The sequence below is a fragment of the Lynx rufus genome, unplaced genomic scaffold, assembly GCF_022079265.1.
Source record: "Lynx rufus isolate CCGP_SWC_20201006 ecotype Redwood Valley unplaced genomic scaffold, mLynRuf1.p SCAF_13, whole genome shotgun sequence".
Taxonomy (NCBI): domain Eukaryota; kingdom Metazoa; phylum Chordata; class Mammalia; order Carnivora; family Felidae; genus Lynx; species Lynx rufus.
Genome location: NW_025814827.1, coordinates 30423833 through 30692110, shown reverse-complemented (window position 1 = coordinate 30692110; position 268278 = coordinate 30423833). Strand labels below are relative to the sequence as shown.

Sequence of the window (268278 nt, the reverse complement as noted above, 5' to 3'; positions counted from 1 at the left end):
ATGGTATTTGTCTTTCTCTGACTGACCTATTTCACTTAGCATTATACTCTCCAGCTTCATCCATGTCATTGGAAATGGCAGGATTCATTCTTTTTTATGGCTGAATAATATTCCATTGTAAATATACACCACATCTTATTTATCCATTCATCCTTGATGGACACTTCAGATGCTTCCATAATTTGGCTATTGTAAATAATGCTGTGATAAAAATAGAGGTGCATGTATTCCTTCATATTAGTGTTTTTGTATTCTTTGGGTAAATACCCAGTAGTGCAATTACTGGATGATATGGTAGTTCTATTTTTAATTTTTTGAGGAACCTCCATATTCCACAGTGACTATTACCAGTCTGCACTCCCAACAGTGCACGAGTTTTTCAAAAGTCTCAGCATCCTTGCCAACACCTGTTGTTTCTTATGTTGTTTATTTTAGTCATTCTGATAGATGTGAGGTGATATCTCATTGTGGTTTTGATTTTCATTTCCCTGATGATAAGTGATGTCGAACATCTCTTCATGTGTCTGATGGCCATGTGTATGTCTTCTCTGGAGAAATGTCTGTTCCTCTCTTCTGCCCATTTTTAAATTGGATTATTTGTTTTTCGGGGTATTACCTGCATTCTTTCTTGTCTACCTGTTGCATTTATACTTGAACAAATACTTGTATAGAAATATTACTTTGGGCTCACATTTTTTTCATTTTCTTTCTCTCAGAATTTTACAGTCATTGCTCCTTTGTCTTTTTTCCTGATATTTGCTATAGAAAAGTCTCAGATGAATCAAAATTTTCCCTATACATGATTTTCTTTTTCTTCAAGATATCTGAAAGATTTATACATTTAACCCTGAAGTTTAAGAACTTAGAATATATCTCTATGTTAATTTTTCTAAATCAATTTTCCCTGGTATAAGATGGGTAGTTTTCTGAACAATAATTCTTATTACCTTTGAATTTGTTGGGTTCTCTTCCTCTGGGATGCCAGTTAGCCCAATTTTGGATCATATTTGACTACATCTTTCTTTTTTTTTTAATTCTTAAATTTCTGTGGCTTTTCCCTCTTCATTCATTGTGATTGTCCCAAGTCTTTTCCTCTCTGCCATTAACCTGATTTTCAGCCAAGTCTATTTTGTTCCTTGCTGTTCAAATTTATTTATATTACTTTGATTCTCAATTATTCTGCTGGGTTTTTTTACTTTATTTTTAAGTAATCTCTACATTGTGGGGCTTGAACCCCAAACCCCAAGATCAAGAATTATATGCTCTGCCCACTGAGCCAGCCAGGTACCCCTCAATTATTCTGTTGTTTTAATATTTCATCTTGGATTTCTTATTTTTTTTTTAATATTATTTCTTATTGAGTCTATAGAAGAAAAGCTTCATAAAGAATATGCTTCAGAGCACCTGGGTGGCTCTGGGTGGCTCAGCTGAGTGTCTGACTCTTGATTTCAGCTCAGGTCATGATCCCAGGGTCGTGGGATCAAGCCTCATGTTTGGTGTAGAGATTGCTAAAATAAAGAAATAAGCTTCAAAGAATATGCTTCTCTTCTCTGAGTTGTGACAGTCTCTTCTTGACCAAACTTTAGTCAGATTCCTCTGAATCCCCTTCCGAACTAGCCTTGAGTTTTGGACTTTTTTCCGTCTTTCGGAATTTTGCCCACCTTTGCATCAGGTTAGCCAGAATCCCCCAAACTCAGTATCTAAACATCTTCAATGTGTTACCAAATTCTTCATCTCCTACTATTCCCAGATGATGTTTGATGACTTTGGCCCATCTTCAGCAAGAATCTTGTTAGGCCACTTTAGCCAGAATCTCCCCTTATCCTTGATGTTTCATCTTAGTAATTTTTCATTCACTGACATCCATCTCATCCCTACTCTGCTCTTTGATTATAAATTCCCACTTTTCCTTGCTGTCTTCAGAATTGAACCTAGGTGTTTTTTTTTTTTGGTTTTTGTTTTTGTTTGTTTGTTTGTTTTTTTAGTTTATTTCCTTTGAAAGAGAGAGGAAACGTAAGCAAGGGAGGGGCAGAGAGAGGAGGGAACAGAGGATCTGAAGCAGGCTCTGTGCAGAACAGCAGAGAGCCCGATGTGGGGCTCGAACTCACAAACCCTGAGGTCACAACCTGAGCCAAAATTGGATGCTTAACTGATTGAACCACCCAGGCGCTCCAGAATTGAGCCTAGTTTTGTACTGAGGTCTCCTTTCCCCTGAATAGTTTTTATGAATAAAATCTGTTTTTAATCACTTTAACTACTGTCTAGCTCTGGTTTTTCCTTAACAGTTGTTTTCATCTGAACTAGATCCTTTTACCATGCTTGAAGGGTGGTCATGTCATATAGTTCATCCAGTTCATGCTTAGCATGGACAGACCATTCAGATTTTCACTTTGCTCTGGTATATGCCAGTTTTTCTTCCTCCTGCTTAGGACTTTGGACTTGTTTTCCAACTAATTTTCTCTAACATGAGGATGCAGGATAAGGGGAAGAAAAGAGGGAACTTAGGGCCAAGTGATGCCTGTATTAGCTCTACTCTCTTGTGAGATTCAGTTAAATGGCCTTTCTCAGCCCAGTCTAACCAGCCAGGGGTGTATTACTTTCCTTGTATCAGTTCTTTTCCTCAGCTTTGTTACCTGGAAAATGGAAAGCTTATTGTCTCTACTGAGGTCCCATGGTAGTATATAGAGGATTCTTTCTAAAACAAATTTCTTGGGGGCCCCTGGGTGGCTCAGTTTGTCAAGTGTCTGTTGATTTGGGCTCAGGTCATGATCTCACGGGTTGGTGAGATCAAGCCCCAGGTTGGGTTCCTTGCCCAACAACAGCACAGAGCCTGCTTGGTATTCTCTCTCTCCCCCTCTCTCTGCCCCTTCACCCCACTCAAAGCATTTAAAGAAAAATAAAACAATTTTCTTGGATTCCTCCATTTCTCCACCCTCCTCAGAGTTATTTATCTACATCCTCAGAATTCTTCACCAATTAATGAATGTGGTGTATCCCCACCACACCCTTTCTTCCTCTCATTCTTCTTTGAGGAATAGGGGCAGGGTGAGGAGACATACCTTACTACACCAGAATATTCTTTTTCATTTGTTGGCCACATTTTTTTTCACATTTCATTTCTACATGAGATTTTATCTTTTATCTTGTAGCTGCTGGTGAATTTTGGGCTTTGTCAATGAATTTTTATTCTTGTCCATTTCATTACATATTGGTGGAGAGAAAACCTGTGACCCTGCCTAATTCTTCTATCCTTACTCAGAAGTTTGTCACCTAACATTAGCTAGGTTTGAAGTAGTTGCTAACCAAAGATATTTTCATAGAGAGGTTCAAATAAAAGAGAAAGGAAGAATAAACGTTCCACAGTGCACATGCTAATTATTCAGTAAATGTCTACAGAATTAATTTAAAAGTTTCCCTGGACATCGTTCAGTTAATTAAAACTGCAAATCATTATTACATCTTATCATTTCATTTTTTTCCATTATAGTAATAAGGGAGCACTCACTATATGCCAGGGACTCAGCTGGGTACTTTACATGTATTATCTAATTGAATCCTCACAACACCATGGTGAGGTCATGCTATTGTTATCATCCCCATTTTATAGATGAGGAACTTCCAGTATAGTGAAACTAAACAGTTTGTCATAAGAATTCAACTGTTAGGAAGCAGAACCTGGACTCATATCTAGGTCTCTGGTGCCAAAGACTATGCATTTAATAGCTACGTTATACAGCCTTCTTTTTTAGAAAGTTAGTGAAAAGAGTGGAGTCAGAAAAACTGAATACAAGCTCTAGATCCAACATTATATACTATATAATCTTGGCTAGTCATTTGAACTCCCTTTCTCATATGTAAAATGGAGATAATAATGTCTTCCCTGGCTGTTCTGAAAGTCATAAGACTTTTATTTGTTTAATGTTTGTTTGTTTGTTTGTTTGTTTGTTTTGAGAGAGAGAGAGAGAGAGAGAGAGAGAGGCACAAGGAGAGGGAGAGAGAGAATCCCAAGCAAGCTCTGTGATGTCAGCCCAGAACCCAATGTGGGGCTCGATCTCATGAACTGTGAGACTATGACCTGAGCCAAAATCAGGAGTCTGATGCTTAACTGACTGGGCCACCCAGGAGCCCCACTTTATTTTTTCGAATATGTTTTTTTCAAATATGTTTTTTAAGGTTTTATTTTTAATTAGTCTCTACACCCAGTTTGTGGCTCAAACTCACTATCCCAAGATCAAGAGTCACACACTCTACTGGCTGAGCCAGCCAGGAACCCTAAGACTTTAAAGTGGCAGGTTGAACACAAGCATTTACCTCTGTTATTGCTCTAAATCCACCAAAATGACAGTAAAGTGATTAGGAAAAGAAACATAAACTTACGAGACCAAGGTGAATGGAGGGGAGCCACAGCAATAACATTTTGGAAACCAGAAAGCATATGGGTGAGTAATAATTGACTAAGCAGACCCAAGAAAGTTGAATCCAAACCCAGCAAAGGGGAGAGGTGAGAGGCAATTTGATTTGCATGTAGAATCCACAAAATATTTAGAAATTGATGAACCAGGTGCTTTTATAAGGGGAGACAGAACTGAAAATAGGAGGATTGTTTGAAAGTCCATTTAAGTAGCAGTTCCCTTCCTCAGCTCCATGCAGCCAAAAGACTTCTTTTCTCCACTCTGTCAGAAGAGAGAAGGTAATTCCCTGGAGAGAGTAAAACAGAGTTTCTCAACTGGGGATAGGGTCACCAGAAATTTAAGAAATTTAAGTAATACTACTAACATAAAATATAGAGGCCAAAACAAAAGGGAAACAGTCAACTTTGAGTATGGAAAGACTAAGCAGGAGAAAGAAGATTTTCAAAGAACAAATTATTAGTAAAGATTCTAATAGAAATGGGAGACAATATGGCATCTCTTAAGTAAGTACAGGATGCGATTTGGGGGAAAAACACATTCAGAGAATAATAACAAAACAGAGTACCTTTATAAGTATAAAATAAAATAGGAGAAATGAAAATTAAAACTTAATAGGAATAGGGAAAGAAGGTAGAGGGCAGGAAATTATCAAAGGCATAATTCAAGAAAAATTTCTTTACTGAAGGACATGAATTTCCCAATTTAGAGGGCCTGCCAAGTGCCCAGCACAATGGATAGAAACAAAGCCACACCATGACACACCACTGTGAAATTTCAGAACACTAGGAACAAAAATAAGCTTCCAGAAAGAAAAAAAGCTACAAACAAGCATTAGGATTACACTGGACTTTTCAATAGCACACTGGAATCAAGAAGATACTAGAGCAATATTCTCATATTCTGAGGAAAATTATTTCCAATCTAGAATTCTATTTTCGGGGTGCCTGAGTGGCTCGGTCAGTTAAGCGTCTGACTTTGGCTTAGGTCATGATCTCACTGCTTGTGAGTTCGATGCCTGCATCAGGCTCTGTGCTGACTGCTCAGAGCCCCGAGCCTCCTTCAGATTCTGTCTCCATCTCTCTGCCACTCCCCTGCTCTGTCTCTCTCTCTTCCTCTCTCCCTCTCTCTCTCTCAAATATATAAAACATTAAAAAAAATTAGAATTCTATTTTCAAATAAACTATCAGTTGGGTAAAAAGACATTTTAGACATGCAAGATTGCAATAAATTTAACTCTTATGCATCCTTCCTCAGGAAGCTATCAGAGGATGGTCTCTCAAAGAATGTGGGAGAAAACCAAGAAATAGAAACACAAGGTAGACTGTGTTATGTGTTCAAAATATTCCCTGTTCCTCTCTATCAGGACTAGAATTTTACCTCCCAATCCCACTGACATCAATTTTGGCCACAGTTTTGCTTTGTACAATAAAACATAAGGGAAAATGGTAAATATCATTGCTTTTTTCTTTCCTAAAACATTGGTATGGCCCAGATGAAGACCGCCTCTGGGTCCTGTGAAGAAGCCAACAGGGAGCACAGGTGCCCCCAATGCCGAGAAGATATCTAATGAAAGTGAGAAATAAATCTTTTTTGTTTTAAGCCACTAAAATTTTGGAGTCATTGGAGTACTTGGCTGGCTCAGTCAGTAGAGCATGCAACTCTTCACCTCAGGGTTGTAGGTTCAAGCTCCACATTGGGTGTTGAGATTACTTAAAATCTTTAGGGGTGCGTGGGTGGCTGAATTAGTTGAGTGTCAACTTCAGCTCAGGTCATGATCTCACAGTTTGTGGGTTCCAGCCCTGCATCATGCTCTGTGCTGACAGCTCAGAGCCTGGAGCCTACTTCGGATTCTGTGTCTCCCTCTCTCTCTGTCCCTTCCCTGCTCCCACTCTGTCTCTCTCTCTCTCTCTCAAAAATAAATAAACATTAAAAGAAAAAGAAAATATTTAAAAAGAAAAGAAATTTTGGAGTCATCATTGAAAAAGAAAAGAAGGGGCACCTGGGTGGCTCAGTTGATTAAGCATCAGACTTTGGCTCAGGTCATGAGCCCATGGTTCCTGGTTTTGAGCTCCACATCGGGCTCTGTGCTGACAGCTCAGAGCTTGGAGCCTGCTTCGGATTTTGTGTCTCTTCTCGCTCTCTGCCCCTCCCCCATTCACACTCTGTCTCTCTCTTTCTCAAAAATAAACATTAAAAAATTTTTTTAAAGAAAAGAAAAAAGTTCAAAAACGAATATATATGATCCTGGAAATGGGATCTAACACAAGAAAGAGATTGTACATCTAAAACCTTTTTTAAAAAGAAGAAAAAAGAGATGTAAATTCTCAGAAAAATGGTAACGTTTAATCTCAGAATCATAGCTGTGAAGCAACTCTAGAGAAGGATCAAAGCCAAAATGGAGAAAATCAGAAGGCTCTCAGGTGTTTCAAAGAAAGTAAAAGCAATAGACTACCTAATGTGTCTGATTATATTGAGAAGAAATAGACTTTTGGGGGAAGTTTGGTTGAGTTAGTGATAATTATATTAAAAGCAAGTGAAAAATAAAAACAAAGCATTTAACAGCTCTAGGAAAAACAAAAGGAAAAGTAATAGTAGTATATACTCATTTACATAGCTACAGTAATATAAATAGTGATTTGATTTGTTCAACATTATGATATAACTATATAAGAAGAGTGGGTCGGAAAGTGTGTACATAGGTGATTGGTGTAGGCTGGGGGTTGAGGTAGTTGAAAGATATATCTTTCATAGATAACACCTAGTTTTTTTTTATCAAGATGTAGAAATGTAAGCATATTATTTAGAGATATTGAGACCAATACAAAAAAAACAGCTAAAATAGCTGAAAATTGTTAACTCTAGGCAAGATAGATAAGAAAACAGGGGACTAGAAAATTGCTGTTTTCTGTAATAGACCTAATAGAACTATTTGACTCCTAAACCATGTGCATATTTAACTTTGATAAAAATGAAAACTAGGGACACCTGGCAGGCTCAGTCAGTAGAACGGGCGACTGTTGATCTCAGGGTCATGAATTCGAGCCCCACATTGGGCGTAGAGTTTACTTAAAAGAAAAGAAAACTAAACCTAAACATTGCAGCACAGGGGTGGCTTAAGGCTTAACAACTCCAAAGATAAAAAAAGAAAATTAATACAATAAACCAATGCAACACACATTTATGTACCAAAAGAGGGAAGGAAGGGATAAATGGAAAGGGAGGGAGGAAAGAAGGAAGGAAGGAAGGGATGGTAAGAAAGAAAAAGAGAGTGGGAGGAAAGGAGAAAGGAAGGAAGAAAGAAAGAAAGAAAAAGGGAGTTTGAAAGAACTTTGTAAACTGTAAAGCCCTGTGAATATTTATAGTGAATGTAAACAAGTTAGAAGACTGAGTGGCATGGAAGCAGGAGAACATACCCGGTAAGTGCATGATGCTATGTTCAGGCAGCCCATGACTTAAATTCTAACCCTGCTGCATACTAACCGGGTGACCTTAGGAATATTACTAAGCCTCAGATTCTTCATTTGTTTAAAAAAAAAAAAAAGGATAATGATAGTCCCTTTCTCCTAGCCTTGCTGTGAGAATGAAATGACATCAACCCTTCCACAAACAAAACATCGGAAAAGTTTTATCTAATACGAGCCTCTTTTGGGGCACCTGGGTGACTCAGTCAGTTAAGGATCCAACTCTTTTTTTTATTATTATATGAAATTTATTGTCAAATTAGTTTCCATACAACACCCAGTGCTCATCCCAAAAGATGCCCTTTTCAATGCCCATCACCTACCCTCCCCTCCCTCCCACCCCCCATCAACCCTCAGTTTGTTCTCAGTTTTTAGGAGTCTCTTATGCTTTGGCTCTCTCTCCCACTCTAACCTCTTTTTTTTCTTTTTTTTCCTTCCCCTCCCCCATGGGTTTCTGTTAAGTTTCTCAGGAAGGGATCCAACTCTTAATTGCAGTTCAGATCCTGATCTCTCACAGTTCTTGGGACCAAGCCCTGCAACGGGCTGCACACTGTGACAGAACAGGGCCGCCTTTAGATTCTCTTTAGAGAATCTTTAGATTCTCTCTCTATCTCTGCCCTCCCTCTCTCTCAGTATCTTGCTCTCAAAATAAATAAGTATATATATATATATATATATATATATATATATGTATATTTAATACCAACCTTTTTTGTTCTCTCATCTTCTGTGGATTGATAGACATGAAATGGATGACTTAAAAGGCAATCAATAAAAGGGAAAATTGAAAGCAAAAATCTGAGATGATACCCAAACTGGAGAACCAGCCTCTGAATCATTGAAAACTGCATTATGGTTGCTTCAGCAGCAGTAATTGGCAAGCCAATTGCCTTAGAGCTACAGCTGTTCCTTGTCTTTCTGTTTCTTTCTTGTTCCTTTCTCTCCTTCATTCTTAATCATTGTCATTATCATCATCTTTTTTTAAGTTTATTTATTTATTTTGAGAGACAGAGAGAGAGAGCAGGGAAGGAGCAGAGAGAGAATCCCAAGCAAGACCTGTGTTGCCAGCATGGAGTCTACACAGGGCTTGATCCCACAAACCGTGAGATCATGACCTGAGCCGAAATCAAGAGTATGCTTAACTGACTGACCCACCCAGATGCCCATATCATCAACTTTTAATGCATGCTGACATCTCATTCATTCTGCAAATGATAGTTGAATGCTAAATGCACTTCTTTTAGACTCTGCTTCCCATGTGCTCAGCTTATCTACCTACACAATTTAGGCAACAAGTTAAAATTATAGATATGGAAAGGAATTTTTTTTCTGCAACAAGGAGTTGGTTATGATCCATAATAGGTAAGGAGGTTTTATTATTCCAAAAGCAACCACAAGGATATTTGACCAGCATCCAACTCGCACAGGAGATTGTTTTCCTCTGCAAGTAGTATAATTCTTTCTGAATCCGAAAGCCATTCTACTTCCCTAATCTGGTAATCACAAAATGTGATTTTTCAAATTAGATTTTTATGTCGTGCTAAATAAACTTAGTTCTTCGTTGCATACTAGGAAGCAGGTTTTTTAAGGACATGGTGGGTGAGGGAAACTTCCAATCTCCTAGAGTTTATTGCCAGGAGAAATCTAGGAGTTCTGTGTGAAATACAGTCCTTTTTTCCCCCTACCCATCATCCAGAGATGCAGCTAGGGCTAACATAAGGCATTTTTAAGGATCACCAATCCTTCATTAAGAGAATGCCCAGAAGTTAAAGTACAGAAGACAAAAGAAACTGCCTAAAAAACTGCCTTATCCATAGATATCCTGGTGTTTTGTTCTCCCTCTCCCTCCCAGCCTTTTTTATCCTTCTTATCCATACAGGTGTGCCTTTGGGAGCTGAAGATCCCTATAACCATCCCAGCATCCAGTCTAATTTGCCATTGATGCTGTGGTTCCAGTCTCATGCTGTAGTTTTGACACAGAGTTCTGTGTCTTCTGGTAGCTGCATCCTTTCTGATTCCTTTAGTTGGCTCCCTTGTCTTAATACCCTGCAAAATCACAGTCCCTTTGAGAAAGGATCTGATATGCTGTTACTAGTCCTACATTCCAGATGCTGATATATGCAAACAGCAGGCTGTCTGCTTAGATCTCTGAATATTCCCTCTCCTGAATTACCCAGCACTGTGCTATCCACTGTAGAAAAACTGACCCCAAGTTATTCTTCCTTCTTGTCAACTGCTTCCCCCAGGCTACCCTCCCTTTCCTATTTCCATGTCCTTCTTATATGTACCAATAAGGCAGGATTCCTCCCAGGGCCTGCAGCTGGGTCCACCCTGTACCTCTCCTGACCCAGTGTACCTTGTCCACTTGTAGTTAACAAGAACATGTTGGCCCTGTCCTAAGAACAGTCATCCAACCAACCTGCTGGGAAAAATGTGATTCTCAGAAGGAAGTAAGAAGTCTGAACTTTGAGATCAAGGCAGTTTGTACATATATGACTCTACATAGCCCTCCATACCCACACTGGTTTCCCTGTTAAAGATAGACAATTGTCTATTTCCCTAATTTTGAGTTATTAACGGAGTTTGAAAGAGTATGGCATCGGTTGGAATAATTAGTTATGTTGGCTGAACTTTCAAGAGAGTATAAGATTTTGCATTTTGGTATAATAATGGCTAATGCCAATTATTATATGCTAGGCACTATATTAAGTGCTTCCTATAAATTAACTCATTTTATCCTCACAACTACCCAATGAAGTAGGTACTGTTATTTTTTTTTAATTTTTATTTACTTATTTTTAATTCCAGTATAACTAACATACAGTGTTATCTTAGTTTCAGTTGTATACTATAGTGATTCACAGTTCTATACATTAGTCAGTGCTCATCCCGATAAGTGTTTTCTTAATCCCCCTCACCTATTTCACCCCCGCCCCCGGCCACCAGTTTGTTCTCTATAAAGGGTCTGTTTTCTCTTTGTCTCTTTTTTTTTCTTTTTTTTCTTTTGTTTCTTAAATTCACATATGAGTGAAATCATGTGGTATTTGTCTTTCTATGGCTGACTTATTTCACTTAGCATTATACTCTAGATCCATCCATGTTGTTGTAAATGGCAAGATTTCATTCTTTTTTATGGCAGAGTAATATTCCTGTGTGTGTGTGTGTGTGTGTGTGTGTGTGTGTGTGTCTATACCACATCTTCTTTATCCATTCATCTATGGATGGACACTGGGGTTGCTTCCATATCAGTAAATAATGCTGAAATAAACATAGGGGTGGATATATATGTCTTTCCGAATTAGAGTTTCTCTTTTCTTTGAGTAAATACCCCATAGTGGAATTACTGGATTATACTGTTATTATCCCTACTTCACAAAGGAGAAAATTAAAGCACAGTGAGGTCGAAAAACTTACCCAGTTTACACAGCTAGTAAAACTAGATGTTAAATTCAAGCAGTCCTAGAAGACTACTATGTGATATTGCCTTTGGGAAACTAAAACAGATAAGGGATGGGGTCTTTAGCTCCTCCTTCAAAATGGACATTATAGTTCTTAAAATAAGAAAAGTTCAGACTGATTGGTCTCAGTAAATCAAGAACTCCTAATACATTTGGCTCTATCTCCATAATACATTTGCTAATATAAACAGTAAAGCAGCCAATTACTAGGAAAGTGTGTTTTGTATTTATTAAACAATACTATAAAATTCTGATGAAAACCCCTATTGTAATTCAGACTTGAGGGGTTTTTTTGTTGGTGTTCAGAAACTGGTCCAGCTGTTCCTCCAGCTGCCTGGTTATTCGGCAGGGACAAAATCAGTGAATCAGTTCAAATTCTAAATTTTGAAAAGGACAATGCGTTTCCTTTTGTCTTCATGAGATACCTACATTTAAATTACAATGCCAAAGCAACCAGGCGTTGTGTGAGCAAATTTACATAATTGGTGTCAAGGGTCTAAAGCAGACGCAGAGGGGGCTAGAAATTGATGGAACTGATAGGGCTCATTATTCTATCCATCTTCGTGTTTTTTAAGCCCTTTAAAATGGAGACATTAAATTGCTGTGCATATCTCCTTTAAGTCTAGCTATATTATTAGGGAGTAATTAGGTTAAAGAAAGAAAATGCAACCGTAAGATTTTGCATGTTTAGATCTATGCCTTTTTGTTTAGAACTTGTATGGTAAAACATGTTCCCGTCGCTGCAAAGATTTCATTCCATTCAGCATTTCTTTGTGACCCATTTGCTCACGAAGGCTGCTGCATCTGTTGTACTAAACAGCCAGTTCAACCACCGGAAGGGTAATCTGGATAATTCAAACTAAATTTTAAGGAGCCGCACATCTGCAGTAAATGTGGCCTATGTCCTTCATAGATTTTAGCTATTCTTTGTGGAGAAGAACATGTCTTAATCAGGGATAATTGCTTGCAAGGAACAGAAACCCACATAAACTTGCTGAAGCACAAAGGGGGTGATGCTTATTAAAAAGATACAGGAGTATCTTATGGAACCAAAGTCACAAGATCGCTAGATTGTGACATGGGACTTAAGATGCCAAGGCATTTGACTTGGAACTTGAAAGTCAGGACCTAAAGGTATTTTCTTCACCTCCTCTAGGCTCAGTAATATCTTTTTTTTTTTTAATTCTGAAGGTCAGCTTTCTCTGCTTCAGCATCGCCTTCATAAAAAATGACAATCCAGCCCCAGCACTTAATCACCTACCAGGTCCAGTGCCCAAAACAAACAAACTGGAGACTCTGTATCCCAATTCCAAATATCCAGAAGAATGTAATTAGCCCAACTTAAATCATGTGTCTACCTTTTATCCAATCAACTTTGAATAGAGGACACTCATATGGACACTGACTTGCTCTGTCCTGTTTAGTAAGTGAGGCCAGTAGGCATTTGAACAAGGATTCATTACAACACATTGTTGTCATTCTTTGGAATTAAATGGTGGTGAACTGGAAACGAGTTAGCGTTTAAACCTTCTTGGATCCACTTTTTATCCATCTCTGCATCTCAAATCCACCCTTGTCTCTACTGATAACCCTAGACACTTGATTTTACCATTTCTGCATCTGCCAAAATCACCAACAAAGAGTTGACAAGCTGATTGCGAGCATTTGTCAGGTTGTACAACTGATGCTAACTCTCTTTCTCGTGGAGAATTTCCTGGAAATTTTATTTTCATGCTTCAGGAAATTTCACAAGTGATGCCTGCAAATATCTCCAGACTTGCCCTCGAGTGGCAAGGTGCTCAGTTCTCAAAAATAGTATCAGGAAAGCCAATGTGCACCTTTTCGTTAGAACTCCCAAATAAATGCTATCCACTGTGAAGATGTATAAAAGGAAAATATAAAGTGAAACCCTTGTTAATTAACACATTATAATTTTGACTTCCAGGCTGGAAATGAGTACCTTCATTAAAATACAGCCATATCATTGTCAATTCCAACTGACATTTCAGGAAAGAAGTGATGATCCATCTAATGGCCAAATTCAGCCATGATAATCCCATGCTACTGTCATTTAGCCCAGATCAAGGCTCCTTTCCATGTTACTAAGAAGGAGAAAGTGCTTTATCTTCTTAATTTTTAAAAATTTAGTTTAACTGTTAATTTTCACAATCTATGTGAAAGCCTCCCTGTGCCATCTAGAGTTTTCCCTTGATATAGAAGAAAAGAAAATTCCATATTAAATAACTTTTTTTAACCCACTCAGTAAGAACTTCAAATTTTAGGAGCTGAAGATAGAGACGATTTCCAAATTGCATCTGTGCAGAAAATGCTGACTTTGGGTAATAGTCTAGGAATAACTATAACCATTTTTCCCCCTTCTTATGTTTTCCAAATGAGTCATAAAGGACCCTCTGCGTTCAAATAGTATGTCATGAAATGGAAAAGATAAAACACAGAAATTGGACATTGCTGTCTATTCTTGATGAATCCAGCTTAGTGTTATCTGGTGTGAGGCCAGAATAGCCGCTCTAAAATAGGAGTGAGTTGTAAGCCATGACAGCCATTTCCAGTGTGCTGTGCTATTTCTCTGTTATGTGTGTGGCACATCTCCCTGGGTGGAAGAAATGTTGCTTTGTCTTTGAGAATGTCTGATCCAGTGGTTCTTAATCTTGTTTGCAAATTAGAATTACCCAGGAACTTTTTTTAAAAATACCAATGTATGGAGTCTACCAAGTAAACGTGAATCTTGGAGAACCAGGGTAGGGTATCAGTGTTTTTAGAGAGCTCTCGAGGGGATCTAGATGTGTCACCAGAGTTGAGAATGCCTGGATTAGACTTTATGAAGATAATCTGACCACTCCTTTTTGCCCTATGGACCAGTGTTCCTCAACTTTAATTCATTATCACCTCCTAATGAGCCCTTTGAGATTTTTTCCCCTAGTTGCCCCTTCATTAAAGTTTAATACCACACATATATTGTATACCTGTTGTGTACTGTATGTATATCTGTACTTTATACATTAAAAAGTAAGGCTCTTTTGCCCCCCAGAATGAATATTTGTCCTTTTGGGGTGATATTATTCCTATTGAGAATGGATGTGGTAGACTGAACCAATCTATTGATCTAGATGGGCTGGGTTGTGCTGCAGTGACAAACAACCCAAAATTTCAGTGGTTTAAAACAGCATAAGTTCACATCTTGCTTACCCAACATGTACATTCGAAATTAGCAAAAGAGTCCTGCTTGCCAGATTTCCAGAGTGCCTTCTATCTGGAGTTTTACTGGTTACTATGGCAGAGGAAAAAGGAAACATAAAGAAGGATGCCCTGGCTCTTAAAACTGATGCCAGGGGAACTTCCAAAACTTCCATTCAGATTTCAATGGCCAGAGCAAATCACATGGTGACACCTGAGTTCAATAGGACAGGTAAGTGTGATCCTCCCACAAGAAGGGAAACTAGATATTGATGAATAATCCACCAAGTAGGCAGTCTTCTCAGACATTAAGAGAGAGAGCAAGAAAAGGAAGGAAAGAAAGAAAAGAGAGGAAAGGGAGGAAAAGAAGGAAAAGAAGGAAGGGAGGAAGGAAGGAAGGAAACAAAAGGCACATATGCTCCTATTGATCACTAAGAGTATCTTTCCTGGCTACTGTGCTCCTGGATCCAGGGCAAGAGAGGACATGACATACTACTGGCAATGCTACTCAATTCTTGATTTTTATGCCTATCTTTTACTTGAATTAAGGTGAAATTAAGAGAATTCAGCAGGCATTCTTTACTACTTTTTTTCATGGTTCTACTAACCCTGTACCAATAAGCATGGCATCCCACTTACATCATTAACAAGAATCCTTTTAGTGGACTCTCCAAATAGTCTCTTGGAGCACGTTAGGTTTTCCTTGTTGGCTTTTGATAGGTTTCATGTTTCCAGTTTGATGTTTGGGAGTATTTGCTAACTACATTATATACCCTGTACAAAACTTATTTTAACTTCAAACACAGAAAATGCAGGTCAACATCCTGTATCTTTTGTTTATCAATAAAATTTCTACCAGACTGTGAAAGATTTCCAAACCTGGTGAAGGAAGTGGTCAGGATTTCCCATTACAAACCATGATAATTGGACATATTGCCACGTGCTCTAATCTCGAATGAAGTCTGGATACGGTGTACAAAAAAAAAAAAAAGTAACTTCATAGTTGAAGCCAGACATCATTTAGCCAGGCTGTATCATTTAGAAATAACAAGGGGGCCATAAAAGAAATAATGCTTGTGGAAAGCAAGAATTTCAAGTTGAATTGACATTATGACTCAAAATATTTAATATGATCCTTCTCTTGTTTCTTGTTGCAGTTAGACACATCGGCTCTCATTGGTTAACAAAAGTCACACCAGCTCCTTGGTTACTTCAAAGTCAGAGCTTACCAAAAGACTTTTTGAACTATAAGATTGTCTATAACTTGGAAGATTTTAGAAAGCCTCTGATTAGGAAAAGTAAAAAATGGGTTATTGGTCCTTGCTCTATGTTCTATGTTGCATAATAAACCTTTTAATGCTGAAGGAATCCCAAACAGATCACTATACATCCATAGTTATTAGAGCTTTATCTTGCAGATTCTTATAATGTGCTTCCCACATACCTCTTTCTCTTTGATTTACCTTGATTCATCTTGAGGATAGAGGTTCTCTCTTAGTGATATGGGCTTCCCATAACCCTCTCCTGTCATAGTCCCTTCTTTACCTTTGCCCCTATCCCTGCTGCAACAGTCTCAGACTTTAAGGAGATTAAAAGGTGTTTTTCTTCCTAAAATGTGATCATTTTATGACTGTCTTCAGTTCTGTTCCTTCCTGGGCAACAGAGAAGCGTATTCCTAAATATCGTAGAGCAAGATCATTCTCTCAAGATCTCAAAGATATCACCAATGACAAACTTTTTACTCTAGTAGATATGTAATGACCCAAAAAGTTTAAAAATGATTTTCAAATATGTCTCTAGAATTTAACAATGAAAACTGGAGCCTCTGTGCTCCTTATCACCTGTACCTGGCTGGAATTCTATAAGATTTGGGAAATCCAAACATGATCTCCCAAGCCTTTTACAGAAAGGTACTATCAAAAGATCCAAGCCTTTTTTTTAGTGGCCCAAAGACCCTTGGAGCCATGAAGGATACCATGAAAGCCTTTCATTGGGTCCTATAACTTTAGTTTGTAATAAAGGGAAAATTTTGCTCATGGCAGAGTCAGATGCACATTTTCACAAAACTGGACCCCCAACCCTTACAGTACTTCCACAGAAGTAGGCAATTGATAGGTTTTCCAGGCAGCACCTTGCTCCGCGCTTCCATTGGCTGTCTCGTGGCTAATCAATTCCCACTATTTCTCCACATACAAACAGTTCAGTCTGGTGCAGTTCTTTGCTCACTTCTGGTTTTCTTCATGAATTAGGAATCTGGTGTTGACCTGTCATTTCAGTATCAGGGACTGACTTTGTCTCTGGGAGGACTTGAGTCTTTATAACCCTTCCTGGACAATGAAGGAAGTGTTGGCTGTGAGGAGATTGTTGAACAGTAAGCAATACTGCCGCCTTGTGGAAGACAATGATTTTACTTTTTTGTGGCAGAAATAATTTTTAGAAAGTAACCTTTGAAAGTGCAAATTGGAATGAGGTTGGAGATTTGCTTTTCCTTTTGTATCTTTGTGCATTGTTTAAATTTTTATCATTTGCATAAATTAATCTTATTTTAAAATAAATTTAGTTCACTAAGACATAAATTAAACTTTAAAAAGTAAAAAATGTTTAGGAGCGCCTGGGTGGCTCAGTTGGTTGAGAGTCCGACTGCGGCTCAGGGCATGATCTCGCGGTCTGTGAGTTCGAGCCCCGCGTCGGGCTATGTGCTGACAGCTCAGAGCCTGGAGCCTGCTTTGGATTCTGTGTCTCCCTCTTTCTCTACCCCTCCCCCTGCTCATGCTCTGTCTGTCTGTCTGTCTCTGTCAGAAATAAACATTAAAAAAATATATAGAGCATTTTTAATATCCTATTGTTTAAGTCATTTAAAATTTGTCCCGCTCCACTTCTGTGTAAACTTAATCATTTGAACCTGTTTCCTCGTTAGTAAAATGTGGGAGTTGGATCTGATGACACTTAAATAATCATTATTTTTCTATTACCTTAAATTTTTCCCAGACTTCTTTTTACCAGATACAGCAATTAATGTGTAACTTATATAACAGAGAAATGGAAATTTTTAATATCGAAAACTAAACCAAGATAGTCATTCTAACCTGGTGGTGAAGCATCTGGGATGCTTTAAAAATTCTAATACCTGGGCTCCACCCCAGGCCAATCATATTAGAATCTCTGAGGGTGGAGTCTTTGCAGTAGGCATCTTTTAAAACCTTCTCAAATGATTCCAATAGGCAGCTAAGATTGAGAACTACTGCAAGTTAAATTGTTGCCTGAGCTGAAAGACATCTCCTTTACAGAGTTTAAAATTCTACTACAACATAACTTGGATCAGTGGCTGTTTTCTTTTTAAATGTAAATATACTCATAAAGATTAAGTCAACCAAATCCTTTGATCCAAATTAGTTCAGTAAGGGTACTTTCTTCCTAACATCTAGCTAAAGTCAGGCTCATGAAGAGTTTAAATAGGGTTAGGGGGAAAAATAAAAAATAAATAAGGTTAGGGAAAGAGATAACTCATTTTGGAATATATCATGAAAGACTTTGGGAGAGGTTAGGTCTGAATAGGCGATAGAAAGGGAAGCAATGAGCAATCAGAAATCATCAGGAAGACATCATGAATGTGAGTTATGGAAGAGAATGAAGCAGGGATTAGCAGAGGAATGGAAAGGAGCAGAGGACTGAACCAAAGACTAATTGCAACTACTAAAATTTTTCTCTAGATCATGGGCACCTGGGTGGCTCAGCTGGTTTAAACTTCTGACTTCTGCTCAGGTCATGATCTCAGAGCTTGTGAGTTTGAGCCCCACATAGGGCTCTGTGCTGACAGTTCAGAGCCTGGAGCCTGCTTGGGATTCTGTGTCTCCCTCTCTCTCTGCCCCAACCCCACTTGCGCTCTGTCTCTCTCTCTCAAAAATAAATAAACATTAAAAAAAAGTGTTTTTAAATTTTCTCTAGATCAAAAAGCGCAAACTTCCAGTTGTAAGATGAATAAGTTTTGGGGATCCAGTGTAGAGCACAGTAATTGTAACCAATAATACTGTATTATATACCTGAATGTTCTAAGAGAGTAGATCCTAAATATTCTTAACACAAAACAGAAGTGGTAATTATGTGACATAATGGCACTGTTGGCTAAGGCTATGGGATAATAATCACTTCTCAATATGTAAATGTATCATTTTGTTGAGGGGTTTAAGATTTTTTTTTAAGTAATCTCTACACCCAGTGTGGGACTCGAACTCACAACCTTGAGATCAAGTCATGTGCATCACTGAGTAAGCCAGCCAGGCATCTTGATATGTAAGTGTGTCGAATGAACATGTTGCACACCTTAAACTTACACGATATTATCTGTCAATCATATCACGATAAAGTGGAAAAAATTTGTCTAAAAATGTCCCTTAATCCAACCCATAATGTAATCATTATGAATAATATCAAATCTTTCAGGTTGAGTAGGAAAGACTAGATATGCAGAACATCTTAGCATGATTTTTAAATATCATTTCATTAATTAAATACTTTATGTACTTATTTGTTTTTTATATATTATTTTATTTAACCCTTAACCACTTCATGAAGTTATATCTGTATCCATTTTACAGATAAGAACACTGGGTTCAAAGGAAATGGGATCAAATTTTTGTGTTTTTTGTGGTTTTTTTTTTTTTTTTGCTTTATCATAATGAAAAGACACTTAGTTAAAAGTGGATTATATTTTGGGGTGCCTGGGTGGCTCAGTCTGTTAAGCATCCAATTCTTGATTTCCGCTCAAGTCATGATCTTACAGTTCATGGGATCGAGCCCTGCATCGGTGCACAGAGCCTATTTGGGATTCTCTCACTCTCTGCCCTTCCTCTGCTCATTCTCTCTCTCAACGTTTTTTATTTATTTTTGGGACAGAGAGAGACAGAGCATGAACGGGGGAGGGGCAGAGAGAGAGGGAGACACAGAATCGGAAACAGGCTCCAGGCTCCGAGCCATCAGCCCAGAGCCTGACGCGGGGCTCGAACTCACGGACCGCGAGATCGTGACCTGGCTGAAGTCGGACGCTTAACCGACTGCGCCACCCAGGCGCCCCTCATTCTCTCTCTCAAATAAACTTTTTTTTTAAAAAAGGTGATTATATTTTAATGTCTAGTATCTGAAAGGGTATAGATACACATATCTCCCAGATGTCCTGAACAAATTATGCCTTACATAACTGATTGCTACCCTCTGATATCTATTTCTCTGTTCTTTTCTTTTTAAAAAATATTTTGAATATTTTCTATATAATTATGTTCATTTCAAAGTGAAAATGTGACAAATAAATCATCCTTTACTCATCTTCTTCTTGAATCACACATATGCATACCCATAGACACTTCCCTTTTTGATGATAAATGGTTATCTTGAAATTTAAAAAAAAATTATGAAGCATAAACAATGGTCTGACGCAAGGATACTAAATATCATACCTGGACTGATTTTCTAACCTCACAAAAGATTAAAAGCATAAGCTGTTGTTTTTTATGCTGTAAGCTAAGGGAGAGATTTTATTTGCATATTTTGTAACATTAGCAACCAAAGCAGGAGCCAGCTAATGAGAAAGTATGAGCTTCCTTTTTTCGAAGTGGAAAGGAATGTCATTTCCACCAATACTTGACAAGTGACCTTTATTGGGAAGTGTCCTATAAAATGAGGCTGGCAGTAGTTTTAGCTACAGCATTTTCTCCCTGATACAGAATCTTCAGGAGTCTCCTGAGAAGGAATGGTTTGCTCTGGACTAACAGACCTGAGGAGGTCACCTAGAGAAAATGCCCAATTGTTAAAATGTTTTCCTGACACTCCCTTGTAGTGTCTTGTAGTTTACATGAGATTAATCAATTCACTTACTTCAGTTCAAGCAACATTTATTAACTATACTGGAAACACTTGTACTCAACCTCACAGGAGATGCCAAGATCTAAGGATCTAAGTCATTGTTTTCTCTTGCCTGGATTACTGCAAAAAAAAAAAAAAAAAAGATGTTCCCACATCTACTCTTGTGTTTCTTCTTTCTACGCCCAGCATAGGACCCAATGCAGGACTTAAACTCACAACCCTGAGATCAAGAGTCAGAGGCTTAGCCAACTGAGCCACCCAGGTGCCCCCACATAAATCACTCTGGATTTTAATATAAGGTAAAGAAAGTGTAGTAGTAACACGACATACTTTCACAACAATGAGAGTAATAGGAAAATAAGGAAGGAAGCCATTAACTTCCAATGATGAGATGTGAAATAGCACTACCTCAGCTGGGCTGTGAAGGATGGGAAGAACTCTAACAGGAAGAATGAGAGAAAAGGATTCCACAAGGAGTAGTGGAAGCAACGGTGTGGGAAAAGGAGACTACAGGTATTTCTGGGCAAAGGCAAGAAATGTGATTGAGGTAGAGAATGTCTGAAGGGTGTGCTGCAGGATAAAGGTGGAAAGGTAGGCTAGCATTATCCAACTGAATATCAGACTGAGAAGTTTGTATGTTATTCTACAGGCGGTAGGATCAGATCTGGCTTTAAAAAAGGAAATTTTGCATTGTATAGAATTAAATAAAAGGAGAGAAGAGGAAGAGAAATCCTTTAGGGACTGTTTAGAGGAGCAAATCAATATACAGGTAGCAGTCTCTCCACACTCTAAAATGTAATCCTTAAAGAAACTTCCATCCTGCTGCGCACAAGCATTTCCAGAGGAGTACGAACTATCCTATGCATACTGTGGTTGCTGATTCTAGAGAAGAAAAAATCCATCCACCTAAATTTATATCGAGAGGTGCAAGTTCCAAAGTTTGAATTTTTTTAAGTTTTTTTTCAGCTTTATTGAGGTATAATTGACAAATAAAATTGTAATATATTTAAAGGGTATATCATGATTATTTGATATACGTATACATTGTCCAAGAATTCCCCCATCAGGTTAATTAATCCATCACTCCCATATTTGTTTTTGCTTATTTACTTGTTTGTTTGTTTTTTAGTGAGAACATCTAAGGTCTCCCTTAGCAAATTTCAACTATATAAATACAATGTTATCAATTATAGTCACCACATTATACTTTAGATCCTCAGACTTTATTCATCTTATACTGAAAGTTTGTACCCTTTTCTCAATGTCTTCCTATTTCCCCCACCCTGTAGCCCCTGGCAACCACTTTATTACTCTCTGTTTTTATGAGCTTGGCTTTTTTAGATTCTACATCTGAGTGATACCATGCAATATTCGAAACAGATTTGTATCAGAGCTAAATAATGCTATCTCCAATAACAGTACTGTTATTAGAATAAACTATCTCAATTATGCAAAGAAAAGAAGCTTATCTGGCTTTTGAGAATAAAAATAATAGTAAAAAGTCAAATTATTATTATTATTATTATTTTTAGAGAGAGAGAGAGAGCACAAGTGAGGGAGAGGGCAGAGGGAGAGAGAGACTCCTAAGCAGGTTCTAGGCTCAGCGCAAAGCCTGACATGGGGCTGGATCCCATGACCCTGGGACCATGACCTGAGCCAAAATCAGGAGTCCGACACTTAACTGACAGAGCCACCCAGGTGCCCCATAGGTGGTCAAATTATTAAAAACTCTTCCCCTATTTCAGGAAAACAAAAATTCATACACAGTTGGTATAACCACAATCTACCTAAAAAATCAGTTTAGCAATTAGTTTCCTATAAGCAAAAGACAATTGACAGTGTTTCCATTTTCTATAGCACAATGCCTTAATCACAGTCCTGCATCATGCATAAATCCATAACACAAGGTTCTTGTGACTTTGAAATTTCCTATATCTGTTCTGAGGGGTGTGACATTTTTTTCTTACTTTCAGGTGCATCGTTTGATGTATGATAGGCATTTCTTTTACATATGTCTCAGTAACAAAATGTAACAGCTTCATATACTTGTGGATCCTGTATAAGGTATTTACAAGAAACTATGAAATTGTGGTAATTCCTCCAAGGATTAATATTTTCTCCATTTATATCAAATGATATTCTAATGTCTCTATGCTTTTCTGCAGACAGTATAGCTTTTATTCCAATTCTGAATGATAATATAGTCATGATTAACTTTAAACACAATTGAACAACACATGAATGTCAAATAATACATAGAATTAAAACATCAGTAATATGAATGGTATAACTGAAGTTATGCATACATATGCATAGGCATTGATGACGACGATAAGGTTGCTGTTTGGCTGAGAACAATATTACAACAACACTTGACCCTGATTTCAGAGACACATCCTGCTTAGGATTCTCTCTCTCTCCCTCTGCCCTTCTCCCTTGCTTGTGCTCTCTCTCTCTAAAGTTTCAGAGATATTAAAATGTGATGAAAAGGAACTGCATCACAGAGTCAATATGGTGAGTCCTGCATCTCCAACTAGATTATGGGTCTTTGAAGGTTGGAACTTGCATCCAAGTAGGATGTTTCCTGTAAATAACATCAACTAGATTCAAACTGACCTAAATAGGAAAGTTTATTGGCTCACAAAACTGGAAAGGTAGAGTGATGCAGGAGAAACTTGCAGGGTTGGTTAATCCTGAAGAAAAAAAAAACTGTGATCAAGAACTCAGATTTTTTCGGGGCGCCTGGGTGGCTCAGTCGGTTAAGTGTCCAACTTCGGCTCAGGTAATGATCTCGCGGTCCGCGAGTTCAAGCCCCGCGTCGGGCTCTGGGCTGATGGCTGGCCTGGAGCCTGCTTCCGATTCTGTGTCTCCCTCTCTCTCTGCCCCTCCCCCGTTCATGCTGTGTCTCTCTCTGTCTCAAAAATAAATAAACGTTAAAAAAAATTAAAAAAAAAAAAAGAACTCAAGATTTTTTCCACCTGTCTGCTCTGACTTCTAATGTAAGCCTCATTGTGAGGTTACCCTTCCCCCTGTCTCAGTGATCTTCAGATGGGTGTCAGTAGCTATTGAAGCTCCATTCTACCTCTTAACATCCAGCTAGTTTCATGAACTTCCTTCTCTAGAAGCTTCCAACAAACTTTTCCTATGATTTGTCAGATGATTCACAACATGCCTCTTTTTAAACCAATTACATGACAAAGTATTGTGATTATCCTGATTGGTTCAGAATAATCAAGTCTCCAGAACCATGAAATTGGATCTGTTTCTCCTGAGCCATATGAAAGGGTGAACTCTTGGTCAAAATCTGAGTTCTGTTAGTAAGAGGAAATGGGGTAACAATCTCTGTCAGCTCTAAAACCTTCTTGAATTCTTTTGCATCTCTACTAGTCTCTAGCACATGACAGACTGGTACTAATTTATTTAAGGCCAAGGACTGTCTCTTACCTGTCTTCTCTCTTTAATTTCTTGGACATAGTCAATGCTTAATAAATACTTGCTATTGTTTTAACTGTAGGCATTATTTTTTATAATAGCAATTGTGTTTTTTGACAAAATAAATCTTGAAATGACCTATAGTTTCCTTTTCTTTATTCAGAGGTCAGTCCTTGTACCAATAAAAAAAAAAAAGATTTCCTTGAAAACTGTAGCCCAGTAACATTCTTGAGGTAAATTCTTGATGTTTTCAAGAATTTCATGGACACAGCAGCTTACCCAAGAAAGTAAACTGAAGGTATGTAATAAATAAAAAATAAAAAAAAACAAGATGAATTAAACAAAGCTGTTTATCAAGAAATTTAGAAAAGATTCAGGGAAAGGAGGAGGTAACCCTATGTCTGTATCAAAAAAGTAGAGATTCTAGCTTTTTATTTTCTTTTTTATTATGTTTCTCTTCCAATATGAATCATTTCTTGTTCTAAACCACTCTACTTCCCTTTCATTTGATTCCCCAACTCTGAAAACTGAAGAGAGACAAGATCTGTTTGACTAGCTAACTTTTCTCCTAGGTAGTCAGAGCTTTATGCCTTGGAGAATTTTTCCCGTTTCTTTTCATTTTAAGTGTCTTAGAGGCACCAGAGTGCAAGCTCCACTTAGACAGGGACTTTGTCTTCTTCCTGTTTCCCCAATTCCTAGTACAGTGTCTGGCCCAAAGAATATTATTTTTAAAATAATGCAATAAATGAGTGAGAATAATGCCATTAGAAGAAACAATGAAAATATATAGTGAATTGTGGATTATGAACATTGTATTGTATTTTCCACCTAGAAAATTCTGTCAGAGCTTTAAATGAAAGGTGCTTGGAAAATGTGCAAATAAACATTTCATGGTAATGGTTTCCCTATAGAAAATTCATATCTTCAAGGTGCACATTTGGAAAAACCCCAAATCTTGATTTTAATTAAAAAATGTATAATTCAGTTTTACATATGGTTTATAAGAAGAGCTTAGAATTAAATTACCAAAGTGTCATGTACAGAGGAAGCATTTCAGTGACTGATTATTGAATGTAATTACACTTTTTTTTTAAATTTTTTTTTTCAACGTTTATTTATTTTTGGGACAGAGAGAGACAGAGCATGAACGGGGGAGGCGCAGAAAGAGAGGAAGACACAGAATCGGAAGCAGGCTCCAGGCTCCGAGCCATCAGCCCAGAGCCCGACGCGGGGCTCGAACTCACGGACCGCGAGATCGTGACCTGGCTGAAGTCGGACGCTTAACCGACTGCGCCACCCAGGCGCCCCATGTAATTACACTTTTTAATGAAATTATATTTTCTTGTATAAAAAATTACATTGTCCCATATAAATTACATTGTCTTATATATTTTGATTATACAAATCATGTAGTAGGGGTTCAAGAGACAAGTAGATGATTTGTGAAAAAACACTAGCATGCTGAGCTGTTCCTATTCAGAGGCTTTTGGTTACTTAATATCTTCAACTATATGCAGATAATGCCTCAGAATCCCTGGAAGGATTACTTTGTGAGTGGCACCTTGCACTCAAGTGATTAATAGCAAATAGAGGGAATGGGTGTTGGAAGAGGACACTTGTTCCTTTCCTTCATTTCCAAGTAATTATTCAATAAAATTGAATCCCATTTTTAGTCTATTAGACACTGTGGAGGTGTAATCTCATATACTCTCCTACATCCACAGGAGGAAAACCTCTACTTCTGTGCTGCTTATGATGTATGCTTGAAGGAAACATTTGAAATAAAGTGACCAATTATTTTCAGTTGGAGAAGACTTTCCCAATTTTAAAACTTCTATGTCCCAGGAAATCCTTCAGTTTCAGGAAAACCAGGACAGTTGATCATCCTACTTTGAAAATTCCTTTAAAAAATAATAGGTGCGTCTGGGTGGCTCAGTGGGTTAAGTGTCCAACTCTTGATTTCAGCTCAGGTCATGATCTCATCGTTGTGAGATCAAGCCCTGCATGGGGAACTGCGTGAGGACCCTGCTTAAGACTCAGTCTCTGTCTCTGTCTGTCTGTCTCTCTCTCTAGGGGAGCCTGGGTGTTTCAGTAGTTTAAGCATCTGAAACTTGATTTTGGCTCAGGTCATGATCTTGTAGTTTGTGAGATGGAGCCCCCAGTAGGGCTCCAGACTGACAGCGTGGACACTGCTTGGGATTTTCTCTTTCTCTCTCCCTCTGCCTCTCTCTCTCTCTCTCTCTCCCTCAAAATAAATAAATAAACTTAAAAAAATTTTTTTAAAAGATTCTATTTCTCTCTCAAAATGAAAGAAAGAAAAAAGGAAGGAAAAATAATAGAAAACTTACTTGAATCTACCTAGATTTCATAATACACTTCTTTTCTCCTTCCTAGGTTACCCCAGTTGCTCTCCTGAAATCCTAAAATGTTTCTCCCTGTAATTCTGCTGACTTGTTTCCTTTCAGCTTGTTATGGACTTCCAAGCCGAGGTTTTGGGTATATTGCTTAATATCTGTTGTATTTGCTAACCACTAAATAAGCAGATAACCTTCATGAATTTTACTTGAGCTTTCAGAGAAAGTGATGTAGGTTCATTGAAAGACCTTCTTTTATTAACCCTGAGCCTTTGTAATGCGTGATCCCAGAATGAAAATAAAAACTAACAGAATTGTGCTTTACAGATTTGAAAACCCAAGTGTACAACAGTCTTTGATGACATAAGGATACTTCCTTTTTGGGGTTCTCCCTTAGTTTTTTTTTCTTAAGTGATTTAATTTTGGGGTATCTGGCTGGCACAGTCAGTAGATCATGCAACTCTTGCTTTCAGGGTCATGAGTTCATGCCCCAAGTTGGGGCATAAAGCCTGATGTGGAGAAAAAAGGCAAAAGAAAAATTAAATTTCCCTACAACTTACAGACCATTGACAAGTCCTTGAGACAGGTAGAGTGACCTTCCTCCAGGAACTCAGCAGCCTCAATGTTAATACTTTGCTAAGGGCAAAGAACAACCTTAGCTTAAAGTTAGCCTGACCTCTAGGATCCTGTAAGTCATCTTTAACATATGAAAATCCCTTTGACAGCTTCCTTTATCTCTACCCCCTCCTCCAAAACGTATGTTAGCAATCATCCTCCAAGCATATGGCCCACTGATATACATCTGAAGAGTGTATATGACTGAGAGCTTACTTGACAGTAGTAAATGACATTTTTGTAAAAACAGATAGCCCCCCAAGGTCCTGGAAACTTTGCTTCTAAATTTCTTAGAGACTTACGCTATCTCTATCCCCCTCCCAACTTGAAAGTATATAATCAGCCACTCCTCAAAACTCCAGTGCAGCGTTTTCTGCCCATGAGTCCTGTCCCCATGCTTTAATAAAACCACCTTTACTTTGCACCAAAGTCATCTCAGGAATTCCTTCTTGACCATTTGCCCTGAAGCCCCAACATTTCACATCAGAGCTTATGTAAAAAAAAGGAAGAAGAAAGTGATTCAATTTAAAATTTCTTCTAGTCCAGTGTTTCCCAAGGTGGGGTGCACAGGAATATTAGGTGGTATGCAAGTATGAGAATCAGTGAGATGATTCATTTTCACAAACAACAAATAAAAGCTGTGCTGTCTAGTTAACAATAGGTTTACAACTTATTGGAAATATGTATGAACCCTACACACACACACACACACACACACACACACACACACACAGGAGTCCCACACCCTTAAACACTTCACTTACTGGTTCTTCTTCTCCTCTCCATTTTGCAGGCTTATTTTTCATGGGCTTTGCAATGAGCATGTGCCAAAGAACTGAAGTCTCTGTGTCACCTCAAGGAATGTACATTTGTTCCACTAAGACTACTTTTTGCCTTATGTGAGCATAGGCAACTTCTGGGTAAGGGTCTAACCTCTGTAGTACTCAGCCAATGAGGAATCAGGGGGGACTTGCAAGCTAGGAGATAATCACCTGCTATAACCACCTAGAATGTCCATCAGACACCCGCTCTTGCAAGAGTGTCGATTAAAACCTCTTCACTGGGCTCCGAGTCTCTGAGTCTGTCCTTTGATTGAATCAGTGGGCTTATTTCTCATAGCAAGGATGACATTAACTAACTTAAGCCAATGAGAAAATTGTTTTCTTTAAATTCTCTCTCTCTCTACATGAGAAAATGACTGCACTTTTGTAAAGGCAAAGGGGAAACAACAATGAAGCCATTTTTCCCACGCAATATTTGACAAATATTTTATTTTATTTTATTTTTTAAATTAAAAAAGAAACTTTTTTTGAGGGAGAGAGAGAGAGTGCGCAAGTGGGGGAGAGGGGCAGAGTGAGAGAAAGAGAGAATCCTAAGCAGGCTCCACTCTTAGTACATTGCTCGATATGGAGCTCATTCCCATGCCTGGGATCTTGACCGGGGCCAAAATGAAGAGTCAGAAGTTCAAATGACTGAGCCACCCAGGTGCCCCAGTAAGTATTTTAAAACTTTGACATTATTAGGGGTGAGCAATGACGTGCAGCTATGGGACATTTGTCCATGCATGATGGCAATGTAGCTTGCACTTAAAAATAGGCATAGGGAATAACTTGTGCACCTCAATGGCTCAGCAATTCCTCTCTTAAGTAATTCAGCATTCTGGCACATGTAAGCCAAGAATGTTCAAAACAGCATTGTTTATCATAGCAAAAATTGAGAAACAAAACTATGACTGATAGACTAGATTAACCATGATATATTTTACACCTGAATACTGTAAGACAGTAAAAAAATAAATGAACCACGGCTAAAACAAATTTAACATTGACAAATCTCAAGAACAAAATGGTAAGTGAAAGAAGCAGCTTACAGAAGGATATATTCTCTATAAATCAAAACCAGGGAAAACTAAACCTATCTCTTAAGGGAGCATGTATCAGTGGGAAAAATAAAAAGAAAGTTGAGAATAATTAACACAATCAACTTGGTTTTAATAACACTGATTTTGAGAAGAAGAAAGTCTCTTTTGTGGGGAGCCTGGGTGGGGGCTCTAGATAAATAAATAGATAAATAAACAAATTAAAAAAAGAAGAAGAAAGTCTCATATTAATACTAAAGTGTCTTAACAGCTCTCTAACAACTACTCATGTTCCTTACAAGAAAGAGTGAGTGAAACCTTTAAGCTCAGAGTCCAAAAGTATCTGGCTGTATAGCCAAATTATGGAAAGGCCCTAAATGTCCTCACTTAATGAATGGATAAAGAAGATTTCACATACAATGGAATGCTACTGGGCAATGAGAAAGAATGAAATTATGCCATTGCCAGCAATGTGCATGGATCTGGAGGGTATTATGCTAAGTGAAATAAGTCAGTCAGCGAAAGACAGATATCACACATTTTTACACATATGTGGATCTTGAGAAACTTAACAGAAGACCATGGGGGAAGGGAAGGGGAAAAAATAGTTACAAACAGAGAGGGAGGGAGGCAAACCATGAAAGACTCTTAAATACAGAGAACAAACTGAGGGTTGATGGGGGGGTGAGAGAGAGGGAAAATGGGTGATGGGCACTGAGAAGGGATGAGCACTGGGTGTTGTATGTAAGCCAATTTGACAATAAATTATATTTTTAAAAAAGTAGAAACACACACACACACACACACACACACACACACACATACACACACACACAAAACCCAAAAGTATCTGGCTGGAATTTGATAAAAAGGTTTGGTTTTTGTTGTATTTATTGTCATGATTACATTCTACTTATGACAACAGGAACTGTTTTTTTATTTTGGAAAGTGATATAAAGACATTTTTCTTTTAGGTAAATATATGTAAATAAAAGTAATCAATTTAAAGCAAAAATATTTAGCCAGACCCATAAAGGTGAGATTAAGATTACTGAAGCATAAGAAGACTTGTCCAGGTAACCTTTCCCATACTTATGGAGGGATGGAAGAGGATGGCATCTGACATCCCCACCCCCACAAACCTCAGTTATTTCCCTAAGACAGCACTGAATAAAACCCTGTAGCACACTATGTCAGATCATAGTATCTCAGATTTCTAACAAGATTTAAAAGGAAATCACTTTAGAGTGTCTGTCTTTTTCTCATGGCACAATCCCCTTCTTAGCATCCAACAACAACCACCAACCAGCCCTGCAGTTGGACCCAACAGATTCCTCTAAATTCTACAGTCTTGGCATGTCCAGAAGCTGGACTCATTATGAGGGACAGCAGCCATGAGGTCTCCATGGTATTAGTGTTGGAAGGATTGAAATGAACATCTTTGAATTTACTTGTTGAGCTGGCATTTAGAAATGGAAACTTCAAATGGTGTTTGATTTCTGTGATTTTTTATTCCTCTTTATGGAACATTTTAGCCATCACATTCAGGTTTAAAAAGCTAAATATGGGAGAGACATTTCATCAATGGCAAACTTTGTTTTTATTAAAATAAGTGATATGATAACATTTTACCTACTAGTCAATGTAAAACAGACAACATAATCTGGCATTGAATGAAATTATTTGGAAACATCATAGATCTGATCTTGGATCAAAATTTGAGAAATATCTCTTTCCCCAAACACTAAATTCATCAGATTTACTTCCACAGTATCAATCAATTCAATGTTTTTGAGCTTCTACTTTGTACTCATCTCAGACAGTGAAGAACACACGGAGAATTATAACTCTTTTAATGGATTTATGATACAGCTAGGGTGTGACTATACTAACTAACCTACGTAAAACAATTGTACAGTAATAAATTGGAGTGAATATTTACATGGTAGGCAGGATAATAAAGATTTTATATGGGAGTTAAGTAAGTTTATAAGAGAATTATATGAAGAAGAAAGAAATAATTGAAGATTACAACAGTCCAGGAAAGTGTTATGAAGGGATTCTGTTTTCTTTTTAAAAGATGGGTAAATTTTGAGGTGAAAAAAGATAAGGATGTTTCATGATTGATACCATGATTAAAGCCAGGTTTGATAAGACATCAAGAGTAGATATGAAGGAAAATGTTCAAGATTAGTGGTACCAGCTTGGCTGGAACATGGGGTTAATGAGGGATGTTGATGAGTGAAAATGCTGCGAGGAAAGTAAAGCGACACCAACCTGTGAAAAACGTTGAAAATTGTTTGCAGAGCATTAGCTGATTCCATAAGCTGTTGAGAAACCATCCTCATAGCGTTGCTGTGAGGATTAAATAAGGTAATATTTGTGATTAGAAATGCTGTTTTAGGAATATCTATCAGTCATAGACAAGATAGATTAAAATGAAAGAATATTAGGGAGCCAGATAGAAAGTGATTTCAATATTCTAGACTTGAGTCATTAAGGGTCTGTACTAGGGTAGTGTCATTGGGGAAAGAATAGAGGCAAATCTGAAACATTTTAAAATAAGAATCTAAGGGAACTCTGGGGGTGCTCAGTCGGTTGAGCATTCAACTCTTGATTTCGGTTCAGGTCACGATCTCACGATTTGTGAGATGGAGCCTCTTGTCCGGCTCTGTGCTGACAGAGCAGAGCCTGCTTGGGATTCTCTGCCTCCCTTCCTCTTTGCCCCTCCCCTGCGTGTACATGCATTCTCTCTCTCTCTCTCTCTCTCTCTCTCTCTCTCAAAATAAATAAATATTAAAAAAATGTTAAAATAAAAATCTAGTAATTTGTATATATATTAATTTATATTTTGAGTCATTAACATTTTTGAGCAAGTGTTATGTGAGAGACATTGAGCCAGGAGCATACAGAATTGATAGACCTCAGTGAGATCTTTTAAAAAATGTTTATTTATTCATTTTGAGAGAGAACGTGAGCAGGAGAGGGACACAGAGAGAGGGAGAGAGAGATGTGGGGCTCAATCTGAAGAATCATGAAACCATGACCTAAACTGAAATCAAGAGTCAGATGCTTAACCAATGGAGCCACCCACGTGCCCCCAGTGAGATCTTGTACATAAGAAATTCATGAGAAATGGCAAAGGTTTCTGTACTAGATTAGAAATAAAGGTGATGTCTTAACAGAGACAGAATAAAAGGAATTGAGAAGGGGAGCAGATTTTGTGGAGAAAGATAATCACTCTAATTTGGACACTTGAAATTTGAAGAGAACAGGATTGTGTATCACCATTTATTTGCCAAACACCAGGCTAGATGCTAAAGCTACAAGGAGGTGTAAGGCAAGATCCCTACCTTCAAAAGCTTACACTTAAACCAGGGATCTAAGAATTATTACAAAATGGTAAATGACAGTACACAGTGATATATGCTAACTTGTCATTTAGGTGGTATATATAGATAACAAATGCCACAGAAGTTCAGAAGAAGGAGGTAGCATTGTGGTTGGAGCAATCGGAGGAGGCTTTGTGGATAATGTAGTATTTGTGCAGAATATAGAAGATCAGGCAGTAACAACAATGGAATAACTACTATTTTAAGTGTTTACCTTGTACTTGTATCATCTCATTCATGTATATTACCTAATTTAATCCTCACAACAATTCTATGATATAGATGCAGATGAGGAGATGAAGGCTGGGAGAGATGAAGTATGTTACGCAAAGTCATATGATTGGTAAGAACTAGAACTGAAATACTAACTTGTTGTTTGACTCAACAGGCCATACTCTTATTCACTTCTTTACAAGAAGGAGAAAGCTGTAGGACTTGAAAGTATGGAATGATTTCAAGGGATATGCCAATGGGGATGTACTGAGAGCAGATTTTAAAATTTGATAATGCATAATAATAATGCATAATAATAATGAGTTATGATAGTGCATAATAATAATGAGTTAATACTCACATAGTAGCTACTATGTAACAGGCACTCTTCTGTGCATACTACTCTATTCTGTGCATAATAATCCTCTAATAATCCAATGAAGTAAGTTTTATTATTTCCACTTTACAGATAAGGAAACTAGGTGACACTTCTAGTAAGTGGCAGAGCCAGGATTTGAACTCAGACATTGTGACACCAGAATCCATACTTTTAACCTGTGTACTATTAGGTCTTTTGAATTAAGCACAAGTTAAGTCTTAGAATTTGGGTGGAATATATATATATATATGGAGTTTATAGGTATAAAAGAATAGGAGGTCACAAAAAATGAGCAAGGAATTGAGTATAAAGCCAGGCCAAGGACACAATTTTAGGGGCACACACAATTGGAGACAAAAAAAAAGGGAGACATGCTGACAAAGCAAAGGAGTGATGGACCATCAAAAAGTTATAAAGAAACACATCCATCAGACAGTGTGGTCAGCAGAATAAATGTTACTGAGAAGAAAATATGAACTAAATAAAATTGACTGAAAAAAAAAAGAATGCTGGTTTATCTTACAGAAAGCAGTCAGGGGTAAAAGTCAAAGTTCAAGGAGTCACTAAGAGAATGAGAGAGGAGGGAGTAGGGGCCAGGAGTATGGACTATAGATGTGGGAAGATTGACAATGAAAGGAGAGAAAGGAGATAAGCTCACAGTGTCAGCAAGGTCAGTTCTCTTACCTCATCTTGGGGACCTGGCCATAGAAAGATACTCCACTCTTTACAACCATTAAGTTAGAAAAGAAGGCCCAGAGAAGTCCCTCCCTTAATAATAAGTCAAATGGAAATGATGCATTAGTAAGTGGACAAACAAGACCTCACTCTGAGTTCTTCAGGGCAGGTCTATTCTGTACTATTCGATTTAGCCCTTCTTTCTATATTGAGTTGTAGCTTATTTTTAGATATTGCTACACATAGGCTGAGCTTTTCCAGTTGGTTACCTCCAAGGTTCAGCCCAAATGCTCTGCCTTTTTGCAGTCTGAGTGAGAGCCCCACCCTATGTAGCACCCACTGCATTCTACTATAACCATTAGTATTTTTTCTGGTTTCCTTACATAGACAATGAAATCTTGCAGGAATCAATTATAGGGTGTAGGAGACCAGTGGAGGGGTAATAAGGAGAGTCACAAACCAGTCTCATCTAGAAACTCAGCACAGACAGAGCAAACCATCCAATTCTTGAAAGTACCTGAGATCCTAAGTATAAGAGGTGAACTGTTACATTTATTTCACTGTTTTCTGCCTTAGTTTCCTTATCTGTGAAAAGAAATAAGAATGTTTGCTTTCACTTCACTCTGCGTATCACAATGACTAGTAGTTCCCTGTCTTGTAGAAGTTTGCAACAAAGGGTAGTGGGATTAACAATCACAACGTACAAACAATTTCATTTGTTTGTGTTTATTTGATCCATTTTCTTTAATCCATGTGAGATGAGCGAAAAGAATTGTTCATCCTGAATCTGTCCACAGGCTTGAGCATTCAAATATACTAAATGGGTGATTCACCATAAAACTTTAGCTCTGTCCATTTGTAAACCCAGAGATGAAGTATGGTTTTCAGGTGTGGTCTTTGCTGATTTGCAAGTTTAAAGGCAGTTGGGTGACTGGCTCCACTTAGTGCTGAAATGCCATAGTGCAGCCTGCTTACTGTTCCACAATCATAAGAATCAAGGAAGGAGTGGACTAACTACAGGCCACTTTTCTGTTTAAGACAGGTGTGTGGCAATCCTATTCAGAGAAGTTGTAGTTCAAATCCTTCAGGATTGGTGCTGAAAATAATAAAATCCGGGAGCAAGAAATATGAGGCCAGAAATGGAGTCAAGAGAAAGAGGAGAGTCTCTGGCTACTATGGTAAATTAGGTTCCTGGTCTGTATTTTATGCTTTCTAGATAATGTTGCAAATCCTTTTAAAATCAGTTGTCCGAATGTCATTGCTAAGACTTCATGGAGGAAGGGAAAGGGGCCTAGAGTTAGGCTACAATAAGAAACAGGATGTTCTCAGTAGCATCACTGTATTACCCCAAATTTTGAGTTTACAATATATCAAAAATTTTCATAGCAGATTATGGGATTTTTAAGTTTTGTTTTATTTTTAATGCTTATGTATTTATTTTTAGAGAGAGAGAGAGGAGGGTAGGGGCACAGAGAGAGGGAGAGAGAGAATCCCAAGCAGACTCCATGCTGTCAGCACAGAGCTGGACTTGTGGCTCGATCTCACCAACCGTGAGATCATGACTTGAACTGAAATCAAGAGTCGGAAGCTCAACCAACTAAGCCACTCAGGCGCCCGCAGCAGCTTTTCTTTATGTGTAATGGGTGCTCCATTCATCTCACTGACTGATGAACACGGTGGGTGACCACTCTGGGCAAACAATCAGACTCTACAACTTGAATTACTTCCACATGACAGTTTATGTTGGTTTAGGAAACATACTGCATGGCTTTGGAAGAAAAATAATTTGATCCTGACATATTTATATTTTAACAGGGACAAAGCCTTTATTTTATATCTGAAAGACACAGGGGTCATGCTTATTACCAGGCAAATCCTTGGGTTTTCTGAATGAATAGAGTTATAGAAATGAGATTGCATCTGAGTAAATACATTAATCTGGTTCCAGGCTCAGTTTTTTGGCTAGTACAATTTCAATTGTTCATTGTTCCCCCTTGAATGGACCTCTCTGTGTAATCATAAAAACATTTTCTTAACAACCATTACTAAATAATTAAAAGGATAGGAGACAGTGCCCTTGTGCTATGATATAGAGATAACTCTATAACCTTTATGGACAAGGTACTTTTTCATCTTATGACACTTAACTCACCTAATATTTATGACTCCACAAGGTAAATATCATTAGCATTATCACTATCTTGCAGGTGAGTTAACTGAGACTTAGAAAGGTTGGGTAATTTTCCAAGACCATAAATAAAGGAAGGAGTAGGAAAGCAAGCCCTGTCCACCTCCGTCTCACCGTTTTTCCCTTCTCACACCTTGACCTTTCAGTGTAATTTGGGATAATCATAATGTTTGGATGATAAGAAGAAGGAAAGAAAAAAAGTTAAAATGTCAACTGAGGAAGAATAAGCATTTAATTAAAATATCATCTCTTAGATGAGAGTGTCTGTCAGGTTTATATAAAAATTACATGTATAATGCTAGAAAATAAAAAAGTGCCTCCCACCCCCAAAATGGAAAAGAAGAGATAGGAACATGTCAAAAAGACACAGAAGCTAACCTGAAAGAGCTCCCAATGGCTAAAGCTGGAATAATTTGATCAACAAAATATATAATGATGATATGATATTACAAATCAAAAAATAAAATAAATACCCTGAGTCCACACTGGCATAAATAAATGGTTGAAAAAAAATGGACAATGGACAATTGTTCCTTATGGAAGAATTCCAATTAATTATGTAGAAAAAGTGAGGGAAAAGGAAATAGAAAATCACCATTAGAACCCACAGTAATAATTGCTAAGGGTAAGATTGATTGAATATTAAAATCATTGCATGAAGTAGTAAAATCTAAATAAAGTACAGAGTTTAGTTAACAGTAATGTGTTGATATTTGTTCAGCAGTTATGCAAATGCATATCTAAGATGTTAACAATAGGGGGAAATGGGGGAGGGGGGTATGGGAATGCTACATACTATCTTTGCAACCTTTCTATCAACCTAAAACTATTCTAAAATAAAAATAATTTTAGTAATGCAAAATTAATGGGTGATGGTTTAAGGAAAAACAAGATATTGACATAGCCCTGAAATATTTTCCACAAAATATTTGTTAATTACAAAGAGAAAAAAATAGTAATCTGGCAGATATTATGTTAACAGATGTTCAAGGTCAATATCTCTAGTAATTAGACATAACAATATCACATAATCCTGACAAGACGTGCTGAGGGTACATAGCTCCTGTGAGATTTTTCTCAAAAATCTATATAACCTCAATCTAAGAATGAAAAAACATCAGACAAACCCCAAATGGGGGGCATTCTACAAAACTCCTGATTGGTACTATCCAAAAATGTCAAGATCATGAAAGGTAAGGAAAGATTGAGGAACTGTTAGAGACTGAAGGAGACTAAGACATGGTAAGTAAAGGCAATGTTGGAGCCTACATCAGATCCTGGAACAGAGGAAGGCTATCAGTGGAAAATTGGTGATAGTCAAATAAAATCTGTGCTTAAGTCAATAGTATTGTGCCAATGTTAATTTCCCAGTTTTGATGAATACACCATGGTTACATGTTAATATTAGGGGAACTTAGGTGAAGGATACATAGGAGCTCAGTAGAGGAACATAGATTTGTACTATCTTTTCAACTCTTCTGCAAGTCTAAAATTATTTTAGGGGCACCTGGGTAGCTCAGTTGGCTGGGTGTCTGGCTTTGGCTCAGGTCATGATCTCACAGTTCATGAGTTCGAGCCCCACATTGGGCTGTGTGCTGACAGCTCAGAGCCTGGAGCCTGCTTCAGATTCTGTGTCTCCCTTTCTTAGCCCCTCCCCTGCCTGCACTCTGTCTCCCTTTCTCTCAGAAGTAAATAAACATTAAAATAAATAAATAAATAAATAAATAAATAAATAAATAAAATAATTTTAAAACTTAGAAAATTTAATTCAAATATAAAAATTAAATGATACACAAATTCGTTGTCTTCTGCTTCCTACGGCTGAACTGTGCCTTCTGGAGGGTCCTGTTAGGTTTTAATACTTTATGTAAAATGTGTCTCTTCTCCTTCATTTATTTATTTATTCACTTACTTATATCAGTGTGGACTTGTAGACATTTATTATATTATTTGGGTTATAATACAATACAATCATTATTTATTTTGTTGATCAATTTATTCCAGCATTAGCCATTGGTACAGTGTAACAAACGTGGTTCCCATGTATAAAATCTTCTCTTTAGAAAGACAAATACCATTAGGCCATAAGCTACTTGAGAGCAGGGATCATATCTTATTCATCTCTGTGTCCTGGATGCCTGGTGGTGCCTTAATAAATACCTACTGAACTGAACTGACCTATGCTATATAGACATGTAATATATATACGCATATTCACACACACACACACACACACACACACACACACATATATAAAGAAGTGAAGAGGAAGCAAAAGATTACACAATAAAGACATGAGTTTCTAAAACTGAAGAGCCAAATATAAAAATAAAACATTCCATGAATTAAATGAGTATGTTTTAGGGGCGCCTGGATGGCTCAGTCAGTTGAGCGGCAGACTTTGGCTCAGGTCACAATCTCACGGTCCGTGGGTTTGAGCCCCACATCGGGCTCTGTGCTGACAGCTCAGAGCCTGGAACCTGCTTCAGATTCTGTGTCTCCCTCTCTCTCTCTGCCCCTCCCCCACTCACATTCTGTCTCTCTCCCTCAAAAATAAATAAACATTAAGAAAATAAAAAAATAAATGAGCATGTTGTATAAGTTCAGATGCTATAAATCCTTTCCTCTCTGTTAAGCTTTTAGGTTATTTGGCAGAACACATTTGCCTTTGCCACCTGGTGACAGGATGGCAGTAATAGCAGTGGCTGACAGACTCTCCACTTTTCTCCTGTGAGACACCTCCCACAAAGTGTTCAAAGTTCCCTATGTAACCATAAAAGAACATCTCGTGATGGCTCCTGTGAGCTGACGGCAGCCATGGAGTCACTGAAAAGGGAAATCATGCAGCGGGAAATAATGGACTGCCTTTTGCACACCCACTTTGTCTTCAACTCAGCATGAGTAAGAGAATAAGGACTAAAAGAGAGAAATGAATACAGGAGTGAGCGTTTTGCCCCATTTTGCAGTGATAGATAGAAAAGGACAGATGGTGGATGGATCAGATGGGAGCTGTTTTTATCTTTTCTTTTTCTAGATTCTTTTCTTTATGTGTATCTGAATATGTGTGTATGTGAGTGTGTGAGAGATTCAGAGAATTGGGAGGGGACTGGAATTCATTTTTGAATGTGTGTAAGAGGCCATATGCAGTCCCAGTTATACACATTTAGAGGTGTAGATAGATTTGGAGACAAAATTGCCTGCCTGCCAATTTTTCTAAATAAATATGTTCACAGATTTCATAGCATTAATGAGCTGCAAAATAACCACATATTGAAGCTGGATGCAGCTGTCTATACTGAGTTTGAGACTATTTTAAGTGAATATTAAACTACTAATATAAATTAGAGAGGCCAAATTCTCAAAGATGCTTAAATAAGAAGACAGAATGAATAGGAGTATATGGTTTGGATTTCAAATGTGAGATTCATGAGTATTTATTATAACTTTATAGTTTCCATATATGCTTTTCGTGTGTGTAAGTTAAAATATATGCACTGAGTGTATGGTAAAAAAGATAATAATAAAAAAGTTTTTAATTAGTTTGTAGGCAACTACAAGTGTTTAAAGTTTAAAAGGTGAGGCACAAACTATAGTTATGATACACGTGTAATGATGCTCACAGCTGCCAGATGCAATGTATGTAGCATTGTTGTGACAGTTTTGACTTAGCCTTAGGTTAAACTAAAAAATACTTATCATGATGCCAACATACCTGTGCAGTGCTGAATTTTAACAGTAATTTTAGTAATAAAAATGTTTCTGTTATTATGGACTAAGAAAAATAGATGATTGATCAAGGTAGACAAAAACAAGCCTGAACCCTTCTTTTTTTTTTTAATTTTTTTTAACGTTTATTTATTTTTGAGACAGAGAGACAGAGCATGAATGGGGGAGTGTCACAGAGAGAGGGAGACACAGAATCTGAAACAGGCTCCAGGCTCTGAGCTGTCAGCACAGAGCCCGACACGGGGCTTGAACCCACGGACCATGAGATCACGACCTGAGCCGAAGTTGGATGCTTAACCGACCGAGCCACCCAGGCGCCCTAAGCCTGAACCCTTCTAATGGCCCAATTCATGGATGTAGGCGGGGGTACACTCCAACTCAAGTCTGACTCCACAGCCCATGTTTTTTCCATTATATCATGTCCTTTCAAAGTGGTATTGCCATTAAAGTTCTAACTTAAACATCATCCCAGGGGAACTTAGCTGAAAGTCAGCCTTAGGAGAGAAAATGAAAGTGCCACTCGACAGGCTAGTTCTAAAAGTTATATAGAAGTGCAGGAGTGCCTGGGTGGCTCAGTTGGTTGAGCATCCAACTTCAGCTCAGGTCATGATCTCATGTTTTGTGGGTTTGAGCCCTACATCGGGCTCACTGCTGTCAGTGCGTACCCCACTTCAGATCCTCTGTTCCCCTGTCTGTCTGTTCCCTGCTCACACTCTTTCAAAAATTAATAAACATTTTAAAAAATAATAAAAGTTATATAGAAGTGCAAAGTAACAAAAATAGCCAAGACCTTTTTGAAGAAGAAGTAAAAAGGAGAACTTATTCTCCCGAGTATAAACACACAGTAGAGGGGTGCCTGGGTGGCTCAGTTAGTTAAGCGACTGACTCTTAAATTCTTTTTTTAAGTTTATTTATTTTTGACAGAGACAGATCGCAAGCATGAGCTGGGGAGGGGCAGAGAGAGAAGGAGACACACAATCCAAAGCAGGCTCCAGGCTCCAAGCTGTCAGCATGGAGCCTGACGCGGGGCTCAAACTCTCGAACCGTGAGATCATGACCTGGGCCGAAGTTGGATGCTTAACTGACTGAGCCACCCAGGCGCCCCTAAGTGACCAAATCTTGATTTCGGCTCAGGTCATGATGCTACGGTTTGTGAGATTGAGCCTGGTGCCCTGCTCTGAGCTGACAGTGTGGAGCCTGCTTGGGATTCTCTCCCTTCCTCTCTCTCTGCCCTCCCTCACTCTCTCAAAATAAATAAATACACGTTTAAAAGATAAATAAATAAAAATAAATTCATGGTAGAAAGCTATAGGAATGAAGACAGTGTGGTGTTCGTGCAAAGAAGGACAAACAGAATGAAATAGCTCACAGTTGATGGACATTTGGTTCTTAACAAAAGTGGTGCTGCAGAGCAGTAGGGAAAGAGCAGTCTTTTCAACAAATAGGATATTTGAACAAGAATATTGGGGAGAAAAAAAGGGACATAACCCATAACCATACATAAAAATCAATTCAAGGTGGATTGTAGACCTAAATTTGAAAGGCAAAAAATTAAAGTTCCTGCAGAATAATAGAGATCTTCATGACTTGGTATAAGGGAAGCATTCCAAAACAAGATACATAAATTTAAAGTTGACAGATTTGACTGTTAAAATTAAGAACTTCCATTCATCGAAAGACATTATTAAGATAATAAAAAGACAAGCCACAAAAAAGGAAACAAAAATTTAATGTATAGAGTTGATGAATCACTGTTATACATGTGAAAGTAATGTAACATTGTGTGTCAATTATAAAATTTAAAAAAAGGAAAATAAATTTACAGCATATATAACTGACAAAGGGCTTGTATTCAAAATATATAAAGAACTGCCAGAAATAAGAAAAAGATAAACAATCCAATTGAAAATAGGCAAGAGATTGGGGCACCTGGGTGGCTCAGTCGGTTAAGTGTCTGACTTCAGCTCAGGTTGTGATCTCATGGTTCGTGGGTTCGAGCCTGGCGTCAGGCTCTATGCTGACAGCTCAGAGCCTACAGTCTGTTTCAGATTCTGTCTCCGGCTCTCTCTGCCCCTCCCCTGCTTGTGCTCTGTCTCTCTGGTGTCTAAAATAATAAACATTAAAAAAATTTCTTTTAAAGAAAGAAAATAAGCAAGAGATTTAAATAGGCATTTCTCAAAACAGGATATCAAATAGGCAATAAACATGAAAATTGCCCAACCGCATTAGGAATCCAGGAAATGCAAATTAAAACTACATTTGGATAGTATTGCATATCCACTAGAACAGCTAAAATTAAATACACTGACCATAACAATTGTTGGCAAAGATATGAAGCAGTGGAAACTCTCATATTCTGCTGGCAGAAGTGATACAACCAATGTGACTTTCTCAACCAAAGTTAAAGATGCACATACCCTTATGACTCAGCAATTCAACACTCAGGTACCCATAGAAATGTGTGCACATAATAAACCAAAGAGACATGTACATAAATGTTCATGGAAGTATTATTTGTAATCTCTCTAAACTGGAAACAACCCAAGTATGGCATTGACAGCAGAATAGATAAATATGTAATGTGATGCTCTCATTCAATAAAATGATATACAGCAATGAAACTGAACAGACCACATCTACATACAATGTTATGGATGAATCTCACAAACAAAATGTCTTGTTAAAGAAGCTAGATACAAAAGAATACATAATGTGTATTTCCATTTGTAGCAAGTTTGAAAAAATGGGCAAGACTAAACTATAATGTTTAAGAGTGCGTACTTAGAAAAGTCAGGAAAATGGTTAGCTTTGGGAGAACGGAGGAGATCGTGATTGTGAGAAGGTTCTGGTAATGTTATTTTGCTTGAGCTGAGTAGTGGTTTACATGGGTGTTTGCTTAGTGGTAATTCTCTGAGCTATACATTTTTGTGTTGTGTACTTTCCTGATTGAATTATATTTTACAACAAAAAGGTTTAAAGAAAAAGAGTCAGAATCTTTTTATCCCCGTAATTCTACCCAGGAAAAAAAGTATTGAATACTTTTGCACAAGACTTGGTGCTCCTTTCTGAAGTGAAGAGTAGAATGGGAACAAAAATGAATGTCATGATTCTTGACTTTGAGAAGCTTACAGTCTCATGGTGATGAGAGATACATAAAATATTACAAGGTAGAATTTAATTATCAACAAAGATACTGTTCTATGATTTGTACCAGTTGGGTTCCTACAAAACAATATCTAAAAATTGCATTGTAAAAGTGATCATCTCAGGGCACCTGGGTGGCTCAGTCAATTAAGTGTCTGAATTTGGCTCAGGTCATAATTTCATGGTTCTTGAGTTTAAGCCCCACATTGTGGGGCTCTGTGCTGCCAGCTCAGAGCCTGCCTTGGATCCTCTGTCTTCCTCTCTCTGCCCCATCCCCTGAATGTTCTATCTCTCTCTCTCAAAAATAAAATAAACATTAAAACGTAAAGTGACTGTTTTAATGGGGAGAATTGAGCCATCTCTTCGGTAATTTCAGCAATAAAAATATTTTTGTTGTTGTGGCCTAAAAAATAACAGATTGGTTGACCAAAACAGACAAAAACAAACCTGAATCTTTCTCCTGGCCCTTTAGCTTCACACTCTGGAACTTCTCTATTTCTGTTATCATCTTTGGCCTGAAGTTTTCTAAGCATTTATTTTCCAGAAAGATAATTTTAAAAATCTTATTAACATTTACTTTAATGATATGAAATCCAACAGCTCCAATGATATTACATGTCTTTTCAAAAAAAGTTATTACTCTCAACTTTTGCATAAGTCATAGCTTTTATTTTCCTAGCTCTACACAATGTTATCATTAACCCAGCACTTCTAACACACATTATTATCACATTTGTTACCCATTGTTATGACATATGACGCAGGAGTGAAATATGATGCAAAACAAATTTACGCCCAGTTCACAAACAAGAGGCCAAGTAAGCTGTCAGCCATTCATTCAGCCTTATGTTCCTACATAACAAGCAGCAGCAATTGTGTCTCATGGCTGGATTATAGAATCTGTAGCCAGTCTAGGCACTGTGACTCACATTCCCTATGCATTTAATTATATCCAGTTTGCAAGACGAAAACCTGCAGTAGGTAAAATGCCTATACACGTAAGTTGCTATGGAAACGTAGAAAAAGAAATGTTTAATTCCTTCTCGGAGGTGCCAGGGAAATTGAAGTTCAGGGAAGGTTTCACATTTGATCTGAATTTTGAGCAGGAGTAGAGAAGAGGGGGAGGCATCTCCAGGTTATGATGAGGTGGGAACAAAGGCAGAAAACATTGCCAGGGAAGTCCAGACAACAAATTAAACTGTCATGATTGAAACAGGTGTTTTTGAAAGCCAGTTTTCAAAACCTTTTAAAATAATGCAAATATATATCCATCTCATTGAGTAGAACTAGTATATCTAATTTCCTGAGAATAGATGCTGTTGCTCCCCAGTCACTTCTCAATGACGTATTTATTTAGATGATTTCACTCTTGTTAATCTGCATTCATTTTCTTCCCATTAGACATTTTCCCCTTTATACAAATTACTGTAATTCACAAAAGGTGCTGGCAGTCTCTGATAAAAATGTATTTCCATGAATGGGCTTTTGTGTGGTTTAGCAGCACAACCCTGAACTCTAAGCAGGATATCTGGATCCTGGTCCTGGCATGACCTTCAAAGGGCTCCATGAACCTGTGTAAGTCACTCAACCTGTTTTGACCTCAAGTTTTTTATCTGTATGACAAGATGATCTCCAAGATCCCTTCTATTGTAATGATCCTTTCGGATAGTGGACTGTGAGCGATCAAGCGGCCTAGTGTCCTAGTGTCCTAATTTCCTAGTGTCTGCCTAGGAGATTTGCCTCAGATGCCTGATGCAAGACAGAAATTAAAATATTTACTTTCTAAGAAAGAGGCTTTTGGGTAGAGTTCCCTAGATGGTTTTAAAGCATTAAGAAGAACCTCAATTTAGGTATGTGATAAACTATAATAGTAATGCTAATCTGTCATTAAAATTTAGTTAAATTAGATTCAGAAATCTGTAGGCTTGATTAATGCTATGCTGTTTTAGAAAATTATAGTAAAATATACATTACATGACTTATCTTTTTAACCATTTTTAAGTGAACAGTTCAGTAGCATTATGTATATTCACAATATTGTATAACCATCATGGCTGTTCTATTTTTTTTATTTCTTATTTATTTCTTTTGAGAGAGAGAGAATCCCAAGCAGGCTTCGTGCTGTCAGAGCAGAGCCTAATGTGGGGTTTCATGTGATGAACGGTGAGATCATGACCTGAGCCAAAATCAAGAGTCAGACACTTAACCAACTGAGCCACCCAGGTGCCCCGCCCACATCATGGCTGTTTACTAATGCTATGCTTCTGTATTTTGCTTTTGTTCCCCTAGTTTCCTTAGAAAATATTATTTTAAATACATTCTGTCCTTCTTTCAACTGAATTAAAAGAAAAAGGGCCTTTTCTCATTTTTTTCTCAATTTGGGGCCCCTTTTCCCCCTCAGGGGGCATTTGGCAATGTCTGGAGATATTTTTGGTTGTCACAACTGAGAGGTGGGAATATTCTGACATTTAATTGCTACAAGCTAAGAATACTGCTAAATATCCTACAATGTTCAGGACAGGCCGCCACAACAAAAAATTAACTGCTCCAAAATGTCATTAGGGTTGCTTTTAAGAATCCTTGTTTAGCCATAAAAAAGAAAAATGAAATCTTGCCATTTGCAACAATATGGATGGACTTTGAGGGCACTATGCTAAGTGAAATACGTCAAATGGAGAAAAGACAAATACCATATGATTCCACTTGTATATTAGTGGAATCTAAGCCCTGCACTACCCCCCCACAAACCCCAGACTCATAGATACAAAGAACAGATTGGTGGTTGTCAGAGGTGGGGGGTGGTGAGTGAAATGGATAAAGGTGGTCAAAAAGTACAAACTTCCAATTATAAAATAAATAAATCAAAGGGATGCACAGAGTGGTGACTTTAGTTAATAATATTACTGAAAGTTGCTAAGAGAGCAGACCTTAAAAGTTTTCATCACAAGAAAATAATTTTTTAACTACTTGGTAATGGATGTTAACTACACTCATTGTGGTGATCATTTTGCAATATATGCAAATATCAAATCATTATGTTGTACACCTGAAACTAATATAATGCTATATGTCAATTATATCTCATTTAAAAAAGAAAAAAGAATCCTTCCTCTCTCAGAATCAATATGGGGCTCAAAGTTTCTCAACTCAGCCTTGGGAGGCACGGTAGCAGCAAGAATGGGAAAGTTCTGAAACCTAGTGAAATACAGCAAGGCTTGGGCAGATAAAGAGTAGAAATAAAATTAGGATGGACTGTGAACATTCCCTTTCCTCCTAATGATCCCCTCAGTGCTCTGCTCTCTAATTCTGTGGTAGTGGTCATTTTATAACCCTTCTTGTAGTACAAGGTTTATTAATGGTACAAGTTATACTATTAAAAAGGCTGACCCAAAAGGCAGGAGACGTAAGCTGAGAAAGGCAGTTTTTAATTGCTTCTTCCTTTGGGATGAGTTTCTAAGAGGCAACCTCTCCTTGAAATTTGGCTGCTATTACACCTTTATTACTCCCATCTCACCCCCAACTCACTAGGGATATATCTGGTTCTGGTTGTGGCTTGTTTGAGGTCTTTTTCCAAGAGAAATAAAACTTGGTTAAGTCCAACTGAACTCCCTACTAGAAAAAGTAAGCAGTAATTCCTTTTATAACCTTATTCTCGCTTATTTGCATTTGAATATGTTTTTATGAGTGGGAAGTGAAAAAACAGAATTGCAGCCTGTGCTGAGAATTATAGATAAGCTTAGAAGAGTGTCACATTGGTGATCACCATTTTTCATGTGTCATAAAACAAAAACAGCTAAGAACTATTGGCTTATTAGAAAATTTTAGCGATAGCTTAAATGAAACATAATTAGAAAGGTAAATCTGCTACTGTAAAGAATGTGCATTGTAATCAACTTTCAATAGTTTAAAATGACCTATTTGTGGAATTCATATCACCGTTCTCCTCTATTAGTAAAGATAGGATTTAAAGCAACCCAACCTTTGGAGTTGGGAGCTTTACTTTGGCTACCATGTAAGCTGACAGTTCGGTTTGTCTACATTTCCATGTAAGATCTATCTGTTAGGTCAGTTTTTATCTTTTTAATTTTAACTTTTTTTATTTTTTTAAGCTTTTATTTAAATTCTAGTTAGTAAACATGCAGTGTAATGTTAGTCTCAGGTGTACAATTTAGCGATTCAACACTTACAGACAGCACTCCTTGCTCATCAAAACAAGTGCACTCCTTAATCTCCATCACCTATTTCACCCATCCCGCCACCCACTTTCCGTCTTTTAACCATCAGTTTGTTCTCCATAGTTAAGGGTCTGTTTCTTGGTTTGCCTCTCTCTGTGTTAGATCAGTCTTTAAATTCCGGGACTTTCACCTGTATGTTAATTAGCTAGGATTTAAATAAAAAACTTGAGGACAAAATACAAAAAATAAATTTCAGGACTTTGCTCATTTAAAGAGCAGGAATCATTTTGACCCCAGGTCTATGTTAGAAATTAGTTGAACTGTCCTTATGACACAAATATGGGGGAAATGGCCAGGTTGTTAGTTTCTGTATTTGATGGGTTTTTTTTCCTTATTTATTTTGAGAGAGACAGAGAGAGTGCAGGGGATGATCAGAGAGACAGGGACAAGAGAATCCTAACTAGGCTGTGTGCTGTCAGTGTGGAGCCTGATGTGGGGCTTGATCTCACTGCTCTGAGACCATGACCCGCTGAGATGAAGCGTTGGACATTTAACTAACTGAGCCACTCAGGCACCCCTGTATTTGATGTTTTATGAAGTCTCAAATGATTGCTGTTAGAAGAAGATCATAACCTTTGACCTAAAGAGAAATAATTTGTTTCTGGAATGAAGTTAAGAAACGAGGTAACTAGAGCAGCATTTCTCAAGGTATGTTCCACAGGACATTAATTCCAAGGAAGTTAGGAAATGCTATGGCAAAAAGGGGGTGGGGACTTAAAACCAAGGCCCAAATTAATTAATAGGTTTAATGACTTAAAATGTCAGCTCTTTAAGAGACAGGCATTAAAGCAGCTTTTCAACATAGTCTCCATATTTTTTACTCAAGATAGCATTAAGTCCTGGATATTACATGTACTGGTTTAACAATCATCTACTCTTGGTGATCTTGCTCCTGGAATTTTGTCCAAGTTTCAAGCAGAACTGAAGATTGACCCTGCCCTGTCCTTAAGACATGATCTGTTTCTCCACAAACTTCATATAAAAAAAAAAAAATAATAAATAAATAAATAAATAAAAAAAGACATGATCTGGCTACTGCTGCTTGCCTCCCAGGTAACTAGCCTTCTTTTATTTTAATCAAGATTGTCAGTGGAAGACATCCAATGACTACTTATTCCTTCTTATTTGGTGCACTAAAATGTAGGTTTCCTTTCTTCTCTACTAGAAATTTTATAAAGTAGTAAGCATGCAAACATTTTTGTAACATTGTGTTCTTCCTTTTCTTCTGATATAATTTATATGCATTATTTTGAGCTAAAAGAACAAACTAAGCATAAGCTAATACAACATTTTCCTAATGAAAGCTTGGTTCTCCAAGTGACAGTTTATGATGTCCACATGCTTCTAGATATGTGTCCACAGCCTCTGCCTGCTATCCAACACATGCAAAGGTTGTGCATGAATGCTCATACAAGCATTAGTCATAACAGTCAAAAAATGGAAACAAACTAAGTATCCATCAACTGATGACATAAATAAAATGTGGCATATCTATACATTGGAATATTTGGCAATAAAAGTAATGAAGTACTAATACATGCTATAAACATGGATGAATCTCAAACACAATATGCTGAATGAAAAGAAGACAATCTCAAAGGACCACATATTGTATGATTCAAGTTATATAAAATATCCAGAACAGGCAATCCATAGGGGGAAAAAAGAGAGGAAGAGAGAATGAGGAGAGACTGCTTATGGGATAATGAAAATGATATGGAATTACAAAGTGGTGATGGTTGCAAAACTCTGTCAATACACACAAAATCATTGAACTATACACTTTAAAATATGCACTTTATGGCATATAAATCATATTTCAATAAAGTTATCAAAAAAATCAGTAGGTTTCTTTATTATAGAACTTCTTACATAGCCTTTAATATCTTAAAGTAATTTGTGAATCTTTAAATAGAAAGCAGAGGATGAAGTGTTTTCCAAAATTATTTGCTTCTTGGACTACCTCCCCATCTATTTTATGACCATCCCATGGAAATGCTATTTCTATGTAGCCAATTAGGAGAACCCCTATCTAGGATAAATAAACAATCTTTAATTCCTAGCAAGAGGTAAATCCTTGTTAATCCCTGGGTAGCGTTTTGGGGGAATAGTTGAACGGATTTAGATGAGATGGGTCTGATCCTGCTACTTAAACCAAAGTTATAGATAAATAATACTATAGCTAAGACATGTATCCAAACAAGCAATATTTCAAGTTAGTGAATTCTTAGACTTAATCTGCCTTCGCCCCCAAATTATCTCCTAGTGGAAAAGGAAGAAAAGTACTGGAGAGAGGTCTCCTGCTCCAAGCATTCTCAGGAGAGATGGACATCTGTCTTGCTTGGATAGATCCTTCTTGAGGAATAAAAGGCAGGTCAGGGTGTGAGGAACACCAAGCATGATGAAACTTTCCAGGCCTTACCTACCACCTCACTCTTCAACCAAGGGAATGGTTTGTGTCTTGTGACAAAGCTAGCTGACTAAACAAGGAACCTTGTTTCCTTTTCTGAAGGAATTCATTTTCCAATGCATCAGTCAGCCATCCTAATATTTTCCAGAAGTGAAAAACTGTTTGGACAGATGTTTCCTCCAGAACAACCTCCCAGAGGTGGAGAAAAAAAAAAAAAGGATAAAAGGGGAGTATTGATGGATGGCACATCATAAACTGATTATCAAAATATATCTTAATATTATTTCTCACATATTTCTTACACATTGGCAGGAGGAAGTTAAAGGCATGACATGGTATTCAGTCGAGAAAGTTGATTTTGTTATGATAGAGGATAAAGCCACAGGAATAAGTTAGCTGCATGGCTTAAGACTCAAAACAACTACATCCCCACACAGCTGTTGCATAGATTTGAGAGAGTAGAAAGATCCGAAATTATCAGATGAAGATCTTCAAGGGCTGAGTGAAGTGATGTATAATTTTTCTCAACTGGAAAAACTTCTGCAATTATATAAACAGTTAGAAGTTCACTTGCAACCTGGGTGGCTCAGTTGGTTGGATGCCCGACCAGTGCGGGTCATGGTCTCGTGGTTCAGGTTCTGGCCCCACATCAGGCCCTGTGCTGATAGCTCAGAGCCTGGTGCATGTTTCAGATTCTGTGTCTCCCTCTTTCTCTGCCCCTCCCCCGCTCACGGTCTCTCTCTCTCTCTCTCTCTCTCTCTCTCTCTCTCTCTCTCTCCCTCTCTCTCTCTCTCTGAAAAGTAAATAAACATATAAAAATTTTTTTAAAAATTCACTTACAAAGAAACTTCTGATCAGTTCTCCAGAGTTTCGTATTTCAGTGAATGGGCCCATTGATGATCTGGTTGTCCAAATTAAAAACTGTTTCCCTACCTCTAACATTTCTTGCCTGAATTATTGCAACAGTCTCCTAACTGGTCTTCTTGCCATCTATAACTTGTAAGCACAATCACACATAGCTAGAGAAGTCTAAGTCATAAGTCTGACTGTGTCACTCTCAAAACTTTTTGATGGCTTTCTATTACTCTTAGTTAAAAATCCAGACCTTTTAGTAGGGGCTTCTCCGTCATCTAACTTTCACTTATCTCTTCATCCTCATCTCTTGCCACTTATTCTCTAGTTTCTATACCCAGGGGATACATGGTAGAGTGTACAAGATTATCTTCTGGGTGTGGGATGAAAATGTTTGAAATTTTATAGACTGAGAAGCAGGAACACAAACGGAAAGAGTGTCACAAATTAAGAGTCTGAAGTAAGCCAAGTCAAAACCATGTGCAAATGGAAGTTTAAAGGAAGCAAATGCTCTAGGAAGAAGGGTGTATTAGTGAGACATGAAGAAAGGGGATAGAGAGCAGCATCAGAAAGAATAGCTTGATCCTAGAGCTTGATTCCTGACAGGTGGATTTCTAGTTCCAGTTCCAATCTATACAATACACACTCCTTTTTCTTGAGACAATTTGAATGGGTCTTGTTTATATTTTTTAAGCGTTTGGGTGTGGGAGGAATGTCTTTGTTTCACGCAACCACAAGCTTCTACTTTAAATACTTAGTGTGCATCTACAGGGATTTGTTAAACAAATAAATGCATCTTTCTATGCATTTACCAAAACTGAATATGTAGTGCTAAAACTTAACACAGAAGGCTGCTTACAAGATATTGTTAACTGAAAAAGCAGGTCAGTAAATGGCATGTATAATATTCCATTTTTGTTTTATATTTTATGTTTGTATATATGTAGATAGAAAAAAGTCTGGAAAAATCTATACTAAAATGTTAGCAGTAGTTACACTTGGATGGGTAGAATTATGGGCAATTTTCACTTTCGATTTTTCCAAAAATGAAATCCTTTTTGACCATCTCATTATTTTGTTGTTGTTCTGAGCATGCATTTCTTTCATAAGCTTGAAAGCTTAAACTATTAAATTATTTCCATTTCTAAAAAGAATAAAAAGGGAAAAACAGACGTTTAGTATTTTTCTTTTATGTGGTGGAAAGACTAAGGATGAGTTGACTACATCCAGAAGGAATAAATATTTTTTATTCATTCATCAAACATAATATATACTACCTGCAGGTTTAGATGATGGGAAGATAAATAGGACATAATCCTCATCTTAAGGATTTCACAGTCTAACAGGATGATAAATATGTAAACTAATAGCTATAATATAGGTATAATAAGTATAACATCAGACATGTACATTAGGTATAATAGAGGCACAGAGAAGGAACAGTTCAGGAAAAGGCGTTTAAATAGGATCGTAAAGGACTTACACAATGATAAGGGAGTGCATTCAAGGGGAGAAGAATAGAATGTACTAAAGCACGGAGGCATGAAATAGCACAGTGTGTATACAGTGTGACCTAGTCACCAACTGAAATAAGTTACTTGGCCACAGAAATTAATAAATTTTCTTTAAATTCCCAATATATTTTTTTTAAGTTGAGAGAGAGAGTGCACATGGGTGAGAGCAGGAGAGAGGCAGAGAGAGAGAGGGAGTGAGAATCTTAGCAGGCTCAGTGCAGATCCTGATGTCGGGCTTGATCTCACAACCCTGAACTGAAACCAAGAGTTGGACATTTAACCAACCAAGCCACCCAGGCGCCCCCCGATAATTTTTTTAAGTAAACTCTACTCCATACGTGGGGCTCGAACTCATCACTTCAAGATCAAGAGTCACATACTCTATTGACTGAGCCAGCCGGGCACCCCAAAAGTCCCATTAATTTTTATTATGGATTTTAAATAATCCCAGCAAGGTCCAATGCCAAAAGAAAGAACATTGTGTATACCAATATAAAATGTAATATATATATATATATATATATATATATATATATATATATATATAGAAAGAGAGAGAGAGAGACATATTTCAAAACATGTTAGTATTTCAAATTTACTACACTACCCTGCTTTAAACATGTGGTCTTTTGCAAGGGGAAATGTGGTCCTTTGTAAACCCTGGCTTCTGTTCTGTCTTGGCATGCAGTGTGCTACTTCTCCAAGATACTGACAAATCAAAACATAGCACCTGAACAGGAGCAATGAAGTGAGTTCAATCCATCATCATGTTTACTTGATATAGATCAGGGGATTGCACTGCTGAAAACAACACAAACAACATGCTGAAGTAACAGATTTAGTGAAAAACTATGTAGGTTAAAAAAAGGCTTTTAGCTTCTACTTAAAGCTCAGGCAGTGGATAAACGAGGATTTGCTTAAAGGGCAATATATTACACATGACTTGCTCTGCTCATAACTGTGTCTTCTGCCTGAACATCAGCATGGGAGGATTTATTGTGATGCCACACTAGCATCGGCAGCAAGTACATTGGACTAGGGAACCAAAATAAATGTATTAAATAAAGGTTTGGAAAATTACAGGATGATCATTTGAAACCAGTCCCACATAAAGTCCCACTACTCTAAATGGGGCCACATTTAATTGGGTCACTCTACAGAACAATGTCTAGAAGAGAAAGCCATGAAGATCTAAAAGATTAGATGAACTGAGAAAACAAAAAATAGGGCAGAAACCTTGGGTTTTCTGCCAAGTCTCAAAAAAAATACATTGCAGCAGACTGTGCAAAAACATAACCATCTTTTCATTGATTGCCAAGAATCTAAGTCTGGTTTTTAAAAATTACAAGGAATCACAACCAAAATGTTAAAGAACAAGAACAATTATGTTTTAAAAGGGTATATGAGAAGCAGCAGTTAATCAGTGAAAAATATTTTTAAATCCCTACTATGTGCCCATTCATTTACTTAATACCTATTTTCTTAATATCTACTAGCTACTGTGCTACATGCTAAAATGAGAGAAAATAAAAGCATCAAAATCTGTGCTGAGGTTTACAGCTAACTGGCCAGTGAAGGAATTGAGTAATGATATAAAGCAGCATTATACTCTATGACCATTGACAAAGTGATGCATTTTATAGACAATATGTTAGTAATTCAGAAGAGCAAAATATGAGCTGACCTGGAACTTAGAAGAAGGTCTCAGAAAGGGTGGATTTGTGCTGAATCTTGAGGAAAGCTTGCATCCTGATCCCAGGTCTGCCATTAACTGGTAGAATAAAACAATTGTGAACAAGTCACATTATTTCTCCGGATTTTCATCTTCATCTATAAAATCAAAGTTTTAGATTAGGCAATCTCTAAATTCCCCTTCTGTTCTAAAATCCCATAATTCAAGAATATAAGAAAAAAGCCTAAGGATGAAATGTTTAAGAGAGCATTCAAAAAGTGTTTCAGACAAATCCAAAGAAACTGGGAAGAAAGAAGTGAGCAGTCATTGGCCAAGGGGAGGAAAGCCTAATCGTATGAGATCAAAACAAAATCACAGCCTATGGGTGATACTGTCTGTTAATGTGACCCTACAGAATAACATGTATTAAAAGTCTAGTAAGAGGGGTGCCTGGGTGGCTCAGTAGGTTAAGTACCTGACTTCAGCTCAGGTCACGATCTTGTGGTTTGTGAGTTTGAGCCCCACATTGGGCTCTGTGCTGACAGCTCAGAGCCTGGAGCCTGTTTCAGATTCTGTGTCCCCCCCCCACTCTCGCCCCTCTCTCTGCCCCTCCCATGCTCACACTCTGTCTCTCTCTGTCTCTCAATAGTAAATAAATGGTGAAAAAAAAATTTTAAAGTCTAGTAAGAGGATGATGTGTCACAGCAAATAAACTGTTATGATAGTAATCTAGAAAATATCATGAAGCACACTTAAGATGGGGGTCACTTTTACTTGAGAGCAGCAGGGGGTGGGAGGTGTCAAAATGTTTTAAAGGAGATGGACTATTTCTGTTAGGCATTGGTAAAGGAGGAAGAGACAAGAAGTTTCAGGAGAACCCTCTGCCCCTGCAGTATGCTCTGCAACTCCTCCTACCTACAACACTATCTGGCACACAACAGACACTCAATGAGTATTTGATTAATTAATCAAGCAATTAATTAATGCATACTCCATGATATAAAGGCTTAAATAAAGTAGGTTTCTAATAACCCAATGCCATAATAATGAGTTTTTAAAATTTTTATTTAAAAGCATTACTCACTTGGGGTGCCTGAGTGGCTTAGTCGGTTAAGCATCGGACTTTGGCTCAGGTCATGATTTCATGGTTAGTGAGTTTGAGCCCCATATGGGGCTCTCTGCTGTCAACACAGAGCCCATTTCAGATCCTCTCTCTCCATCCCTCTCTGCCCCTCCCCTGCTTGTGCTCTCTTGTCTCTCTCAAAAATATATAAACATTTAAAAAATTTAAAAAAAGCATTTTCTTACTTTGTAATAACCTTTTGAATTAAGTAGTTTCTCAATTAACTATTATATTAACAATATAATTGTGATTGTATAAGTACTGAAAAATTTGTATCATTTTTATTAATGGTAAATAAAGTTATCAATAAAAGGTAGTGAAAGATTGAAGAAACTTGGAGAAGTATTCCAATATGAAATAACCAAAAAAGTGTCACATATATAATATAGCTCAGGAAACAGAATATCCTTAGAGCTAGGGTGTAAGAAATAGAAGGAAACAATAAGTCTGGAGAGACTGATAGAGGCTAGGTTACAGTCCTACCAAAAATATGGGTCTCTGGACCCAAATTACCAATCTTTTGACTATAAGAACTTCTTTTTTAATGTCAGAAACTGTGTGGATAATTATGCGATAGCAATTATACTTATAGTGTCCATTACGAAAATGTATAATGAAGGTTATGATGAAATTACTTTTATTTAAAAGTAATTTTAAATAAATTTCAATTGTGTTCATCACAATATCTTCTCAGACGTTTTAAAAAAGTAATGAGATTTTGTAGAAATTCTTCATTCAATGTATAGGATGGTGAAGATACAGGTTTGTTCATGCTCTCCCCACAAGCTGAAAACCATTACTACAGTAATAGTAATGGTGGCAGCATGTATTGAATACTTGCTAAGTGCCTGTTCTAAACATAGTACATATATTATTATTTTTTCTTTTTTAAGTTTTAATTTAAATTTCACTAACATGTAGTGTAGTATTAGTTTCAATAGTAGAATTTTGTGATTCATTACTTACATACAACACCCAGGGCTCATCACAGCAAGTGCCCTCCTAAATACTCATCACCTATTTAACATGTCCTTGCACCCACCTCCCCTCCAGCAACCCTAAGTTTGTTTTCTATAGTAAGAGTCTCTTTTATGGTTTGCCAGTCTCTTTTTTTGCCCCGTGTTCATCTGTTTTGTTTCTTAATTTCCACATATGAGTGAAATCATATGGTATTTGTCTTTCTCTGACTTATTTCATTTAGTGTAATGCACTCTAACTCCATCAACATCATTGTAAATGGTAAAATTTCATGTTTTCTGATGGCTGAGTAATATTCCTATATATATATATGTATATGGATAAAGAAGATGTTGTGTGTGTATATATACACATCTTCTTTATCCATTCATCAGTCAATGGACATTTGGGCTCTTTCCATAATTTGGCTATTGTCAATAGCACTGCTGTAAACAATGGGGTTCCTGTGTCCTTTTGCATCAGTATTTTTATATCCTTTTGGTAAATACATAGTAGTGCAACTGCTGGATCATAGGTTAGTTCTAATTTGTACTTTTTGAGGAACTCCACACTGTTTTCCAGAGTGGGTGCACCAGTTTGGATTCCACCAACAGTGCAAAAGTGTTCCCCTTTCTCCTCATCTTTGCCTACACTTAATTGTTTTCTGTGTTGTTCATTTTAGCCATTCTGACAGATGCGAGGTGAGGTCTCTGTGGTTTTGATTTGCATTTCCCTGATGATGGATGATGCTGAACCCCTTTTCCTGTGTCTGTTAGTCATTTAAATGTCTTCTTTGGAAAAATATCTGTTCATGTCTGCTGCCATTTCTTAACTGGATTATTTGTTTTTTGAGTGTTGTGTTTGATGAGTTCTTTATAGATTTTGGACACTAACCCTTTATCAAATATGTAATTTGCAAATATCTTCTCCCATTCCATAGGTCGCCTTTTAGTTTTGTTGATTGTTTCCTTCACTGTGCAGAAGGTTTTCATCTTGATGATGTCCCAATAGTTCATGTTTGCTTTTGTTTCCCTTGCCTCTGGCAGCATGTCTAGTAAGAAGTTACTATGGCTGATGTCAAAGAGGTTGCTGCCTGTGTTCTTCTCCAGGATTTTGACAGTTTCCTGTCTCACATTTGGGTCTTTCATCCATTTTGAATTTATTTTTGTGTATGGTGTAAGAAAGTGGTCCAGTTTCATTCTTTTGCATGTTGTTGTCCAGTTTTTCCAGCACCATTTGTTGAAGAGATTGTCTTTTTTCCATTGGATATTCTTTCCTGTTTTGTCAAAGATTAGCTAACTATACAGTTGTGTGTTCATTTCTAGGTTTTCTATTCTGTTCCATTGATCTATGTGTCTGTTTTTGTGCCAATACCATACAGCTTTGTAGTTCAGAATTGTGATGCCTCTTTCTTTGTATTTCTTTTTCGAGATTGCTTTGGCTATTTGGGGTCTTTTGTGGTTCCATACAAGTTTTAGGATTGTTTGCTCTAGCTCTGTGAAAAATGCTTGTGGTATTTTGGTAGGGATTGCGTTAAATGTGTAGATCGTTTTTGGCAGTATAGACATTTAAACAATATTTGCTTTCCAATCCATGAGCATGGGATGTTTTTCCACTTCTTTGTGTTATCTTCAATTCGTTTCCTAAGTATTCTATAGTTTTCAGAGTACAGATCTTTTACCTCTTTGGTTAAGTTTATTACTAGGTATCTTAAGGTTTTTGGTACAATTGTAAATGGGATCGATTCTTCATTTCTCTTTCTTCTGTTTCATTATTGGTGTATAGAAATGCCACAGATTTCTGTATGTTGATTTTGTATCCTGTGACTTCACCAAATGTGTGTATCAGTTCTAGCAATATTTTCGTGGAGTCATTCGGGTTTTATACATAGAGTATCATGTCATCTGCAAGTAGTGAAAGTTGACTTCTTCCTTGCTGATTTGGATGCCTTTTATTTTTTTTTTGTTGTCTGATTGCTGAGGCTAGGACTTCCAGTACTATTTTAAATAACAATGGTGAGATTGGACATCCCTGTCTTATTATTGACTGCAGTGGAAAAGCTCTCAATTTTTCCCCATTGAGGATTATATTAGCTATGGATCTTTCATATATGGCCTTTATAATATTGAGATATGTTCCCTCTATCCTTACTTGGTTATACTTTCTTTTATTAATGTGGTGTATCACATTGATTTGTGAATATTGAACCACCCCAGCAGCCCAGGAATAAGTCCCACTTTATCATGGTGAATGATTCTTTTAATATACTGTTATATTCGATTTGCTAGTATTTTGCTGAGAATTTTTGCATCCATGTTCATGAGGGATATTGGCCTGTAATTTTTTTTAGTGGGGTCTTGTCTGGTTTTAGAATCAAGGTAATGCTGGCCTCATAGAATGAGTTTGGAAAATTTCCTTTCCTTTCTATTTTTTGGAACAGTTTTAGAAGAATAGGTATTAACTCTTCTTTAAATGTTTGGTAGAATTTTCCTAGGAATTTATCTGGCCCTGGGCTTTTGTTTGTTGGGAGATTTTTGATTATTGATTTAATTTCTTTGTTGGTTATCAGTCTGTTTAAGTTTTCTATTTCTTCCTGTTTCAGTTTTGGTAGTTTATATGTTTCTAGGAATTTATCTATTTTTTCCAGATTGCCCAATTTGTTGGCATATAATTTTTCATAATATTCTCTTTTAATTGTTTGTATTTCTGTGGTGTTAGTTGTGATTTCTCCTCTCTCATTTGTGATTTTATTTATTTGGGTCCTTTCTCTTTTCTTTTTGATAAGTCTAGCTAGGGATTTATCAATTTTATTAATTCTTTCAAATAACTAGCTCCTGGTTTCATTGATCTGTTCTACAATATTTTTGTTGTTGTTGTTGTTGTTGTTATTGTTTTGTTTGTATGTTTGTTTCTGTATCATTTATTTATGCTCTAACCTTTATTATTTCCCTTTTTCTACTGGCTTTAGGCTTCATTGGTTGTTCTTTTACTAGCTCCTTTAGTTGTAAGTTTAGGTTGTGTATTTGATATTTTTCTTGCTTCTTGAGGTAGGCCTGTATTGCTATTTACTTCCCTCTTATGACCACTTTTGCTGCATCCCAAAGGTTTTGGTCATGTGTTTTCATTATCATTTATTTACATGTATTTTTTTTCATTTCTTCTTTAATTTACTGGTTGACCCATTCATTAATTAGTAGGATATTCTTTAACCTCCATGTATTTGTGGTCTTTCCAAATTTTTTTTTGTAGCTGACTTCAAGTTTCATCGCGTTGTGTTTGGAAAATATGCATGGTATGATCTCAATCTTTTTGTACTTATTGAGGCCTGATTTGTGATCCAGTATGTGATCTATTCTGGAGAATATCCTGTGTGCACTTGAAAAGAATGTGTATTCTGCTGCTTTTGGATGAAATGTTCTGAATATATCTGTTAAGTCCATCTGGTCCAGTGTGTCATTCAAAGCCATTGTTTCTTTGTTGATTGTCTGCTTATATGATCTGCCCATTGTTGTAAGTGGGGTATTAAAATTCTCTACTATTATTGTATTAGTATCAATTTATGACAATTTATGTTTGTCATTGTTTTATGTATTTGGGTGCTTCCAAGTTAATGTCATAAATATTTACAGTTGTGAGATCTTATTGGATAGACCCCTTTATTATGATAGTGCCCTTCTTCATCTCTTATTACAGTCTTTGGTTTAAAATCTAGTTTGTCTGGGGTCACCTGTGTGGCTCAGTTGGTTGAGTGCCCGACTCTTGAGTTTTGCTCAGGTCATGAACCCAGGGTCTTGGGGTTAAGCCCAGTGTCAGGCTCTGCACTGAGTGTGAAGCCTGCTTGGGATTCTCTCTCTCTCTCTCTCTCTCTGCCCCCTCCTCCACTCGCACTCTCTCTCTCTCTCTAAAACAGAACAAAACAAAACAAAAACCTAGTTTGTCTGATATAGATATGTCTACTCTGGCTTTCTTTTGACATCCATCATCATGATAAATGGTTCTCCATCCCCTCACTTTCAATCTTCAAATGTCTTTAGGTCTAAAGTGAATCTCTTGTAGGCAGCATATAGATGGATCTTTATTTTTGTATCCATTCTGATACCTTATGTCTTTTGATTGGAGCATTTAGTCCACTTACATTCAGAGTGATTATTGATAAATATGAATTTAGTTCCACTGTATTACCTGTTAAGTTGTTGTTTCTAGAAATTTTCCCTGTGTCTTTCTAGTCTTCATCATTTTTGGTGTTTCTCTCCCCTCAGAGTCCCCTTTAACATTTCTTGTAGGCTGGTTTAATGGTCATGAACTCCTTTAGTTTCTGTTTGTTTGGGAAATGCTTTATCTCTTCTTTCATTCTGAATGGCAGCTTTATTGGACAGAGTATTCTTGGCTGCGTATATCTCTCATTCAACACATTGACTATATAATGCCACTCCCTTCTGGCCTGCCAAGTTTCTGCTGCTAACCTTATGTTTTTCCCTTGGTTTTTGTTTGTTTGTTTATCTTTGAGAGAGAACGAGTGATTAGGGAAGGGGAAGAGAGAGGTGGGGGACAGAGAATCCAAAGTGGGCTCCATGCTGACAATAGTGAGCCTGGTGTGGGGGCTCAAACTCACAAACTGCAAGATAATGACCTGAGCAGAAGTTGGACACTCAACCGACTGAGCCACCTAGGCACCCCTGTTTTTCCTTGTAAGATAGGGATTTCTTTTGCTGCTTTTAGCATTTTACTTTACCTGTATATTTTGCAAATTTAATTGTGGGATTTCTTGGTGTTGGCCTGCTTTTATTGATTTTGATGAGAGTTCTCTGTGCCTCCTGGATTTGGGTGTCTGTTTCTGTCCCCAGATTAGGGAAGTTCTCAGCTATAATTTGCTCAAATAAACCTTTTGTCCCCCTTTCCCTCTCTTCTTCCTCTGGGACTTCTATGAGACGAATGTTATTATACTTTATGGAGTTGCTGAGTTCTCTAAGTCTACATTCATGATCCAATATTTTCTTTCCTTCTTTTCAGCTTCATTATTTTCCATAATTTTAATTTCTTAAAAAAATATTTTTAACGTTTATTTATTTTTGAGAGACATAGAGAGACAGAGCACAAGTAGGGGAGGGACAGAGAGGAAAACACAGAATTGGAAGCAGGCTCCAGGCTCTGAGCTGTCAGCACAGAACCTGACTCAGGACTTGAACCCACGAACCATGAGACCATGACCTGAGCTGAAGTCGAACACGCAACCGACTGAGCCACCCAGGCGCCCCTATAATTTTAATTTCTATATCACTTATTCATTCCTCTGCTTCTTCCATCCTTGTGGTCATTACATCCAGTTAGTTTTGCATCTTGATTATAGCATTTTTTAATTTCAGCCTGACTATTTTTTAGGTCTGTTATCTCCGTGGTAAGGGATTCCCTGGTCTCTTCTATGCTTTTCTCAAGCCCAGCTAGTATCCTTATGACTGCTGCTTTATTTATGATTGCTGAAATTATGGATCAAGCAAATTACTTACATCTATTTTGATTAGATTCCTGGCCATGACCTCTTCTTGTTCTTTCTTTTGGGGTGGTTTCCTCTGTGTTGGCGTTTGTCTACATCTCTGTCTTCTGATGTGTGTTAGGAAAGCCTGCTATGTTTCCTGCTCCTGAGAGTAAGGGCTTTATAAAGAAGCAGTCATATACTTTCCAGGGCCTGGCGCTTCAGAAGGTGTCTCTTGTGAATGCTGTGTGCACTCCACTGTTGTGTTTTGTCAGCTCTTTCCCTCAGGTCAGTTCTCAGCGGAGTTTCCCCTTGCTTGCAGTGGGAAGTGTTTTGACCTTGTTCAGAGTGTGGCAAGTTTTAACTAGGTGTGCTCTGGTCTGCTTGTTAAAAAAAGACCCGAAGCTATTTCCACTAGAGCTGAAGCTCTGCAGAACTCTATGGTCAGTAGACATGGTGCATGCAGGAGTTGGGCTGGGGGGGGGGGGTTGGGGGGATATGCTGGTCTCCTGCAGGAGGTGCCTGCTGTGCTGGTTCTCAGGAAAACTTGACAGAGAAGCAGCACCTACAGAGTGCAGGGGGGCGGGGCTTGGTGTAAGTGGTTTAAGCAGGCCCTGTTGGTGCAGTGCTGCTTACTGCAATTAGTTTATGCTGAGGGGTTGGGTAGAGAAATGGTACCTGCCAGCTCCTTTGTCCCTGGAGAGGCAATGCCACCTCTCTCAGATGTGCTCCATGAAAGGGAAACCATCTTTCCCAGTGCATCCAGGGGATCCTCAGAGGGTTACATTTGCCCCCAGGCTATCTGTCCTTCTCCACAGGAGCACTGAAGCACCCACAGGGCTCCACACCTGCCATGCCACAGACCTCTAAAACTCTAGTCCTTGAGCCCCATTGTTGTAAAAATTCACAAAAATTAGCCCCTTTTGTGTTCCCAGTCAATGGTTTTGGGCAAGTGTTTTCCGTGTGCCATCCCCTGTGCAATCCTCTCTCTCTCACACCTCTCTCCACGTCCAGGGCTCCTTCCCCTCCACAGCACCTGCGATTCACTTCTCTACCAAATCATGTCTCTGCATTTCTTACCTTCCATGATGTGGCCTCTTCTTTCTCTCTAGTTGTGCAGTTTGATCTGTCAATCCTCAGATCTATTTGAGTATTCAGAATGATTTGATATTTATCTAGCTGAGTTCAAGGGACTAACCAAGCCTAGGGTCCTCCCACTACTCCACCGTCTTCATTTCTCCTTGGCATGGTATCTATATTAACTCACTTAATTCACACAACATCCTTATAAGATAGGCACTATTATTTTCCCCATTTGTGACAGAATTTGTTTTTGCTTCCCTATACTTTTCCTTCTTTTCCTTTACTAAGAGACCCTAATTTTCAACTGAAGACATTGTTGCTATAAGACTATATTTCCTTGCCTCTTTGGTCTCTAGGGGTTGGGGGGTGACTATGTGACTAGGTTCAAATCAATGAGAAGGAAGTGGAAATGCACATTTGGAGAAGTCTTCTTAAAAGTTGAAGGTAGGTGGGATGGTGCCCTTCTTCTTTTATGCTTCCTGGATCAAGAAAGTCACATCTGGAAGTGAAGACGAGATCTGTACTGTAGAGATGACCACAGTGAGCTTGAAGGAGCCTGACATACCAGTCTTGGATTGCTTGTGTCTGAATATATTTTATGTAAGAAAGAAAAAAAAAATCCTATCTTGTTCAAGTTATTTCTCCCCCTTATATGGAGCCAAATTTAATCCTAACTCATATGCCATTTTGGAAATGGGAAACCTGGTGCACTGAAGTTGAGTATCTTGCCTGTGTTACAAAATTAATAAGAGGCAGAGACTTTTAACTCACACATTCTTACTCCAGAGCCCACATTACCCCTACAGTACATTGTCTCTTGCTATACAACCATAGGAAATGGGTTTGATGTAAGGAAGTAACTTAACAAAAGTGTGTTCTCTTGACTAGTATTCATTGTTGGTTGCCATGGGAACAGGGCATTCTGTTCACAAGGTGGTCCTCTTCAACTGAGGCAATTCTGAAAAGGGCTGATAGCTAAAGGCTCTCTGTTGGCAGCACTCCCAGCAGTTAGGGGAATAAGTCCTTCATGCCTGAAAGGGGATCCGGGTTGTGCATCATAGCATCCACCTCTCATGCATAACATCATACCCCCTCCTGTGCCTGTGGACAAATTACTAATTGATCATAGCATTCTTCCTCACTTAGCTCAGATACACTTTGTCAATTTTTTTATTTTTAGTACAGTAATTCAGGCATTGTTATTAACTGACTGGAGTTAGCACATAGCCTGTGGCCTTTTCCCCTTGCTATCCAAAACCTGGTTGATTTATGAATATAAAGGCCTGAACCCCTCCGACTCAGGACAACTCTGAAGGGCTGCAAAAGTTTAGAGCTCTATTGGCATTGGCTGAAGCTTTCACTGAGACTGCATAGCATTCCAACTCTCCCTCTGCCAATACCGTTTTCATCCTATTATGTTTTCTATTATGAATCTCCATCTCAGAGCCTGTTTCCTGGGGAAAACAACCTGAAACACAATGTCTTTATTCACTTATTAACTGTTCTTTTTTTTTTTTAATTTTTTTTCAACGTTTTTATTTATTTTTGGGACAGAGAGAGACAGAGCATGAACGGGGGAGGGGCAGAGAGCGAGGGAGACACAGAATCGGAAACAGGCTCCAGGCTCTGAGCCATCAGCCCAGAGCCTGATGCGGGGCTCGAACTCATGGACCGCGAGATCGTGACCTGGCTGAAGACGGACGCTTAACCGACTGCGCCACCCAGGCGCCCCTAACTGTTCTTAATTGGAAGGAAGATAATACATCTCAAGAAAAAGGAAACTCAGTTGTATTTGTTTGAGTCAACATTTTTTTTTCTGTTTCTTGTTTTCAGACTGACTACTGGCCATAGGAGAGCGTTTTATGCTGGGCCAATCATAATACCTTATCTCCCTGGCCACAGTGATGGGTATAAGTTGTGTGTAATGATCAGGCTTGGACAACCAGAATCCTTCCTTCATCATTTTTGTACTGAAAGCTAGAAGACAGACTTCCCTTGCTTTTCAGATCATGGAACTAGCAGGATGTGACCCTGGAGATGTTGGGGCCATATTTCTTGTCTGCAAAGAAAAGCACCATCTGAAGAAATAAAGAATAAAGCCAAGCAGGGGGGAGAAACAAAAAGACTGAATTACGGAAGCATTGAGTTCCCTATAGGTACCCCAGTTCCTGTTGCTCTTTCAATATTACCATGGACTATTCCAGTATGCTTCTAAAATATATATAACTCTTTGCTTTAACCAGTTTTGGTTGTTGTTTTTTTCCCATTTGCAATGGAAAGAACTTGCCTAACATATTTGTCTATTTTGTATTTCTATGAGCTGCCACCTTCTCTAATCTAGTCCTACCCAAAGTCATAAATATTGAGGAACAATGAGGTACCTGGCTGGCTCAGTTGGTAGAGCATGTGACTCTTGATCTTGGGGTTGTGAGGTTGAGCCCCACGTTGGGTGTAGAGATTGCTTAAAAGTAAAATCTTTAAAAGATATATTGAGGAATAAGCTATGAGATAATCCACTCCTCTGCTCAATTGCAGCATATAAAATTTTTTGAGTCAACATAAACTGAAGACATATGCCAAATAGTGTTCTGAGCTCAAAAAGGGTCTCGATTGCACAAGAGAAATAAATGACATGATTGTTGCCCTTAAAGAAAACTCAATTTAAACACAAAATTCCTGTTATTCAACCTTACTTGCCACTTTATAATAGATGCTTACCCTGAAAATAAATCTTAAAACATTATTTCTCTGTGATTATACTGCCTTTTCAGCTATATGAACATATTTATGTCTACACATTATAACCTAAAAGGTATTCCAAAAGATAGAAACTGGTGTTTGAAAAATAATTTTATTTTACAGCAGTTTTAGAAATATAGAAAAATAGTGAAAATATTAAAGAACTCTCACATACCTCACATCCAATCTCCCCCATTATTAACACCCTATATGAGCATGGTACATCTATAACAATCAATTAATGCATTATTATTAACTAAAGTTCATATTTTATTCAAATTTCCTTCATCTTCCCCTAATGTCCTTTTTCTGTTCTAGGATCCTATCCAGGATACCACATTACATTTAGTAGTTATGTCTCCTCATGCTTCTTTTGCCTGTGAAAGTTTCTCAGACTTTCCTTGTTTTTGATGACCTTGACACTTTGTAGGATTACTGGTCCAGTTGAGGCAATTGGAATTTGTGTGATATTTTTTCTAACGATTAGACTAGAATTAAGAGTTTTGGGGAGGAAAACCACAGAGTGGTGCTCCCATCACATCATATCAAGGATACATACTAATAACATGACTTATCAATGTTGTTGCTAACCTTGATCACCTGGCTTAAGGAATTGACTTTTACTTCCATTTGTTTAATGCCTAATCCAGAACCATCTATAGGAAAGTGCTTATACACTGTCATGATGATATGTGGATTTGGTTCCTTTAGTAGGGAGAATAGCTTGAAGAGGTAACCATCAAAATGGAATAAAAAATTTGTTTCCCTGGGGGCAGAGTCGAAATAGGGTTGGTTTTTAAGATCAGCCCTGCCACTTGCCAGACATATCACTTTAAGCACATTACTTCTGCATGTGTAAAATGGAATAATGGACTAAGAAACAAATAGTTCTTTTAAGCATCTATTTAAAAAATGTATGTGAATGTGTTTTGTACAATATTAAATTTTTATATGTCAGAATCCCATATAAAAATGAAAACATTTTTGCAAGAGTAATATCTTAAGCAGTTAATACTATTTTATAGTTAATTTTCAACTGCTGGCTACACAAAGCAAGGCCATTATGAAGTTGAGGAAAAGGATACATGGGAAGGGTCATTATAGTCAATGATCTTCTATTTTTGCTTTGCTCCCTTTTGCCAAAGTCTGCTTGTCATTTGAGAGTGAAGGGGATTTATGTGATCTCATGAAGCTGGAGCAAAGAATTCAAGTTTGATGTGAACTAAAGATTAATCATTTTGGCATTACTTGTTTTTATGTAACTATGAGAGAGAAATCATCACTCTTAAAGGTGCAATAATTCTTCCAGGCTACTAACTTCTAGGCAAGTTTCTTCATTTTTGAAACGGACAGGATGCATAGGATAATTATTCAAAGATGACAAGTCTTTTTGCCCTGATTTGAATTTTTTTTTTCAACGTTTATTTATTTTTGGGACAGAGAGAGACAGAGCATGAACGGGGGAGGGGCAGAGAGAGAGGGAGACACAGAATCGGAAACAGGCTCCAGGCTCCGAGCCATCAGCCCAGAGCCTGACGCGGGGCTCGAACTCACGGACCGCGAGATCGTGACCTGGCTGAAGTCGGACGTTTTAACCGACTGCGCCACCCAGGCGCCCCCTTTTTGCCCTGATTTGAATGAAAATACCAGTTTTTTTCATTCTTGAGATTCTATTCTTATGGAAGTTCTTGAAACTGAAGTTTGAAAAATAAAGCAACTCCATCTTCTCCTTAAACAGCCAATAACTTAAAAAATTTTTTTAATGCCACGACAAAGGAAATCTGCAGAAAAAACAAAAGAGGTGGGGCTTTTTCTTCCTCACGGTGATTAATGCTGAACGTATAGCAACGGTTAGCCTGGTATAATGCAAAGAGCAATAAAGTTAAGGGAACAGTGATCTGGCTCCAAGTCTAACAAGTCCCAAACAAGATAAGGGACTTTGAGAAAGTTTCTGGAACAGTTTTTTGTATTAGATTCTTCATCTGTATAACTGTGTTGTTGAGAAGATAACATGAGACTAGGCATGCAAAAATAATTTGTAAAAGAGCTATTTCTAATTCAGAGTGTGCTGTCAGTAATAGCATTAGTTATCATTCATTGAGGTAGCTTCTGGACTTTCTATTTGGAAGCCTGTCTCAAAGCAAAAGCAGCAGTAAGTTTAAGAACTCACACATTCTTAAGTTCTTCCCTTCCGTGCAAGGAGTAACCTTGGAAACCTGGCTGGCACCACCCCGTTCAGTTATAAAGCTTAGTTTTTCTTGATTTGTCTTTGTAATATTGGGAGCACCACTATTTTATGGTATTTGTTGTTTACTCTCCACATCGTCAGCACAGACGAGAAAATCTATCTACTGAAGCAAGTACAGAGCCCTTCTAGTCGCCCTTTCTGCCGCATCTCACCGACTGTTATCCCTACAAAGCGGTCGCAACCGCAGATGTCCTCAAAGACGAAAACTCGCACGAGAGTCAGGGTAGGGTAGGCACTCCCTGGACCTTGGGTCAAGGGAATCAGGGTAAAAGATTGAAGAGATTCGAATTCAGGTACAAGAGCTAACACAAAGCGCCAAAATTAACACAACACTCTTCCCAACAGAGATAACACTCGCGAGATAAGACTGCAAAGGGCGAGAGAAACTCACTTTCTCGCGAGAAGAGGGGGCGTCGGCGGAAACTAGGCAATGGCCCCCTAAGCGACCCGGACCCAGCCAATGGGCGGGGCCAGAGTTAAATCCGCCCCCTTCCGGCACCTTTCCCCGCCCCCCAGCCCTGAGGTGTTGGGTCCCGGGTGCAGGCGGCTGGGTTCTCCTGGTTCTACCCGGATTGTGCAGGGTCGTTTTCAAAGCTTTGGGAACACGCTTTGGCCTGATTTGAGGAGGGGGGGGCGGGGAGGGGCCTGCGGCTTGCGGCCCCGCCCCCTTCTCCGGCTCTCAGGCAGGCAGATTGGCCCGCCTCCTCCTTCGGCCGGCCCTGGGGCCGCGTCCCCCAGGCAACTCAGCTACTGAGGCCTGAGATTCTGGCCGCAGGTGTCCGCGGCGAGGCCCCAGGGCACAGCCTAGTTCGACCCCATGGTGGGTTTCGGGGCTAACCGGCGGGCCGGCCGCCTGCCCTCCTTCGTGTTGGTGGTGCTGCTGGTGGTGATCGCGGTCCTCGCCTTCAACTACTGGAGTATCTCCTCCCGCCACGTCCTGCTTCAGGAGGAGGTGGCGGAGCTGCAGGGCCAGGTCCAGCGCACCGAGGTGGCCCGTGGGCGCCTGGAGAAGCGCAATTCGGACCTCCTGCTCTTGGTGGACTCGCACAAGAAACAGATCGACCAGAAGGAGGCCGACTACGGCCGCCTCAGCAGCCGGCTGCAGGCCAGGGAGGGCCTGGGGAAAAGATGCGAGGATGACAAGGTAAGGACGAGCCCTCTCCTCTCAGTCCTCCTACTTTCCTTTAACCCGGCGTAGGGGCATTAGCCTACCGCGGCTGCTTTATGCCTTCCGGGATTGCAGCCTTGGAGGCTCCCCTTACCGCCAGTAACCCTTTTTCTATCAGACTTTTCCCGGTTTATCACTGCCACGTTCTCCAGTCGCTACCAGGCGAAACTGGCCACAAGTTCTGGTTCTCAAATGTGGCCTGTGTGTGGATACCGCCTGTTCTCCAAGCTCAGCTGCTGAGCTGGCAGTAGCAGTCATCTGGCCTATGTGGCTGCCTTAGGTTTACAGATACACAAATCTGGAGACTGCCAGGTTTGGTGTAGGTATTGTTGCCTTATCCTTATTCCGTGCACACTGATCAATATTAATTTCTTCGTTTAAAGAATGGGCCTCCTCAGACTCCTGTACCTATGTATATTTTAAGCAGTATGATTTTTATTAACCTCTGTAGGTGGATATATTAAGTAGTTGAAGAATCAGATGCTACAGCCTTTTTTTTTTTTTTTTTTTTTGTGATCAAAACGTTATGATAAATGGGCCCTGGAGCCGTATATGAGCCACACTTGTGACTTTGGCATAGTTAATGCAAAATTATGTACTCAATTTGAATTGTTGATGAAATTAGCCAAAAAGGAAGAATCTATAATAATGTTACAAGCAACAGAATCTCGTGTCAGTGTCCTTGCTATTCTTGAAAGAAATAAAAATGAAAATTTCCATGCTTAAGTAGCGCTTAGGGTTGGTGTTTTATGCAGATGGAATGCCATACAAAGTTTAAATTTAAAAAGTTTAAAGCTGTACTGTAACCAGACCTGCTACTAGTCTTTTTTCTCACCAGCATATTGGAGTTATATTATTATTTTTTATGTTAAATGTTTGGTTTTTTTGAGAGAGAGAGAGAGAGAGAGAGAGAGTGTGTGTGTGCCTGTGTCCCCGCGCGCCCACGAATGAGCAGGGGAGAGGCAGAAAGAGAGAGACAGACAGAGAATCCCAAGTAGGCTCCGCACTGTCAGCACAGAGCTGGTCGCGGGGCTCGAACTCAGGAACCATGAGATCATGACCTGAGCTGACATCAAGAGTCCAACGCTCAACTCACTGAGCCACCCAGGCGCCCCTGAAGTTACATTATAAATTTATGTATAATTTATACATTATAAATATATAAATTTATGACTTACGCCACTTCTGTTGGTATAGCAGAGTTGTGGAAATTTATGGGTGGGCTAAGTAGATGCCTTTTTTTTTTCTAGACCCTTCTTTGGTAATCTTCACATTGTTTTCTGGGTGTTCCTAAGCTTTTATTTTGTATATAAAAATCATTTATAGTAAGTCATTATAAATTAAAATCCCATGAGCTCCCAACTTCCCTATTGTCACTTGCCTACACCTTCTTATTACATGCAGATTGGGGCCCTTAGTTAATTGCAGCTCTGTAACCCTCTGCTTTCCCCCACAACAGACATCCTCTGACAGGAGCAACAGATCAGCAAATTTATACCCTTGCTATATACACTGAACTCTAAAGACTGAAAAATTCTCTTGAGTGGAGTAGGAAGAAATCTATGAAATTTTTGAGTATTAAAAGAAGGTCTTCAGATTTGGCTAGGCATTGCTATTCAAATTCTCTCCAAGCTGAGAGGAAAGATGTCTTTTCTAGTCATTTATACTCTGGATTCCATTTCTTCCATCTACTGATCTGTTATTATGTTTCTTTCAGTATGGTTTCACTTTTACCTTCAACCAGGTGCATGTGACCCCATTCTAAATTTTTTTTTTATTGCTCTATATGCTCCCTTCTCCCAACCAACCAATTTCTTTTTTTACTTTCACTGCTAAACTAGAGTTATTGGTGGTCTCTAAATGCTTCATCTACTTCTTTTATCATTTCCATCCTAACCTTTTATATTCTGCCTGTCATCCTTCTTTTCTCCCCCTTTCTGAAGCTATTATTCTCCTAAAGGTCACAAGTGACAGTTTTCCTAGTCCAATCGAAACACTTTTTATTCTCAATTTATTTAATATCTCAGTAGTTTAGTTTTGTTGATTGTCTCTTTAGAAACCATCTCCTTTCTTGCTTCTATAATATTGAATTATCCATATTTGCTTCCTACCTTCTTCACTGTATTCTTTATTGGATTTGTTTGTTTGTTTGTTTGTTTGCCTCCAGCCCCCTAATAATGGATTGTATTCTTGGGCCTTTGCCTTTGCCCCCCTTAGAGTAGTGTTTCTCAAAATGGTGTTAAACAGAATACTTTCCTAGGAATTGTTTATAAGTGGTCAGGATTAAAAAAGGAAAGAGCTTTTTTTAAGATAAATGTTAAATACTGTAAGTAGAGGGGGCGCCTGAAGGGCTCAGTTGGTTAAGTGTCCTCCTGTTGATTTCAGTTCAGGTCATGATCTCATGGTTCAAGTCAGAGCTGACAGTGAGGAGTCTGCTTGGGATTCTCTCTCCCTGTTTCTCTCCTCCTCCTCTGCACTCGCTCGCTCTCTCTCAAAATAAATAAATAAACCTAAAGCACTGTAAATACTATAAGTAGAATATACTCTTCTTAGAGTTCATAATGCCTGCTGGTGTATAAAGGCTCTGAGAAATCTGTTGGTTAATAAGGCTGTTTAATTTTGTTTCACCTAGTCTCTCAGTTTATTTGATCACAGATTACTATTTTCATGGCCTACTTGTTATCATGGTACAGAAGAATCCAGCAAAGCATTGAGAAATGTTGCCCTAGGTATCTTAACTACTTCTGTTTAGTTAATTTTATGCAACTGGCTCGCAAATCTAAATCTCTTACTTGTGTGTCAGTTTCATATTTTGAGCTAGCGATAGCATCTTTGTTGGAGTGTGTATGCATGTTTATTCTTTGAGCTGCTATCAGAAAGGGTCATGTTGGTCTAGATGAGCTGTAGATGAAATTTATCTGTTAGAGGTCTTTTGTTTATTGCCTCTACTCCCTTGATATCTGGGGAAGTATATGGTATCTTAAAAAAACATTTCAAGCTTTGAAGACTGCAGATACAGCTTAGAAATCTAATTCAGTTTCTAGCTGTGATGTTGGGCAAGTTATTTAACTACTTTGGATTCATTTCCTCATCTGTAAGATGGAGAGCTTAGTACTTACCTAGGTATTATACAGATCTGAGATCACATGTATGTAGAAGTATCAAACTTGACATGTTACAAATCAGATTGTAGAAAAAACAAAGCCTGAAACTTTCTTATTTTCTATAACAGATCTAAAATTCCCTCTGGGTGGTGATAGTGTTGGAGGAAGAAGTAAATTGGACAATGAAAAGTGTGTCTTCTATTTTAAAACAGATTTGTTCATTTAATGTATTCTCTTGAGTAAAGGCTCTGCCTTTCAGGGTTTTTACCTATAGACACTGGTGGTGGCCTGCTCAGTATCCATTCACACCCCCCTTCATTTTTGCAGACCAGCCCTATTTTGTTTGGTATATATACTTGCCTTTGTGATTCAGGAGTAAGTCCTGATTGATCTAAAGTGATTATGGTAATTTCATTATTCTTCCTACTGATTAATTTAGGAAGGAGCTTATGATGTGTGGCTGGTGAGTTGTGAGGGGAAGTTTCCTAATTCCTTAAAAGAATCGCACTTGCATCTCTATGGTATTCTTACCCCAAATCTAAAATCCTTAGTCTAATCACAAGAAAGCATCAGACAGACTCATACTGAGAGACAGTCTAGAAAATATCTGACAAGAATCCTTCAAGAGTCTCACTTGAAGAGGTGGTCTTTTCTGCTGCCAGATGTTGTGCCTTCTGCATGTGATACCTGAAATGGAGACAACCAGAGTGCCAGGAGAGTTAGCTAGAGAATGAATGAGGCACTGAACATTATGGAGTAGAATGTTGCAATAGAATATTGGTACTTGTTATGTGAGATACAAAATGTTTCCTTATTGTTTCAGTCAAGTTGAGATTTCCTTAATTGCATCCTAAGGTGTCCTGTTAACATTCTCATTGTCAGGGTAGTGTCTGAGGGGTGGGTTAAGTTTCATATGTTCCCAAGGCAATGTGGGTAGTGACCTCAGATCTGCATATTTTGGTGGTCTTCAGTGGTCTTTATCTTATCAATAGTGTCTTTATCAAAGTATCAACAGTGGTGTTTAGATGCCTGACACTAGGTACTTTTACTCTTTTTTGGAGATCATGATCCTATGGAGGCATCACCCCCTGTATACTCCCCTCTTCCCAATAGATGTTCCACACCAAAAGTTCTTTTGCCCTGCTGAGATGCCTTAGGTATGATGTGTGGATAGGGAGTGTTGGCAAGGTAGTCCCTTGCTCAGGCTTTCCTCCTCCTCCTCTTCTTCTTCTTCTTCTTCTTCTTTTTTAATTTTTTTAAACATTTATTTATTTTTGAGAGAGAGAGACAGAATGTGAGCAGGGGAGGAGCAGAGAGAGAGAGAGGGACACAGATCTGAAGCAGGCTCCAGGCTCTGAGCTGTCAGCACAGAGCCTGATGTGGGGCTCGAACTCACGAACCGTGAGATCATGACCTGAGCCGAAGTCGGATGCTCAACCGACTGAGCCACCCAGGCGCCCCTCTTCTTCTTTTTTTAATAAACATTTATTTTAGAACAATTTTAGATACATGGAATTATTGCAAGAGGGTTCCCATATACCCCACACCTAGTATTTCCTGTTATTAGCATCTTACATTGCTATGGTACATTTGTCATAATTAATGAACCCCTTTTGATACATTGTTATTAACTACAGTCTATACTTTATTCCAGTTTCCTCATTTTTTCCCTTATGTCTTTTTTCTGTTCCAGGATCCCATCCAGAGTACCACATTACGTTTAGTCATTATGTGTCTGTAGGTTCCTTTTGGTTCTGACAGTTTATTCTTGATGACTTTGACAGTTTTAAGAATTACTGGTCAGATATTTCTCAACTGGGACTTGTCTGATGCTTTTCTCAGGATTAGATTGGGATTGTGGTTTTTATGGTTTTGGGGAAGAAGACCACAGAGGTAAAGTGTAATTCTTAATTACATCATATTAATGGTATATCTCTCAAAATGACTTATCACTGTTGATGTTAACCTTGATCACCTGGCTTGATCTGTTTGTCAGGTTTCTCTGCCTGTTTGTCAGGTTTCTCTACTGTAAAGTACCATAAAATTAGTCTTTTTTTCTCCTTTTCCATACTGTACTCTTTGGAAGGAAGTTGCTATGTGCAGCCCGCACTTAGTGGGGAATTATACTCTACCTCCTTAAGGTCAGAGTATCTACATAAATCATTTGGAATTCTTCTGTGTGGACCTTTGTCTCTTTTCCTTCATTTATTAATTTATTCAATCATTTATTTATATTAGTATGGACTCATGGATATTTATTTTATACTTTAAGTTATAATCCAATGCCATTGTATTTATTCTTTTGCTGAAATTGTTATAATTTTTACCACTGGGAGTTCTTTGAGTTGCCTTCTGTATCCCTTTTGACATAATACCCATCACTGTGACATGCTCCCTACTTGCTTTCTGGCACTACAAGATGCTTCCAGGTCATCTTATATATTTCCTGCCCCAGTCCTAGAATCAGCAATTTCTCCAAGGAGTCTTTGTTCCTTTTATTGGAAAAGAGTGTTAGAGACTAAGATCTAGGTGCTAGGTGTGCTCACTGCTACTGTCAGGCTAGCTTTGGAAATCTAGGAATCCCTGCTCCAAAGGAATTAGAAAGGTGATGTTGGACTTCTTCCAATTTATTATACTATCCTGCCATTTTCAACCTGTTAGAATACAGAAATAACTTAAGGGAGCTTAAGTTGTCCAGTGAAGTAAGAAGCAAGCTCTACTTCTCTGGGATTCCCCCATATTTTATCTTATTTTTTGCCTTCTCCTAAAGGAGTCCCCCCTAGAGGGTTGTATTAGTTTGCTAGGACTCCCATATACAATGCTACAGACTGGATTGGTAAAAACAACAGAAATTTATGTTCTCACAGTTCTGGAGTCTGAAAGTCCAAGGTTGAAGTACAACAGATTGGTTTCGTCTGGGCCCTCTCTCCTTGGCTTACAGATGGCTGCCTCTTGCTGTTTTGTTATTACATGTTTGTTCCCCTTTGCACACGAGTCCCTGGCATCTCTTCCTCTGCTTAGAAGGACACCAGTCACAGTGGGTTTAGGGCCCCACCCTAATGACCTCATGTTAACTTAATCACCTCTTTAAAGACCTTATTTCCAAATAGGTTACATTCTGAGGTTCTGGGATTTGAGGCTTCAATATATGGATTTGGGCGGAATCTGTGACACGCACAATGCCTTTTTTTCCTCTTTGTGTCAGAAAGGGCCTTCCTTCTCCTTCCTGTGTGTAAGAGCATTTTTCTGATCTGAACTTGAATTCTTCCAATGTATAATTTACATTAAAGCTGTATGGTCCACATGAGCCAAGTCAAGTTCTTGATAATTAAAAGGAGTCATTATAATGTAGAAACAGACCTCCCCCAAATTGTTGCATTATTACAAATGCAAAATAAAAAGTCAGTTTTGAGGTTTGAAGCAGAATAATAAATAGTCTCTTTTCCCTTTAACAACCACAATCTTCCCTGAGGCAGTATATACCTTTGTTTAAATAGGGAAAAGGTAATGTGCCAGAAAGGAGGATGAGAAACATATTACTTTTTTTTCCTCCAAAAAATATCCTTAGCATGTGTGTGTGTGTGTGTGTGTGTGTGTGTGTATACAACGCTCAGACACATATGAAATGTGTATATGTAAAACCTTGGCACAGTGGATGTCTATTACTGTGGACTCGACTCTTGGCACTGCCATTTAGTATGTGTATAACCTTGGGCAAATGACTTAATTTCTCTCTGTCTCACTTTGCTCATCTGTAAAATGAGGACAATAATAGTTACCTCTCATTCTTAAAAGTTTAAATGAATAAATCATTAACATGCTCAGAATAATGCCTACTATATAGTAGAAAGAAAGAGAGACAGAAAGAAAAAGAAAGAAATGTTTAGTAAGTGTTATATTAGCCACTATTATTCCATATCTACTTCCTTATTCCACAGCTACATCCTGCCTTCTCTCCAGGATGAAGAGAGTTCCTGCCCAACATCCTGTCCCACCTCCAGCCTACCTGCCTCACCCTTTGGTCCTGGTTGTTTGACTTTTTCTCCTACCCCATTTCCTGGTCCATTTTTAGTTAGGCTTAGTTCACTCCTCCCATATTTTCCTTAACAGGCTCCCTGGAGGCCTGCCTGTTCCTCTGTGATTTAAGGATCAGCCTTCTACAGTTCTTCTAACATGCTGCACCTGGTAATTCCTGCCTTTGCCTCTGTTTCACCAGTCATAATCTGCCAAATTCTAGCTGTAATTTAATTGCTACTTCAAATTATTCATAAACCATACAAATTCATACTTCCTCTCCAAACTATATTCCTTTTATACTTTCTTGATCATGCAACCATTATTGAGAATGAAGTTAGGAAAAAAAAAAAAAAAAGACGGAGGTTAGAAATTTTGGTGTCGTCTTTTATTCCTAGCATCTCATATTCAGTGATTCAACATACATAGGAGTTCCTTGATCAAATTGAGCTAAAAAACATCACTCTGGTAGCAGAATAGAGAATTGATTGAAAAGGAAGCAGCAGTAGCTTCCTAACTAGTCTCCTTGCCTAGGTCTCTATTTCTTTCATTCTGTTCTCTCCCTTAAGCAAATCTGATCTTCCTCAAACCTTACTTTCAGAGGGCTTATATCACTGCATTAATTATGATGTCTAACCTTTAATGTCTTCCATGAAGTGGCTTTAACTACCTTGTCTCCCTACTATCTCCTGACTCAAAGTGTGATACAGACATGTTGTTTTGCTTACTTTTGTCTTCCCACCTGCCTTTCTGTGTCATGTTAATTCCTGTTTTTTGTACTTTTGTTCCTTTTCTTAGTCTCTTACCTCTTTTCTGTGTATGTATTCTATCATCTTTTGCCCAGCTTTTGATCTGTGTCCGAGACTTCTGACCCAGGGCATGCTTTTCCTTCCTTATACACTCTTTACACTTACTGACTGAGCCACACTATTTATTTTGTTTTTCATTTTCACTAGTAGTTTCTTGTATGTTAACGTTGTCTTCTCAACAAAATTTTAAGTTCCTTGAGGAAGGAGCAGATTAAAACTTTTTTCCTGTGGGCTCTTTATTTTTTTCAATGCTTATTTATTTTTGAGAGAGACAGAGTGCAAGTGGGGGAGGGGCAGATAGAGAGGGAGACACAGAATCCAAAGCAGGCTCCAGGCTGCAAGCTGTCAGCAAGAGCCTGGGTGCGGGGCTCAAACCCATGAACTATGAGATCATGACCTGAGTTGAAGTTAGACGCTTAACCAACTGAGCCACCCAGGTGCCCTCCTGTGGGTTCTTAATAGTCCATAGTGCTGATACATAGTGTTATGGGTTACTGGATTAGTGTGGACCCTAATCCAATGTCTTGTATCCTTATAAGAGGGCATTTGGACATGGTTACACAAAGACACACAGGAAAGACGGTCATGAATTGATGGAGGCCTTGACTGAAGTGATAAATCTATAATCCTTGAATGACAAGGATTGCTAGCAATCACTAGAAGCTAAGAAAAAGGAAAGAAAGGATCTTTCCCTAGAATCTTCAAAGAGAAAGTGTGGCCCTCTTAATTTTAGACTTCTAGCCTCCAGAATTATGAGGAAATAAATTTCATTTGTTTTAAGTTTTAAGTGCCACTGAGTTTGTGGTGCTTTGTTATGACAGCACTAGGAAGAAACTAATACAAGCGTCAATAAAAACTCCAGCAGACTTTTTGTTATTGAAACTGACAAGCTGATTCTAAAATGTATCTGAAGGGGCGCCTGGGTGGCTCAGTTGGTTGGGCATCCGACTTCAGCTCAGGCCATGATCTCGTGGTCTGTGGGTTCGAGCCCCACGTCGGGCTCTGTGCTGACAGCTCAGAGCCTGGAGCCTGTTTCAGATTCTGTGTCTCCTTCTTTCTCTGACCCTCCCCTGTTCATGCTCTCTGTCTCAAAAATAAATAAATGTTAAAAAAAAATTTTTTTTAAATAAAATGTATCTGAAAATGCAAACAACATAGAATAGCCAAAGCAGTTTACAAAAAAAAAAAAAAAAAAGAACAAAGTTGGAATGGGGAAACAAAAGAACAATAACTGCCACCTTACAACATATACAAAATTAACTTGAATCACAGACCTAAATGTAAAAGGTGAAACTATGAATCTTTTAGAAGTTAACACAAGAGAAAATATTTGTGACTTAGGATAGGAATGGATTTTTGAGGGCACAAAAAGCATGAACGTAAGGAAAAATACTGGTAAATCAGACCATCAAAATTAAAAACTCAAAAAGCACTATTTTTTAAAAGAAAAAAAGCAAGACACAGATTGGAAGACATATTCACAGTATACTTAACAGACAGAAAAATTATTTAAGAATGTATAAAAACTTCCTAAATCTCCATAAAAAGAAGATAACCCATGGGGAAAATGGGTGAAGAAGAGTGGGAGGTACACTTCTGGTTATGGAATGAATAAGTCAAAGGGATTAAAAAGTACAGTATAGGGAATATAGTCAATGGTAGTGTTATATAGCATTGTTTGGTGACAGATGGTAGCTATACCTGTCATGAACACAGCATAATTGTCCTGATCATTATGTTATATACTCAAAACTAATGTAACATTATGTGTCAATTATATTTCAATAATAAATAAATAAATAAATAAATAAATAAATAAATAAATAAGACAACCCAATTTTTAAAAATGAGCAAAAGATTTGAATGGATTTTTCATCAAAGAAGACTGGTGATGGCAAATAAGCATATGAAAAGGTGCTCAATGTCATTAGTCACCAAGAAAATGCAAATTAAAGCCACAGTGGGGCATTACTCTATACCCATTAAAATGGCCTACACTTTTTTAAAAGTTTATTTATTTATTTTGAGAGAGAGAGTGCGCACGTGAGGGGCATAGAGAGAGGGAGAGAGAGAATCCCAAACAAGCTCCTCACTATCAGTGCAGAGCCTGATGTGGGGCTCAAACTCATGAACTGTGAGATCATGACCTTAGCCGAAATCAAGAATCAGATGCTTAACCGACTAAGCCACCCAAGCACCCCTAAAATGACCTACATTAAAAAGACTTACAGTCTTTTCTCAAGGATGGTGCCAAAGGTGATGAAGGAAGCCCTGCCTCTTCCAAAGCTGAACCCAAAGCAAAGGCTTTGAAGGCCAAGATAGCAGTGCTGAAAGGCGTCCATAGTCACACGCAAAAAAGATCTGCACATCATCTACATTCAGTGGCCCAAGACCTTGCATCTCCAAAGACAGCTGAAATATCCTTGAAAGAGAGCCCCCAGGAGAAACAAGCTGACCACTATGCCATCATCAAGTTCCCCCTGACTACCAAGTCAGCCATGAAGAAAATAGAAAGCAACAACATACTTGTGTTCATTGTGGATGTCAAGGCCAACAAGCACCAGATCAGACAGGCTGTGAAGAAGCTCTGTGACATTGATGTGGCCAAGGTCAACACTCTGATAATCAGGCCCGATGGAGAAAAGAAGGCATATGTTCAACTGGCTCCTGACTATAAAGGTTTGGATGTTGCCAACAAAATTGGGATCATCTAAATTGAGTCCAGCTGGCTAAATCTAAATATAACCTTTTTCACCATAAAAAAAAAAAAAAAAGTAAAAAAGACTTACAATACTAAGTATTAGTGTGGATGTAGAACAACTACAATTCTCATCTGCTGGTGGGAGTATAAAAGTGTACAACCACTTTGGAAAACTGCTTAGCAGTTTCTTATAAAGTTAATTATATACTTACCATATGACCCAGCCCATTCCACTCCTAGATATTTACCCAAGAGAAATAAAAACATATGACCACACAACAAAAAAATTATGCACAAACATCCACAATAGCTATATTAACAAAAGCCTTAAACTAGAAAAACCCAAATGTCAATCAGCAGGTGAATGGATGAACAAAATGTGATAAATCTGGAGAGTAAAATATTACTCAGCAATAAAAAGGAATGAATTACTGATACACTCAACAATATAGATGAATCCCCAAACCATTATGCTGAAAGAAGCCCAACATAGAACAGTACATACTTATGATTCCATTTATATAAGTATTGTAGAAAAAGGAAACTAATCTATAGTGATAGAAAACAGAACAGTTGTCACCTGAGGTCAGAGGTGGAGGAATGGATGACAAAGGAATGAAAGGAAACTTTGAGGGGGTGGTAAAAATGTTTTCTATCTTGATTGTAGTAGTGGTTACACAGTTGTATAAAGCTGTCACCTGTCATCAAATTATATGCTTTATATAGATGCAATCTGTGGTATGTAAATTATAGGGCAGTGAAGTTGTTTAAAGATAATTAAAACATGTCGTGGAGATGACTGGGTGGCTCAGTTGTGAGCATCCAATTCTTCATTTCGGCTCAGGCTGTGATCCCAGGATCATGGGATTGAGTCTCACGTTGGGCTCTTTGCTGAGCTTGGAGCCTCCTTAAGATTCTCTCTTTTTCCCTCTGCTCCTCTCTGCTACCTGCATGCATTCTCTCTCTCTCTCTCTCTCTCTCTCTCTCTCTCTCTCTCTCTCTCTCCCCCTCCCTCTCTCTCTCCCTCTCTCTCTCCCTCCCTCTCTCTCTCCCTCTCTCTCTCCCTCTCCCTCTCTCCCTCTCTCCCTCTCTCTCCCTCTCTCTCAAAAAAAATTAATAAAATAAATAAATACATACATACATACATATGTAAATGAATGAATGAATAAGACATGTCATAAAAGGAGGGCAAGAAGCCAGTCAATGCCTTCCTATTGCTCTTACAAATCTTTTTACAGTCTGACTCTAGCCTTGCATTCCAGCATTCAAATATTATTAATTCTCCCTTTAGTTCCCTCCAGTGCACATACTGAACTTTTACATCCTGAAACCTCCAGGGCTTTTCCTATTCTGCTTTGAAACATTCAGTGTCCTCTATTCAAAACTGTCTTCTCATCTGTTCTAAGCTTCTTATTCCTCCAAACCTCTGTCTCTTTCTTTACCTCATTTCAGCCTCATCTTTTTTTAGGACTCAGCTAAAACTGTCTTTCTCAAGAATGTCTTCCCCCAAACCCTTAGTTTGGGTTAGGTCTTCCCCTCATAGTCCCTGCTCAACTGTAAGCTCTCTAATCATGTATACTGTGTCTGTCTCTCATTCACTGCTGTATCCACAGTACGTAGCATAGGTACTGCCCCCCAAAAGAAACTCAAACATTTGATGAATAAATGAAATTAGGGTTAAAGATGGAAGTACAGAGTATATAAACATTGAATAGGAGAGGGTTAGGATGAGAGAAAATGGGTGTTATTGAAGCTAAGGAGTAAAAGTTTCAAGAAGGAAGGACAGATCAGTACAAAATTGCTAAAGAGAGTCTAGTTTAAAAGTGAAAAATGTTAGTTGATGAGGCTTTAGTTAATCATCAAATGGGAAAAAGTTTTGCCTCAAGGTGAATTTAAATTAGATATATAGGATTGAAATTATAAGGTACAAGTACATCATTTTATATTAAATACAAAAATGCTTCCTGTGGATAAGTTTTGAAGTCATCCTTGGGGGGAAGCACCTAGTTTGCCAGAGAGAAAGAATCAGGCATGGAAGGCAACTGAGGCAAAATTGTTCAAAGGAGGAGCTACCTGACCAGGAAAAAATAGGGCAAGAAAGTTAGATAAAGTTAGTTAGGAGTCAGAAAGAGAACCTTGAAGCACTGTGGGAAACTGAAATATACTGCATAACTAGACTGTGCCTAGAGGGAATGCTGGATTTTCAGTCAAAGGAAATGTTAATTTTCTTCCAAGGAAGAGGCTAAAATGGGGAAACCTTAGGTCTTCAGCCACAAAAAATAGTTCTTGCTTAATGAAGTCACAGTTCACAAAGTTCTCCTTATCACTCAGAGGACAGATACTACATGCTACACTATAAGAATTGTTTCTTTTCCTCTATGAATTGGATAGAAGGAAGCTCTTGAATGTCCTTTTACCTTTTCTCTGCATAACTAAATCCTAGCCATCAATTTTCAAGAATCAATATAATTAACATGGGAGCAAATTGAAAGGAGAAATATGAAAATAAGAAAGGGAGACAAAAAAGAAAAGTAGGGACAGTTTTCTAAGATCTTAGTATATAGTAAGTGCTCAATACATTTTTGTCAATTTAATTAATATATTTGGGTTTTTGAAGAAAGCAATACAAGACCAAATTTCTTCAAGACTAACTGTACCACTGTACCCAGAAAAGAAAGGAACTAACATTATAAAATGGCAAACTCTGTACTGGTGGACAGACTTTTACATATTTTATTTCATTGATCCTCCTCATTTTATGAATGAAGAAACAGGCTTAAGAGAGATAAAAGAAGGGCAGAATTCTAAATTCAGGTCTGTTTGATTCTAACAACCCTTGTTCTTTCCAGTAAACTATATTGCCACACAGTATTTTATACATGTGTTTAAAAATATATAAAATTACATATATAAAATAAAATTATATAATATTATATAAGAGAAGTTATCTCTCTAACAAATTAAATAAATTTTGAGTATTTACTATGTGTATTAGTTGCCCAGAGCTGCTGTAACAAAGTACCACAAACTGGATGGCTTAAAACAACAGAGACTTGTTATCTTATGGTTTTGGAGAATGGGATTCCAAAATTAAGGTGTTGGCAGGGTTGTGCTCCCCCTGAAACTTCTAGGGGTAAGATTCTTCTAGCTTCTGATAACATCAAGAGTTCCTTGGGTTGTGGCAGCGTAACTCTGGTCTCTTGTCTCCATCTTCTATGGCTGTCTTTCCAATATGTCTGTGTGTCTTTGTTGTTTTACATGGTGTTTTCTTCCCTAATCTGTTTTCTCTTCTCATAAAGATACTGGTCATAATGGATTAAAGCCTATCCTAATCCAGTATAACTTCATTTTAACTTGATTACATCTGCAATGACTGTTTCTAAGTAAGGGTCATTCAAAGGTACTGGAGGGTTAGGACTTCAACCCTTTTGGGGACACAGTTCAACCCACAGTAAATCTATAAATCAATTTGGAGTGAATTGAATCTTAACTCAATATTGAATATTTCAATCCATGTATATGGTGTTTCTCTGTTTTTTAGCCTTCTTTAAATTCTTGCAACATTTTATATAAAATTCCCAGTATTTAGGACTCCTACATATTTTACTATACTTATTTCTAAGTATTTCATGTACTTGATGCTATCAAAAATGGAATTATATCTTTTATTCAGTTTTCTACTTGTTCTTTGCAAGTGTGTAGAAATGCTCTTAATTTTTGTATATTGATCATTTTGCTGCACTAGAACTCATTAATTGTAGTATTAATGGAATCTAAGGAATTCTAAGGAATCTACCAAAAAAAAAAAAAAAGGCTGCAATACTCATTAGTAGTAGCTTTTTTTGTAGATTCTGTAGAATTCTCTATATGCATGATCATGTCATCTACAAATAGAGACAGTTTCCCCCCCTTGCCAATTGGATGGTTTTTATTTTATTTTTCCTTGTCTTATTGCACCAGCTAGGACCTCTAGTACATTAAATAAAATTGGTGAGACTGGATAATCTTGGAGAAAATGCATTTGACAAAGTTTAATACCCATTTGTTGTAAAAACTCTAAGCAAAATTGGAATAGAAGGAAACTTCCTCAAATTCATAAGGGGTATCTATCAAAGCCCCACAGCTAACATATACTTAATGGCAAAAGACTAAATGCTTTCTCCTAAGACCAGAAGCATCAAGAGTTTTGAGTACTTGATCAGATTGAGCTTAAAAGATTACTCTGGCTACAGAATAGAGAATTTATTGGAGGGAAGATAATTATGTAATGGAAATAATTATAAGGTTTTTATTTAAAATTTTGTTTAGGGGCACCTGGGTGGCTCAGTTGGGGAAGCATCTGACTCTTGATCTCAGCTCAGGTCATGAACTCACGGTTGGGATTCTATCTCTCCTTCTTTCTGCCCCTCACCTGCATATGTGCTCTCTCTCTCTTTCTCTCTCTCTCTCAAAATAAATAAATAAACTTAAAAATAATTTTTTTTTAAGTAGTGCAGGTAAGACATAATGGAGTCTTTAACTAAACAAAGTGCAATTCTTAACCTGGTCAATACAAGCCTCAGGGAGCATTTTTGTTAGTGCTAATGATGGGGGAGCATTAATGGCATTTAGACATGGAACTAGGAATGGTAGATGTTCTGTAATGGGAGGGAGAGTCCCAACAATGAGGAACTGTCCTGCTTCAAATGTCAGTAGCACCTTGATGGAGAAACACTGGGTTATTAAAGCATAGAAGTAGAGTTAAGATTTTGTAATATATTTGATGTGCGACGGGCATTCAAAGATGGATCCCTTGATAATTGGTTTGTGCAACCCACCAGATGGTGGTGCTATGACTTGAGGTAGGAACCTTAGATTAGAAGTTAGTTTGAGGGGTGCCTGGGTGGCTCAGTCAGTTAAACGTCTGGCTCTTGGTTTTTGCTCAGGTCATGATCTCACAGTTCATGGGTTTGAGCCCTGTGTCGGGCTCTGCACTGACAGTGTGGAGCCTACTTGGGATTCTCTCTCTCTACCTCTCTCTCTGCCCCTTCCCAAATTGCACTGTCTCTGTCTCTCAAAAAAAATAAAATAAACTTAAAAAAAAAAAAGTTAGTTTGAGAGGGATGCCTGGGTGGCTCAGTCAGTTAAATGTCCAACTTCTGTTTTCGGCTCAGGTCATGATCTCACGGTTCCTGGGATTGACCCCTGTGTTGGGCTCTGCCCTGACAGCTTGGAGCCTACTGGAGATTTTCTCTCCCTCCCTCTCTCTCTCTCTCTCTCTCTCAAAATAAATAAAACATTAAAAAAAAAAAAAAGCTAGTTCCAGAAAAGTACAAACTTTGGTAAGTTGAGTTTGAGGAATCTGTGAAATATCAAGTAAGTAATTGGAAATATATTTCTGGATCTCAATAGAAAGGATAGGCTAGGGACAGATTTAAATCTGTTATGGTTGTTGATGTCATAGGAATGGTAGGTTGTAGAATAAAATGGTGCATATGTAAGACAGAGCTTTGCGTCAGATAAGGGGATAGTAGAGGAGGAGCAGGTTTGAATGATTGAGAAAGAGAAGCCAGACAGAAAGGAAGAAAAAGCCCCAGATACTGTGGTGTCATATGTAGGCCAAGGGAAAGAGTTCTGAGAGAAAGTTGTCAGTATTAATTGCCATAATTATTTATTTGTAATTGTCTCTCCATATCTAGATTGTGAGCCAGGCATGGCTATATGTTTTATTCATCTTTGTATTCACACGGTTCTTGGCATAACATTACTTAATAAATGTTTAAGATTCTTTTTTTTTTTTTTTTTTTTTTTTTTTGAGAAAAGAGAGACAGAGTGTGAGCAGGGGAGGGCAGAGAGACAGGGAGCTGAACTGTCAGCACAGAGCCTGGTGCGGGGCTTGAAACCACCAATGGTGAGATCATGACCTGAGCTGAAGTCAGACACTTCACCAACTGAGCCACCTGGGTACCCCTATACATGTTTAAGATTCTTGAGGGCAGGGTCCATCTCTCTTTATCTGCTATGTTTAGAGTACCTGGTTTACACCCAGTTAATAAATAATTACTGAATGGATGACCATATCTGCACATTTATACTGCATCTTTTATTTTGCACCTCTTTGTGTGTGTGTGTGTTTTCCAACTTTATATTGTGAATTTCTTCACTATAAAAATCTGTAAAGCATGTAAACATGTATATATTTGGTACTGTGCCCTATGTGTGTAATATTTAAATAAGTAAATATTTGATGATTGATTCAGCAGTTTGTACTGCCTCTTAGCTAAAGTGTGCATAAATATGTGCTGGGGCTACCATAGATGTTATCCACATATCTGATTACACTACTTTCTGGAAGGCGTGATCAAAATATTCTGACGTAAAACTACTCATTATGAACCCTATCTTTCTAACATGCATAGAATGTATCTTTGTAATGTATGCTAGTACTTTAGATTAATATCTTGTTCATGTAGAAACCCAAAAATATTTTTCTGGTTCAATTTAATATTCAAACGAATAGAAGAAAACCTTGGGATTAATTTAGTGGGAATATAGTGAAAAAAATTATTATATATTGCATATCTTCAGGGACTTGTTTCATAAACTGGAAGCTAACTTGAAATAAATTCACACAGGGTAAAATGAAATAAGTCATTTTACTGACATAGTGCTTTCTGATTTTTCAAAATTATGTTACATGCAGAAGTCATTTATTTGGGAAAGCATCTTCCATGTGCTAGGTTCTAGGCATAGAAAGATGATAAAATTCAATACTTGTCCTTAAGGAACTCAATCTAATGGGGGAGATGCACATAGAGAAATAATCCATAATGCATGATTAATGCTATGATCGAACTATTTACAAAGGGGTTTGAAAGTACAAAAGAATAATTGATTAACTGCTCAGGAAGTGAAGAAAGAAAGGATTCACTGAAGATAAATCCTAATGGATGAAGAGTAGTTCACTAAACTTAGAAAGGGGGAAAGACAAAAGGAACATAAATGAAGGCAGGAAAGATTGAAAGTCTATTGTACCTTCACAGGTCAGGCAGTTCAATAGGAGAATGGCATGTGAGGTACATGGTGGGTAGAAGGAAGGAAATTTGTGGCTGGAGATGAAGGTGTTTAGGGCCAGACCCTTTATTAACATTTTTTTTTATTGTGGTAAAATATATATAACAAAATTTACTATTTTAACCATTTTTAAGTTTACAATTTAATGACATTAAGTACTTTCACAATGATGTATAACCGTTACCACTATCTATTTCTAGAACTTTTATTTTAATGTTTTATTTGAAAGAGAGAGAGACAATCCGAAGCAGGCTCTGTAGTGACAGCAGAGAGCCTGATGCAGGGCTCAAACCCACAAACTGAGAGCGTGATCATGACCTGAGCCAAAGTCCGACACTTAACCAACTGAGCCACTCATGCGCCCCTATTTCTAGATCTTTTAAACCATCCCAAACCAAAACTCTGCACCCATCAGAGCAATAACTGTTCCCATATACCAGCCACTGGTAATCTCTATTCTACTTTTTGTCTCTCTAAATTTGTGTATTCCAGATACTTCATGTAACTGGAATTATACCATATTTGTCCTTTTCTGTCTGGTTTATTTCACTTAGCATAATGTTTTCAAGGTTTATCCATGTTGTAGCATGTATCAGAACTTCATTCCTCTTTATGGCGGAGTAATGTTACCATATATAATTCTGTTTATACATTATCTGTTGATGGACACTTAAGTTGTTTCTACCTTTTGGCTGTTGTGAATAATAATACTACTTTGAACATTGGTATAGAAGTATCTGTTTGAATCTCTGTTTTCAGTTCTTCTGGTATTTACCTAGGAGTGGAATTGGTGGGTCATATGGTAATTCTATGTTTAACTTTTTGAGAAACCACCAAACTGTTTTTCACAGTAGCTGCAACCAATGTACATGGTCACTAGCAATGCACAAAGGTTCCAGTTTATTTATCCTCATCAACACATGTTTTGTTTGTTTGTTTGTTTGTTTTGTTTTTGATAATAGCCATTGTACTGGATATGAAGTGGTACCCACTGTGCTTTTGATTTGCATTTCTCTAATGTCTAACAATGTTGAATATTTTTTCATGTGCTTCTTGGCCATTTTTATCTTTGGAGAAGGATTTGTTCAAGTCCTTTGCCCATTTTTAATTAGATTATTTGTTGTTGCTGAGTTGTAGGAGTTCTTTATATGTTCTAGATATTAAACCCTTATCAGATATATATTTGCAGATATTTTCTCCCTTCTGTGCATTATCTTTTCATTCTGTTGATACCATCCTCTGATGCACAACAGTTTTAAAATTTATTTTTTAAGTTTATTTATGTTTGAGAGAGAGAGAGAAAAAAAAGCATGAGTGGGGGAGGGGCAGAGAGAGAGGAAGAGAGAGAATCCCAAGCATGCCCTGTGCTGTCAGCACAGAGCCTGATGTGGAGCTTGATCTCATTAACTGGGAGATCATGACCTGAGCCGAAATCAAGAGTTGGATGCTCAACTGACTGATCCACCCAGGTACCCCAGGTTAAATTTTTTTTTAAGTTCACTTATTTATTTTAAGAGAGAAAGAAAGCACAAGTGCATGTGCACCCTTGTGTACACCTGAGCAGAGGAGGGGCAGGGAGAGAGGGAGAGAGAGGATCCCATGCAGGCTCCTCATTGTCCACACAGAACCTGACACAGGGCTTGAACTCACAAACCATGAGATCATGACCTGAGCTGAAATCAAGAGTCTGACACTGAACCAACTGAGACACCCAGGCACCCCACCAAAGTTTTTAATTTTGATGCAATTCAATTGTATCTATTTTTTCTTTTCTTGCCTATGCTTTTGTTGTCATATTTAAGAAACCACTCCCAGGGGTACCTGGGTGGCTCAGTTGTTTGAGTGTCTGACTTCAGCTCCAATCATATCACAGTTTGTGAGTTTGAGTGCCACATCGGGCTTGCTGCTGTCAGCATGGAACCCGCTTTGGATCTTCTGTCCCCCTCTCTGTCTTCACATCTCCATTGATGTTCTCTCTCTCTCTCTCTCTCTCAAAAATAAATGAAAAACACTTAAAAAAAAAAGCGCTCCCAAATCAGAAATCATGAAGATTTATCCCTATGTTTTCATCTTAAGAATTTTATAGTTTTAGCTCTTAAATTTAGGTTTTTGATCCATTTGAGTTAATTTTCTTTTGTGGTTAATTTTCTCCTTACCTTAGAAGGTAAGCATCTAACTTCATTCTTTTTATTTATTTATTTTTTTAACTTCATTCTTTTGCATGTGGTTATGTAGTTGTCCTGACACCATTTGTTGAAGAAATTATTATTCTCCCCATTGAATGGTCTTAGCATTCTTATTGAAAAGCCTGTTGAACATATATGGGGGGTTATTTCTGGGCTCTCTAGGGCCAGACTCTTAAGTCTAAAATGCCATACTAAGGAGTTTTGATTTCACCTTGCAGGTCATAGGGAACAATATAATTCAATTTGTTTTTTGAAAAGATAGTCATGAGTGTAGTAAAGGATGATTGTAGAGAAAAGAAAATGAAACCAAGATCAGTTAGGAAATACATTACTGCAGACATTTAGGCAAGAACTGTGGGTCTGTATTTACAATGGCAGCAAGAATAGAGAATAATAGAGTCGAAAGACTGGTAAGTTTGATATTTATAGCTAAACTCCAAGGTAGATAGGACTTGCAATTCCATTTTATAGATGAGAAAATTAAAATTTTTAAAAGTTATTTACCTCTGGTCTCTATACCTGAAGTTGGAACTAAAACCTGGTTTTATAATTCTGGTTCATAATTCTGGTTTTATAATTCAGTGGTTCATAGTTCAGTGGTTTTCTTACCATACCATGGTTACTTTCTCAGATGGAGAATTATAATAAATGGTGGGGAACAAGAGGTTAGTTTTGGGACTGGTCATGTTTAACATCTTTAATGAATGACTTAGAAAAAGTTCACAGTGTACAGATGGCATTCTTAAAGGGGAAGGGTCATGAACAGAAAAATCATCAACTGTGCATTGGGAAAAACGTTGAAGCTTTAGTGGAGGCATTTAGGAGAAAATAATCCAAAATGTACTTACTTATAGGATAAGTAGCTCTGAGCTATCAAAAAAAGAAATTGGCGGGGCACCTCCGTGGCTCAGTCGGTAAGTGTCTTGACTCTTGATTTTAGCTCAGGTCATGATTTCACTCACAGTTCCTGGGATCGAGCCCTTCATCAGGCTTTGTGCTGACAGCACAGAGCCTGCTTGGGATTCTCTCTCTCTCCCTCTCTTTTCCCCTCCCTCTCTCTGTCTCTCTTGTTCTCAAAATAAATAAATAAATAAATAAATAAATAAATAAACTTAAAAAAAAAAGGAATCAGGAATAAAATAATATGCTAGGAAATTCTGTGAAATTCCCAGTGTATTATTTTAGCCAAAAAGGCTAAATTTGAGGGACCACCATGCTAGGTACTGGGAACAGTAAAGATCTTCTACCAGCTAACATTTGTTAAGCAGTTACTATGTGCCAGGCACTGTTGCAATCACTTTATCTCAGGCCTGTGAAGCAGATAATATTCTCATTTTACAGATGAGGAAACTGAAGCACAGAGAAGTTTAATAAGCAGTATGTCCAAGATAATAATAAGTTATGGATTCAGAATTCAGACCCAGGCAGTTTAACCTTAGAGCCTGTTCTTTCAAGCACTACATTACTGGGTTCTGCATAATCACAGTCTTTCCTTATGTGAACCCTTTGTTCAGTATTAATTACATGATAGAGGCTTAACAAAGATACAAAGAACAACTGACATCAAGGGATGAAAGGGCAGTTACTAGAGAACCATCTAAAAAGACGTGAAAAAGCATATAACTAAAAATATGGATGTATACTTTCCATACCAAATTCAGCAAGGTGGTTTTATGTTTATACACATCCTACTTATTAAGACCCATTCTGAGAGCTTATGCTGGTGTCTTAATGCCATATGATATCTTTTACCTTAACTAAAAGAAAGGAAGAAACTGTTTTACAGGTTAATGGGGAAAATTTATTAACAAGTTTTACTTCTTTAAATGGTGCTTCCCCCCAAAACAAAAGACATTTACTCCTCAAATATTGTTATGGTGCCTGGAATGCCTTCAATTGGAGATTTGTTTGAGTTAACAGCATAGTGGCCATATTTCCCAAAATCAGGACACTATGTCTGAAAAAGAATTAAAAAAAAAAAAAACTGTGGTGAAAAGCCATGTAACAGAAAATTGACTATCTTAATCATTTCTAAGTGTGCTGTAATGTTAGCTATGTTGTGCATAATGTTGTGCAACAGATCTCTAGAACCTTTTCATCTTGCAAAACAGAAGCTCTATACCTATTGAACAAAGCTCTCCTTTTCCCTTCTCCTTAGCCCCTGGCTGAAAAAGAATTTTCTTGATTTGAGAAAAAATTTTAATATAAAAACTATTACAGTGGCATAAAATTAAATGTTTAATTGCACAGATAAGGAATCCCCTTCATTAACAGAAGAAAATTATATTAAATTGGAACCTTTAGAAAATCTAGGACACATACTCACTCAAGGCCCTGAGAACTAAAGTGAGCTTTCTAGTACAATCACTTCTGGGGAACTAGCATCAGAGAACTAAGGGCTGACTCTGCCATCACTTTTTTATTTAAAAGTAATGAGTGTGATCAGCCGAGGTAACTTTCACAGAACTTGTGCTGAAACCCAGTTTTGGCCTCCTGCTAGGTAGAAAGATTATTGTTGGAAGTCTAAGTCTTGTAGCTTATTCTGGACAGCTTAAACACATTCCCTTAAATCCACTCTAATCAGGCTTTTGCCCTCACCAGACCAAGTGTGGTTCAGTATTTGAGACTTGGCTAAAATCCAGTAGTCAATTCTTAGTTATCATTTTGCTTCACCTATGAGCAACATTTGATACAGTTGATTACTATGTCCTCTTCCTTGAAACATGTTCTTCATTTTGACTTTCAGGGAATATTGCTTTCTTTCCACCTCACTAGCCATTCCTTCTCATTTTCTTTTCTGGTTCCTCCTCAGATAGAATGCTCCAAGGCTTAGTCCTTGAACCTTTTCTTTATCAAACTCAGTTCCATAGAGAGCTCATCCTGCCACTTCTTTAAAAATCATCTATACACTGATGATTTCCAAATTTATATCTTTTACCCAGACTGTTCTCTTAAATTCCAGTCTTGATAGACAACTCTCTACTCATCATCTCCTCATGGGTGGCAAATATGGTTTTGGACTTAACCAGTCCAGAGCCAGCTCCCTGATCTTTCTGCTACCCCAAAACTTCTATTCACAGTCTTTCTCAGCCCAGTGAATGGCAACTCCTTCCTGTCAGCTTCTCAAGCCAGAAACTTTGGAGTCATTCTTGACTTCTTCTCACCCCCGTGTCCAATTTATCAGCAATTCTTGTTGGCGTAGCTTCAAAATATATACAGAATCCAGACACTTGTCTCTCTACCACCTTTACCGCTCTGGTCTAAATTATCATAATTTCTTGCCTAAATTATTGGTTATAGCTTAACTAGCCTCCTTTCTTCTGTCCTTGCTCCTACTTCAATCTGTTTTCAACACAGCATTATATTAAAATGTCAATTAGGTTATGTTCTTTGTTTGCCCAAAATGCCCTGCTGGCTTCCATCTCAATTGCAGAAAAAGTCCCAAGTCTTTCCAGTGGTCCACGGGCTCTAGACCATCTGCTTCCCTCACAGTTCTCTGTCATCTCCTACTACCCTTCTTGTTGCTCACTTCATTCACACCAAACTAGCCATTTTGATCAGTTCTTGAAGTATCAGTCATTCTCCTGCAATAGGGCTTTTACACTGGCTGTACCCTCTGCCTAGGACATTCTTTTCCCAGATAGCTGCATGGTAATTCTCACTCTTGAAAGTCTTCGTTCAAATTTACACCTTTTTGTTAAGGCCTTCCCTTCTTCTCCATCTCTAATGTATTTTTTCCACAGCACTTAGCACTTCCTATTCTATTGTATGACTTCTTTTATCATAATAAGTAAATATTGTATATTAAGTATTGTAATCCCCCAACAACAGAAGGGATTTTTGTTTATTTTTGTGATTTGCTGTCTCCCCAGTGCTTAGATCAGTGACTTGCATGAAATAGGTACTCAATAAATATATGTTGAATAAATTAATATAGGAAGGAATTAAATGCACACTCAAGACCTAAAATGGGATTTGGCAGCAGTGGTGGGTTGTCTTGGCAGGAGGTGGCTGGGACATGCTAAATTAGAGGGGACCTGGCAGTGGAAGATGTGATGAGGACCTAATAGCATAAAAAATTGGGAAAATTTGGAGGGATGAGGGATAGTGAATATAATGAAATTTTTATCTGTAGAAATTAACATCATGCTCTCATAGAGTCAATTTAAGTTTTGGTTTTTATTTTAAAGGAGGGAATGAAATTTGTTGTAGGAAAAAGGAAAGGAAAGGACATTCTGTTTGCTGATGATGCTTGGATATAGGAAGGAGTAGTTTAAATTATATATGGTTAAAACTAGCTTCACTCTGTCCAGGAGACCATTTCTGGTAATTGGTTAACATGGTACCCACCTTCTGAAAGACATTAAATGCTTGGTAGAAGAGTTTTGGATTCCACACTATGGGTAATAGTGTTCTATTAGTGGATTTTGACTAAAAGAAAGATTTGATAGAAAACAAGTTTTTGCAAAGCTGTTTCTCACTACCATTTGGAAATTGATAAAAGTGGGAAAAGACTAATGGTAAATTAAATTTCTTCATTTATTTGTTCAGTAATGTTGAGTGCCTAAAGTGTGCCAGGAAATATAGGGGTGACCAAACAAATAAGATCTCTGCTCTTATTTGTAGATCAAGGCAGTTTCCATGAACATAGAGAAAGAGTTAAGGGTCAGATATGAGAGAAGTTGCAAAAGAAGAATTGGCTGGACTTGGTGATAGTTTGTGTGGAGTGTGAATTCATGCAGTTCTAGGCACTAGTGGGGTAGTTAATAAGATGAGGAGAAAGAAGAGGCAGGAGAACCAGAAGATTGATGATGTCACTGAAGGTAGTGGAAGCTGAGAAGGGCTTCTAATTTGTGGAGAAACTATCTTAATTTTTTACACTTCAAGTTTTAAGGATTAGTGAGATGTATAAGTGGAAATGTTTTATGAACTGGGTATGGCAGATGGGGGGAGACTCTTGCTATCATACTTTTTTTTTTTAAGTAGACTTCACACCTGTGCACAGCCCAACACAGGTCTGGAGCGTACGACCATGAGATCAAACCTGAGCTGAGATAGAGTGTGATGCTTAACCAACTGAGCCACCCAGACTCTCATACTTTCTAAGTCTGCCTTGCTTTCCCTTCCAAGTCTGCCTTGCTTTCCCTACTGACCTCTCATTCTCTCCTTCCCTTTCATAGTCCTCCACCTGCACCCTCTTCTGTGGCTTAAAATTTATCACTCAACTTGTCCTTTGTGGGTTGACTGAAGGCACTGCTCTGTATCTTCCTCATTCTAGGGTCTAGGCAGACTAAGCAGCCCCCATCCGAAACATTGGTTGCTATGGTAGAATGACAGAGCGGCAAATTGTGCTCCTTATCATTACTTATGTCTGGAAGTGATTCATGTCATTTTGCTCATATTCATTGCCTTTCCCTCATCCCAACTTCAAAGAAATCAGGAGGGACAGTCCTACAGAGTGCCTAGGATGAGAATTAGAAATATTTGCCAACACTAATGATAATTAAAGACCTTGATTTTTAATTCATTCTAACATAAATTTGACATAGGATTCATATCCTTGAGATTCAAAGTTTGTGAACTGCAGGGGCACCTGGCTGGCTCAGTTGATAGAGCTTGTGACTCTTGATCTCGGGGTTGTGAGTTCAAGCTCCACATTGTGTGTATAGGTTGCATAATAAAAAACATTTTTTTTTAAGTTTGTGAACTTCAAACTTGCATATTCTTAGGAGAATGTACCAAAAAAGAGATTAGAACTGCTGAATGAACTGTACTTGTTTTTCACAAGTACACCTGGACCACTTATCCTTTCCTTCTTCCATTCCAGAAGCCTTGTTCACTCTTTACTTTCCTCCCTATCCATCTGAGATTTGATGGTCTGTTGTTTCAGCTTAGTTTCTTGCTATTATTCTTTCTTTTACATATCTATTTTAAACCTAGCTGGAGAAAATCAGATAGCCAGTCTGGTATTTGTAGAAATTTATGATCAGCTGCCCCAACTGGGCTTTCAATAGCACCTTACAAATTACAGTAGTCTAGACACCTATCCATTCCAGCATCTTTCAAACTTCTCCTCTCCTCAAGCCTCCCCCACTTCCTATCCCCATTTAAATTCCTCTTCCCCTAACTCCAGCCCAACATGTGATCTTGTATCCTTTTTGACAGAATTGGACAGGAACTGATAAAACTTTTATTACCAAATCTGCAGGCATACCTACGTTTCTACCAATATGTCTTCCTCCCTTGTTGGATTAAAAAAAGGTTCCTAATTTCTCCAGGACCAGCTCGGTACCTGTTTTCTGAATCTAATTTCCTCTATCTTTTCAAAGATCTTGTACTATTATTAATCCAGTCTCCTTATATTCAATCTCTGTCTCTATTTACTCTTCAGCATTTAGTAAATGCTTGAATCTTTCCTTCCTTTCCCAGTCAGGTTTGTTTCTTTTTTATTTTAGAGAGAGTGTGTTCACATGTAAGAGAGTATATATGAGCAGGGGAGGGGCAGAGAGAGAGGGAGAGAGAGAATCTCAAGCAGGCTCCACACTCAGTGCAGAACCTGACACACGGCTCGATCCCACGACCCTGGGATCATGACTAAGCCAAAATTAAGAGTCAGATGCTCAACCAGTGGAACCACTTAAGTGCCACTCCCAGTCAGATTTCTTGAAAACAGAATTGTCTTTGTTCATATCTGGATTTTCTCTTCCTCTTACTAATATTTCAACATCTTTTACCCAGTGCACTATGCTCTTGGCTTCCATGATGCCAGACTCTCCTGTTTTCCTTTTCTCAGTTCTTCTTAGTCTTCTTTGCTTAGTCTTAGTTTTCTTTGCTTCTTCTTTGATGCACCTCTGTTCATCATTAAGTATTATAGTTCATAGTTTTCTTTTTTGTCTTCAGATTTTATTTTTTTAAGTAATCTCTGTACCCAACATGGGGCTCAAACTCACAACCCCAAGATCAAGACTCCACCGACTGAGCCAGTCAGGCACCACTAGTTCATAGTTTCCTGTCTAAGATCCTCTTCTCTACTTATTCTGCTCTCTTTGTAAGTGCTCATATTCATTCAGAAAACTTCAGTTATGCTGATGACTCCAAATGTATATTCTTTACCCAGATCTCTCTCTTGTTTCTTGTGTGTTGCTATATTTCTAGGCCTTCAACAGTATCTTCCACTTACTAGGTGTTTCATAAATGTTTCTCTTGTGACTGGCTGACGAATGAATGAATAAACAAACATAGTTTGTTTCATGGTGGTGATTCTTTGTAACTCTTCTTAATAGACCAGGACCAAATACTTTATATCCCTAGGCCTAGCACATAGTGGATACTTAGTAAATGCTTTATAAATGACTGAATAAAAATGAATAGGTGAATAAAAGAACTTTGTGATGATTCATTATAGCCAACCAACACCAAACACCTTGATTATTCTTTTTAAAAATGTAACTGGGTATGGCTTAAACTAATACTTGCTTCGAGAGAGACTAATTCTTTAACAGATCAAGTAAAAGTTGCAAGTGTGTTTGAAATGTTGACTGAATAACATGTGTGTAATATAATATTAGTAAGAAAAGAAGTTTAATCACTTAGCTGATCTAGTATATGCACAATGGTCATGAACACAGACTCTTATGTGGGACTGCTTGGGAGAATATCTGGTATCTACTGTAGGTATATGAAATAGAGTACAGTTTCCTTGTCTGTAAAATGTAAAGCCCACCTCATAGGATGGTTATGAGGATTGAATGCAGTGATACTTATAAAACACTTAGCAGAGATCTGGCACAAAATAAAAATTAAAAAATTTAAACATTTAATACCCATCAATTATTATTAATATATCATTTTGGTCCAGCTGCTATAGGTCCCAGCCAAAGACATAGTATAGATGAGTAACTGCTAAACCTGGCTGCTTATCAGAATCACTTGAGCTTTAAAAAAAAAAAAAAAAAAAAAAAAAAAAAAAAAAGATTTCATGAGATGCCAGAGTGGCTTAATCAGTTAAGTGTCTGACTTCAGCTCAGGTCATGCTCTCACAGTTCATGAGTTTGAGCCCCACATCAAGTTCTGTGCTGACAGTTCAGAGCCTGGAGCCTGTTTCAGATTCTGTGTCTCCCTCTCTCTCTCTCTGCCTCTCCCCTGCTTACACTCTGTCCCTCTTTCTCTCAAAAATAAATAAAGTTAAAAAAAATAAACATTTAAAAAAAGATTTAAATGGGGACAGGGGGAAGTGGTGCCTGGCTGGCTCAGTTGGACATACATGTATCTCTTGATCTCCAGGTTGTGAGTTCGAGCCCCATGTTGGGTGTAGAGATTACTTAAATAAATAAATATTAAAAAAAGAAAAAAAGATTTCTGGGCTGATCCCCAGACTATTATAAATCACACTGGAGTGGGGTGGAGGAGGTAAGAATATGTATTTCTTACAGCTCCCTAGGTGATTCTGAGGATCATCCAGGTTTGGTAGTTATGTTACAGAAGATAGAATTGTCTCTAGAAATCATCTGAGTATGAGATATAAATGGGAAAAATGTTTCTGGTATGGAGAAAAAAGCCAGAAATGACATCTGTAAAAAGCTAATTATATATAACCTTTGGGATCAATGGTCAAAGTTGTGCTGATTGTCCAAGAACAAGTCATAATGAAAGTGAAGCATACACAGCTGAGCCATTTTCAAGGTCCCAGAATGAAAAGAAAAGCAGAGCCACTGAGCTGGTAACAGCTGCCAAAATTAATTCAAAGTAGCCATGTGGGATGGGAAAGCACTAAATGAACTTCAGAAAGAGGTGGTAAAAATATAAAGATTATGTTTTAGGTATTGGAGGGAGGAAGAAAGATTAGAGGAAAATAGATGAAATAGCTGAGGACGAGTGAGAAGTGCCATAGGAAAATATCAAGAGAAGATGATTCTTTCTAAAAAAAAGAGGTAAAGAACATATGTCTTGGAAGAGAGAAAAAGAAAGGTCTCAGAAATGACAGTAAAAACATTTTAAGAGATTAACATGGAAAAGGCCAAAGACAGCATAATTATCAGCCAATTATAATCAGCCAATTATAGATGGACTGCAAATCCTAGAGAGACCAGTATTACAGAAGGGGAAAGGTGAAGTAAAGCTAAGGCAATGAAGTTGATAACAAAGGGAAATAAATGAGGGAGTTTAGAAGAAGTCTTGAAGGATAATTAGAATTATACAAATATGAGGGGCACCTGGGTGGCTCAGTTAGTTGGGCATCCGACTCTCGATTTCAGCTCAGGTCATGATCCCAGGGTTGTGGGATTGAGCCCTGTCTCGGGTTCCATGCTGAGTGTCAAGCCTGCTTGAGATTCTCCCTCTGCCCCTCTTTCCTGCTCGCACACACTCTCTCTCTTAAAAAAAAGAAAAAGAATTATATAAATATGAATAAAGTACCATTTAAGGTAGAAGAATATGTAGTACACAGTATAAAACTTGAAAATCTAAGGAATGATTCAGCAAACATTTATTGAGATGGACACACAGGGATGAATGAGAAATGCAGTCAGTGCCTGTTCTCATGGAATTCTCATTTTTTTAATGTTTAGTTATTTATTTTGAGAGGAGAGAGAGCACGCACACACAAGTGGGGGAGGGACAGAGAGAGAGAGAGAGAGAGAGAGAGAGAGAGCGAACCCCAAGCAGGCTCCATGAGCTCCATGAGATCATAACCTGAGCCAAAATCAAGAGTTGGACACTTAATTGACTGAGCCGCTCAGGCACCCTGGAATTCTCATTTCTGATAAACCTTGGGGGTAGAAGAGAAACAGGGTGACATTCTTACTGGAAATAGAACTGCATGTGATAAAAGAATGTTTTGTTTTTGACAAGACTGAATATGAGGCTCTTCCCAGTAGAGTTGAGTTGGGCAAGGCATTTTGAGCATTTTGGGTTTTTGAAGGATACATTGGAATCTGGATTGGAATCTGTCTGACCATAGATGTAAATTAGGCAAGGGAATGTGTGTCTGTCTCTCTGTCTATCTACACACACTGATCTCTCATCCCCAAAGAAATTTGAAAGAGAAATCATTTGATATATTATAATATATTGTAAATAAGGATATTTTGGCAAAAGTCTGAAAGTGACCAAAAGGGACCCCTGAAGCCGGATGAGAATCATTTCATAAAATAAGGATTAAGTAATACTTCTTAGAGTTTATGTACTGTTAGCTGTCTGGAATATACTTAGAAAAAAAAGAAAGTATTCCTATTACATTGCCAGTTCAACTGAGTTTATGTGGCAGAGTGAAATATTTTTTTTTCCAATCATGCAACAGTGAGAACTCAAATTAGTTTCTCAACAACTGGGAAGTTTTGGCAGAGTCATTTAGAAGATAAGCAAATTCATGTTAGAGCACAAGGAAATTAAAACTATGAGGAAGAATGATCAAAAGGGAAGCCAAGCTTCCTTTTGAAGGTGTTGAGATGCTGGAAGTATTAAAACAAGTGAAGGCTCTCAGAGGAAGGGTTAAAACCAAAGGAGTTAAAGAACTAAAGAGACCTGTCTATATGAAGAAAGGATTAATGAAAAGCATAAAAGGAAAGGAAAACAAAGTTGAAGAAATTAGAGCAAATAAAAAAAATCAGAAACAAAATGAAAAAGTCTTCATAAACAGACTCAAGATGGTAGAAAACATAAGATTAAAGCCAAAATTAAGTCATTGCTTTATATTCTTACATTTTGCAAGAGTACAAAGGAGTGTCACGGTAGCTAAAAACACATTCAGATTTCCTTAAAAGGATAACATTGAATGTAAGAAGAATTCCTTATGAAACTGTTTCAGGAGGTAGATGAGAATTTGGGGGATGAGGTATACATATGGGGAGAAGAGGGGTCAGATGCCTATAATATTGCACTGTGAAAAAAAGATAAACAGTTTAGTAGCAGACATCTAGATTCTAAAAGTGAGGAGCATAGTAAAATTGCTGTAGGGGAAAGAGAACTTCTAGGTTTAATGATCTACCACCTGGGCTCTGTGAGGTCTTTGAGCAAATCCTTGGCACTTCTGTTCAAAGGCATATGGAAGGTGAGATAACTTGCACAATGTTAATAGGTACAAGTAATAATAATAACTTGCACTAGTGTTAATAGGACGTGAGAGAAATTGGGAACTGGTACTTGCTGATAATACTAAACACTAAATATAAGATTATTGTGAGAATTGTGCTGGAAAGATTGACAGGAATAATAGAGAACACGAGATGCCAAGGGAACAATATGCCATGAGGGGGGTCCGAAAAGCTAACTGAAAAATCCTTACATGGCAAAGGAATGGGGTGGGAAATAAATTCATTATGCTTGGCTTAAGAAAGGGCTTTTATTTAGACAAGCTATGATTTTCTCTTGAGTGCCACGTGAAATATATTGTTCCAGAGCAGCTTTTGAAATGTGAGGGCTTTACATATGAGCCATTGGGATCAGTGTCTCCATTCTCAGTAGGGAAGATTGAAGAGAAAATTAAAATGATAAAAATAAAGCAGTACTGCCCATATAATTCTATACTATTTTTGTGGTCTGTGGATTGAATTTCCCTTCCTTCATTAAAAAATTTTAAAAGTATATAAGGATACAAAGGAGACAGTGCAGGGAAGCTGAGGTCACTCATAGCCTAGCATTTAAGAATAGCATATCTGTAGCAATTTCAAAAGGAAGTTTAAAATAAAGAGTGCAGAGACGTTGGGATAGCCTAGCATTTAAGAATAGCATATCTGTAGCAATTTCAAAAGCAAGTTTAAAATAAAGAGTGCAGAGACGTTGGGATAACATCATAAAAATGGATAAAAAACAGAGTAATACAAACTTATTGAAAGCAAGAATAAAAGATGGTTATGTTCTTTGGAGGGGCAAAAAAAAAATTGGATCATGAAAATAAAGGAAGTGGGAAAAAAAAGTAAACATAGGCTAATTGCACATTATTGGAGAGCAGTTTTTAGTGATCATCTGATCACATAGCATTTGGTGTCCGTTCTTCCTGCTGCCTCTGCAGCTTTCCATCAGTGATTTCATTCCTGTGGCTTTAATTGCTATTCATATGCTAATGACTCTCAAATCGTTGGTGCCCAAGCTCCAGACCTATATATCCAGCTGACTACAAGGTCTCTTCTCAGGTGTGTCACAAGTGCCTCATATTCAACAGGTCCAAATCTGTAAAAATCATCCCCCCACTCTCCCTCCCACCCCAAGTCTATTTCTCCTGTTTCCCTCTTGTGGAGTACTGCCACCTTACTCATCTAGTTTCCTACTTTAGAAATCTAAACATCATCCTTGGTGTTTCTTCTTTTACCCTTGTATCTAGTCAATCAGCAAGATATTCATTCTTTCCCTTTAATAGTTCCCATGTATATTTATCTCCCTGTTCTCATTCTATTAGTTTAGACCAGAGGTTGGCAAACTTTTTCTATAAAGGACCGAATGGTAAATACGTTAGGCTTTGCAGGCCATATGGTCTTTGTCACAATCACTGTAGCTCCAAAGCAGCCGGACACAATATGTAAATGAACGGGTGTAGCTGTTTCCCATAAAACTTTATTTATAGACACTGAAATTCACATTGTGTATAATTCACAAAATATTCTTCTTCTTTTGCTTTCTTCCCACCCCTGCCCCAACCATTTTAAAATGTAAAAACCATCCTTAGTTTGTCATCCCTATGAAAACAGAAGCAGGCCAGATATGGCTCACAGGCCATAGTTTGCCCACCCCTGTCTTAGACCACCATTTTCTCACCTGAAATACAACAGTAGTCTTCTACTCTCCTACCTGGTCTCCCTCTAGCCTTGTCCCTCTGGTCCACTTCTCTTACTGAAGCCAGGTTGACTTTTCTAAATTGCAAATTGGATTGCTCTACTTGCTTGAAGTCCTTTAAAGGTTGACCATAGCCATTGGAATGTACCCACATTTTTTGGCAAGACCCTTCATAATGTGGACCTTGCTTACCTTTCTAGCCATGTTTCCTTGCCACATGTTTCTAGCAGCTTCAGCTGCTTACAACTGCTTGCAGTTTCTGTAGTGTGTAGTATTTTTCACTTCTAAGTTTTGACACATCCCTTGAATATCTTTCCTCCTTACCCTCTGCCTACTTCACCTGGCAAAACACTACTCTTCCTACTGGACACATTTTAGCTATCATCTCCAGAAGCCTTTCCTCACTCCCCTAAGGTGTTTTATCCCCTAAGGATTTAAGTGCTTCTACTAAGTTCTCTTGTCATATCTGCAGAACCTAATAATAGCATTTATTTTACTATATTATAATTAACTATTTATTTGATTGCTTCTCCAAAATAATAAACTCCTTGAGTGCCTAGAATTTGTCCATTATTTTATTCCCAGTTTCATGTATGGTGCCTTATAATACCCTCGGCACTTCCATTTCTATCTTTTTGCATTAAAAAATTGAGATATGGGAATGCAAGCTGGTGCAGCCACTCTGGAAAACAGTATGGAGGTTCCTCAAAAAATTAAAAATAGAACTACCCTACCACCCAGCAATTGCATTACTAGGTATCTATCTAAGAGATACAGGTGTGCTGTTTCGAAGAGGCACATGCACCTCAATGTTTATAGCAGCACTATCAACAATAGCCAAAATATGGACAGAGCCCAAATGTCCATCGATGGATGAACAGATAAAGAAGATGTGGTGTGTGTGTGTGTGTGTGTGTGTGTGTGTGTATATATATATATATATATATATATATATATATATATATGCTGGAGTATTACTCAGCAATCAAAAAGAATGAAATCTTGCCATTTGCAACTATGTGGATGGAACTGGAGGGTATTATGCTAAGCAGAATTAGTCAGAGAAAGACAAATATCATATGACTTCACTCATGAGGACTTTAAGATACAAAACAGATGAACATAAGGGAAGGGAAACAAAAATAATATAAAAACAGGGAGGGGGACAAAACATAAGAGACTCTTAAAATATGGAGAACAGAGGGTTACTAGAGGGGTTGTGGGAGGGGGGATGGGCTAAATGGGTAAGGGGCATTAAGGAATCTACTCCTGAAATCATTGTTGCACTATATGCTAACTAATTTGGATGTAAATTTTAAAAAATTTAAATTAAAAAAAATAATAAAATAAAATAAATTGAGATATAATTCATATATCATAAAACTTACCCTTTTAAAGTATACACTTCAGTTTAGTTTTTAGTATATTGACAATACTGTGCAGCTATCACCACTAATTCAAGAACATTTTTTTTAAAGATTTTTTTTTTAAGTGATCTCTACACCCAGTGTGGGGCTAGAACCCACAACACCAAGACCAGGAATCACTTGCTCTACCATTTGAGCCAGCCAGGTCCCCCGAGAACATTCTCATCACCACAAAAAGAAACCCCATGTCCTTTTGTGACTAGCTTCTTTTACTTAGCATATATGTTTTCAAGGCTTATCCATATTGTAGCAGGTAACAGTACTTCATTCCTTTTTATGACTGAATATCAACATTATATTTTAAGCTTCATTCTTCAAAGCTGCCAGGACTCTAGGGGAAGACCTAGAGGGCCCCTCCATGGTCCTTTTTCTCCAACCTTCTTTCACAATGCTTTTCCTCCTGTATCATGTGCTATAGCCAAACAATATTTTGATCATATTTTCATACATGTCTCATGTTTTCTTGCCTTTGTACCTTTTCTTATGTCATCCTCTCTATCTGGAATGCCCTTTTCTACCTATTTACAATTTTTCCTAGCCTTCAATGACTAATTCAGGTAAAAATTCCTTCCCTGAAGCTTTCCTTGATCAGATCAGCTAAGAACCATCTCTGAATTCCTACAGTAATTATACTGCTTTAGGTACTAAACTTGCCTACTGATTCCTTGAGACTGCCCTCATGTTTTCCAATTGTTTTATACTCTCCCATCTAGTACCTTGGTACAGTAATTTTTTAAAATGTAAATGAAAATGGCATGACCACTTTGGAAAAGGAGGAACCTCACTCTTGCACATTTATCCCAGAGAAATATCCTAGAAAACTAATATTCATGTAAAAATCGGTATACTGTTTTTTATAGCAGCTGTATTTGTAATAGCCAAAAAGTTGAAACCACCAACATGTTATACAGTAGTTGAATACTTAAACAAACTGTAGTACATTCATATCATGGAATACTACTCAGTAATAAAGAGGAATGAACTATTGATATATGCAGCAACTATATGTTATACTGAGTAAAAAATCGTAAAAGGCCACATATTATATGATTCCATTTATATAACATTCTTGAAATGACAAAATTGCAGAGTTGGGAAACAAATTAGTATTTACCAGGGTTTAGAAATAGTGTGAGGAAGGAGGATAGATTTGAATATAAAGGATAGTATGAGGGATATCTTTGCAATGATAGAATAGTTCTGAATCTTTGTTTTGGTGGTGGTTACATGAGTGTGTGTGTGTGTGTGTGTGTGTGTGTGTGTGTAAAAATGACATAGAATTATACATACACATTGTACCAGTGTCAGATTCCTGGTTTTGATGTTGTATTATAGTTAGATAGGATGTATGTATTGGGGGAATTGGGTGAAGTGTATATGGGACTTCTCTGTGCTATCTTTGCAATTTCTTACAAATCTATAATTATTTTTAACTAAGAAGCTTAAAACTTTCTCTTTAGAGATTGAAAAGGTATTTATCATAATCATTTTGGCATTCATGATCCTGCTTCTGATCACTATGAATCTGTGTATACTTTCAAAGTCAATTTACTTTTGAGGTTGACAAGAGAACCTGTTTGTAGTGATATTGTTGTTACATTTTACAATTGATACCTGTTTAAGCAAGATCTGGGACAGTGGTTCTTTGTGGATGACATCCTGGCTTTCAAAGACCTTGTCTTAATTTTTAAATTAAGTGCTAAATTAAATTAGTTTGAGTCATATTTTGTTACAGATTTAAGTTCCTATTGTTCTTGTCTACTGGATCTTGAAGGACAATGACCACAACAACAGGTCCTGTGTAGTATCTGTTATCGTATGAGAGCTTGATAAGCATCAGTTACTTTTGATTTTGCATTAACTGATTCAAACAATTAATTCTTATTTTAATATAGAGTTAGTAAGAGGTCTCTTCTGGTAAGATTTTGAAAAAAGATATCATTAAGCAATGTTCAACTCAAATTTTTAAATGTTTGAAAGTCATTAGACTATATATTAAGTAAAATGAATATTCTTTTGCAAATTTAAAGTATTACAAAATCAAAATTTCTCTCTAATTCTTTTTGGAAAGAGGTGGGTATGTATAACTTAAGGATTTTTCTTTTGTATTTATGATCAAACTTAAAGTGAATATGAGCAAAAAAGAGGAAATATGAGCAAAACTCCATATTCTGTAGTAAAATGAAAATTTTTTTTTTCAGATTAAACTACAGAGCAACATATCATATCAGATGGCAGATATACATCATTTAAAGGGTAAGAAAATTAATTACAGATTAAAGATAAACAAAGGTCACTAAATGTCTAATATCCTCAACAATTAAGAAATAGCTAGACAGCTAAATGAAATAAAAATTTTTGAACAAAGCTCCTTTGATGGCAAAATGTTTACTTTTTCTTAAGATATCATAAAAGAATTTTAATGTTGCTTTATACACATTAAAAGTTAAAATTTGTATTTTAATCTTGTGTATAGACAGATTCCATACAATGAAATGTTACTGAAAGAAGCCTCAAAGAAAATTGAGGTATAGCTTCAAAAGCTATCAAATTTCTAGGGAAAAGGTAAGGGGTAATCCCTCTGTATTGTGTCCAACTGCTAAATAATCCATTCAGGTCTAGGGATGCTTTAGACGGGTCCTCCAGGCTTCATGTTTACCCTGGGAACAGAAAGAAACTCAGAACAGAAAGAAAACCTGGAAAGAAACCAGGAAGAAACCTGTAGATAGATAGATAGATAGATAGATAGATAGATAGATAGATAGATAGATATACTGTGTGTGTGTATTTGTGTGTGTGTGTGTGTGTGTGTGTGTGTGTGTATTTTTTCACTTAGATGAAGTGATAGGAAATGACTAAAGGTTTTATAAAAAATAATAGTACGGTGAACAAGCTCTATGCTTTGCTTACATTACTTCATACCATCACCAGCCTGTGGAGTTTGGGACCTGAAGAGGACCCCTCTTCTCCCTCACACCCTTTGGTTACAACACTGTTTGTATGTATGTGTGTATATATATGGTGTTTATTTATGAGAGATGTGTGCACACATGAGCGAGGAAAGGGCAGAAAGAAAGAATTTCTGGCGGACTCCGCACTGTCAGCACAGAGCCAGAACTTGAACTCGTGAACTGTGAGATCATGAGCTGAGCTGAAATCAAGATTGTCAGATGCTCAACTTACTGAGCCACCCAGGCACCCCTGTGATAAATACAACTCTATATTTATTTTGTTGTTTTTACATGTTTCTTTATTTATTTTTAGAGAGAGAGTGCGTGCATGCACATGGGTACATCATGCACACACACACACACACACACACACACACACACAACCAGGGCGTGTAGAGCAGAGAGAGAGAGGGAAAGAGAGAATCCCAAGCAGGCTCCATGCAGTCATTGCAGAGCCCGGTGGACGCTCACTGTGAGATCATGACCTGAGCTGAAATCAAGAGTCAGATCCTTAACCAACTGAGCCATCCAGGTGCCCCAATACTGTATATTTTAAAACTTGGCAGGCAGTGACTCTAAGTTTTTGTGTGTGGGTAATACATGCTCTGTAATTTCATAAATATATCTTTATTCTATAACAATTTTAACTCTCTTTAGGTGGAATTTGATAATAGATTTTTATGATCCTCTTGAAGAAGCCAACCTGAGCTGGCTTTGTAATTTATTGAAATTTTTGCTTCTCACCTAGCAAATCACTAGGAATGTGTTATAACCTGAAAATAGAAATTATGATTATTTTTACTATGATTTAGAACAGCTTTGACATTCTCTTAAAAATTCACTTCCTGGGTGGCCACATTTGTTTTTGTTGCATTTGTGTCCGTGTTCTACTCTTTATGACTCACAGGAGTACATTAGGATGACACAGAAGATGCCACTCTGTCAGTGCTGTTTCCTGCTTGCTATTTTTACAAATGAGTCTGCTTGTCATCAAAGTATGTTTCTATTAAATAATAATAGATCAGTTGAATAAGAAGTCCAGTGCCTTCTCCTAGTCTACCTTATAAAAAATGACAGCCCATGTTACTGAGTAAAAGTCTTTATTGTACAGTGTGTGTTGAAGTAGATCCTAAGGTATTTTGAAAATTTTTTTATGATACTCTTCAGCAGAATAAAAGGCTTTGATTTGAATTCATAGCTCTACAAATTTTGGGTTTAGTGCAGTTACTCAAGCTTGCACTCTTAAGATTGAATTTCCTTTTAATGTGACTTTTGCTCCTTAGGAACTATTTTTGACTGAAGCAAACTTCTTGACAAGTCAACTATAAAATCCAGATTGGACTATTTTCGTTGAAAAATTAGAAAAAATTTTTTTTAATGTTTGTTTATTTTTGAGAGAGAGACAGAGTATAAGCAGGGGAGGGGCAGAGACAGAGGGAGTCACAGAAACTAAAGCAGGCTCCAGGCTCTGAGCTGTCAGCACAGAGCCTGATGTGAAGCTTGAACTCATGAGCAGTGTGATCATGACCTGAGCCAAAGTCGGACGCTTAACTGACTGAGCCACTTAGGCACCCTCATTGAAATTAATACTAGATATGATGGAATTAATACACACTAAGACCTAAACCTTATGGTAGTTAATATTCTTTTTGGAAATGAAAGGAATGAGAGTTAGTTTTTGATCCCCGAGTTAACAAATTAACGTTCTAGTATACACCAATTTATCTTGAATGGCTCACCTTATTTTTATGCCTATTGCTGAGAAAATTTGAAATCAAAATTTTCTAGAAGTAAATTTTTTTCTTTTTTTTGCTTTGAAAATTGGTCCTAGGCAACCCCTTTCTTTCTTTTTTTTTTTAATTTTTTTTTTCAACGTTTATTTATTTTTGGGACAGAGAGAGAGACAGAGCATGAACGGGGGAGGGGCAGAGAGAGAGGGAGACACAGAATCGGAAACAGGCTCCAGGCTCTGAGCCATCAGCCCAGAGCCTGACGCGGGGCTCGAACTCACGGACCGCGAGATCGTGACCTGGCTGAAGTCGGACGCTTAACCGACTGCGCCACCCAGGCGCCCCAAGGCAACCCCTTTCTTAACTACATCCCTAATCTTTTGAAGTTAAATTGAAGGAGTATGGCCAGGCCTTTCTGTAACATACCCTGATGTTACTGTCAGAAGTAGAACATCCTGCACAATCAACTGTGGACCTGATCGTATGTTAAGTCACTTTGAGAATCCTGCTGTGGTGACCTGGAGCAGCCCCAGTAGACACAGAGTATATTTGGGTCCCAAATAAAGAAAACACAAGGCAATCAGTTGAAAGTAAAATTGTGATGTAGGACAATTTTGTCTTTAGTTTTGCTCTCTGATCTGTTTATGTTTCCCGCTTTCAGGTCTTTGTATTGACTGGCTCAAATGACCAATTAGCTCCCTGCTTTATAATCTTTTCTCTGTTTAAACAGGAAAGGTTTCGATGTTTTACATGGACTCACTCATATTGACATTTTGTTTTGTCAATTGTATTTTAAGCCTTTTATCTCAATTTAGAAATAAAACTTTACTTCTTGATAAAGGAATTACAAATGTTGTCAGTGACAAGCTTTGTGGGGAGAAGAGAACCATCCCAAATCTTGAAATCATAGTGAGCCTCAGGTTCATTCTGAAGGTAAATTTAGCTACTTCATTTATTTTACTGTGTAGGAAAAAGCCTGCATGAGTCCTAAAGCCCACCAATTGAGAGCCATTCTCTAGTAGCTGTTAGGTGGTGCTCTTTTTCTTTTTTTTCTTTTCTTTTTTTTTTTTAATTGCAGTAACTTTAGTTTCAGAACCTTTCCTGCCTGAACACAGGTTCACTGAACTGGCTAACTCTATGTGTAAGCTACAAGGCCTTTTGTCACTGCCTCCTGCTGGGATCTCATTGTCTCTGTAGAATTGATATCCATGGCTGAGGCCATAGTTTCTGCTACCTCTAGTTGTCTAAATCTTAGGAGATGGGGCCAGGGACCAAGTAACAAACAGAATGTTTTATTCAGGGATACCTGGTATCATATTTGCTACTTTTATCTGAGGTGGAGTTAGTGGATGAAAAACTATGGAGATCAGCCATGTTTACGTATTGGAGAATTAATAGAGTAAAAAGGAATTTAAAATGTGGCTTGATTAAACTTAGAGAAAGGAATGGTGGTTACCAGGGGCTCGAGGGGTGGGGAAAGTGAGATGTTGGTTGAAGTATACAAACTCTCAGTTGTAAGATGAGTAACTCTTGGGGATATAATAAACAATGTGGTGACTGTAGTTAACAGCATTATATTTTGTACCTGAAGATTGCTAAGAGAGTATATCTTAAATGATGATTATATGAGATGATGGAGGTGCTCGAGATGATGGAGGTGCTCGCTATTGCTTCAGTAGTAATTTCACAGTGTACAAGCGAATTAAATCAACATGTCGTATAGCTTGCACTTATAAAATGTTATATCTAAAAAATTTTTTTAAATAAAATAAGTGGCTTGAATGTATAAACATAATTATCAACTACAAGCATTTTATGTGAATCATTAACTTTTCACATTTGATTATTATACAAAAACTATTATGCATATTGTTAAACTATTTATCTGCCTCAACAAATATTCACCCAACTTTAAAATTTTTATTTGTTGTCATTGTCACAGTTATGATTCTACAATAAAATTTAGAAAGTAGAGAAAAAAAATACGCTCAGAATCCTACCACTAAACATAATCACTGGTAGTTCTTTGATGGATTTTTATTCTAATCTAGTTTTTTTACATGGATATAATTACATTGTAAATATTTGTTTACATTTGCTTTTTAAAAACTTAAATCCCAAGTATTTTTAGAGTGCCTTTAAAGTAATAAGACTAATTTTAGAAGTCTTCCATGAAAAGTAGATTTTATAATATTTGTACATTATGGTTAGATACATTTTAGTCTTAATAGATGTTACCTATACCGAAAAGACCTCTGTTGCCATTTATACAAATTAAGACTTTCTTTTTTTTTTTTTTTAACTGGAAACTTTACTGTTACTTTTTTTTTTAAATTAAGACTTCCTTCTACTTTAGCTTACTTCTAAGGCTATTAGCTAATTTTTAAATCATCTATTTAAGAAACTGATATTTCTCTTCTCTGGCTGAATTACTTTTATTTGTAGGGTCACATGAAGAGGGACCAACTCCAGAAAATGTGGGGCCTGTGGTTATGTGTTAAATGTTCACAAAAGAGCATCTGGTCCCACTTTTAATCTACTGTCCAGCTTAGAATTTCATGTTATTCGTTACAACTAAAACTTTCAGCTCTTGTCCAGGAATTATGAGCTTTGAGAATGCAATAAGGGTATATGGGGACCTAGCATTAGTAGCAAAACTAGAAATGAGATCTCAAGTAATTGGCACCTTAAGTTGGGAGTCAAATGTGATTTAGAATGAAAAAGAAACCTTGAATTCTATATCCGTAGCCAATATATCTAAAAAACATGATTTTCCCCCACCTTTATAAACATTTTTATTTATTCTTGAGAGATAGAGCATGAGTGAGGGAAGAGCAGAGAGAGAGGGAGACACAGAATCCAAAGCAGGCTCCAGGTTCTGAGCCATCAGCACAGAGCCCGATGTGGGGCTCGAACCCATGAACCGTGAGATCGTGACCTAAGCTGAAGTCGAACGCTTAACTGACTGAGCCACCCATGAGCACCCCCCTCCCAACTTTATAAAGCAGATAGGTTTATACAGTTAGGTAGGATTGGGTGCCTGGGTGGCTCAGTCAGTTAAGTGTCCAACTCTGTTTCAGCTCAGGTCATGATCTCACGGTTTCTTGAGTTCGAGCCCCACATCGGGCTGTGCACTGATGGTACAGAGCCTGCTTAAGATTCTGTCTCTCTCTCTCCCTCTCTCTCTGCCCCTCCCCTACTCATGCTATCTCTGTCTCTCTCAAAATAAATAAACTTGAAAAAAAATATTTTTTTAAGTAGGATTTTGTTGTTGTTGTTACTGTTTCCACAAGTTAATATGTATCTACATAATATGACAAGATGTATAATTTTTTAATATTTCTGATTGATATAGAAACCACTGAGGCTATCTTATTTTTTAAACAAATTTTATTGTCTATGCATATGTTATAAAAGGCAATTAGATTTATATAATTTATATAATTTAATATATATTTATTTATATAAATATAATTTATATAATTTAATTTGTATATAATTTGTTTATATAATTTAATTTATATATTTTATATATAATTTATTTATATAATTTAATTTAATTTATATAATTTATACAATTCATATATTTTAATATATAATTTATATAATTTAATTTATATACTTTATGTAATTTAATATATTTATATAATTTTATTTCTATAATTTATATATTTATATATAATTTATATAAATTTATATAATATATATTTATAATATATTTATATATTTATAATTTATATTTAATTTATATAATTTAATTCCCTGAGAGTTTGAGTAAAGAAATTGAGAAGTGTATATAAGTTTTAAAAACCCCATAACTTCTCAATCAGAAGCATTAGAGTAAGTAAATTTTATTCCTTTGATTCTTACATCGTGTGGATAGAGCAACTTGCTGAGCTTCGTCAGGAGTTTCTTCGACAAGAAGACCAGCTTCAGGACTATAGGAAGAACACTACTTACCTTGTGAAGAGGTTAGAATATGAGAGGTGAGATGCCATATAGCAACAAATAGTTATGAATCTGGAATATGTGTCCCACATTTGGACAATTTATTTCTTCCTCTCTGGCTTCTGTTTTTCTTTTCTTCTTTAATTTTCTTAGGTCTTTTAAGTTCCTTTTCTCTTGTCTTCCTATGCCTCTTTGAAATACAAACTCTTATTTTGGTATGTTAAACACCATGGGAATACCTTTTAGAAGATGTATCTAGTCTGCCCATATAGTGGAGTACATTGTGAGTCAGAAAATCTTGCAAGGCCTGAGTTTCATTGCATTAAGTGTGCAAAGACTGAAAGAAGATTCTGTGGTTCTTTTTGAGGGGCATCAGAAGATGAAGCCAATGCTGAGAGAAGTCCCCAGAATAAGCTGAGGGACTGAGCACCAGCCGCTTCTTCTGTTTGGCATTTCAGTCCCCTTTTGTACATCTCTGCACTAGGTTGGTGGTAAGGTCAGGGAACCTCTTTGTAGCAATCACTCTTTAAAAATCTTTGTTACGTCTTTAATCCATTTTATAGTAAAGGGTATTTTTTAGGACTGCATACCAAAAATTAGAAAGATTCACCATATTTTAGAACACCGTTTATCCATTTCTGATTTGTTACTCTTATAGGTTATCAGTATATTAACCTGACAGTATTCAATAATTTTCAGTATATCAATAGGATTAAAGAGTTAGCATATTCAGAGGTAATATATTATTCCAGCATGTTAATGTACCAAAGTTTGTTTAATCTCTCCCAATTGCTGGACTGTTGTAGTTTTCCTTATCTTACTGTTATGAATATCAGCTATAAAAATCTTTACACAAAAAGGATTTTTCCCTCTTATGTTATTTCACTGGTGTATATTCTCAAATATAGAATTCCTGAGACAGAATTTTTTATTGTTTTGTTGCTTTTATCAGATATGTGAAAGATTGCTTTCTATAATGGTTGTACTAATTTATAATGTCAATGTTTCCCCATAGCCCCACCAACATTAGTTTCTACAATTTGGACTTAATTTTGCTAGTATAGGAATAAAATACTATCATATATACATATAGGAAGTTTAATTGCATTTTTAATTGTTAAAGTCAACATTTTTCTGTAAATTTTTTAACTACTTGTTTCTTTTTGCATGAATGATATATTTGTATTCTTTGACCACTTGTCCAGTGGAAATTCCCAATCTTTATCTATTTTGTTCTTTCACATTTTCTCTTGATGACTCCATTCTGTCTTATTTATTGGTTTCTTCCATTCTAGCTCTTCTTATGGTTCATAGACTCTTACTATTGTGTTGAAAATGAGAACTATTGGATGAATCGTCTGCTGCCACTCCTTATCACCTCTTATAATTTTAGGTTTTCTCAATTATTAGTGTATTTTGGTCTCATGGTTTTCTCTTCTGTTTTTTCTCTTCTGTGACTGAAGTTGGCTTTGATAATTATTTCTTTATAAATAAGATTTATAAAAATAGTTTTTATCTTTCTAATTTCTGTTAATTAGCCTTATCAGTATTTTTTATACTCTATTAAAGATTCAAATATTCTAGGAATTTTGACTGTGATCTATTTTTATGCCTGCTTTGTCCTTTTGTGCCCACTCTGCTGCTAACTGAATGCTTTATAAATGTATATTTTCAACTGCTAGACAACTTTGAGAAGTCAATCCAAGATAATATAGCCTAAAAGAATGACTTTGTAATTTAGTTTTCAGTGTGGCCAACAGATCAAGGAGTTAAGAGCACAGCATGAAGAAAATATTAAAAAGTTAGCAGACCAGTTTTTGCAGGAACAAAAGGTAAATTTTTTTTAACAAAAGGTAAATTTAAAAAATACTTAAAATACATTCTTGTTATAAATCTTGTAATTTAAATATGTGCTTTTAAAATAAAAATATGTACTTTTGTCATAAAACATTATATTTTTAAGTATTCTAGCCTGCCTAATTAAAAAAAATGACTTACAGTGTTTTTATTGTTGAGTGAATTAGACATTTGCAAAAAGACGTCAACTCTTAAAACCAATTTTGAGCTAAATGTTTTTCTTTTTTAAAATTTTTTTAATGTTTATTTTTGAGAGAGAGAGAGACAGAGCGAGAGCATGTGAGGGGCAGAGAGAGAGGGAGTCACAGAATCTGAAGCAGGCTCCAGGCTCTGAGCTGTCAGCGCAGAGCCCGACACAGGGCTGGAACCCACAAACGACGAGATCATGACCTGAGCCGAAGTCAGACACTCAACCGACTAAGCCACCCAGGAGCCCCAATTTTGAGTTAAATGTTTTTATCTGACTTTTAAAAATAATTTTTGCTATTAATATATTTCTCAGATGGTAAAGTGGATACAACTTTACTGACAAATCAATTCTTTTTTTTTTAATTTAAGTTTATTTATTTATTTGAGAGAGAGAGAGAAAGCACACATGAGCAGGGAAGGGGCAAAGAGAGAGAGAGGGAAAATCCCAAGTAGGCTCCATGCTATCAGTGCAAAGCCCACCGTGAGGCTCAATCCCATGATCCATGAGCTCATACCCTGAGCCAAAATCAAGAGTCAGACATTTAACCAACTGAGCCACCCAGGCGCCTCTGGACATTAGATTCGAAAGCACTTTGTAAACAGTGAAGCACAGTGCAAATGTTTATTGTTAATTTTGTCTGCCAGACACACTGGAATACCTGTACCTGATTGTCAAAACACTTTTTTCTTCTTTATTGTGACAAATTCTTACAGTTTGGCTCTTGTTTTTCCAAATTTCCTGTAGATTTTTTTTAATGTACTGTTTTTTATAACATTACTAATGGTTACATTGCATGCTGTTTTAGAGTTGACAAAACATTTCTATATACATTAAATAATTAAGTACAAGGACCTATGTGGCAACATTAGCATGTGTATTTAACTCCTTGCCTCTCCCATTTTTTCACTGAGGCCACTCAACCAGTATAAAAGACAAAACTGGTTCACTGATAGAATTGAGTCAGGCCTAACCAGGTCCAAAGATTGAAGTTTCCAAGGAGATGATAGGGTTAGACGCATGTTGAAAGGAATACTGACTGGGGCGCCTGGGTGGCTCAGTCGGTTAAGCGGCTGACTTCGACTCAGGTCATGATCTCACGGTCCGTGAGTTCGAGCCCCGAGTCGGGCTCTGTGCTGACAGCTCAGAGCCTGGAGCCTGTTTCAGATTCTGTGTCTCCCTCTCTCTGACCCTCCCCCGTTCATGCTCTGTCTCTCTCTGTCTCAAAAATAAATAAACATTAAAAAAAAAAAAGAAAGGAATACTGACCTGTGTATTGTTCTGCCATTACTTCCTTTGCTTGGGTGGCCAGCACACCTAGGAAGAAATTTGCCTGTTTTCTACCCTTGCTGTTTCTGCTACTGGAAAAGCTTGGCAATGTCATTAACCATCTTATCACACTTAAGGGGGCTTCCATGTGCCAACCTCCTGTAATCTACCATCCTGCTCGATTACAACACAGGCCTATAGAGAACTCACCCTGCCCACAGCCCCTAGGACAATGCCCAACTGTAGGCCAGTGCTCAGCAAGACTATCTTCTTGCAGAATCATTCCCTCAGCATAGCCAGAGAGAATTACCTCTGCCTAACATCTTAGACCATTTACTATAATTAGAAACTTTAAAAAGTGTTAGTCTTTGATTTTTTATTAGGTATAAAAAATGAACAGAAAATAATATATCCCACATCTTCAAGTGTTTGGAATTTGGACCCATAGTATATGTTTCAAAAAATGAACTGTTTCAGAACATTTAATTAGTAGTTGTGTTAATTGTTTAATCTTGAACTGAAAAATATTGACTGTTACCAAATCTTTATTTAACAGCAGGAGACAAACAAGTTTGATTCAAAAGATGCAAACGAGTTGGGAATAAACAATCATGCAGTACCTAAAAACATTCCAAAAGTACCTGAGAATGCTGCAGATAAGAATGAAGAACCCTCAAGCAATCATATTCCACATGGGAAAGGTATTACTATTATTTTGTTTTGTATTAATAGGATATTGACTTTTTGGATATTCTCATTTTGAAGTGAGCATTTTCAGTCATAAAGAATACTGTTTGATTTTAGTTCAGTTATGAGTAGGTGTCAGTGCTGTTTCACATTTGAATATTTTGACAGACAAAAAAAAGAGTAAATTGTTTTAGAGTTATAGCTATGTCCAAAGCAAGTTATAAAGATATGCAGTCAGTGTAGCCTGTTGCTTTAGAAACTGTTTATTACATTCCTTCAAATCGCTTTGAATTTATATAAGGAAAATTAAAGAATTATATCTTTCATTACTTGGGCAGAACAAATCAAACCAGGTGGTGATGCGGGAATGCCTGGAATAGAAGAGAATGACCTTGCAAAAGTTGAAGATCTTCCTACTGGTAAGTAAAAGTTATCAGACTATTTACCCTACTCTCTTTTTGAGTAAAAATCATAATCACTTGGGAAAAGTCCTAGGTCTCTGGAAGATTGATGTGTCTGTTAATTAACTACCTATTAATTGCCCGGACTTGTTTAGGATGCAATTGTTTTAAAAAATTTTGCTAAAATGTATAAAGTCCTTGTTTTTGCCTTGATAAGAGTGAACCATATTTGAACATTTTCTTGATTCAAAGTTACTGCTTAGACATTTAAACTATGTCAGAGCCATTTGTGTTTACTAAAAGTAAGTATACCTCATTTCTATGAGACCAAATGTTCCCAGAATGCTGTGTTGTTGGTGTGCTTTAATAAGGCGTGGTAATACCCTTATATAGGTTTTTAGGACTTTGCTTGTCCTTTCAGTTATTTACCCCACAGTTTAAATAGTTTATTCCTGGGGCACCTGGGTGGCTCAGTAGATACAGCATCTGACTTCAGCTCAGGTCATGATCTCGCGGTTAGTGAGTTTGAGCCCTGGGTCGGGCTGTGTGCTGACAGCTCAGAGCCTGGAGCCTGCTTCAGATTCTGTGTCTTCCCCTCTCTCTGCCCCTCCCCAACTTGCACTCTGTCTCTGTCTCTCAAAAATAAAAACTAGGGGTGCCTAGGTGGCTCAGTCAGTTAAGCATTCAACTTTGGCCCAGGTCACAATCTGGCAGTTTGTGAGTCTGAGCCCCACCTCAGGCTCTGTGCTGACAGCTCTGAGCCTGGAGCCTGCTTTGGATTCTGTGTCTCCTTCTCTCTCTGCCCCTCCCCCACTCTCACTCTGTCTCTCTGTCTCTCTCTCAAAAATAAATAAACTTTAAAAAATTAAAAAAAAAATAAATGAATAAATAAATAGTTTCCCTATTTTTTCTTTTTCTTCTTTTATGGTCACTTCTGTTCAGTGTTGTTTCTTTCTTCATTAATGTGTCTGCTCCTTATCCATTTCCACTTGAGGTCTGAATCACTCCTGGTATCCTAGTCCTGTTCAGTGTTTGGGTTGTTTTTTTTTTCCATGTCTCTTTGTTTTTCTTGCCATTTCTATGTTTCTTTGTTACCATAGGTACCTCTCCCTGCTGACTCCAATTTATTATGTTGAAAAATTGGAAATAACAGCATGTCTTTGATTTTTCCTGACTGTTTTTATTCCTTTTCAATCTTAGGGTTCCCTTGTGTGGTTATAGCTCACTGTATGTGGCTGAAATTGCTGTGTGTCTGAGGTCCAAATGAAAGACTATTAGTCCTTTCATTTGTATGGTTGTTTTCTAAGATTCTTTTCTGTCCATATTCTTTTGGGTTTCCAATTCACAGTATATGCCCCTAAAATAAAGACAAGGACAAGAGCAATACCAGGAATTTAAAAATACAGAGTCAGGGGCTCCTGGGTAGCTCAGTCGCTTAAGCATCCGACTTTGGCATGGGTTATGATCTCACGGCTTTTGAGTTCGAGCCCTGTGCTAAAAGTGTGGAACCTGCTTGAGATTCTTTCCTCCCTGTCTCTCTGCCCCTTCTCTGCTTGTGCATGTTCTCTCTCTCTCTCTCAAAATAAATAAATAAATATTTTTTAAAAATACAGAGTTAGAATGAGCATGATTTGTTTGTGAAGCAATGAAGTTATCCAGTGATTCTTAAAATGTGGTCCTCGGCAGCAGTATCCTAAGATTACCTTGTTAGAAATGCAGATTCTTAGGTCCCATTTTAGACATACTGAATGAGAAATTCATGGGATGGAGCCTAGCAATCTCTGTGTTTTAACAAGCTTTCCAGGTGAATCTGATCTATGCTAAGGTTTTAGAACCACTGGCTCAACATTAATTTGATGTCGAGAACAAGGACCATGTATTATTCTGAATTTTGTAGTACTTACTCTAGTCTTAGACTCACCAAGTTTTGGCTTGATTAATCTTCTTTACATTGCCCTTAGTTATTCTCTTTTAAATTTTTTTTAAGTGTTCTATTGTTTATTTTTGAAAGAGAGAGAGACTGAGTGTGAGCAGGGAAGGTGCATAGAGAGAGGGAAACACACAGTCCACAGCAGGCTCCAGGCTCTGAGCTGTCAGCACAGAGCCTGATGCAGGGATCAAACTCATAAGCGGTGAGACAGATCATGACCCGAGTGAGCCGCCCAGGCGTCCCACCCTTAGTTATTTTTTAAGCTTCTCCCAAAGTTTTGCCAAGGATAAACTGCAGGTTTATAGTATATAGACATACCCAATTCAGATATGTGAGCAGGCATGCATTTATTTTTCATGTTACATATATATACAAAAATATGTTTGTGTTGAAATTTATAAGTTTCAACCTCTTTTTGTCTAGTTTTCAAGCTAAAATGTTACCATTGCTACTCTAAGTGTGTAGTGTCTCAATTTATTTTCTCATTGGTCCACTGTCATAATTTATTACCTGGCCACCAAGGATTCCAGAATTAGAGTAACATGAAAGGGGAATGCAAGAGGTCTTAGAGATCTTATCTAGACCATTTTTAGGTATATTGTCCTTATCAAACAGAGGTTTTCAGATGTCTTTCACATATGAATTGCTTTAGTAGGGCAAAAATCCTATCTTGCTGCTTCTGCTTGATTAAAAAAAGCACACAGGGGCGCCTGGGTAGCTCAGTCAGTTAAGCGTCTGACTTTGGCCCAGGTCATGATCTCATGGTTTGTGAGTTGACGCCCCGCATCAGGCTCTGTGCTGACAGCTCAGAGCCTGGAGCCTGCTTTGGATTCTGTGTCTCCTCTTTCTCTGCCCCTCCCCTGCTTGCACTCTGTTTTTCTCTCTCTCTAAAAAATAAACATTAAAAAAAATTTTTTTTAAAGCACACAACCATTTCATTAGAATGAATAGAGATGAATAATACTTTTGATAAGATGCCAACAAATTCATGTCTGATTTTTACAGTATGAATTAGCCGTATTGATTCATATAATGGTCGTAGCACTAGAGTTTAGAATGGAAAGAACACAAAAAATGTATACATTTTGTGTAAATTATAATTGATACTAAAATTATCTGTATATGTAGACACTGTCTACAGTGTCATGGCATTTAGAGGCCTTCCTCTGGATTAATTTTTCTTTATCTTTGATTTTCTGTAGTTTGAAATAATATGCTGTGATGTAGTTTTTTGGGGGCATGTAGTTTGCTTGGTGTTCTCTGAGCTTCCTGGACCTATGATTTGGTGTCTGACATTGATTTGGGGGGATTCTCAGTCATTATTGTTTTAAATATTTCTTCTGATCTTTTCTCTCTTCTCCTTCTAGTATTCCCTTTATGCATATGTTTACACTTATATTTGTCTCAGATATTGTTATTTTTTTTCCATTATTCTCTTTCCTTTTCAGTTTTTGAGGATCTTCTTGATATACCCTGTAACTCAGAGATTCTTTCCTCAGCTGTGTCCAGTCTACAATGAGCCCATCAAAGGCATTCTTCATTTCTGTTATAGTGTTTTTTTATCTATAACATTTCTTTTTGGTTCTTTCTAAGATTTCCATCTCTCTACTTACATTGCCTATTTGTTCTTGCATGCTTTGTACTTTATCCATTAGAGTCTTTAGCACATTAATCATAGTTGTTGATATGCCTTGTAATTTTTGCTTGATAGTCAGACATGATGTACCAGGTAATAGTAACTGCTGTAAGTAAGCCTTTAGTAATGTGGTAGTCCGGTGTGGGCAAAGGGAAAGTGTTCTATAGTCCTGTGATTTCTAATCTTTTACAGTGAGTCTATGCCTCTGGACTGTGAACTTCACAAGTTTTTCTCAGTATTTTGCCTTCTCCTGAGGTGGGACAGGAAGGCTGGAGGGGGCTGAAGTTTGGTATTTTTCTTCAGGTAACTTCGGCTCTGATAAAGCCCCAGGAGGTTAGGCTCTATTTAACTAGTTTCTCCCAAGGGCAGGCCTTTTTAAGGAGAACCAAGCGCTCTGGTGTATTTCTAAATGGTTCCTTTTCCCCTCTTCCTGCCTGAGGGAATTTTCCCCCCAATATTTACTATAGGAATGTAGTTGAGCCCCTGAAGGTAAATCTCACAATATTGTAGGGAGCCTCCCTATGACTGGGTCCCCCCGAAATCTTTCTCTCTGAGTTGTTGACACTGAGCCTCCAGTGAGTTGTCCAAACTGAGCATCAGTTACAGTTCAGGTTTTCCTACCCTGGCACTTTCTGCTCCTGAATCTCTTTTGTATGTCATGACTCCCTATATTCACCTTTCTTTGTCTCCGTTCTTAGGGATAGTTGGTTTGCCCTGTGTCCTCTTCTCTCTTACCCAAAAAGAATTGTTGATTTTTCAGCCTATTTATTAGCTTTTCACTTGTTGTTAGGTTAGAGTGGCAACTTCTAAGCTCCTTACATGTATACAGAACCAGAAACCAGAAGTCCTTTGGATTAATTTTTGAACCTCTTTAAACTGTTGGTGCTTTGCTTTGAAGATCATTGTTCATAACAGTTATCCTTAATTATTTAGATAAGTATTTTGAGTATAAAGATTATTATGATATAGTAACTGGTGAAAAGAAACCTTGAGGTGTGTAATCAGTCAGATGCCTACACAAAGGAAAGCCCTATCATATCTTTGTACCTTGATCTCCTAGCGTGGTGCTTTACACATAACAGGGTCCCAGTAAATGTGTATGGTTGAATTACCAGAATATCCTTAATGGTGAGGCAATGGTATCTGGAATTAAACTGCCTGAATTCAAACCCTTGACTCCCATCTTTTAACAAGTGTGTGACAACCATTTATTTATTCTTATCCTTATCTATGAAATAGGATAACAGTTCCAACCTCATAGCATGAATGTGAGATTTAAATGTAAAGCACTTAGGACAGTGCCTGGCACATAGCCAGTGCTATCTAAATCTTAGTTACTATTGTTATTATGATGATTATTGCACATCATTAGAAACATATTTGTTACCTTCTTGTCATTCCTTTTACTGAGTGTTGTCTTTTCTCTGTGATGTAGTCAATGCCAAAATTCTTAATGCCTGTACAAATTCTGGTGTATATGTGGAGTCCCTTGTAGGCAGTAACCCCACAAAAAAAGTAGAGGAGAAACAAGTCCTTGTCATTTTAAAACAGATTTGTATGTGTTACTGACTTTTATTTATGATAGCCAGGGCTATACTAGAAACCATAGCAGAACAGCGCTGAACTATCTTAAAATGTGGCTCTGAAACAGTCAAGGGAGTATGTATATCATGTGCTTATGATTAGCACAGTGTTTCAACTTCTCAGCTCCCCAAACCATAGAGCCAAACCCCAGTGGGCTTTGTTTGTTTTTAATGTTGATTTGAGTTGGTTACCAAGATCTTACAGGAATCTTATCATTTAACCCATACTGTTCTTTACCTGGATATTTACCTTTATGGTATGTAGGTACCTGTGATGTTAGACAGTTACACATTTAGATCACTAGTTTTAAACTTTTTTAGATTAAAGAACATTCCAAGCATACAGGAAACTAGGATAATATAGTAGCCAAGTACCTACTGCCCCCCCCCAGAAGAAAACCACAAAAATAACATAACATTTTGCCACATTTGTTTCAGATATTTCTGTTATTGATGTTATTGTTAAAGAAATAAAACATTACTGATAAGTTGAAGCCTCCCTGTGTACCCACCAGATCCTATTCCTGCCTCTTCTTCCCCAGAGGTAACTACTATGCTGAGATTGGTGTGTATCAATTTCCATACATGTTTTTAGACTTTTACTGCATTTGTAAGCATCTATAAAACTATAAAGTATTATTTTGTTTGTTGCCTCAAACTTTAAATAAATGGTGTCTTATTGTGTATATTATTCTATACCTTGTTTTTTTCCCCTCAATATTATGCTTTTGTGACTTACCCATATTATTCCTGTGGCTTTCTAACAGTTATAATTATTTCATTGTATAAATATACCATAACTTATCCATTCACCTATAATAAACATTAAGGCCACTTTTAGTTTTTTGTTATTTCAAACAATACCACAGTGGACATTCTTGTTTATGTCTTCTTATGCACATGAAAGTCTCTAGATACTGATATTTGACTAGTACATTGAGCTAAAAAGGTGAGGCTGCTGCTGGCTAGAAAATGTGACTAGGGATCTAGCTGTCCCAGGCCCTAAGAGTTGAGGAGATCAATAGCTCAATACACTGGTAACCCATAAACAATTCTTAGCACAATGGTTGCAAAACTGTGTACAAGGGTATGAAATTAAAATAATTCTTGCATCGGGGCACTTGGGTGGCTCAGTTGGTTAAGCATCTGACTTCAGCTCAGGTCATGATCTCACAGTTTGTGGGTTCAAGCCCCACATCGGGCTCTGTGCTGACAGCTTAGAGCCTGGAGCCTGCTTTGGATTCTGTGTATTTTCCCTCTCTCTCTCTCTCTCTGCCCCTCCCCTACTCATGCGTGCTCTCTCTCTCTCTCTCTCTCTCTCTCTCTTCCTCCCTCCCTCCCTTCCTCAAAAATAAATAAACTTCAAAAAAAATTTTTAAAGAATTCTTGCATCATAGAATATCGTCAACTTCTTAATATCAGTTTATACTTCTACTAGTAATATATGACAGTGTCTGTTTGTCCACATCCTCACTAAGATTCAGTTTGCTATACTTTAATTTTTTTGCCAATCTGACAGTTATTAAATGCTATCTTATTTTAGCTTAAATGTGCTATGGTACTAGTGACATTAAGCATCTTTTCACATATTTATTAGCCATTCTGGTTTCCTTCTTCTATGAATTACCTGGTAATCATTTTTGCCCATTTTTCTATTGGATTTTTGCTATTTTCCTTACTGATCTTTGAGTGTTCTTTAGTAGTTTGTAATACAAGTATCTTCACCATGTCATGAATATCAACAGAGAAAAAAATCTTATTTATTACTTGGAAACTTTTTTCTAGTTTTAAGGTCCAGTTAATCTCATAGTAAAAATTGCCTCTAATGATTTACTTTGGGGAAAATTCTGGTAGATACAAAAATTTTTATGTACCTGAAAAATTAGAAGTTCTTTTCTAATTAATAACTTAAAAAGAAAAAGTTTTTCCTTTTGGTTTCTTAATATGCATTAGATAGAGCTACTCAAGATAATTAATTTTCTGGAATAGAGGTTTTTGACCTTGGCTATATATTGGAATCACTGGGGAGTTAAAAAAAAAAAATTTCATGTGTGTGTCTCACTCCAGAGATTTTGATGTGTTTGGTCTGAAATGCAGCTTGGCCACTGAATGTGTAAGTATTCCTTAGGTGATTGTATTATATAACTAAGGTTGAAAACCACTTCTCTTCTATATCTGCACTGTCTAATATAATAGCCACTAGTCACATGTATTTATTTTTACATCAAACTTAAATAATACTGAAAAGTCAGTTCCTCAGTCAAACTAGCGACACTTCAAGTGCTTAAGGATCGCCTGTGGCTAGCGGCTACTGTACTGGACAGTGCAAGTATAGAACATTTTCATCATTGCATCAGTGCTGCTCTAGATGGTAATATTGATTACCTCTGGGAAAGAAGACTGAGGACAGAGATAAAAAGGTGATTTACTTTTCAACATACAATCTTTTGAACTTTTGGATTTATATTTCAAAATTTCAAAAGTTTCTTAATTTGATAAATTACCTATTCAAGAACTAAATAATTTTTTAAAAATGAAAGACAGGTACAAAAATGAACTACTAGGACCTCATCAAAATAAAAAGCTTCTGCACAGCGAAGGAAACCATCAGCAAAACTAAAAGGCAACCGACAGAATGGGAGAAGATATTTGCAAATGACATATCAGATAAAGGGTTAGTATCCAAAATCTACAAAGAATTTATCAAACTCAACATCCAAAAAACAAATCATCCAGTGAAGAAATGGGCAAAAGACATGAATAGACACTTCTCCAAAGAAGACATCCAGATGGCCAACCGACACATGAAAAAATGCTCAACATCACTCATCATCAGGGAAATACAAATCAAAACCACAATGAGATACCACCTTACACCTGTCAGAATGGCTAACGTTAACAACTCAGGCAACAACAGATGTTGGCGAGGATGCAGAGAAAGAGGATCTCTTTTGCATTGTTGGTGGGAATGCAAGCTGGTGCAGCCACTCTGGAGAACAGTACGGATGTTCCTCAAAAAACTAAAAATAGAACTACCCTACGACCCAGCAATTGCACTACTAGGCATTTATCCATGGGATACAGGTGTGCTGTCTCGAAGGGACACATGCACCCCCATGTTGATAGCAGCACTATCAACAATAGCCAAAGTATGTAAAGAGCCCAAATGTCCATCGATGGATGAATGGATAAAGAAGATGTGGTATATGTATACAATGGAGTATTACTCGGCAATCAAAAAGAATGAAATCTTGCCATTTGCAACTATGTGGATGGAACTGGAGGGTATTATGATAAGTGAAATTAGTCAGAGAAAGACGAAAATCAAATGACTTCACTCATATTTGGACTTTAAGAGACAAAACAGATGAACATAAGGGAAGGGAAACAAAAATAATATAAAAACAAGGAGAGGGACAAAACAGAAGAGACTCATAAATATAGAGAACAAACTGAGGGTTGCTGGAGGGGTTGTGGGAGGGGGGATGGGCTAAATGGGTAAGGGGCATTAAGGAATCTACTCCTGAAATCATTGTTTCACTATATGCTAACTAATTTGGATGTAAATTTTAAAAAATAAAAAATAAAGTTAAAAATTAAAGAGAGGTAGTTATAGTGATGTTTGAGAGGAAAAAAAAGATTATGTTTTAAAGAGGAAATGTAGTTAGTGTTTTTGTTTTTGTTTTGGTTAAGATTCTTTCTCTAATGATTAGAGCTTTTAGAAGAAATATCTGAATTTAAATACATCAAAAGTTTTTACCAGGAGGGGCGCCTGGGTGGCTTAGTCACTTAAGCATCCAACTTCAGCTCAGGTCATGATCTTGCGGTTCATGAGTTCCAGCCCCGTGTCTGGCTCTGTGCTGACAGCTCAGAGTTTGGAGCCTGCTTCGGATTCTGTGTCTCCCTCTCTCTCTCTGCCCCTCCCCCACTCGTGCTTTCTCTCTCTCTCTCTCTCTCTCTCTCTCTCTCTCTCTCTCTCTCTCTCTCAAATAAATAAAGTTAAAAAGAAAACTTTTATCAAATTAAATCACTGCAGATATACTTAAATAAATTTTTCTCTTAGACATCCTGTAAGACAGGAATTGGCAAACTACAGCTTAGTTGGCCTGTTTTCACAAATAGTTTTATTGAAACATTACCTTGTTCATTTATTTATGTTTTGTCTATGGCTGCTTTTGTAGTAGAACAGCAAAGTTGAGTATGGCCTCCAAGCCTAAAATATTCACTATCTGACCCTTCAAGAAAAAGATTTCAAAGAAACAAATGATATAAAATTGGGCTTTTTTTTCTTAAATTAGCATATCAAATTTTATTCCTGGAAATTGCTACCAAAAATATATAAACTTCTAATGGTACTTTGGTTTGTAATTGAAAGACACTTCTTTCAGGGCACTGGGGTGGCTCAGTCAGTTAAGTATCCAAGTCTTGACTTTGGCTCAGATCATGATCTCATGGTTCATGGGTTCCAGCCCCGCATCAGGCTCTGCACTGACGGAGCCTGCTTGGGATTGTCTCTCTCTTCCTCTCTCTCTACCCCTCACCCCCCTCAAAATAAATAAATAAACTTAAAAAAAGAAAGACCTTTCTTTCATTGTCATATTTTATGAAGCCACAATTTATAGTAGCCACAATTAGGAATAAAGGAATCAAAATAGGGTCTTGAATTAGAAAATACCCAGGGAGAATAGGATAGTTAGCATCCATTGGGTTTGAGGGTTTAATTGCTGCCTGTTTCTCTCATTTTTTAAAAACTACGCTTCTAAAGTATTGTGTTTTAGTGGTTATTCCAGGGATTGCTATATGCATCCTTTATATGTCATGGTCTACTTAGAAATTATCTTGTAGTACTTCATGTGAAATGTTAGAACTTTACAAAGATATAATTCCATTTACCTTGCCTCATCCATTATGCTATTATTGTTATATATTTTACTTAGATATAAGTCCCAATATTTTCAGCATTATTTCTGCTTTAAAAGCCTTTTAAGGGGCATCTGGGTGGCTCAGTTGGTTGAGTGACTGATTCTTGATTTTGGCTCAGATCATGATCTCAGGAGCCAGCCCCATGTCAAGCTCCATGCTGTGCATGGAGCCCGCTTGTGATTCTCTTTCTCTCTCTCTCTCTACCCCTCTCCCCAACTCACGCTCTCTGTCTAAAAAAAAGAAAAGAAAGAAAGAAAAAAAAGCCTTTTAAGAAAATAGGAGAAGAGAATATTATGGTGTCTTATATTTACCACATGTTTAACTTTTCCAGTGATGTTCATTCCTTCCTGTGGATATTAATTTCTATCTTGATTATTATTTTCCTTTCAGCCAGGAGAACTTCCTTCAGCACTTCTTGAAATGCTGGTCTTCTAACAACACATTTATCCATCTTAGTTTATCTGAAAACTCTTTTATTTCATATTCATTTTTGAGGGATATTTAAAAAAAATTTTTTTTAATGCTTATTTATTTTTGAGAGGCAGAGTGCAATCAGGGGAGGGACAGAGAAAGAGAAGGAGACACAGAATCCAAAGTAGGCTCCAGGCCCTGAGCTGTCAGCACAGAGTCTGACACAGGGCTCGAACCCACAAACTGTGAGATCATGACCTGGGCCAAAGTCAGACGCTCAACCGATTGAGCCACCCAGGTGCCCCGAAAACATCATTTTTAATAATCTCTTTTGACATGTACCTATATTGCTCAGAAAGCTGAGATGGTTCCACTGGCCAATATTTGAATAATTATAAGCATGTTCTATCTGTTCATTTATGCAGAGCAAAGTAACATAAGAATGTTACATCATTGTGTTGTATTTAATGTTGATGCTTCAGGACGATTAATATTCCTATGGGCACTTACCAAATAGCGTTTCATCACTTCCCAAAATGTTACTATAAGTAAACATTCATTAGGACTCATCTAAGTGTGATCAAACTATGTAATCAGGAGGCTCAAAAAATTGGTTAGGGCCAGTAGCTTTACATTTAAATGTTTCTGTTTTTTCAACATGAACCCTGGATTCTTTCTTCATTCTAAGAATTAATACTTAACTTTGACTCTAAAATACTTCAGTGTACATAAAACACCTATTTGCTAGGCTTGTATCATAATGCAGTAGCTAATATTCTCACTTGGTCTCCAAATCGATCATGCAGGATAAATGGCATTATCCCTGTTTTTCAAATTTTTTTTTTCAACGTTTATTTTATTTTTGGGACAGAGAGAGACAGAGCATGAACGGGGGAGGGGCAGAGAGAGAGGGAGACACAGAATCAGAAACAGGCTCCAGGCTCTGAGCCATCAGCCCAGAGCCCGATGCGGGGCTCGAACTCGTGGACCGCGAGATCGTGACCTGGCTGAAGTCGGACGCTTAACCGACTGCGCCACCCATGCGCCCCTATCCCTGTTTTTCAGATGAAGACTGGGGCTTTGAGAAATTAGTCACTAATCCAAAATCATACGGTTGATAAATTACAGAGTCATGATTTGAACCCTGGTCTGTCTGACTCCAAAGCTCATGCTTTTTATTCTGTCTTTGACTCTTTTGGTGATACAACAGAACCACTTCTGGAGCTTTTAATAAATATAGATACCTATGTACCACCCCCCATGTTCAGTATGTCTAGGGTGGTATCTGTATTACTAAAGTGCTCCCAGAATAGAGGTCCATTGCTTATTTATGCCATATTACTTTTCCATAGTCATAGTCACTGGATTGTGAAGCTTTTCTGTAAGACAGAAACTGGAAGATTTGAACAATTTTAAGGACCTGAGCTGAAGTCAGACGCTCAACCGACTGAGCCACCCAGGCGCCCCGCATCTAATAGGCATTTAATAAATATTGTTGAATGATTGAATTTCCATATTGATAACTCTCCTTTTTAAAAAAGTGTAGGGGCGCCTGGGTAGCGCAGTCGGTTAAGCGTCCAACTTCAGCCAGGTCACGATCTCGCGGTCCGTGAGTTCGAGCCCCGCGTCAGGCTCTGGGCTGATGGCTCGGAGCCTGGAGCCTGTTTCCGATTCTGTGTCTCCCTCTCTCTCTGCCCCTCCCCCGTTCATGCTCTGTCTCTCTCTGTCCCAAAAATAAATAAACGTTGAAAAAAAAAATTAAAAAAAAAAAAGTGTAAAACCCAGGACCTTAGTCATAGGATAAAAGCTTTGTGCTCCAAGTTTCTTTGTATCCTGTGTTTTGTCTTTATCATAACTAGGCTTTGTCATTTTATCTTTGGTACTTTTCCTTAATAATGGCAATTATTGTTTGCAGTCTTTTTAGTGTCTAATTTTTCCCCCACACTTCTATTGTCTTTACGCTCACATTTGTTATTTTATTTCTCTTAATTTAAGAAGTGCCTGTAGCTATAACCCAGTGCTTAGTACTTCCTTGAGAATTTATCATGTAGGTATAAAAATGCTCAACACGAAATTGTTTATAATGACAAATTGAGAGCTATATAAGCATTATAAATAGGGTTAATTCGTTAAATTTGTTATATCCATAACGTGTGATATGTAGTTGTTAAAAAGAATAATGTGGAGCTGTATATATTAACATAAAAATATATCTATGATTTTTTAATGAAAAAAGCAGGTTACAAGAAAGCAAGAATAATATTTTATTTTTGTGGAATAAACATTAGATACTTATATGTGTATAGAAAAAAGTCTGTAGAACTTTTCTATAGATAATTGGAGAGTGAGGTTAGCATTCTACCTGTCTCCAGGCTCACTAGTAGTTTTCTAGGTCTTCATCTGTTTTGGTACCACTGAATATAAGTATGCATTCTGACCCCTGGGGAAGCCTTTAACTATCTTGCCCTGGTATAAGTAAATTACCTTTCTCCTTAGTTCAACAAAAACAAGGCTTGAGGTTTTTTTAAAGGAAATTTACAAGGAAACAAAAAAGGAAAGTGAACAAAAAGTCAATGTAAAAACATAGAAACCAAAATGTTTATAGAACACACATTTCTTTTTCCTAAATAGTAAAAGTCTGTTCACCAGCTAGCTTAGCTGATGCAGTTTATGGGTCTCCAAGATCCCTGTGGCAGTTCTTTACCCAGATCTTTCTAGCTACATTGGAAGTTTTTGTTTGTGTTTTTTCATTTTTTTAAATTACTTTTTTAGTTGAAGTATATGTAACATTAAAATGGAAGTTTTGATTCAGCATTACCATTTGGGAATGTTATAGAAGAAAATGGGATAACAAAGAAAAATATGTATAAAATATTAAAAATCAGATTATAAGGTTGTTTGTATGATAGGATCCTACTTTTGTTTAAGGTGTATTGTATAATGTACAGCAAAAAAAAAAAAAAACCCACAAAACATTAGAGAGGTGGTCTTGAAATGATAACAGTGGTTCTAGCTAATTTTAAATTCCTTCATGCTTTTTGATTTTTTAAATTTTCTCTGGGAACATGTGTTATTCATATCAAACTTATAAGGCTCCATATTACTACTCTGTTTATGCTATATCAGTTCTAAACTCCTCTGGCTATTTTACAGAGGCTCTTTTTAATCCTGCATTTTTTATTTTTTGTCACCTATATGAATCATAGCTTTGCCTCCAAATATTCACCTTGTTCTTGAGCATGAGGCAATATTATATAAAGCTAAGGACATTTATAATTACTTCTTATTTAGTAGTGAAGATGCCCTCTTTTGTCTTCTGGTTTGAGTAGTGCTGGACTGAGCTAGGCTCCAACAGTGATTAACAGATTTGTGGATTGTGACTGACTTCTCTTTCCAAATATATCTACCAGATGCTTAGTGTCCTCAGAGTCTGTTAGCAAATCAAAATTGTGTTAATTAAACCCAGCAAAGTATTGCTCTTTTAAGATGTTAGCTGATTGTTATTTAGCTGTCTTATGTGCAGAAGTGAGTGTTGGACGTTGAAGCTAGAAATAGGAACAAGGTAATAGGAATATCATGAGATATAGAAAATCTCAACTTTCTGTAAATTTGAATAGGTTGCTTTCTTAGAGTGAATTTTAAACTCCTTGGGGCTTTAAGTTTAGAAATCTATGTAATAATAAATGAAATACACTCATTGAAATAAACTTTCAGGATTGTGAAAATAATCCAAGTATACTAGTTAGAATTGATTAGGCTGTGATATATTAACAAAGAGCCCCCAGACTGCAGTGGCTTAAAACAAGAAAGATTTATTTATTGTTCATATTACAGTCTGATGCAGGTCAGATGATGATTTGTAGCTCTCCTCCAAGCAGTGTCTCTTTCCAGTATATGATATCATCTTCATATGTAGCATCCTTAGTTGTGGCAGAAAGGGAAGAGAGATCTTATGTGATTTGCACAGATTTTATCATCATACATGGAAGTGGTATGTTCAGTTTCACTTACATCCTCACAGTCAGAACCTAGTCTTTTGGCTCCTAAGTGTAAAGAAGGCTGATCTTCCTCTGTGCCCAGGAAAAATCTGATGAAATAGGAAAACACAGCATTGTCTCTGCCACTGTCTCCGTTTCCTTCTTTGCTCTCTGACTTTCTATCATGTTAAGCTGCCCAAGGAAGCAATGGAATTAGTGGTAGTGAGTGGAACATGATCTTTCCCTGTTGTCTTCATTTCGTAAAGGAGAATGAAGTCCTCACTAGAAGTGTGTACATCTTTATTAGTAAAGCTCTTTGTACAAAACGTAAATGTTCCCTCTTCAAAAATAAAATTCAGCTTGTTCCATCAATTATGTTTAGTTTTTATTTAAAATCTGACTATCTTAGAGTAACATATTCTCATTGCTTCACCTAATCTGTAAATGTCAATTTTTATTTATAAATAAATATATACTATCCATAGAAAAAGATCTTCCTGTATGTGAACAGATTCATTTATTTATTCATTCATCAAATCTTAGGTGAGCTTTTGTGATGTGCCATTTATTCTAGGTGTTGGGGATACAGTGGTGAACAAAATGTAGAGTTCTAACTATTTTATATTCTGGTCAGATTTACTGATCACCAAAACTGGTGATGTGTAATACAGTGTATCAATTAGTAGCCATAAATTAGTTAATATGCCAACTGTAAAGATTACAAAATTAAAATAAGCATCATAGGATTAGTGCAGTGTAAATAGGTTCATGGTGGTTGGTTTTTATTTTTTTTTATTTATTCATAGTGGTTGGTTTTTAAAAAACATAATATCGATAGGAATAATATGGATCTTTTTTTCTTTCAGCTTTAAAGAAACCCTCTATTTCTGTTGCTCAGTATGAAAGTCATCAAGCAATCTCCCATATTCCAACTGGACAACCTCTCTCCCCAAATATGGTTCCAGGTGTGAAGTCTTATTCTCTTTCTTTTTAATTTCTTTTTTTTAATGTTTATTTATTTTTGAGAGAAAGAGAAAGAGCAAGCACAAGCAGTGGAGGAGCAGAGAGGGGGACAGAGAATCTGAAGTGGGCTCTGTGCTGACAGCAGCAAGCCCAATGTGGGGCTCGAACTTACCAACCGTGTAATCATGACCTGAGCCAAAGTTCGACTTTCACCGGACTGAGCCACCCCGGTGCCCCTGACGTCTTAGCCTTAAAATTCCTTTTGAAAACCATTTTACTGGTCAAGTATTGTTATATAGGGAATAAAACATGTCATTTAACAGCATGGTGAAGTAGCATTCATTCTTCTAGTTAATGTTAAATATTTTGCAATGATTGATCAAAACTCAGGGAGAGATAATCATTTAAAAATGCAGTTTGGGGGCGCCTGGGTGGCTCAGTCGGTTAAACGTCCAACTTCAGCTCAGGTCACGATCTCGCGGTCCGTGAGTTCGAGCCCCGCGTCGGGCTCTGGGCTGATGGCTCAGAGCCTGGAGCCTGCTTCCATTCTGTGTCTCCCCCTCTCTCTGCCCCTCCCCCGTTCATGCTCTGTCTCTCTCTGTCTCAAAAATAAAAAAATTTTGAAAAAAATGCAGTTTGTTGGGGGCATGTAGGTGGTTCAGTCAGCTAAGCATCTGACTTGATTTCGGCTAAGGTCATGATCTCTCAGTTTGTGAGATTGAGCCCAGTGTCAAACTTCGCTGACAGTGTTGAGCCTGCTTGGAATTTGATAGGTCCTTCTCTCTCTGCCCCTCCCCCCCACCTCAATAAATAAATAAACTTAAAAAACTAAAAATAAAATTTCATTTTGTCTGAAGCATTTTCAAGAGCAAAAGAACTATTTGTTCTGCCACTCTGGACTTTATTCCCTTTCATCTCTGCCAGTCTATATGTATTTACTCTCTTCAAAATGTGTTCAAATTTATTTCACAGAGGCCTTCTATTAACTACTACATCCATCTATATTCCACTCCCTATTCCATACTTATGAATGTATGTTTGTTTTCTACTGAATACCTATTTGATTTTATAGAAATGTTCCCCTAAAATGAGAATTGATGTGATTAAAGTTAATTATAATAAGGATCTAAATGAAGGCTTTGACGAGGGAAAAAGGGGACTGGGGAAGAGAAAAGTTATATCCAGGAGTTGCCAATAAGAAAGAATCAAGAGTTGGGGCTTAGTCAGTTAAGTATCTAACTCTTGATTTCCGCTCAGGTCATGATCTCATGATTCCTGAGATTGAGCCCTGCTTTGGGCTCTGTGCTTACAGTGAGAACCCTGCTTGGGATTCTCTCTCTCTGCCCCTCCCCCTGCTTGCACGTGCACTCTCTCTCTCTCTCTCTCAAAATAAGTAAATAAACTTAAAAAAAAAAAGAATCAAGAGTTAACATGGGGCACCTGGCAGCTCAGTCAGACAAGCACGCAACTCTTAATCTCTGGGTCCTGAATTCAAGCCCCATACTGTGTATAGAGATTACTTAAAAATAAATAAACTAAAAAAAAAGTTAACAGTTGTGAGTCACTGTGTAGGTGAAAATGACTTAGAGGCTAGAGATTTCTGATAGCAATGTAGAGTTAGAAAAACTTAGGGAAGAAAAAGATACAAGTCTCAATGCCAGTTAAATCTTCAGGTTTCTACTATGTATCACTTTGGCTGATAGGTTTATTTATAATCAATACCAGAGATACTTACCTAAGAATGATTAGTAAACTTCACACAGCTAAAATCACATTGGCTGTAAGATTTGATTAAAGAAATTATAATAAAGCCAAAAAAGAAAAAAAGCTACGTGACTACTCAATATCAAACAACAGTGTGTCTTACATTTTCTAAGCAGGTCTTTTGAAATTCTTTTGCAAAATAGGACCTTAATTTGATGTTTTTATGCCATAGATTCTCATGGACACCACAATGGAAATCCTGGAACTTCAAAGCAGAACCCTTCCAATCCTCTTCAGCGTTTAATTCCAGGCCCGAACTTGGAAAGTATACCCAGAATTCAAGCAGATATACTAAAGCAGGCTACCAAGGATAGAGTCGGTGATTTCCATAAGTTGAAGCAAAGTAAGAATCAGTTGATGAATGTTATGCTGAAAAGATTTCTTTAAATATAATATGTTTATAAGGCTCAATTAAGGTCTTCATTATTATACTGTCTAATGAATGTATAGTAAACTTATATGCATACAAAGAGAAAGTGTGATGGTGGTAAAAATTAAAAGGAAAGCAAGTTTTAAATGGATAGAGATATTTTATTTTATTTTTTTAAGTTTATTTATTTTAAGAGAGAGAGAGTGCGAAAGCATGCTCAAGCAGGGGAGGGGCAGAGAGAGAGGGAGAGAGAGAATCCCAGGCAGGCTCACTCAGTGCTGTCAGTGCAGAGCCCAACACAGGGCTTGATCTCACAAACTGCAGAAATCAAGAGTTGGAGACTTAGGGTGCCTGGATGGCTCAGTTGGTTAAACATTCAACTTTGGTTCAGGTCATGATCTCAAGGCTCCTGAGTTCAGGCCCTGCATCAGGTTCTCTGCTGTTGGTGTGGAACCTGCTTCAGATCCTCTGTCCACCTTTCTTTGCCCCTCTCCCACTCTCTCTCTGTCTTGCGCACACGTGCACGCATGTGCTCTCTCTCTCTCTCAAAAATAAACATAAAAAAAAAAAAGTCAGAGGCTCAATCTACTGAGCCTGGATAGAGATATTTTAAAGAAGCCTTTAAAAATCTTCTCACGTTCTCCACTATTAAATAATAAACTTCAGGTGAGTTGACATTTTAAAAATGCTATTAGTTCTTATAACTAAAAAATTTTTGGAGAAGTGAGAAAAGATATATTTTGTTAGGCTAATGAATTAAAACTTTGACTAGGAGGAGAAGATAAATAGTTTTGAAAAATGGATTCTGGGAGATATAAAGACCTAGGGACTGCCATAATAGAAGGCTCAATGCTCCTTCCTTTTGCATTCCTTTCCATTGCAATTTGCTTCATTTAGGTATTAGGAGAAAAGTGAAAGAAATTGAACAAATTCATAGTAATGTGTACTAAAATATCACTTCTTAATTATCTCAGAGGTATCAATTTTGATAGGTGGACAATACATTTTAATTTGTATAACTCTCTAATTGGCAGATTCTTAGGAAATATAAGAAAAATTCTGGTAGTCGAGAGGGTTTGGACCAGACAGTGTCTCTTAGGTCAGTTCCCTTAAACTACACTTTTCACTGCTTCTGCTTTACAAAGCTTTTTCCCTTCAACTTCTTTTGTTGTTGTTGTTGTTGTTGTTTATTTTTATTTTTCCTTAACAATATATTTTGGAGTATATTCCATACCTGTATATAAAAATTTACTTCAACTAATGGCTGTATCATGTTCCATTATACATGTTTGTAGTATTTTATTGAACTCATCCCCTCTTAGTAGACATGTTAACTCCTTTCAATATTCTCTACTGTGCTGCAATGAAGGATTCATAAAAACAAAGGCAAACTGCAGCTTGTAGACATTCTGTCTGTTCAGACATGGAAGGGTCTGAACAGACAATGTCTACAAGCTGCAGTTTGCCTTTGTTTGCTTTCCATGATGGCTTCTATGGCAACAACTATTCAGAGCAGTGTTGCACGGTTATTTGTGCGCAGGTTGCTCATACAGTGAGGACTGCAACGTTACATTTTTTAAATCTCTTCAGAGTATTTTTAATTGGTCTTCTGACAGTTCATATTTCTTCATCTATATGAAGATATACTTTGCATCCATTTAACTGACTTTCCTTCCTTGATATTTTAAAGTGTATCCTTGTATGTTTACTGAAGTATCATATGAAAAACATTTTTATTAAATAAATGTGGCTAATGTTTTAAATACATTGAAAATTTTTTTTCTCAAAATCTTGTTGAAGAATTGGCCTGAAAACTTCTATCTTACCAGAAAGAGGTGTATAGTAAGGACAAAACAAAGTATCTTAATTCAATATCTTAATTAACTTAATACTTTCTTCTAAACTTAAGTTTACCCTATAAAACCTTTTATCATTGCCATACCTGTATTTTTTTTAATGATATTTGGATAAAGAATGTGATTGGAAATAATTGCCAGGAAATTATTATTCTCTACAACTTCTTTAAAAGAGCCTGTTGAGTCTTAAACTCTTACTCCAAATTCTTTTCAGTGTATATATAAAGTTGAAATCATTGGGAGCACTGTTTTGTGATTTACATTGGCATTATCTTTACATACATTTTAACCTATCAAATAGTTACACAGTTGTCATTTTAAATAGACATATACATATATACACATATATAGACACATACATATATTTGATTGTGTTTAGGCAATAATAATAGTTCAGTTAGTTCTATTCTTTTATTGGTTATTTAAAGTATTTCATATTTTCTCATGTTAGTTGTCATGACTATGAGTGACTTTTTTTCAAATTATTTCCTGCTTACACTTTTGTGTTCCTTTATTTTTTTTAAGTTTATTTATTTATTTTTGAGAGAGAGAGAAAGAGAGGGAGATTGTGAGGGGGAGAGGCAGAAAGAGGGAGACCCAGAATCCCAAGTATGCTCCCCCATGTCAGTGCAGAACTGGTTGTGGGGCTCAAACTCACTGACTGTGAGATCATTACCTGAGCCAAAATCAAGAGTCGGACACTTAAACAACTGACCCACTTGGGCACCCCAAGTGTATTCCTTTAAAAGTAGTTCCCAAACTGAAATTACTAGGTCAAAGTACTTGACCAGTTTTATAGTTCCTATTACATATTTTCAGACTGTTCTGTAGAACAGTTTCACAGTGTCATTGGAGATGTTTAAATTTATTTCTGTATGGCCTGGCCACATTGGCTTTTTAACTCTAAGGCATTTAGAATATAATGATTCCTTAAATATTTTTTAATAAGCATTTACTTTCTGGTGGCCTCTCCATTTTTATATGAGGAATTTTACTATAATTATTTGTTGGTATATAATCTGTGCATCCATGTGACCACTTAGCCTGATAGCTTTGGAGATTGATCCTGTATCTTTGTGTCAAATCTTTATAAATAAATCAGATGTTAACCTCTTATCAGTTATCTTTACTACAGTTTTACTTTTCCGTTGCCTTTCCTGATACGAGATTTTATTATATTTAATCATCATGCAAAATATTTTAATTAAAAATAATTTTTAAATTTTGTGGAAAAACGCACATACAATTCACCGAAGTGTACAATTCATTGGCATTTAGTACATTCATAATGTTAGGTGATCATTGCAAACTATCTAGTTCCAGAATGTTTTCATCAACCCCCCAAAAAAACCCTGTACCTATTAAGCAGTCACTCCCTGTTCTCTCCTACCCACAGTCCCTGGCAAAGACTAATCTGCTTTCTGAATCTTTCATATAAATGGAATCATACAACATGTGACGTTTTGTGTCTGGCTACTTTTACTTAGCATGATGTTTTCAAGGTTCATTCTATTGTAGCATATATCAATACTTTATTTTTTATGGCTAAATAATATTCAGTTGTATGAATACATTTTGCTTATCTATTCATCTGTTGGTGGACATTTGAATTGTTTCCACTTTTTGGCTATTATGAATAGTGTTGTATGAACATTCATTTACAAATTTTTGTTGAACACCTATTTTCGATTCTTTCAAGTATATACCTAGATGTGGAATCACGGGGTCATATGGTAATTCTGTGTTTAGCTTTATTAAGGAACTGCCAAACTATTCTCCACAGTGGCTCTACCATTTTACAGTCCTACCTGCAATGCACGACAATTCCAATTTCTCCACGTGCTTGCCAACACTTAGTACTTCTTGGGTATTTTTTATTTTTCACTGTTGCCATCCTAGTGCATGTGAAGTGGTATCTCATTGTGATTTTCTTTCTTTTTTTTTTAAAGATTTTATTTTTGGGAGCATCTGGATGGCTCAGTCAGTTAAGCATCTGACTTTTGACTTCAACTCAGGTGATGATCTCATAGTTAATGAGTTCGAGCCCTGCATCAGGCTCTGTGCTGACAGCACGGAGCCTGCTTGGGATTCTTTCTCTCCCTCTCTCTCTGACCCTTCCCACTCATTCTCTCTCTCCTTTTCTCTCTAAAAATAAATAAATAAACTTGGGGCAAAAAAAGATTTTTAAGTAATCTCTACATCCAAAGTGGGGCTCAAACTTACAACCTTGAGGTCAAGAGCCACCTGCTCTACTGAGTCAGCCAGCCGCCCCTCATTGTGATTTTCATTTGCGTTTTTCTAATGACTAATGGCATTGAACTTCTTTTCCTCTACTCATTGGCCATTTGTATATCCTCTTTGGAGAAATGTCTACTCAAGTACTTTGCCCATTTTTAAATTGGGTTGTTTGTCTTTGTTGTTGAGTTTTAAGCATTCTTTTATATATTTGGATACTAGACCCTCATCAGATATATGATTTGCAATTATTTTTGCCCATTCAGTGGGTTGTCTTTTCACTCTTTGATAGTGTCCTTTGATACACAAAGTTTTTAATTTTGATGAAGCCAAATTTATCTCTTCTTTTGGTGTTTATGCTTTTGGTGTCATATCTAAGAAACCTTTGCCAAATCAAAGGTTATGAAGATTTCCCCTTATGTTTTCCTCTAGAAGGTTTATAGTTTTGCCTCTCATGTGTAGGTTTTCATCTGTTTTTATATGATTTTTTAATAAGTTTATTTATTTATTTTGAGAAAGAGTGTGTGAATGCATGTAGGAGGGGCAGAGAAAGGAGACAGAGAAGCAGTCTCTGTACTGCCAGCACAGAGCCTGATGTGGGGCTCAATCTCATGAACCACGAGATCATGACCTGAGCTGAGATCAACCCTCACATACTTAACTGACTAAGCCACCCAGCCACCACATCTAATTTTTATATATGATATGAGGTAAGGATCCAACTTCATTCTTCTATATGCAGGTATTTAGTTGTCCCATACTATTTGCTGAAGAGACTCTTCTTTTTCTATTGAACATTCTTAGCATACTTGTTGAAAATCAATTGTATGAGTTTATTTTGGACTCTCAATTCTATTCCCCAGATGCCACTACCTCACTGTTTTCATTACTGTAACTTTGTGGTAAGTCTTGAAATCAGGAAGTATGAGTGCTCCAACTTTGTTCTTCTTTCTAAAATTATTTTGACTATTTGGGATCTCTTATAATTCTATGTGAATCTTAGGATCTGTTTGTCTATTACCACTAAAAAGGCAGTGGGGATTTTTTTTTTTTTCCAATAGGTAAGCTCTACATAGGCCCTATGTAGGACTTGAACTCTTGACCCTGAGATCAAGAGTCACATGTTCTCTGGACTGAGCCAGCTAGATGCCCCAAGGCACTTCAGGTTTAATTTTTAGTGTTTTTAAAGTTTTATTTATTTAAGCAATCTCTATACCTCATGTGGGTAGAACTCATGATCCCAAGATCAAGTTGCATGCTACTCCAACTGAGCCAGCCAGGCACCCCAAATGGATTCCACTGCATTGAATCTATAGATTACTTTGGGAAATATTGTCGTCTGAACAATATTAAGTCTTCTAGTCATGAAAACGGAATTATCTTTCCATTTATTTAGAGTGTCTTTATTTTCTTTCAGCAGTGTTTTATAGTTTTCAGTGCACAAGTCTTGTGCCTCCTTGGTTAAATTTATTCTTAAGCATTTTATTCTTTCTCATGTTATTGTAAATTTAATTGTTTTCTTAATTTCCTTTACAGATTGTTCATTGCTAGTACACAAAAATATGACCAATTTTTTTCTTGGCTCTTGAGGTTTTAATTTTTTATTGAAATTTCTAGAAATATGTAATATTTGGGTCTTACCTTAAAATTTAGAATGTTGGATTTTATTTTCATTATTCTAGAAATAATGGCTATGTATCTGTTTTTATATGCCTTATATAAAATATACCCTTGTCTTATACATTAGCATATATAAACGTATATAAACATATATGTATATATACATATATATGTCAGTATTTTGAATATGATTCAAAATTTCTGTGCCTGTTTTACATCAACTGCATTTTGTTTTCTTTATACATGTTGACCTCCTTTCCCCATTCCTCCCACCCCTATCTCCCCCTCTCACAATGACAGTCTGCCCACTCTGTCTATGAACTTGGGGTTTTTCTTTTTCAAAGACTCCACATATCTAACAGAAATCATAGGGTATTTGCCTTTCTCTGTCTGGCTTCTTTCACTTAGTACAGTGCCCTCAAGCTCCATCCATATTGTCGCAAATGGCAAGATTCCCTTGTTTTTTTAATGACTGAATAATATTCCATTGGATATATATACCACAACTTTTTTTTAATGTTTATTTATTTTTGAGAGAATGTGCAAGTGTGCATGATGGGGAGGGGCAGAGTGACAGGGAGACAGAGGATCTGAAGTGGACTCTGCGCTGACAGCAGAGAGCCCAATGGGGGGCTTGAAATCACTAACCATGCAATCATGACCTGAGTCAAAGTCAGATGCTTAACTGACTAAGCCACCCAGGTGCCCCATCTTCTTTATCTATTTATCTGTTCATAAACACTTAGATTGTTTCCATTTCTTGACTATTGTAAATAATGCTCTATTGAACATGGGGGTGTATATATTGTTTTGAGTTCATGTTTTCATTTTCTTTATAAATACCCAAAGAGGAATTGCTGGATCATTCTAGTTTTAATTTTTTGAGGAACCTCCATACTGTTTTCCATGGTGGCTGTACCAATTTACATTACTACCACTAGTACACAAATGCCCCCCTTTCTCCACATTTCTCCAATTATGGCTGATTTTTGTTTGTTGATTTGTATCCTGAAACTTAACTGAATTTGATGCATTAGAGATTTTTATTTGTATATATTCAGGTATATCCATTTTGACTCTTATGAGAACCTTCATTTCTTTTAATCGTCTGTTCTTTATCAGGGCATAAATGTACTACTCAATTTTCATTTATTTTTCCCCCTGATTATTTGACCTCTTTGGAATATATAATGATCCAAATTAATTTTTCTCTATCCTGATAACCATCTGTCCCAGAACTCTTATTGTTTGTTTTTCCTTTGTGGTATGGTATTTACTTCTGGTTTATCACATACACACATTAAGTTATTGCACTATTTTCAACCTGTCTCTAGAATTTCCATTTTTTCCAATTCTTGTCCTTATCCCTAGCATATAGTAACAATTTTGATGCGAGTTCTGATATGTGTGGGCTTTTCCCACATGACCAAGCAATTCTCAGACACCTACAATTCGACTCAATTCTGACACCATCTACCAGGAGATAGCCTCAGATTTCACAGATTAAGGGCACAGCCCTACAAGATTGCTCTTCTCTCCTCCACTTCAGACACCAGTTGAAAGTCCTGGTTGTTGTCTGTGCTTCTGAGCAACTAATGGTGTAATGCCCCTGATTTCGAACCCGAGAGACCACCAAGGAGCCGATACCGATGCAAACGCACGAGGGTCTATTTGCAAGCTCGAGCTTGGGCCCAAGTATACCCGACACAGCGGAGCAGGGACTTGGACCCCTAGGTTAAAAGGCATAGCAGTTTTATAGGGGCCAGTGGCCAATGAGATTGTAACACACACAGAAAGTTGCATAGTCATGCCAGTCCACATGCAGGTGGCCAATTGAATTACAATGTACCCTATAGTAACTGTTTGAACTAGCCTATCACTCTGGTCAGATTTGGCCTGCAAGTTTGGCGGGCAAAAGGCGGGGTTTACATTCTTTGGCCGTTAGGGGTTCCGCATTCCTATATGAGCTGGTTTCCAGTAAGGGTGTGCTCAGCGGCTTGACTAGGGTGGGGGAGTATCTTAAGCAATAAGTAGGTCATTTGGGGGTTATACATGAGATGGTGGGTGTAGCACAAAATGGAGTTAGTCTTGCTCTGCCTGTCAAGGGGTAGGGGATTTTTGTTAAATTCCTTGGGTCCCACAATGGTAGATCTGAGGTTCCAACAGCCCCTTCCTTGAGTCAATTAATTTGCTAGAGTGGCTCACAGAACTCAGAGAGACTTTTTATTTACTAGATTACCCGTTGATTATAAAACGGTATAACTTTGGGACAGCCAGACAGAAGAGATGCATAGGAAGGTGTGGGAAGACAGTGTGCAGTTTCCATGCCCTCTCCAAGTGTACCACTCTCCCCACATCTCCTCACCAACCTGGAAGTTCTGATCTCTGTCCTTTGGGGGTTTTTTGGAAGGCTTCATTATGTAGGCATGATTGATGAACTCATTGCCATTGGTGATTGAATCGACTTCCAACCCCTCTCCCCTCCTAGGAGGTCACATGGTTGTCTTGGCACCAGTTTCCAAACCTGAGGCTGATTCCAATAGTGGCCCCATTAACATAACAAAAGACACGCTTGTGGCTTTCCTTCCTTAGGAAATTCCAAGTGTTTTAGGAGCTCTCTGCCAGAAAAGGGATGGAGACCAAATATATATTTCTTATCATAAATCACAATATCACATATGGGTTTGAAAACTGCTTTATTATAATTTGAACCTAAAAACTTTAAAAATCTATTTTTTCTCTGTTCTTCCAGAAGAATTTCACTATTAGTTTACCAAGTTCTATAAGTAGTCCTCAGAAACCTTAGTGTATATTGAATTAAATCTACATATTAAATTGGGTGGTATTATTTACTATCTTTAGCCTTTACATCTAAGACTCCATTTATTCATACTTCATTGTAGTCTTCTGCTTTTCTTTGAATGAATATCTGACTTCCCAAGTTAAATAGGTATCTCAATATTTAACTGTTTTTTTTTCTTATTATTTAAAAATGGGATTGTTTTTCATTGTATTTTCAAGTTGTATATCACTTTTATGTAGATTATAATTGACTTTTTGGTATTTCTCTTTTCTTGTACCTTTAAATTGCTTATTCATATGTCTAATAAATTCTTTTCTAAGGATTTTGAAAGATATATTATCATGTTAACTGTGAAAGTGGTTTTATTAAATATTTATTTTTCAGAAAGTAAACACTATTTAGTCATAAGGGGAAATTATTTTTTAAATGTACTTTCGCCTTATAATTTTCTTTTTTTGCCTTATAACTTTCTTTTTTGGTTTTATCTTTCCCAAAATCATATTGGCCGAAAAACTTCAAAATATTAGAGGAATTATTGGAAATAAACTTTTAAGATACAAGGAACCAATAGAGATAATATAATGCCCTACTACTCAAAGTTGTAGGTCAGTGGACCAGCAGCATCCATATTACCTGTGATTATTATAAGGATTTCAGGCCCTACCTAGACCTTATTTATATTTACATTAAGTTTGAGAGTCTTCTCTAATGTGATTCCCTCATTTCACAGAAAATAAAAATTAGGTCCAGAGAGTTTAATTTGCTTAAGGTAAATAGTGGACTAACCAGGACTATTATCTAGGTCCCTGTTCTTCAGGTTCACTGCTTTTTTATTGTATCACACCACCTCTTCTATACTTTTGATGTTTTGGAAAAATTCTTTAATATTTCCTTTTCTTGTTCTCTTTCTAGTAAATTCCTAATCATACTTTAAAGGCATGCTCTGCTGTCACCTATTTGGTAAAATCCTTCTTCATATCTTTACCAATCTTGACCATATCAATCACTCCTTTCTCATTCTACTTCAATACATTGAACATACTTTCATTAGTGTATATTCCACATTATTCTGTAATTAACTATTCTGGGGGAGGAAAAGTTTTCCTTGACCTTCTTAGCGTCTCTGACTGGGTCTGAAAATTAAACTGACAAAGACAGATTAACGGGAGGAAAGCATGCACATGTATTTCATGTAAATTTTCATGACACAGTACCCTTAAGAGGAAAATGAAGAACTGAGAAATGGTTAAACCTAAGTGTTTTTATGCTAGGTCTGATGAAAAGTTGAAAGTTGTGGAAAGATGATAGGACAAAGTGTATGAGGTAAGTATAGTAAGCTCGGGGAAATGTAGTAAGGCCTATTTGTTCAGATTCTTCTTCTTGGTGTTGTTCTGTCTTGGATATAAAGATGTGCCTTCCCCCCAGATTATAAGGAGAGGGTATCTTCCAAATGAGGATTTTATGACATGCTTCAGGGGAAGGTCAGAAGGTCCTTCCTTCACATACCATTTCTTAGATTCCTTTGGCTTGAAATATTTAAAAGGCCAAGGTGCTGTATTTGGGGGGTAGGATGTCCTGAACCATGTCATTCCCCCCCCCACTCCACTCTATCTGAAGCTTCTCCAAGAAATTTCACATTCCATAAATTGAGTTGGTAGATTGTCCCATAACCCACTGAACCAGTCTCTGTCCTGAGCGTTTCTAGGGAAACATAAGAAAAAGGTTAATAATTGGAACCAGTTTTGTAGTCCAGAAGGCAGTCAGTTAAGATTTTCTAAGATGCTGAACTTGAAGCATCTTCAGATGGAATATAGACAGGCACTGGAAATATGACAGATTTTCCTGGTTTATACTTTGATTGTCTCTGGTGGTGTCATCAGGTGATCTGGTGAACTTTCTAAGTGGCTCACACGGGAATAGGCACAAAGTTTGTCCATACATGAGTTGTTGTGGTGATTTCTCGCCAAGTTTACATCAAATTGTCCAGGTTCAGTTTGCAGGGCTTTGGGAAAAGGACAGTTTCAAGTTTTAGTAATTCAAAGTCAGAAGGGTGGGAGAAAAATTGGAAACTCTAATTTGAAGAGTTGTAGCTCGATAGTGGAGGAAGCTAGAAGGATTCAAGATGCAGGCTAGGTAACAAGTAAGTAAAGTAATAAAATCTTAAAGACAATGGCTAGGACTAGAATTTAATACCCATGAGGGTGTGCTATAGTTCCCTACTGAAACATCCTTTTTCTCACTATAGTCACCCCTATTTCTATCAAAGATAAAGTAATACTAATTTGTTTGCAAAATAAGGCTAGTCTCATTAAACTTGGTCATAAGTGCAACAAGAATAGTATTTGCTTACCTAGGTCTTTAGAGTTTGCTTGCTAAAAGTTTTCATAAAGAATCTCAGATTCAAGTTTTAAAAGCCTCTGGAGGCTAGGAAGCCAAACCAAGGACTCACCATCAGACTTTAGACATAATACCTATTAGACCTATTTGAATTCCTCTCTTTTCCAAGTTCCCAAGATATCCTGAGGTTTCTAAGCCTGCCAGGAACTGACCTTTGTGATTCACTTGTATGGCTGGGAACCCTGTATCCCCGATATAGACTGGTTTTTCCAAGGGGATGCTTTATAAATATTGGCTCCTAATAGTCAGCCTGAGAATTGTAAAGCTATCTGGTCATACTGGATTTTTTTTTTAAGTTTATTTATTTATTTTGAGGGGGTGCGGGCAGAGACAGAGAAGAGAGAATCCCAAGCAGGTTCTGTGCTGTCAGTGCAAAGTTCGACATGGGGTTTAATCTCATGAACTGTGAGATCATGATCTGAGCCGAATCTAAGAGTTGGACACCTAACCGACTGAACCACCCAGGCGCCCCTGGTCATATTGGATTTTATGCATCATTCTCAAGTATGATATTCGTCAGATCCTTGGTAATATAACCAAAGTTTCCAAATGTGTCCTAATAGCAAGAGAACAGATTCTTACTGAACTTACCCAAATAACTGTATTGCATGAAAATAAGATTTATTCACTTAGTTTCTGAATTCTGCAAGATCAGGTAGGGAGAAAAAGAAATTGTTTCATCTTTATTCACAAAGGTATATATATTTTTTTATCAAATTGCTTTAAGTTATAGTTTAAGAGAAAAGAGAAAAAAGTTTCCTTAAATCTAGAAAACATAATATTAAAGAACCAGCAATGTTGGATATTGTATCCTAAATCCTGTAACTGTTCATTTACCTGCCTTCTGTATTAAAGTGGTAATTTTATGAGGGCAGGAACTGTTTTATTCTTTTTTATTTTCCGAAGCTTCCATGTATGTAGTAAGCATTTGTTAAATGTTGTTAAACTTACTGCATCCGTTTTGGAATTTTTTATTTCTGTAAATAGTCACACAGTCAAAATGGTAAATTGGCCATAAGTTATATCAATAAACAGTTATGAGAATTTTCTTATTTTTAATTTCTTTATTCTAAAATTCTTAGTCCTAAAACTTTTTTATAGTCACTCTTTTTTAAATTATTATCAATTGTTTAAATTTTTATATCTTTCAAAAACCCAACTACTAATTTTGCCACTATTTAATTTCTAATCTGTCTTATACTTATTTTATTCTTTGCTACTCATGACTTGTCACTTTTTTTCAGTTTTTAGGTTTTAAACTTTAATATTTTAGTTTTAGATACTTAAATCTTCACATCTCTTTTTCTTAGTAATATATTCATTTAAAAAAACTTTTATTGAATGCCTGTTAGGCAAAAGATTATGCATTTATAGCTATAATTTTTCCTAACTAGATATGGGATGAACAATCTTAGATTTTATACAGTGATCACCACAAATTTTTTGGCAGTTTTAAATTTAGTATTTTTGATTTTTAGGTTAACATATTTTTATTGATATACTTGTATAAATTTAATTTTGTATTGCCACCTCATGCAAAAATGGCTAGATAATTTGTGGCATGTTTCATTATATTTGGATGATCTCTTTGGGTTGGTTTAATTTAAAATGTAGAATGTAGGCTATATTGTGACACAAAATACAGTTTGGGGATATTTCAAAGTATCCTGGAGGCATACTTCATGGAGGGAGTCAGATATCCTCCAAAGTAGTTGAAACTGAAAATTCATGGAAGGTCCACATGTTTGCCAATGGGTTAGATATACCTTGTATATTTAGATACCTTGAATAGAGAAAACAGTTCATTTCAAATGTCAGCCTCATGCTGAGAGTCACAAAGACAGTTACTCCAAACAATAGGTAGTGATCAAGCTGCTTCTCATACGGGTTTTTCCTGTGTAGCATGCCTCAGTGTAAGTAGCAGCAGGAGTTCATTTGTTTTTTGGGGGTTCTTTCAATGTTCATTTTTGAAAGAGAGCACAAGCTGGGGAGGGGCAGAGAGAGGGAGTCAGAGAATCCCAGGCAGGTTCAGCACTGTCAGCACAGAGTCTGACATGGGGCTTGAACACATGAACTGCAAGATCATGACCTGAGCCAAAATCAAGAGTTGCATGTTTAACCAACTGAGCCACACAGGTGCCCCAGGAGTTTGTTTATTTAACCAAGGTTAATGATTCTCCTAAACAACACTGGAGAGACAAGCTAGAGTATCAGAGAGTATATGATTTTTCTATATATACATGGATTTTTAAAGTAATTTTCAATCTCCTATCCGGATGGCTTTAACATTGAACATGTTCACGTTACATATGCATTCTGCTCACACACATAATGATAGACAAAATATATATAAAAAGAGAACTAAAAAGTTACTGATAATCTCAAAACAATGTTAACATTTCTGTGGTCAAGAAACAAACAAACAAAAATGCTAAATGATGAAAGGAATTGAATGGACTTATGACACTCGGGTCTGGAAATCTAGACCAATTCTGGGAATTTGGCTCTTAAGAGCAACAAGAATAAAGTAGGAGCCAGGCTTATTGCTTAAAGTCAGGACCTGGTTACTGCCCCATCTCCTTGGCAGAGGAAGCAGAAAATAAAGCTATTGCTGGCTGCTATCAAGGACTACAGTGTTTAGCAACCTAAAGGCTTATGGAGATAGGAACTTATGGAGATGCAGCCTTGTGACCATACTGCATGGTCATACCACACCACCATTGGTTTTATACTGAATTTGTGCTACCTCTGTAGCATCATGGAATATAAACTCTGAAATGTGATTATAAATCTCATTCTAGACTGGGGAACTGGGTGAAAGCATCTTTAAAATTACCAGAGGGATGCTTATGGGGCTCAGCTGGTTGAGTGTCCCACTCTTGATTTTGGCTCAGGTCATGATCAAGCTCACATCCGGCTCCATACTGAGTGCTGAGCATGGAACCTGCTTGGGATTCTCTCTCTGCCCCTTCCCTGTTTGTGTGTGCATGCACACACAGTCTCTCTCTCAAAATAGATAAATAATTTTAAAAAAAGATTAAAAAGTATAATTACTAGATAATATGGGTTTACAGACAGGGGAAAAGAGAAAAACAAATACCCCACATACACTGAAAATCAATCAACAAACCAAAACTCTAAAATTTATGAAAAATATTAATGCTAAGGGACATAGCCACCATATCAACAATTGAAATGTGAAAACAATTTTATCTAGCAGTCTGCTAAAAACTAAACATGTTTAAGGATGCACAGAGAGATAAATAAGAAATAACTTACTCAAAAAAAGAAGTGATTAAGAAACAGGCAGAGAAAAAGCAAAAATAGATAAATGTAAAAACCAATTATTTATTCTAGAAATGAAAATACAGTCACTGAAATAAAAATCAGTCTATGAGATACTAGACCATGAACATAATTGACTGAAATAAATGATTTGGTACCTTGTACTGAGATATTTACCAAGAATGTAGCAGAGATTGACAAAGAGATATAAATATATATCATATGTATATATGACAGAGATGTTAAGACAGAAGATATACATATGTCTGATAAGAGTTTTGGGTAGAGAATGGAGGAAATGGTAGATAATCAATACTTGAAAAGAATTTTGAAGGGTTTGAAGAGCTCAGAATTTTCTGCAGTTGAATAAAGACATACATGAGTTCTCAGATCATATATGCCTGCTGAGTGTCAAGTGGGATAATAAAAATCTTTGCTTTTAAGCATTGTAGGAAAACTTCAGAGTATCCAAAAATAAAGGGAAAAATCTTAAATGATACCAGAAAACAAAGATTATTTCTAAGGAATGACAATTACATTGACAGATTTTTCATCAGCAAATCAAATGACAAAAGATAATGGAATAATATCTTCAGTGTGATGAGTAGAAAATAACTACTAACATAGAAAGTTCTATCAGCTAATGAGGACATTGAGGATAAAATGAAGACATTCAGTTACACAAGACTGAGTTTACCTCTTAAAGACACACTTGATGAAAGAAGAGTAAAGGTTATTCTTTAGTAAAAAGAAAATTGAAGAGACACTAATAGCTACAAAAAATGGGAACTCATTGATCAAAGCTATTGATAAATTTAATTTTTGGCTTAAAACCATTTTTGTGTCATGACAGCAAAAGCAGCAAATAGTAAGAGAAGATAGTCAAGGGTAAAGTGAAAGGGTCCATGTCCTGCTCAGAAGGAGGACAGAAATACTGAATATTTTGTAATTTTGTTTAAAAAATGTATAAATTAGGGGCGCCTGGGTGGCGCAGTCGGTTAAGCGTCCGACTTCAGCCAGGTCACGATCTCGCGGTCCGTGAGTTCGAGCCCCGCGTCGGGCTCTGGGCTGATGGCTCGGAGCCTGGAGCCTGTTTCCGATTCTGTGTCTCCCTCTCTCTCTGCCCCTCCCCCGTTCATGCTCTGTCTCTCTCTGTCCCAAAAATAAATAAACGTTGAAAAAAAAATTTAAAAAAAATGTATAAATTAAATATGTTTAAAAATGAAGAGTTGGGAAAAAAATTAAGGGTTGGGGTACCTGGCTGGCTCAGTCAGTAGGGCATGCAACTCTTTTTTTTTTTTTTAATTTTTTTAAATGTTTATTTATTTTTTAGAGAGAGTGTGAGTAGGGGAGGGGCAGAGAAAGAGGGAGACACAGAACCCGAAGAATGCTCCCAACTATGAGCTGTTAGCACAGACCCCAATGCAGGGCTCAAACTCATGAACCGTGAGATCATGACCTGAGCCAAAGTCGAACTCATGAACCGCAAGATCATGACCTGAACCAAAGTCGGACAGTTAACTGATTGAGCCACCTAGGTGCCCTGGGCATGCAATTCTTGATCTCAGGTTCATAAGTTTGAGCCCCATGTTGGACATGGAGCCTACTTCAAAAAGCAACTAAATAAAAAATAAAAACTTAAAAAAGTTAAGGGTAAAAGAATAGAAATACAATGTGCCACTTCCATCTAACAGTGGGTAGAAGAAGAAAAGGAGATAATTTTGAAAGAAAGGAAGAAGAAAACTTAGAATCTAAACAGTAAAATCAAAGGACTAAGCTCAAAAATTACAAAAATCAGGACTCCTGGGTGGCTTAGTTGATTAAGTGTTTGACTCTTGGTTTCAGCTCAAGTCATGATCTCATGGTTTGTGAGTTTGAGCCCCGTACAGGGCTCTGCATTGGCACTGTGGATCCTGCTTGGGATTCTCTCTCCCTCCCTCTTTCTCTGCTCCTCCCCTACTCACATGCTTTCTTTCTCAAAAAAAATAAATAAACTTTTTAAAAAATTATAAAAATCATGATAAGTATAAACAGATTAGAGTTATCTGTTAAAAGAGATCATAAAAGAATACAAAAGCAGAATCTAACTACAAAGTGTTTAGAACTAAATCTTAAACATATACACGTAGAAAATGTGAAAATAAAAGGACTATAAAAGATACTTCTCCCTTAGTATATACCCCAAAGAAATAGAAACAGATAACTTGAACAGATATTAGTGCACTCATATTCATAACAGCATTATTCACAATAACCAAAAGGTGAAGCAACCCAAGTGTTCATTGTTAAATGAATGGATAAACAAAACGTGATGTATAGGTGCAATGGAATATTACTCAGCCTGAAAAAGGAAGGAAATTCTGACACATGCTGCAATATGGATGAACCTCGAAGACACTATGCTCAGTGAATTAAGCCAGTCACAAAAGGACAAATACTGTTATGATTCCACTTGTATGAGGTACCTAGAGTAGTCAAATTCATAGAAACAGAAAGAGTGGTAGTTGCCAAGCCCTGGGCGGAGGAGGGGATATTATTGTTTAATGAATACAGAGTTTCAGTTGGGAAAGATGAAAAAAGTTCTGGGTATGGTGGTAGTGATGGTTATACAACCATATTATTATATTTAGTGCCATTGAACTGTACACTTAATAATGGTTAAGATGGTAAGTTTTACATAATGTATATTTTACCTTAATTTAAAAAAAGATATTCATTAGTGAAAACTAAAGAAATCTAATGTAAAGTATTAACAAGTGACAAAATAGATTTTAAGGAAAAAAGAAGAATGTTACTCCATAATAACAAGAGGAACAACCTACTAAAGAGAAGAAATACTCTAAAAACATATCCAGAAAATAGACAAAAAGCTGTTGCAATTTCAAAAAGTAATTGACAATTACATAATTAACATGAAAGATTTTAATATACTTCTGTCAAAACTGAAAAGTCATCAAAAATAGAATTTTGAAGCAAAAATTGTTAAATTTATTCAACTATATATAAAGCTATACAGATCTCTATACTTCATAAAGAGAGACTTTTTAAAGTATACATGGAACAACTACAGAAATTGACTATCTACTAGGTCACAGAGTCTTGATAAAATTTAGGCTATTTGTATTATGAATAGTATCTTAAAATCCCTTTATTATAGACTTCAAAATGTTGGTCATCAATAACTTTTTTTTTTGAGGTGTGTATTTATAAGGAGTATTTCAAAATTTATAGAACTGAACAATGATATAAGTACCACACATATCAAGATGTGATGAATACATTTGAAGTAATATTTACAGCTAAATTTATGGCCTTGAAATCAGTAAGAAAAAAAACCCCTAAAAATTAAATGAGTTTTTATTTTTTTTTAATTTTTTTTTAATGTTTTATTTTTATTTTTGGGACAGAGAGAGACAGAGCATGAACTGGGGAGGGGCAGAGAGAGAGGGAGACATAGAATCGGAAGCAGGCTCTAGGCTCTGAGCCATCAGCCCAGAGCCTGACGTGGGGCTCAAACTCACTGACCGTGATATCGTGACCTGAGCTGAAGTCGGACGCTTAACCGACTGAGCCACCCAGGTGCCCCAAAAAAATAGTACTTTTTAAATCTTTATTTCAATTAGGCTCCATGCCCAGTGTGGGGGTGAACTCACAACCCTGAGGTCAAGAGTCACCAGGTGCCCCCCATCCTGAATAGTGTTAATAGTAGTGGTCGACATAGTCATACTATTACTATTACTACTAATGATGATGATACTAATAATAGCTAACATTGGAGTGGTTAGTATGTGCCAGTTTTTGTTCTAAAGGTATGTGTATGTGTAAATGTACAACACATCAGTGTGTAGATATTATTTCCATATTATAGACTGGAAGCAGACACAAAGAAGTTTCATAACACTTTCAAGATTACTTAGCTACTAAAGAGCAGAATCAGCATTAGAACCCAAACAATCTGGATTCAGAGAAAGGAGAAGAAAGAAAGGAGGAAAAAATAGACAAGAGCAATCATAAATGAAATGGAAAATAAAGAATAATTAGGGGCAAAAAAAAACTAGATAAACAAACATCTAGTAATACTAATGAAGAAAAATAGAAAAGATTAATTAATATTCAGAACAACAGAAGATATAGTTTAAGTCACAAGAAAATTTTACTTAAAACTTTGACAGGGGTGCCTGGGTGGCTGAGTTATTGAGTGTTGGATTTCGGCTCAGGTCATGATCTCACAGTTTGTGGGTTTGAGCCCTGTGTAGGGCTCTGTGCTGACAGCTCAGAGCCCAGGGCCTGCTTTGGATTCTGTCGCTCCCTCTCTATGTCTCTCAAAAATAAATATAACATTAAAATTTTTTAAATAAAAATAAAACTTTGACAATAAATTTGAAAACTTAGATCAAATGGAAATTTCCTGGAAAATTACTTACCAAAATTGGCTCAAGAAGATTTGAAAACCTGAATAAACCAATAACCATTTAGTAGATTGAATAGGTAATCAAGTCTAACCACACCCCAAATGAGACACTAATATAAGTAATAAGAATGTTTAGCTAGATTACTAAATTTGGGATCACTACAGGGCGCCTGGGTGGCTAAGTCAGTTAAGCATCTGACTTCAGTTCAGTCATGATCTTGCTGTCTGTGAGTTCGAGCCCCGCATCAGGCTCTGTGCTGTCAGCATGGTGCCGGGGGCCTGCTTCAGATTCTGTGTCTCCCTCTCTCTCTGCCCCTCCCCCACTCATGCTCTCTGTCTCTCTCAAAAATGAATAAACATTAAAAAAATTTTTTTAAATCAAAAATGAATAAACACTTAAAAATTTTTAAATAATAAATTTGGGATCACTACATGAAATCAGTAATGAAATCAACAAAACTAAAAATTGATTCTTTGAAAAGAAAGTGAAAATAAGACCTCTAGCACAGATCAGGACAGAAAGAGATGGCACAAATTATCAATATCAGAATTGAAAAAGCATCAATATAGGCCCTACAAATAACAATATTAGAGGATATTTAATGAGTTGCATTACTGCCAAAACATTTGAAAATGTAGAAGAAATGAATAGTATCCTAGAAAAACACCTATATACAAAATTGACACAAGAAGATATGGAAAATCTGAATAGTTCCATATTTATTTAAGATATTGAATCTGGGGACTCCTGGGTAGCTGAGTCATTCGAGCATCTGACTCTTGATTTCAGCTCAGGTCATGATCCCGGGGTTGTGGGATTGAGCCCCACATCAGGCTCTGTGCTCTCCCCCTCTCAGGCACATTCTGTCTCTCAAATTTTTTTTTTAAATGTTTTTAAGGTATTGAATGTGTAATTTAAAACTTTTCCTTAATGATTTTCATGCCCAAATGTTTTTCCCGGTGAATTCTTCCAAACATTTAAAGAAGTACAACCAATCTAAAATGAGCTTTTTCAGAGAATTGAAAATGAGGAAACACTTCTTAACTCATTTTATGAAGCCAGAATAAGTTGGGTAGCAAAACTAAGTATATTATGAAAAAGGAAAATTACAGATGATCCTTCCCAACATAGTACATCTAAAAATACTGAATAAAATATTAGCATATCAAATCCAGAGATAGATAAAAATGACATACATGATGACCATGTTGGGTTTGTTTTTGAAATGCAAGCTTATTTAATATTTGAAAAGCAATCTGTGTAATTTACCACATTAATAAAATATGTGAGACAAATCAGGTAGGTGCATCTCAATAGGTGCAAAGAAAGCATTTCAAGAAATTCAACGTGTGTTTGTGAAAAAAACAAACTCTGAGCAAACTAGGACTAAAAGGTAATTTCCTTAATTGATAAAGAGTATTTACAAAAATCCTATAACAAACATCACTTAATAATGAACTATCAAAACTTTTCCCTTTGAAATCATGAAAACTAAGAACCACTATCATCACTTCTATTCAACTTTTCACTTTAAGTCCTAGTCAATGATACAAAGTGCAAAAAAGAAAATAAACAGTATAGAGATTAAAAGAAGAAATAAAACCAATAAATTGATATTATTTGCAGGCATAATTTTGAATGTGGAAAACTCATAGCAATCTACAAACTTACATACAGTAAATAAGTTTGTTTGTTTGTTTTTTTATCTTAGAAACAGAACAAGTGGGGGAGAGGGTCAGAGGGAGAGAGAGAATTCCAAGCAGGCTCCATGCCCAGCTCAGAGCTGGACATGGGGCTCAATCTCACAACACTGGGATCATGACCTGAGTTGAAATGAAGAGTTGGACACTCAAACAACTGAGCCACCCAGATGCCCCAGTAAATATTACATAAGTATTTAGCAAACTAATTAGAAGGCTAATGTATAAAGTTAATTGTATTTATACATGTCAGCAACAAACATAAAGTGAAATTTTTAAAAAGAAACTTTTTTTTTTTTTAATTTTAGGGGGCACCTGGGTGGCTCAGTTGGTTAAACATCCCACTCTTGACTTTGGCTCAGGTAACCATCTTACAGTTCATGAGATTGAGCCTTGCGTTGGGCTCTGAGCTGACTCACTGATCCTGCTTGGGATTCTCTCTCTCCCTCTGTCTCTGTCCCCCTCCCCTGCTCATGCTTTCTCCCTCAAAATAAATAAATAAAAATATTAAAAAAAAAAAAGATTTTAAGTAATCTCTACACCCAATATAGGGCCCGATCTCACAATCCTGAGAGCAAGAGTCACATGCTCCACCAGCTGAGCCAGCCAGCTTCCACAGGAAAGTATTTTTAATAGCATAAAATACATCAGATTCTTGAAAAAAAAATATTCACAAGAACAAAATATTATTGGCAGAAATTAGATAATATATAAGTAAATCCATGTTGACAGACTGGAAGGCTCAAAGTTTTAAATGTCTTTATTTTCGAGAGAAAGTGAGAAGGGGGAAGGAGTGGAGAGAGGGGGGAACAAGAGAATCTGAAGCTGGCTCCACACTGAGAGCAGAGAGCCTGACGTGGGACTTGAACTCACTGAGAGATCATGACCTGAGCTGAAGTCAGATGCTTAACTGACTGAGCTACTCAAAAGTTTTAGACTCAAAGTTTTAAAGGTGTCAGTTCTTTGATTGATCTAGAATTTCAGTGCTATCCTATTCATTATCCCAGTAGCATATATATATATATATGTATATATATATATTCATATATATTTATATATATATTTTGGTGGAAATTCATATAGTGATTCTGAAATGTGTATGGTAATGTAAAAGGCTAAGAATAGCCAAGACAATCTATAAGAACGAAACTTAGTGACTTCTATCAGATATCAAGAGTTATTATAAAACTATTATTAATGAGGTAATTAAGACAATACAGTATTGGCACAAGAATAGACAGATGGACCAGTGGAGCAGATTGGAGTATGCCAAAACTAACTACACATATATGGTCACTTAATTTATGATAAAATTGATAATGCAATGCAATGGGGAAAAGGATAGTCTTCAATAAGTAGTACTGGGTCAGTTTGATACCAAAATGGAAAAATATTAACCTTAGATCTCCTACTTTACACAATACACATAATTAAATTCAAGATAGATTGCAGATTTGGGGCACCTGGGTGGCTCAATTGGTTAAGCGTCCAACTTCAGCTCAGGTCATGATCTCATGGTTCTGAGTTCTAGCCCCACATTGGGCTCTCTGCTGTCAGCAAAGAGCTTGCTTCAGATCATCTGTCCCCCTCTGTCTGCCCCTCCTCTGCTCACACTTTCTCATTCTCTCTCTCAAAAATAAATACACCTTAAAAAAAAATAGATTGTAGATTTAAACTTTAAAGCTAATAAAACCTCTAGAAGAAAACAAAAAAATATCTTCATGACATGGAATAGGTAAAGATTTCTTAATCCTCCCCCCACTGCAAAAAGCTAACCATGAATTTATTTTTTTAATATGAAATTTATTGTCAAATTGGTTTCCATACAACACCCAGTGCTCATCCCAACAGGTGCCCTCCTTAATGCCCATCATCCACTTTCCCCTCCCTCCCACCCCCATCAACCCTCAGTTTATTCTGAGTTTTTAAGAGTCTCTTATGGTTTGCCTCCTTCCCTCTCTGTAACTTTTTTTTCCCCTTCCCTCCCCCATGGTCTTCTGTTAAGCTTCTCAGGATCCACATAAGAGTGAAAACATGGTATCTGTCTTTCTCTGTATGACTTATTTCAAGTAGCGTAACACTCTCCAGTTCCATCCACGTTGCTACAAAAGACCATATTTCATTCTTTTTCATTGCCAAGTAGTATTCCATTGTATGTATAAACCACAACTTCTTTATCCTTTCATCAGTTGATGGGCATTTAGGCTCTTTCCATAATTTGGCTATTGTTGAAAGTGCTGCTCTAAACATTGGGGTACAAGTGCCCCTATGCATCAGCCCTCCTATATCCCTTGGGTAAATTCCTAGCAGTGCTATTGCTGGGTCATTTTTAATTTTTTGAGGAAACTCCACACTGTTTTCCAGAGAGGCTGCACCAGTTTGCATTCCCAGCAACAGTGCAAGAGGGTTCCCGTTTCCCCACATCCTCTCCAACATCTATAGTCTCCTGATTTGCTCATTTTAGTCACTCTGACTGGCATGAGGTGATAGCTCAGTGTGGTTTTGATTTGTATTTCCCTGATGAGAAGTGACATTGAGCATCTTTTCATGTGCCTGTTGGCCATCTGGATGTCTTCTTTAGAGAAGTGTCTATTCATGTCTTCTGCCCATGTCTTCATTGGATTATTTGTTTTTTGGGTGTGGAGTTTGGTGAGTTCTTTATAGATTTTGGATACTAGCCCTTTATCCGATATGTCGTTTGCAAATATCTTTTCCCATTCCGTCAGTTACCTTTTAGTTTTGTTGATTGTTTCCTTTGCAGTGCAGAAGCTTTTTATCTTCATGAGGTCACAATAGTTCATTTTTGCTTTTAATTCCCTTGCCTTTGGAGATGTGTCAAGTAAGAAATTGCTGTGGCTGAGTTCAGAGAGTTTTTTCCTGCTTTCTCCTCTAGGGTTTTGATGGTTTCCTGTCTCACATTCAGGTCATTCATCCATTTTGAGTTTATTTTTTGTGAATAGTGTAACCTTGAATTTTAAAAAATGATAAATTGGACTTAATTAATATTAAGAATTTTATTAATTAAAAGGTCAATCATAAGTGTGAGAAGATCCACATACCCTACAACTCATCACCTAATATGTACCTACAAACAATTTCAGACCTGTACAAGAGTATTTGTTATTAGGTTGAAAATCAGAAACAAATGTTCATCAGTATGAGAATGGATATGTCCCATACACATACAGTGAAATTATATATAGGAGTTCAAATGAATGAACAAAGCCACATTTATCAACATGGATAAATCTCAAAAGCATGAGGAGAGAATAAAGCAAGTTGCAAAATAGATACATTATGCTATGTTGGAAGTCCCAAGATCACCTTCAGGTTTGATGATTCACTCGAAGGGCTCACAGGACACAGAAGAATTATTAATATTCACAGTTATGGTTTGGTACAGTGAAAGGACAGAGATTAGAATCAGCAAATGGAAAAAGCTCATGGGGCAAGATCCAGGAGAAAGCAGATGCAGGCTTCCAGGTGTCCCCTCACAGTGGAGTTGCATGGAGATTTGCTTAATCCTCCTGGCAAAGATGTGTGACACTATGTGTGAAGTGTTTCCATCCTGGGAGGCTCACTTGATCTTTGGGGTCCCGGGATTTTTTCAGGGATCAGTCATGTCGTGCCCACATGTCATGCAATGCTTGCATAACTGAGCTCAATTATTCAGACTTTAGCCCTTCCACGCCCCACCTAGCAAAAACAAATATACACCATAAATCTCTTTGTTAGGATAAACTTAATTTAATCATGCTGGTATAGCCTGGCCCAAGAAACACACATATCAGACAGAACATTCCATAGGCTCAGAAGTTATCTTCCAGCTTCCAGCCAAGCAACAGTCCTGAAGACAAACCTTTCTTTAGAGTGTACAGGGTTTCAGCAAACAAGGCATGCCCAGTTAACTCTTTCCTGCCCAGATGCCATATATTTAGAGGCCTATGAATCAATACTATTTATTAATGAATGTGTAAAGTTTCATGGGGATATTTAACACCCAGTTTAAGATAGAGGTTATCTTTGAGGTAAGAGGCTCATGTTAGAGAGAGGTGCTAGGGAACTTTAATTGTATATGTAATGTTTTCTTTATTAAAAGTTCTAAAACAAATATGGCAAAAAACTGTTTAAATTTGACTAATTTCTGAATGATGGAAACATGGACATTATATTCTCTAGACACTTCTCTCTGTATCTGAAAATATTTAATAATAAAAAGTAGAGGACCCCTGGGTGGCTCAGTTTAGTGTCTGGCTCTTGATTTTGGCTCAGGTCACAATCTCATGGTTCGTGGGATTGAGTCCTGCTTTGAGCTCTGCGCTAACAGCATAGAGCCTGCTTGGGATTCTCTCTCTCCTTCTCTCTCTCTGCCACTCCCGTGCTCATGCTCTCTCTCTTCCTCTCTCTCTGTCTCTCTCTCTCAAAACAAATAAACATTTCTTTAAAAAAGAATTCATTTAAAAAAAGGAAAATTTAAAACAAAGCAAAACAAGAAAAAATTTTTGTAAGGGTGCCTGGCTGGCTCAATCAGTAGAACCTGGGACTCTTGATTTCAGAGTTGTGAGTTCAAGCCCCATGTTGAGTGTAGAGCTTACTTTTCAAAAAAATAAAAAAAATTTTTTTGTGAAATATATGAATAAATGGTTTGCTCTGTTCTTCAGTATGCTGCAATAATGTTTTGAGATGACATTTTTTTTTTTTTATGATGTGAATTCAGAAAGTAATCAAGTTTGGCATACAAGAATTTGTGCCACGGCAGCTTAATCAGTTGAGTGTGCGACTCTTGATTTCAGCTCAGGTCATGATCTCACAGTTCATGGGTTCAAGCCCTGCTTTGAGCGCTTCACTGAGTGCAGAGCCTGCTTGGAATCCTCTCTGTTCCTTTCTCTCTGGCCCTTCTCTGCTTGAGCGCATGCACATGCTCTATCCCTCTCTCTCTCTCAAAAATAAATAAGTAAATAAAACTTAAAAAAGAATTTTGTTGGGGCGCCTGGGTGGCGCAGTCAGTTAAGCGTCCGACTTCAGCCAGGTCACGATCTCGTGGTCCGTGAGTTCGAGCCCCGCGTCAGGCTCTGGGCTAATGGCTCGGAGCCTGGAGCCTGTTTCCGATTCTGTGTCTCCCTCTCTCTCTGCCCCTCCCCCGTTCATGCTCTGTCTCTCTCTGTCCCAAAAATAAATAAAAACGTTAAAGAAAAAAAGAATTTTGTTACCCAATTGCATTATAGTTTTGTTTATTCTGTTAAAGAATATTTGAATACTGAAGTTGAAATGAAGTGTTTAACCACTTAATGTACATAAGACTAATGTACTTGTCATAAATATGTGACATATGCTTGGTATTACTTACTTAAAGATTAGCTAATTGGTTCCCACCTCAGGCCCCTTTATTTTATGCTGGTTTTAGGAGTAGTCCTGTAGGTTTGGTGGAGGAGAAAAGCAAGAGGTAAAGGAGAACAGTATTTGACCCTGATGCAAATCAAATCATGTGCTTCCCTTCTCTTCTCCCTTCCCCTCATAGAATTAGTCTTAAGGATAAAAAAATAACAAAAATGCAGCCTGTGGATAATATGAAGAAGGGGAAAGAGCATTTGAGCCTCTTGGCATTGGGAATGGGGGTGAAATGGTGGTGGTGATTGTTCAGATGCTATTAGCTGTAATTTCTAGCTACCATGTTTCTTTCATTTCCCTGGTTTCTCTTTACCTTCCATAAATCCAGTCAATTAACAGATTCCTTCCTGTGCCTACTACTACATGCCGGTCCTATACCTTGAGATGCAAAATAAGTATGGTCTTTTTGCCCCATAATGTTCCTCATAAAGAAATCAAACTAAATAGTTCAAATGCCAGTAAGTAGTCTTCCCTATATATTGCTTTGTAGGGAAAGCCTGCAGTAACATTTTTGTCAAAATTTGCACACCTCACCCTTCCAGCATTCACAACTCTTGACTCATGTCTCAGCAGATTATAAGTTATCACATGTCATGGACCTTCAGGGATACTTAAAATAGTCAACATTGTAGGTGTTAAATTGAACGATGCAAGAGTCATTTGAATTTGTTAATTTCCAAATGACCGGTACGAAATGGATACTACCAGTAGATGAAGGCTAGAAAAAGAGGTTCCCTCCTTTGGAGTAAAATTTCCGATTGATTTATTTTGTTTATAATAGTGACAATATATTAAAAGAATGACTAGAAAAATATAAACCTGTTTTTCATACAATAATTGAGAAATTGAAACCTATAAGTGAAACTAGAGCTAATGAAGCAAAAAAGTGACTTATCTTGGTTTGATTTTCAGTACAGGATTAAAACATACAGTCTAATTCTCTTGACTGAAATGCCTTTTTGTGACTGTAACATTGAGAAATGTTATAGTTATTTGTCATCATCGTTTCATTTTCTACTGGTTTTGGGAGTTTGCAGCCTGATGTTTAAGGTGTTTTACAGAATATCTATCATTCTGTATGAAGTTCTATTATATTGTTTAAAGTGAACTGAAAAGTGTATCAACAATCTCTTATGATTTGGTTTTCCAACGCGATGCCACCCAAAGACTGTCAATAGCTAGAGTGTATGTTGTTTCTTTCTTCATGTTCTCATGTTTAAATTGTTAGGATGAAGCTAGTATCCTGTTACTGGTAAGCTATAAGTTAATTATTTTCAAGCAGCCACCAGGATGAAAATAAAATTCAAGTACACAGTTGAATTTTATAAAAAATACAAGGAAATTGGGGGATCCAAACTAAATAAAATGACCATATTACTCACCTAGCTGAGCACAGTTTTAACATTGTGGTTACTGAGAGAGAGAACTGAATTAAAAATCTTTAAATAAATAGGTAAAATGCTTCAGAGATAAGGTACAATATTTAATTCTTGTTGAGATATCACAGTTTTACACCATCATGTGATAACTTTACCCTCATTACTTCCTTTTTCCCTTCTTCTTTTTTTTTTTTTTTTTCAACGTTTATTTATTTTTTTGGGACAGAGAGAGACAGAGCATGAACGGGGGAGGGGCAGAGAGAGAGGGAGACACAGAATCGGAAACAGGCTCCAGGCTCCGAGCCATCAGCCCAGAGCCCGACGCGGGGCTCGAACTCACAGACCGCGAGATCGTGACCTGGCTGAAGTCGGACGCTTAACCGACTGCGCCACCCAGGCGCCCCTTTTTCCCTTCTTAAAGATAGTCAATACCTAAGATCACTCCTTTGACCAATAGCTGTTTTCTGTATTTGTTTCCTAATAGAAATTAGCTCCTCATAGTTTAATATATCATCTTTATATTTATGAGTCTTAAACCTATACATCTAGCCCTCACTTTGCACCTAGAGTCTAGTTCCATATTTCCATGTGTCTATAAACTATTTTCATTTGGATATCTTACTGTAACCCTTAGTTAAGTATACCTAAAGCATTTGCTTTCCCATACCTTATCAATTGTTCCATTTTGGGTACAAGTATCTTTAGTTTCTAGGCTAGGATTATAGAATCATTTTTTGAGTGCTTCCATTCCACTGTGCCATGTATTCAATTTGTCATTCTTAAATGTATTTGATTCACCTGTTCCTAAAATTTCCTCTCATATCTTTCTAGTCTAAGTCCTCATAGCTTCTTACCTGAAAAGACACTGGAAATGCTGTAGTACATAAATCAGATTAGATTCCTGTTCTCAGAGAGCTTAAAAGAAATTATGACAACTGCCTATTGCCTCCTACACAAAGTTCAGACTTCCTCTGTCAAATAGAAACCAACAGTAGCAATAGTCTCCATGTTAAGATGTCACTTTCTGGATCATTGTGGTATAGCACACATAGCATCACTTTCTAATTATTTGTTTACTTGTTTGTCTTCCTTCCTATAATAAGTTACCAGAGATGGAGATGATAAGTTTATTTTTGTGTGACGGTACTAGCACAATACCTTTCACATATGTTAGTGAGTCTTTATTGGATGAAAGAGTATTGTAGATACTTCCATATACTTTGTCATTCATTCTAACAATGACCCTGTGAAGTGGATATAGGATGCCCTTGAAAATATCTAACTTTAAAGTTTTTCTATAATTATTCCAAATTTGCTTGTCTAAACTTCCTCTTTCCACTTTCTAAATAAACCCAGTCAAATTAATCTCTTCACTGTCTCCTGAATACTCTACCTTCTTACTCATTCTTCGGGTGTTTTCTTTCCTTCTCTCTGTCATGGTCCAGTATATTTACCTCTTTCTTGAAACCTTCCCTTCTAGCTCTAACCCACACAAATTTCCCCCTTTTATAACTCCTTTTTTCTTTTTTTTACAGATTTACTTTTAATTTTTTTAATGTTTATTTATTTTTGAGAGACAGAGAGTGTGTGTGAGCTGGGGAGGGGTAGAGAAAGAGGGAGACAGAAGATCCAAAGCAGGCTCTGTGCTGAAGGGCTCAAACTCACAAACTGCAAGATCATGACGTGAGCTACTTAACCGACTGAGCTACCCAGGCTCCCCTCCCTTCTATAACACTTTTTACAAACATGTTGCCTGACAATTATATAATTGAGCAGTTTGTTGTATTGATTATTGTTATGCATTTTTATTTATGCTGTCACAGTCATTCACTATTTATTGTGAAGTTTGATGTCCCAACTTGACAGACATCTTTGTATAGCTGGTTCTTTTTTTCTCTGTTGTTGTCTGTCATGCTGTTGAAATCCTGTATTAAGGGTTAGCTCTTTCTCCAAAGATGAAAATTCTGCATATATGATAGCACAAATTACTTATTTAACAAGGGACAGTTGTGTGGCCATCCATTCTTTTTTTTTTTTTTTTTTTTTTTTAAGTAATCTCTATACCTAATGTGGGGCTCAAACTTACAACCCCAAGATCAAGAGTCACATACTTTGCTGGCTGAGCCAGCCAGTTGCCCCTGTGGTCAAGCATTGTTATTGATTTTTTCGTTATCTCTGTCTAGTGTCTAGTGTCACTAATTTTAATATTATAATTTTAGGGCTGAATTTGGGCTAGTCAGATTATCAAACACCTATAAAAGAAAGATACTATAAATTGTTCTGTTGCAATATTATAATAGGTATAGGTGGACCCTTTTTTAGTTAATGTACCATGTCTGATAGTATTAACTATATTTTACAATAAATTTTTAGGTTAATTTTTTAGTCTTCTATGTTTCATAACTGATTAAAAATTTTAAAAATTTCTTAGAGGAAATGGTATACCTTGAGAAATTCATTGGGAACTAGCATATTAAAATGTTTATTTATTTATTTTAATGTTTATTTACTTATTTTGGAAGGGGGCAGGGACAGAGAGACAGGGAGAGAGAGAATCCTAAGCAGGCTCCACACTTTCAGTGCAGAGCCCAAGCAGGGCTCACTCTCATGAACCATTAGATCCTGACCTGAGCCGAAATCAAGAGTCTGATGCTTAACCAACTAAGCCACCCAGGTGCCCCTAAATGTTCGTATATTTAAAACAGCAGTTTGGGGCGCCTGGGTGGCGCAGTCGGTTAAGCGTCCGACTTCAGCCAGGTCACGATCTCGCGGTCCGTGAGTTCGAGCCCCGCGTCGGGCTCTGGGCTGATGGCTCAGAGCCTGGAGCCTGTTTCCGATTCTGTGTCTCCCTCTCTCTCTGCCCCTCCCCCGTTCATGCTCTGTCTCTCTCTGTCCCAAAAATAAATAAACGTTGAAAAAAAAAATTAAAAAAAAAAAAAAACAGCAGTTTTACATTGCATAAAGATGATTTAACAACTCCAGGTTAAATTTGTCCATAGAAAATATTGCATATTAAGAAAAAGAAAATATAGATTTCTGTAAATCTCCCTTTTTCCTTATATTGGCATCATTAATTTTGTTGTTAGAAAAAGAAATTATAATAAAAGCCACTAAAATGTTTTGTTTTGTATTACTATCATTAGGAGACATGGTGTCTTTCTCACAAATAGCTTATTATTCTTGTTTCTGTTTTTCCTTTTTAATTCTTTTATATCCATTTATTTTCTCTAACTCTATTTTATCAACTTTTCCATTTATTTATTTATTGTACATACCCAACCTTATTCTGGAATATATTTAAGATGACTTTATGCTCTTTTTATTGGCCCCAGTTACTTAAGTCTCCTATTGTAAACAGCCCCCATCCTTGAAAGCCTATGTAAGTGTGATTTGTTCTTTAACTAGTTCCCCAATTGACTCTTTACTCAGCAATTAAAATTATATTGGCCCCATGATGTGGTGAGCTGTTTGTAAAATTGACCAATACCTCCTTAATTCTTTCCATTTGTACTTAACCTTTCTTTCCAAGCAAAGAAGTCATTAATTTTTTTCCTGAATGCCTCATTTCAATTTACTTCTTAAAAACATAATTCAAAAAATTTTAGACTTATCCATAGAAAGTTTGTATAATTTTTTAAAGTCTTAAATTCTTTCATCATCAGTAAGTTGATATTATTTATATTTTAGATTTTGGAATAAAATTTAATTTTATGCTACTTAAATTTAATGTCAAAGTAGAGTTTAACTTGTGTTTCTGAGTCAGATCTTAGTGTGCCTAACATTTTCATTTTCAATTTTAGTTGCTGAATAGCTTTCTACAGTGGATGTTATGTCTTTTGCTCTTTTTGATTTCTTACTGTTATGAATGTGCGCAATATAACAACCTCGCATAGTTCAACTTTCTTAAGCTTCCTCTATCATTGGCTTTTAAAAGTCCTGTTTAGGAAATGGGAAAGAATAAATCAGAATTACTTGGGATGTTTTTTCAAAACACATACCACTAGGAGTTCTGATAGTTTATTCTTTATGCCATCTCTCCTTGGAAATCCACAGTTATAGTCAGTCACTATCACTGAAGGAACTTGAGATAGCCCTCAGTTGTGTTAATTTGTCTTAGCATCCAAAAAGAAACTAGCCTGCATGGTACTTGTTTATTTTTACAAAAAAAAAATGATCAAAATTATTTATGGAAAATGGTATTTTATAAAGCAAATAAATAACTACAAATTTCAAATACATATTGTATCTAGTAATAAAAACACTTCTTGTTCTTCTAAAGTGGTAAATTAGACAAATACTTATTTTGGAGAAGTCATTGGTTATTAGGAAAGCAGTCCTGAAAATGGTACCCTTTCTTTAAGAAAATATTCAAGCCTTAAGTAGCAAGTACTAAAATGAACACCAAAAGGAAATTCTTTTTTTAAAAAGTTATTTTCAGTCTTCATTCTTATTTCTTTTTGTCTTGGATAACCTTCACAAAAATGTATCTTTTTTATAACCAATACTCTAAACGTTGCCAGGTTTCGCTTGTCTACTTTCTGGAGGCATCCAGTGTAGGTCCCTTCTTTTTTTTCCTCTTTACTCTTGAATTAATCCTCTACCTACTTCACAGGCCGATTCTTTGATGAGAATGAATCCCCTGTTGATCCGCAGCATGGCTCTAAACTGGCGGATTATAATGGGGATGATGGTAACGTAGGTGAGTACGAGGCAGACAAGCAGGCTGAGCTGGCTTACAATGAGGAAGAAGATGGTGATGGTGGAGAGGAAGACGTCCAAGGTGAGCGTGGGCTTGGCCTCCATGCTGTGACCGTGAAACCCACCTCTAAATTTTTTGGTTGAATTTGTGTAGAATTTTCCCCACTTATTGACAGAATTACAATCTTAATACAAAGAGATTCTGTGTAGTTTTTCAATTTTATTTTGAAAACAATTTTATGATAGTCATATTTTTAGATTTTAATTATTTTAAGTATTTTCATTTTAGTTATCTTATATGTATTATTGATATAGTTATAATTTGAAACTCAAAAGTATTCAGAAATTTTAGATTTAAATTGTTTTAAATGTCTCCAGGCTTTACCTACGGCAAATACTCCCAGAAAATAATTCTTTTCCAATTTCTTATCTGAAAACATTTCGTTATTCTAGGTACATATTTTGACCAGACAGCCTTTTTGTTATAAAGGAAGTCCCAAAGAGAATGGTCTCCATACTGAAGATAAGATATGTCACTACTGATTGAGTATAGGAAGGCTGTTTTTGAACTTTTTTCTGAGAATTTATATTTAACAGTTTGAAAAGATTTGTCTGTTTTATGTTTAATACACAGATTCAACATATTTTCCTTGTTAACTATGTAACTTCTGAGCTTTTAACTTATTAAAAGTTCAGAATCTACCTGTGTGCATGCAGCCCTACCCATGCATGCATATCAGAGTATATGACATTATTATGAGTTTTTAGGCCTATTTTCTGCCTGCTTATATCATTTAGTAGTATTTGTGGAACTTTTTCTCTTTTCTGTAAAAGTTGATTATGAACATAATAATGTGTGATGTATTCTATTTTATAATGTGATGCATGAAGTATTTTCCAGTGTAAACTGTCTCAATTTCTTCCTTAACTCTTTTTAAGTAATCACATCTTACTTATGTTCATGACAAGAGTTGTTTTTATAAAACTGAAAAGAAATTATAGTTATCCTCAGATACTTTGTAGTTAATAGAAAAAGGGAAACTTAGAGACTCAGACTTCCATGCAGGATTGTTTTGATAGTACATTCTAGTTTTGGAAGAATGGTTGTTGGGAATAGAAAGAAATAATAATTATTCTAGGACTTCTATAAGGATACATTCATGAGAACTTCTCAAATGCTGTTTGGGGCTTTAGAATAAATTATACCTACCTTTTCTATAATCTCATCCATTTTTCATAAATTTTACCATTTTTTCTCATTGTTTTGTGTTTGTTTGAATGTTTTTATTTGCAAGTATTTATAACATTGTTGTGAGGCTTTTTCATGCATGTATATCATATCACCAATTAGATTACCAAGCTCTGGAGGGCAGGAATTTTCACTTATTTTGCCTTATATTTTGTTTGTGTCCTTTTCTGCCTTCATATTCACCCCATCCTCCACCCCCCATAGTACTTAGCCTACATAGGTCAATGTTGTTAACTGATAATTTTATGCTTTCTCATTGAGTTTTAGAACTGTGACTAGAATAATAACCTTTTAACTTCTGGTCTTATAAATTTAGTTTATAGTTTAAACATTCTCTAGTTTTCTTCCTAAGAGCTTCTATCATATCATTGGATAATTTTGAGGGTTTTATTAGAGCAAATAATTTCAGCTGTAACTGAAAGACATTTCTTATGCTTTTGGCTATCTTAAAGTTAATGACTTTTATCACAAAATTTCAGATATTTTGTATGGCTTTTATCCATGGTAGGTACATTTATCTTCAGTGCCTCCTCCCTCTCTCTCTCTCTCTCTCCCTCCTATACCCTTTTCCCTTTCCCTCTCCCATCCCCAGTTTTCATTGTAACTTTCCGCTTTAGGTCACCAGTATCCTCATGCTGCTCTGCCTTTCCTTTCACAAGGAAATAAATGCATCAGTTCTAAGGAATATAAGGAAATGACCTAAGGTGATACCCTCAGTGAAGTAGGGAGGGGATTGTTAGATTTTGGGGTTTCCTCATTTGCAACTCAATCTTACTTGAGCTGGGGGTTGCCACTTACATTTTTATCCCATTTTGGGGTTCACTAGATGACAGCAGTAGAAGGATAGGACAGCTACCAAGGGGACTCCTTTATGATAGGGAACAAAGCCACCAGCTGCAGCTAGTGAAGAGGGATGTTTGGGTGAACTGACTAAAAAAGAGTTTTGGAGAGCCAAATAATTTAAAACATGCTTTCAGGGATTCTTTAGGTATGGTATTAACTGTCCAGAAAGTGGGAAGGGGGAATTATGGTTGTTCCCTAGTTTATCAATAATTTGGATTCTAAATTTTATTATTAAGTTAGAATATTTAGAATTTAAGAACATTTCTTCATAGTTGCAATGTAGAAATAATGGTTGGGTTCCCAGGCCAGTTTGCACTTGTAGCCAAAGCAGGCAGTAGAAAAGAGTGGGGGAAAAAACATTAGGTTAGGAGACCAGCCGTTGAGTATTGTTTTTCAAGTCACTTTAACTCTCTAGGCCACAGTTTCTTCATCTGTAATGTGACTGTTGAACTACAATAGATGGTCCTTCTCAGTTCTAAAATTCTGTGATCATATTCACAGTGGAATCACTATATACAACACAGGTATAATGGGAGAATGTGTTTCAGATTTGAGCGTGCCTGAAACATATCTTTCCCCCAAACCCAGGAAAGAAAATCTTTACTGCCATTAAGACTCTGCAACCAGAGATATCAAAAATTGAAACATGCTTGTAACAGATGGTTGCTATACTTGTGATGAACATAGCATAATGTATAGATTTGTGGAATCACTATGTTGTATACCTGAAACTAATATGACATTGTGTCAACTTCAATTAAAATTGAAACATGTACTTCAGAAATACTATTAGGGGCTCTTCTCTACTCTTTCTAATATTAGGAGGAGTTTTGTTGTTGTTGTTTTGTTTTGTTTTTCCTCAATCTGTTGGGTCCCTAGGATTAGAGATTCCACTTACAGTGCTGAGGTTCTGGATTCAGCTAAGGTCAATGGAGATTTGGGCAGCAACTCTGCCAATAGAGTTTATCTGCCAGCTTTATCTCTGATGCTTGTTCATATGTATTGATCATTTGGGACACTACTATCTGTAAAGTGTTTTCTTGTAGAATTAAGTGAGGCCTATTTTTCCTGTGTTTACAATTCTGGTTTATTTGGATTTTTAACTCTTGGTTTCCTGAAGCAGCCTAAAAAAATGTTATTTTATTTACATTGGTGTAAAAAATTTTTTTTCCTGCCTTCTTTTAAGTGACCCAATGAGGGGTGCCTGGGTGGCTCAGTCAGTTGAGCGTCCGACTTCAGCTCAGGTCATGATCTCAACGTCTGTGAGTTCGAGCCCCGCGTCGGGTTCTGTGCTGACATCTCAGTGCCTGGAGCCTGCTTCGGATTCTGTGTCTCCCTCTCTGCCCCTCCCTTGCTCTTGCTCTCTCTCCCAAAAATGAATAAATAAAATTTTTAAAAATTTAAAAAAAAATTAAGTGACCCAATGAAAAGATTACCTCTGGAAATACTCTGCATCTGATGGATATCTTTTAATTCATTCTTTATTGTAATAAGGAGATGGATGTTTATAAATTCTCTTTACTCTTATCTTTAATCCCATAAAAGTTCCAAGTTTCTTTAACAGAGAATGACCTGCATATTTATTTATGGTTGTATTTATGTGCTTATGGAAGGAAGCTGAGCCTAATGCTTGAGTGCCTGGATTCTGGAGCTGGACTGCCTGGATTTGAATCCTAGCTCCAGCACTTACCAGTTCTGTGACCTTGTGAATTACCTAACTCTATGCCTCAATATCCTTATCTGTAAAATAGGGGTATAGTTACTTAACTAAGCTGTTGTTATGTAGATTATATGACTCAAATATTTGTTCAGCACTTAGGGCAGGTCTTCCACAATGTAAGCACTACATAAGTGTTTGTTGAATAATAGTTTTTAAGAAGTTAAAGCAAATACAGAATATTTTTCTTTGGATTGCCTGCTTTGGAGGATAATTACACTTTGGTTTGTGGATTAACGTGTACTTTTTAGTGGAGCCTCACTGCCTTATTATCCCCAAGATGTTCTTGTTTGGTAGAGCTTGCTTTATGGAGGTGATCCTTTCTTGACTTCAGAGGGAATTTAGGAATTATTTAATAAATTATGAATGTCCTTCTATTTCCTTAATAGTCATTTTATGTTAATGAGCTATTTACAGATTTTGCTGCCTTGTAAAATGAAAAAAAAAATATATATATATATATTTAGTTTTCAGGTTGTTATTCTATATTAGATTTGACTAGGTAATTTCATCATACTTTACAAATACTGTACATGCAAATAGGTTGTCAGTAGAAATTTGAATTCTGGTTAGAATAGCTATACTGAAAGTGGACTCTAGTTAATGTAAATAATAGTTCAGTGTAAGAAAAATGCAATATTCCAAAAGTCCTGTGAAATTCTGAAAAATAATGTGAAGGCACAGTATTAAAATTTGATTAAAAGCATGAATTAATAAAATCAACAAACTCCTCTGTATATTTATAGAAGACTTTAGAAGTAAAGACTCCTTCCTATACATTATTATTATTATTACTATTATTATTATTTTGAGATAGGATAAACAGTTGCTATCTGTATTCTACTGAGAAGGTAACTAAAAGTCTAAAGAGGTTTAGAAACTAGATCAGGTTTGTTAAGAGACTGAGCCAGAACTAGAATTCAGTGTTTTTATTCCTAGAGCTTTGCTCTTACCTTCTCTTTATAATTTTTCACTTAAAAGTCTTCCAACATACCTACTTTCAATAACTTTCCTGTTAAATTTTTAGGAATTCTCTTTTGTATAGCTGCTTTTCCCACCCCTCTGTGGTGATTAAGTCTTCATTTAATTACTGAAGTCATGAAAGATGTATTTATAGCCATAAGGTGATATCCCATAACATGGATTCTAAGGAGAGCTTTCTGGAGAGGTGCCAGTGATCATTTTCCAAAGATAATTTTTTAAAGTACAATAAGTTCTATGTTAAGATATTAGCATTTTTTCAAAATACAGATGTGATTATGGATACAATTTCAGCCTCTGCCTGTAACAGATCTGGGGTTATCTTATCACAGCTAGTGGATTACACTATTAAAGATACAAGATAATTTTGTTGGCCTATGATGCAAAATTGTTGCCTGCAATTCTAAATGAGAATTTCTGTAAGTTTAATAGGAAAGTTATTGAAAGGAAAGAAAAAGTTATCTTATTTGGTATTTTTTAAAATGAATAAATATAAAGAAGAAATAAGAACACATCATTATGTAAAATACACAGTACATATATCACATAGCATTTTTCTTGAACAAAATTTTACCATAGGATATACTAGAGAAGTTAAGAGTGGATTGCCATAGGATATACTAGAGAAGTTAAGAGTAGCAAACCTATCAAATCTAAAAGACAGATTTCAGAAAGCTATAGTATACATGTGAATTGGGATTCTGACTCTTGAAATATATAAAATTATATTTATATATAACTCATATAACTCTTTAAATTATATAAAATTATATTTCTGGACAATTATGATAGTAACATCTCAATCTATCAAAAACTAAGCTGATGGGTAATTGTAACTGTGAACTATAAAGTATGAAAAATCATTTTTCAAGGCTGTGGAAGAATAGAAGAAGAAAAAAATAAGAAAACCAAACAAAGAAAAAAAGAAAAAAAACAAGGCTCTGGAGGAGCTAACAGATGTCACTAAAAGCCATATGCTAGAAAGAAAGTCTCTTTGCTTTGATTAAATTACTTTTCATTCTTGTTCTAACATAATTTTAATATTCTGAGCGGTCTTATTTCAAAACCTGTAGTTTGTAACAAAATTAGAAAAGGATTGCTACTGCGAGATAAACAGTAATGTGAAGTGGCAGATGATAGCCAAGAAGGACCCAGAAAAACCTGTCAATATCCAAATAAGTCAAACTCTAAAGAGTCATTTAATGTAGCTACTCAAAGTGACTTTGAGGATCTTACTAACAATATTATGTAATATATTTTTTTTCTTTTTGGTAAAAAAGAAGTTAAATTTTGGTTAGTATATCATTTAAGAAGTTGCTGCTAAGCTCTTTGCAGAGGAGCAAAGAAATTCCCTATAATGTTAAATATTGGGATTATGAGTAGCTTTTATTTTCCTATCTTTTATTTTCCAATTTTTATGTGATGAGTGTGGATTAATTTTGTAATTAGAAAAAGTTTTGGTTTTTAAGGGCATGAAAATGTATACAGAACGGTTTCTAAAACTTTTATTTTTAAATTTTATTTATTTATTTATTTTCATTGAAAGAGAGAGAGAGAGAGCAGGCAGGGAAGGGCAGAAGGACAGGGAGGGAGACAATCCCAAGCAGGTTCCACACTCAGCATGGAGCCCGATGGGGGTGGAGGTGGGAGGATCAATTCCACAACCATGAGATCATGACCTGAGCTGAAATCAAGAGTTGGATGCATAACGGACTGAGCCACCTAGGCACTCCAAAAACTAACTTATAGAACTAATTCATTTAGTAGAAATAATGTATTTTATATACAAGAACCAACTCCTCAATGTTTGTGGGTTCCTAAAGTTTGGCTAACTATATCTAGCTCTACTATCATCAAAAGATTTGTTAAATTAAGTAATCTTCCAATATATTGGAAGACTGGAAGACAGACTTTTCACTGTTTAGCCAAGCAACTAAGAAATAAAGCTCTATTTTAGAAGGTATAAAATAACAAATAGAAAACTACTGAGGCTTTATTTTATTGGTTTTCTGCAAGTGATTTTAAAAATAATATTCTTGATACGTAATTATTTTCCTTACAGATGATGAGGAACGAGAACTTCAAATGGATCCTGCAGACTATGGAAAACAACGTTTCAATGACGTTCTTTAAGCCCTAAAGGAAAACTTCAGAAAACCTAAAGTGCTGTAAAATGGAATGATTTCTACTTTGTTGTTTCTGACTTTTGTTGTAAAGATCAGTTGTATCAGTTGTAAAGATACATTGAGATAGATTTAAGGAAAAATTTTAATGAAGAAATGTACCCATGTACATATGTGAACTTTTTCATATTGTATTATTAAAGCAGAGATTTTTTTTGTTATATTACAGTTGAGCCAAAAACAAAGTAAGCAAAACTGTAATCTTTGCATTTAAAATGAACTAATGTATATTTTACATTTTATTGAGCCTAATTCTTTCCACAAATGGACAAATAGTAAAAATTGGTTGTACGGTTTATATGTTGCACATAGCATAACCCCAGTGAGAACAGTTATTCAACTGAAAAACTTTTTATACACTAATATATTCTTGTTAGCCCAACAGGTGTTCTGTTCTATCTACCCCTCATCTCATGCTCTTCATGGAGTTATATCTAGTCACATAAAAGAGGGGTTGGAACCTGGAAGCCAAACACTGGGCAGCATGTGTGCAAAATCATTTCCCTACTCCTTTTATTTTACATGAGTGCTGATGTGTTTTGGCAGATTAACTTTTAGCTGAGGCCTGATGGAAGTTGAGGTAACCTGCAAAGACATAACAATATTTATGAGTTATACCTTACTTAGTTCATGAAATTGTGAAATGCATGATTGACAATATCTTTTCAATTTTTATTTTTTTCACATAATACTGGTACTGTTTAACGATAACCATCACTGGCTAAATTTTTTATATTTTCAGAGTCCAAGTTGGTGAAAATATTCATGATTTAAATGCCAGATTCTGAAAGAAGCTAAATCAACTTCAAAATGAATCTGCAATCAGCATTTCAAAGCTTCTCTGGTAGTTTTAGTGATCTTATTTGACTAGAATTTTTCAGAAGTACTATAAGGAGTTTTAACAGATTTTTATTAACACACAAATAAGTAGAAGTGCAGTGAGGTCTACAACTGTTTTATTAAAATAGCTTAAGAGTTTGTAATAAAGATGAAGAATCTTTGTAATTAATATGTTAAGAACCCATAAGCCTCATATTTGCTAGACTTACAGAATTATTTTAAATGCATTTGTCTTTTTTGACACTATTCTGGAGAATGTTTAGGCTAGTTAATCCCTGTTTTCAGATTTAAATCTTTTAAATCTTATCCCCCCCCCAAATAAAAGGTTTTGATCACAAGGAGACATTTAAGGTTGTTAACTCTGTTTTTCAGAAGGACTTCTGTTAATTGCACATAAACATGAAATGTTTTTTTTTCCCCCTTGTGCTCAGGTTCTAGTCAAAATTCAAACTTACAGAGGTAAAAAAAGCTGTTCATTTATTAAAAGTGCAAAAATTCTTAGACTTCAGTTTGAAATTATTTAATGACCAGGAAAAGATATAGTGATTTACTAAAATTGTTATTTCTACCAAATCAAAATGGCAATTTATGCCTTTGCTGAGTATATCAGGCCTATAATGAATAGGTATAATAGTTCACAGAATTTTTTAAAATGGAGTTGAAGGGAATTGATGTACACCTTTTGGGCATTAGAGTGGGAAGATGAATCTAAAACATACTTCTAGTAATACTTTATATTTAATACTGTAAAATCTTTACAAATGAAAACCATGAAATTTCCTGCCTTAGTTCCTTTGTCATAAGAGCAATCACTTAATTATATGGTAGCTATTACTTATATAGCAAAATTTCTTCAATTAGCAGTCTAGACATTTTATAAACTGAGAGATCTTGGACCAATTGATAATGTTTCTGACTGTATTAACATTTTAGTGCTATAAAATACTATGTGAATCTTAAAATTCTGACATTCTACAGTCTGTATTAGACATGCTGGTTTTTATAATATTTTACTTCTGCCTTAAGATTTAGGTTTTTTAAATGTATTTTTGCCCGGAATTAAGTGTTAATTTGATGGAAACTCTGCTTTTAAAATCATCACTTAACTGGGTTCTAATAAATTAAAATTAAACTTGTTTTACTATTTTTCTGATTCTGACACATATACACACATCACACTCATGTGATGCAAATAGTTACATTTTAACACTAAAATTTGAGCAAATATAGAATTCATTTTAGGCTAAGCTAAACTAGATTGCAGAAAAATTTATATTAGGGTTGTTTACCGTAGTGCTAGTGTAACAAATACTGAATGCTTCCTATGTGCCCAGCATTATCTTATGTAATAAGAATACTGTAGTGGGTAGGATAGACCAGGTTTCTGTTCTCATGGAGCTTACATTCAAGTTGGACCAGTCCGACAATATACAAGTAAACACAAGAACCAGCTAATTTTAAATAGTGATAAGAACTATTAAAAATAAAACAAAGTTCCAAGGTTTCAAGGTCTCTTAAGTTTCCAAATAATAAGGTTTTCAACTTAACTGAAACATAATTATGAAGCTAGAATATCATGAGAGAAATGAGGCTGAAGAGGTATGGAAAGGGTAGGGTAGGTAGAACCTTTTAAGTTCAGGTCACTTGCTACTGACCCATAAAGAGAAAATATAAAATCCAAAATATACATGGAGGGATGATTCTAAGGAAAATGTGAATACAACTTCAAAATCATTTCTAAAATATGTCCCTTTATTTTAAAAAATCTTAAGATTGTGTTCCTTTTTGACTTGTCCTGTATACACCTGTAAACATAAAATTTGCTAGAATATGAGGACAGAGAATGTATAAAACAAAACAAAACAAAAACCGTGTAGTTATGAGGGGGGTAGTCACTTGTCATAATGGCTAGCCTTGGAAACTTCTGTTCCCTCACATGTCTGACCCCATGACTTCAATAAGACAATCAAACCATGTGATGTTATTTAATACATTTCCAAAGTCTAGGTTATTGAGTCTTCACATAAATATTCAGTTCTAATTGCGCTATATCTAATTCCTTTTAAGACTCTCCTCACTAAGGGTTCCAAATGAAAATTCAAACAACTGTCCCAGAAAGAAAAAGGGGAAATTTAATGGTCCATGTAAATAAACTGCAAAAAGGGCAGAAGTCAGCTGGACTTGAGGATAATTGTATTGACACAAGGACTTAAACGCTGCCAACTTTGTTTCACTAACTCCCATTTCTGCTTCTCTCTACTTGCTACTTTCTTTCACTCAGACTAGCTCTCCCCTCAAAACTCTAACCAAGACTTCCAGCAGGTCACATTTTCTTAGTTTTGCCACCTGAGGACAGCTGCTCTTCTTTCCTTAATTCCACTCCAAAAAATATGAGGGAAGGGAGATTTTTGTTTCTGACTATGATTAATTTGACTAGCCCTTTCTGAATTAGTGGTAAGTATAAAACTGGACAAGATGTGACTGTTTTGGGGGAGCAAAAAACTTAAGCTTCTGAAATAAGGGAAACTTAAGCAGTTGAGCCCCACAGTCACCCAGCTTCCTATGGGTGTAAAAAAGCTGAACTGAGATGACAGAGATCATAGTGGGGAGCAGCTGAAGCAGTTGGAAATCAATTGGGTGGACATCAGAGAAGAGGGAGCTATCTATACAGAGAGGTAGCCCCAGAAATCCTTATAAGGGTGCCCACAAGTTCATGGCTGAGGGCTGGACTGTACATAATTAGAGCAAAACCACCTGATGCTTACCCCATAGCAGTTGCCACAGAGTTGAGAATGGAACGTAGATACCAGAGGTCAAGAAGTGTTGCCATAAAGGGTGCCTGGGTGGTTCAGTCGGTTAAGTGTCCGACTTCAGCTCAGATCATGGTCTTACGGTTCGTGAGTTTGAGCCCCACATGGGTTCTGTGCTGACAGCTCAGAGCCTGGATTCTGTCTCCCTCTCTCTCTGCCCCTCCCCCACTCACGCTCTGTCTCTCTGTTTCTCTCTCTCTCTCTCAAAAATAAATAAAAACATTAAAAATATTAATTAAAAGAAGTGTTGGCATGAAAGCCGTGCTATAGGACACTAGGTTTCTGGGCCTGTCAAGGTGGAGTCCTGTAACAATTGTGGCATCCAGATAAACGATTAGAAAGGTTGCACCTTGGGAGTAAAGACCATGCCCTCGAGTAAGACCTACCCTAGGTCTGCCCTAACAAGCTCTGACAAGATTGTAAGGGGAGATAAAGTATGAAGATTGAGTCCTGTCAAGTTAGAACTTAATGAAACTCCTTCGGCTTCTCATAGATATGAACTAACAAAGCATAAAACCAAGCCTATATTAGTTTAAGGTAACTACTCAGTAACTGAAGAATCTGCTAAAATAAGAATCATCACTTTTCAGAAGATAACAATCAAGAATCTATAAAACATATACACAATGTCTAGTTTTCAATAAAAAATTATCAGACATACAAAGACTTGAAATGTGATCTATAGTTAAAAAAATTAGATGGCTGTTGTTATTTGTTATATTGTTATTTGTAAATGCAGGTATTAAAAGTGTTTACTGCACTGTATGTTAACTAACTTGAATTTAAATTTTAAAACATTAAATTAAAAAGTCCTAAAAAAAAAGTATGTTTAAAGATTAAATGAAAATGTTTTAAGTAAGTGAACAGATAGAGGATCTCAGCACAGAAATGAAAATTATAGAAAACCTAATGGAAATTCTAGAACTGTGAAGTATAATAACTGAAATGAAACATTCATTGGATGGGTTTAATTGCAAATTGCAAATAGCAGTAGAATGAATTTGAAGACATACAAATGTAGTTGTACTATAAGTATTTGAAAATGGAAGGTTGAAATGTTGAGAGACCAAGAAATGTGGATTTGGGATTCATTCAATATTTATTGAGGGCTCCAGACACCCCCTAACACATAAGCCTAAAGATTCAATCATGAAAGAACAACGATCATTCTTTTAATTTCTTATTGAGTACCTAATCTGTATAGAGAGCTGTTTTGAGTACTACAATGTCTTTGCCTTCATGGAACTTACATAAATACCAGAGGGAGAGATCATTATTTTCTATACTCATAGTGATAAATGCTTTAAGAAAAATAAATCAGAATAAAGGAATAGTGATGGAGGAGTGCTATTTTTAGATAGGATGATCAGGGAGGGCCTTTCTGAAGAGGTGGTGTGAAAATAAGCCATGTGGATATCTTGTGTAACACTATCCAATAGAAATATAATGCAGGATACCTATGTAATTTTGAATTTTCTAGTAACTACATTTTTAAAAAAACTGGTGAAATTTTGATATTTAACCAATATATCCAAAATATTACCATTTTAATATGTAATCAATATAGAACACTACTAATGAGATAGAGATATTTTATATTTTCTTTTGTGCTAAATCTCAAATCTAGTGTGTATTTTACATTTACAGCACATCTCAATATGGACATTAAGTTGTCATTGGAAATATTTGGTATTTGGCATTCATAAAATTTATATTTGAGTTAATATATTCACATACACATGTTCCAAGTATACTTAAAAGTTTTATAATAACTGAACCAAATATTAATTTTTTTCAATATACTTCACTCTTTAGGGCAGTTTCAGGTTCATAACTAAATTAAGTAGGAGGTAGAAAATCCCAGCATATCCCACACACACACACACACACACACACACACAGCTTCTGTGCCATCAACATCCTGCACCAGTGTAGAATTATTTGTTAAAATTGATAAACCAACACTGTGTATACATCATTATCAACCAAAGTCAGTTTACATTAAGATTCACATTTTGTATTGTACCTTCTATGGGTTTGGACAAATGTATAATGACATGTATCTACCGTTATAGTATGCAGAACAGTTTCACTGCCTTAAAAATCCCGTGTTTTCCACTTGTTCCTCTTTCCTTATCCCAAAATCCCTGGCAGCCACTGACCTTTTTACTGTCATCATAGTTTTATCTTTTCCAGAATGTCATATGATTATAATCATACAGCATATAGCCTTTTCAGATTGGCTTCTTTCACTTAGTAATATTCATTTAAGATTACCCCTTATCTTTACATGACTTGATAGCTCACTTCTTTTTAGCTGATTAATACTCCATTGTATGACTATGTTGCAGTTTATGCATTCCCCCATTGAAGGACATCTTGATTCTTCCAACTTTTGGCAATTATGAATAAAGTTGCTATAGACATTCATGTGTAGATTTTTGTGTGGACACAAGCTCAACTCCTTTGCGGAATACCAAGGGGCAATTTTTTTTTCTTTTTTTTTTTTTTAATTTCTTTTTAAAAAAAAATTTTTTTTAATGTTTTATTTATTTTTGACAGAGAGAGAGAGAGACAGAGCATGAGCGGGGGAGGGTCAGAAAGAGAGGGAGATACAGAATCCGAAGCAGGCTCCAGGCTCTGAGCCATCAGCACAGAGCCCGATGCGGGGCTCGAACTCACAGACTGCAAGATCATGACCTGAGCCCAAGTCGGACACTCAACCGACTGAACCACCCGGGCACCCCGGGGCAATTTTTTTTTATTGTAGCAAAACTACCATGGTACATTTACATGCAAAGTACAATTCAGTGCCATTAAGTACATTACAATGTTGTGCAACCATTACCACTAACTGGTTCTAGAACTATTTCATCACCCCAGCTGGAAGCTCTGTTAAGCAGTCATTCAGGTATTAATTTTAAATTTTGTTAATTAAAATTAAATAAAGTTAAAAATTAATTTCCTCAGTTGCACTACCACATTTCAAGTGCTCAGTCCACCCATAGCTTGTGGTTAGTGGCTATTGAATAACACAGGTCTAAGCGAAAAGAAGTAGAGGCAGAGAAATAACAAAAACAAAGTCCTTGATACAGGAATATACTTTTTCAGAGAATGGTTAATTAGCCAGTAGGATGGGAATACAAATAGCAAGAGGTAGGGAATGTAGTCATGAGGTAGCCAAGAGTGAGCTAATGAAGGGCTTTGCATGTTATAGTGAAGACTTTAGATTTTATTTTAAGGGTGTTGAAAAATTTATAAAGAGGTTTAAAATGATCACCTTGGCTGTGTTTTGGAAAGATTGACGGAGGTTCAAGAATGGAGCAGGAAGACTTATAGTATTCCAGGTCAGAGATGATGGTCCTTGAACTAGGGGAGATAGCTGAGGTGGTAAGTGTTTGGATTCAAGATATACTTTCAAGGTTTAATTTATTGCACTTACAGTGGATTGGATGAAATATAAGAGAATTATATTCTATCCAGTGGAGAATACTAAGAGAGAAACAGGTTTGAGAGTTTAGTTTTGACCATGTTAAGTTTCAGATGATCATTGCCATCAAGTGAATGCAATATTAAAGTACAATGGCAGTTCTGATACTATTTCAATGTTTATTATGAATATTGCTTTCTTAGTTGTAGTATGAGAGTGATAAAAATATGCCTCATAGGGGCACCTGGGTAGCTAGGTTCGTTAAGTGTGTGACTCTTGATCTCAGCTCTTGATCTCAGGGTCATGAGTTCAAGTCCCACATTGGGCTCCATGCTGGGCGTGAGGCCTATTCAAAAATACCTCATAGATGGGTGCCTGGGTGGCTCAGTCTGTTAAGCATCCAACTTCGGCTCAGGTCATGATCTTGCAGTTCGTGGGTTAGATCCCTGCATTGGGTTCTGTGCTGAGAGCACAGAGCCTGGAGCCTACTTTGAGTTCTGTGTCTCCCTCTCTCTCTGCCCCTCCCCTGCTCACACTGTCTCTCTCTGTCTCAAAAATAAACATTAAAAAAATTTTTTTTTAAATATCTCATAGAGATAGAATTAATGTAAGACTGGATTGTGAAGTGCATATGTCTTATATATCAGATAAAAGGTAATAAGGGATTTGCTGAAGGATTTTGTTAAATATCCAAGATGCTTCTATCACATTACTTAGTGAACACCTTATTTCATTAATATTTTCAGATAGCAATAATTTTGTATAGTTTAGAAAGCACGCATGCCACTAAGTTTTTGCATTAAGTTTTTTTCCTGTGGCTACTGCTTTGTGTATAAATATACCTGACTTTTTTTAAGTTCATATTTTGAAACCCTTATTTTATTCTAAAATCTTGGACAAAGTTTTTACTGAAGCTTAATGACATTACGAACTGTCATTTATAAATGAATAAATAATCTCATTTGACTTTCACAACAATCCACTTAGATATTGCAGAAGAGAGTCTAGTAGAAACTATTAGATGTAAACGATGAAAGTTAAAATCAGAACATAATCGTTATCCTCTGAAAAAATGTTAAAATGTTAAATAAATTGCAAAAGCATTTAGGCTTGCTACCAGCAAACTTTCTAAACTTAACAGGAGACAGTAGGATGTGGTATAATGAACAGAAGGACAGCTTGCTTGAGTCCTGATTGTATTTCTTACTACTGGATTCTTTGGAAAGGGTGACTGTTTTTTCCTTTGTTCTCCCTTCCTCCTACCTTAAAAAAAAAATTTCAGCGTCTTCAGCTGAAGAGTTGCGGGGGAGGGGGAGCTCTAATATCACCTATTCACAGGGTTGTTGGGAAAATAAAAATGCATATAAAAGCACTTTGTAAATGGCATATTTAAGTTTTAGAAGAGCGAACACTGGTAGTTATTACTACTGATATTTTTTTTTCAGAAATATTCCCAATTTTTACCTGATTTAAAAATTATGTTGGTAATCAGTTGGGGTAATTGTTTAACCTGTATGGTTTTCCATGATATACACTGGATAATCAGTAACTATTTGTTGATTTCCAGTTAGTTTTTCAGGAATCTATTATTTTGTACACTAATACCAGTTCTGCTCGCTGATACACCACTGGCTGTCAGTAAACATCGCATTCAGAGCATTCTTGTAATCGGAAGATATCGGGTGCAAATGAACTCTGAGCTCTGGCAAGATCTGCAGTATATAAGGCATTCAGGAGACAACTCACCTGCTCCACACTTTGAAACAACCAGATTCACAAGGGTTCTCTGCTTACCTCGCAGCCTCATCTCTCTCCACTTTCTTCCCCTCAACTCCTCTATCCCCAGCGCACAGAACTACTACCCTAACTACTCAACACAATCTCATTTTTGGATTTTTTCCATCTGTTTACCTAGGCACTCTTCATTTGTAACATCAACTCTTCAGGTCATCTCATGAAAGCCTTCCCACACCCCGTTTGTACGCCTGTCAAGAACTCCTTGTGGTCATTTTAGCACATTGTATTTAAATTGTTTACTTGTCTGTCTTCTTCAGACCGTGAACTCTGAGAAGGCAGGGTTCACGTCTACCTTGTATCCCTCGCATTCTAGTATGGTCTTCACACATTGTGTTTTTTCAATAAATATTTCTTGATTGAATAATGTGAGTGACCCAGAGCTTTAGTAAACAGATAATGCTCTTCCAACCATTAGTCTTGGTTTTTTGATAGTTCACTAGGGCTAGATGCTCGGATTGATACATTTTCACTCCATTAGGCTGACAGTCCTTAGACCCAGGCAAGCAGGTAGGAACTCATTTGTCTGAATGATCTGACTTCTCGGCAGAACCACAGCCGAGTTCGCGTGGAGTCGAATGGCGTGGGCTTGTGTGACAGAATCACAAGCAACTGTTATGCTCTCTAGGCAGAGAGCTGGAAAGAGGACCTTCAAGGGCCACCGGGATCCCTGGAAAGATGAAGGATTCGTCTCAACATGGCCTGGGGCAGCGCTCTACACACACTACCACCTCCAGCGCGCCAAGGCGTTAGTCCCACCCCATCCCATTTGGCTCCACCCACAAGGCGCGCCCGGGTTACTAACCCTAGCCGCCAGGGTGAGCGACGCGTTCCTAAGCCCCGCCTCCACGGTGAGGGCGCGCTCCCCCTCCCAGCTCTGCCTAAGCAGTTCCGTTAGCAGCGGGAGGAAAAACCGTCCTTCGGGTCCCCGCCTCTTCACTCCCAACGCTTTACTCCCTACTCCCCCTGCAATCACTACACTGCCAGCTACGGAGGCCCTTAAAGTACAAATATCCCCCAGGTCCTGGCGTATCCTGATAGGTTTTGTCCTTGTTCCTCCATTCGGTCCTAAGGGCCTGCGTTCATTTTGTGTCAGGAATCAGGCTTGTGAGTTTCTTCCGGCGGCAGGAACTCCAGCGCTCTTTACGGAAGTAAAAGCTGGATTTTTTTTTTTTTTTTTTTGACTCTGAGGCCGCCCGCATTCCTTCCCTCCCACCTCGCGGAATTGTGGCGGGAGGGGGAGGAGAAAGTCAAGGCGCCTGCGCGGAGAGGCCGCTTTCCATCCGGGTCTCTGTCCGTGCGGTGCAGCAGGTCGGTAGGCGGGAAATGGCGACTGGCTGAAGGAGCTGGTTCTGTTGCTGCTGCGGGCTAAGCGGGAAAGACACCACACATTGCGCAGTCGGGACCATCGCCGGAGCCTGAGGACACTTTCCTGTCGTCACAGTTAGGTAATCCCCCTCGTCCAGACACTGCCGCTGCTTCCAACCTTAGTCCTCCTCCTCTTCCAGGGCCGTCTGCCGGGGTCTCCTCCCCTTCTCAACCGGGTTCTCCAGCGGCTCCGGCGCCTTGGTAGGCATGCACTATTGGCGCCTTATGAGTGCGCCGTGTGGAGCCGCTCTTCTCTGGACTTTCCCCTGGGAACAGAAAGGGAGCTCACTTCCCGCCAGCTTCAGCTTCTAGGCTGCGGCCTGTGTTGTGATTTCTGGGGTTAGATTTCACTTTGCTACCCACCCCCACCCCGATCTCACGTTCCTAGTCCCAAACCTTGTGGTCCCTCCGGGTAATTGGGTTAGATCAGCTTTTCTAACCTTGGCCCACCTCATGTTTTCGGTATTTCGTTCTTTGTAGTAGGGTGCTTTTAGGGGGGCGTTGCTCTATCTCAGTTTTTATAAACATTTTTTGAGGATCTGGAATTAGAGATTTCACTGAGTTCTGTTTATCTTCTGTACTGTTAAAATGTTGAGTTGACATTGTTACTTTTTCGAATCAAGAGTGATAGTAAAGGACAGCCCATGTGGAAGGCCTGTGGTTTCTGTAGTGGTCAATTAAGGGTGAATCTTATCGCCCGTAGTATTCTACGCTTTCTTTGGGGATTAAATAACTATATGAATGTTTACTTTTGCATTCTTGACTAGAATTCTGTGGTAAATAATTGCATAAGTAAATCGTGTTTATTTACTTCTCACCCTAGTGGTGGCTGGATGTGTGAATGATGTTAAGCACTTTAGAGTACCTTAGGGAAGCCTAAAGAGATACTGCTCGTAAACTGCCCTAAGATCCTGAAATGAAATATACTTAGTAAATGTTCCTCCAAGGCAAGGATTTATCTTTCTAGTGCTAATAAAATGGTACCATGATTACTGCCCAAGATGGGTATACAAATTAGTAACTTGAGTGATAGGTTTATCTTAGTAATTGTCAGATTGTAGATTTTTTTACATAGTCACCCCCATTCTTTGCCAAGTTTTAAATTTTCCTTTGTTGTCCAGCTGTTATCTTTGTAAAAGCAAGGAAACGTCTAGTTGAAGCTAATTTTATCTCCCCCACCTCCACCCCCCCTTTTTTTTTTTTTTTTTTTTTTTTTTTGCGTTGCAGACCAGTTTTCCATAAAGAGAAGTAATAATGACACTGTTGGTGTTTTTCAGAATTTATTTTTCAATCTTGTTGAATTTGCGGCCTTGGTACTTTTTTCCCCCTTACTAGTCAGATTAAGGTTTTAAAACGTGGTTCATAATGCATATCAGTCGATATTTTGATTCACAGGTTTTCAGTTCTCTAGGTTCAGTTTAGAAGACTTCATTAATGTTAGCATATTAGGGTTAAATTTTAGTGATAAACAAGAATACACCAACATCATTATAGTTGTCATTTGGTAGATTCCCTCCAAGGTCATAAAGAAAGTCAAGGCAAAAGTAGCTCTTATGTGAAGCAGTCTTTTAGGATTGAATTGAACCTCATACTTGTCTTCTAGGACCAAAAGGGAATGGGAAGTGGAGGTGAGGGCATAGTGGATGCTTGCTGAACCTATTTGTTTCAAAAAATAGGGCCATTATGTGTTTAAAAGAATGTAAAATAATTGGACTCGTGTAGGCGTCATCTCTGGTTTAATGACCTTTTTGGATAGTTTATAAAGCATTAATGTTTTTAATAAAATTTGGCTTTCAGATGGCTGGGTGAGCATTGTATGTAGATTTTGTCTTCAAGAAATCTCTCAAATTGTTTAAATTCTACATTCATTCAGTATCTGTGCTCTTTTCATACTCTTATCAGTACAGCTTGAAAGGATGTAAAAGCTATAAGGATGTAAAAGCTATAAGTGTAAAAATCTCTGTAGTCTTGTAGCTATATAGAAATTCCAAATAGGATTGTATAGAAAAACTGAATAGGATTGGTGTGTCTTATAATATTCCATTCTACATAGTGTCTCTTGGGAATTTCATTTGAGCTAGTAATTTATTCTTTTCCACTGTTAAGAAATTAAGAAGTGGGGGTGTTTTCTGTCTCCCAAATTTATCTATTCTATGTTTGAGATTTCTGGTCAAGAGGTTTCTTCACAAGATTATTATAGAAGAAAATCCATACAATTCTGGTTTCTAAATTGTTGTTTAGAAAGATGTACTAGGCTCTAGACTTGTAACTGTAAAATTAATTGCAGATTGAATGAAATGGTATTAAATTATTTCAGTCATAGGAGAATGTACTTTGGGTTAAAGCAATAAAGAACAAAGTGATTTGTCAGAATTTGAAGTAGACAGTCTGCAATTTTATTTGTAATTTACCAGGTTGTTGTGAAAAGCATAAAGTAGAAAAGACACTTTAAGTCAGAAGTGTCAAATGTTCTGAGAGACCTCATGTATGGTGTACTAAGGTAATTATTCTGGGTAGGTTAAAAAGTTACCTAACCATTTTAGGGGTGCCTTTCTGACTCATTTAGTAACACATGTGACTTGATCTTGGGATCCTGAGTTCTAGCCTCATGTTGGGGGTAGATAGAGATTACTTAAAAAAAAAAAAAAGTTACCTGACCATTTTTAACTGGATTAGCTATGGGGGGTCATTTGCTATACTTTGAAGATGAGAAGATTTGGGGCCCCTGGGTGGCTCAGTCAGTTGAGCATCTGACTTCGCCTCAGGTCATGGTCTCGCTGTCCATGGGTTCAAGTCCTGTGTTGGGCTCTGTGCTGACAGCTCAGAGCCTGGAGCCTTCTTGGGATTCTGTATCTCCTTCTCTCTCTGCCCCTCCCCTGCTCATGCTCTGTCTCTGTCTCTCTCTCTCTCTTTCTCTTTCTCTCAAAAATAAGTAAACATTAAAAAAAAGAGAGAAACACTTAGATACATGAAAAGAAGATGAGAAGATTTAACAGATATGGAGCTTATGATAAAACCATACAATTAACAGTTTTAGTTTTTACTTACTTGACATTTGTGAGGCACCTATCTAAGCCAGATCTATATTCACTACTGGTTGTATGACTACATTAAACTTCAGGTCATCTTTTTTTTTTTCTTTTAATGTTTGTTTATTTTTGAGAGAGAGAAAGCATGCGAGCTGGAATGGGTAAAGAGAGGGAAACAGAGAATCCCAAATAGGCTCCAGGCTGTCAACACACAGCCGATGTGGGACTTGAACTCACAAACTGTGAGATCATGACCTGAGCTGAAATCAAGAGTTAGCTGCTTAACTGAGTGAACCTCCCGGGGGCCCCTAATTTTCAGTTTAAACTGTATTAAATTGTAATTGGTTCTACATTACAAATAGGTAGACTAGATGGTTTAATGTGTAGTATAATTTGAGAATTGTTAGTGCCTAATTTTGTGTCTCTCGTGTATTATGAAATTCTTTTTAAATGTTTATTTATTTATTTTGAGAGAGAGAGCCTGTGGGAATGCATGTGGGAGCAGGGAAGGGGCAGAGAGAGAGGGTGAGAGAGAATCCCAGGCAAGCTCTGCACAGTCAGAGCAGAGCCCAAAGCAGGGCTCAATCTCACAAACTGTGAAATCATGACCTGAGCCAAAACCAAGAGTGCCATCCAGGTGCCCCTCTGAAATTCTTTTTAAAATGATGTTTAAAATCACAAATTCTTTGGAAGATAAACTTTAAACTATTGTCTTTTATTGGCAATATTATCTCGTATTAGTTTATCAGATAAACTTGCTGATACCACAAACAGGTGAGGGTTCAGAGGCAGTGCTAAAATGTAGAAGTAAGCTTTTATGTGCTGATCAGGAGAGGTGTGACATAGGAGCACTGACTGTCTAGCAGAGAAAGATATGGTGGGGGTCGAGTCGCAATGAGAAACTTGGGTATCTTGGGGTCCTTAAGGAATCTTGTGAATCTGACAGTAATGAGGGGTAGACTAAGGGTGGTCCAAAGAATGGTAGAACTGTGAGACTAAGTGTGGTCCAAAGAATGGGAGAACTGTAAGGACAAATATGACTTAAAGGTTTGGCCAGTTTCCCTCAGTTAGTATGGTATTTTTAGAAGAGTGAAGGGAAACACTAATATGCCATCGAAAAAAAATAGTATAAAATTTTTACATAGTAAGTCTTAATTTTATTATAAGGTCACAATAGGCCAGTTGAGTATATTTTGGATCCCATATTTTATGGTATTCATAAAGTCTCCTGTATTAATTTAAAGAGACTGTAGGAAAGGAAGTATGTCTAGATTAAACATAAATCATCAGCCGTACTTTGACTTGAGGTTCTAGCAATCAGGTTTTCATAATAGCTATAATAATTTTAGAACAGGAAAATGTGTTTACTACCTTGATTAAAGAAACATAAAACTGTACTATTAGAAGACACCTGAATACTTCAGGAATAATTGAGATTAATATTTAGTAGTAGTTGCATATATAGTTTAGGAAGAATATTTTTCTGTGGACTGAATACTTACATATTAAGAAATTGTTTGAGGGGCGCCTGGGTGGCTCAGTCAGTTGAGTGTCTGACTTTGGCTTGGGTCATGATCTCACAGTTCCTGAGTTTGAGCCCTGTGTCGGGCTCTGTGCTGACAGCTTAGAGCCTGGAGCCTGCTTTGAATTCTGTGTCTCCCTCTCTCTCTGCTCCTCCCCCGCTCATGCTCTCTCTCCTTCAAAAATAAATAAAAACATTTTTTAAAAAATTAAAAAAAAAAAGAAAATAAATTGTTTGGGAAGTTAAAAAGCAGACATGTTGTTAAAAGTAGATAAGGGGAAGATTTTAAGTTTTTATTTATTTATTTTGAGAGAGAGAGATGTGAGGGGGCAGAGAGAAAGGGAGAGAGAGAATCCCAAGCAGGCTCTGCAGTGATAGCGCAGAGCCTGATGTGGCGCCAGAACTGACAAACTTTGAGATCATGACCTCAGCTGAAACCAAGAGTTGGTCACTTAATGGACTGACCCAGGCTTCCCAAGAAAGGGAAAGATTAACACTCCATTAGCATAACTTGGTATTTTAAATTTCTTATGTTGACCAGTTAAAGTAATTTTTAAGTAGGAATTTAAAAGTACACTTTATTAAAAGTGGAGTATATTACTTGTTAAAGAAAAATATCCAGAACACATAAGTATCTTTTTAGTTGAGAAAAAACTATGATTATTTGTTTTAGGAATAATTACTTTCTTCCTGGTAGTCCCCAAATATGTATGATTATCCTGTTGAGTTGAAAATGATTAACCTCTCACTGATCTTAAAAGTACCTGCTTTAGTATTTTTTGTTAAATAAGATAATTAATTATACAGTCCTTTAATTTTCTGAGGTACTGATAAAAATTATTTGAAAAATATTCACAATCACATTTCAAAACTAATGCACTTTTTCCTTATTGGGAGTATGCCATTTTATTTTTTTAGTCATAGCAAACAAGAGTGTACTTCTGTAAGAGAATTATGACTATACCTAGTCTTTGACTATGTATTTATTTATTATTTATTTATTTATTTATTTATTTAAAGGATTTTATTTTAAATTAATCTCTGTACCCACTGTGGGGCTTGAGCTCAAAACTCCAAGATCAAGAGTTGCATGTTCTATGCACTGAGTCAGCCAGGTGCCCCGACTAGTAATTTAAATAGAAATTCACTTGGGGCTCCTGGCTGCCTCGGTCCATACAGCATGTGACTCTTGATCTTGGGGTTGTGAGTTCAAGCCCCATGTTGGAGGTAGAGTTTACTTTAAAAAAAAAAAATTTCACTCTTCGTAAATTCTGTCTTTAGTTTATCTCAATCAAAATGACTAATTTTTTCTTGGTAGGTAGTGTAAGAATAGTAGGGATTATTTCAGATACTGTAAATTTATTTTGGGCAAAGACCTTGGTGTTTACTACATAATTTTAAAGATTTTTAGTTAATAACTATTTTTCCTTCTTGTCAATCTCATTAGCTTTTTATTCCTATAAGTTAATGTTTTCTACAGGTTTCAGATTTCTACTGGCCTGAATAGGTTAATGTAAAATTAATTTTCTTTTTTTTAAATGTTTGTTTATTTTTGAGAGTGCAAGTGGGGGAGGGGCAGAGAGAGAAAGGGAGACAGAGGATCCAAAACAGGCTTTGCGCTGACAGCACAGAGCCCAGAGCCCATTGCGAGGCTTGAACTCAGAAACCATGAGATCATGACCTGAGCTTAAGTCAAACACTTAGCTGACTGAGCCACCCAGATGCCCATAAAATTAATTTTCTTTAAATAAATAGAAGTTTAATCAAAGAGTATAAATAAGTAGTTGTATCTATCCTCTTGCCCAGTTTCGGTGAGAACTAAAATAAAAGCACTTTTAGGAAAATTCTGCTAAGTTTAAGTTCATTTCTTTTATCGTCAAGTTTCTTTGTTAATGTGTTTAAAAAGTACATTGTAACTTGTATATATACAGGTGACCCAGCAAATTAAAAAAAACAAAAATGCTGGAATATATACATACACACACACACACACACACACACATATATATATATATATACATATATATTTTTTAGAAAGGATAGTAATATGAAAAATAATAGACTGGAGTGACAAGTATCGTATGTGCTTTTTGAGGAAAAAGAAAAGTTTCTCATGAGTATTATGGTACTCAGTTCTTAAGAATTCATAAATTATATGTTTGCTAACACCTTGTGTTATAAAGTGTTATTGATAAGAATTTCTTTCATACCATGTAGTAAAATGCTCTTTTTACAAGATGTTTAAATTATATTTATTGAAGGTAGTTAAAATTAAAAGTCTCCAAATTATTGTTCTATTAAAGCTTAGGTTAAAGAAATACAAAAATGCCCTCAGCAGGACATACTACCTCATTCTGTCCATAACAAATACTGATTTTGTCCTAATGTTATTTCTACTGAAGACATAAAAAGGTTTTAAGTTGGGGTACTGCTAGTAGTATTTCAAAACCTTATATCTGAATGGTTGTGCCTTAATAAGTATTTTCAGTGATTAACAAACTGAATAATGCACTCTTTAAAAAGTCAGAGTTCATATTTTCATAGTGTTATTTATAGTCATCAATTTAACAATCTACATATTTTGTTTCTCTAGAGAAAAATAATTGATCATAGATTTAGAAAAAGCATTCTTCATTGTTGTTCATCGAAGAAAATTTTGCAAGGAAAGAACCTCATCTGCTGGGTTTTTTTTGTATATTCCCTATATTTTGACAAATGCTTTTGATTATAAGTTTATTATGTTTAGTAGCTTCTGAAGAATCTTATAATGTTAGCTAGTAAAAAAAGACAAAGTCATACATCAAAAATAGTAATAACCCCAAAATGACCACCTATCTTTATCACACTTTTTGGAGAAGGATTTGATGAAAACTCTTCTTGTATTGGAATTGATGCTTATGTAATACTCCTCTACTAAGTTCTTCTGCCCTAGTTGACTTTTGACTTTTATTAGATGATAAGTGGGAGGGACAGAGAAATCTCTTCCTTCTCTGAAGTCATTTAATGAAGGCTTAGGGAAGTCGTGGAGATTAAAGTGGACAGTTGCAGTACCTGAAGTTGTTGATTTCAGATTAGTCAGGCTAGAAATATAGATAGGAAAAACAGATGCTGACACTTTTGGAAATGTCATTTGGTATTAATGAAGGCAGTGATTTTTAGCTTTTTTTCTCATTAATATAAATTTTAATATAAATCCAGTAGTGATACTATTTGTAATAGTATAAATTAACAAACTCATAGAAATCTAGAGCTAGAGGAGACCAAAGGGCCATCTAGTCCAGTAAAGTCTTTGTTTTATTAATGATGAGCCATTCTGAAGACTTTTTAACATGTAGTAAGTGTTTGTCTTAAATTCTTAATTAGGGTGCTATGGGATGAGTTGTATGTGATAGGATGAAAACAGCTCAGCTGAATTAATGACTCATTTCCCATTTTGGCACCTTTTTTTTTTTTTAAGGTAAAATTTACATATAGTGAAATGCACAGATCTAATGTCCAGTAATTTCTGCTGTTGAGGAAATGAAATGCTAGAATGATTGCATGACTTAATCAGTGTCTGATCAGTGTCGCCGCTAACTGATAGATTCAGGACTGGTACCTCCCTGTTATTCCTTAAATAACTCCCTCGGGAGGCTACTCTGGAACCTTGTATGCATATATTCTTTATATAGCCAACTTACAATTTATATGTATCTAAATTTTAATGGGAAAACCCAGACTTTGTTTCCTTTAAAGTTTGATTTGTAATCTTTTTACAGTTGTCTTTATTTATTACTCACTTTTGTTTCCCTCTTCTCTGCTTCATTCAGCAAATACTTGTTTAAAGGATGTACATCAGGGTGGTCCTAGAAAATTCGTTAAGAATCCTTTATATGCAGTGTGCTATTTTGTTGTTTTGATAGAAATTTGTGCACTCAAGACCTCATTAGCAAATTATTAGCTGAGTTTATGCTTGTAGCATTATTATAATCTTGTTAGCACAAGATAATCTGTAACCATAATTGTTTGCTTCAGATATTGCTTGGAATCAGGGATTTTGTGAAGAGGAAGGAAATCTTATGAGGAAGGAACATTTTTAGTTTTATTTATAGGCCCCTTTTTGTGAGCAAGAATTGATTGCTGCAGTGAGGGTTGTTTGTGTTTCAGTGACATAGTTTTTTCCCATTTTCTAATCTCTGGTCTCTGAGGAAAATGAGAAAAATTTATGGTTCAGTTCAACATAGATTGAGTTATCTTATGTGCCAGGTTATTGTTACAGATTAGATTTCTGCCTTCAAGACTCTTACAGTCTAGTGCAGTTAAAGATATAAATTATTTCAGTAGGATTTGTTAAGAGCTTAGATACAGATAATATAGGTTTACATCAACTTGGGGATGTGGAGGCGGTTACTTAACTTACTGGGGTGCAAGATACTTGGGCTGAGCTTTCAGTGATGAAGATAAGAATTAGTTGAAAGAAAAGAATGTTTGAGGTAAAGAGAAAAGCAGAAGTAGATACAGCATAGTGTGGGCAGGAAACTATTATTATTGGAGTGCAAAGAGAGAGGCAGCAAATAGCAATGAAAAAAGACTTAGATCATGTAGGGTTTTATACTAGAGTCTAGTCTTTATTTTGAAGGCAGTTAATGAGAAGGAACAGGCAGATTTGTGGAGTGGGGAGGATGGATTTAAAGGGGACAAGACTAAGAACTGTTTTAGAGGTGAAGTCATCAGGGTGTGTTGATTGTAGGGAACAAGGAGGAATGACTAGGATATGTAGGGTGGTTTCTGGTTTGGTTGATGGGGTAGACGGTGGGAACATGATCAAGAAGATAATAAGAGGAGCGGCTGGCAGGGTCACTCGGTAGAGTGTGTGGTTCTTGATCTTGGGGTTGTGAGTTTGAGCCCCATATTGGGTAAAGAAATTGCTTAAATTAATAAACTTAAAAAAAAAGAATATAGTAGGAAATAATACAGTAGGAAGAGTAGGTTTGGGTGTGACAGTGGGATGGGAATGTGGGTGAGAAAGAGTTCATTTTGGGGTAAGTTGAATTTGAGGTGCCAAGTGAAAGTGATGAGAAGGCTGTTAGATGTGAGTCTGAAATTTAGAGGTGGTAGAGAAACTAGCAGAATTAATTTCGCAATTGATAATGAGCATTTGAAAGAGATTTTCTCCCCACCCTCCACTACTTTCCCAATCCTTTTAGTTGGCCTGCAGGTAAATAGAAAGCAAACTTCATTGCCCAGTTTTAGATTGCTGAGCAGTCAGCTCTTTCTATTCCTGAAATGAGGTCTGGTTTAAATGTTGAAAAAAGTTGAAATGTTTTACTTTATATATTTCCCCCCTTGTAGTGTCATGAGTTCGTAGGCTTAAAAATGTCATTGCCCCCATTGTTAGGTTTGTTTTATGATGTAATCTAACTAAATTGTATCATTTTCATTCATTAGATCCATTTCCCTAGTGTACTCATTTCCGAGTCTTTACTTGTTTTATTCTGTTCTATTGATAACAGAAAAGGGCTTATCTAGTAATGGAGTTCCTGGAGAACCTAGAGGATATGTTAAATTCTAACATAAGTAGAATTACCAAGAAGAGGAAGTATATGCATGTTTAAAATTTTTCCTTTATATTTTAAGTGATAGTATTAGATTATTGCAGATGTTGTATAGGCAATTTCTGACCTGTACTTGGCCCAGTTGTTATTAGGGTAATGCTGACCTCAAAATGAGTTGGGAAGTGTGTTCCCTTCTATTTTCTAAAAGTTTGTGTAGATTTGGTGTTTTGTTTTTGTTTTAAATGATTTCTTTTTTTTTCAAGTTTATATATTTTGAGAGCGTGCATGTGCATGCACGAGAGGGAGAGAGGCAGAGAGAGAGGGAGAGAGAGGATCATGAACTGTGAGATCATGACCTGAGCGGAAATCAGGAGTTGGACACTTAAGTGACTGAGCCACCCAGGCACTTCTGTTTTAATGTTTTGTTTTAAATGTTTGGTACGATTTTCCAGTGAAGTCATCTGGACCCCTGTGTTGGAGGCTTTTCCTACAATTTCAATTTTTAAAAATAGTTGTAGGACTGATCAGGTTACCTATTCTTCTGTGAGCTTTGGTGGCTCAGTTTTTGAGGAGTTTGACCATTTCGTGTAAATTGTTGAATATATGGGCATAAAGTTGTTATATTCCATTATTGTTCATATAATGTCTGTGGGATGTGTAGGGATTTCACTTTTCATTCCAGATGTTTGTAATTTGTGTCTTCCTTTTTTCCCCTCAGTCTTACTAGAGGCTTATCAATTTACTGATCTTTTCTAAATCAACTTTTGGTTTCATTGAGTTTTCTGTTTTTGACCTCATTGATCTTTGGTTCTGTTGAATGCTTTGTCTTGACAGTGGGTTGAATTTTCTTTTTTTGTGTGTCTTTCAATATTTTATCAAATGCTAGATATCATGAACACAACAGTTAAAGACTGAGTAGATAGTATATATACCTGGAAAATTGTGTACCTGGATTTTTAGTGTAGGAAGTCCAGTTGATCTAAGTTTCAGTTTTGTTGTAACAAAAGAATTTTTTTTTCTTTGTGAAGAATATTTTAAGTGCACCATTAATTGCAAACTTCTCTAGTGTTATTTGTGCTTAAGCTAGAAATTTAAGCATGAGAAAGTATTTCTCAGTTTTCCTGATGACTTTCAGTTTTTGGCTTTCCTTGTGCACCTGTTTGTGTTCCTTTGTAGATTCTCCTCTCTTCCAGTGGTAGATTACAGTTGTGTTAATCTGTGCTTGTTAGGTGTGCTCTTTCGAAGGGATACATGTACGCCAATGTTTATAGCAGCACTATCAACAATAGCCAAATTATGGAAAGATCCCACATGTCCACTGATGGATGAATGGATAAAGGTATGTGTGTATATGTGTGTGTATATATGCATATGTTATATATGTGTGTGTGTGTGTGTGTATGTATACGTGTGTGTGTGTGCGTGTGTATGTACGTATATATATATATATACATATATGTGTGTGTGTATATATATATATATATATATATATATATATATAAAATGGAGTATTACTTGGCAATCAAAAAGAATGAAATCTTGGGTCACCTGGGAGGCTCGGTTAAGCATCCGACTTCAGTTCAGGTCATGATCTTACGGTCAGTGGGCTCAAGCCCCGCATCAGGCTCTGTGCTGACAGCTCAGAGCCTGGAACCTGCTTCAGATTCTGTGTCTCCCTTCTCTCTTTGCCCCTCCCCTTGCACCTTCTCTTTCTCAAAAATAAGCATTAAAATTTTTTTAATAAAAAATAAATTAAAAAAAGGATACTATCAACAGTGAAAAGGCAACCTGTGGAATGAGAGAAAATATGTGCAAGTCATATATCTCATATGGGTTTAATATTCAGAATATATTTTAAAACTCCTGCAACAACAAAAAAAATCAAACAACCCAGTTCAAAAACAGGTAAAAGACATTTCTCCAAAGAAGATATACAAAAAAGCACATCAAATAATGCTCAACATCACTAATCGTTAGTAAAATGCAGACCAAAACCACAGTGAGGTACCTCTTCACACCACTATGATAGCCATTATCAAAAAACAGAAAATAAGACTTGTCATCAGGGATATGAAGAAACTGGAACCCTTGGTACACTGCCGATAAGAATGCAAAATGGTGCAGCCACTGTGGAAAATACTGTTGGCAGTTCCTTAAAAATTTAAACATAGAATTACCATATGATCTAGCAATTCTTCTAGGTAGTTCTAAAGAACTGAAAGCAGGAACACAAACAGATATTTGCATAGCCATATTCACAGCACCATTATCCACAACAGCCAAAAGGTTTCGGAAGCATAAGTGTCTATTGACAGAAGAGTGTATAAACAAAATGTGGTAGAAATATACAATGGAATGTCATTCAGCCCTAAAGAAGAAGGAAATTCTATAATATGCTACAACATGGATGAAACTTGACATTACACTAAGGAAAATAAATCAGTCATGAAGGGACAAATATTATATGATTTCACTTATACCTACTCAAATTAAGTACCTTATGTACCTATGTACTTGTGTACTTTGTATAAATCTGGTTTTTCCAGACCTTTCATAACAGGAATTGGAATGGAACGATAAGTAGGATTGGGATAAAGAGAGGTTTGGGGAAAAGATAACAAAAACCATAGAGGAAGGCCTAACCATAAGATAGTTTTGGGAGAACCACAATGTTTAGGAAAGAGGAAAAAAATCTGCTCTTCTGGTCCTGCATTTCATCCGGTGCCTCCACCTTCCACCCTGTGCTGGCTGTGGGTGCATGATCGCTGCATTCCAGCATCTTCCATCATCGCACAGCCCTTGGGGCACCCAGGCCCACAATGTTGGGCCCCAACAGGGACCTGGGCATGCCAGTGGAGGCAAGGGTGGAAGGTGAAGATGATGACTTCAGGGAGGTAGAATATGCTACCATCGACTCCATGTTGGACCAGATCAACTCCTGTCTTGACCACCTGGTGAAGAACAACCACCTCCACACCCACTTCCAGGAGACTCCAACCGGCAGACACACTGTGAGTTCCAGCAGCAGCTCAGAGAGGCCCCTGGCAATGCCAGTCTGTAGACTCTAGAAAACCCTAACCAGCCCTAACCCTGCCTCCCTGGGTGAGGCTCTGACCTAGGCATTCACCACCTGGCTTAGATACCTTTTCAAGGGCTGGCCTACAGGTCCCCTGATAGACCTGCCTGCCTGGACCACCTTTCTGGTACTCCCCTTGGCATGCAGGGGCCAGCCCTCACCCACCTTGTCTGCCTGCCCAATTTTAGGGCACTTTCCACTCTGCCCAGGCCTTGAATATCCATCCTAATTGGGTCTCCAACAATAACAAAACAAAAACCAAAAAGGAGAAAATCTAGGACCCATTGGGGAATTATTCTCTTTACTATCAGCCTAGCCAATTTGAACCCTTTCCTTTGGTCTAAACCAAGGAAGAGGCAAGGGAGTTTATCCCAAGCAACCTGAGCACAAACAAGTCATGGAATTACAAATTGCAGCTTTAGATCAGAAAGGAAAGCTCCTCTAATTGTAGAGTTTTACCTAAAGATCCACTTTTATACATTAATTGGGTTCTGCCTACACAACAGAAAGCTGGAAAAAAAATGCTTCTACAAGCCTAACAACAATTAAAAAAATGGGATAAACTACAAATCTGAACTTCTCTTGAACCTATCAGAGAGCTGAGGACTTAGGGCAACCAAACAAATATCCAAGAATAGGAAAGCCTTTCCTAAGAGAGACAGGATATAAGCACTGGCTCACCTATGGCAGAGCAAGGGAAGAGCCATAAAAACATAAAAAAAAAAATCATGTAAAATTGTTAATAAACTCCTTAAAATTAAGGCAAAGTAGGCTAGCACAGAATGCAGTATTCCTGGAAGCTATAGACACAATGGAAGTGTATCTTTGCCACAGACTTCCACCAGGTGCTCACAATATGGGAACACATGAGTAGAAAGAACCTTCCTCTGCGGTGCAGAGCTAAAGAGGGGAGCAGCTTGTACCTGGGAAAAAAATATCAAAGCCTCAACCAGATCTTTTTCCCCCAAGGAAAGAAAATTTTAAAGCCAGGGGAGGGGCAGGTCCAGTAACCTTCAGGGCATAAGTGAAGACATGATTAAGGAGGAGGGTAAAGTCTAAGAAAAACCCGTCTACCACTAATGGGTGGGGCAGGAAACAGTTTGGGGCAGAGAGATCTTAATACTACTGTCTTCAGAGATCTCCTACCCTTAAGGCAAGGCTCAGGGAACTCTTTCCAAACAAGACCTGAAAAGCTGCGAGCCTAATTTGGCACTGAGAGGCAATCACTGACAGAGCCCCACTCCTGATGCCCAGAAACACAGGGCCTGTCCTACATTGTGACTACACCAGAACAACACCAGGCTAACAAGCACAGATTTTTTTTTCCTTTCTCTTTATTGATTTTTTTTAAAAATTTACATCCAAGTTAGTTAGCATACAGTGCAACAATGATTTCAGGAATAGATTCCTTAATGTCTCTTACCCTTTTAGCCCATCCCCCCCTCCCACAACCCCTCCAGTAACCGTCTATTTGTTCTCCATATTTAAGAGTCTCATATGTTTTGTCCCCCTCCCTGTTTTTATATTATTTTTGCTTCCCTTCCCCTATGTTCATCTGTTTTGTATCTTAAAGTCCTCATACGAGTGAAGTCATATGATATTTCTCTAATTTAGCTTAGCATAATACCCTCTAGTTTCATCCATGTAGTTGCAAATGGCAAGATTTCATTCTTTTTTTAAAATTTTTTTAACGTTTATTCCTTTTTGAGAGACAGAGATAGAGCGCGAGTGGGGGAGGAGCAGAGAGAGAGGGAGACACAGAATCTGAAACAGGCTCCAGGCTCCAGACTATCAGTACAGAGCCTGGACAGGGCTCGAACTCAAGAAACATGAGGTCATGATCTGAGCCGAAGTCGGACACTTAACCAACTGAGCCACCCAGGTGCCCTGATAGTGTCCTTTATTGCAGAAAAGTTTTTAACTTAAGTGTAGTCCGGTTTATCTTTTCTTTTTCCTTTTGTTGCCTGTCCTTTTGTGTCATATCCAAGAAATTATTGTCAAACCCAATGTCATGAGCTTTCTCCCTATGTTTTCTTCTAAGAGTTGTATAGTTTTAGCTCTTAAGGTCTTTGATCCGTTTTGGGTTTGTTTTTATATATGGTGTAAGGTAAGGGTCCAACTTCATTTTTTGCTTTTGGATATCCAGTTTTCCCAGCACTAGAGACATATGGTTTTAATATGAGTACAGATAGGTTTGGTGTAGAAATAGGGAATATAGTTTTCCACACGGTTGATATAATGGTTTAGAGTCTAGATTTTTCTATCCAATTATATTATGGGTAAAAGTATGCCATAGGAGCTGCCCTGGAACTGTAACCCGCATTTGTAACACTATTTCTATGAGAAGTTGTATTTTGAGCTCCCAACTGCCAGTTTGTAAACACAGCTGTTTGTAAGTTAACCCTATTTTAAGGCTTTGTATAGACAGGGGTTCATTCAGCGGGAAAATCACTTGTGAATGACTATGTATTTAGAAAAGAGCAGAAGTAAAAACAAACTTTAGAGGGTAATGGGAAATTAGAATTTTTAGTGGCTTTTTAATTAGTTTTTTGTTGGCGATAAATATACTATTTTTACATTGCCGGTTATTTTTATTGAAATTACCTGGAAATTGTTCCTTAAAACACTTCTGCTGTGTTTTCCACCTCATTTTCTTCCATCATAAGATGGAAGTAATGGATACTACTTTATGATGTTGAAAGATTAAGTGAAACAATGTATTAAAAACCACTTAGGACAGTGCCTTGGACGGAGCAGTTAATAAAGGAAAGCTATTGGTTAATATATCACTTTAACCTTTTCCATGTTCAGATACATGTAGTTAGATAGGAACTTTATTTTTGAAAAGGATGGGTTAAGGATTGGTTTTCTGGAGCACACAGGAAACTTACTAGAAAACCAACACAGTACTTTTTTAGGCAGTGTTTTGGTAGTGTGCTTGTTTGAATTATGTTTCAATATTCAGGTAAGCATAGACATTTGAGCCTTTATTTTAGGATTTTAGTAATCTGCAAGAAATGCGAAGAGATTAAATTAGCAAATATTTATTGAGATCCTTGGAAATACAAATTGTTTTTGAAGTAAATATAGTTCCATTATATTGGAGTTGGAACAAATCATGTAAATACCTAACTTTTCTAAATTAAGCCATAATTGGCAAACTAAAAAAGTTATATAATATTTGTTTTTAAGTATTAAAATGAAAAAAATATTCAAGCTTTGGGTTTAAAACAAGGAAAATTATGCTTAACCAAATTGCAAGAGTTAAATTCTTTTTAGAAATTCTGCATATTGGGGCGCCTGGGTGGCTCACTTGGTTAAGTGTCTCACTCTTGATTTTGGCTCAGGTCGTGATCTCATGGGTTGTGGGTTTGAGCCCTGCATCAGGCTCTGTGCTGACAACATTTAGCCTGCTTGGGATTCTTTCTCCCTTCTCTGCCCCTCCCCTGCTTGTGTGCACTAGCGCACGTGCTCTCTTTCTTAAAATAAACTTAAAAAAGAAAATAACTTTTTTATTAAATAAGGGAATTGATGTTATATATTTGCAGGTTTTATTCGGCTCACTTTAAAAGTTCTTTTTGTTTAGAATTCATTTAACATTTTGAAATACTTGCAGTAGGAAGTATTGAGCTTCATGTCTCCTTAAGTTATTTGAGCACAATATAGGTTACCTTTAAACAGAAAAACTATCTGAAAGATTTCTGCTTTGGTTGGGGAGGTTGAACTAGAGTTCTTTTCAACTTCAGTACTTTGATTCTTTATTATTATTATTATTATTATTATTTATTTGAGAGAGAGAGAGCATACATGCTCGTGCACAAGTGGGGGAAGGGCAGAGAGCAAGAGGAGAGAGAATCCAAAGCAGTTTCTGTGCCATCAGTGCAGAGCCTGTTGTGGGTGGGGCTCGAACTCACAAACTGTGAGATCATCTGAGCCGAGAGTCGACACTTAACCAGTTGTGCCACCCAGGTGCCCCAGTATTTTAATTCTTAAAAACAAAGACAAAAAAACAAGGAAGGGGCGCCTGGGTGGCTCAGTTGGTTAGGCATCTGACTTCGGCTAAGGTCATGATCTCACAGTTCATGGTTTTGAGCCCTGTGTTGGGCTCTGTGCGGCCAGCCCAGGGCCTGGAGCCTGCTTTGCATATTGTGTCTCCCTCTCTCTCTGCCCCTCCCCTGCTCTTGCTCTGTCTCTCAAAAATAAATAAATGTAAAGAAGGAAAATTTAAAAAAAAATTTTTTTTTAATGAGGAAAGGGCATGCATAGGCATTTAACCAAATGGGAACTAGAGGTAGCCTATAAATATAATTAAAACATTTGATTTTACCTGTCATGACTACAGTTTAAAGTCATTTTTACTTTTGGGGCACCTGGGTGGCTCGGTCAGTTGAGTGTCCAACTCTTGATTTTGACTGAGGTCATGCATCCCAGGGTTATGGGATTGAGCCCCACATTGGGCTCCACACTGAGCATGGAGTCTGCTTAAGATTCTCTCTCCCTGTCTCCCGCTGCCCCTCTCCCCCCTTAAATTAAAAAAAAAATCATTTTTTTCAATTATCAAACATTTTAAAAATTAAAAAGAAATTCTGATGTGCAGGATTCAGTATGTGGATAGCTTGCTTGGCCCTCTTTAGTCCCTGTTGTGCATGTGTGCTGCCTCAGCCAGGAATGTGGTTGGCGCAACAACCCCTGCATCTGCAGGCTTTTAGAGCTGTTGGCCTCCTAGTTCACCTGCTACAGAAATTATTACTTATACCAGAAATGTCACTTATACTGATGATACCATTGAGTGTGGTCATTGTCCGACTGCTGTAAACCATCAGTCTCTTTTTATGGTGACCTCAAAGTTGACATTCCTCTCAGCCTGACAAACCATCTGAGCTTGCAGGTGGAGTAGGGAGTAGGGGAGTAGAGCAGTCCCAGACAGGAATGACACGGACTCCTAACGTTCTTACCCAAAGTTGAGCAGTTTTATAAGGATTCATAGATTGTTATATGCCTTTGGTTTATTTCTAGAGTAGTGAAGTGATGGTTTTTGTTATTTTGTCTAACTGAATGGTTGCTTTTTGTGGAGATTTATTCACCTCTTAAGCTGGACATAGTCAGAATTCTGGGGATTTAACTTCCTCTATATCTGTCTTCTTGTTCTATACTGTTCTAGGTTTCTGAGGACCCAGTAGATGATAGACCTGGAATTAGAAATCTAAATAATTTTATCTCATGACAGACTCACAATAGCCATGCCAGTGCTATTACCGTATGCATGATTTTTGAAGCCGTATATGCACTTTTTGCTGTGTTCTTCACATTCATCCCTTACTTAAAAATTTTTTTTTCTTTGATGTTTATTTATTTTTGAGAAAGAGACAGAATGTGAGTGGGAGAGGGGCAGAGGGAGAGGGACACACAGAATCCGAAGCAGGCTCCAGCACAGAGCCTGATGCAGGGCTTGAACTGAGGAACTGTGAGATCATGACCTGAGCCGAAGGTGGTCGCTTAACTGACTGAGACAGCTGCCCTCATCCCTCACTTTTAAATTTTAAATAGTTAAGTATGTTTACATTGTCAGGGAATATACACACTCTACTGTCTTCCTTTTAACCTTCATTTTGGTTTTTGCTGTATGAGTAACTAACTCCATGTTGTATGTTTGATATTCACCATCAGTTCTAATGCAATATCTGTACTCAGTTTGGTTTTCTCAAATGCTCTGTTAGATTTTTTTAGAAAGGCCACAGTATTCCCAGAGTTTTTGCTCATTGACAATAGTTGGTGGCCAGTATTCTTGTTATTTTTGTTGGATATAAAATCCTTGGTTTACTTACATGGTCTTTTCTTGATTATTTTATTTTAAATATGTAACTCCATTTTTCGTCTGGCATGAAGTGTTGCTGTTGAAAAATTGAGAGTAGTTTAATTTTTTTTTTCCATTATAAAGTCACTTAGTACATGTCTAGATCGGGAATATGCAAACTGTTGCCCGTGGGCTGACTGCCTGTGTAAACACAGTTTTATTGTACACAGCCATGCTCATTTACTTACATATTGTCTTTGGATGCTTTTGCTAAACACTGCCATAGACAATATTGAAACCAATGAGCATGGTTCCAGACACTGATATTTGAGTTTCATTTAACTTATACCCTGTGATCTGCAAGCCTAAAACATTTACTGCGTGGTTCTATAAGAAAAAGTTGGCCTGTATCTGGCTTAGATGCCCAAAGGAGGATTTTTTTTCCGCATTTAAAATTAAAGTTCAGCAAAGTTCTAGTAATTCATACCAGACTGTGTTTTCATATTTGCTTTTCTCAGGCCTGTTTCTTTCAATGCAGAGTTTCAAACTTTTCCTATTTCTGGAAATTTCTCTTGTTTTTGAGTATCTGATCTATTTTCAGTATTTACCAGTTTCTCTTGAATCTTCATTTGTTTTTTAAGACTTTTTTTTTTTCATTTTTTTTTCAAAAAATTTTTTTAACGTTTATTTATTTTTGAGACAGAGACAGAGCATTAACAGGGGAGGGTCAGAGAGAGGGAGACACAGAATCTGAAACAGGCTCCAGGCTCTGAGCGGTCAGCACAGAGCCCGACGCGGGGCTTGAACTCACTGACCGAGAGATCATGACCTGAGCCGAAGTCGGCCGCTTAACCGACTGAGCCACCCAGGCGCCCCTAAGACTTTTATTTATTTTTTTTATTTATTTATTTTTTCAACGTTTATTTATTTTTGGGACAGAGAGAGACAGAGCATGAACGGGGGAGGGGCAGAGAGAGGGAGACACAGAATCGGAAACAGGCTCCAGGCTCTGAGCCATCAGCCCAGAGCCTGACGCGGGGCTCGAACTCACAGACCGCGAGATCGTGACCTGGCTGAAGTCGGACGCTCAACCGACTGCGCCACCCAGGCGCCCCAAGACTTTTATTTTTAAGTAATCTTTACTCCTAATGTGGGGCTTGAACTCACAACTCTCAAGATCAAGAGTTGTATTGCTCCACAAGTGAGCCAGCCAGGCACTCTTGAATCTTTGAATCTTTTTTTTTTGTTTTTAAAAGTAGGCTCCAAGTGCACTTGTGGGAGCCCAGTGTGGGACTTCAACTCAACAACCCTGAGCTGAGATCAAGAGTTGGATGCTTAAGCCACCCAGGCGCCCTGTGTTGAATCTTTTTTAATGTGTGAAAATATTCCGTCTTTGTTCTATCTGTTCATTTAATTTTTTGTTCCTTTTTTTTTTTTTTAAATTTTTTTTTTTTCAACGTTTATTTATTTTTGGGACAGAGAGAGACAGAGCATGAACGGGGGAGGGGCAGAGAGAGAGGGAGACACAGAATCGGAAACAGGCTCCAGGCTCTGAGCCATCAGCCCAGAGCCCGACGCGGGGCTCGAACTCACGGACCGCGAGATCGTGACCTGGCTGAAGTCGGACGCCTAACCGACTGCGCCACCCAGGCGCCCCCTGTTCCTTCTTTTTTAGTCTAGTTTAGAAATGATTTTTTGTTCTTAATTTTTTACAAGTTCTTTTGCTTCTTTTCCCTTTCCTTAAATCCTGGTTAAAATTGTTCCTTAGTATTAATGTCTTTAAGCATACTTGGAAATAGTGTGTAGATGTGATATGCTTTTGTGGATTTATCTTTTGCAATCTTACTGTCTGTAGAAAGTTAGAGATTTTATTTTGCTTCTCAATTTTTTTTTTTCCTTATGATGACTGTATGGGCTCTGATCTAATTTCTGTTACTTTTTATTTATTTTTTTTATTTTTTTATTTTTAAAAATTTTTTTTTCAATGTTTATTTATTTTTGGGACAGAGAGAGACAGAGCATGAACGGGGGAGGGGCAGAGAGAGAGGGAGACACAGAATCGGAAACAGGCTCCAGGCTCTGAGCCATCAGCCCAGAGCCTGACGCGGGGCTCGAACTCACGGACCGCCAGATCGTGACCTGGCTGAAGTCGGACGCTTAACCGACTACGCCACCCAGGCGCCCCTTTCTGTTACTTTTTAATGTGAAATTCGTTTCCTTGAACTTTTGGAAAAAGGTTTGGTTCAGGACAGTTGCTGACTTAAACGGAGCTTTCTGTTATTTTCTTACCATGTTAAAAAGTATGGAAGATTGCTTAGTTTATGTTCCTCCACCCCTCTTTTTGTAGATGTTCTCTTTGCTTTTCTCATTTGATACTGCCCTACTCTATTTTGACTTAATTCAGTTTTGTTTCACTGCTGAACCTTGTCGGTAGCTCTGACAATAAGGTGTTTTTGTTTTTTTTTTAATGTTTATTTATTTTTGAGCAAGAGAGATAGAGCGTGAGCAGTGGAGGGGCAGAGAGAAAGAGAGGGAGACACAGAATCTGAAGCAGGCTCCAGGCTCTGAGCTGTCCGCACAGAGCCTGATGCGGGGCTCAAACCCATGGACCGTGAGATCATGACCTGAGCCAAAGCCTGATGCTTAACTGACTGAGCCACTTAAGTGCCCCTTTTGTTGCTAATTTTTAATGGAAAATATCAAACATGCACAATGTAGACAGAATGGCATTATGAAGTCCTATAAAACTATCACTCTTTTTAAGTAGTTACTAATATTTTGTATGTTTTTTAGATTTGTATCCCCACCCACTCCCAACTTCTTGCTAGCTGGTTAGTATTGTTTATAGAAACTTTTTACAGGTATACATTTTTGTAAAATTTACATACTTTGAAATACATAGGTTTTAGCTATAAGTTTTGACAAATAGATCCATACTCTGTTGCATACAGGTCATTTCTTTTCCCCAAGGCAACTTCTATTTTGATTTTTCTCCTCAGATTATTTTTGCCTCTAATAGAATTTCTTTTTAATGGTGTCATCAAATATGTACTCTTTTGTGGCTGCCACTGCTCAGCATAACGTCTGAGATTCTTTCATGTTGTTGATGATAATGATGATCATTGCTGTTTTCTAATTATTCACTGTGTGAAGACACCACAGTATTCATTTTTCTGTCCTTGAGCATTTTTGTTGTTTCCAGTTTGGGTGGCTATTGTAAATAAAGCCTGCCAGGAACAGTTTTGTAAAAGTATCCTGTGGGCATGTTTACATTTTTTCTTGGATAAAAACTTGGATCAAGGGGTGAGGCGTTGTTTGAAAGAAATTGCTCAACTTCTACCAAAAACCTTATGTTCCCACCAGCAGAGTATGAGAGCGCTCATTGTTCCACATCCTTGCTATCATTTGTTGTCAGTCTTTTTAATTTTTGCCTTTCAAGTAAGTGTAGATTAGTATTCTGTTTTGATTTTAACTTGCACTTCTGATGGTGAATTGTATTGAGTATTATCATTTCATATGTTTGTGGCCAATCATCTAGCTTTTATGAAGTCTCAGGTTTTTTTTAATTTTTATGAAGTCCAGTTAGTAGTTTTTGCTTTTATGGTTTCTGCTTTTGTGGTTATTTTTCATGCAATGTCATGTTCTTTGCAAAGAGATAGTTTTACTTTTTCTTTTCTAATGTGAATTTTAAAATTTTCTTGTTCTTGTTAGGTTTTCACTATGCAGTATGATAGCTGTGGATTTTTCGTTGCTGCCTTTTCTCAGGTTTAAGAAGTTCCCTTCTATTTCTGGTTTGTTGAGTATTTTTATTGTGAAAAGGGTGTTGGGTGTGGTCAATTGTGCTTTTTTTTCCTGCATCAGTTGAGATGATCATACGGAATTTTTCCTTTATTCTTTTAACATGGTGTATTATATTGGTTGAGTTTCATATGTTAAACCAGAATTGCATCCCTGGAATAAATTCCACTTTGGTCATGGTGTGTAATCCCTTTATTAAGCCGCTGGATTTGGTTTGCTAGTATTTTATTGAGGATATTTGCATCTATTTTCGTAAAGGATATTGAGTAGTAGTTTAATTTTTCTTGTAGTGTCTTTGATTGTGGTATCGGAGCAATGCTGACCTCATAGATTGAGTTGGAAGGTATTCCTCAATTTTTTGGAAGAGTTTGAGAAGGACTGGTGGTAATTCTTCAGACATTTGGTAAAATTCGCCAGTGAAGCCATTAAAATTGGACTTTGTGGGAGGTTTTTAAAGAAATTATCACTAATGCAATCTTTTGGATTTTGTTTTCTCGAGCCCATTTTACTTGTGTCTCTATAGAAATCCATTTCTTCTAGGTTGTCTAATTTGTTGGTGTACGATTGTTCATAGTATTCCCTTAAAATTGTTTTTATTTCTGTAGGGTTGGTATTAATGAGCCATCTTTCATTCCTGACGTTAGTAGGTTGAGTCTTCTCTCTTTTTTTTCTTTGCTAGTCTATTTAAGGTGTGTCCGTTTTGTTGATCTTTTCAAAGAACAAATTTTAGGCTTCACTATTTTCTTGTTTATTTGTAAATCACCTACTTGAGTTCTTTCTGCTTTATTCTTTATTTCCTTCTTTTTGCTTGCTTTAGATTTAGTTTGTTTTTCTCTCTATAGTTTCTTATGGTGAAAAGTTTTGTTACTGACTTGAGATTTTTGTTTTGTTTTTTTTTGTTTGTTTTTTACTTTTTAAAATTTATTTTTGAGAGAGAGAGAAGGGGAGGGGCAGAGCAAGAGAGGGAGACACAGAATCTGAAGCAGGTTGCAGGCTCTGTCTGAGCTGTCAGCACAGAGCTTGACACAGGGCTCGCACCCACAGACTGCGAGATCATGACCTGAGCCAAAGTCAGAGATTCACCCAACTGAGCCACCGAGGTGCCCTGAGGTTTTTTTTCTATTATAAGCATTTACATAAATTTCCCTCTGAGCACTGTTTTTGGGGCATCTCATAAGTTTTGGTATTTGTGGTTTTGTTTTGTTTCATCCTGAAGTATTTTCTAATTCACCTTGTGATTTCTTCTTTGACACAATGCTTACATATTTAGGAGTTTGTTTAATTTCTGCATATTTGTTAATTTCTCATTTCTTTCCTTGTGATTTCTAATTTCATTCCAATGTAGTTGGAGACCATATACTTGTATGATTTCAATTCTTCTAAGTTTATTGTGACTTGTTTTGTGTCCTGACATGTAGTCTGTCCTAGAGAATATTATGTATTGTGCTGTTGTTGGGTAGAATGTTCCATATGTATCTCTTAAGTCTAGAGAATTGTTCATGTCTTCTATTTCCTTATTGGCTTTTTGTCTAGTTCTGTCCATTATTGAAAGTAGGTATTGAAATACCCAACTATTGTTGAATTGTCTATTTTTCGCTTTTGACAGTTTTTACTTAATATATTTTGAGACTTTGGTGTTAGGTGCATATATGTTTATAATTTCCCTCTAAATGCTGCTTATTATATCCCAGACATTTTGATGTGCTCTTTGGTTTTTTTTGTCCAAAATTTATTTCCCTTGTGCTTTTATTTCCTCTTCTCCCCACCCCTCTCCTCCTCCTCCCGACTCATGATTTATTTATAAATATATTTTTAAATTTTCAAGTATTTGGTACTTTTTAAGATTTTTGTTTTTGATTTGTAATTGTGGTCAGAGAACATACTTTGTAAGATTTTTCTTTAAATTTATTTAGCTTTTTTTATGTCTCAGCATATGGTCCATTGGTAAGTATTTCATGAGAAATTGAAAAGTATATGTTTTCTTTATCTGTTGCCTGAGTAGTCAGTTTTGAAAGTTCATGAGAGCTTGACTGCCCCAGCCCTTTTAGACCTATTAAGTACACCTTTTACAGTTCACTATTGGAATGGACAAAAATCTTCTACATTTCAACTCTTTCTTTAAATGCTCATGTCTTTCTTTCTAGTAAATGCTCACTGGTTATTTTTGAGTTCAAAGAACCTTTCTCCTAAGCTTTCCCAGAAATGTCTTCACTCTTCTTCATGTGGAGTGATGTAGAATTTTATATATACACTATGATACATATATTTATTTGCCAGACTTATGATTCTCATGGGTAGAGATAGTTTTCATCCTTAACATTTTAGTAGCAGATGACCAATAAGTATTGCAATTTTAATGAGCCAAACTCTGTAAGACTGGACTTAACCTATATGCTTTTAGTCTTTTAAGACCTACTTTACCTTAGTGCATTATTTCATAAGGTGTTATAATTACTATTTGATGATTCTGGGTTTAAGATAGATTCATTCCTAGGTGTTTTGTTTGTTTGTTTGTTTGAGAGAGAGAGAGAATTTTAACCAGGCCCCACTCCCAGTGAGGAGCCCTGTTGGGGGGCCAGGGAGGGAAGGCTCGAGATCATGACCCATTGAGTCACCCAGGTGCCCCTCTGTAATTTAAAAAAACAAATTTTTTCCCCCAAAATACCCAAGAATAGGGGCGTCTGGGTGGCTCCGTTGAGCCGCTGACTTCAGCTCAGGTCATGATCTCACAGTTCGTGTGTGAGTTCGAGCACTTTGTCAGGCTCTGTGCTAACAGCTCAGAGCCTGGAACCTGCTTTAGATTCTGTGTCCCCCATTCATGCACGCTCTCTCTCTCTCTCTCAAAAATAAACAAACATTAAAAAAAAACAAACCCAAAACAAAAAAGACCTCAGAATAGAACCTGGGTGGCTCAGTTGGTTAAGCATCCAACTCTTGATTTTCACTTGGATCATGGTCCCAGGGTCGTGGGATTGATCCCTGCATGGGGTTTTGTGCTGGGCGTGGAGCCTGCTTAAAATGATCTCTCTGCTTCTGTCTCTGCCCCTTCCCCACTTGCTCTCTAATTTAAAAAAATTACAGAAATTGATTAAAAATAGTTTTGAGAATTCCCCCTTGCATTTGCTATATGCGAATTTTCCTTTTCTAAGGAGTGCTGTGCTGAAGAATTAAGGAATTAAGACATCATTTACGTACTTTAAATAGGATTTTAAAGTAAATAATACATGCCTTGAATGATAAATCACTTTAGAATTAACTTTGACTCTTCAGGGAAAAAGGCAGCATTTTTTATTTTGGGATGGCAAGTTACAACTGAGTACCATTTGTTTATAGGGAAAAAAATAGTTGTTTGTAAAGGTGTCTAGGGACTTCTCTGATGAATCCTTTGAGTGTGGGGTTTTTGTTGGAGTAGATTGTGTATGTGTGTGTATGTATGTATAACTTCCTAAAAGTTTCTAACATTTTTTCTGTGACTCTTGATTTAGTAAAGACATAATGTCTTAAGCATAAGTCGGTGAAGACTACCCTTTGCCAGGATTTTTGGCATCTTTAGGCTTTGGGAATGCTTAAAAGGAGTTAGACTTTTCTGTGAATGCATTCACTATTGTGAGTAGCATTAATGTTCTCTGCAGTTTATAGTCTTTTCTAATTCCTTTTTCATTTTGAAGCTCAGGATGGTAAGATGAATGTATTCTTTATATAATTGAAAAAACAGTTAAGTGACTATAGTTTAGCAGTGATTGAAGTAGGATTGGAATTCACATTTCTTAATTCTTACTTTGGTAATTTTTATATTCTCTTTCAGATTCTAATTTAGGGTATATTCTTAACTACCTCTGTCTTGATACAGTTTTGTCAGCCATTAATTTTCTCATCTATAAAGTGAGAGAGTTCAAGTAGATTGCCTCATAATTTCTTTTTGATGTGAATTTGATTTTTAAAGTATCATGTGTGGTAAGATAAAATGATCTTATAAAATGAATGATTCAACTGCTCTTTTTACACTTGCATGATTATTGATCATTAGAATCATGCTCAGGTAATTAATTCATTCATTGAGGGTTTTCCCACTACATTATGAGCTCCAGAAGACAAAAATCTTCTGTATGTGGTTTACTGTTTATGAGGTGCTTATCCTAGCCCAGTGCCTTGAATGTTGTAAGTGCTCAATAAATGTTTCTTGACTGAATGGTTGAATGAATGGTAACATTGGCATGGGTGGAGGTTGCACAGTGCTGTGGAAAGAGTATGCGCACTCTTTGGTGTTACTCATATTTTTATTAGATCATAGGGTAAAATATTTCAGAAGTTGTTGGGAAGGTTACTTGGGAGAGTATGTAAAAGTTCAAAGCATCCTTTCACTTAAAATTTTGGTTTCTTAATTTAATCCTCTGGAGACCTACACCAAGGGATTTTTAGTATAGAAGGTGGGCATATTTGGCCATGCTAGGTTTAATTTTAATAACCCTTGTTATTTTTCTCTTGTAGTTTTATATGTGGCACCCATAAAAGATGAGGCTGAGAACACGGAAAGCTTCTCAGCAATCAAATCAAATCCAAACACAACGCACTGCTAGAGCAAAGAGGAAATATTCAGAGGTTGATGATAGCCTGCCTTCAGGGGGAGAAAAACCACCGAAAAATGAAACTGGCTTGTTGTCTTCAATTAAAAAATTCATTAAAGGAAGCACACCCAAGGTAATGGTTTTACCTCGTACTTAAAATTGAAGTTTAGGTTATTTTCTTTAAGCATGCAAAGATGAGAAATCTTAATATTGCTAGTAGATTAAGGAAATGTCTACATTTTGGTGTTATTTTAAGAGTAGTAACATAAAAAATATATAATGGCCATTCAAGAAAACATTACTTATTCTACTTAACTCACCCACTTCGCCTTCTGTTTTTTCAGCATAGTATTATGAAAAGTAAAAGAAATTTTTCCTTATTTTATGTGAGTTTAATTAATACATTGTTTAGGGAGGTGATTTCTCTATCTGAATTGTAACACTTGTACACTGAAAATGTATTACTTCATTAAGGAGGGGGGAAAGTTGTTAAAAAATGGATATGACCAGGAGTCACATGCTTCACATTCATACTCTGGACCAACTTGAATGATCTGAGGAAATTCTTTTACCCCTCTGAACCTTAAGAAGACAGTAAAATGGGACTAATTTTAACTGCTTTGTCTGCCTCAGAGTTGTTTTTACGTTAGATGGCAAACAGAAAAGGCAGTTTGAGAAATTTTAATGCACTCTATAAATAGTGTTATTCATTGTATGTATTTAACGTGGACATTAATGAGTAATCCAAGATTTGGGTTAAAAAAAGAAAGGAACTTGATAGAAAGATAGGTTTTTCCTATGTCTTCTGACTTCTCTTTGTATTCTCTTCCTTCCTTTCTTTTTTTCCTTCTTTCTTTCTTTTTCTTTCTTTCTTTCTTTCTTTCTTTCTTTCTTTCTTTCTTTCTTTCTTTCTCTCTCCTTCCTTCCTTCCTCCCTCCCTCCCTCCCTCCTTCCTTCCCTCCTTTCTTTCTGAGAGATCATGTGCACAAGCTGGGGAGAGGGGCAGAGGGAAAGAGGGAGAATCTTTTTTTTTTTTTTTTAATTTTTTTTTTCAACGTTTATTTATTTTTGGGACAGAGAGAGACAGAGCATGAACGGGGGAGGGGCAGAGAGAGAGGGAGACACAGAATCGGAAACAGGCTCCAGGCTCCGAGCCATCAGCCCAGAGCCTGACGCGGGGCTCGAACTCACGGACCGCGAGATCTTGACCTGGCTGAAGTCGGACGCTTAACCGACTGCGCCACCCAGGCGCCCCAAGAGGGAGAATCTTAAGGAGGATCCCAGGACCCTGAGATCATGACCTGAACCGAAATCAAGAGTCAGATGCTTAGCCAACTGACCCATCCAGGCACCCCTGTTCATATTCTTTTGATTTGGGCATTCTTTTATTTTTTATAACGTTTATTTATTTTTGAGAGAGAGAGTGCTAGTGGGGAAGGGGCAGAGAAAGAGGGGGACAGAGGATTTGAAGCAGGCTCCTCACTGACAACTCTGAGCCTGATGGGGGCTTGAACTCACGAACTGTTTATGACCTGAGCTGAAGTCAGATGCTCAACTGATTGAGTCACCCAGGTACCTCTGGGCATTCTTTTATTAATGTGGCATCATAGCATATCATATCATGCTTTTTTTCTCCTTTAGTAGTAAGATCTGTCTTTGTTAGTTAGCAAATTTTTGCCTGTGTCAACTACACACCCAGGGTTTTCCTACAGAAATTTGTTAAGTTTCTTTGTTTCTTTCTTTCTTTCCCAAAATCTTGGATTTTTCATTAATGTCTACCTAAAGATCTTAAATTAAAAATAAAAGATGTTAATAAATACAATAGGGCCAAACCTGTTTGCAAACTAATGTCTTATTCATTAATTTGGGGGGGGGGCAAGAGTTTTCCTGCAGCCACAAAATCATTTAATTGTACTCTTATTCATTATAGATTTTTAAATTATATTCTATAAGGTTATTATGAAAATTAGTATTGGAATGTCTTGCTAAAATCAAGGTACATTTATTTTTTCTCCCAGTCTACTAATCCTATGTTAGAAGTAAAGTAAATAATTAGCTTGTCATTTATTATTCCTATTGAGCTTATACTGGCTTTTAGTCATTATTTCTTATTATCATTAAATCATCTTTTTGATACTATATTCTAAAGTTTTATTGAGAATCTATACAGTGCTTGCTTATGTTCAGTATCTTGAATACAGTGTTATCTTTTTCAAAATTTGGGTGGGGGTTGGCAATTAATGTTTATTGAATATATTTAATTAGGTGCTTTATATCTAGTATCTCCTTAATTCTTATAACTATCTTGTTATTTTATAGAAGAGAAAAATTTAGGCCTAATGAATTTAGGTAACTTGCACAATGTCAATAACAACAATAATTGTAATGTCCGAATAAAAAAGAACGATAAAGAACAAATAGAACAGTAATAACTGTCAGCAATTGAGCAATTAATATGTGTCATGTATTGTTCTCAGTGCTTTAAGCATAATAACTTCTTTAAGACTTTCAAACCATATGAAGTAGGTGCTATCATCTCTATATTACAGATGAGGAAACTAAGGCACAGGAAGTTAAATAACTTGTACAGGGTTACTTAGCTTTAAGTGGCAACACTGGCATTAAAGCCAAGAAAGCCTGGTTTCAGAGCCTACATTTTAATCCCAGTATGCACTACTGCCTCTACAATAAGCAACAATACTGAGATTTAAACCCAGTTACAAGGGCCCCTGGGTGGGTCAGTCGGTTAAGTGTCCGACTTAGGTTCAGGTCACGATCTCATGGTTCTTGAGTTTGAGCCCCGGGTCAGGCTCTGTGCTGACAACTCCGAGCCTGGAGCGTGCTTCAGAGTCTGACTCTCTCTCTCTCTCTCTCTCTCTCTCTCTCTCTCTCTCTCTCTCTGCCTCTCCTCCTGCTCACGCTCCCTGTGTCTCAAAAAATAAATAAATGTTAAAAAAAATTTAAACCCAGGTACCTTTGACTCTCATACCTTTGACACTCATATAGTGCTCTTTCTACTATACCATCCTTTCTCAAAGTAGCTAGATAATGTCTTAATAGAATCTTGTGTAAGGATTGAAAATTCTTTTTGATGAAAGCAAGTAAGAGTTGAATATTCTATGCTACCTAACCATTTTGTCATTTATTTATATTCTGTCATCATTTCAAAGCTGCTTGAAGCTTATTCTTTTTATAGGAAGTTTTTCCTTCTAGTATTTTTTGCATATATTTTCATCTTCTGTTTTTATTCTGGCTGGATAATAAACTACTGCTCTTACCTCTACAAGTATCCTTTTAAAACCACGTTAGTTAGACAACTCCTTGTGCTGTCTCTTTTGGTTTTTTTTGTTCCTTTCGTTTTTGTCTGCTTTTAGACTTTTAAAGATACGTGGCAGGGCCCCTGAGTGGCCCAACTTCTGCTCAGGTCGTGATCTCACAATTTGTAGATTTGAGACCTCGCGTTGGGTGCTCTGCTGTCAGTGGCGAAGATTCCGCTTAGGATCCTTTGTCTCCCTCTCTCTTTCTGCCCCTCCCCAACTTGCACTCTCTCTCAAAAATAAATAAACACTAAAACAAAAAGGTATGTGAACTCTTTAGATAAGCCTTCTTTTGAGCTGTAGTCCTTTCTAAGGTATCTAACATTGCTTTCATGCCTGTCTCAGGAGCCCGACTTTTTTTTTTTTTTAATGTTTATTCTTGAGAGAGACAGAGACCGAGTGTGAGCAGGGGGAGGGGCAGAGAGAGGGAGACACAGAATCCGAAGTAGGCTCCAGGCTCTGAGCTGTCAGCACAGAGCCTGACGTGGGGCTTGAACCCACGAACCGAACCATAAGATCACGACCTGAGCTGAAGTCGCACGCTCAACTGACTGAGCCACCCAGGTGCCCCAGGAGCCTGACTTTTTGAATGTGCTCTCCTCATATCACCCTACTTTTTTGCTCTTTTGTTTACTATTAAGATGGCTAGGATCAGTGGCTGTGGGTGCTTGCTAGTTTACCATTGCTGACTTGTTTTTATATTTTTATATTACTACCAAGTTTTATAATATGTATTCTAGTCTTAATTTTGTATAAATTAGTCATGAGTGTATTTAGGTAAACCAAACATAGGTTGTTAATTTATGAATATAAGGAGTATGTAGTAGTTTGCTAGGATTGCCCTAACACCAGAGACTGGGTAGCTTAAACAACAGAAATTATTTTACAGCTGAGAAGCTAGAAGTCCAAGATCAGGGCATCAGCAGGTTGGTTTCTTCTGAGGCCTCTCTCCTTGACTTGGATGGCTGCCTTCTTGTTATGTTCTTCCATAGTTCCCCTCGGTCCTTTATATTGTCTGTGTTGTAATCTCCTCTTCTTGTAAGGACACCAGTCATAATTGGATTAGGGCCTATCCTAATAGGACCCCATATTTTATTTTATTTTATTTTATTTTATTTTATTTTATTTTATTTTAATTTCATTTAATTTCATTTTTTTAAATATTTATTTTGAGAAGTGGGGAGGGCCAGAGAGAGAAGGAGAATATCTAGCAGGCTCCATGCTCAATGCAGAGCCTGACACAGGGCTTGATCTCACAAATCAAGAGTCAGTCACTCAACCCAGGCACCGCCCCCCCCAAATGTCTCCATTTTAACTTAATTACCCCTTAAAAGTCATATTTCCAAATATAGTTATATTCTGCAGTTCTGGGGGTTAGGACTTCAACATATGAATTTGATGGGGGACACATAATTCAGCCCATAACAAGATGAATGAAATCTCTGCTCTCTTTCAAATCCAGATTTTATGATTCAAACATTTACTTCTCTGATTTCAGAATTATGCAGTTGTCAACAAAAGCACTCAGGAATTGTTGACATGCAGTCTTTCTGCTTTTAGCATAATGAGATTTCTGATCTATATTTGAAGTGAAGTCCTTACAACTAAAATATATTTGCTTTATACCAGGAATCTCTGTATACATTTCCAAATAGTAGTTTCTAGAGTCTTTCCATAACAAAATGGTCTTTCCTCCGTTCTTATCTAAATACTGTTACACTGTTGTAGTTAAGGGCCATCAGTTTGCCAATGGTTATAATTCTAAAGAAATAATAAAATCCTTCTGTTATATTAAGTGTGTTTGTTTATTTGTTTATTAAGGTTTTATTTTTAAGTAGTCTTAACACCCAATGTGGGGCTTAAACCCAGAACCCTGAGAACAAGAGTTGCATGCTCTGCTGACTGAGCAAGCCAGGCGCCCCTTAAATCAGTGTTTTTAGTTTTTTTAAGTATAACCCTCAGAAAGAAATCTAGCCTTTACTACATTCATGTATGTGAAACAAAACTCACCCTTAACATATTTGATGTGCTTTGATTTTTCTTTTCTCTTCTTATTCCCCTTTTAAAGATGATTTTAATACCTTAAATTAATTTCACGGTCCACTGTGCGGTTGTACCCTGTGTTTGAAAAACTCTAACCTTTGTACTACCAGGCTTTGTGGTTTTATTGGGAATTTTCTTCCTTCCTACCAAAGTTAATATAAGTCAGTCTCTAGACCTGTTCTTTAACATCTTAGATTAATGAAGTACTTTACTGTTTATTATGGAATGCAAAAATTAGAACATCAGGTTGATTGGTTATACATACATGAACATACATAGCAGATAACTATAATTTTTCTTATTTTCTGATCTTTAGACATTTTATTTTTTTTTACTTACTGCATTGGTTAGGACCTCTAGTACAGTGCCCTGTAGAAGTTGTGAGAGGAAACACCTCCTGTTGCTGATCTTAGAGAAAAGTTTGTTTACTATTAGATATGATATTAACTAAATGTTTTTCATAGTTATCTTTTATTCATTTGAGGAAGTTTCCTTTTATTCCTGGTTTTCTAAAAATATCGTGTTGAATTTTGTTAAAGACTTTTCTCCATCTATCGAGATGTTCTTCAGATTTTCTTTTAAATTTTAAATTTGCATTAAATATTTTTTAATGGAAAACCAGACTTGTATTGCTGGATTTGGTTTGCTGTTTTTTGTTTTTTGGTTTTTTTTTAGGGATTTTTATGTCTGTGTTCATGAGGTTTTTGGTCTATAGTAGTTGAGGATCAGGACGGTGCTTGGATCTTAAAGCAAGTCAAGAATTATTCCCTATACTTTTTATTTCCGAAATAACTTATATTGGCTTAGTATTATTTTCTCTTTAAATAAGTAGTAGAATTTATTGTGAGATAGCTTTTATTATAAATTTGATTTCTGTAATTTATATGGGGCTGTTTAGCTTTTCTATTTCATATTTCAGTTTTAATCATATGTGTTTCCCTAACTGGCTCAGTCAGTACAGCATGTGACTCTTGGTCTTTAAGTTTGTGAATTTGAGCCCTATATTGGATGTAGAGATTACTTAAAAAAATAAATAAAATCTTTGGTGGGGAAAAAACATTGCTAGCTTGCTGGCTATGTGCAGACAGCTTGCTGGACTTGGTTTCTGGGCTATAGTTTGCCAGCCAGCCCCTTGCTTAGATCATTGATACAACACTTTTCCCCCCAAAATGTAAGTTGTTTTTTTTTTTTTTTTTTTAAGTTTATTTATTCATTCTGAGAGAGAAAGCACACTCAAGTGGGGGGTGGACAGAAAGGGAAAGAGAGAATCCCAAGCAGGCTCTGCACTGCCAGCACAGAGACAAGTGTAGGGCTCAAACTCACAAACTGTGAAATCATGAACTGAGCCAAGATCAAGTCAGATACTTCACCAACTGAGCCACCCAGGCGCCCCGTAAGTTTTTTTCTTTTAAGTTTATTTATTTTGAGAGAGGGGGAGAGAATGTTCCAGCCAGGGAGGGTCAGAGAGAGAGGGAGAGAGAGAATCCCAAGCAAGCCTTATGCTCTCAGTGCAGAGCCTGAAAGGGAGCTTGAGCTCATGACCTGAACTGAAATCAAGAGTGGGACACTTAACCAACTGAGCCACCCAGGTGCCCCTCCCTTTATATAAGTTTTATTTTATTTTTTAAATATTTATTTATTTATTAAATGTTTATTATATTTATTTTTAATTTTTTTAATGTTTATTTTTAAGAGACACAGAGAGACAGAGGATGAGTGGGGGAGGGACAGAAAGAGAGGGAGACACAGAATCTGAAACAGGCTCCAGGCTCTGAGCTGTCAACACAACCCTGATGCAGGGCTTGAACTCCCAAACCGAGAGATCATGACCCGAACCGAAGTCTGATGCTTCAAAGCATCAGTCTGATGAACCGAAGACTGAAACACCCAGGCATTTCAAATGTTTGTTTATTTTTGAGAGTGAGCATGTGGCAAAGAGAGATAGGGGGACAGAAGATCCAAAGCCGGCTCTGTGTTGACAAGCAAAGAGCCCTTTGTGGGGCTCGAACTCACAAACCATGAGTTCATGACCTGAGCTGAAGTCGGACGCTCAACCGACTGAACCACCCAGGCGCCCCAAATGTTTATTTTTGAGAGAGAGAGTGCCAAGTGAGGAGGAGCAGAAAAAGAGGGGGACAGAGGGTCCAAAGCAGGCTCTGCACTGACAGTAGCAAGCCCATTGTGGGGCTGGAACTCACAGATCATGAGATAGAGACCTGAGCTGAAGTTGAATGCTCAACCTACTGAGTCACCCTGGCAACCCCCAGGTACCCCCCCTAATGTAAGTTTTAAAGCTGTGAATTTCAAAGTACTGCTTTCCCATGCATTCTGATTATATATATTTTTTTAAGTTTTTATTTTAACTTTAGTTAGTTAACATACAGTGTTACAGTGTACAATAGAGTGATTCAGCAGTTCTATAAATACATCACCTGGTGTTGCTCATCTGATTTTATCTTTATTACCGTGTGTGTGCGTGCGTTTTGTGACTTATTTTCTGACCTGTGGATTATTTAGAAATGTGTTATTTAATTTCCAGATATTTGGGCATTTCTTAGATATCTTCTAATTGTTTTCTAATTTAATATTGTGATCTAAGAATATACTCTGTATGATTTCATTTCTTTGGTGTTTTTTTTATACTTTCTGGCATATAGTCTATCTTGGTGAGTGTCCCATGTGTATTTGAAAAAAAATGCATATTCTAGAATTAATTAGTGTAGGTCAGGTTCGTTGATAATATTTCTTTTTTTTTCTTTTAGTTTATTTTGAGAGAGAGTGCATGAGTCGGGGGAGGGGCAGAGAGAGGGAGAGAGACAGTCCCAAGCAGGCTCTATGCTGATAGTGCAGAGCCTGAAGCTGGGCTCGATCTCACAAACCATGAGATCATGACCTGAGCTGAAATCAAAAGTCGGGCACTTAACCAACTGAGCCACCCAGGCACCCTGATAATATTTCAATCTTCTATATCTTAAACTTGTTTTATCAATTGCTAAGACAGGGGTGTTAAAAATCTCCAGTTGTTATTGTGAATTTGTCTACTTTGACTTTCAGTTCTGTCATTTTTTTGTTTCTTCATATATTTTTAAGTTCTCTTGTTAGGTGTATATACATTTGTGAGGAATATAAATTGTTCTTGTTACCACTGTGAAATGTCTCAATATCTCTAGTAATATTTGCCTTGAGGTTTACTTTGCCTAATACTTATATAGCCACACAACTTTATTAGCATTTGCATGATATAGTTCTTTCCTTTTGTGTATAAATATACCCTATGTATTTATATTTAAGTTGACATATTTAGTTAGATGTAATTATTAATATGAGTTTATTAATCTTACTCTGTGTTTACAACATTGTTTTTCTCTTTTTCCTATGCCTTCTTTTGGTAAACTAGTTATCTTTTAGAATATCATTCTATCTCCTATATTAATTTTTAAAAATTAACTTGATTTACAATTATACACAAACACACTCATTTAAAGTATATATTGTCATGAATTTTTAACAGATTTATACACTCATGCCCAAAAACCCTTACAGTCTTTTCAGACAGTTTCACAGTTATCACTCTAGACAACCATCTATCCGCTGTTGTTATAAATCACATAAATCTCTTCTGGAGTTTCATAATGATTGTAGTCATATAGCGTCTCTTACATCTTTCACTCTGTGTAAAGTTTTTGGATTCACTTATGTTACTGCGTGTCTTCATACTTTATTCTGCCCTCCATCCAGAATTCTGTTGGTGTGAGTATACTGCATAACATAATTTGTGTCTCCGTTTGGATTGTATATATTTTTTAGCTATCATGAATAAAGCTGCTATGAATATTTGTGTTGAGCCCATGTATGGACATATATTTAAGTTAGATTGGTATTGCTAAGTCATATAATGCATGTTAATTTTTTTTGTGGTTGCTTTATTGAGACTTACATAATTAGCAATACCGTAAAACTCACCCATTTAAGGTATAAATTCAGTAGCTTTCAATATATGCACAGTGTGCATTTGTGTTGTAGCATATATCATTTCATCATTCCTTCTTATTGCCAAGTAATAATATTCTATAACATGGATATTCAACATTTTGATTATCCATTTTATCAGTTGATGGACATTTCCACATTTTGGCTATTATGAAGGTGACTCCTGGTGAACATTCACATACAAGGTTTTTTGTGGAAATCTATTTAAAAAAAATTTTTTTTAATGTTTCTTTTTGAGAGTGAGAATGTGCGTGCAGGTGGGGGAGGAACAGAGAGAAAGAGACAGACACACACACACACACACACACACAATCTGAGGCAGGCTTCAGGCTCTGAGCTGTCAGCACAGGGCCTGATGTGGGGCTTGGACTCACAGACTGCGAGATCATGACCTGAGCTGAAGTCGGATGCTTAATGGACCTAGCCACCCAGGCGTCCCATTGTGGAAATCTGTTTTCACATCTCTTGAGAATATACTGAAGAGTAGAATTGCAGGATGATATGATAATTGTGTAGCTTTTTTTTTTTAATGTTTTATTTATTTTTGAGACAGAAAGAGAGCATGAACGGGGGAGGGTCAGAGAGAGAGGGAGACACAGAATCTGAAACAGGCTCCAGGCTCTGAGCTGTCAGCACAGAGCCCGACGCGGGGCTCGAACTCACGGACTGTGAGATCATGACACATCATGACTTGAGCCAAAGTCAGATGCTTAACCAGCTGAGCCACCCAGGCGCCCCCCTGTGTAGCTTTTTAAGGACTTGCAGACTGTTTTCCAAAATGGCTGCACCATATTACAGTCCCACCAACAAAGTTAAAGGTTCTAGTTTCTCCACATCCTCAACAACACTTGTTATTGTTCTTTTAGGTATAGCCATCTTAGTGAGTGAAATGGTATCATTGTGGTTCTGATACATTTTCCTAATGACCCGTGACATTGAGCACTTTTCATGAGCTTGGCCATTGTAACTTCTTCAGAGAAATGTCTTTTAAATCTTTGTACATTTTTAAATTGGATTTTGTCTTCTTATAATTGAGTTGTAAGAGTTCTTTATATATTTTAGATATAAGTCCCTTGTTCCATAAATGACTTGCAGACATTTTCTCCCATTCTTTTAGACCCCTTTGAAGCACAAAAGTTTTAAATTTGATGAAATCAAGTCTAATTTATTTATTTTGTGTTGTTGTTGCTTATATTTTTGGTGTCATGTCCAAGAAGCTATTGCCAAACTCAAGGTGATAAAGTTTTAGGCCCGAATTTTCTTATAATTGTTATACATTTTTTCTTACAAGCTTCAGAGTTTTTTTCTTATACATTTTATAGTTTTAGTTCTTATATTCAACTCTTTCATCCATTTTGAATTAATTTTTGTAGATGGTGTGAGGTAGGAGTCCATCTGTATTCTTTTGCATATTAATATCTGTTAGTCCTAGCACCATTTGTTGAAAGACTCTTTAACTTTAAAGAAGCTGTTCAGTTGTTTTCCAGAGTATTTGTACTATTCTACCCAGCATTGTTTGACTGTTCCAGTTGCCTACATCCTTAGCAATATTTGATATTGCCAGTCTTTTTAATTTTAGCCTTTCTACAGGGGTGGGTGGTTATCTCATTGTGTTTTTATTTTGTATTTCCCTGATGATTAATGAAGTTGAATGTGCTTATTGGCCATATGTGGATTTTCTTTTGTGAACTGCCAGTTCAGATTTTTTCCCCATTGGGAGGGGGTGACTTCTTAACTTTTTTCTTGTGATTTCCATTAGTAGTTTCTTTTGAGCAAGTGTTCTTAAACTTTTTGATCTCAGGCTCCTTTACGTTCTTAGAAATTATTGGAAACTCTAAAGAACGTTTGTTTATGTGAGCTATTTATGAGTATATCTCATTAGATATTAAAACTGAGGAATTTTGAAAATATTCATTTCTAATTGCAATTATAAATCCACTACATGTTAATATAATAATATGTTTTTAAGTATTTCCTAAAAACAAAAAGGAAATTAATGGGAGCATAACATTATTTACAGTTTTGCAAATCTCTTTAATGTTGACTTCATACAAGGTAGTTTGTTATCATTGAAGCACTTAAAACCATATTTGCATGTATTTGTTAAACAGAAGAGTACTTTACTATCTTTTTTAGATAATTTTGATAGTCTGTTGATACTATACCAAAACTTGTCAAATGATTTCATCTTGTTCCAAGATGAAATTTGAAAGGATTGCAATAATCTTTTCGTTAGTCAGTCTTGCACTTGGAATGTGTATGTATGGTTTTGTAACACTATACACTGATTGTTTAGAAGATATTGGTTCACTGAATTATGTAGATCTTTGATATACTGATATATTTCATTATTCAGTACTTAAAAATTACATTTCTGAACATCCCCATTGATCTCAACAGGATAGTTGTTAAGTACTGGGAAACTGTCAAGCTTATGGTGCTGGGTCTAAGTTTTCTAAAATTCGAATTTTTGCTTGAAAGCTCAAATTTTATTGTTGGCAACAAAAAGTGTCAGTTTTTCTTGAAGTGGCAGGCTCACTTTGTTCACTTTTCAGAAAATACCAGGGCACCTGGGTGGCTCAGTTGGTTAAGTGTCCAACTTTCGCTCAGGTCATGATATCACAGTTTGTGAGTTTGAGCCCTGTGTCCGGCTCTGTGCTGACAGCTCAGAGCCTGAAGCCTGTTTCGGATTCTGTGTCTGTCTTCCTCTCTCTCTGCCCCTCTCCCACTTGCACGTGCTCTCTGCATCTCTCTGTCTCAAAAATAAACATTAAAAAAATTTTAAAAAGTCTACTTCTAGTAAAAATACTTTTCCATCAGAAAAGTGGTATAATTCAGCTTATAATCAGATACTTTTTATTCAAGACAATTGTGGAAGCACAAGTTTGCAGCTGTAGTATTTTATTGTACTTACCATCCTATAGGATGTTAACACATATTTAAGGGTTGAGATTAAATTAATCTTACAGCTTCAGCAGGGACATTCTTAAGTCGAACTGGCTTTATCCCCCCTGCCAGTGCATGGCAGTAAATAATACGGTAACTATTGGGTGTCATTGCCTTAATTTGTGCTAAGGTGACAGTAGTTAATATCTACCATTGCTTTTGCACAGTCAGCACAAATGTTCAACATGTTATTTCAGTATAAACTGAGACACAAAAAAATTACTCCCCATTTGTGTTTATTACCACACATTCACAGTAAAGAAGATCTTTGATAATTAGTTGATGCTAGTATTAGATAAATATAGTCAAAACAGAAAGTCTGGCCATATCTGTAAGGCAAAAGTACAATTCTACAGACTAGATATTAACTAATTTCCTGTATTTGCAGGTAAGTCTTTAATTCAGAGTTACTTTATCTCTGGGAAGTGAAAGAGCCTGTTTCTTTCATTGACTTTTTTATTCACCAGGCTTCCAGCAATGTCTACTGTGCAAGAGTTTATAAGTCTCTCAGATAGTGAGTAATATGTGCACATTTTCAACCAGTGCAGTAAGATATTTCAGTGGTAGTTCAGTTTCTTGTTTGTCTTGTGGGGTTTTTTTGTTGTTGTTATTTGTTTTTTGTTTTGTTTTGTTTTTTTTGAGAGAGAGAAAGCAAGAGCACAAGTGGGAGAGGGGCAGAGAGAGAGAGAGAAGGAGACACAGAATCCAAAGTGGTCTCCAGGCTCTGAGCTGTCAGCCCAGAGCCTGACACAGAGCTTGAACTCATGAACTGTTAGATCATGGCCTGAGCTGAAGGTGAACGCTTAACCAACTGAGCCACCCAGTCACTCCTCGGTGATTCATTTTTTTTAGTTTGAAAAATTATAACGATTTTTGGCTTTTAAAAACTCGATGTGTACATTTAAAATATTAAATTCCTTTTTTAAATGTTGAATGAGTGTTCTCAAATGATAGTGGAACTGAATTGGCACCATAACTTTATTTGAGTACGTTCTATTATATAAGGCATGATGAAACAATAATATTTATACAGCTAAAGGAAAATAGCTTTATCATATTCTTATTTGTAATTTGCAGTTTGATCCAGATTCTTTAGAGTAGTTTTCCCCTTTTGTGAGTAAAGAGAATTCTATGTCAGTTTCTTCTTTGTGTCAGTATAATAATGGAGTGAAACCACAAATTGTCTAATCTCCCTTTTTTAAAATTCATTGTTAATTATAAAGTTATGAATTTTATTGTAAATTTTTAGTGAATTTAGTGTTTTAGACCAAAAAAAAAATTTTTTTTTTGAGAGAGAATGCAAGTGGGGGAGGATAGAGAGGGAGAAAATCCCAAGCAGGCTCCACACAGTCAGTATGAAGCCCGGTGTGGGGCTTGAATTTATAAGCCGTGAGATCATGCATGACCTGAGCCAAAGTCAGACACTTAACTGACAGAGTCACCCATGCACCCCTAGACAAAATTTTAAAAACCTAATTTGGTATTACTGCAAAGCAAAATATTCAGAGTACTCTTATTATGTTTCCATATATATATATACATATATTTACATGTACATATATATGTAGATATATGTATATATACACACATATATATACACACACTGTTAAAAGCTTTAAGACTTCAATATAATAATTTACTGGATCATAATGAGGCTACAGAGATTATAGCAAATATGACCTTTGAAGATAGCTAGTAAAAGTACAGTAGTAGTGAACACAAAGTCTTTTATATTTCCTCATATATTTGCCTTAGTGGTGTTCATTCCTTACTATAGGTTTAGGATCCCATCTGGTATTACTTATTTTATGCCTAAAGAATTTCATTTAGTACTTCTTGTGTAGATCAGCTGCGAAGAATTCTGTTTTCTGTCTCAGAATGACTTTAAAGTGAGCAATTAAAAAAAAACTTTATCTCTTATCAGTTTTCTTATAGTTTTATATCTGTACATTCTGAGCCTATAGTCATTCCATACTATCTTTTAATCCTCATTTATCTTAGTTACAGAGGTTCTACATACGTTCACTATGTTCCATGCTTATCCTCAGTTCTTATGTCATTGTCTGTAGTCATTTTTGTTGTCTGAAGCTCATTTTCTGGTAGATGCCACAGAGAGTACTCACGGGAACAATATTCTTGCACATTGATAACAGTACTCTTTAAGCTTGAAAATCAGTTTTGCTGCATATAAAATACTCGGGTAGCCTTTTCTGTTTGTGATTATTTTAAATGTTATTCCATTTTATTCTGACATAAAAGCATTGCTGTTGGAAGTTTGATGATAATCTAATGTTTTACCTTTATAAATGAAGTGATTTTCCTTTGATCTCCAAAGGATTTTTTTTTCCTTCAAATTCTATGAAGTTTAGGATATATTTTGTTTGCTTTTCTGGGTTGATAGTTTTAGTTAAACATATCTTTCAACATGTAATTTAAAATCTTTTCTTTGTGGAAAACTTTCTGTTACTTGTTCTGTTGCTATACTTTTGATTTGGTTTCCTTCTTCAGGGACTACTATTTTCTGTCTATTGGATCTTCTTTGTCTATCTTCAGTATTTGTAATATTTTGATGTCTTTAAAATTTTTCCCCCATTTTATCTTCTGTTTCTTTTAAAAAACATAATTTAGGGGTGCCTGGTTAGCCCACTTTGATTAAGCATCTGACTCTTGATCTCAGCTCAGGTCTTGATCTCAGGGTCTGATCTTAGCTCAGGTCTTGATCTCAAGGTCGTGAGTTTGAGCCCCATGTTGGGCTCCATGCTGGGTGTGGAGCCTACTAAATAAAAAATAAATAAATAATTAAAGACCTACTCTGTTGTTTACTCACTTTTATGTCTGTTCTAGTTCAGTCTTTATTTCTGATATTACAGTAAAGCATCATTCTATATCTTAGAGCATAAACTCCTGATGTTCAAGGCCCATCTCTTTTTTTATCCCGAAATTCAGAACTGCTATAACATAGGCACAGCATGACTAAAATAATGAGGATGATGCCAGGTTTTTAATTTTCACTTTTATGAAAAAGTTGATCGTTTTCTCACTGTGTGATTTTTTTTTCTTTTATTTCTAATTATTTTGTCTCTGATTTGAAATTTTCTAACTCTTGATGTGTGTCTCGTATCGTTTTCTTAGTAAGTCTTTTGCTTTGAAATAAGTTATAATTTTTATCTATAATGCTTCTTTTACTGATGTCATTCTTTATATATATGCACACACACACAAATATATGTGTTTTTTAAAAATATTTATTTATTTATTTATTTATTTATTTATTTATTTATTTATGAAAGAGGGAACATGAGCAGGGGAGGGTCAGAGAGAAAGGAAGAGAGAATCCCAAGCACGATCTTCTCTGTCTGCATGGAGCCTCACGTGGGACTTGGTCCCTCAAACTGTGAGATTATGACCTGAGCCGAAATCAAGACTCAGACACTTAACTGACTGGGCCACCCAGGCACCCCCACAGGGTATCTTTTCTAACTAGTTTTGTGTAGTGTTAAAAAAATATAGTGATTACTTTTTGAGTTTTCCTGTCTCTTTATTTTTACCTCATGTTTATCTGAAACTTCGCTTTTCTTCTTTTCTTTTGTTTCTTTGCTACTCAATTTTGATTCCATTCCCAGCAGTTTCCCCTTAGTGTGGAGCCCTGTTCTAGAAGAGAGCCTTAGTTGGTCAGTTTTAGGAGTTCATAGGAGCTGTTGTTTCATTCTCACCATGGACCCCTTTGCTATTAGATTGGGCACAACTTTTTCCCGTCTTAACATTGACCTGCCATGCTTTACATTGAATACCTACCTTTTAGCTGTTTTGGGCTTCTCTTGTTCTCAGGTGTGTCACACACCTTGTTGATTCCTTTATTCTACACTAGTGTATGTGGGCATTCAGGTATGGTGGCTGTTGGTTTGTCTTCATCTGCTTAGAATTTAAGGGAGATAGCTTGTCCCCTTGTTTTTGCTGTTATTTTGACCTTGAGTTTTTGTTGCCTCTTTGGTTCTATGTGTTTCCCTTGGGATTCAGAGATTTAAGAATACTACCTTCCTGGTGGATGGCTCAGTCAGTTAAGCATCTGACTCTTGGTGTTGGCTCAGGTCATGATCTCATGGTTTCATGGGTTTGAGCCTGGCGTTGGGCTCCGCTCTGGCACTACGGAGCCCTTTTGGGATTCTCTGTCTCCCTCTCTCTTTGCCCCTCTCTCACTCACACTGTGTCTGTCTCTCTCAAAATAAATGAACTTAAAAAAAAAATGGCTTCCTCTTCCTCCTTAGAGATGTAAGCTAAAATATTTTTACTTTCTGTATGTATTTACATACTTTATGTACGCAAAAATACTATATGTATTTTTAATTGACCACAGTATAGTCTCTTCTGCTACAATAAACATGTAGTTCCACAGTATCAGCTAGCTTAGACTATTGGTAAATAGGGGAATAGTGTCAGTATAACATGGGTGATGTGTTGCTTTATACATGATTTTTTCCTGAACTGGACAAGGGGATCCTGAGTAATGGGAGTTGAATTTTATATTTCATCAGGAAAGTAAAAAACTTTCAATTCAGCTGCTACAGAAACAAAAGCCCCACACACAGACACACACACACACACACAGTTTTTATTTTTTTTTTATTTTTTTATTTTTTTTAAATTTTTTTTTTTCAACGTTTATTTATTTTTGGGACAGAGAGAGACAGAGCATGAACGGGGGAGGGGCAGAGAGAGAGGGAGACACAGAATCGGAAACAGGCTCCAGGCTCCGAGCCATCAGCCCAGAGCCTGACGCGGGGCTCGAACTCACGGACCGCGAGATCGTGACCTGGCTGAAGTCGGACGCTTAACCGACTGCGCCACCCAGGCGCCCCCACACACACAGTTTTTAATTAGAAGTGATAATTAGCAATGGGGGGTTGCCTCCTAGAGAGGTACACTGTGATCTAGCAGAGACATTTCTCATGTGGCAGTTTGCATTTCCTTTTGTGTCCATCTTTGCCCTACTGGCTTAAAGCTCCTCTCAGCTCCCATAAGCCCTTGTTTCTCCTTCTGTTTTTATTACCTTTTATTAAACCCTGAGGTAGCATTTCAGCTGCTGTTAGCTGCCTCACTGGGGTGTCCAAGTTATCTCTGGAGGTGTCCCAATCATTGTTTTTGTTGGTGCTATGGTTACAGAGTTAACGGGGCATTGACTGATTTTTTTCCTTAAGCCTTGTTATTTTTAGTGTTGCAGAATGCAGGGTTTTCAGAATGTAAGTATTTATGTTATAGCAGATGTACTAAGAGACTTCTTTAAGAAGATGCTGGAGCTTAGTCTTGTTGGCTTTGTGGTGTTATTTCTGTTCTTGAAGGACTTTATGAAGAGAGTTCTGTTTTCTGGCAATGGAGCTCCCATATTTGGGATATGAGGCTTCCCTGTTCATCTTTTAAACATGCAGGGGAATGATAAATAGTAAACATATGAAGAATTTTGTTGTGGATCACTGAAGTGTTATTTTGTGCTATAATAGACATACTGTTGTAATGGAGCTACCTAAAATCAGCAAAACTACTGAGTAAAAGTAAAATTCTATGTGGTATGATATGGACTGATATATTTTGACAGTATCTTTGTTCTGTTTTCATCCAAATAGGAAATTGTAATTGTGTTCATTTACAATACCAAGGTTTGTTTCAGAAATAAAATAATATTCAACCTTTAAAAAATGCATAGTAGCATATTATTTACTGTGGTATAAAAGCATTAAGTACAAATATTCAGTATGAGTAGAGAATTCTTACTCTTGTTGAATAAGAATGTTGATTATACATATAAATTATATTTAATATAGGTTTAAGAATCTCTAATCTCATCCTTACCAAAAGGTTTCAGGTAGTCTCATTAAAACAGCAAGGAATTGGGGCACCTGGCTAGCTTAGTCGGTAGAGCATGTGATTCTTGATCTTGGGGTTTTGAGCCCCACATTGGGTGTAGAGATTAAGATTACTAAAAAATAAGGGGCGCCTGGGTGGCTCGGTCAGTTGAGCATCCGACTCCGGCTCAGGTCATGATGTCACAGTTCATGAGTTCAAGCCCTACGTCGGGCTCTGTGCTGACAACTCGGAGCCTGGATCCTGCTTCTGATTCTGTGTCTCCCTCTCTCTCTGCTCCCTGCTCACACGCTGTCTCTCTCTCAAAAATAAGTAAAGATTAAAGAAAAAAAAGATTACTAAAGAATAAAAAATACAGCAAGGGATTATAGGTCAGTATTACAGTAATGTAAGAAAATCGCTCATGTGGTCGATGACTCTAGAAAAATTTTACAAATGAGAAAAATAGATGTACAAGTGAAGACAAACCAGGTATTACTTGGAGTATACTCTTTTAGTCAATAATATCACAAAAACAATGTACACTGGTGGTGTAGATTTGCCCCATATAAGGAAATGAATAGAGAGCTTCATTAAGGAGTAAACTCCTTAGTGTTAATTTGGGCATTTAAAGAATTGAGGTTGGCATTGGGTGTGGCATTGGCAAGCCTTGTTATTTTGGTAATATGTGATATGCCAACAAATTCCAGTGAGGTTCTGTTTCTTACCCTGAGTGCTCACGGAAACAACCACTGTTCTTTTGGACAAATCTAAGAGTAGGGGAGTATTGCTGAAAATTCAGAGCACATCTTACAATTCGAGTGTTTCAATAGCACAGACAGTGTAATGGACATTGGGGAAAGGATCTGAATTGAGAATGCTGTAATTATATTTGTGTATTTTAAGTGCATTAATAATAAGCACCCCTACAACATTGTCAAATTTTTACTTTGTTTTTTACCACTTTTGGATATTATATAATTCTATTTTGTTTCTCCTGCATGTGAAAACAGGAAAATATATTACACATATTGTACCTTTTTTAAAGATTGAGGGGCGCCTGGGTGGCTCAGTCGGTTAAGCGGCCGACTTCGGCTCAGGTCATGATCTCTTGGTCTGTGAGTTCAAGCCCCGCGTCGGGCTCTGTGCTGACAGCTCGGAGCCTGGAGCCTGTTTCAGATTCTGTGTCTCCCTCTCTCTGACCTTCCCCTGTTCATGCTCTGTCTCTCACTGTCTCAAAAATAAATAAAACGTTAAAAAAAATTAAAAAAAAAAAGATTGAGGTATAATGGATATACAACATTAGTTTCAGTGTACAACATAATTTGATATTTATATATGTATATATACATACACACACCATGTATTCTTTATCCATTCATCAATAGATGGACTCTTAAGTTGTTTCTGTTGGCTATTGTAAATTAAGCTGCAGTGAACAGGGGGGTACATACCATATTTTATAAGTGTAACCTGTAAGGCAGAATGCCTATGCTCAATGCATGTTTTTTTCCTCATATCTTAAGGAAGAGAGAGAAAATCCTTCAAAACGGAGTAGGATTGAACGTGATATAGATAATAATTTGATCACATCAACACCAAGAGCAGGAGAAAAGCCTAACAAACAGATATCTCGAGTAAGACGGAAAAGTCAAGTAAATGGAGGTTTGTTAATATTTAGATATTCTTCTATTAGGTCTAAGCAGAAATTTCACCTGACGTGTTTCTTTTCTGTTTTTAAAAATTGAATGTGTGTAATTTTTGCCTTATTTTGTAATCTCCTTTGTATTAAGTATTAGCATGAAATGAAATAAAAATTACCTCATATAAATATACTTTGATGAATTAAAATGACAAATAAAGGCAGAACAACTGGCTTTATACTATTTATCATGAAAATGCATACAGAACAACATTTTTGACCTCTAATAAATTCATTTCTTACAGCAGTAATAATTGTGACTTAATTTACTGAAATAAGTACAAAGAATTTGTTTCTGGATCAGGGAACTTCAGCTCAGAGGGGTCTTGGATCACTCAGGGCAGTGATTCTTAATGAGGGGTTGTTTTGTCCCTAGGGGATGTTTGTTAATGTCTAGAGACCTTTTTGGTTGTCACAACCTATGGTGGGATTGCTACTTGCATCTAGCAGGTGGAGGTTAGGGATGCTGCTAAACATCCTACAATGCACAGGGTATCCTCCCATAATAAAGAATTGTCCAAGCTCCAAGTCAGTAGTGCTGCTGTTGATAAATCTTGTTCTAGGTCAGTCTGTTATAGTATTGCTGAGAAGCTCCCCAAGTCCAAAAGAAGGAGAAAAACAAGAAGGACAGGCAGAGGAAGGTATAAAGAACACTTTAGAGCATGGGGTGCTGCGTTTTAAACACAACAGCAAGAATACCTTCCCTCTTTCCTCTCAATTCAATATTGTATCTCTAAATTTTGAACTATTAGGGAAAAAAGAAAAGAGCTATAGCAGCAAAGAAAGAAAGAAATGTGGGTAGATACCAAGTAAAGTTGTGAAAGGTCAAGGATGATTAATCAAAACACATTTGTGTGAATTTATTTTTATTGTTTATTTTCCAAAACCCATGAAAAATTTTTATTAAGAATCTAAAAAAACAAAAGACAAAAAACCTGTTTTTCTTAACCACTCTGAAATGGTGCCTCGGTATGTACATAAGTAATTTTTGCTATATACTATACATAGTCTTCTGCTTCAGTATATATATGTTGCCGCTATTTATTTAGCTGTTATTCATTAGTAAGAGACTGGAGGGTCGGTTTTATGAAGTAGGCAGCATCCCAAAATGTAAATAAAGACACAGTCTTGCATTTGTGTTTTGATGTTGTAACTTGCTTTACTTACAAAGAGTTTATTTCATTTTGTTGTAACTTGCTTTACTTACAAAGAGTTTATTTCATTTTCTGTTACACTGTGGAAGCCTATAGTCTACATACTAGAAACTTCAGTCTATATATATGCTTCTAGATGTAAATGTGTTTTGTAGCAGTTATAAAACATTATAAATAAATAAATTTGTCATAAAGATCATTTGATTTACCTCAGGATTTTTTTAAGTAAAGCTTTCTTAACATTAGTGTTCATCAGTTTTTATGAAGTATTTTAAGGGAAAAAATATTTTCATAATGAATTGTTTAAAACACATTTCTCAAAGTCATGTTTTCTAGATTGCAACTTTTTTTTTTTTTTTTTTTTTTTTTTGCCTTAGAAGCTGGTAGTTATGAAGTGACAAATCAACATGTAAAACAAAATGGAAAATTAGAAGATAATCCTTCCTCTGGCAGTCCTCCAAGGACTACATTGTTGGGGACCATATTTTCTCCTGTCTTCAACTTTTTTTCACCAGCAAATAAAAATGGTAAGTATAAACTATTACCCATAAACCATAATCTGGGTTTAAAAATTAGTTTTCCTGGTTTTTCAAGAGATCTGTTTGATTTTACTGGAGTATTTTGTGAGCATCTTAATTTGTTTTCAGCCTCATTAAAAATACACAGCTCCTGAAAGACTGTTTTTTTTTTTAACGGACTGAAATACATTTAGGTTATGTTTAACTCTGTTGAAGTGCATGAACTCCGCTTTCACTCTCCGAAAAGCTAGATGATAAACTCTGAGCTGGAAGGAAAATGATTTTTATGATACTATGTATAGGAGAGAATCCAGAAACATTTTCAATATTCTAGATCAGTAAAGTAGAATTTGTTGAATATTTAAGTGAGCTGAAAGTAGGTCATTTTTTGTAACACATTTTATTTTTATTTTTCGTTTGCTTGATTTTTCCCCATAGGGGTCATTAATTTGGATATTTAGTAAAACTACTCTAATTCAAATGAAATGCCTTTGCAAAAGAAATTTGGATTGTTGCCCAGCATTTTTTTTAGGCTCCACACCCAGCACTGAGCGCAATGTGAGAGGCTTGAACTCACGACCCTGAGATCAAGAGTCAGATACTTAATCAACTGAGCCACCCAGGTGCCCCCCGCCCCCCTCCCAGCCCCAGCATTTTATTTTTGTTTTTTGTTTTTCTTAAAAATTTTTTTAATGTTTATTTATTTTTGAGAGAGACAGAGTGTGAGTAGGAGAGGGGCAGAGAGAGTGAGACACAGAATCTGAAGCAGGCTCCAGGCTCTGAGCTGTCAGCACAGAACCTGACAACAGGGCTCAAACTCACAAACCATGAAATCATGACCTGAGCCAAAGTTGGACGCTTAACTGACTGAGCCATCTAGGTGCCCCTGGCATATTTTAAAAAGAGATAGCTAGTGTTCTTTTTTTATGAATAATTGTTAATTTCATAAGTGATCATTTAGTCTTTATGTGAGGGCAGGAGATCTTGTCTTTATTTTTGCATCCACCATGTTGTTTGATAGTATGGGGCACATGGAAAATAGCCATTAAGTGCTTGTTGCCTGATTATTTAAATTCTAATTTGAATATGTTTCTGGGTGATAATACGATTTTTAAAAGGCAGAATAGTGCACTATAAAATCTAGATGCTCTGGGGGATGAAAATAATGTATGTTAGCACATTTAAAAGGACTGTGAAGTCCTATAGTAGAAATAAAACAAAAAACTACCTTTAACTTTGTTTAACCCCATATTTCCTAGACATGTATGATCCAGTGAACCCTTTTTTGTGGAACATCTGTTAACATCTTGTAAAACTAGTGCCCCATAGACCAACTTTGGAAATAGCTGGTGTAGTGGGAAAAGAATGGGCCTTGGAATTAGAGAAACCTGTCTTAAAATTTCAGCTCTGCTGGGTGCCTGGGTGGCTCAGTCATTAAGCATCTCACTTCAGTTCAGGTCATGATCTCACAGTTCATGAGCTTGGGCCCTGCTTGGGTGAGCACATGTTCCACTTTGGGTGACCTTGAGCCCCACTTTTGGTGAGCTTGAGCCAGTAAACATGAGCCCCACCTCTCTCTCTCTCCTTCTCCCTCCCCCTCTCTTCTCTCTGCTCCTTGCTCTCAACAACAACAGCAACAACAAATCCTCCTCCTCCTCCTCCTCCTCCTCCTCCTCCTCCTCATCCTGGCTCTGCCTCTTTAGCTGTGTTACCTTGGTCTAGTTCTTTAAATTCTTGGGGCGCCTGGGTGGCGCAGTCGGTTAAGCGTCCGACTTCAGCCAGGTCACGATCTCGCGGTCCGGGAGTTCGAGCCCCGCGTCAGGCTCTGGGCTGATGGCTCAGAGCCTGGAGCCTGTTTCCGATTCTGTGTCTCCCTCTCTCTCTGCCCCTACCCCGTTCATGCTCTGTCTCTCTCTGTCCCAAAAATAAAAAATAAACGTTGAAAAAAAAAAAATTTAAATTCTTGAGCCTCTTTGTCTGTGAGAGAGGATAACTATACTTAAATATGGGGCAGGGGCGATTCGAAGATTTCATGTCATTGAGTATCTGCTGTGTCCTGGCCATTGTATTAATCGCTAGAGATTCAAGGATATTTAACACATCCATGGTCCCTGTGCTCAAGAAGCTTAATTTTTTACAAGAGGGAGAGAGATCTATAAATAGGTATAATAAATTTTTATAAGTGCACTGATAGAGGTATGGGGTAGTATGGTATTCATAGGATGGAATGGTTCTATATTCTGACATCTCACAATAGTCTTTATAGAAAAGCTGAATCTTGAAAGGTGGTAAAGGGTATTCCAGGTAGAATGAGCAGTGTGAGCAAAGGCATAGTGTGTTTGAGAAACTGAAATTAGTTAGTTACAGATAGACCATTGGATTTGAGGAGTGCACAGGATGGTTAAGATAGTTACGAAGATGGCAGATCAAAACTAACATGGTAAGATATTTGAATTTTATCCTTGGTGGGGGATGACTGAAAGGTTTTAAACTGGTGAGTAATATGAACAGATTTTTGTTTTCTAAAAATCATAATGTGTCAGCTACATTCTAAAAAGGTTGTGTTGGGGGAAAACAATTAGTAGACTTGTAGTCCACATGAGACTTGATGTAGCCTTAACTATGATATTAGAGAAAAGAAGAAGGATCAGAGATATAGAGTAGACAAATTTTGAGCACAGATTGGAGGTGAAAGAGACCAGAGATTAAGATGACACAAGGTTATTTTTTCAAGAGAGGTTGGGTTCTAGGAGATAGGTGGGCCATACTGAGTTTGAGATGCTATGAAACAACCAAATAAAAATGTCTGGTAGCCATTTGTCCTTCTTGTGTGGAGCTTAGAAACCTGGGTTTAAGCAGTAGACTATTATATTACCAGCTTATAGGTATCATTTGAAACTAATGGAGTAAATGTTCAGCAAACTTAAGATCTTGGAATATATTTAAGGACTGGACAAAGTAAAAGAAAGCAACAAAGACATGGAAGAAGCCAGGAGATTTTGTGTCATAGAAGCCAAAGGAAAAGAGAATATCAAAACCCAGGGTCAAACAATTATAAAGATTGAAGGAAAGGAAATGAGTATTGAAAAGAGACTGCTGAGCCTGGCAATTACAAAGTTACTGGTTTCTTTCTGTCTTTTTTTTTTTTTTTAATGTATGTTTGTTTGTTTATTTTTTGAGAGCAAGAGTGTTAGTGGGGGAGGACTGAAAGAGGGGAGACACAGACTCTGAAGCAGTCTCCAGGCTCTGAACTGTCAGCACAGAGCCTGACACAGGGCTCAAACTCATGGACCACAAGATCATGACCTGAGCCAAAGTTGGACGCTTAACCAACTGAGCCACCCAGGCATCCCAAGTTATTGGTTTCTTTTGCCAGAACAGTTTCAGGAGAGTGGCTGGAGTTGGAAGTCTAACACATTTGGGTTAAAAGAGTAAAATGGGAGTAAGAAAGGAAGCAGCAAATGTAGGTTACTGTTATGAACTACTTGACTATAAAATTAGAGAGGTTACCAAGTCTCGAGTGGTTTCTCTTTGTGAGAGACCAGCATGTTTTAAGCCTCAGGGAGGAGTCTCATAGGAAGAGGTTGAAAATAGAGGGAAAATAACTAATGAAGAAAGTTTCTGGAGTCTGCTGACAACGATGAGATTATGGGAACAGATAGTAGAAGGATTAGAATGGAGAAGAGAGGGAAAAGAGATATTTTTCTCTAGTGCTAAAGGAAAGAAGCTGTGAAGGTGTGTGCGGAAATAAATGGGCAGAAGAAGTTGGTTTTTGGTAAGTTACTTTTTCTTTGAAGGAGGAGATGGTGCCATGTGCTGAGATTCCTGGTGGCGGGGACTGAAGAGAACAGTGAAGGTTTAGAATGTTTGTTGTTGGGTATAATTAAAAGAAATACATACATAATCCAGTAAGCCTGTAAGTTACATTGATTCAAGAGAGATTTCTATGATGGGTGACATTTGAAAGACGAGGGAGCAAGAATACTGAAGCTGCTGGCTTGTGAGTGTATTAAGTGATATACCATGCAGTCTAACTAGATGAGAAGGGTGGGGAAGGGGCTGTTAAGGGATTGTTTGGAATGAGACTGGTCTTTATCAAACATGAAGGTCACATGTAATGGGAATATGAAATAGGTAATTAAAAGGTTAGGAAGTTGTGGTAGTGGATTGATACATTTGAACTTTAGTTTTCAGAGATGAACAGTTTCTTACTGTGAATGTCCAGGTTATGGTCATGGTACTTGCTAAAGAGAGCAGCGTGTATGAAGATGGAGCTTAAGAGCGCAAGACCTTTGATTAGTCTTAGGGATGAGTCATTGACATCCCCTGTAGTAACAACCAGCAGGTGTTTCATAGAGCTTTAAACTGGTAGCTAGGTGTTAAATTCGTCTGGTTGAGAGAGGATGCTGGCAACAGTTGGTAGAGGACAGCAGTGGGGATAAATGAAGAACTACAAAGCTAGGTGCCATCAGTCTCAAAGGAGGAGGGATTTTTGCACGTTAATGGAAAACCAATGATTTGGTGGCAGCAATGGAATAAATGAATTCTGATTCATTTAGTATGTTGAGTATGGAAGAATAAAGAGCTTTGAGGGGAAAGGTATCAGGAAGAGATTTTTTGGAAATAAGTCACATTTAAAGCTTTGAGGGAGAAGGAATGTTGTCTGAGAAAACTGAGAGTATGGGAGGTTGATTTTGTTTTTGAAAATGACATTTGGAGGATTCCATAAGGAAATAGAGTTGGGGGTCATCTCATCGTGGAAGAATTGGGTAGCAGGGTCATTTAGGTTGTGGCTGAGTATGATTAGGAAACTAACTTGAGTCTTTGTTACTGAGATGGAATCATGTTAGGAAATTGTTCTTGTGTCTCTGAATAAAAATGTTCTGATGGTTAGGCTAACAGCTCATTCTTGGATAACTACCTCTGTCCACAGTGGCTAGGATGCTTACTTAGTACTGGACTAATTTGAGGATAATGAAAAATACACACACACACACACACACACACAATGCCTAGCTCATAGTAGACACTTAATAAATGATATTTGCTTTATTGAAAAGAAGTTCTGTAATCAACAATACTGTGTTGTATACTTTGAAGTTGCATAGAGACTAGATCTTAGATTTTCTCACCACAAAAAATGATAATGATGTGGCAGGATAGAGGTATTAGCTAATACTAGGTTGGTAACCATAATGCAATATATAGATGTGTTAAATTAGCACAAACACCTAAAACTTACACAATGTCGTATGTCCATTATGTCTCAATAAAAATTTTTTAAAGTTCTAAATTATGACTGTCTATATAGCTGGATGTTTCTAAACTGAACACTCTTAAGAAAAATTTTGTTCACCAATAGCACTGTAGTTTATAATAGTCTTTATTCCTCATTATTTGAAATATCTAGAAGAGACTCACTAAACAGTGATCATCAGCTCTATGTCTGTTGCATTTAGTTTTTCTAAATATTTATGAGTTTATTTTTCAATATTTAATTTTAGTTTTATTAAAATGTATTTGAGGGGCACCTGGGTGGTTGAGTCAGTCAGCCAGCTCCTGATTTTGGCTCATGTCATGATTTCAGTTTGTGGGATCAGGCCTCGTGTGGGGCTCTGTGCTGACAGTGCAGAGTCTGCTTGGGATTCTTTCTCTCCCTCTCTCTCTGCCCCTCCCCTACTCGCTCACACTGTCTCTCAAAATAAATAAATAAGCATTTTAAAAAAACCCTTTATTAAAATATATTTGATATACAACATTATGTAAGTTAAAGGGTATAACATGTTGATTTGATACATTTATATATTTTTTTTTTTAATTTTTTTTTTTTCAACGTTTATTTATTTTTGGGACAGAGAGAGACAGAGCATGAATGGGGGAGGGGCAGAGAGAGAGGGAGACACAGAATCGGAAACAGGCTCCAGGCTCTGAGCCATCAGCCCAGAGCCTGATGCGGGGCTCGAACTCCCGGACCGGGAGATCGTGACCTGGCTGAAGTCGGACGCTCAACCGACTGCGCCACCCAGGCGCCCCTGATACATTTATATATTTTAATGTGATTGCCATGTAGCAATAATTAGCACCTCTATTATTATATAATTATCCTTTCTTTTTAGTGGTTGGAATAATTCTAGCGTCAGCAAGTTTGATGATTATAATACAATATTGTTGTCTGCACTCTGTTGTGCCTTAGATCTCTAGGGCTTATGTTTGCTTGCTATGTAAGTTTGTACCCTTAAAAACATCTATCCTATCCTGCCACTCCCTTTTGATTTTTTAAATGATGGTTGTGAGTACACTGAATCTTGATTATAGGAACATCAGGATCTGATTCCCCAGGACAGGCTGTGGAAGCTGAAGAGATAGTAAAACAACTTGATATGGAACAGGTGGATGAGATCACTACCAGTACTACGACATCAACTAATGGAGCAGCTTACTCAAATCAAGCAGTTCAAGTGAGACCATCGATAAATAATGGTTTAGAAGAAGCAGAAGAAACAGTTAATCGTGATATCCCACCCCTTACAGGTGAAGAAAATTCCTTTTCTTATGCATCTTCATGAATTTAGAAAAATACGGTATTTATTTATTTTTATTTAATGTCAAATGCATATGTTTTTCTTCCTTGAACATAAGACAATTAAAATCGAAAATAAAACTTTCTCCCAGATATACAGTCATTTTGAAATTGAAAGTTTTTAGAAGGTTGTGTTGATTGAGAATTAATCATTTTACAGTTTAATTATTTGTACTGATCTTACTAGTTAGAGAAATTGAACACAAATAACGAAATAGATGCTCATGTTTATGAGTATATTTATTGTAATTGCACCCAGTCTCAGACCCTTAAGTCTGAAGTCCCTACCTAACGGCAGCTTTACACCTTCGGATTTGTTGCATATATAGATGACATCCGCCCCCCCCCAAGAAGCTTCTGTTCCTAGATCTTGCCCTGTATTCAAACTGCAGCCTAATTCTGGATCCTTATAAAAGCCTAACGTAATTGTTTGGTCCCTGAGCCACTTGTCATGGAAATGTAGAACACATGAGATCAGAATTTATTACGTCTGAGGGTTGTGGTATACAGATGCATAAAGCTAAAAGATGAAACTGTTCCATCATACTTAAAAGCAGAAATAAAATTGAGGGCGGTCATCGTTTCTCAGAGGGACAAGATCTTAGGCTTTTATTTTAGATTAAAAAAAATTTTTTTTCATGTTTATTTTTTTATTTAGAGAGAGGGAGAGAGAGAGAGAAAGCATGAGCAGGGGAGGGGCAGAGAAAGAGGGAGAGAGGGAATCCCAAGCAAGTTGCACAGAGCCTGATGTGTGGCTCAATCTTACAAACCATGAGATTGTGACCTGAGCTGAAATCAAGGAGTCAGACCCTTAACCAACAGCCACCCAGGCACTTTTAGATTTGTTTATTTCTTATAATGCCAGGCATTTGCACATATGTATTGGTTCAGAAATGTAGTTTGGTGTAAGGAAGTAGAATAATGTTCTTCCCTTGAGTATAAAGGAGAAACTTGAAAAACTATAATCCAAACAGCTGAAAACATTTAAAGGAAAATGCATACAATTATGAAATTTCTATATAGTGCAACCCAGTCATACCAATATGAAAAGTGACATAAAATAGGAAAGATTTATTTTAACTTGGTCGAATAAAAGATTGGGCTCTGTAATGTTAATATCTGTAATGTTAAATTGTAATGTTGTAATTTAAGAATAATATTGAATCTGACAAGCAAATCAATATGGTGCACATAGTTCATTTTGGGTGGTTAAAACTTGCAAATGAACCTACTCTTGACCTGTCATTTTATGCTCGTTACTTTGCCAGTGTTTAAGCTAGTGAATTGTAAAGTAGACGAAGTCCAGGGCTTTGGGCCTCGTGTTTGATGTTTGTTCTGTATTTTTGTGCTGCTGTATTTTTTTTTTTCCCTGACAACTATGAAAATGGAGAAGGGAGTTCTATAACCATAGTGATTTCTAGAGGGGAAAAGGAAAATTTAGTCCTGTTGTCTCATTCATTCATTCATTTAGTCCCCTAACATTTATTGAACATCTATTTTTTGTGATGGGCATTGTTTATGAAGATGAATAAGATAATGCTTCTTGACCCTGAAGAGTGAATGATCTAATTGATGAGCCAGGTATACACAAAAATTACTGTACAGTGTGGTGAGTGCTGTTACAAATAAATGAGCAAAATGATGAGGTGGCATATTATATTTACTCTGGGAGTATCATGACAGGAGAGAAGTAAAATTTTTGCTGATCTTAAAAGATGAGTATGAGTGACAAAGAATATTACTTTTCCTTAAGAACTAAGCCAAAGAGAACAAGACAGAAGGAGGCTGGCTCTACCATTTACTTAGCTTTGTGACTTTAGACAATTTAAGCTCACTTGAGTCAGTTTTCTTAGCTTTAAAAGGGTAATAATAATTCACGGTTTTAAAGGCTAAATGGGATGAAAGAAGAAAAATGCTTAGCATGAAGGCTCTCAAATATTACTTCCTTTCTCCCTTTTTCTGAGGTTAATAGGAATTTGAAACAGAAGTGGTTAGAAGTTGTATTTTTCTATTAACCCTTGTGCTAATGAACTGTCATTGGCATAAAGTTATTACAGATGGACAAAAGTTATTATTTACATCTGGCATTCACTGAACATACTATGTTACAAGGTAATTCATACGTAAGAAATTAATATATCATAATAGCAAAAATGATTTCTTTTTGTCCTGAAAGACTTATCCACCAATATTCCATTCCTATAGACAGATTACAGCAGTTTTTACCGTGTTCCACTATTTTAGTCCTTTTGGGCTACTGTAACAAACTACCATAGACTAGGTGGTGTATACACAGCAGAAATTTATTTCTCACAGTTTAGGAGGCTGGGAAATCCAAGATCAAAGTGTCCGCAAACTCAGGACCTGGTTAAGGGCCTGCGTTTAGGTTCATAGACAACTGTCTTCTCATGCATCCTCACATGGCAGAAGCTATGTGAGTTCTCTGGAGTCTCTGTTTTTTGTTTTTGTTTTTTCTGTAATGTTTATTTTTTTTATAATTTAAAGAAATTTTTAATGTTTATTTTTGAGAGAGAGAGAGAGAGAGAGGGAAAGAGAATGAGTGGGAGAGGGGCAGAAAGAGTGGGAGACACTGAATTCCAAGTAGGCCCCAGGCTTTGAGCTATCTGCACAGAGCCTGATGCGGGGCTTGAACTCATGAACCATAAGATCATGACCTGAGCCAAAGTTGGACGCTTAACCGACTGAGCCATCCAGGCGCCCCATTGTTTGTTTTTGAGAGAGTGAGAGAGAGAGACAAAAGATCCAAAGGGGCTCCGCACTGACAGCAGAGAGTTTGATGTGGAGCTTGAATTCACAAACCACGACGAGATCATGACCTGAGTCCAAATTGGACGCTTAACCAACTGAGCCACCTAGGTGTCCCTGGAGTCTCTTTTATAAGGGCACTGATCCTATTCATGAGGGCTCCCCCCTAATGACTTGATGACATCCTAAAGTCTTCACCTCCAAATACCATTTTGGGAGGGCACAAACATTCAGTCTGTAGCATCCAACTTAAGCTTTTGTCTGAAACATTACCTCTGACTAATAATATTATCTTTTGTCTTCTTGAATTTAAGTTGTAATTATTGTCTTAGAAAATTCCCAGCAAGGTTTTTTTTATTTATTTAAGTAATCTCTACACCCATTGTAGATCTCAAGCTCAAGACCCTGAGATCAAGAGTCCTACATTCTTCTGACTTAGCAAGCTAGGTGCCCCTTCCAGCATAATTTCTAAAGCTCTGTCAGTTGATAGAATTTTAGCTTAAACATATACTGGACCATGTGTCATGGCATATAGAATTGCTTCATGATTATTTTTAGGTTGCTTGTAAATTAGAAGTAAAATAAAGCCTCCTCTGAAGCAGTGGTTTCTAAATAGAACAGCATTTCTTAACTTTTAAAAGATTTTAGATAGCCTTGAGGTTCCTGGGAAAATGTACATACAACAAAAGTGCACAAGGGGGTTTCATGAACCTCTTAAAGAATGTTCATAGATCTCAGGTTAAAAACTACCTTTGGGTCTATTGTCAGCACACATATATATTGACTTCCTATGTATGTACAAGGTACTTTGAAAAATGTTACTGCTGCAAGAGGCAGCATGAAGTTTTTATGGTTATACATATAGACGCCATTCAGTTAGAAATTGAAGTTTGGTGGAGTATATTTTTCTAGCAATAAGTAGTAAATTTTTTCTTTGCTATTAGGGATTTTAATTCTACTAGCCATGATCTAGCTTGCCATTTTATCTGTAATGGCAGTTTTTTCCTTTGCTTCTGGAGTTAAGAAATTTATGTTAAGAAATATGTGTTAAGAAATTTGCTTTGAAATACTGTTTACAAGTTATTTCTGTCATATCTTTAACCTAAAATACACAAGGGGTCAGGAAAATCTTGTATAAAATCAGTAAAAATGTATACTCACAGTGAGTTAAAACTAACATATTGTTTTTCCTTTTATTAAATAGCACCAGTAACTCCAGATAGTGGTTATTCGTCAGCTCATGCAGAGGCCACCTATGAAGAAGACTGGGAAGTATTTGACCCGTGAGTTTTTTGTGTTTTTTTTTTTTTTTTTGTCTTTTATTTTCCTTTCGCTCTTGGAGCAGAATGAAAGTGTGTGTGTGGAAGGGTGGCTCAATGGTATATTGCAAAGAACATGTGACCCTTAGGTATTAATAATTTTACTGGGTTACTGAAGTACTAATTTATATATTTTCAGTTTTATTTATGTTTCATAGGTTTGGTTTACTAGGTTAAATGGATATTATTTAATTGAAGATTTATTTTAAAAAGATTTAAATATGAGCTGAATTTAGTAATATGTTTAATATTATTTATAAAAAATAGAAATGTTGAGATTTTTAAAAAAATTTGATCTATAGGTATTATTTCATCAAACATGTTCCACCACTGACAGAAGAACAACTAAATAGGAAACCTGCTCTTCCATTGAAAACAAGAAGCACACCAGAATTCTCCTTAGTTTTAGACCTGGTAAGTATATTATCTATAGAGGTAGGGAAAGTAAGTTAAATTTATTTTTTAAAATACTAGCTGAAAATAACTAAAAGGATACAATTGAATGAATAGGCTTACACATTTACTAAACATGTCCAAGATGTTCTGAAATGTTTTTATTTGAAGTATAGTATAATGCCAGGATCCACATTTGGTTGGTATCAGGTACTCTTTGAAAATAAGTTAGGCTTTCATTTTTGTATTTAAATTGGTTCTTTCCCCCATATTTCTGGAACCCTTGTGATCTTTTTTGAAAAATTTCCCAATAAATTATAATTTGATTTCATGCTTAGATTTCACCTTTTTTGGTTGGGGGGGGGCGGGGAAGGGGGTCGTGGTTAGGATTATGTTTCCCTGAAGGACCAAATATTATCTGTGTCCCAATGAGTTAACTTTATGCAAATTATAGTTCTTTTCCTGTTCTTATTTTTGTGTATTGTCTAATATCAATAACTTTATTAATAGACTCCCCAAAGCATGAGCTCTGAATGCTAATAAAACCTTTGATATGTTTTCTTGGTTTGTTAAAAATTTATGTTTTAGGATACCAAAAGAGCTTTGAAAAATGAACATCTACCTCTTACATAATACTGGAAACAATTTATTATTTAGCCTTTGTTACTGGTATCCTATAATTGGAGATGTGGTTTACTTCTCATAAAATTTTTTTCTTGAGGAAAAGATCATTATTTTAAATCTTAACTAGGATGTATAGTTCTTTTTTGAGAGTTCACCACCTTAGCCTTTGCCTAGCCAAAGAGGTGTAAGAGAGGTATTCAGAGGTCCTAAATATTAAGGTATTTATTAGAGGATAAGTATAGAGAAAAATTCTGAAACTGATTATGAGTAGTTTAGATGTGATGTGCAAGTTAGTGGAAAAACTGAAAAAAGATTTTGCTAGATTTTTGTGTTAGGAGTTGATATGGTCATCATAGCAAGTTTGACCATGTAATTTTTAATCCAGTTTAAAGGTAAATAGAGAAGGAAAGCTAGGGATTGGCTGAGCATAAATGAATAATTTTATAGAAGTAAATGAAGAATGATCAAAATTTAGATAGTGTGTAAATGAAGTAGTAGAATTAGTTATTCAATTGTAGGAAAGAGGATACCGTTTTTTTTTTTTTTAAGATGATAAGACAGTACCTTGAAATGTGTAGTCTGATATGCTATTAAAAGAAAATGAGGCATATCTAGAGTATTTTTTGCTCTTTGCCTCCCCAGAGTTAACTTTAGGTTAAAAGAAACACTCCAGCTAATAAGATGTGGAATCACAAGGTATGAACATTTGTGTTTCATTTTAATTCATTTTAAATGCATTGAAAAATTTGGGGGTAGTCACTGGCAGCTTTTTAAAAGAAAGCATTTTGTTAACTACAAATAGACCTCCTATTTGTATTCGGTATTTAAGAAATATGAATATTTGCACATATCTTAGATTGAATGATCCTCACCTTCTTATCCTCTTAATGAGAAAACAGTTTGGTGATCAAAGATGACAAGTCTTCATTGACTGCTAATTTAGTTAAATCATGTTTATGTCTGAAACATATTCAACAAATACTAAGACATCCATTTTATAAAATAAAAGTCTTTATAAAAGATTTAAGGATAAGGAGCTATGTGAATAGAATATATGTAATTTTAAAAATAATTAGATTCTAAACTTTCATTTGTTATTTGTTAAATAAAAGGAGTATGGATTATACTTATCAGAAAGTTGGCAAGTGCAGAACTCAGAGCAGTGGTTCTCAAACTTGAGCATTCATTGGAGTCACATAAAGGGTTTATTAAAATATAGATTGCTGAGCTCCTCTCTCCTTCACCCCCTTCTGAAGTTTTTGAATTATCATAAGTGGAGCTGGAGAATTTGCATTTCTAACTAGTTATTTGCCTTTCTAACCCAGAAGGTGGTGATACTTCTTGCTGGTCAAGGGACCATACGTGAGAACCAGTGGCTTAGAAAATTCTATCCCAAATTGCTGTGCCACACACAGCAATATGATAAATATAAAATCCCACGTATGAATGAGTACTTTAATAAATGTTTTTGGTGATCATGGGTACATAAAATTATCATTTGAAATTTCTTTTAGTATCTTGGTTTATTCAGTATGTGTTTTTTATTTTAAGGATGAAACACTAGTACACTGTAGTCTAAATGAGCTAGAAGATGCAGCACTTACTTTTCCAGTCCTTTTCCAAGATGTCATTTATCAGGTAATTAAAAAATTTTTTTTAACTTCTTTTTTGGCCTGTTAGATAATGTTCTGAACCAAGAAATCTTTTGTAATTTTGTGTGTGTAAAATTTAATGTGTTTTTTTCCTAATGAGTTTCATCAATATATTACTGATTTATTAACACAAAGTAGCATCATGCTAAATAATTACATAAAACATTAAATGTTACCCAAAACATGAACCTTTTCTTAACCCAGTGATCTCTGCTAGTTTCATAATCTGTTTGCCAGCAGGTGGAGGCAGAAGCACTGACATCATAGATCCCCAAGAAGAACTTGCCAGGTTAACACCTGGTGTTTTGTTTTTGTGTGTGTTTTCCCCCAAAATCTAGTTAGTATAAAGAAAACTCATTCCTTGTTGGTCATTTTTATTTCCTTTTGTAGTAATATGGTCTGTAGATTGCAGTTTGGTGTATCTGCTTTATATCAATCACAGAATTCTAGGACATTTCCAGTTACTGCTTTAAAAATCTGGGTAAAAGCATTTCTCCCTCATCTTTGTTGATGGACAGGTAACTGTGCAAAATACAAATACCATTAATCTTTCATTGTGAATTATGTTGTTGGCCATAGCTTTTACTTTACGTTTGAGATTTTCCTATCATAAAATTTGAATTAATTAACATATATGAATACACTTTGAAAATTGCAAAGTGCCTTTCTGTGGTGGCGGCTGTTAATTAGCGTTACCTTCATCCATACTAGTTGTTGAAGGATTGGGAAAGGTCAAAAAGTTTGTTCTTTGTCAAGAGGAAGCCAACCCAAGGATTAAATAAAGCCACAGAACATTTGCCATGTGGATGATGAAAAGGTGTTTATGGTTGTTTATGTGCTCTTAATAGGCAGTTAGAATGTGGGTGTAGTTTTCTTAGCACATGATAGTTACTCTCTTTTGGGAATCATAAAATTTCATAATTAAATAGAAGTTTGTGGTTCAGGATTTACTTTACCGACTTCATCTTGTAATGAGTCGTAAGAGGATTTACTTTAGCAGTTATGTCAGTTCTAGTTTAACCTAGTTAGTCATTGTAGGCATGCTAATATCTGAGTACTATATTCATTTCCCTTCTATGGAACCTGATTTTAGTTTTGATTTTTGATCAGAGAGTGAGCAAACTATACATAAATATAAGGGATTTTAAGATTTTTGTATTCATTTTTAACTGGTTATTATTTGGTTTAAGGTAATCTTTTTTCTTAATAAGACATTTTCTGCCAAATAGGTTGTTCTTGTTTAGTTCATGTTAAGGACAGGAGTCTTCTGGTAAATATAAATAGTATAGCAGTATCTTAATAGGTTTGTCTTTTTAGCTTGATTACCTTGTTTTTTTTGTTTAAAATTCCATTCAGGCTTTGAATTTGGAAAGGAAAGTTGTCATTTGAAAAATATTAAATAATTATTTTGGGATGACTTCTTAAGCTTTCTGGTTTGAAATTTATTTCTTGCAGATAGTTTTGGTCTGTATGTCATTTTTAATAGTGAAATAAACTTGGAAATTGGAGGAGTTTGAGTCTTTCCTTTCATGAGCATTTCTTTTCATTGTGACCATAAGGTTGAATTTTTTTCTTGCTGCTTTCACCATTTCTGCTTTAATTCACTTCTTTTTAATAAAGTTCTTATTATTTTTATGTGGATCTGGATAGTTGTCTTATTTTGAATAAAAGGCTTCTAGCAGTGCATATGACTAATACTTAGAAAAACTATATATGTACTGCATCTACCTTTGTGTAATTCAAAGAACTCTTTTTCTTTCATATTCTGAGTTAAATTTTCTGAAACTGAAAAATAAATGATCTAGCTTAAATTAGGAGCAGTGAGCAGGAAGTTTGAATCTTCCAAGTTATAGGGATGATTGCATTTTAATATTACTTATTAGTTACTACATCATAAACAGAGTTTAGTCCCCCTTTAGTAAATTTTTGAGGATGTCCGTAGTTAATATTGGGTACATTCCTTTGGATTTCTGGTTTTGGCATAGCCATTCTGTCTGCTTTTTAAAAAATAACTTTGAAGAAATCTTGGGTTAGGGTTCCCCCAGTTTTCAGACCAGCAAGCTCCCTTTAAACAGGGAATGATGTCTTTTAAACTTTCAGTGGTGTTGTCTCCATCTACTGGCAAAGAAGAAATATACACAAGGGTCTGAGATGATCTAAGAGATTTTGGAGAAACCACATTATTAGGTAAGATGTAACTTACATATTTAACCACTGCAATATAATGTGGCCCACTTAAAGGTTAGAAACCTGTAAAATACTGTATATACTCTTAAAAAATAATTTATTGAAGTGAAATTCACAACATAAACCATTTTTAAATGAACAGTTCCATGGCATTTATCTGTATACTGTTGAATATGTCAGTTCCATAGCATTTATGTATAAATTCTTAAAAAATAAAATTGTAATGTTAAGATAGGATCAAATTCTTCACCTGAATCAACGCCAGATAAAGTGTCCTCTTGGGACTTACTTTGCTTTTGGTTTCTTTTTGTGGTAAGTTTGTTATGGTTGGCCTATATCTAATTTTAAATCTACTTGTTTTTTTTTCTTTCTTTCAAAACAGTTTAAAGTGTAAATTGTTTTACATATGTTTTAATAATCGTCCAAATCAGGGGTTGGCAAACTTTTTCCTGTACAGGGCCAGTTTTTAATATTTTAGGTTCTGTAGTCTTTGTTCCAAACATTTTTTTTTGCCATTGTAGCATGAAACTAGTCATAGACAGTAAGAATGTAATCAAATAAACATGGCTTTGTCCCAGTAAAACTTTATTTACAAAAATAAGTGATGTATTTGGCCCATAAGCCATAGTTTGCTGACCCTTGGTCTAATAATTATGAGAGTATATACAGTAAATTTACATACTCAAATTCTAAGTGGAAGTAAGTAATCAAATGTTCATCAAAATTCTTGTTAATATATAGAGAAATTTAAAACTAGATCCACTATAATCTGGTTGTGGGCTTTCTTAGTTTTTTTTCAGATGAAAGTTTGAGGGAAATTTAAGGTGACCACTATTCACATTTAAAGACTGCCTGACTCCATGGTATATACTCTCCTTTTGATTGATAAGTAGGACTCAACTTACTTAATGCAAGTCTCAGGATTTTTGAGCAGGTAGATCATTCAAGCCTCAATTTAGTATTTTGAGTGTATTTGAATTCCATTTCTCTGGGAGATTCAAAAAAACTAAAAGATTCAACTCAAAATTTGATACATGTTACTAATACTATTTGGGTAGAGAGATTTAGTTTGTGTAGATGGAGAGAAAAAGTCATTCTTTAAAGTGAGTTTTTAAAGTGAGGGTATGGCACTCAAAGAGGCAAAGTGTATGGATTTTTGTTTGGGTCTTTTTTTCCCCCCTTTAAATCGGTTGTTTTTCCATGAAGTGTTTTACAGTTAGTTATTGGGAAAACATTATTTATTCTTAGAATTGTACAGATGCATTTGATACCTGGAAAAACAAGTGCATGATCAGTTCCAATCCACATATTTAATTTTTATATTTAGCTTATATTGACACATTGTCAGGAAATCCATCTCGTGGTGTTACTCAGTTAAGAGGTCTCCACTGTATTTAGTTTCTGTTCCTGCAGATCCACCAATTCAAGACTCTAGGTCATCTCACTCCCTCTTCCATCCAGAAGATGACTTCTATCCACAAGCAGGACTGAATCAAAAGACAGATTTTTCACTTAGCTCTTGAGCTGAACCACCTCCTCAATGACCTTCCTCTATCTCCATCAAGAACTGGAGCTCAGTTTTTTGAAGATGTAATAGAGCTACTCAGCCCAAACGTGGCTAATTGAAGACAAAAAGAAGATGCCTCATATGTTTCACCACAGTGCAGCCAAACGTAACTGTGCTGTCCAACTCCTCATTCTGTAAAGTATGGCAGGGGCATCTGATTTTTGACTCTGTTCACCAATAAGACTTTAGCCAGTCAGTGGCTTTCTGAAGATCAGTAAAATCATCAAACTTTGGGTCAGCTGTCCAGAAATCAGATTGTGGTAAGCACTCAAGGAGAGATAGGATCTGTAGGGAGCTACTTGATAAAGGATGCTTTGTTTTATTAGTAGAGGTTGCTTTTATGGGAAAAGTTGGGGGGAGAGGTGGGCGGGAAACCCCACGTTTAGCAAAGCTTAGACTTTTCCCCATCACTATAGTTTGTTTTTTTTCTTGGGAACCTTACAGCCTAGGATAATTTTCATAAGGATCTCAAATATTTTATCCCACAGAACAAGAAAAGTAGAGAGTCAGTGGCTTCTATCTCTTCTGTATAGTCTTTCTTAGAAAAGTCAGCATTATTTTTGCTTTATGGAGAAATAAGCAATCATGTAAAGGAAGAGTTTTGTAGTAAATACCTAATCAAGTTTTTCTTCCTCTCAAGCTCTGACTTAAATTGACATTAACCAAGAGGCATTTTGTTTTGACCTTCATAAAGCATAATTTTTGTTGTACAAAAGGAGTGTTTATAATATACCTTAAAAAGAACATTTGGGGTTCATGGACACTTAGTATTGAGGATTAAGGTAATATTTTAGCTGGTAGGGAACAATACTGTGATAACTAATTATAGGTTAATATTAAAAGTAATTTTAAAGTAACTTTCCTATCCTTCTTAGTAAGTATAACTAGTCATTGGTCTATTTTTTTTTCATTGTAATTATTCATTATTGATTTTTTAGGTTAAAAAAAGAAAGAAGTGAAACCTATAGTTAGCTGCCTCTCAAAGATGATAAAGTATATTTCATGGGGACCTCTTTGTAGTCTTTGTAAATGTATGTTAAAATTAGAGGCAGTTCCTTAAAAAAGCATGGAAAATTCTTGTTCAACAGCTGAAAATGTGCTGCAAATTTAGGAGACGTGACAGTTAATTACTAAGCATATTAAATCATTTAGGCAGTTTAGAGCTTGTTTTTAAAGGCAGCATTTTTTGTTTTACTAAAGTGACCTTTTTTTGCTTTTAAAATGATTAAACTTTATTTAAATAAAATCAGCAGTAGTTTATACATATAAAACATATATATATGCCAATTTTTATTTGAAAATTATGCTTCATTGCTAACTTACATATATGGATACCTTAAGTTTCATTTTATCCCATGTAGACTCTACAGGAAAATTCCTTTTCAAATTTATTTCTACTTAGTGTAATGTTTTGCAGAAGTTTTTAGTGTGGGGATTTTTGATTTTATTATTTTTTATTTTGATGTTTTAGTATTTACCTATTCATTTTCAGATTGATCTGCCTACAAATACTATCCCCAGCAGCCATCTACCTCTTGTTGGAATTGTGTTAAACAAAGGATGACTGTAATGTCACCCGGGGGTTATAAGGTTGAGGTCTCTGCAGGGCCTACCTGAGCAACCCTCTTTCTGTGAAGAGGATTTGGGTTTTGTCTCTGTGCTCTAGTATTGATGCTAAGAAAGTGTTAACTAAGTTAAATAGCAAAGCTATCAACTGATCGAACTCCTGATTATTTTCTCTCTTCTAAAAGTGTAGATTGCAGCTGTAGGGCTTTCTTTTTCAGTTAGGTTGCCCAGTTCTGACCCATAGAATCATACTCATTCCAGCTATTCTCCTTATGACTGGTTAATAATAAGGTGGATAAGTAATAGTCGTTGGCATTCTCCGTGTGCCAGGCACTGTTCTAGGTGCTTTACATGTATTAACTTAATCTTCACAACAACCCTATGAGGTAGGTACTCTTATTTTACTCATTTTATGTATGAGGAGACTGAGGTGCACAGAAGGGTTAACAAATTGACAGTCACTTGTTATACCTGTGGTATCTATCTACTCATGGTAAGATTTTTCAGTTATATGTAGCATCTCATTCTTCACATTCCCCAGGATTATTGGTTTTCTACTGCCTTAAAGTCTTACTTGGGCGCCTGTGTGGCTCAGTCAGTTAAGCATCTGATTTTGGCTCAGGCCATGATCTCATGGTTAGTGAATTTGAGACCCGCATCAGGCTCTGTGCTGGTAGTGCAGTGCCTGCTTAGGATTCTCTCTCCCTCCCTCTCTTTCTGCCCCTCCCCCACGTGCACGTGGGCACTCTCTCTCTCTCTCTGTCTCTCAAAATTAAAAAAAAAAAAAAAAGGGGCGCCTGGGTGGCGCAGTCGGTTAAGTGTCCGACTTCAGCCAGGTCACGATCTCGCGGTCCGTGAGTTCGAGCCCCGCGTCGGGCTCTGGGCTGATGATGGCCCAGAGCCTGGAGCCTGCTTCCGATTCTGTGTCTCCCTCTCTCTTTGCCCCTCCCCCATTCATGCTCTGTCTCTCTCTGTCCCAAAAATAAATAAACGTTGAAAAAAAAAAAAATTAAAAAAAAAAAAAAGTCTTACTGCTGATTAAGTAAATAGCATTTACCAATCATCTTTTTATTTAAAGGGTGCCATACTCTTAAGTGGAGGAGTCCCACAGAATTGACTGTTTTTATGGGGTTTTTTTGAACCTATATCAATATGTGGCTCCTGGCTGCCTCAGTCAGCAGAGCATGTGACTCTTGATCTTGGGGTCATGAGTTTGAGCTCCATGATGGGCATAGAGATTACTTAAAAAAAATTTTTTAATAAAAATAAACCTGTGTCAGTATAGCAATAAATTCAAGATATCATGGAATAACTATTAAAAAATGTTTCTTTTTGAATATGTTAAGGTTATATTATCTGTGCTGAAAACTATTTAGAAATACTTTTTCTTAAAAGATTTACATGTAAGAGTTTTTTGTTTTTGTTTCTTCCTTATTCAGTTGCCCACAAAGTGAAGCTGCTTTGGGGGTTTTCTCTTCCTCCTCCTCCTCCTTGTTTTCCTCCTTTTTCTTCTCCTGCTTCTGCTGCTTCATTCATGTTATTAAAGTTATATATGAAATTTCTTTACAAAGTGAAATTACCTATGAAATTAGATAAGGTTTGGTAAACAGAGATTATTCAGTATATATAGCTTGACATTGAATATTTAGTCATGAATTTGAATTTAGACAGACTACCACAAAATATTTATAATCATTTTATAACTAGATTGCTATTTTGGTGACTGCTTTTATTAAATTCAGTTTTATTAACCATTATGGCCTGGTAGGATTATCTACATACACAATTACAGGACATTCTCATTGTCTTAACACTAAAGAAAGTACAGGCCATCAGGTATTTGTTCATCTCAAGGAATCTTGATGTAATATTTTCTGTTATACACATTACTTTTTCTATATAAAATTTAAACTTTAGTAAAATCAATCTACAAGATCATATAAGATTAGTTCCATTATCACAGTTTTGCAGGTATTTCTGGTAGATTTTATTTTTAAAGTTTTATATAATGAACATATTCATAAATCCCTATCTTTGGGTAGTCATTGCTCTTTAAGACATATCTTTGGGTATGGTATTTTTATACAATAATTGTTTCTTTATAGCATTCTGCATTATTTTTAAAGTTTTGACTTTTTAAAAATGCATATTTAGTGATCGATTAAAACTATTTGTAGGGTAGATAGAATAATTGCTGTATATTTGGAGGGACATATGTATACCAGACTGAAGTGAAACTTTTAGCCTAATCTTACATTTGGGAGACTACATGATTTTGAAAAGTTACAGGTTTGAAGAAGGATGGTTGTTGGTGAAATACTAAGTAGGGAAAGAATGTGGAAAAAGGGAAATAGGCAGCTCAGGACAAGAATCTTTGTTATGAGAAAGAAGAAGAAAAATATAATTATGAGCATCTGTGGAATAGATTCTGAAGCATTTTGGAGGCATGCCTCTGTGCATTTGTACATTTCTATATCTCTGTGACCTAACATAATAAGTGATCATAGTCTCTTTGTATTATATATACCTTAACAATTGTTCTGTTTCCTACTAGACAGTACTTAGTGTTTGACTTTTATATATTTATGCTTTAATATATCCATCCAAATGACTTAGACCATGCTGGCCTTGTGTCTCCATTTCTATTTTTCTTTCTGAGATTTTACCTTTGTAGCACATAGCAGAACCTCCACCTCTGCTCACTGTTATTTTGTACCTTTCTATATTCTCTTTCCCACTAACCACATTAATTTCTGTGTATATATTTTAATCCTGAATGACCTTCCTGTTCAAATAGTGAATCTGTTTTGGGGATAGGAACTTTTACAGCCAACAATTACTCTATTCTCATGGTAAGGAAATAATTTAGCAATATATTCCCCCATCTTCAGTACTACCTTTTTTTCATCCTCTGTAAACAAGTACATTTTGAAAGTAATGTCGTTTTAAGATGTATTTTTATATTAAGAATGGTCAAAGTAGTAAGTACAATGTATAATGAAGTTATAGTTTTGATTTAATATGGAAGTCATGTATAAGAAGTTGGAAATGTCACCTTTGTATAGTGTTCCACTTACTATGCTTGGATAATACCGTTTACATAGAAGTATTCCTCTGAAATGGAAGTGTGTTAGGGTTCAGAGGAAGCAAATCCCAAAGTACAGAGGCCTTCCTTAGCTTATAGTGTGGAGCAAGTGATAACAGGGATATTGAGACCAAATGAAATCATTTACATAAATGCAAAAATAACATATTGTTTAATTAAATGTATGTAAACGGTAAGCTTTCTTAGCAGCAAACAAAAGGCTCTGATGGTTCATAGTTTATCATCCTCCTTGAGATGAGGTAATCGGAAAAGAAGTATTGACTAAATTGATTGTTTTCTTAATCATCACAAATCTATTTTGAAAAGACCCATAGTTAATAAAAAATGGTATTTCTATTTAAGGCAATCCATCAGTTACATGGGTTGGTTACAGGGTATACCAAATGTTTTTAAGATGGAAATGTCAAAATTAGTTAGATTTCTTGGGCCTCATTTTAAATGATCGTGATTGGACACTGAGGATTTATTTTTATTTGACTTAGGGGTATATGGCTTACTTTGTTTTTGATTAGCCAAGAAATTGAGATAAAATGCCTAATAGGATTAAAAAGAAGTAAACTTTATCATCCTAGCCTGGAGGTAGGGGTAGAATGATATTATTATCACTCACAATTTGTCTTCTACAAGTGATCAGTTTTTAAGGAAACTCTATAGTTTTCCTTATATAGTCATATATGCTTGCTTTTCTTTATTTGTTTTGTTTATATTGCTTGGCTTTGATTTCATTACTCAATGTATTTTTTTTTCTCAAGCACTTACTATATATTTAGTATTGTCTTATGCCTTTTGGGCTTTGGAAACTATAAAGATTGGTAGTACATGGTCGCTACCTCCTAGAATCCTTTGCATGATTTCCTTTTTCTGCCCTGAAACATTCCCAGAACTGGATTTTTATCATGAGGGCATTTTTGTGTGGATGTGTGTTTATGACAGAATTAAATTTCATGAAGCCTAGATTTTGAGTTTTTTGCCACTAGTGTTTTGTTTTGTTGTTGTTTGTTTTTAATCTTAATCCAGTGAATCTGGGGCATAGGTGTTCTATATATATTTGTTGTTCGTGGTGTTTGGAGGTAATAATCACCTTTGAGTATAAAGTTTTCTTTTTATAAAGTTTTGTCACAAAATGAAAACAATTTAAAATCTTTTGTATGTCAGTTTTAGTAGTTGCTCATGGCTTATAGTCCTGTGCTTTTTGAAAATTGGAGTAAGAGCTACATTAAATGTAGGCAAGAAGATAGACACAGAAATAAGGAAATAACGTATATAAGGCAGTTCTTTGGGTACTGTAGTTTTTCCTGATACTGCCAGTCGGTTTTGATAACTGGTGTGCCTTATTATATTTTCAATCTCAAGTAACCCAGTAGTGCTAATTTAGATGCCACATCTGAATCAGTAAATGTAGAACAAGATTGAATTCTGAAAAATTCCAGTTATGTAAAACCCACCAATCCAGACATCTCTTTCTTGAACATTATTTACCTAATAGAGATTTAAAATAAAGGTATTCTTAGCAGGTGATTGTTGAGAAGAAATTCTGAGTATAGAGGAAGGTCATTGAGACAGGTCAGCTAGAGGTGGACACACAGCCTGCCTAATAATTGGATGGATGCTACCTGGCTGGAAGATGGAGCAGATTGGTGGATCAAAATCTCAAAGGGAAACCTTTCATTTTTAGTTGAAATGTTTATTAAAATTATATTCCACAAAGTACTATCATATTGTATGCTGCAATTTAACTATTAAGAAGTGACATCACCAATAATTATTGTTACCCTACCAAAAGATTGTTTTAAGTGGTATTTGGTATGTGAAATATATTTGGCTGAGTGGTACTTAGTATACTTTTCTATTACTTTAAAATATGAACTTTTAAATTATACCCAAAGTTAGAACACAACATATCTTATAAATAAGTTGTTTCTATTTTATAGGTTTATTTACTGAAGCTTATTTTTGTTATTTCTTTAGGTTTACGTGAGATTAAGACCATTCTTCAGGGAATTCCTGGAGCGAATGTCTCAGATGTATGAGGTAAACATGCTTAAGCTAATTACAGAAGTATTTTTATTTTATTCAATATAGTACCCATATTTAGATCATGTATAATGATTACTTCTTTTCCCCTGAATTTATAGATCATTCTTTTTACTGCTTCTAAGAAGGTGTATGCAGACAAGTTACTGAACATACTAGACCCTAAAAAGCAACTGGTCAGGTAAATTTAATTAAGAAATAGTAGAAATGTCTGTCACACTGATCTATGAAATTACTATGATTCTATTTAATTTTCATGGCCATTTTCAGTTGGCTGCATATATAGAGATTTGTTGTGTTGAATGGTGAAAACGATCTTTTTTAAGCCCCCAAACTCTTTAAGAGTTCCTAATGATGTTAACTTCAGACAGACGTTCTTTAAAGGATACAAAGATCAAATGTATTTATTCACTGTTACATCTGTATCCTCACTTCTTTGGGGACTGGGGGGAGATTGGGGGTATGTGGAATTTTTCACTGTGTGCATGATGTTTTCACTTCCTTATGTCTCTGAGATAATGCATGTTATGTCACCTTTTTAATGGCATAGAAAATAAAGGTTAATTTTAACAGAAAGGATAAATTAAACTCTTTTGCTTTTTTCAAGAGCAAATTTCTCTTCCATGGAAAGAAAACATTACATGAATCTAATTGGAAATTGCAGTTGGTTTAGTCACTCAAGTTACCCGATCTGGACTCACTTCCTTGTGTGTGTCCTGAGCCAGCAGATGCAGTGTGTTCCTGGTTAGGTGGGAGTGCCTCGGGTAATCTTAAAACAGTTTAAAAATCAGTTCCATTATTTCTGTCAACAGAAATGAAATACTAAGACTGCCAGCAGTCTTGCTGCATCCTCTAAGATGACAGAGTTAATCTATGTTGTTGTTTTTTTTTAACCGAGAATGCTGAGAGAGATGCCAGAAAAGGTTCATAAAAGCTTTAATAGCCAGGAATTCATTTTCTTGAATTCTTTTTCCCATATTTTTTTAGTGGAAAGTCCTAATTTCTACTGTTAATAGTACCTTTGTTATAGAGTGGTTACAACTATGTTAAAAGACTTTTTCTGATGTCCACGTTTAGGGGATTTGCTTTCTTGTAAATAGAACTATGTTTTTTGTTTTTTTTAATCTAAAGGAGCAAAATTTGTCCTTGTCACTTCCCATTTTAGCTTCCAATATAAGCAAGCATTAGACACACAAATGAAATTTTTTTTTCTCTTCATAAAGGTATAATGCATGCTTATTTTATCTAACTTTAACAAAAGTACACAAATGATTTTGTTTTGATGACTTCATTCATTCTAAAGATTTCTGTTCTCTTTTAGAGCTTTCTTTCATTTTACTAGGGAACAAATCATAGTCATGGAATTATAATGTTACAAATTAACACCCTTCATTTAAACTACATTTATAAACCTACACATTGAGAGTTTAAATTTGTTTTATCTAGTTTTTGTATCTAGTATTTGAATAATTTAAAATAGGAGGAGCTTTTTGAACAGTGTATTGCATTAGAGTACTATGTTGAAGATAAGGTAGACTCAAATTCCTGTGATCTGAGTCTCATGATTCCAAATGCAAATCTGATGACTGGCAAGAGTAGTTCCTTTCTAAAACTGCAAATGCCTGCTATTGACTCTCAGGCTCCTGAATAACTGGAGGGATTTTAGTGTAATTTATTTACAGTTATCATTTGTATCCACATACATGTTCATTTGTCTCCTGTCTTGGGTGAGTTTGCTGCTATTGCCAAAGAAACATCAATAGTGACTTGCGTGTACCTGCTGCACCTGCCTGTCTAGTTTCCTCAAATGTAAATGTTTGTACAGATAAAAATGGAATCTTTTATAGGCCCATCCAGGACTTAAATTCTTTTGTCTGGTCTTACCTTTTCAAAGTAGAACAGTCTTTAAACCATACAGTGGTAGATGATCATTTAATTTAAGGTATTCTTTATAGAAAGGGGGGGGAGAGAACTGTTTCTACTACATTTCTTCTGGTTGGAAAACTCTGTCGTCATCACCGGGACTGATGTTTTTAAGGTTGAGTTTTGTTGTTGTTAGAGCTATGGCCAATTTTGTTGGTGGAAAATGCCCATTTCTTGAAATTCCATAATTAAAAATATAGGTATATATAAGTAGGCCTTAGCTGCTGAAAAATTGTTTAGTGGGATTAAGACACAAGGAAGCCAAACCATCAAATTACTAATGTATGCAAATGGAGTATTTCAGGGTGACCAGTATTAACTATTAGTAATATTCCAAGACTAACATTTTGAGTGCTAAATGAGATTATGTAATTATGACAGTATATAAGTATTATAAGACCTTCAATCGCTTTTAGTGGTACACCATTTTTCAGTTAAGTATCTATCATTGGTGAAACATCAGTTTACATTTGTAATACTTAAATCTGAATTCATCATTTCATTCAATCCTTGTTTTTCAAATATTCATATACACACTCACACGAAATTAAAAGGAAGATGGGTGTTTGGGAAAAGTATGAAGTGATGGAATAAACATTCGTTTTGGCCTCCACAGCTTTTCTCAAAAACTATAAGGGAAACGAAAAACATTTTTGAAAATGCCAACACAGAAACATTCCTTCTTATATTTTCTATTCTGGCATGTACAGGGATAGGGAGGCTGTGTGGTCTTCTGGTTAGAGCAAAGGACTGGGAGCCAGGAGGATCCTGGGTTCCAATGCGGGGCTAACCACTGACTTACTGTGTGACCTTGGGCAAGTCACTTGACCTCCTTGTGCCTCAGTCAACCATCTGGAAAATTGGTTAAAAAGCAGGACCTCGATGACACAACCAGATGCTGCATCTGAACTGAGCTTTCCTGGGTAAATAAATTACAAAAACAATTTACAGAGTTTTTAATCCCTCTTTATAATTTAATATAACATTTTGGGATAAGCCAAAGTTCTTAAAGGCATGGTAATATTTGGTTGTAAGGTTTCAATAATTGCTAACATTTTTTAAAGTAAAACTGTAGCCCAAAGCTTAGGCCCACATTTGTATTTGAATTTCCTTTGTGAGAGAAAATAAGGCTAAAACTGTAAAGCCTGTGGTATGTGTGTATGTTTCAGTATGTGTTACACTTTTTGGAGTTTTTTTTTTTAAGTTAATTTCTTTTTATTTTTATGTTTAGGCATCGGCTTTTCCGTGAACATTGTGTTTGTGTACAAGGAAATTATATAAAGGACTTAAATATCCTTGGAAGAGATCTTTCAAAGACTATAATAATTGACAACTCACCACAAGCCTTTGCATATCAGGTATGAAGAGAGGGTTGCTAAACAAAATGAGATTGGAAAAAAAAAACAACACAATGAGAACAAATGCTGCCAAACAGAATGTAATAGGAGAACAGAATTTTCACTGGTGGAATTTCCCTTTTTAGTGTTATCTTTTAGAATTAGAAATGCCAAATTGCTATATTTCTTGTGGACATTTTTCTTTTAAATAAATGAAAACATAGATAAAAATCTGAGTAATAATTCTGGATAAGAAGAGATTATAAGCTGTACATCAGTTAATAGCATTCTTATCAGTTGTTAAATCAGTATGTCAGCACCAAGCCTGATATGGGGATCGTACTCTTGAACCATGAAATCATGACCTGAGCCAAAGTTGGAAGTTTAGCCGACTGAGCCACCCAGGTGCCCCTTCTTTTTCTTTTTTTTTTTTTTTTAAATGTTTATTTATTACTTTTGAGAGCAAGTGTCTGTGCGAAAGCTAGGGAGGGGCAGAGTGAGAGACTCCCAAGCAGGATCCACGCTGTTAGTGCAGAGCCCGATGAGGGGCTTGAACTAACAAACTTTGAGATTATGACCTGAGCCAAAATCAAGAGTCGGAAGCTCAACCAACTGAGCCACCCAGGCACCCAGCAAGATTTGTATTGCATTATGAATGTGTTCGTGTGATAGGTCTGAGATTTCCTTTACAGTAAATCAGTGCAGAGTAGGGATGGTGGAAATTGGGTTGGGTGTAGAAAGAACAAGTGAAAAGTAAACAGTAAAAAGATGAAAAAAGAAAAATGGGGAAAACTGCATATGGTATTGAAATGTGTTCAATTTAGGTCATTGGTCACATTTTGAAATATATTTTTAAGAATTTCATATTGGTTCCTGGATAAAATAATTTCATTTATCTACCATCTTAAATATAGTATTCTGCATTAGTATTAAAGATAACCTAGAGATTATTTACTATAAAATGTGGTTTGCATTCTCGTTTTTAAACTTCTCTTCAGTGAAATACCATTGCATCAATTTGTTACGTTCCTGCCGTTTCAGGTTATCCTGCTATTTGTTGGAAATAGAACAATGAATGTCACACAGTCCCTGTGTAAAAGTATATAGGCTTTCTGATAGTGTTTACATTGGCAACACCCCTCTCACAGTGCCTAGCATAGACTAATAGTAACTATTTTTTTAATCCATAAAGTAATATTTTTAATTACGTAATTGCAAAACTTGTTTCAATGGATCTTTCTTGTTTAGTTTCATATATATTAAGACATTAAGCTAAAAAACCAATTAGGCTTTGATGTATCCCTTAACATCTGTTTCTTGCACTATTGAATTGTCAGAATGTAACAACCATAAACTGATGGCATTCCTTTTCACAGTAACTTCTGCAGATCACTGTGTACTTAAGTATCTGTTATTTCTTTTAAGTTTTTATAAAGTATGCAAAATGTAATAAAAAGGATTTAATTATTTATTATTTTAGCTATCTAATGGAATCCCTATAGAAAGCTGGTTTATGGATAAAAATGACAATGAACTCCTAAAATTGATTCCATTTCTGGAGAAGCTTGTAGAACTGGTAAGTATCTTATTTATCTTGTTGTGTTTTGCACTTGTTGCCTCAACTCTATTGAAGTAAATCTTTTTAATTACTTTACTTTATGTGCACTGACTTTTAAAGTCAACTTGGTATGAGATCAGGGCAAAAAAAAATTGAAAAGGATTACAAGCATTTTCTAACCTTGTAAACTATATCAAAATCATGCTTCTTGGTATTTAATAATTTGCAGGTTGAATGTTTTTATTTTCACTGGGCTGCTTCTTACAAAGTCACTAACAGTATTAAATTGATTTCACTTTGCTTTCATAGTTCAGGTCTAGAATTAATGCTTGTGCTACTGAAACTTTATTCTGGTGTTATTTTTTCCTAATAAATAAAGTAGAATTCAGTGGCTTAACACTTTTACCAGTCTTTTGGTTTTGCCTCTTAGTGCATAATTGTTCTTTACAGAATTAAAACTTTAATGACAGTTCTTTTAATCTAAATTTAATTCTAAGTTAACTGCTTGTGTGTAGTATCTTTATATTTGGCAAACAAAGTGAAATAAATAGTGGTATATTTTCTCTGCAAAGGAAGAATGTTCACAGTGTTACGGAATCATATTTTTACATGGCTTTTAAAATGTCTTTTTCTCCACACAGAATGAAGATGTTCGACCTCACATCAGAGACAGATTTCGCTTGCATGATTTGCTGCCCCCAGATTAAGTACAAAGACTTGTCAGATCACTGAAGGGGGAGAGAATGCAGGACCCTTTTGGACTAAGACAAAAACATTGCCATTACTGTTGAAATTTTGCATTTTTGTACCCCGTCTTGCTTTTCTTATCTTTGGTGCCCAATAATAATCAAGGGTTACAGAAAGAGACTTTATCTCAGATTGAATACATACAGTAGGTAGGCTAAAACAGAAGAGTCTTTAGAACTAGTGCAACTCCGGTGAAATTTTTTTATGTACAGGACATCTGCAGTTTATAAAGAATTCTGTTTCTGCCACCAGCAGTTTGACCTGTAGTCACACAGGATTTTATGATAATAACAGAGATGAAAATGGACTTTTATTTTCTCTCTGTTTGGTGCTCTAAGTGGGTTTGTAGCCACTTTTCTGTTACTTTAAGATTCTCATTTCAACAGGAATGGCCAGTAAAAGTTGTTTTATTTTTCCTGTTAAGGTTTATAACCTTTTTACATTTTTGACCTGTATTAGATTAGATTTTCATTATGCATTCCTTTTAGTTGAGGCGCTTCCTAGTTTTCTGGAAATAGTCAGTTTTTAGTTTTTTATTATACATTTGAATGGCCGTTTTCCTGCTTTGTCTGCCTGCATATTGTATATTTGTTTAAAAATATTCTCTACTTTTAGTCCATGTAAGTTTCATTTAGAAAGACATGCATTTATATTTTGTTTCTGTAATATTCTGTAGGTGAAATCTTTTAAAAAAAATCAAAGGACTGGGTAGATAAGAATATATGAATGACTAATATTCAAAAGATTTAAACCATTGTGATGGCATGTGTTCCCCAAATGGTAATATCTTGCAATGGCACACGGATTTAACGGATAAAGGTATACCTCAGACTTCACTGTGCTCACCAATCTTTGAGGAGAATGAGTTTGGTCATCTGTTGGGCTTGATTTGGTTACTGCTGCCTTTGGTTTTCTCCAGGAATGAAGTATTCAGCACAGTGACTCAGTATTTTTAGTTATTTTGCATGGGCTGGTAGTACCTCTGTTATGCTCTTGGTTACAATCAATTTAAAACTCTGTGTAACAGTCTTGGTACCTTACAGTAGCTATGCATAATCCTGTGGCACAGTAAACTCCCAAGCCACCAATGCAGTTAATATGCTCTCATAGTGGTTTTCTATGCTATATGAAAATAGTCTTCAAGCCTTGGTTCTCTAATGCAGCTACCACAAGAGGTTGATATTTTTATAGTGGCGTGTAATCTCCTTTTCGGGAGGCTTTTTATGGAAGGTAGAATTTGTAAAAGTTAGTATGCTTTGCCTCTCGACTGCATTAACATGCCACAGGCTCAGACTGTTTTTGTGTAAAGGATGTCAAAGAACGGCACTTTTTCTAAAGAGAAGTTTGATATTTTGTATGCTTGTTAAGAAAGTACAGTATTGGAAATTAAAGGTGGACAACTGATAATTGAGGAGTATGTCACTTAATTTTTTATGTATATTACCTGTTTACTTGTACAACTTATTGTACAAATTACATGCAGCTTCATTTTCAAATGAATCCTTAAAATAAGGAAATCTTTTTAGGAAAACATTTAATTTTTGTATTTTTGATTTTAAAGGCATGAGTTATGTCAATTTTCAGTGTATTAATGAAGATTTTAACTTTTCATCAGGTTGAGTGTTTTCTTACTATATTATCTGTTGTGTATGTAGTTAGCATATTGTGTCACTGAACTGTTTAAAAAATCTAGCATGTAGAGCAAGCCTGTTTTGTGGAAAATCCTTATTCATTAAAAAAAAATAATCATGGCAGATTTTCTGCAAAAAAAAAAAGCAAACGCATTTGCAATTCAGAATACTGGTTTTGTTTTTTTTTTTAATTTGTTTTGGTTTGTTTTTGTTTTAATTTAAAGAAAGGTATTTTGCTTGCAGGAAAAATACTCCAGATTCATTTTAATGAGAATCTTTGAAATGTATTTATCTTTAGGGCATCTGGGCATCTTTATGCTGTTTGTCTTCTGTCTTTCTTGAAATAAAATGTACATACGTTACCTTTACATACGCTCTTGCTCAAAATTGTGAACCTAGTTACATTTCTCCTTGCTCCCCTTTTTATGCTCAAACAGTAAAACCCTAAACCTATACAAGAAGATCTAAGCTTTCAGCGTGCATTATAATTGCTGAAAGCTTTTCTGATTAAGCAAACACAGTCTCAAAGGGCTTTCCCATGATTTAAAGGGAAATGTAAGCACCTGTACTGTTGTGCCTGTGGGCACTTTAAATAAACACCAACTTTTAGTCCTGTTTTATTAATGGTAAACTGTTTTCAGTCCCATGCTAGGAGAGTTCTTTAAGTCAACTGACAAAGGAATCTAGCATAACAAGATTCTGTAAAGGAATAAAGGGAAATTTTATATGACCTGAGAAAATTTTTCGAGACCAATTTATTTTTCTTCATTACTTAATTTGGGTCATTTTAAATTTGTTAATATAAAATTTAAAATAACTTATAAAGAGACAATTATCCAGCTTCCTTCTACTTTAACATGTTTTATCCTCTCATTACCCCTAATTTTCTTTTATCTTTTGGTAAATGTTATCTTAAACACACTTCCATTTAGTTAAGCGGAGGTGTTTATTTTGTGAATTGAGATGTGCCCAGCTCCTTCAATTCACACAGGAAACATGAACTCTTAAAAACTGACTGTAGGAAATGCAGGAGAGTTGCATACCTGATAAGACACAGCGAAAGTGACCTATATACACATTAACATATCTGAAGTACATATTATAATTGTGATATTTCCAGTGATAAATGTCTGGCTTTTAAGACATTCTTTTAAATATTTGTATTATTGTTAGGATGTTTAAATCAGTTGTGTTTTTTAATTCTGTGTAATATATGTAGCCCTAATCAGATTTATATCACCATATTTCTTCTTGAGTCTTAAAGAGTTGATAACAATTTGAAACCATAATTGTTTTATATTAGCTAGTATGTATATTTATTTACCCGATGGCTTTATCTTGTTTCCCAAAATTGGGGGGGGAGGGAGCTGTTGAAAGCATTGTAACTTCTATAAATGGCTATTTTCTTGTACCTGTCAGTGAAAATGGATGTGTACATTGTTTTTTTTTATATTTCTCTGGTTTTTCTGGTTTGTTTGGTTGTTGTTGTTGTTGTTGGCTTTTTTTGTTTGTTTTTTTAAGTGTTAAACATAGAATGGTTTAAAAAAGTTATCTTTGGCCAATGACTTTTTCAGCTAGATAATTACTTTTATTCAGCCTTCTAAAGAAGTTTGTTTTCATTGTTTTGTTCAGTCAACTTGCCTGAAAAAGAGAGACTTCATCTCATCAGTGAAGAAAGCATGTCATTATTCCTACAAATCTTTACAGCGAGCACAGAATTCTTCATAAGGATCAGATCTCTTCCACATCTTGTGTCAGTCACATAAAGCTGAAATGTAAAGGACACTGAAGCCTTCATTTAATTGTACTAACACGATGGTGTTATATACCACATCATTAGCTAGTTAAGGTTTTCTGAACTGACTTCTCTTTGTCTTCCTAGGTATTTATTTGTTATCTCTTTTAATCTTGTGTATCTAAATTAACTTAGTTAATAGTTACCCACTGAATAACTATGCCAAGCAACTAGGAAAGAATGTTTATTTTATTTCCCCTTATAGGGGAAGAGTGGACTGGGAACAAAAATGTATGGGCCAAAAGGCCTTAGGTTGTCATTCATTCACTTTCTTATTCCTCTCATGAGCTATATTTGAGTATAGTATTTTTTCAGTGCTGATATGCTTGATTATGTCATTACTTCTCATATCTTCCCAAGTTGAAAGCCTGCTAGGAACCTATATAAAACACATTTAAAATTTTCAGAATAAGAACCACAAAACTCAGTATCTTATATTCAAATGCCACTTAAATTATTATGGGAATCCAAGTCTCACTCACTAGGATACATTTTTATAAAATGTTTCTCTGTATCTTGAATTGAAATTACTTGCTCAGAGGCAAGAGTTCTGGGGGTATAATGTGTTTTGAGAAATTTTTAGAAAGGGGAGAAGAGAGCAGCAAGTTTATACTTAGTTACTTTATGGTTTTGATATTAGTATTTTAAAATACATCAGTGTTTCCCAAACCTGACCATTAGAATCGTTCTGAAGAGCTTAAGAAATACAGATTCCAAAAGCCTAACCCCCTGCGAAACTGTCTGGATGGATCTAGAGTGGGGCCTGAGAGGTGTGTGTGTGTGTGTGTGTGTGTGTGTGTGTGTGTTTTAAAGACCTCCAGGTGATTCTAATAGCCAGCTTTGGGAAATCACTGTTTTAAATAATGTGACGGTGTTTGAGAGTAGGCAACTAAAATAAAGTTTACCAGACATCTCTGGTAGTTTTTTTTTAAACCGGGACCAGATTTCACAGAACTTACTCAAGATACATGGAGGAATAATAAAGAAGATTGAGGCTACTGCTCATTATCATTCTTATCTCCTACTTTTTAAGAGTTTGCATTTCTAGCACTTGGAATAGTTGATCATATATACAGCTGAAGGACATCCCTGAATGAGACCATTATATATATTAATTGTAAAATATTTCACTATTTTTTTATTTTATAAATCTTTGTAGAAATAAGCAATGAAATACTACTTTCATCTTTTGAAATGGGATTTTTCAAGGCATTGTCCTTTTGGCATTAAGGTAGGGGGGAGTTAATATTCTCTCTGCCTTTTTCCATGTGAATCAATATAAAAGTCATGGATATTTAAAAATCTCAGTTTAATTTCTACATATTTACTATGCAGTATAGCCGTGAACAAGTAATGTAGACTTAGTTTTCTCATCTTCAAATGCCCTGATCACCCTACCTCACAGGGTTGTTGTGGGGATAAATAAAACTTTTATGGAAGCACTTTTCTTTGACGATATTTTATCAGCCATTAGAAACAATCTAACAGCTTATATTTGTATAGTGCTTTTTTGCTTGTTTGTTACAATTACGTGATTTTTTTCACATTACTTTCCCCTTTGATATCTTCAGGATGTACCTGTAAGGAACACAGAATAGGTTACAGACAGGCAGAATGACAATTTCTGGACCTACTGTGTGCAGAAGTGGAATAAAATGTGAATAAAGGGGCTAGTTTTGAAAAAAGAGATGATGGCAAAGAACCAGATTATGGTGAACCTAAGATGAGGAATTTCTATTTGATGTAGTGGGCAAAATAACATGAACCAACATAACTACAAAATAGCATTCTGGTTCCACCCCGATTTCTGTGGTGAGACTTTTTCTTCTTTACTGAGCAAAACTGACATTGTGTGAGTTTAAGGTATATGGTATGAGGACTGGATACAAATATTTGAGATGTTCATCACAATAAGGTTAACATCCTTCACCTAATTACCATTTTTGTTAGGGTGAGATGAGAACATTTAAAATCTACTCTGATAGCAACTTTCAAGTATACAGTACTGTTAACTGTAGTCACTAGGTCCCCAGAACATTAGATCCTCATACAACTGGAGGTCTACCCTTTGATCAGCATCTCTTCATTTCCCCTAGCCCCAGGCTGTGATGAGATTTTTTAAGTATTTTCCCTAAGCTCCAAAGGAGTTTGATGCACATACAGGTTTGAGAGTCACTGAAGTACAGGGCCTTTAGAAATAAATGACCTGGCTGGCTTAGAAGAGCATGCAACTCTTGATCTGAGGGTTGTGAGTTCTGCCCCACATTGGGTGTAGAGATTACTTTAAAATCTTAAAATGACGACTTCAGGTGAATAGTTGACTTGGGAGTTTGGTTAATAAAAGGAGCTTTCAGGATCAAAAGATCTGATTTCAAGTCCATAGGTACTCAACTTACTAGCCAAAAGCAGGTATCTAAGCCTCAATGTGTTCATCTGTGCAAAGGGTGCACGAAGATGTACTTTTCAGACTTAACAAAGATGAATGATACCAAGACATCATAAACTGTAAGGCAATATACAAATAACTACCAGAATAGAAATGGTAAAGCAGCTAGTTCTTTTGCAGATATGCAGGAGATATACATGCACAGTGTTTGGGGAGATGTCTGAAGCTGAAAAGGACAGCAGAAAATCAAGGCATTGTAATAACCACATGTTAGTTTTTTAAGAAAAACATGAGCAGTAGGGTGCATTCACATGAAGACCACAGAACTGATTGTGGAGAGGTCACCTTGTAACAATGTGTTTGATGAAAATATGCTGAGTGTTAAGAAAAAAAGTGGATGATGAAGACAGTACTGAATGGCTTGAGAAATCTGGTAAGTAGTTGGGGTAGCAGGCTTATATAAATGGTTTGCCAAGTTAGTAGTTGCTTAGTAATGGATGAACCAAATGAACTAGAACTTTTGGTGGCTATCATAATGAGCTTCAATGTTATACTTGGTGTATGGCAATATTTGTTGAAAGCTATAAGTAGCCTTCCTAATGACAGTAACAGTCATTTTAAAGCGCTGCCTTACTATGTGTTAGACACTATTCCAGGCTCTATGAACGGCAGAAGAAAACAACCCTGACATTGCCCTCAAGCTTACAGTCTAGCAGTGAAGACTGATAATGGGAAAAGAGTCATGAAGGGGAAGAATGGCTTTGAGAATGCCACAATCTAGTCTGGAACCAGGCTTGGGTTGGCTGAAAAAGCATTAGGTTGAGATCTGTAGAACATGTACTGAAAGAATGTAAAGCCAGGCTTGATTGCAGGTGGAGGGGACATCAAGTAAAGAAGTATATGATCGGATTTATCTTGAAAAGATCACTTTACCATACAGGGAAGAGAGGGGGTTGGTGGGAGATCAGTTAAAAAGAGTTACAAAAGGCGGCCTAATTCAGGGCTCCTGGGTGGCTCAGTTAAGCCTCCAACTCTTGATTTTGGCTCAGATCATGATCTTGCGATTTGTGTGTTTGAACCCTGTGTCAGGGTCTGCATTGACAGTGTGGAGCCTGCTTGGGATTCTCTTTCTCTGCCCCTCCTCTGCTCTTGCTCACTCTCAAAATAGATACATAAACACATTGGGGCACCTGGGTGGCTCAGTCCAGTTGAGCATCTGATTTTGGCTCAGGTCGTGATCTCACGGCTCGTGAGTTTGAGCCCCGCGTTGGGCTCTGTGCTGACAGCTCAGTGCCTGGAACCTGCTTCAGATTCTTTCTCTCTCTCTCCCCCAACTCGCACTCTGTCAAAGTATAAGTAAACAGTAAAAACAAAAAGATTTTTTTAAAAAGATAAACACATAAACTTTAAAAATTAAAGTTAAATAAGTTAACCTAATTCTCCATACAACGTCTTCCCTTTCTCGTAAGACCACAAACATTCGGTGCTAACCTAATGGACAATCTGAGGCCAGGAGGTTGGTAAAGTCTTAGGGAGAGTATGGACTGTCCATTTAACGGACAGGAATAGGAAGATAACTGTAGGATTTTATGGCACCATATAAAAGTAAGAGCAAATGTATAGGAGTTGAATGGAGACATATGCTATCATTCATGTCTTACAAAATTCTTGGGTAGGCTTTTTTGGGTAGCGGTTGGGGTTAAATGAAAAAAGTCAGTTCTTGTATCAAATATAAATCAAATCTTTTTACATGTGTAATGACTCAGTTATTTTGGTACTTTATAAATGTCTTGACTTGGTCCTGTTTGCAATTAAAACTTCCTCTTCAGCCTTACTTCACTTAATCTCTGAGATTTTGAGTCTAGTGCTTAAGGCAGTTCACTTAAAAAGAAGCCATTGGCATCTCCATTTCTGCTGTTATTTACTATCCTGTGGTCTTTTTTTTTTTTTAATGTTTATTTATTTTTGAGACAGAGAGAGACAGAGCATAAACAGGGGAGGGTCAGAGAGAGACACACACACAAAATCTGAAGCAGGCTCCAGGCTCTGAGCTGTCAGCACAGAGCCTGACACGGGGCTCAAACTCACGGACCATGAGATCGTGACCTGAGCCGAAGTCAGAAGCTCAACCAACTGAGCCACCCAGGCGTCCCTATCCTGTGGTCTTAATGATGAAGTTCTTGTAGGCAGAGATTTTAATATTAATTTTTTCAACAAACATTGATCAATTACTCTGGTCATCTGTAAAATAAGAATACTGTTCTGTGTGATTTTAGGGCTCCTCTAGAGGACTACCATGTGAATCACAGATTCATTTTAAGGACTGAATAAATTCTCAGCACATAATTCTATTTTTTTTTTTAATGTTTATTTTTGAGAGAGAGCACAAGTGGGGGGAGGGCAGAGAGAGAGGGAGACAGAGGATCTGAAGCAGGCTCTGCACTGACAGCAGCGAGCCTGATGCGGGGCTCCAACTTGTGAACTGCGAGATCATGACCTGAGCCTAAGTAAGACGCTTAACCAACTGGGCCACCCAGGCATCCCTGGCACATAATTCTAGACAATTGTTTCCCTGCTTCCTCATTTCAAAAAGCAACATGCACAATACTGTGAATTCTCAATTTCTGCCTCAAAAATCTATCAATGCTGCCTACATATAGCCCATGTATTTTTCCATAGCATCTCCACAAACCATTTTCTTTTTAAAAAAAATTTTTTTTTAACGTTTATTTATTTTTGAGACAGAGAGAGACAGAGCATGAATGGGGGAGGGTCAGAGAGAGGGAGACACAGAATCTGAAACAGGCTCCAGGCTCTGAGC

General features: G+C 36.6%; 2 protein-coding genes and 2 pseudogenes across 5 annotated transcripts; all 4 read left to right on the top strand.

The window, feature by feature from the left end:
* The first annotated feature begins 67281 nt into the window (after positions 1–67281).
* On the top strand, positions 67282–173196 carry GOLM2 (golgi membrane protein 2). Of its 3 annotated transcripts, XM_047075171.1 has the most exons (10): positions 67282–67805; positions 104090–104144; positions 110453–110555; positions 112259–112349; positions 114387–114531; positions 114856–114936; positions 130245–130343; positions 132278–132448; positions 164163–164330; positions 171101–173196. In XM_047075171.1, exons 1-10 carry the CDS (start codon positions 67479–67481, stop codon positions 171169–171171), a joined length of 1311 nt encoding a protein of 436 aa, XP_046931127.1. In that variant the 5' UTR covers positions 67282–67478; the 3' UTR covers positions 171172–173196. The 3 variants fall into 3 exon arrangements, with proteins under 3 accessions (XP_046931127.1, XP_046931129.1, XP_046931128.1); XM_047075173.1 differs by lacking the exon at positions 132278–132448; XM_047075172.1 differs by lacking the exon at positions 164163–164330.
* On the top strand, positions 77931–78572 carry LOC124508640 (60S ribosomal protein L23a-like; annotated as a pseudogene).
* An 8183-nt stretch (positions 173197–181379) lies between the features above and the next one.
* Positions 181380–261644, top strand: CTDSPL2 (CTD small phosphatase like 2). 2 transcript variants are annotated; one of them, XM_047075170.1, is made up of 13 exons: positions 181380–181543; positions 208705–208914; positions 228439–228577; positions 230149–230295; positions 236602–236817; positions 240837–240915; positions 241254–241365; positions 243520–243606; positions 254015–254077; positions 254182–254261; positions 257235–257361; positions 258821–258916; positions 259540–261644. In XM_047075170.1, exons 2-13 carry the CDS (start codon positions 208729–208731, stop codon positions 259603–259605), a joined length of 1398 nt encoding a protein of 465 aa, XP_046931126.1. In that variant the 5' UTR covers positions 181380–181543; positions 208705–208728; the 3' UTR covers positions 259606–261644. The 2 variants fall into 2 exon arrangements, with proteins under 2 accessions (XP_046931126.1, XP_046931125.1); XM_047075169.1 differs by having other exon boundaries at positions 230146–230295.
* LOC124508246 (bublin coiled-coil protein-like) lies at positions 194090–194609 on the top strand (annotated as a pseudogene).
* Positions 261645–268278: the final 6634 nt, after the last annotated feature.

What these genes read in the sequence shown, in the direction of transcription:
- GOLM2 (XM_047075171.1), top strand. Translation starts at nt 67,479, where the DNA reads ATGGTGGGTTTCGGGGCTAACCGGCGGGCCGGCCGCCTGCCCTCCTTC. An exon ending in AGATATACATCATTTAAAGG is followed by an intron (nt 104,145 to 110,452) that starts GTAAGAAAATTA and finishes TCGTGTGGATAG; the next exon opens with AGCAACTTGCTGAGCTTCGT. An exon ending in AGTTGAAGATCTTCCTACTG is followed by an intron (nt 114,937 to 130,244) that starts GTAAGTAAAAGT and finishes TTTTTCTTTCAG; the next exon opens with CTTTAAAGAAACCCTCTATT.
- CTDSPL2 (XM_047075169.1), top strand. Translation starts at nt 208,729, where the DNA reads ATGAGGCTGAGAACACGGAAAGCTTCTCAGCAATCAAATCAAATCCAA. An exon ending in GAATGTCTCAGATGTATGAG is followed by an intron (nt 254,078 to 254,181) that starts GTAAACATGCTT and finishes CTGAATTTATAG; the next exon opens with ATCATTCTTTTTACTGCTTC. An exon ending in TGGAGAAGCTTGTAGAACTG is followed by an intron (nt 258,917 to 259,539) that starts GTAAGTATCTTA and finishes TTCTCCACACAG; the next exon opens with AATGAAGATGTTCGACCTCA.